This window comes from Dendrobates tinctorius, unplaced genomic scaffold (genome assembly GCF_039654945.1).
Source record: "Dendrobates tinctorius isolate UK_male_01 unplaced genomic scaffold, ASM3965494v1 ptg000011l, whole genome shotgun sequence".
NCBI lineage: Eukaryota > Metazoa > Chordata > Amphibia > Anura > Dendrobatidae > Dendrobates > Dendrobates tinctorius.
In genome coordinates, this window is record NW_027361679.1 from 78,503,035 (window position 1) to 78,791,392 (window position 288,358).

At 42.9% G+C, this 288,358-nt stretch overlaps 2 protein-coding genes across 2 annotated transcripts in view; both read left to right on the plus strand.

Moving 5' to 3' along the window:
• The window catches only part of TEX15 (testis expressed 15, meiosis and synapsis associated), a 17,885-nt gene extending 17,479 nt beyond the window's left edge, over positions 1-406 (plus strand). Inside the window, exon 4 of the mRNA XM_073543585.1 lies at positions 1-406. This exon is cut by the window's left edge and continues 677 nt beyond it. The gene's annotated coding sequence lies outside the window, so the exon portion shown is untranslated.
• A 20,171-nt stretch (positions 407-20,577) lies between these two features.
• Positions 20,578-238,186, plus strand: LOC141048148 (uncharacterized). The gene is made up of 16 exons (XM_073543592.1): positions 20,578-20,673; positions 33,075-33,160; positions 40,783-40,987; positions 56,327-56,454; positions 61,153-61,279; positions 75,329-75,526; positions 95,036-95,253; positions 115,418-115,544; positions 116,601-116,668; positions 135,362-135,419; positions 156,682-156,746; positions 207,720-207,796; positions 207,877-207,959; positions 210,689-210,787; positions 216,131-216,253; positions 236,204-238,186. The coding sequence occupies exons 1-16, from the start codon at positions 20,671-20,673 to the stop codon at positions 236,288-236,290; spliced, it is 1,752 nt and encodes a 583-aa protein (XP_073399693.1). The 5' UTR covers positions 20,578-20,670; the 3' UTR covers positions 236,291-238,186.
• Positions 238,187-288,358: the final 50,172 nt, after the last annotated feature.

The window sequence follows — 288,358 nt, forward strand, 5'->3', positions numbered from 1 at the left end:
AAGGACAGTGGCCAATCATTTAGCACTATTTTATAGGCATACATCCTCTCCCCAGCAACCTGTATACATTTGACGTGACGTTATTTGTTCCTTTTAAATGTATTACTTTCTTCACTGATGCCTTTTCCATAGTTTGTAGGTAGTGTTAGTGCTGGTTTTGTACTTTTACAAAATATTTTAAGACAGACTGAAATGTCAAGTTTGTTCTGTCAAAATTAGTAGTGTTTCAAAATAGATAAAAAAACAACATAAGGACTACAATCTAGAGCTGCTGTTATAAAGACAGTAAAATGTGATAACTATTAGCAGGTCATCTTTAGTATGTAGGTTTGATGAATCGGTGAGTGGTTGTATTGTGTGTAGTGTTATTACTATTGTGAAGTTTATTAAAATGTTTACCTTCTGATTCAGTATTTATTTTTCTTAATTTACAAAATGCTTGGTTTCTTTGAAGGTTTTGTCTGCTATCTTTACACACTTCTTTCTTAACCCCTTCCCAACATGCGCCATATATGTACAGTGCTGTGAGATTGCGCAAGCTCACGCCAAGCACCGGCGCAATCAAATGTGGGTGTCAACTCAGTTAGCTGATGCCCTGCCAACACTGATCGCAGGCGTTTAGCCCCTCTGATGCCGCAGTCAATAGTGACAGCTACAACGATGTGCATCGCAGAGGGAGGGATCTCCCTCTGCTCCCATCAGCACAATGCATTTGACATTACATTGTGCCGATGGTCTCCATGGTGACCCCAGGATGAAAGATGGCTGCAGGGTCCCCAGGGACGGTGGCCTGTAAGCTCCTGCTGAGCGCAGGTGCTAACATACCTTCTCCCTGACTGCAAGATGCTGATCTGATGTCCTGCATTTTAAAAGCATGTCAGAGTATTAGATCAGCGATCAGGGCAGGAGACGTTGATGTCCCATACTGGGACAAGGTAAAAATGTATAGGCATGTCCAAGGTTACCTCCCCCTGTTTGATGCGGGTTCCGGCGACGAGTCTGAAACTTTTCCACCATCCACCTGTGGCTGTTAACATCTTAATTGCCGCTGTCAATCTCTGACAGCGACATTTAACATACCCGCGCCGGAAGAATGTCACAAACCCCGCCAATTGACTTCTAGTCTCCCATGGAGACTATTGAAGCCAGTAAAAAGTAAAGTGAAAAAAAAGTGTTAAAATTATTTAAAAAATATAAAAGTTTAAATCACGCCCCAATCAAAATAAAAAAAACATATAAAACTTTCAGTATCGCCCTGTCAATATATGAAAATAATTGATCCAATCGGTAAATGGCAAAATGAGAGAAAAGATCAAGACGCCAAAATTGCGGTTTTTTTTGGTCACCACAACATTTCATTAAAATGCAATAACGGTTAATCAAAACGTCGTATCTACCCCAAAGTGGTATCACTCACCCAAAAAATAAGCTCTCACCCAGCCCCAGATCATGAAAAATGGAGATGCTACAGGTCTTGGACAATGGCAACATTTATTTTTTTTTACAAACTTTGGGGTTTTTTTTCAACAGTTAAATAAAAAAAGAACCTACGGTATATATTTTTGGTGTCTACAGACTCATAATGACCTGGAGAATCATAATGACAGGTCAGTTTTAGTATTTTGTGAAATTGGTAAAAAATAAATATATAAAATAATTGCACTTGTTTTGCAATTTCACTTCACTTTGAATTTTTTTCTTCTCCACCCAATGGTGTAAGGTTCTTTGGCACCTGTGGTGTGAAAGTGATCACTACTCCCTTAGATGAAATCATTGAGAGGTATAGTTTAAAAAATGAGGTAAATTATCGGGTATTCTGCTGTTCTGGCACCTCAGTGGCTCTGCCAATGTGACATAGGACCCTCAAATCATTCCAACAAAATGTGCCCTACTATATGGCGCGCCTTAACTTTGGAGCTTTGCACTGTGCCTCTAAAGTACTTTTTGACCACATATGAGGTGTTGGCTCATTCAGGAGAAATTTCATAACATTTTTTGTGTTCCATTTTCTCTTATCCCTTTTTAAAATTGAAAACTTGAGGCCAAAGTAACATTTAATGGCAAAAAAGGTAATTTTCCATTGACTCAGCCCAGTTTTATACTCCTGAGGGTAAAACTGCTCACTGCACTGCTAAGATATGTAGATTCCAAAATGGGGTCACTTGTGGGGGTTCTCATTTTTTGGCATGTCAGGGACATTCACAATCTTTTCCAGCCAAAATTACTCTCCAGAATTCACTTGGCTGTCCTTCCCTTCCAAGCCGTGCTGTGTGCCCAAGCAGTAGTTTTCCACCATATATGGGGCATCTATATACTCAGTCAGAACTAATTGGACAACAATTTGTACGTTGTTCATTTTCTCCTGTTTCCCTTGTGAAAATGAAAAATATTTTTTCATTTTTCTGACTCAACGAAATAAAATTCTGTAAATCACCTGTGGATTGAGGGAGCTCTACAAATACGGCATGGTGTCCGCTATCTACTTCAGCCAATTTTGGGTTCCAAAAGTCAATTTGCACTCCTCTTCTTAGCCCTGCCATGTGCTCAAAGAGTAGTTTTCCACCACATATAGGGTATCGGCGTATTCATAAGTAGCTGCATAACAAATTTTGGTTTCCATTTTCTCCTAATACTCTTTGTTAAGAATGTAAAGAATTGATAAACATATACAAATTGAGCACATAATAGAACATATATAAATCAAAATGGCGATTGTGTGCTCAGTCACACCTGTTGTTAAATTAGAAGACTTCTGTGGACTTTGACATATTTGCTCCAACATGTCCTGCTTTTTGCTAATAAATATTAAAATATTGATAGTTTTTGCATCACCACATATTGAGAGCTATAATTTTTCCGTATTTTGACCCACCGGGTCATGTGAGGTCTTATTTTTTGCGGGACGAGTTGACGTTTTTATTGGTACCATTTTCGGGCACGTGAAATTTTTTGATCGCTTTTTATTCCGATTTTTTGGACGCAGAATGAAGAAAAACCAGCGTTTCATGAATTTCTTTTGGGGGGGTGCGTTTACACCATTCCGCGTGCGGTAAAAATGATAAAGCGGTTTTATTCTTCGGGTCAGTACGGTTACAGCGATACCTCATCTAGGTCGTTTTTGTCGGTTTTATGCAATGAAAACTATTTTATATAAAAAATAATTATTTTTGCATCGCTTTATTCTGCGAGCTATAACTTTTTTATTTTTTCGCTGATGATGCTGTGTGGCAGCTCGTTTTTTGCGGGACAAGATGACGTTTTCAGCGGTACCATGGATATTTATATGCGTCTTTTTGATCGCGCGTTATTACACTTTTTGTTTGGCAGTATGATAATAAATCATTATTTTTTGCTTCATTTTTTATTTTTATTTTTTAAGGGGTTCGCTAAAGAGGTTAACTAATAGGACAGTTTTATAGGGCGGGTCGTTACGGACGCGGTGATACCTAATATGTGTACTTTTATTGGGTTTTTTTTTATTATTTCCAAAAAATGGATTTATTGGGGGAATATTTTTTTTTTTTCTAATTTATTTGGCGATTTTTTTTAAATTATTTTTACACTTTTTTTTTTTTTTTTTTTTACTTTATTAAATAGTCCCAGGTGGGACATCACTGTCCTGTGACAGATCGCTGATCTGTCACATCACAGATCACTGTGACAGATCAGCGATCTGACACAGGCACTGCAGAAGGCTTCCTCATGCCTGCGCTTTGCAGGCACTGAGGAAGCCAGCTTCCTCAGGCCCCCGTCGCCATCTTGGATTCGTGACCGCCCCTGACACATTGTGCCGGGTGTCAGCTGTGATAATCAGCTGACACCCGGCCGCGATCAGCGGCGCTCACCACGTGGGCGCCGCTGATCGCGCCCGACGTACTATCCCGTCCATGGGCATAGGGGCCCAGGTCCCATGGACGGGATATACCGTCTGATGTCAGGAAGGGGTTAAAGATGCCCTTAATCTGGTTGACTGAGACAATGTCTTCAGAAATAAAAATACAGATAATAAATGGGAAATGTTTAAAAACATCCTAAATAGGCACTGAAAGCGGTTTATACCTTGTGGGAATAAAAGGACAAGAAATACAAAAAACCCAATGTGGCTAAACAAAGAAGTAAGAGGGGCAATTAACAGTAAAAGGAAAGCATTTAAACTACTAAAGTAGAATGGCACCGTTGAAGCTCTAAAAAACTATAGGGAGAAAAATACTTTATCTAAAAAACTAATTAAAGCTGCCAAAAAGGAAACAGAGAAGCACATTGCTAAGGAGAGTAAAACTATTCCCAAACTGTTCTTCATCTATATCAATAGTAAAAGAATCATAAGTGAAAGTGTAGGCCCCTTAAAAAATTCTAAAGAATGGTTATAGATGACAAAGAAAAAGCTAATATATTAAACATCTCCACGGTATTCACGGTGGAAAATGAAATGCTAGGGGAAATGCCGAGAGACATCTGACGTACTATCCCATCCACGGTACCCGAGCCCGTATTACCTGGGACGGGATAGTACATCATCGCGATCAGCGGCGCCTCCAGGGGGAGCGCCGCTGATCGCGGCCGGGTGTCAGCTGATTATCAGCTGACACCCGGCACATTAACTCCTGGCACACTGCGATCAAACATGATCGCAGTGTACCGGGGGCATAGGGAAGAAACGCACAGGGGGTTTCCCTGCAACTCTCGGAGCGACGCGATGTGCTGCGTCACTCCGAGGCTCTACTCCCTGCAGGCCCCCGGATCCAATATGGTCATGGGGTCCTGCAGTGAGGCAGCTTCCTCAGTGCCTGCTGAGAGCAGGCACTGAGGAAGTCTACAGCGCCTGTCAGATCGCTAATCTGACACAGGGCTCTGCAAAGTGTCAGATCAGCGATCTAACATTTTATAGTAAGTATAGTAGTATTTTATAGTATAGTAGTAGATGTGTGGTGAGCACTTTGAACTCCTAAGTGCTTCACAAAAGTTTATAATGCCCGGGCGTGAAGATAATCTAAATAATAATAATCTTTATTTTTATATAGCACTAGCATATTCCGCAGCGCTTTACAGTTTGCACACATTATCATCACTGTCCTCAATGGGGCTCACAATCTAAATTCCCTATCAGTATGTCTTTGGAATGTGGGAGGAAACCGGAGTGCCCGGTGGAAACCCACGCAAACACGGGAAGAACATACAAACTCCTTGCAGATGTTGTCCTTGGTGGGATTCGAACCCAGGACCCCAGTGCTGCAAGGCTGCAGCGCTAACCACTGAGCCACCGTGCTGCGCTAAGATAAAAAAAAATAATATTTTTTCTACAAACATGATCTTTTAGTCCCCAGTTTTTTTTATTTTCCCAAGGGTAACAGGAGAAATTGGACCCCAAAAGTTGTCCAATTTGTCCTGAGTACGCTGATACCCCATATCCCCATATGTGGGAGAAAACTACTGTATGGGCACACGTCGGGGCTCGGAAGGGTAATGATGTTTTGGAATACAGACTTTGATGGGATGGTCTGCAGGTGTCATGTTGCCTTTGGAGAGCCCCTGATGTGCCTAAACTGTGGAAACCCCCCACAAGTACTCCATTTTGGAAACTAGACCTCCCAAGGAACTTACCTAGATGTGTTTGGGAGCACATTGAACCCCCAAGTGCTACACAGAAGTTTATAACGTAGAGCCATAAAAAAAAAAAATTCATATTTTTTTCCACAAAAAATGATATTTTTGACCTCAATTTTTTATTTTCCCAAGGGTAACAGGAGAAATTGGACCCCAAAGGTTGTGCAATTTGTCCTGAGTAGGCTGATACCCCATATGTGTGTGTAAACCACTGTTTGGGCGCATGGCAGAGCTTGGAATGGAAGGAGCACCGTTTCACTTTTTCAACGCAGAATTGGCTGGAATTGAGATCAGACGCCATGTTGCGTTTGGAGAGCACCTGATGTGCCCAAAGAGTGGAAACCCCCCAATTCTAACTCCAACCCTAACCCCAACACACCCCTAACCCTAATCTCAGCCCTAACCCTAATGGGGTGATAATGGGGGGTTTGATTTACTATTTATAGCGGTTTTTATGTTTTGCAGCTGTTGCACGCTAAAAGACGCTTTTTATTGTAAAAATAGTTTTGCATCACCACATTTTGAGAGCTGTAATTTTTCCATATTTTGACCCACCGGGTCATGTGAGGTCTTATTTTTTGCGGGACGAGTTGACGTTTTTATTGGTACCATTTTCGGGCACATGACATTTTTTGATCGCTTTTTATTCCGATTTTTGGGACGCAGAGTGAGCAAAAAACAGCATTTCATGAATTTCTTTTGGGGGGGGCGTTTACACCATTCCGCGTGTGGTAAAATTGATAAAGGAGTTTTATTCTTCGGGTCAGTCCGTTTACAGCGATACCTCATTTATGTTTTTTTTATGTTTTGGCACTTTTATGCAAAAACAATTTTATATAAAAAAATTATTTTTCCATCGCTTTATTCTGTGAGCTATAACTTATTTTTTTGCCGATGATGCTGTATGGTGGCTCATTTTTTGCGGGACAAGATGACGTTTTTCGCGGTACCATGTTTATTCATATGTCTTTTTGATCGCACATTATTGCACTTTTTGCTCGGCGGTATGATGATAAAGCTTTGTTTTTGCTTCGTTTTTTTTTTAAGGGGTTCACTAAAGAGGTTAACTAGTGGGACAGTTTTATAGGGTGAGTCGTTACGGACACGGCGATACTAAATATGGGTACTTTTATTTTTTTATTTACAAAAAAATTTGTTAGGGAATATTTTTTTTTAAGTTTATTTGGGAATATTTTATAAATTATGTTTACCCATAATTTTTTTTTTTTTACTTTATAGTAATGTCCATATTGGATCCGGGGGCCTGCAGGGAGGAGAACATCGGAGCGACGCAGCACATTGCTTCGCTCCGAGGGTCACAGGGAAGCACGCAGGGAGCCCCCTCCCTGCGCGTTTCTTCCCTATGCCCCCGTTACACTGCGATCATGTTTGATCGCAGTGTACCAGGGGTTAATGTGCCGGGGCGGTCCGTGACTGGGAGTGCTGCTCATCACTTAGACGTACTATCCCGTCCCCGGTCAGGTCATACGGGCCCGGGTACCATGGATGGGATAATACGTCTGATGTCAGAAAGGGGTTAAAGCAATTTGAGAAAAAATGAAAATTTTACTTTTTTCCACATAAGTATTGCTTTAGCCTAAAATTTAACATTTTCAAAAGGGTAACAGGAGAAAATTGACCATACAAGTTGTTGAGCAATTTCTCCTGAGAACACCAATGTGGTGGAAAACTACTGTTTGGGCATACGGCATGGCTTAAGTGCACCATTTGACTTTTGCAGGGCAATATTGGCAGGAATAGTTAGTGGACACTAAGTCACTTTTGCACAGCCCCTTATGTGCCTAAGTAGTGGAAACCTCCCACAAGTAATTTTGGAAACTGCACTGCTAAAGTAACTTAACCAGAGGTGTGGTGAGCACCTTAAACACACAATTTTATAATGTTGAGCTGTGAAAATGAAAAAAAACAAAAAATCATTCTTCCTGCAAAAATGTTGTCTTAGCCTCAAAGTTTTCCTTTTCACAAGAGTAGCAGAAGAAATGGACCTTAACATGTGTTGTGCAATATATTCTGAGTACGCTGATATCCCATATGTGATGGAAAACTACTGTTTGGGCACACAGCAAGGTTCGGAAGGAAAGCAGCTCCAATTAAATTCTGTAGCGCAATTTTGGATGGAATAGATTGCGGATGCCATGTCACATTTGAAGAGCCCCTGACATGCCAAAACAGCAGAAACCTCAACAAGTGACCCCATTTTGGAAACTGATCATCTTGAGGTATTCATCTAAGGTTGTGGTGAGCATTTTTAACCCTCAGACGATTCGCAGAACTGAAATAATGAGAAAAAATTACAATTTTTTTCACTAAAATGTTGCTTTGGCTCCAAGTTTTTAATTTGCTACTCAATTTCTACAGAGTATGCCAATATTCCACATATGATCGAAAACTACCTTTGAGGCACAGGGAAGGAGCACAATATTGGAATTCAGATTTTGCTGGAATGGTTTGACGGAGCCATGTCACATTGACAGAGCCCCTGAGGTGCTAATACATCAGAACCCCTCCATAATTGACCCCATTTAACAAACTACACCTCTCTTGAATTCAACTAGGGGTGCAGTGAGCATACTGACACCACATGTGCCTCACAGAATTTTATACTATTGGGCAAGGGTGAAAAAATAATTACATATTTACCACTAGTATGTTATTCTAGCCCCACGTTTTTAATTTTTATTAAGGCTATCAAGATAAAATGGACCTCACAGTTTGTTATACAATTTCTCCTGAGTGCGCCAATACCCTACATAAAATCGGGAAATATTTTTCAGTCACAGTGCAAAGTTCAGAAGGGAAGGAGTACCATATTATAGTGCAGATTTTAGTGTTATGGTTTGCGTGTGCAATGACCCACTGGGAGCGCTCCTAAGGTTTCAGAACAACAGAACCCCCCATAAGTGATCTTACATTATAAACTACACCTTACAATGAATTCATCTAGGGGTGCAGTGAGCATATTGACCCCACAGTTTGGTCACAGAATTTTTTTAGCACTGGGCAGTGAAGAAAATATAATTACATTTTTACATACCATGGAAGAAAAAAAGGACAAAGGCACAGCTGTATGACCTCAGGTTAATGAAGCTGCACACACATCAGGGAACACAGGTGCGACTTCCAAGAAAAATAGTCTGTATATTCATAGAGAAGAAAGTGGATCGGCACAATCCGTCCTGTGCAAAAACGACGATCATTTCGCACTTACATTGCACTTCAACAAGTCATGACCTGTTGAAGCACAGTGTAAGCGCGAAACGATCGTCGTCTGTACTTGCTCCATGGTTTTATCTGCCTGCTGTTGGTAACTTGATGCCATAATAAAGGATATTTTTGCACAGGACAGATTGTGCCTATCCACTATCTTTATGAATAATTACATTTATACCATAAACATTTTGTTTTAGCCCCAGATTTTACATTTTCACATGGGAAAGTGGATAAAAATGGTACCCTATACACACAGCCAGGAAATATGCACAGAGCAGAGAGGAGACAAGAGGCACAGAACATGGAGCTGGCAGCAGACAGAAATCACAGCATGGCCTAGAGCAGTGAGAAAGTTGGTGAGTGTGGGGGATGGGAGGCCATGCAGCGATGCCAGCAGGGTTGTTACACATACTATTGGATTAATAATGGATAGGTGTCATATTGACACCTCCATTATTAACCAGGCTTAATGTCACCTTACAATACAAAGGTGACATTATCCCCTTATTACCCCATATGCCACCTCTACATGGCAGTGGGAAGAGAGAGGCTAAGTGCTGGAATTGGCACATTTACAGATGCGCCTTTTCTGTGGTGGCTGGAGGTAGATGTTTTTAGCCAGGGGGGCAATAACCATGGTCCCTCTAGGTTATTAATATCTGCCCACAGTCACTGGCTTTGCCTCTCTGGCGCAGAAAATTGAGCGGGAGCCCACACCAGTTTCCCCGTGAATACATTCTTTTAGTAAATACCTACAGGTCCCAAACTTTACACACATATACTACTAACACAATTAGTCACTGACATATAAATCTAATTGTTCTTCAATGGTTTACGGATGCTTAGATGGAAGGAAATCGCATCGTTGCATTGCACACGGATGACATACAGATCACTGTTCAGGGAACATTTCTGCGATTCTCGGCCATGAAAAACGGACCGATTTATTATACGTTATGTGTGACACCGGCCTTACTTTTTTACTTAGTACCTCTATGGGACTTTAACTTTTATTACTTTGATCATTGGTATGGTGTGACACTGACAGGTTACAGGCATGGTCTAACAGGCTACTGTAGCTGACAGATTCGGAAGTCGTCATAACAATAGGGCCCTCATGATGAAGTTGCTGATTGGACAAGAGAGGGAGCCTCCCCTTCTAGCCTCCTTAATGCTGTGATCGCTATCAATTGGTGCGGGCCCCACTCTTGGCTATGATAGTAGAAGCTTGGCTATCACTTATGCCAAGCTTCTGCTATAACTGTGCTTGCACAGCTTCTGTGCTCGCATGATGACCATGACGTAGCTTTCCTGATGGATTGTGAATCCCATCCCGACTTTGACGTAAACTTACATCAAAGGTTGTGAAGGGGCTAAGGACTCGGTTTTCTAATAAGTATTCACAATGAAAACACACTCCTCCAAACTGAATCTGTACATTGTTAACCAATTAAGGAATTCAGCAGGAGTGAAATGCAACTGCTAAACATTAACTACCGACACGTAGAAAGGCGTGCAGCCAGTCTATCTGTAGTGGAGACAACTGGCGAGGCGCGAGAATGTTTCTCGTCGCTGAGGTTAAGTCTAAATTTCAGTATAGTCGACCATCTCTTTTAGATGTTACACCAAAAAAGTAAAGTAGCAACTGAATCACCCTGTATTAAAATTATAATATAAGTCACTTCCGCTTCAGGGATGTGGAGCAATGGCATCTTTTTTACATCTATATACAGTATACCTGTTGGAAAACACAATCAGCAAAAATGGTTAAGTTAGCCATTAAAAAGGACATGTTGATGGGTCAAATGTGGCAATTTTTTTGCTCTTATTTCATACCCACTGTTAAAAAAGAGCATTTTATTTACTTGTCATTTTTAAATCTGTCAATCGTTTCAGAGATATGGGTCTTTGGCATTGGCACTGGCAAGTGGCATCGCCAGTCAGGATTCTCTAGGGAGTGATCTTAGGCTTTTTGCATTATTACCCTGTAAGCAATGACCTCTTGATAAAGACTATAAGAATTAACATAAAATAAAAAGGCCCATATTTCGGGAACCAAACAGTGGATTTATTTAAAATGAATACTCAGGAGCAGCTGGATAAAATAAGAGCAGAAAACTGGTCATGTTTGACCTCATGACAGCTTCTCTTTAAAGAAATTGTCTTTTAATTCTATTCTAATAAATAAGCGTATGCAGTGCCAGAACAAGGTATTTTGGTGCCCTAGGCAGATGAAGCCGATGGTGCCTCATCCACATGAACCCTCCGCCCCCATGTAAATGAATAAATCAGAGAATAAGGTAACAGGATCCCTAGCACATCCACTTCCTCCAATGGGTCAGGTATGGAGTTGAGCGAAACGGGTCGGTCAAATTCAAAAGTCACCAACTTTCGCTAAAGTCGGGTTTCGCCAAGCAAAACCCGACCATAGCGTGAGGTTGGCCATGCGGTCGCCGACCCGAGTGCCAAAGTCGTATTTCCCCGCATGCTTGTACGTGACATTTCAGCCACTGAGCAAGGACGTACACTGTGGGCAACGAGATGACGTGCAGCGTCCGGGGACAGAGAGAGAAATTACTGTCCTCCACTCCCTGCCGACTTTGCTTCCCCATTGACTTGCATTGGGTTTCGTGTTTCAGTTGGACCTTCGACTTTTCACGATAGTCGGCCGATTTCATTCGACTCGACTTTTGAGAAATCCCGACTCGACCCTAAAAAAGGCAAAGTCGCTCATCTCTAGTCCGGTAGCAAGCTCTGACAACCACTTCCACTAGAATTGTTACCTGTCACCATCAAAGGTAACAATAATATTGTACTTTAGAGGTGAGGCTCAACAGGGAGTGTGTTTTCATAGCTAGATATGGAATCATTAATTGCTTGCAGATTATTTACATGATACCAGGGAAAAATAGCGATATTCATCACTGACATTCTATATTTTAAATAGCAAACCCAAGGACAGTTATAGAAACTAATATTAATTAACCCCTTCATGACCCAGCCTATTTTGACCTTAATGACCTGGCCATTTTTTGCAATTCTGACCAGTGTCCCTTTATGAGGTAATAACTCAGGAACGCTTCAACGGATCCTAGCGATTCTGAGATTGTTTTTTTGTGACATATTGGGCTTCATGTTAGTGGTAAATTTAGGTCGATAATTTTTGCGTTTATCTGTGAAAAAATGGAAATTTAGTGAAAAGTTTGAAAATTTCACAATTTTCAAAATTTGAATTTTTATTCTGTTAAACCAGAGAGTTATTTGACACAAAATAGTTAATAAATAACATTTCCCACATGTCTACTTTACATCAGCACAATTTTGGAATCAAATTTTTTTTTCGTTAGGACGTTATAAGGGTTAAAATTTGACCAGTGATTTCTCACTTTCACAACAAAATTTACAAAACCATTTTTTTTAGGGACCACCTCACATTTGAAGTCATTTTGAGGGGTCTATATGGCAGAAAATACCCAAAAATGACACCATTCCAAAAACTGCACCCCTCAAGCTACTCAAAACCACATTCAAGAAGTTTATTAACCCTTCAGGTGCTTCACAGGAACTAAAGCAACATGGAAGAAAAAAATGGACATTTTAATTTTTCCAACAAAAATTTTGTTTTATCATCAATATTTTCATTTTCACATGGGTAACAGGATAAAATGGATCCTAAAATTTGTTGGGGAATTTCTCCGGAGTACAGCGATACCTCATGTGTGGTCATAAACCACTGTTTGGGTGCACAGCAGGGCTCAGAAGGGAAGGAGCGCCATTTGACTTTTTGACTGGAAAATTAGCTCCAATCCTCAGCGTACACCATGTCGCGTTTGGAGAGCCCCTGTGTGCCTAAGCATTGGAGCACCCCCACAAGTGACCCCATTTTGGAAACTAGACCCCCCAAGGAACTTATCTAGATGCATAGTGAGCACTCCGAGCCCCCAGGTGCTTCATAAATTGAGCCGTAAATATCAAAAAGTATCTTTTATTTCACAAAAATGTTCTTTTAGCCTCAATTTTTTCATTTTCACATGGGCAACAGGATAAAGTGGATCCTAAAATTTGTTGGGAAATTTCTCCTGAGTACAGCGATACCTCATATGTGGTCATAAATCACTGTTTGGGTGCACAACAGGGCTCAGAAGGGAAGGAGTGCCATTTGACTTTTTGAATGGAAAATATGCTGGAATATTTAGCGGTTGCCATGTCGCGTTTGGAGAGTCCCTGTGTGTCGAAACATTGGAGCACCCCCACAAGTGACCCCATTTTGGAAACTAGACCCCCCAAGGAACCTATCTAGATGCATTGTGAGCACTCTGAACCCCCAGTTGCTTCACAAATTGAGCCGTAAATATAAAAAAGTACTTTTTTTTCACAAAAATTTTCTTTTAGCCTCAATTTTTTCATCTTCACAAGGGCAACAGGATAAAATGGATCCTAATATTTGTTGGGAAATTTCTCCTGAGTACACCGATACCTCATGTGTGGTCATAAACCACTGTTTGGGTGCACAGCAGGGCTCAGAAGGGAAGGAGCGCCATTTGACTTTTTGAATGGAAAATATGCTGGAATATTTAGCAGTTGACATGTCGCGTTTGGAGAGTCCCTGTGTGCTGAAACATTGGAGCACCCCCACAAGTGACCCCATTTTGGAAACTAGACCCCCCCAAGTAACCTATCTAGATGCATAGTGAGCACTCCGAACCCCTAGGTGCGTCACAAATTGAGCCGTAAATATGAAAAAGTACTTTTTTTTTCACAAAAAATTTATTTTAGCCTCAATTTTTTCATTTTCACATGGGCAACAGGATAAAATGAATCCTAAAATTTGTTGGAAAATTTCTCCTGAGTACAGCGATACCTCATATGTGGCCATAAACCACTGTTTGGGTGCACAGCAGGGCTCAGAAGGGAAGGAGCGCCATTTGACTTTTTGAATGGAAAATATGCTGGAATATTTAGCGGTTGCCATGTCGCGTTTGGAGAGTCCCTGTGTGTCAAAACATTGGAGCACCGCCACAAGTGACCCCATTTTGGAAACTAGACCACCTAAGGAACCTATCTACATGCATAGTGAGCACTCTGAACCCCCAGTTGCTTCACAAATTGAGCCGTAAATATGAAAAAGTCCTTTTTTTTCACAAAAATGTTCTTTTAGCCTCAATTTTTTCATTTTCAAATGGGCAACAGGATAAAATGGATCCTAAAATTTGTTGGGAAATTTCTCCTGAGTACACTGATACCTCATATGTGGGGGGGAACCACTGTTTGGGCACACGGCAGGGCTCAGAAGGGAAGGAGCGCCATTTGACTTTTTGAATGGAAAATTAGCTCCAATCGTTAGCGGACACCATGTCGCTTATGGAAAGTATGTAGTGTATGTCAGGTTGGTGTGTGGTGTAATATACACCACCCACACACACGACAACAACATGATGTACACTATATTGCACCACACACCAACCTGACGTACACTACGCCACACACCAACCTGACACACTATGTCAGATTGGTGTGTGGTGTAGTGTACGTCAGGTTGGTGTGTGGTGTAGTGTACATCAGGTTGGTGTGTGTGGTGTAGTGTACAGCACACATACTCACCAACCTGACGTACACTAGGCCACACACACCAACCTGATGTACACTACACCACACACACCAACCTGATGTACACTACACCACACACACCAACCTGACACTATGTCAGGTTGGTGTGTGTGGTGTAGTGTACGTCAGGTTGGTGTGTTTTGTAGTGTACGTCAGGTTGGTGTGTGTGGTGTAGTGTACAGCACACATACTCACCAACCTGACGTACACTAGGCCACACACCAACCTGATGTACACTACACCACACACACCAACCTGACACACTACGTCAAGTTGGTGTGTGTGGTGTAGTGTATGTCAGGTTGGCGTGTGTGGTTTAGTGTACATCAGGTTGGTGTGTGTGGTGTTGTGTATGTCAGCCTAGTGTGGGCGAGTTCTGTCGTGGAATGTCTGGATGTGTTTAGTCCATGGACGTGTGATGAATTCTGAAGCATTCATTCAAACACAGTCCAGGTTTGCCAGGACACGTTTCACATTGGAAACGAGTCGTTCTTCTTGTCCCCTTTTATAGCACACCTGGCACCTTTTTCTTGTTATCCCTTCACTGGGAAAATGTTGCCCCGGTACCATATGGGAAACTTGAGTTCCAGGGGTGCTGGGGCGCGCTCCGTCCTCCTCTCCAAAAATCATGGCCTTTATCACCGCCTCCTGGAACTGAAGGAAGGTGTGGGTCTGGCCTGCACATCGTGATAGCACGCATGCATTATACAGCGCCATTTGTACGATGTGCACAGCCAGTTTTTTGTACCACACCTTCACCTTCCGCATGGCACTATAGGGCTGGAGGCCTTGATCAGAAAGATCAACTCCCCCCATGTGATGGATGTACGCCAGGACACAGTCCGGTTTGTGGACCGGTGCTGGGGTACCTCGAACGGTGGTGGCCGTGGTGCCGGGACCATGGATTGTGGTCAAGACAAAGACATCTCTTTTGTCTTTGAACTTGACCACAAGCATGTTGCCGCTACATTGGGCTCGGCTCTCACTCTTTCGGAGAGGCTGCTCAATTAGCAGCAAAGGGAGACCCCTCTGGTTTCTGCGCACGGTACCGCAAGCGACGGTAGCTCTGGCAGAGAGGGATTGAAATAGTGTGATGCTTGTATAAAAGTTATCAACGTACAGATGGTAACCTTTATCAAGCATTGGGTGGACCAAATCCCACACTATTTTCCCACTCACCCCCAAAGCAAGTGGACATTCTGGGGGCTGGATCTTGGTGTCCTTTCCTTGGTAAACTCTAAAGCTGAGAGTGTACCCTGAGGTACTCTCACACAGCTTGTAGAGTTTTATCCCGTACCTCGCCCTTTTGCTGGGCAGGTACTGACGGAACTGAAGCCTCCCTTTGTAGTGGACGAGGGATTCATCCACACAAATTTCCCTTTCGGGAATGTACACTTCAGCAAACTTGTTGCTGAAGTGTTCGATGAGCGGCCGAATTTTGAACAATCTATCAAAATACGGGTCATCGCGGGGAAGGCTTTCAGTGTTGTCCCTGAAATGGAGAAATTTATGAATCGCCTCCAAAACGTTTGCGAAACATAACCATGCCAAATACTGGAGTTTGATATAAAATATCGGTACTCCAGTATTGGCGAATTTCAGGTTTCTTCACAATCCCCGCGTGAAGAACCAGTCCCCAATATTTAATCATTTCTACAGAGTCCACGGGACTCCAAGTAGAGAATGAAGAAATTGGGTGTTCGGCCAAAAATTGCTGGGCATACAAGTTTGTTTGCTCCACCATGAGACTGACGATTGACTCAGAGAAAAAGACTTTGAAAAAGTCTATTTCCCTGAAGTTGGCAGTCTCAAACTGGATTCCTGATTGGGGAACGAAATCTGGAATCCGTGGAGCAAAATTTTCAGGGACGGGGGTCCAGGAGGGAGCACTAGTGCTAGGTTGGGCGTGACTAGCACTAGGTTGGGGGAAACTCACACTTGACTGTGGGACTTCCTCCAAGGTACCCGACTCTTCCTCTAAGGCCTCCGACTCTTCCTCCCTGGGCTCCGGACGATTTCTCGTCCTGCGACATCTTGGTGGTGGCAAGTCTATGTCGCTGGAAGAGGAAGAGTGGGAGGTATAGAGAAAGGTGGGGTCCTCCTCACTATCAGTTTCGGAGGCAATAATTTCATATGCCTCCTCAACTGAGTAGACCCTTTGTGACTGGGATGAGCGGGACATTGTGTGTGTGGTGTGCGTGTGTAAAAAAGCTTTATTATAGTGTGCGTGGGCGTGTGTATGTGCGAGTGTTTGGTGAAAAACTTTCTACTGCAGGACGGGGCTGTCAGGTGCGGGTTGTCAGGCGGGGGCTGTCAAGCGCGGGCGAGGGCAGTCAGGCGCGGGCGGGGGCTGCAAAGCGCGGGCGGGGCTGTCAGGCGCGGGCGGGGCAGAAGGGGAGTAAGGAACCAGCTACAGATGGAGCCGGCAGCAGCAGGTGATCAGGGGGTGATCAGGGGGGCACGGGGTGATCAGGGGGGCACGGGGTGATTGGGGTGATCACTGGGGGGGTGATCACCAGGGCAGGATGGGGCTATCAGTTGCGGGGGGGGCAGAAGGGGAGCCGAGGACCAGCTACAGATGGAGCGGGCAGCAGCAGGTGATCAGGGGGGCACGGGGTGATCAGGGTGCATGGGGTGATCAGGGGGGCACGGGGTGATTGGGGTGATCACCAAGGGAGGATGGAGCTGTCAGGCACTGGGGGGGCAGGAGGGGAGCAGAGGACGAGCTGTTTTTATGGAGCCGGCAGCAGCAGTAGGTGATCAGGGGGTGATCAGGGAGTGATCAGGGGGGCACGGGGTGATCACTGGGGGGGTGATCACCAGAGGAGTATGGGGCTGTCAGGTTCAGGGTGGACAGGAGGGTAGCAGAGGACCAGCTGTAGATGAAGCCGGCAGCGGGTGATCAGGGGGTGATCAGGGGGGCATGGGGTGATCAGGGGCTGATTGGAGTGATCACCAGGGGAGAATGGGGCTGTCAGGTGTGTTTGGGGGCAGGAGAGGAGCAGAGGATCAGCAGAAAATGTATATGGCAGCAGTAGGTGATTGGGGGGGCAGGGGGTGATTAGGGGGTGATCAGGGGGTGATCACACAAGGGGAGGAGGCCAGAAAATGGAGCTGTCAGGCGCAGGGGGGGCAGGAGGGAGGAGGGGAGTAAATGGAGCCTGCAGGAGAAGGTGAGCAAATGCAGCAGGTGATTAGGGGGGGGCAGGGGGTGATCACCCATTCAGGTGGTGATCGGGGGGCAGGGGGGAGGGAGCGGAGGTCTGGGGGAGTGGAGGACAGGAGGGGGGAGTACCTGTCCTCAGCACACAGCAGCGGTGGTGCTAGCGGCGGCAGTGGCAGCAGCGGCGGCGATCGCGGGCTCTGTCGGGCAGGTCAGCGGTCAGGCACCTCGTTCCTCGGCTTCCACAGATGGGATGAAGCTGAGGAGCGAGGCAGACATTGTTTTTCTCCGCCCCTCCACATCTGATTGGAGGGCTAGCGTCACATGGACGCTAGCTCCAATCAGATCAGAGGGGGGTGACAAAAAGGTCACCAGGAGTGATCGTAGACCCGGGGGGCTAAGCCACCCCCCCTGGGGTCAAGTATAGGTCCCCCTGTACCTGCATGCCGGGTGACCTTTCATTCACCCCGGTCACCCGGCCCGCAGGAGGGCGATCATTCTGTGACACAGGGTATGCGTCACAGGTCGGATTGGCACCGACTTTCATGACGCATACGCTGTGTCACAGGTCGGGAAGGGGTTAACTATAATTAGGGCCATTTGGTTTCAATTAAGGTGAGAAGCATTTTGCGGCTACCACAATGAAAGCTAAACAGACCCCATTATAAAGGGATATGTATTATGGTTTTTATATCCTTCATGCAACAAATTCAGTGTTCAACAAAACTGATGATGGTTAAGATGCCATATTCCTGTATGGATAGTGGTTCTGGTCATGTGCTCATGTGCTAATGATGGTTCTGGTCTCATATTCCTGTACTGATGGTGGTTGTGGTGGCATCTTCATGTAGTGATCGTTGTTCTGGTGATGTATTCATGTACTATTGATGGCTCTGGTGAAGTATTCATCACCAGAACTATCAGTATATGAATATGAAACCAAAATCATCCTCAGTACATGAATATATTACCAGAGCATCAACAGTGCATAATATGGCGTCATGACCATTATCAGTAAATTAAAAGGTCACTAGAACGAGGCATCACAGAAACACTATCAGTGCATTAATGCATCACCAGACCTATCTGTACATGAAAACATCTCAAGAACTACAGTAAAAAGCTTAGTACAGCAATTAATTGTAATATCAAGTCAGGCCTATATACATTTGCATCTCAGGAACCTAACTCTCAGTATGTCCTTAACAACAGTAAGGAGATTCTGAGAGTTGTTATCAATTATTATCAGACTGTGGACCATAGAGGAACCGCAATACTGATGAGACATTGTCAGTATCAACAAGTCAACATTTACATCCAGGTATCTTATAGATGACATCTTCTCTGATTGAGTAGTTTCTTTATTTTTGTCCTCATCTTGTCCAGATGAAATGGTGACTTTTCACATCCACAGCTCTTCTCTGCAGACTTCCCTCTTCTCTGGCCTTTTTCAGAACATACCGACATGGTGCCTTTAAAAATAAGGGTGTTATTAAAATGCCTTATGCATAAAAAAAATCTGTTCATAATATGATCTAAATAAGCCTCTTATGGTATATGGCCTCCACACTGTCTGCTCTTATGAGCTATGCCCGCAACCCTGTCCACCTTAATGAGGTATAACCACCCCGTTATCTGCCATCATCCCCTATAACTGGCCCACTATCTGCCATTATCAGCTATAACTGCCTCATCTGCCCCTATGAACCATGGCCTATACCATGGCTGTCCCCACTCCACTGTTTTCTCTAGTACTTTCTATAGTTCCACACTGACCCACCACCATGCTAACTTCTCTCCTTATTGTGTCCGCATTTCACCCTGTCCCCTCTCCATATTGATACTTTGCCCCTTTTTCACACTATGTCCCTGTCCTGCCTACCACTTTTTCCTCTCAAAACTGTGCCCCATACTCACACTGTCCTCGTACTCAGTATAATACAGTATGCATGCAGTATAATATTCACAACAGCCCCAAATATACACTATGATGTCCATCACAGTCCCCCATGCAGTATGATGTCCATCACAGTCCCCCATTATATAGCATAAGAACCCCCACGTCACCCCTATACAGTATTATAAGCACTAGTCATTGATACAGTATAATGGCCCCACAGTGCCTTATATACAATATAATGACCCCCGCAGCACCCCACATAGTATGATATCTTCCATAGCCTCCAACATACAGTCCCGCAAGGCCCCCATACTATATGGTCACCACAGCCCCATTGCAACATCCTATTACCTATGCGTGCGCCGGAGTTCCCGACAGAACAGGGAACTGATTACAGGTCCTCTGCTCCTGTGCCAGACACTTGCTGAAATCAATTGTTGTCTTATAGACGCAAATATAATTGAATGCAGGGAAAAAGCAACGGCCAGAGCATAGGTAGAGAGAGGAGTGAGCGGAGTCAGTGACTGACAGTGCTCCACTGTTTGCCTGCACCCTGGCTGTCACTGTGTTGACTGCCCGCGGATGGAAGAAGGTGTCTGGCGACCGCTTGCATTCAGCAATGTCAAGGTTTTTATTTTTCTGTGATATGCGTCCCCCTAGGGTAAGCAGGAAGTAGCAACCTAGGCAGGTGCCTACATCTCGACCCGGCCCTGAGCACACAATACCGGCAACAAGCCTGGTAAGGATATTGATCTCATCCAGCTTGTCATCTGTTATATGACTGAATTGCAAATATAGCCTTGGGTTATATTACAGGCAACTTTTTGCATATGAGATATGTAGTGTAATGCTGCTAAGTTATGGACAAGCCCTGAGTAGATCACTAATGGTGTATTCATTCAATTATGTGTGAAGCAATGTTGTCGTAAGGCAAGTGTTTACATTCTTGTTACTGAACTTGGTCTCTTCAATGTTTAACTTGAGAATAAAGCTTTGCTGATCTTGTGTTGGTGGGTGGAGCGTCTCTCCTGGAGACAAATTCTTTTCATAACTTGTAAAAGAGTTGTACTGAGGACACTAACCATAAACTAGCGATTAAACTAGTAGAGCGTAATGTAAAAAGAAGCAGAGTTCAGCTAAGAAACGTAATGCCTAGAATTCCATCATGGTAAGTAATTATTTAAATATTTGGCACACATATATGCCGTATATACATGGATCACTTTACAAGAGATTTTCGTTTTTAATATTATACTTAAACACTGAGTAAAACAGACAGAACTGCCGACATAATCAAACATATATAAAATACATTCTTGTGATTGAAGTTGCTATCTATTTTGGATAAAGAGTCACTTTAAAGACACAAGATGAGTTATCCCTATAATACTTACATTCCACAGAGTTGAATGGAGGATCACAATCTAATTTGTTTTTCTAAAGGACTGGATTTTAAAACTTCTAAAGCATCCATTTCTGCTGATAAGCTGATCTTTCTATTCTGATTTCTATTCTGATTAAGAAATAAAAATCCAATTTTATGTGCATTTTTTAACGTTTGTGCATGCTTCTAAGTTTATGATCCCAAGTGGCTCCCCTTTCTATTTTATCTGCATGTCTGTGAAGCATGTATTTTCCATCTATAGCCATGGCCCTGTATGTTATTTGACAGCGAGGCTACTGCTTTTGTGGCCTCTGACACCCTACATTTTATCCCTATAATTGTTGCACTCCTGAATTATTGTGACATAAATTAATGGGACTCCCTCCTGCCAACAAGATTCTGAGTTTTCCAGTGTCCACGGGAACCCCTGTGCAGTCAGCACAAAGGACCTAGAAGGAACACTAGATATGACTCAACAGTAAAATCCAAAAGTACCTGCTTAAGTATAACTACCATCAGAAAGCCCTTTTCCAGTGGTTATTAAAGGGCTGTAGACTTCAGCACAGTCTTCTTATGATACTGCAAGTTAAGTAAATTGCGACCCCCTCCCCCTCCTTCCCCAATGAGCAAAAATATAGAAAATGTATATTATAGCTGGCACCCTGATACACAGACCACAATTGGTCTTTCCACTGATCGTGGAGGTTTAAGCTCTTGGATACCACTGACAATCATGACAGCAGCATCTAAATGGTTAAAAGAGTAGAGAGGATAGGCTTCCTCTTTTAGCCTATTGAGGTCAAATAATGGGCACAGGGAATAAGCAGTGTCTAGCAGGCTGTGTCAGTGAAAAACTGCCAAATGTTATGCACTATAGTACAGCAGTATTGAAGTGTATGAGACCAGCAATCAAACTGACAAATGTTCAAGTTCTGTAAATGGCGTAAAAATGTAAAAAGAAAAAAGTTAATAAGATTTGTGAAAATTAAAAAAAAAAACAAAAAATAAGCATGGCACAAAAACTGTTTCTACACGAAAAAAGCAACTTTATGTAAAAAAAAAATACATAATTGGCATTGCCACAGATTTTTTTTTTAATTTAAGTAGTGTAAAATTTGAAAATTCTTAAAAAAAGAAAGAACTCACATTCTTATTGATGTGATTTTGGGGTAGCTACAATGTTTTGATCAAAGTCTCATAGCATGGGTCGTTCTGGACTCGGAGATACCAAATATGTGTACCTTTTTTTTCTATAGAACTACTCATTTATGGGTACTATATATATATATATATATATATACACTCACTGGCCACTTTATTAGGTACACCATGCTAGTAACGGGTTGGACCCCCTTTTGCCTTCAGAACTGCCTCAATTCTTCGTGGCAGAGATTCAACAAGGTGCTGGAAGCATTCCTCAGAGATTTTGGACCATATTGACATGATGGCATCACACAGTTGGCGCAGATTTGTCGGCTGCACATCCCTGATGCGAATCTCCCGTTCCACCACATCCCAAAGATGCTCTATTGGATTGAGATCTGGTGACTGAGGAGGCCATTTGAGTACAGTGAACTCATTGTCATGTTCAAGAAACCAATCTGAGATGATTCGAGCTTTATGACATGGCGCATTATCCTGCTGAAAGTAGCCATCAGATGTTGGGTACATTGTGGTCATAAAGGGATGGACATGGTCAGCAACAATACTCAGGTAGGCTGTGGCGTTGCAACGATGCTCAATTGGTACCAAGGGGCCCAAAGAGTGCCAAGAAAAAATTCCCCACACCATGACACCACCACCACCAGCCTGAACCGTTGATACAAGGCAGGATGGATCCATGCTTTCATGTTGTTTACGCCAAATTCTGACCCTACCATCCGAATGTCGCAGCAGAAATCGAGACTCATCAGACCAGGCAACGTTTTTCCAATCTTCTACTGTCCAATTTCGATGAGCTTGTGCAAATTGTAGCCTCAGTTTCCTGTTCTTAGCTGAGAGGAGTGGTACCCAGTGTGGTCTTCTGCTGCTGTAGCCCATCTGCCTCAAAGTTCGACGCACTGTGCGTTCAGAGATGCTCTTCTGCCTACCTTGGTTGTAACGGGTGGCAATTTGAGTCACTGTTGCCTTTCTATCAGCTCGAACCAGTCTGCCCATTCTCCTCTGACCTCTGGCATCAACAAGGCATTTCCGGCCACAGAACTGCCGCTCACTGGATTTTTTTTCTTTTTCGGACCATTCTCTGTAAACCCTAGAGATGGTTGTGCGTGAAAATCCCAGTAGATCAGCAGTTTCTGAAATACTCAGACCAGCCCTTCTGGCACCAACAATCATGCCACGTTCAAAGGCACTCAAATCACCTTTCTTCCCCATACTGATGCTCGGTTTGAACTGCAGGAGATTGTCTTGACCATGTCTACATGCCTAAATGCACTGAGTTGCCGCCATGTGATTGGCTGATTAGAAATTAAGTCTTAACACACAGTTGGACAGGTGTACCTAATAAAGTGGCCAGTGAGTGTATATACATATATACATACATACATACATATACAGCTCTGGCAAAAATTAGGAGACCACTTCCAAATCTTCAGTTTGTTTGATTTTACTCTTTATAGGTGTATTTTTGATACAAATGTAAATTGTTCTTTTAGTCTACAAACTGTTTCCAAGCAATGAATTTTGTTGTTTTTTTTTTCTGAAAACGAGAAATGGTCAAAATTAAAAAACAAACAAACAGTACATTCAGACCTCAAATAATGCAAAGAAAACAAGTTCATAGTCATTTAGAAACAACAATACTAATGTTTTAACTCAGGAAGAGTTCAGAAATCAACCTTGATTTTTAAAAACAGCTTTCATGCGTCTTGGCATGCTTTCCACCTGTCTTTCACGCTGCTTCTGGCACAAAAACGTAAGCAGTTCTTTGTTTGATGGCTTGTGACTATCCATCATCCTCTTGATTACATTCCAGAGGTTTTCAATGGGGTTCAGGTCTGGAGAATGGGCTGCCCATAACAGGGTTTTGATGTGGTGGTCTCTTAATTTTTGCCAGAGCTGTATATTTCATTACTATTTTGTGATTTTTTAAAAAAAATCTTTAATAATTTTTTTTTTTTACTTTTTTACTTAGTCCCACTATGGGACTTTCACTTTCACACCACTGATCACAGTTATAAAGCATAATAATACAGGATCATTGCTATGCTTTAGAACTGCCAGGGCTGCACTGACACAACCACGCACTGTGCATGATTAACTAGCTTGCTAGCCCTGGTGACCCGGATGTTGTCATGAAATCATTGGGTCACCATGGCAACGATTGGCTACTCACGATAGTTCTGTGAGGGAGCCGATTGGAGGGGAAGGGAAACCCCTCTCCCTCTGTCTTCTAAATACTGCGATTGATATCAATAGCAGCATTTAGGGGGTTAAACTGTCAGAAGCTGTGCGGGCACCACTCCTGGCATGCACAGCTTCTGTATTTGAAAAAATTGCCATGACGTATCCCTAAGTCCAATGTTGGGAAATATCCTGGACGTATGGATACATCTAAGGTCGTGAAAGATTTAAATATGCAAATTGTTCATCAAAAAACACGCCATTATACAGTTATGTGGCCTAAATAATAAAAAAATTGGGCTTGTGGCAAGAAAGATGAAAGGAAGGAATGAAAACCCAGAAACAAAAAAACAGTAATAAATCGTTAAAAGGTTAAATTAAAAAATCCAAGTGTTCAAAGTGTATTTGGTAGAGGGAAAGCTATTATGTTATGGTGTCAATACCATGTGCTCTTGTCAGACTGACAATCTAACTTCCTTTATCAGACATCAGTTTTGGGCCCGCTTCTTTTTAACATATTTATTAATGACCTTGTAGGGGGCATAGAGAGTAGAATTTCAATATTTGCAGATGACACTAAACTCTGCAGGGTAATCAATACAGAGGAGGACAATTTTATATTACAGGAGGATTTATGTAAACTAGAAGCTTGGGCTGATAAATGGCAAATGAGCTTTAATGGGGATAAATGTAAGGTCATGCACTTGGGTAGAACGAACAAGATGTATAATTATGTGCCTAATTGTAAAACACTGGGCAAAACTGTCACTGAAAAAGACCTGGGTGTATGGGTGGGCGACAAACTCACATTTAGTGGCCAGTGTCAGGCAGCTGCTGCAAAGGCAAATAAAATAATGGGATGCATTAAAAGAGGCATAGATGCTCATGAGGAGAACATAATTTTACCTCTATATAAGTCACTAGTGCGACCACACTTAGAATACTGTGTACAGTTCTGGTCTCCGATGTATAAGAAAGACATAGCTGAACTGGAGCGGGCGCAGAGAAGAGTGACCAAGGTTATTAGGGAACTAGGGGGTCTGCAATACCAAGACAGGTTATTACACTTGGGGTTATTTAGTTTGGAAAATCGACGGCTTAGGGGTGATCTTATTACAATGTATAAATATATGCGGGGACAATACAAAGACCTTTCTAATGATCTTTTTACTCTTAGACCTGTGACAGGGACAAGGGGGCATCCTCTACATCTGGAGGAAAGAAGGTTTAAGCATACTCACAGACACGGATTCTTTACTGTAAGAGCAGTGAGACTATGGAACTCTCTGCCATATGATGATGCAGTGAGTGATTCCCTACTAAAATTTAAGAAGGGACTGGATGCCTTTCTTTAAAGGTATAATGTTACAGGGTATATACACTAGTTTCCTTAATATTGCGTTGATCCAGGGAGCTAGTCTGATTGCCCTATGTGGAGTCGGGAAGGAATTTTTTTCCCCAATGTGAAGCTTACTTGTTTTCCACATGGGTTTTTTTTTTGCCTTCCTCTGGATCAACATGTAAGGGCAGGTTAGGATAGGATATGGGTTGAACTAGATGGACTTAAAGTCTTCCTTCAACCTTAATAACTATGTTACTATGTAGATGCATAAATTACAAAATAAAGCCAAATAAATATGTAGTCCTTTTTTATATTAATTTGTCTACTGGAGACATGATAGAAACTGCAAAGAGGAGATGAAACCCAAACTCCATTTATTACACCTTTATTGAACAGGATCTTCCATTGTCAAACAACACTGCTAAGGCCTGTTTCACACATCAGTTTTTTTCAAATCAGTCAAAATCCGCCAAAAAGTGAAAATGGCGGATCCGCTAAAAATGTGTAAAAACGGATGCCAGCTGATGGTACCGATCCATTTTTTTGACAGATTTTTGCACGGATCCCTCAAAAAGCGGATCCGTTGCATCCGCTGGCATCCGTTTTTTCCATCCGTTGGATCCGTTTTCTTGCGGATCCGTTTTTCCACACCTCCAAAATGGAATGCTCCCAAATATGATTGGCTCTTGGAAAATGCTCCCAAATGTGATTGGATCCTGGAAACTAGGGAAAACTATATCTAGGGTGTTGTAATACAATACCTTTGAAAGGTTTTAGAGCTAGTGGCAGTGATGGAAAGAGTTATTGCGAGTATTAACAGCTTCTGTGTGGACTTTGATCTTCACTGCAATCGGTTGGCAATTATTGCTCTCCAGAGGGAGAAAAGAAGACTGCAAATCCTGCGAATTAGGAGACGACGGCAGTGGATTCATCCGATAAATGCGCAGAGGTTTACCCGTGGCGTGTTTTCTACACTATACCTGGAATTGAGGGATAATCCGGACAAGTTCTTCAACTATGTGCGCATGAGGCAGGACTTGTTCGAGATATTGGTGGAGCGTGTTGGAGAACAAATCCGGAGAAGGGACACCTACATGCGGTTTTCTATTTCACAGGCAGAGCGTTTGATGGTGACCCTTCGGTAAGTTATCTAGTTTTTAAAAGGTTTCAGATTCTGCAGACTTTTATTGTTATGTTATGGCTTGTATTTTATATTAATTTTACTTTTTCCCCTCTTTTTACAAGTTTCCTGGCAACTGGAGAATCCTTCACCTCCCTCCATTACCAGTTCCGCCTTGGGATTTCAACTAGATCTGGAATTGTACAACAGACCTGCCGGGCATTGTGGGATTGTCTACAGGAGGAATACATCCCACAGCCAACACAGGAGAGGTGGCTGGAGATTGCCGACAACTTTGAACAAATCTGCCAGTTTCCAAATTGCGTTGGTGCTGTAGATGGGAAGCATATCAGGATTGTGAAACCCATTGGATCTGGTTCAGAATTTTACAACTATAAGAAATTCTTTTCAATTGTACTTATGGCCATTGCAGACGCAAAATGTAAATTTATTGCCGTGGACATTGGTGCATATGGTCGTTCAAATGATTCTCAGGTCTTCAAGATGTCCGCAATGGGCCGTCGTTTGTATGGAGACAATTTTGATTTCCCACCTCCAAGACCATTCCCTGGAAAAACAGTCCCACCAATGCCATTTGTGTGCGTTGGCGACGACGCATTTCAGCTGTCCAAACACCTTCTCAAGCCATATGGTAGTCGTGGATTGACACACCTCAAAAAAAATTTTAACTATCGATTGACCAGAGCGCGAAGAGTGGTGGAGTGTGCTTTTGGGATTTTAACTGCAAAATGGAGAGTACTGTTAACTGCCATTAAAATGAAAACAGACTGTGGATGAGGTGGTGAAGGCGTGTGTCATCCTGCACCACTTTGTACTTTCAAAGGAACCTGTTTCCATGGAAGAAAATCTTTCTGATACCACCATGTGGGATTATCAGCAGCCAACTGTTCGGAGTACTGGGTCAGTGGCAAGAATGAGGGACACATTTGCAGATTATTTTCTGACACCAGAGGGAAAACTTGACTGGCAAGATGACATGGTATAATTTTTTTATTTTAATTATTTTATACTAATTGTGGGTAATAACAGTGTTGTGTTTTTTAAACCTTTTACACCACCGGTGTACTTTTGAAATGTTACCAAGTGTTGTGTTTTTTTACCTTTTACACCACCGGTGTACTTTTGAAATGTTACCAAGTGTTGTGTTTTTTTTTTACCTTTTACACCACTGGTGTACTTTTGAAATGTTACCAAGTGTTGTGTTTTTTTTTACCTTTTACACCACTGGTGTACTTTTGAAATGTTACCAAGTGTTGTGTTTTTTTTTACCTTTTACACCACCGGTGTACTTTAAACCTTTAACAAGAAATAAAGAAAAAAAAGAAACTACACAATAAAGTTCTTTTGAAAAAAAAATGTGTATTAGTGAAATTTTTTTCATAATTTTATATTTGAAAACTGTTATTTTTTTGGTAGAAATTTTTTAAATTTTTTTTAGAAAATACATAATTTTTTTACATTACACATTACAAATGCTGGTATTGTTGGGTGGAGATACTATCAGAGAGGTTAACAGGGTTGACCACATCGAGGGGGGGTGGAGGACTGAGAACAGAGTTAGTGAGGATCAGGAGTGGAAGGGGGGTTGAAGACATGAGGTTGGGACGGGTGTTGATGGATAGACGAGGTTTGTGGGAACTTTGAAGGTGTGTGTGGGGGTGGGTATGGTGAGGGCATTGGGGTATAATGCAATGGGGAAGGAAGGTACTGGGAAGAATGGAATGAGGAACTAGAGAAAGAAGAAAGAGTGGTAGGAGGATGGATGGTGGTGGAAGGATGGACGGTGGAAGGATGGATGGGGGAAGGATGGACAGAGGGAGGATGGACAGAGGGAGGATGGACAGAGGGAGGATGGACAGGGGGAGGATGGGATGCTTCAGAGAGTACCTCCACTAGAGCATTGTGACAGGCTTGCATCACACACATCTGCTGGTGAGTACTTAAACCTTCCATTTGCCGGACAACTGATTGAAAAAATATATGTCTCGGTGTCTGGTTTGAGTCTGAATTCATCCGTTCCATGTATCTTCTGAGTTCCATAACACTTTGATTGATCATGTTCAACCCAAAAGATAACTGTTGTCCATAAGTGTGGAAACCATTCTGGACGGATGAGTTCAGACTCAGTCAGACAAGGTTATCCTTTCCTGACCACTCAGACGCTGCCGGCCAGAACCAAAAGTTGGTCGAGATGTTGCGGCAGTGTCAGAGGGGTGGGGTAAATGGGTAAATGGTACTGTAAGTCGTTACCAGCAGCTTCATGTGATGAAGTCTGCCCTGCTGCTCTAGTGCTGGTGGAGGGGATAGAGGGATGAGACAAGAGGGAAGGTAGAGAGGGGTCGGATACCTCGATGTGGTTACCGGTGGCGGTCTCCGAAGGGATCTCTCCAGAGGGAGGCAACTCAGAAGCAGGCTCCCGAGTGCTGCAGACGGTGCTAAAAAAAGAGAAAAAAATATATTAAGATATTGATATTTCATTTTACATTGCTGAAAAAAAAATTGGTTAAACATGTAAACATTTGTACTACAGAAATGGTGTGTGGAATATTTACCTTCTGCTCACCATCATCGACCGGAGGAACGACAGGGCTCTGTAATTTTTATACAGGGTGCTCCTGTGTCCTCCCAATCCACTCGGGGCCTGCATCTCCTTGTTGAAGTCCCTCTTGAAGCGATCCCTGAGCGATCGCCACCGTGTGATAACCCTCTCACCTGTGAAGGAAAAAAACAAAGTGGTTAGTATTCAACAATAAACATGCTGTAATACAAGTTACTGAAATTGGAATACTTACGCACAAAATCCCTGGCCCTCGCATCAAGGTTGTCTACAACCTCCGAACACACCTCATCCCTGAGCCGTCGGGTGGTTGGTTGGTCGGCATGTAAACGGTTTGCCATGTTCCACAGCGGCTCCCGTGGTTGCACTGCCTGGATGAGGTCGTCAGCGTCAATGATAAGACCCTCTTCAAATGGTCTCTGGGGAGCACGCTGTGAAACCTGTGAAGAAAAAAAATAAAAAACAAAAAAAAATTATTACAGTCAAACACATGAGGTTCATTAATCAATCACCCAAATAAAGGGTTAATTACCGTTCGCCGACCACCAGAGGCAGCACCTCGACGACGCTGGGATGTCCTGGGAGTCGCTCTAGTGCGGGCACCAGATTGTGAAGACTGTAAAAAAAAAATAAAAAAAAAATATTGGGTTAGATGGATGCGTAGTTATTGTGTGTGCTGTGATTAATGTTTGTGTTGGTTGTATTATTTATGTATGTATGTATGTATGTATGTGAGTTTTTGTATGTGTTAAACTTACACTCTGCGTGCCCCCTCCTTGAATTTCTCCACCCTGCATGTCTCCTCCTGGAAGCTCCTCAGCTTCAGCTTCCTGTGAAAACATAATAGGTAAAAAAAAAAGATAAAATACGCATAAACAAAAACTAAGATGTAATAAAAAAAGAAAAAATTACTTACCTCTGTTCGCTGATGATGTGAGGGGGAGCTCTCAGAAGAAGACATTCCTGCGGCCTGGCTTGTGGGTCTGCTGCGGTGTGGCTGGCAGGTCCTTCAACGGATCACTGGCGGTTCTGCTGCGGCCTGGTGGGTCCTTCCTGAACGGATCTGCAAGTATAAAGAAACTTGTTAAGCTACTATACAAAGGGTATTAAAAGCTTTCAGGCCTTTATACTTACTGAGAACACTAAAGTTGGTTGTATGCAGGTATGCTGCTGCCTGGCGGTTCTGCTGCGGCCTGGCGGGTACTTCCAGAACTGATCTGCCAGTATAAAGACACTTGTTTAGCTACTATACAAAGGGTATTAAAAGCTTTCAGGCCTTTATACTTACTGAGAACACTAAAGTTGGTTGTATGCAGGTATGCTGCGGCCTGGCGGTTCTGCTGCGGCCTGGCGGGTACTTCCAGAACGGATCTGCAAGTATAAAGACACTTGTTTAGCTACTATACAAAGGGTATTAAAAGCTTTCAGGCCTTTATACTTACTGAGAACACTGAAGTTGGTTGTATGCAGGTCTGCTGCGTATGCCAGGTATGCTGCGGTTTGGCGGGTTCTTCCTCAAAGGATCTGCAAGTAAAGAGAATTTTAATAACATAAAAAAACTTCATTGGTATTAATGTATGTAATTTCCTGAAACTCACTGAGTATACCAAAGTGTTTGCATGTGTTTAAATTCCCTGAAAATCTCTCACTGAGAGTGTAACCACACTGTGATTGCAGGTATGTAATTCCTGAGTATACCCACAATTTTAGTGTTTGCATGTGTGTTAATTCCATGAAAAACTCTCACTGAGAGTGTAACCACACTGTGATTGCAGGTGTGTAATTCCTGAGTATACCCACACTTTGTGTTTGCATGTGTTAATTCCCTGAAAAACTCTCACTGAGAGTGTAACCACACTGATTGCAGGTGTGTAATTCCTGAGTATACCCACACTTTGTGTTTGCATGTGTTAATTCCCTGAAAAACTCTCACTGAGAGTGTAACCACACTGTGATTGCAGGTGTGTAATTCCTGAGTATACCCACACTTTGTGTTTGCATGTGTTAATTCCCTGAAAAACTCTCACTGAGAGTGTAACCACACTGTGCTTGCGTGTGTGTAATTCCTGAGTATACCCACACTTTTAGTGTTTGCATGTGTGTGAATTCCATGAAAATCTCACCGAGAGTATACCCAAGTGTTTGAATGTGTAAATTCCAATCTCTCACTTGAGTGTATAACCACACTTGTACACCAAATGCCAAAAATTAATGTACCTTTTTTGTACATATTAACCATGCTTAATTTTACCGGGTTTTAAAATGATACTACAGAGTTTTTAAAAACAGTTTTTGTTAAAAAAAATTTTTTAGTATTTTTTTGATTACACAAGTAGGAGCTACTCTGCTCTTTATTTTATATACCACAATAAATGAAAAATAAAAAACAGTGATATAGAAGAGAAACACCACATACAATACACAACACAACCACAGCACAATTGCAAATATTAAAATAAAATTCAGTACACATGAAACAGATAAAAATTAAAATATGAAATAAAATCCTACTAAAAATACACACACACAGACATGCAACACTAGGAGGCCACGAACATACATGCAGGAAGGCAGACCACACACACACACAGACAGACAAGCCACAAACACACACGGACATGCCCCACACAAATAGTTTAGCACAATTGCAAATATTGAAATAAAATCACAGTACTATGAAAATAAAATTCAGTACACATGCAACAGTAAAACAAAGTATGAAAAAAAAGCATAATAAAAATGCACACACACACAGACATGCAACACTGGGAAAATACATGCAGGAAAGCAGACCACACAAACACGCAGGCCACACACAGACAGACCACACACACACAGAGACAAGCCACAAACACACACAGACATGCCCCACACAAATAGTTTAGCAGAATTGCAAATATTGAAATAAAATCACAGTACTATGAAAATAACATTCAGTACACATGCAACAGTAAAACAATTAAAGTATGAAAAAAGCATAATAAAAATGCACACACACAGTCATGCAACACTGGGAAAATACATGCAAGAAAGCAGACCACACACACACAAACACGCAGGCCACACACACGCAGGCCACACACACAGAAAGTCCACACACACAGGCAGACAAGCCACAGACACACAGACATGCCCCACACAAATAGTTTAATACTCACACAATTGCAGGCTTTGGTAGCAGGCCTCTCCATCCTGGCTTGGTGCTGGGCAGCTGGGCAGGTTCTGTCAGGACTCTTGCTCCAGGAGTCTTGCAGCTGGGGGTCTTGCTGCTGGGCAGGTTTTATAACTCAGCTGGGGGTCTTGCTGCTGGGCAGGTACTGTCTGTCTGTCTGTCTCTAGCTCTGTCTCTTCAGTGTGGCTGGTGCCGGATGTCTGGGCCCAATGATTAATTAGCCCACCTTATATAGTTTTTGGACTGTCTGGAAAAGTATCTTTCTGAGCATGCTCAGTGCGATTTAGCGGATTCCGCCGGCGGATCCGCCGTCGTCCGCCATTTTGACGGCGCCAAAAAACGTTGCAAGGTCCGTTCAACTCAGACAGAATCCGCCAGGAATCTGGCGGATCCGCCGAATAGCAGACGTAATGGACGACCATCCGCCAAAATCCGCCACTAATGTATCTCAATGGGAAAAAATGGCGGTTCCGCCATAAGAAAAGCGGATCTGCCATTTTCACCTTTTGGCGGATTTTGACTGATTTGAAAAAACTGATGTGTGAAACAGGCCTAAGTAACGAGACCCCATGCTTTATTTTATTTATTTTGTTAATGTTAGTATAAATTGTTTTATCATTTAATTTTCCAGAGCCGTGTGGATGTTTTTCAATCCAGATCACAAAGGAAAAATATGTCAGTTTACCTAACAGATGATTTTGACAGTGGGTTTCTAAGGTAAACAATATTGAGAAACAGTGTTTTTGCAATGTAAATATCTTAAATAATCTATAAGTATTGTACAAATAAAATAGGAAATGTGACAAATTACACTTTTAATTCTTCCATGTCATAAAAATCAAGCAATCACCTGTTTGTTTTTTTTTATAACTGAATTTTTATTAAATTTTTTCATACAATATTACATACAAGAAGAACAAAATCATATCAATCAAAGCAAGAGAAGCAGTCAAGACAAGATAATTATAGCATGTACAATTTCTATCCAAGACTTCAATTCTTACCCCTGTTGGCAACCAGACTCCTACAGTCCTAACTAGAGATGAGCAAATATTTAGAAATTTTAATTTTCCAGTTTCATCAAATTTTTCATTAAAGCCTGATTTGCAACAAATCAATCATTGCAAATCTCTCAGAAAGCTTTCAATTCCCCTGAAATAAGGTGTAACACTCTGAGGTCTCCTAGGACTGCATACAACCTCTTTCATGCTCTTTAACAAAGGAGGAAGAAAAAGACTGGGATTTTCAATGTATCTGCGCTGACCACACAAGGACAGAAATATTCTTGAAAGCTATATTGTGCCGACGCGTTTTGTGGAAAATCTGCCACTTCCTCAGGGCCAAAGATTTGCCACAAAACGCATCGGTACAATAAAGCTTTCAAGAATATTTCTGTCCTTGTGTGGTCAGCGTGGATACATTGAAAAACCTGGTCTTTTTATTCCTCATTTGTGACATTGGTATCTACGGGAGTCTGCAGGACTGTAGTCGTGACCAGAGACACTGAAGCATCTGTGTCCTGAACGTGCCTCACAAAAAACTGTAATCCTCTTCTAAGTGTACCTGCATCTCCAGGTTCAGGTCCCCCCGGGCACTTCCCAGGCGGCGATGGCCCCTCTTCCAGGCGACCCCCAGTAATAGAGACACAGTCCAGGATAACTTGTACATTCTCTTTACTTAGTACTTCACACGTTACATCCACAGTGTTCACATCATGGAATTCAATTGTTTCCTCATCTTTCCCTACTTTGCTGACGCTTCTGTGCAGCACACGTCTGGACCGGACCGTCTTAGACTACTCCCCAGATCCTTCCTGGCCTAACCTTGCCATGATGACAGTTCCTTCTGCTTGTTTCGCCCCAGACTCGAAATCATCAGTCACCTGGTTTGGTTGCCTCTGGTAAAGCATCTGGTGCGTCTGTACCGTTCCCGTCGAAGGTCCAACTTCCTTCAGTTGCTCACTCCAACCGACTCCTGCCCTAAAGGCATCCTCCCAGGCTATGAGTCGCCACATCTTTCTTCTCCTATACTGGCCCATTGCAATGATGCCCAGTGGCCGTGGATACCGTGGGCTGCAGCTACTTATTGTTACGTGGCTTCCGAGCTGTCAGGGACCTATAGCCCATGTGGACACTTCAGGCACCCTGGCCCCATCTGACTTAACTTCCTAAAACTCCAGACTTACCACCCAGCAGCACCTATCTTTAATCCCCTATAAACTAGCTATTACCTATCCTAACCGTGCACACTAGTATGCCCCCATCTAGAAGGCCCACAAAGAAACTACACTTACCCTTATCTATGAGAACTATTATACTAAGGTGCCCCCATGTAATGTCAGAAGGGTGCACTTCACTTTCGCTAAACTGTACATGAGCCATAGTAAACATTATTACATTATATACAGTGAAGAACATGACAACACAGTAATGGTAACACCCAAAAGGGGTAGAAGTACCATAACATGAATTAGGTACTACATAAAATATGTAGCAATACCCAATAAGCAAACAGACATAAATAACGCAATGAACATTATTAAACCAACCTCTTTACAGGGCCCCATATGCTAACATAGTGCACTATCATACAGAAACATTTTGTTTGTATTTACATGTGCTGAGTTTAGGCAATTAAGGTACGTGATCATCAATATTGAAGTCGTTCAGTGCTTGTTTCCCGGCCCCCTTACACAGGATGTAGAATGATGGGGATAGAACAATAACTAATAGATCAATCTGTCCCCATACAGTATCATATTATCAGCAGCATATCTGCAGCTTTCACTGAGCAATGTGCTGCTGAGAGCAATGATTTTTTATGGCATAAAATCAATCACTAGATGAATAAACAGTATTTGCTCGTTCAGTACAATGCACCCCATAGTCCTCCATATAGTATAATGCACTCCCCATCGTCCTCCATATAGTATAATGCATAGCCCATAGTCCTCCATACACTGTAATGCACTTATAGTCCTCCATATAGTATACTACGCTCCCCATAATCCTCCATAATGTATACTTCACTCGTCATAGTTCTTCATACAGTATAATGCACAACCCATAGTCCTCCATATAGTATAATACACTCCCCATAGTCCTACATATAGTACAATTTGTAGCGCCTGTTGCCCCTCTTCCCCGGCAGAGACACCGACTTACTCATCATCGCGGCTTTCGTTTCTCACTTTCTGCTTCGGCTAACACCTGGGGTGCACGCACTGCATTTGTTTCCATTCACTTTAAGGAGCTGTCCTAAAGTGTCCCCAGCCGATGGCTGGGGGACACTCATTATTGAAGGCACCTTCACCCAAAGTGAGGCGCCTGTGCAACATTGTTAGTTTGTTCCTAAACACTCCCAGTGCTCATATTCCTGTATACTTGCCTGTCTATCAACTGTGCCCGTCGGCCTATTTATCAACCATGTCTGTCAGCCTGTCTATCAGCAATGTCCACCTGCCTGTCTACTAGCCATGCCCACCTGCCTATCTATTAGACGGTCCAGCTTACCATGGGCCAGTGCTCATAACTACGTCAGCAGGTCCAGCCTCACCTGCCTATTCTCATCTTTATGTCAGCCCGTCCAGATGCACCTGCCAGTGCTCATTTGGACATCAGCCAATCTCATCTGCATTCGCGGTTTCGGTGTTCTTACAGCATCTGCCTGCATCCGCTGTACGTTCCTTTGGCCTGTTCCAACTACCCATCACTAGGGGGTCAGCTGACATCTACCCATGGTCCTAGTGTAGCACCTGTTCCACCTCCTTGGTGTCTCCTCGGATCATGTTATCGTATGCCGCTGTGCATCTGAGGTCGGATTTGTTGAGGCTGCTAGTTATGCCCCTCCAGGCTTTCCATGGACCCTGGCACAGTGGTTCCACCACTTAGCCCGCTACAGTTTGCACAGGCCATGGAATCCGCTGGCTCCCAGACCTCCCCGTCTGAGATCTGTACCTGGAGATCTCCCGCCATAAGGAGCAGCATGATAAAATTCTCTCCTACCAACGGACTGTAACCAGTCATCCAAAGGCCTTCAGGAAGGTTTTCAATTAGCCTAATCTTGCGTCCTCTGCGTCCTCTTCTCTCCTCAGTCTGCATCAGGGAAACCTTATAATGGGCCAGTACGCTGTACTTTTCCGCACACTCTCACTTGAACTCGCCTGGAATAACGACGCACTGGTGGCCACCTTCTGGAAGGGCCTTTCTGGGCGAATCAAAGACATGCTGGCCGGTCACGACATATCCTCCTCTCTGGATGACCTGGTGTCTCTAGCTACACAGATCGGCATCAGGTTCCAGTAGTGCTCCAGGGAGGTGATCCGTGAGAGAAGACCCATACGCTTGGCACCAACCTTTCAAAAGCCTGTCTTAGGCTATGTTTCCACGTTCAGTATTTGCTGCGGAAATGGACGCTGCGTACAGCCGCAGAACGATGGACAGTTATTATTTTATTTTTGTTTCATTACAAGAGACCATGGCTTTCATGGAGTAGGTGATGACTTGAGTATGGATTAATGTAGATTCATTAAAGGAGTCTGTGTCATTCTTTCAATTAAACAACTTTATTCTGCCTGTGTCTTTATTTACAATACAACTATAGGATTAGTAATGGATAAGCGTCTTATAGACGCCTCTCCATTACTTAATTGTGGGATTGATGTCACCTGATAATAAGGATGACATCAACCCCAGAAATATGAATTCCACTTGCTACCCACACAGGGCAAGTGGAAGAGCTGGGCAAAGCACCAAAATTATAGACGCCTATCCTTTATTAAGCCATGGGCTCGATGTTACTGGACATTACAAAGGTGACATCATCCCTACAAATTTCAACCCCAATTGCCCCCACCACAGGGCAAGTGGGAAGAGACAGGCAAAGTATCAGAATTTGTGCATCTAAAATATGCGCCTTTTCTAGGGCAGCTGCGGGATGCTATTTTTAGGCTGAGAATAGCAGCCCCTAGCTGTCTGCTTTAGCTTGTTTTTTAAAATTATTTATTTAACTAATTAAAAATTATGGTGTGGGGATCCCTCTATTCTTGATAACCAGCCTTGCTGACAGCTGAGGGTTGCAGCACGCAGCTGTCAGCTTTGTCTGGCTGGTTATCAAAAATACACGAGAACCCCATGTCATTTTTTAAATATATTTAGATATTTATAGTAAAGGTGGCGGCTGATGAATGCTCCCATCAGCTGCTGTCTGTTCTCACTGTTAACAGTTGAATACAACTCTCAACATTGTTTCCTGCCAATGCTGATCACAGCGCAAGCAGAGACAGTGGTGTGAGCTGTCTTCACTTCAGCACCCGGTGCTGGGGAACAGCGCAAACAGTAGCAGTGATTCCCAGGCACTGGTATGTGTCACACTGATGACAAAGGGATATCATCTGTGTATCATCAGTGTACTCATTCGCCACAGAGGTACTGCACCTTCTCCTAAGGTGTAGTGCCCCACCGCCTAGGTAAGTTGGGAACTCCTTTCCTCACTCCAACACATGCATCCCACACACAGGATAATTCATCACTGATCACATTGCGGCTCATGCTTAGAGGGTAGCAGAGCACCGCTGGTGATTCCTTGCTTCGTAACACGAGATGTGCTGGGAGGTGGGTGGAGTTGAGATCCATATAAAAGAGGGGGAAAGTTTAGAATTACAGATCAGTCTGGAGGTCAGTCAGTCAGGAGAGTCTGAGGATGGATCCCTGGAAGAGGGATGGAGGAAGGAGTGCTGCAGCTGCCTCAGTGATCTGAGCCAGCTGGCACGGGAAAGAGAACAGAAGGAGAAAGATGTAGAACTGCAACCTAAGCTTCCATAAGAGAAAGAAGGAACAGCGCGGAACGAAGGAGTAGGAGAACATCTAAGACTTGGGACACAACAGCAACACGGATAGAGAGCCGGGATCCAGGAGGTCCCTGATCAGGCTACAGCTGTCTGTCATACAAGTAGAGTTGTTAGGAACATCTGACAGGAGGAATTTCAGAGTAACCACGGTACTGGAGCTCTTCACACTAAGAGGCGCAATAGAGGAGTCGTTCAGGAAAGGTACATGTTGGCGGAGTGTTGGAGAGGAGAAGCCTAACTTTCCCGGGAGGTTGATTGAGTCTCTGCCCCGGAGGACACGGCATGGAAGCGGGCACCAGTGGTTACCAAGAACTGTGAGTAAAGCATTGAAACTGCAAGCCCTGGTGTCTTCCAGTCATTGTGCGCCAACACCATCATCACCGCTACATCTGGGTATCATCCTTTACACTACCTGTACCTACACACTGCCCTGGGGCTACAGCTTCACCTGTGGGGAGCTATACCATCTATGCTGCAACACACCATCAGCCCCAGAGGATCTGCACGCAGCATTGGCTTAACATCTTGCTTTCCAAACACCACAGGTGGCGTCATACACTAATCCATCCCCCATTACTTGGGCGCCCAGGGCCACGGACCGGGTCACTGCTGCTATGACACATCCCCCTGACATGGGCCCGGTACCGAGTACCCCACAGCCCTGGGAGAGCGACCCAAAAAAGCTTGGGAATCCGAACATGAATCCAAATGTGCAATTTTCATGCCTAATTTGAGATTGGCGAACGTTTTCTGAACAAGTTTCCTTATCTCTAGTGATAACCACACTGCATTATGGGGAAACCTGTGTATCAGCAGCTGAGGTCATGTCAGACTTATGCATCTTATACAATATTCTGCAATTTATAAAATGTCAAATGGCATTTTTTGCCAATTTGCGCAAATTGAATAGCAAATTGGTAGCATTGGCTAAGAGTTGGGAATTTCTTAAAATTTTACTTAAATTTGATTCATATTGAATCGATTTGCTCATTACTAGTCCTGACACTAACTTTCGATTTTCTTACAAGTTAACTATTTGGGGTCTGAACTTTCTGCAGGCATCAGTCACTATCTTTCATTCTCTCAGCCCACTAGCTTGCTCCTCATTGAGCTCATGTCTACTCTTAACTTCAGCTTTCAGTGCCACAGCATTTAGCATAATTTCACTGCAAGTCCTGAAGGACAAAGGCCCTGCTGAATGACACTTCCTTTCCCTGCAGGATGACAGCTAGTATCCTTATACCTGGGCCTGTTAGCTCAATCAGAACTCGACCATTGCAGAATATTATACTACTTTGCCTTAAATTACTCCTGGGTTGCTGTCGATGTACGTTTTGGATCATTGTCCATCTGTAATGTGAAGCACTGTCCAATCATCCATGCTGCATTTGGTTGAATCTGAGTAGACAGTTTAGCCCTATACATTTCAGAATTCATCCAGCTGCTTCTGTCTTCAGTCACATCATCAACAAAACACTAATCACCCAGTGCTGGTGGAAGCCATGCATGCCCATGCCATCACAATGCCTCTATCATGTTTTACAGTGGATGTGGTAAATTTTTTATCAGGAGCTGTTCCAAGCCTTCGCCAAAGTTTCTTCTTCCCATCATTCTTGTGCAGATCGATCTTAGTTTCATCTGTCCAAAGAATGCTTTTAAGAACCGGACTGGCTCCTTTAGATTTTTTTTGGTAAAGTCTAATCTTGCCTTTCTATTTTTATGGCTGATTTATGGTTTGTATCTTGTGGTGAACCCTCTTTATTTGTTCTCCTAAAGTCTTCTCTATATGGTAGATTTAGATTTTGAAACACCATTTTCCTATACAGTGTTCTTCACTTGGGTGGATATTGTGAAGGAGTTTTTTCTATTAACCATGCTAAGATTCTGCAGTCATCCACCACTGTTGTGTTTCATGGATGTCCAGGCCTTTTTGAGTTACCAAGCTTACCAGTGAGCTCCTTTTTTGCAGAATATACCAAAATCTTGATTTGGTCACTCCTAACATTTCTGCTATCTCTGATGAATTTTTTTCTTTTTTTTCATTCTAATGATGAGCCATTTCTCTTCCATTAAGTGCTCCTTTGACCACATGTTGCATGTTGTGGGTTCACAGCAACAGTTTCCAAATGCAAATGCCACACTTGGAATCAGCTCTAGACCTTTTAACTGTGTGATTGATGATGGATTAACAAGGGAATGGACCATGCAGCAGATTAAAAAGATTTTGAGATAATTGTCCTATTACTTTTGGTCCCTTGAAAAAGATGCACCAACACATCAAAGAGCTGTAATTACTAATCCCTTACTCCAATTAGGATTTGAATACCCTCAAATTAAAGGGTCTGCACCTTAAGCCCATATTGATTATATAACTGAATTTCTAATTTGTTTTAATAAACAGGTAAAATGCTAAAACTTGTGTCACTGTCCACTGTTCTCGACCTAACTGTATACTGTACTGTTTGTGAATTAATTTTTTCCTTACCTTAAGTTCCAGTAAATCCTCACGCAGTGGAATTTTGAAAAATGAACTTAAAAATGAGGTAATTAGGTCAGAAAAGCGAAGATCAGCTCTGGCAGGCAGTCTTAAGAATGCATACCATGCTATAGAACATCAGAAGATCTGCTTAGAGCAGCAAGAGCAAGATGCTACTAGTAGTAAATCAACACTTGAGAGTTTGCTGATGAGACAAGAGGTAGGTTTCTGAAAAGAAGCAAAACACAAAGCAATACAGAATTCACAATGTAATATGGGATTGTGAGTATAAGTATGAGTAAACTGTTCTGACTGCTTTACTTAATTTTATTGTGAATGTTTAATGCAATAGAGAATATTTTTGAACTGAAAAGCAAGTACAATCTAAACAGTTGTAGCTTGGAACAAAGTAACGATCTAGATATAGTTTATTGCATTAGGCTCTGTTCACATCTGTATTGTTCTTCTATGACATAGGAGCAGAATAATAAAAATAATGGAACTGCAGAATTCCTGACATGGCGGACACCAATAGAAATCTGTGGGGCTTGGCATTTTACCGGACTGCATGCTTGCATATTTTATAGAATCTGTGCCAGAGACTTCAAAGCTGATGTGAACAGATCCTCAATTGTTTGAACAAAAGATTTTTCTAGCTAAAGCATCCCAATTATCTATCTATATACTGTTGAAACTAGAAGTTTACATACACTATAAAAAGACACATATGCATATTTTTCTCAATATCTGACATGAAATCAGAATAAACTTTTTGCATTTTAAGTCATTTAGGATTACCATTATTATTAATATTTGCCAAATGCCAGAATAATGAGAGAGAGAATGTGTAAGGCATTTTTATTACTTACTACAAAGTCAAAAGTTTACTCACACTAAGATTATTATGCCTTTAAACAATTCTGGACTGCCCATATGATGATGTCCTGTGTTTGGAAGCTTCAGATAGGTTTTTTGGCAACACCTGAGTTAATTAGACACACACCTGTAGATGCATTTTAATGCACACCTGAAACACACTGCTTTGTGTAGCATCATGGGAAATCTAAAGAAATCATCCAAGATATCAGGAAGAGAAGTGTGAACTTGCACAAGTCTGGCTCAACCTTGGGTTCAATTTCAAGATACCTCATCTGTAAAAACAATTATACTAAATATTCCAAAGGAAAAAGTGCGTCACTCACCAAGTTGAGCATATAATGCAAAGTCCTTTATTTCACCATGTACGGCTTGGACAGTGAGTTGGATGTGCAGGTTATGGAGGCATGCAGAGAGAGAAAAAATGAACAACGGCCGTTTCACATGTGATCACTTCAACAGGTCCAAGTGAGTAATTACGTGAGGTCATTTCCTTTATAAGGAGTTGGACCATACAAAGAACTATAATAGACATATGTGAAATAAATATAGTGAGAAATACATAATAGATACAGTGTTCATTTAGTAATTACATTCTATTGCAGATGACCACTAAATGTTATTAGAGGAATATCGATAGATCTAGTCTATCATTTAGTCCAAGAGGACCTTGCGAGTTAGGTTTCATGATCCATTGGGCTTCCTGTCTAAGTAAGATTGTATTATGATTTGCACCATGTGATGGATAGTTAACTACTTCGAGACCTGCAAATTGCAGGGTTTTAGGGATTGGAATCATGTTTTTCTTGTTTATGCCTTATAAGTTTTAAAGAACCCTTACCTGAAGTGATTGATCAGTAATGTTCATGAAATCTGGTGGCTAATGGTCTTATTATTTTTCCTATGTAGTAAAATAAACACAGACAGAATAAAATATACACTACGAATTTAGTTTTACAGGATATGAAATCTGATACTGTTTGTGAAATTGATCCAATACGTAAGGAATTGATGGTGACATGTAAATGGCAGCTTGTACCATTTCCACATTTAATGTTCCCTTTTGGAGTATTAATTTTTAACCAATTGTTATTAGTAGATAATAAACGGGTGTGAACTAATATGTCTCGTTATATTATGAGTTCTTCGATGTGAAAATTGAGGATTTAAGGATCCAATTTTTTGTAGATCTTTGTCCGTTTTAATTTCTCTCTCCTCTGATGTGATCGCACATCAGAGGAGAGATAAATGGGTGCCTCTGATTTCCCCCAATACCTCCCAGTATCCCTGGACACTCCTGCATCCCCCTGGCTGTCGGCGTCTTCTTCCAGGAAGAAAATGTCAGGCGCATGCACAGTGTGCCCACCGAGATCTGCTGGCCGGCACCCGCCAACAATAGGAAATTTTTCCTATTGGTTAATTTTGATCACTGTGATAGACCCTAAAACAGTGATCAAAATAAAAAAATAGTAAATCAAACCCCCTTTATCACCCCCTAAGTTAGGTAAAAATAATAAAATAAAAGCAATGTATTTATTTCCATTTTTCTATTAGAGTTAGGGTTATGATTGGGCTTATAGTTGGGGTTGGGCTAAAGTTAGGGTTAGGATAAAGATAGGTTTGGGCTAGGGTTAGGGTTGGGCCTAGGGTTAGGGATGGGTGTTATGATTGGGTCACCGAGGAGGAAAACAAGACCAAGCTAAGCCACAGAAAACCAGAGAGGTTGGCAACTAAGCGGATTGCAGACCCCTGATCCTATCCACACAACTAGCAGTAGCCATGGAGCATACCTACGATGATTCTAGATGTCTCGACAAAGCTGGAGAACTAAATAAGCCTAAAGCAAGAAAGGGGAAATCTAAACTGCCCCAGAGCAGACCCCAAAGGAATAGATAGCCCCCAAACATATATTATCGGTGAGACAAGATGAAAACACAAACGCAGGTAGAAAAATAGGCTGAGCAAATGATGGGGCCCAAACTAACTAGACAGGACAGGAAAGGAAAGACACTGTCTGCAAAAAAAGCTCTGCAAAAATGCCCAACACGTCTGATAGAAAAAATACTGAAGTCACTAGACTTCGTCCACTATATCAGCATTCTGGTATATTCTGAAAACAGAGAAAAGAGAGGCCAATCTAATAAGGGACAAAAACAAACTGGCACAAACAGTAACATAAAGATGGAAATTCAGCACAGCCCCAGCTGGGGCTGGCTGACCACACAAAAATGAAATAGACAAAACCAAATCAAATGTGAACAATAGCAAAAGAACACTTAGCTTGAGCATGCAGGGACTGAGCTGGAACTAAGACCTCAGGAGGCAGGAAAAAACCACCAGCAGGGATAGAGGGAGTCGGCTGTCTTAAATCCATTCAGAAACTCCCAATGTTCAATCGCCCTCATTATCAGGTGGCAGGCCTCTGTTAATTAGATCAGCTCCATTACCTCCTGTAACCACCAGAGGGAGCCCGGAAAGAGAACTCGCGACCCCTCTGTCAATACAACCATCTCCACTACCTTCACTAGCACCCAGAGGTAGGCCAGAAAGTGAATTCACAAAAAATGGGCTAAAGTTAGGGTTGGGCTAAAGATAGGGTTTGGCAAGGGTTAGGATTGTGGCTATGGTTGGGATTACAGTTAAGGTTGGGATTAAGGTTAGGGGTAAGTTAGGGTTAGGTTTGTGGTTAGGGTTATGGTTAGGGTTGGGATCAGGGTAAAGGTTGTGTTGGGGTTAGGGTTGTGGTTAGGGTTATGGTTATGGTTGGGATTAGGATGAGTGGTTTGTTAGGGTTAGGGTTGGAGTTAGAATTGGGGAGTTTCCACTGTTTAGGTACATCAGGGGGTCTTCAAACGCGACATGAAGCCACCATTGATTCCAGCCAATTTTGCATTCAAAAAGTCAAATGGTGCTCCCTCCCTTCTGATCCCTGTCATGCACACAAACAGTGGCTTTCCCTCACATACAGGGTATCGGTGTACTCGGGAGAAATTGCACAACACATTTTTTGGTCCATTTTCTCCTGCTACCCTTCTGAAAATAAAAAAAATTGGTTCCAAAATAGATTTTTTTGTGAAAAAATGAAAAATGTTCATTTTTTCCTTCCATATTGCTTTAGTTCTCGTGAAGCACCTGAAGGGCTAATAAGCATCTTGAATGTGGTTTTGTGCACCCTGAGGGGTGCAATTTTTAGAATGGTGTCACTTTTGGGAATTTTCTCTTATATTGACCCCCAAACTTAATTCAAATGTGAGTTGTTCCCTTAAAAAAAATTGCTTTTGTAAATTTTGTTGGAAAAATGAGAAATCGCTGGTCAAATTTTAACCCTTATAACTTCCAAACAAAAATAAATTATGTTTCCAAAATTGTGCTGATGTAAAGTAGACATGTGGGAAATGTTATTTATTAACTATTTGATGTGACACCGCTGTCTGATTTAAGGGTACAAAACTCAAAAGTTTAAAAATTGCAAAATTTTCAAAATTTTTGCCAAATTTCTTTTTTTTTCATAAATAAACGCAAGTAATATTGTTCCAGAGCTATAACCTCATAAAGTGACAGTGGTCAGAATTGTAAAACTTGGCTTGGTCATTAAGTACCAAATTGGCTCTGTTAGAGGTTAAATATGACTCTCTGCAATTCATTTTCTGATTATTTTTGCTTGTTTTATTTTTATTTTTATTTTTATTATCCCTTTGAAGTAATTCCATTTGGGATAATATATTCACTCGATCATATGCCTCCATTAGTATTGATGCTACGCCTCTTTCAAGAAAGTGAGTTTTTAATTCATCTATCTGTTTGTTAAATATGATGTCGTTGTTTAATTTTCCGTAGTCTCAGCATTTGGCTGTACAGTAAACCTTTTTTTGGTATGCATGGGGTGTGTACTTTTATAGTGAAGCATCATATTCGTAGCTGTAGATTTTCTGAATACTTTTGTCCGTCCATTATATTAATTTTTACATCTAAGTGTTCCAGATTTTTTCCTCCAAAGCATGATGAAAAACGCATGTTTTCTGTATTGACTGTATTTAAGTATGGTATAATTTCTTGGAATTCTTTCTCAGTTCGATCACATACTATAAATATATCGTCTACAAATCTTAAATATGTGCGTATGTACCTAAGGTATGGGTTGGATATATTGGAGATATACTTTTCTTCAAAGGATACTAAAAACAAATTTGACACATGCTACTGGTGTGCCCATGGCAGTCCCGACTTGTTGCAGATACCTCTTGTCTAAAAATTTAAAACATTGTGGGATAGTATAAATTCTAATGCTTCTAAGACAAAAGCTATATAATCAGGACTTTTGTTAGTATTGGCTAACATTCTGCCTATAGCTTCAATTCACATTTTTTGGGGGGATACGAGTATATAAGCTCTCCACATCTATAGATACTAAAGGAAAACTAGTTTGCCAATCTATTTATTTTAGTGCTCTCAAAAAGTCTCCTGAATCTTTTATGAAGAATGGTATTTTTTCCATTAAAGGTTTTAGCAACTAGTCCAAATACTGGGATAGGGGTTCTGTAAGAGAGTTTATGCCTGACATAATTGGGCGGCCAGGGAGTTGTTGCATCAACTTATGAATTTTGGGAATAATGTACCAGTGAGGTATTTCTGGATATTTTGGTAATTATTTCTCAGCTTTCTTTTTTGAAAGAATCCCTTTTTCTACATTTTTTCTCAGTAAAGATCTTAAGCTACTTTTAAATTTCTGTATTGGATTATTGTCCAGAGGGAGATAAGTATTTGTGTAATTTAATTGTGATAAGGCTTCGGATATCTAGTAATCTCTTTCCAACAATTTCCGCCTTTATCAGCCCTCCTGAATATAGTTCAGATTTTTATGGAATAAATTCATGGACTTCAGTGCGCTGCTTGACAAATTCACGAATCCAGGTTATGAGAAAGATTAACTGTTTATTTTCCAACGCGTTTCAAAGTGTATACCACTTCTTCCTCAGGGGATGACATACAGTGGGGCAAAAAAGTATTTAGTCAGTCAGCAATAGTGCAAGTTCCACCACCTAAAAAGATGAGAGGCGTCTGTAATTTACATCATAGGTAGACCTCAACTATGGGAGACAAACTGAGAAAAAAAAATCCAGAAAATCACATTGTCTGGTTTTTTTTCATTTTATTTACATATTATGGTGGAAAATAAGTATTTGGTCAGAAACAAGCAATCAAGATTTCTGGCTCTCACAGACCTGTAACTTCTTCTTTAAGAGTCTCCTCTTTCCTCCACTCATTACCTGTAGTAATGGCACCTGTTTAAACTTGTTATCAGTATAAAAAGACACCTGTGCACACCCTCAAACAGTCTGACTCCAAACTCCACTATGGTGAAGACCAAAGAGCTGTCAAAGGACACCAGAAACAAAATTGTAGCCCTGCACCAGGCTGGGAAGACTGAATCTGCAATAGCCAACCAGCTTGGAGTGAAGAAATCAACTGTGGGAGCAATAATTAGAAAATGGAAGACATACAAGACCACTGATAATCTCCCTCGATCTGGTGCTCCACGCAAAATCCCACCCCGTGGGGTCAGAATGATCACAAGAACGGTGAGCACAAATCCCTGAACCATGCGGGGGGACCTAGCGAATGAACTGCAGAGAGCTGGGACCAATGTAACAAGGCCTACCATAAGTAACACACTACGCCACCATGGACTCAGATCCTGCAGTGCCAGACGTGTCCCACTGCTTAAGCCTGTACATGTCCGGGCCCGTCTGAAGTTTGCTAGAGAGCATTTGGATGATCCAGAGGAGTTTTGGGAGAATGTCCTATGGTCTGATGAAACCAAACTGGAACTGTTTGGTAGAAACACAACTTGTCGTGTTTGAAGGAAAAAGAATACTGAGTTGCATCCATCAAACACCATACCTACTGTAAAGCATGGTGGTGGAAACATCATGCTTTGGGGCTGTTTCTCTGCAAAGGGGCCAGGACGACTGATCCAGGTACATGAAAGAATGAATGGGGCCATGTATCGTGAGATTTTGAGTGCAAACCTCCTTCCATCAGCAAGGGCATTGAAGATCAAACGTGGCTGGGTCTTTCAACATGACAATGATCCAAAGCACACCGCCAGGGCAACGAAGGAGTGGCTTCGTAAGAAGCATTTCAAGGTCCTGGAGTGGCCTAGCCAGTCTCCAGATCTCAACCCTATAGAAAACCTTTGGAGGGAGTTGAAAGTCCGTGTTGCCAAGCGAAAAGCCAAAAACATCACTGCTCTAGAGGAGATCTGCATGGAGGCATGGGCCAACATACCAACAACAGTGTGTGGCAACCTTGTGAAGACTTATAGAAAACGTTTGACCTCTGTCATTGCCAACAAAGGATATATCACAAATATTGAGATGAAATTTTGTTTCTGACCAAATACTTATTTTCCACCATAATATGCAAATAAAATGAAAAAAAAACAGACAATGTGATTTTCTGGATTTTTTTTTCTCAGTTTGTCTCCCATAGTTGAGGTCTACCTATGATGTAAATTACAGACGCCTCTCATCTTTTTAAGTGGTGGAACTTGCACTATTGCTGACTGACTAAATACTTTTTTGCCCCACTGTATATGAACAGATAGAGCTGTCACAGATTGTATACATCCATGATTCAAAAAATTGGCGCCAATGATCACATGTCATACGGTACAAAAGTCAAAGTTCAAAGTACACCAAGTAAAATGTCATATTAATTAATCTTTGTTCATTAAAAAATATTATTTTTATTAATTCACAAATAAAAAACTCAAGGAAAGCTAAAAAATCAAGAAAAGAAAAAAAAAATATATATATATATATTTAAGAATGAACTCCTGCTGTTGAAAAGAGAGAAAAAGCACAATCTGCACTCAAGCGACTAAACCAAAGTCAGATCATGTCTGAAGGGAAGGAAAAAAAGAACGGCTGTTAAAAAATGTGTATAAAAATAATGAATAATAAATAAAAATGATTAAAAAACAGGGAAAAATATTGAATAAAAATATATTAAAAGTGTGTGTTTATATATATATATATATATATATATATATAATTTATATGATAATAAAAAAACTTTTTATTATCATATAAATTATATATATATATATAAACACACTTTTTTAATATATTTTTATTCAATATTTTTCCCCGTTTTTTAATCATTTTTATTCATTATTCATTATTTTTATACACATTTTTTAACAGCCGTTCTTTTTTTCCTTCCCTTCAGACATGATCTGACTTTGGTGTAGTGGCTTGAGTGCAGATTGTGCTTTTTCTCTCTTTTCAACAGCAGGAGTTTGTTTTTAAATTTATATATATTTTTATTTTCTTGATATTTTAGCTTTCCTTGAGTTTTTTATTTGTGAATTAATAAAAATAATACTTTTTAATGAGCAAAGATTAATTAATATGACATTTTACTTGGTGTACTGTGAACTTTGACTTTTGTACCGTATAACATGTGATCATTGGCGCCAATTTTTTGAATCATGGATGTATACAATCTGTGACAGCTCTATCTGTTCATATATGTCATCCCCTGAGGAAGAAGTGGTATACACTTCGAAACGCGTTGGTAAATAAACAGTTAATCTTTCTCATAACCTGGATTCGTGAATTTGTCAAGCAGCGCACTAAAGTCCATGAACTTATTCCATAAAAATCTGAAGTTCTGACGGAGTTGACCTTTGGACGTACAGCAAGCTGACTACGGATCTTATATGCCTGAACCTCTCCTGGAAAGGGTGAGTGAATTTTTATTTATTCTTCTAACAATAGCCCGGATAAGACCCTATTGCGCTTTTTGTTCCTATAGTTTATCTCCTGAATATAGTGTCATCCCATTTTTTCATATCTTCCAAGGCTTTCTACTCTGTGATTTTTACATTTTTTTCAGGTAATTTGTAGTATAATGCTTCCACGTCTTGGAATAAGTCTATCATATTTCCAGGTGAAATAGGTGGCATATAATTCGTTTGAACACCTACCGTAAAGGGTTTGTGATATGTGGGAAGGACAGAAATAACAGATGATCTGCAGCAAATTGGTTCTGTTATACTGACTAGTGTGGAGGCATCGTCAAAAAGTTCAGGGTGTTTAGGAGAGTTTACCATGAAACCTATTGTACCAATTGTAGTGGGAATTTCTCCCTCTGGACAAGATGAAACATCACTCATTTTAACATTTGCAAAAAAGAATTACATAAATGCATTTTTCTAGTGCCCTTGAATAAATCTATTTGAAATTCAGTAAAATCAAAATGTTCCTTCCTATAAACAGAAGTTTAGTCCTTTAGATAAAACTAACAGGTGATCTATAGTTAAATGTCTTTTGGTTAAATTCACAATGTGATGTTCTTTGTTGAGTGTGGTTATTTCTTCCAAGATACTTGTTTCAGTTTTTTTCCCAAACTTGCCGTTTTTGCCACCTCTTCTCGTACTTGTCCTAAATGGATCAATGTTTCTATGTTTTTTGATGAATTGCTGCTGCTTGATTTCACCTGTTTTTCAGTGGTGCTGGAATCTGAATCTGTGGTCCACCCATCTATATTGGACCTTTTCGTTTTAAGTTTTTGATTGCAATTTCTGTTATGATGAAAGTGTTTTTTATTCCAGGAGAAAACATGACCTGTATCGTAGTCATTTTTGTCTCGTAAAATTTTTTCTTTTTTCTTTTGCTTCGTTTCAATTTGAATTAATATTAATTTTCTTAAATTTTTTTTACAAAATTGAGATTTTGATTTTCAGTTAGACAATTCAGTTTTAGCCTTTTCCAGTTGTTCATCGAGGATTGTGTATTCTTGTTTATTTTTGGATGACACTAAACGTAGTAAATTTTGAGAGCATTGTAAATTAATCTGTTCCCATTCTTTTTGGAATGTTGGATCATCTTGGAATTGTGAAATTTCCTTGAACACACGAAGACCTCTTGGTACTCGATCACATTCAATATAAGATTTTAATGATTTCATTGTCCAAAAAAGCCTTATTTCTTTTTCGGCTAAAAAATATATTTTAGTCTCAAGGGTTTTTGTACTTATAATTTCTAGTTCCTCTTTATGGTTGTAATCTGCAAAAAACTCTCCTGCATCCTCACGCCCTGCTAAAAGTCCTTGTTTATCCGCTACATGTTCATTAGGATCAGACTCACTGTCCAAGCCGCACATGGTGAAATAACGAACTTTGGAATATTTGTTCAGCTTGGTGAGTGCTGCATTTTTTCCTTTGGAATATTTATCATACACTTGTTTTTTTCATACCAAGCACCACATACCAGTTGATGGTTCCGCCTCACTTCAGTAAAACAGGATCAATCATCTCTATGTGTGATATACACTCACTGGCCACTTTATTAGGTACACCTGTCCAACTGTGTGTTAAGACTTAATTTCTAATCAGCCAATCACATGGCGGCAACTCAGTGCATTTAGGCATGTAGACATGGTCAAGACAATCTCCTGCAGTTCAAACCGAGCATCAGTATGGGGAAGAAAGGTGATTTGAGTGCCTTTGAACGTGGCATGATTGTTGGTGCCAGAAGGGCTGGTCTGAGAATTTCAGAAACTGCTGATCTACTGGGATTTTCACGCACAACCATCTCTAGGGTTTACAGAGAATGGTCCGAAAAAGAAAAAAAATCCAGTGAGCGGCAGTTCTGTGGCCGGAAATGCCATGTTGATGCCAGAGGTCAGAGGAGAATGGGCAGACTGGTTCGAGCTGATAGAAAGGCAACAGTGACTCAAATTGCCACCCGTTACAACCAAGGTAGGCAGAAGAGCATCTCTGAACGCACAGTGCGTCGAACTTTGAGGCAGATGGGCTACAGCAGCAGAAGACCACACTGGGTACCACTCCTCTCAGCTAAGAACAGGAAACTGAGGCTACAATTTGCACAAGCTCATCGAAATTGGACAGTAGAAGATTGGAAAAACGTTGCCTGGTCTGATGAGTCTCGATTTCTGCTGCGACATTCGGATGGTAGGGTCAGAATTTGGCGTAAACAACATGAAAGCATGGATCCATCCTGCCTTGTATCAACGGTTCAGGCTGGTGGTGGTGGTGTCATGGTGTGGGGAATTTTTTCTGGGCACTCTTTGGGCCCCTTGGTACCAATTGAGCATCGTTGCAACGCCACAGCCTACCTGAGTATTGTTGCTGACCATGTCCATCCCTTTATGACCACAATGTACCCAACATCTGATGGCTACTTTCAGCAGGATAATACGCCATGTCATAAAGCTCGAATCATCTCAGATTGGTTTCTTGAACATGACAATGAGTTTACTGTACTCAAATGGCCTCCTCAGTCACCAGATCTCAATCCAATAGAGCATCTTTGGGATGTGGTGGAACGGGAGATTCGCATCAGGGATGTGCAGCCGACAAATCTGCGCCAACTGTGTGATGCCATCATGTCAATATGGTCCAAAATCTCTGAGGAATGCTTCCAGCACCTTGTTGAATCTCTGCCACGAAGAATTGAGGCAGTTCTGAAGGCAAAAGGGGGTCCAACCCCTTACTAGCATGGTGTACCTAATAAAGTGGCCAGTGAGTGTATATGTTCCAGTGGTGCCATTCACTTTCTTCTTTGCTTGAAAAACAAATAATTATATGCAAATACAAACAAGATGGGAATGTTTATAAGCGGGGGCCCTAATTCCCAATCAAGGTTATAGTCTATTTCTGAGAAAATTGGGATATAAAACTTAACCTCTGCAGTGGGCGGAGCTTCACGGAGGAACTACGCAGCCCTCCCCAGCTCTGTCGAACACAAATGTGAAGCCAGCCTTATAGCACAGTTATCAATATCCATGGGCGTCACTAGCATCAATGATAAGGGGCTCTAGCCCCGAACATTTTGCCAGAGCCCCGGATGTTCTGCAACTACCGCATTGAACTGTGTTCGCATCACCTTGACACCAATACAGTTCAAAGGGGGTGCCTTGCAGGAGAAGAACACAGGCCAATGAGCATCAGATGGAGAGAAGAGCTGATTGGCCAGTGCACCTGTTGTCCCGTGCGGTGCGACTCTGAGGGAGAGAGCTAGCAGTAATCGAGATGAAAGGTCAGTATTACAGCCTGTGTGTTTTCCCAGGGACAGATAGAATGTAGCTCCTGTCAGCACGGTGACAGCTTCTCCTGCTCTGCAGCATCCCAGCAGAGAAGGCGAGAGCGAGAGCGGGGAAGGTGCCTGGACAGTGCTGCTGTAAGCAGAAAAAGCTTAGGAGCTGCACATGTTCTTCAGCCTCCCCTGCACCAGAGAGGAGAGTGTGTGATGTGTGCATGAGGTATCTGTTTTGTGTATGATACTTGCTATGTGTGAGATGTGTGTGAGGTATCTTTATTGTGTGTTTGATACTTCTGTGAGAGGTATATGTAGTGTGTGTGAAGTGTGTGATACTTGTGTGAGAGGTATCTGTATTGTGTGTGTGTGTGTGTGGTATCTGTAGTGTGTGAGGTATCTGTATTGTGTGTGTGAGATATCTGTATTGTGTGTGTGTTAGAGGTATCTGTATTGTGTGTGTTAGAGGTATCTGTATTGTATGTGTGTGTGAGGTATCTGTATTGTGTGTTAGAGGTATCTGTATTGTGTGTGAGGTATCTGTATTGTGTGTTTTTGAGGCATCTGCATTGTGTGTGTTAGAGGTACTGTATCTGTATTGTGTGTGAGCTATCTGTATTGTGTGTGTGAGGTATCTGTATTGTGTATATGAGGTATCTGCATTGTGTGTGAGGTATCTGTATTGTGTGTGTGTGAGGTATCTGCATTGTGTGTGTGAGTGGTATTTGTATTGTGTGTGTGAGGTATCTGTATTGTGTGTGTGAGGTATCTGTATTGTTTGTGTGAGGTAACTGTAGTGTGTGATACTTGTGTGTGAGGTATCTGTAGTGTGTGTGTACACTTGTCCAGCATGCATGTGCTGTGTATATGATATGTACCTGCTGAGCATTTTGTTATACAGCACGTGTGTACTAAGAACATGTATGATGTCTGTGCCTGTGTGACTTTATGATGTGTCTGTAATAAACCTGTGTTGTACAGTATATATGGGCTACGGGACTCATTATACTAGATATAGGGAGTTGTAGGGGCCATCATATTGGTTATAGTGAACTGTGTGTGCCATAATACTGGATAGAGGGAGCTGTAGGGACCATGATACAGTGTATAGGAAGCTGTGGGGACCATGATACAGTGTATAGGAAGCTGTGCGAACCATGATACAGTGTATAGGAAGCTGTGGGGACCACGATACAGTGAATAAGAAGCTGAGGGGACCATGATACAGTGTATAGGAAGCTGTGGGGACCATGATACAGTACAGTGTATAAGAAGCTGTGGGGACCACAATACAGTATATAGGAAGCTGTGGAGACCATTGTATAGGGAGATGTGGAGATCATGATACAGTGCATATGGTGCTGTGGCGACCATCATACAGTTCATAGGGAGCTGTGGGGACCATCATACAGTGCATAGGCAGCTGTGAAGACCATCGTATAGGGTGATGTGGGGATCACGACACGGTGCATAGGGTGCTGTGGCGACCATCATACAGTTTTTAGGGAGCTGTGGGGACCATCATACAGTGCATAGGCAGCTGTGGCGACCATCATACAGTGCATAGGGAACTTTTGGGACCATCATACAGTGCATCGGGACCTGTGGGGACCATCATACAATGCGTATTATGTAGTCACCGTGTAGTGGTGATGGCGTTATAAACTTCTGTGAAGCACTGGGGGGTTCAAAGTGCTCACCACACATCTAGATAAGTTCCATGGGGGGTCTGGTTTCCAAAATGGGGTCACTTGTGGGGAGTTTGAATAGTTTAGGCACATCAGAGGCTCTCCAAACGCACATGACACCCGCAGACCATTCCATCAAAGTCTGCATTCCAAAACATCATTCCTTCCCTTCCGAGCCCCGACGTGTGCCCATACCGTAGTTTTCTCCCACATATGAGGTATCAGCGTACTCAGGACAAATTGGACAACAACTTTTGGTGTTCAATTTCTCCTGGTACCCTTGGGAAAATAAAAAAATTGGGGACTAAATGATCATGTTTGTGGAAAAAATACGATTTTTTTTTCACGCCCGGGCATTATAAACTTCTGTGAAGCACTGGGGGGTTCAAAGTAATCACCACACATCTAGATAAGTTTCTTGGGGGGTCTAGTTTCCAAAATGGTGTCATTTGTGGGGGGTTTCCGCTGTTTTGGTACATCAGGGGCTTTCCAACCGCGACATGCTGTCGGATCTCAATTCCAGCCAAAAACGTCAAATGGCGCTGCTTCCCTTCCGAGCTCTGCCATGCGCCCAAATAGTGGTTTACCCCCACATATGGGGTATCAGCGTACTCAGAACAAATTGCACAATAACTTTTAGGGTCCTGTTACCATTGGAAAAATAAGAATTGAGGGTGAAAAGATCATTTTTGTGGAAAAAATATGATTTTTTAATTGTACGGCTGTACGTTATAAACTTCTGTGAAGCCCTTGTGGGTTCAAAGTTCTCACCACACATCTAGATAAGTTCCTTGGGGGGTCTAGTTTTCAAAATGGGGTCACTTGTGGGGGGTTTCCACTGTTTAAGTACATCAGGGGCTCTCCAAACGGGACATGGCGTCAGATCTGAATTCCAGCCAATTTTGCATTGAAAAAATCAAACGGCGCTCCTTCCTTTCTGAGCTCTGCCATGCACCGAAACAGTGGTTCCCCCCCACATATCAGGTATCAGCGTACTCAGGACAAACTGCACAATACCTTTTGCAGCCCAATTTCTCCTGTTACCCTTGGTAAAATAAAAAAAATTGAACCTGAAGTATTTTTTTTGTGAAAAAAAGTTAAATGTTCATTTTTTTTTAAATATTCAAAAAATTCCTGTGAAGCACATGAAGGGTTAATAAACTTCTTGAATGTGGTTTTGAGCACCTTAAGGGATGAAGTTTTTAGAATGGTGTCACTTTTGGGTATTTTCTATCATATAGACCTTTCAAAGTGGCTTCATATGTGATGTGGTCCGTAAAAATAAAATGGTGTTGCAAAAATGAGAAATCGCTGGTCAACTTTTAACCCTTATAACTTCCTAACAAAAAAAAATTTTGGTTCCAAAATTGTGCTGATGTAAAGTAAATATGTGGGAAATGTTACTTATTAAGTTTTTTGTGTGCCGTATCTCTGTGATTTAAGAGCATAAAAATTCAAAGTTGGAAAATTGCGAAATTTTCAAAGTTTTTGCCAAATTTCTGTTTTTTTCACAAATAAACACAAGTTATTTGAATGAAATTTTACCACTAACATGAAGTACAATATGTCACGAGAAAACAATGTCAGAATCACTGAGATCCATGGAAGCGTTTCAGAGTTATTACCTCATAAAGGGACAGTGGTCAGAATGATAAAAATTGGCCCGGGAGTTAACGTGCAAACCACCCTTGGTAGTGAAGGGGTTAATAAACGAAATTAAAAAAAAAAGAGGGGCCCATATACGGTTCTTGCACAGGGGCCCTTTTCCTTTTGTGTCCACCACTGTTTTAACCCTATTACTGTTTTATGCATACAAGACATTCATTAAATGTAAATGAGCCACAGCTCATTATTAATTATATTATCTATTTCAAAGAATGTAAAGGGTTATACAAAATAGAAATTCATATTGTTTGTATCATTTTACAGTTTTTAGAGTCGCGATTATCTAACTTGAAAAGTGGGAATTTGTATCCAGATTGTCTTAATCTGTTTGTTAGTGAAAAGAATGTACAGCAGTCTTCTAGATACCCATCTGAAGTCAGAGATTACAGCAGGTATGTAATAGAATATAATACTTGTAGTCAGTACAGTATTTACCTCTCAAAGGCATGTAGGCACAGACTGTTTTAAATGACCCATCAAATGGACCACAATAATAGCCAAAAAGACATGAACCAGATATCCTCCATTCATAGACTAATCTGTTCACAGTATTTTTTTTTTTCCTCAAACCATATAATCACACTGGCCACTTCATGGTGACCTCTTTTATTTAAGTGCTTATTTTACCCATCAAGTAGGTGACACCTAAAAATGATAACAACCATTCTTAGGTTTAATACAACATCTTGCATTCTCTACAACCTTCCTCTTGTCTCCGCCTTAGAGTATTGTTAGTGTATTAAAAAGTTTTAGGCAGGCGAGGAAAAAAATGGTGCAAAGTGAGAATGTTTTAAAACATAGCAGTGTTTTTTCTAATTACTATATTTTTATACAAAGCGAATGAGTAAAAAGGAAATATAACTCAAATCAATATTTGGTGTGACCACCCTTTACCCTCAGTAGAGCATTCAAGCATTAATTTTCCTAGGCACACTTGGACACAGATTTTTAACGAACATGGCAGGGAGGTTGTTCCAAACATCTTGGAGAGCTAACTGCAAATCTTCTGTGGATGGTTTGAAAAAGAGAAAATTGGACTCTTTAAGTGCTTCAACAGTATAAAACATTTTGTTAATACACAACATTGAAAATAGAAAAATACATAAGAACAGAGTATAAAATGATCACAACAAAAGACTGACAGTGTGTCTGGTGCCAAAATGTCACGCAAAGGATCTAGTAACCAAGACCAGCAACAAAAATAGGAAACATGACCTCATAGCCCTTGTTATGAAAAAAATAAACCTTTGTGGGTGAAAATTATATGCATGCAATGACTCATTCTGATACACTATGAAATGATTAAAAGTCATGAGTACATAGTCCTAAATGCAGTGAGCAAATATCTACAGATAAATGTTACATAAATATAGTAGTCAAAAGTAGCATATCATCATAAAAGCATCAGAGGAGAACTCAGTTAGGAGATCAACCCCAGGGTCCCCAACGATGAAGTGTAATATGTGAAAGCACGTCGGGGACCCAGGATGTCCTCTCCTATCTTGTCTAATATGGAGTTGCTTCTTAGGCCAGTTGGGACAAATTATGTGTTGCCCACATATGGCCAAAATTCTATGACTACTTTGTACCTAATGAATTTTGGTTTACTAATAGATCTTCTGTAGATGTAGGCTTGCAAAATCTTTGTCCCCATATGTAATCTCAGACTCGATGTTGAGATCAGGGCTCTATGGGGGACATATAATCACTGCCATTACTCCTTATTCTTCTTCTTTCCTCTGAGGCTAGTACTTAATGATATTAGCTGTATGTTTGGGGTCATTGTTCAGCTGCAGAATATATTTGGAACCAATCAGACATCAACCCTGATGGTTGAAAACAAACCAAAAGGAGTAATAGCCAATATAAAGGGAAGCCACCCACAGGCACAATCATAGTGGGAAATCAGTAAGGCTTCCTAAAGGACACTCCTAAATATTAATATAACACCAAGAGAAACAAACTGGAGTACAAAGTCCATAATTATAAAAATTAATGAAATTTATTATAACCATTTAAAATGACACGAATAATAAATACATATACATATAATACAATATAAAGGTATAAAGATCAGGCAATAATGGCTGGGGTCAATAGTAATAAAGTTTCAGGCTATGTGCCCACGTTGCGTGTTAAAACGCACACAGAAAACCGGACTCCTTCCCAGAAATCGCGCGTTTTTTTCCGTGCGATTTCACCACGATTCTGTTTGCGATTTTGTCGCGATTTTCTCAAGCACTTTCCAAGCGATTTGAAGCATCGCTTGGAAAGTGATTGACAGGTTGGTCACACTCGTCAAGCATAGTGTTTGACAAATGTGAGCAGCTTTTTACTATTGAGGCCGCCTATGCAGTATCAATAGTAAAAGATAGAATGTGAAAAATGATAAAAAATTAAAAAATTGGGGTATATTTACCTTCCGACGTCCCGCGCTGCATTCCCGGGCATCAGCGTTCCCAGTAATGCCTTGCGAGACCTGTGATGACGTTGGTCTTGCGTTACTATAGCGAGCTCGTGAGAACGCTAGTGTCACGCGAGACTACGTCATCACAGGACCTTGCCGCAAGGCATTACTGAGAACGCTTAGGCCGGGAATGCAGCGCGGGACGTCGGTAGGTAAATATACCCCGATTTTTTATTTTTTATTCTTTTTTTTACAGGGGTATGGTACCCAGGGCCTGGAGGACAGTCTCCTCTCCTCCACACCGTGGGTACCAACCGCACATGAGACACTTAACTTCCCGCATGGTGGGCATAGCCACATGCGGGAAGTAAGCGATTCTCATGCATTCCTATGGGTGCGGAATCGCGGCAATTCTTTGCGATTCCGCACAAAAGAATGATCATGCTGCGATTTTTTCCGTGATGTGTTTCCTCTGCGGAAAAAAGCGCAGCATTAGCACAGCATGTGCGGAATGCCATAGGAATGCATGGGGTGCATTCTGTACACGATTTTTAAACGTTTTCGCAGTGTTTTCACGCCAAAAATCACGGCAAAAACGCTTAAAAATCGCATCGTGGGCACACAGCCTAAAGCAAATTTGCCTAAAGTACAGGCAGCACACAGGGCTAAATAAGCTCACACCTATTAAAATAACAGTCTAAATACAAGTGTATAAACCATAATCTAAGGTGTAAAACCATGCTCAAGCAAAGTGCTTACCCATGATAAACTGCCCAGGACCACAGACCGCCGCAACCGACGCGCGTTTCGCTCACTCTTTTTCAAGGTGCGGTATAGTGTGCCAGAACGGGCCACCCTTAAATATCCCCAAGACCAGCTGAGCACAATAATGGTGCATGTATCCGGGAACCGACCCCGGAACTTGCATCACCGGTAGGCATGGAAACACAACGCCGCAAGTCAGCGCAGACCGGAAGTCGTCACCGACATGCCTACGTCATATGCCAGCGCCCCCAGCGATGCTCCGAGACGCGTGAATCCGGAGACATGCGCACTGTGCACCGGAATCAGGCCAACACAAAATGTGCCCACAAATACCATAGTGCACAACAATATACATGTGGATAATATAAATAGTATATATAATAATTAAATTCGAACGCAATCAAAGATACCATTAAGTACTATAATATAACCATAAGTGCATAATATAAATTTACATAGATATATTATTATCAGTGCAAAGTGCTTAATAAAAAGGAGGAAGTGAAGGGAAAAAGGGGAAGAAAAAGGCTATAAAGCCAAATAACAAACAATGTCCAAAGACATATATAAAAGAGTACAGCAGATGAATCCATAGTCAGTGTAGCCCGTAGCAAATCTTCATCTCTGAAGTCATTCAAGGATGGAAAGAATGCTTGATCAATAACACAAAACTAAAATAAAAAGTATATATATATATATATATATATATATATATATATATGTCCTATAATAAATTTCATTAATTTTTATAATTATGGACTTTGTACTCCAGTTTGTTTCTCTTGGTGTTATATCAACCCTGATGGTATTGCACGTTAGATAAGTATCTGTCTCTGTTTCTCAGTAGTGTGGACACCATTAATCTTGATGAAATACTCAATTCCATTTGCTGAAATGAGTCCCAAAATTTGTAAGGCACCCTCACCATATTTCATTGTTGCCTGTAGACACTCATTATTGTACTGCTTCCAGCCCTTTAGAACATTTTGACTCATCAGTCCAGAATACCTGCTGCCATTTTTCTGCACCTCAGTTCCTATGTTTTCATGCATAACTGAGACATTTTGCCTTATGTCCATGTCATATGTATGGTTTTAGGCTGCAATACCATGAAAACCACTTCTGGCACAATAGATGAGTACAGATGAGTCTCACTGATTGCTCCCAGCTCTGAGTTAATGGCACTGCTGGACATCTTCCATTATTGATGTAAGCACGATATGTCTTTCATCTGCTGCACTATGTTTACTGACCAGCAACATTTACAGTATGGTCTTCAACATTGCTCTTCTCTTGGCATCCTCAATGCTGACAAATAAAGGTGAATACTTATCCATCACAGGTGCAATACTATTAAAACAACAACTTAGTAACCAACCAAATATCTGTGAGGTGGCTGCCTAGTATTCAAAATGCACACAGACTTGCATAGGGTGCCATTAACACCATTATATGAGATGCACCTTGTCCATATAATAGCTTGTTACCAACGCCCCTACTATTACATCAGGTGGGCTGCCAATACCATATGTACACCCACAGGACAGACAGCCCAGATTACCCAACCACTACTGAAGGGCCCGGTCTGCACTCGGGATAAAAAACATGGAAAAAAGATGTGTATAATTCATAGGGTATTAGTTAACAAACCATGTCAGGGGTCCTCATTAGCCAGCCGGCTAGACATGGTATTGCAAGTATGGCTGTTTTTTTTTCAGTGATGACTAAAATTATAATTTGTTCTTGCTCTTTAATGAAAAAAATTCTGCTTAATTACCACTATTAGATAATTCACATTTCTTGCAGCTTGCAGTGAATTAAATAAATTAAACCAAAGGATTATTTTTACATCTCCTTGGTAGTAAGAGATTACATTTTCTGATCGGCATGCTTATTAATACTTTTGTCATATTTATAGGATTAATGCTTTGGAAAGGGAAATGTCCAATTTTAAAGAGAAAATGAGAAGCTATGGCTCAATGCGGGCAAACAATACTGATTGCACTAAGAATTTATGTGAGGCCCGAAAATTGTACGAAGCTGAGGTATGTTGCAATGATTCTGTTATTCCATTACTAATGTTGAAACTTTTGACTTGAAATTAAGCTATGTTTAATAATGAAAAATTACACAGGGAAAACCTATTGAACAAGGGTATTTAATAACTTTGTACAAAAGCCTTTGTTGGTGATGACAGCTTGCAGATGCCTCCTGTATGGAGAAACTAGTTGCATGTATTGCTCAGGTGTGATTTTGGCCCATTCTTCTCACAAATACTCTTCAAATCCTGGGTTCCTTCTATGAACTCTGAGATTTACTTCCATACATCTTCTATTGGATGCAAGTCAGTTGATTGGCCTTTCCATTCTAGCATCTTTATTTTCTTTCTCTGAAACCAATTGAGAGTTTCCTTGGCTGTGTGTTTGGGATCATTGTCTTACTGAAATGTCCACCCTTATTTCATCTTCATCATTCTGACAGAAAATATCTTGGTACATTTATCTATTCATCCTTCCTTCAATTATATGAAGTTTGCCAGTGCCATATCCTGAAAAACAGCCCCACACCATGATGTTTCCATCTCCAAGCTTCACTGTTGGTATGGTGTTTATGGGGTGATATGCAGTGCCTTTTGACCTGCAATCATGGTGTGTATTAGGGCATCCAAACAGTTCAATATTGGTCTCATTTGACCCAACTATATTCTCCCAATATTTCACAAGCTTGTCTAAATGTTGTTAAGCAAACTTTAAACGCACTTTTTGTTCAGAAATGGAGTCTTGCATGGTGAGCGTGCATGCAGGCCATGGTGGTTATTATTATTATTATTTATTGTTATAGCGCCATTTATTCCATGGCGCTTTACATGTAAGGAGGGGTATACATAAAAACAAGTACAATAATCTTAAACAATACAAGTCATAACTGGTACAGGAGGAGAGAGGACCCTGCCCGCGAGGGCTCACAATCTACAAGGGATGGGTGATAATACAGTAGGCGAGGGTAGAGCTGGTCGTGCAGCGGTTTGGTCGATCGGTGGTTACTGCAGGTTGTAGGCTTGTCGGAAGAGGTGGGTCTTCAGGCTCTTTTTGAAGGTTTCAATGGTAGGTGAGAGTCTGATATGTTGTGGTAGAGAGTTCCAGAGTAGGGGTGATGCGCGAGAGAAATCTTGTACGCGATTGTGGGAAGAGGAGATAAGAGGGGAGTAGAGAAGGAGATCTTGTGAGGATTGGAGGTTGCGTGCGGGAAAGTACCGGGAGACGAGGTCACAGATGTATGGAGGAGACAGGTTGTGGATGGCTTTGTATGTCATGGTTAGGGTTTTGTAATGGAGTCTCTGGGCAATTGGGAGCCAGTGAAGGGATTGACAGAGGGGAGAAGCTGGGGAATAGCGGGGGGACAGGTGGATTAGTCGGGCAGCAGAGTTTAGAATAGATTGGAGGGGTGCGAGAGTGTTTGAGGGGAGGCCACAGAGCAGGAGGTTGCAGTAGTCAAGGCAAGAGATGATGAGGGCATGGACTAGGGTTTTTGCAGATTCTTGGGTGAGGAATGAACGGATTCGTGAAATATTTTTGAGTTGAAGTCGGCAGGACGTGGAAAGGGCTTGGATATGTGGTTTGAAGGAGAGATCAGCGTCAAGGATTACTCCGAGACAGCGAGCTTGTGGGACTGGGGAGAGTGGGCAGTCATTTACTGTAATTGATAGGTTCGTAGGGGGGGCCACGTGAGATGGGGGAAAGATGATGAATTCTGTTTTGTCCATGTTGAGTTTCAGAAATCTAGCGGAGAAGAAGGATGAAATAGTGGACAGACATTGAGGGATTCTGGTTAGTAGGGAGGTGATATCTGGTCCATAGATGTAGATCTGTGTGTCATCAGCGTAGAGATGATACTGAAAGCCATGAGATTCTATGAGCTGTCCCAGGCCAAAGGTGTAAATAGAGAACAGCAGGGCCCAAGGACTGAACCTTGTGGGACTCCGACAGATAGGGGGCGAGGTGAGGAGGTGGTGTGTGAGTGGGAGACGCTGAATGTCCGGTCTGTTAGGTATGGTGAGATCCAGGATAGGGCCAATTCTGTGATGCCGAGGGATGAGAGGGTCTGTAATAATAGGGAATGGTCCACTGTGTCAAAGGCAGCCGACAGGTCCAGGAGGAGGAGGACAGAGTAGTGTCGCTTGCTCTTGGCGGTTAAGAGGTCATTGGTGACCTTAGTAAGGGCAGTTTCAGTGGAGTGGTGTGACCGGAAGCCAGATTGTAAGCGGTCGAAGAGGGAGCAAGAAGAGAGATGGGAGGACAGTTCAAGGTAGACGTGTTGTTCCAGTAGCTTGGAGGCATAGGGGAGAAGTGATATAGGGCGATAGCTAGATACAGAGGATGGGTCAAGAGAGGGCTTTTTGAGGATAGGTGTGATGGAGGCATGTTTAAAGCTTGAGGGGAAAACACCAGTTGTTAGTGACAGGTTGAAGAGATGGGTTAGTGTTGGGATGAAGACTGTGGTGAGGTTTGGTATGAAGTGGGATGGGATCGGGTCGAGTGCACAGGTGGTGAGATGTGATCTTGAGAGTAGAGTGGAGAGTCGATCTTCTGTAATGGTGGAGAAGTTGGTTTTGAAGGTGGAGGGCTGGGAAGTTGGGGGGAAGGGCTCTGGGGGTTGTTGACCAAAACTGTCTCTGATGTTATCAATCTTCTGCTTGAAAAATGAGGCAAAGTCTTCAGCTGAGATGAGTGGGGAGGGAGGAGGTGCTGGGGGGCGGAGGAGAGAATAACTGTTTAGGGTTGTGAGACAGGGAGGATATGAGAGATGAGAAGTAGGTTTGTTTAGCTGTGGCGAGTGTGGTCTTGAAAGTAGTGAGGGACTGTTTGAATGTGATGAAGTGCTCGTTGGAGTGGGATCTTTTCCATCTGCGCTCAGCAGCCCTGGAAGCTGGTTGAGTGCAATACTTAATAATAATTTTCTTTGAAACAATTGTACCTGCTAATTTCAGATCTTTCTGTAGCTCTCTACTGGTGGTTTTTGGAAAACTCTTCTGATAATTTTTTTTTCACTCCTCTGTCTGAAATGTTGTGGGGAGAACCTGGTCATGGCCGGTTTACAGTGAAATTATGTTTTTCCACTTCTGGATTGTGGCCCCAATTGTGCTCTCTGGAACCTTCAGTACTTTAGAAATTCTCCTGTAACCAATGCCATCAGTATGGTTTGCAACAATAATGTTGCAAAGTTCTTGAAACAGCTCACTACCCATCACAAGATGTTTCTTGTGTGTCACCTTGTAATGAGACACCTTTTATTTTCCACAAAGTGGCAGGATTGCTTTCAAATTATTGACAGAGCTAGTGCCATGATTTTCCATGGCTTTTTGAATCTTTCTTTTTCCCTATGTCATTTCTCATTATTACACGTAACTTAATTTATGGACATCTATGGTTTATTTTTTTTTGCCTGTGTGGATAGCATAAGTTGCTACCAACATTTAATGAGAATTGCATGTCAATATCAATAGCACCTTTAGAAATATATTTGCTTAAAAATTTGGTGACATGTTAAATACCGTATATACTCGAGTATAACAAAACTGGGAAAACTTATTGACTCGAGTATAAGCCTAGGGTGGAAAATGCAGCAGCTACTGGTAAATTTCAAAAATAAAAATAGATACCAATAAAAGTAAAATTAATTGAGACATCAGTAGGATAAATGTTTTTGAATATCCGTATTGAATCAGGAGCCTCATATAATGTTCCATTCAGTTCATGATGGCCCCATAAGATGCTCCATACAAAACACGCCCCATATTATGCTGCACAAAGGTTAATGATGGCCCCATAAGATGCTCCATAGAATAATATGCCCCATATGCTGCTCCATAAAGGTTATGGCCCCACAAGATGCTCCATAGAATATGCCCCATATGCTGCTCCATAAAAGTTATGGCCCCATATGCTGCTCCATTATGTGTTGTGAATTCTCTTGCTCAGAGTTCTGAGCCGAAGCTCCCTCTGCTCCCCCTGGTGGTTGCTGAGAGTAGTGGAGCTGGCCAGATGGATGGAAGTTCCCCACCTGATGATGATAATTCGAAACCTGGGATTACTGTCTGGGAGCATATAATTGAGCTGGCTGCTCTTGGTGGTTGCTGGTGATTTCCTCTGTGTGCATTTGGAGCTCTTTTGTCCCCTGCCTGATCTACATGGTTCAGCTAAGTGATTCTTTTGCTAATCCTTTGCATCTAATCTGGTTGTGTCTTTTTTTTGCCTGTGTTTGTGTCTCATCGACAATATATGTTTGGGGGCTGTCTATTCCTTTGGGGATCTCCTTTGGGACAGTTTAGATTTCATCTTTCTGTCTTTAGGCTTAGTTAGTCCTCCAGCTGTGATGAAGCGTCTAGGGCATCGTAGGAACGCTCCATGGCTACTGCTAGTTGTGTGGATAGGGTCAGGGGTCTGTAATCCGCTTAGTTACCAACCTCTCTGGTGTTCTGGTGACTTAGCCGGTTCCTGCCATCCTCCTCGGTGACCCATTCATAACAGTTATGGCCCCATAAAATGTCCCGCAGAATAAGCCCCATATGCTGCTGCAAATAAAAAAAAAAATTACATACCTCTTGTCGCTGGGGGCTAGGTGCCGGTGTCCTGAGTAGGCGGGGACACCGGCACGTTATGGGGGGCAGGTTCCGGTGTCACTGCTGGCTCAGGGCCCCGGCACCTGCGATATTAACCTGTCCCCGTTCCACCGCCACGCGCCGCTCTGTCTTCCGGGTCCTCTGTCAGTGACTGTTCAAGCAGAGGGCATGCACTAACTACGTCATTGCGCCCTCTGACCTGAACATCACAGCCAGAGGATGCGGAGGACAGAGCGGCGCACGGCGGTGGAACAGGGACAGGTGAATATAGCATTGTTCCCCCGTCCTCCCCGTCATACTCACCCCCTTCTGGCGCATCTCTCCAGCCCCTGCTTCTGTGGTGGTCTCCAGCGCAGCACCTCTTCCAGTGTTCAGCGGTCACGTGGTATCGCTCATTAAAGTCATGAATATGACTGCTACTTGTGTGGATAGGATCAGGGGTCTGTAATCCGCTTAGTTACCAACCTCTCTAGTCTTCTTGTGGCTTAGCCGGTTCCTGCCATCCTCCTCGGTGACCCATTCATAACAGTTATGGCCCCATAAAATGTCCCATAGAATAAGCCCCATATGCTGCTGCTGCAAATGAAAAAAAAATTACATACCTCTCATCGCTGGGGGCTAGGTGCCGGAGTCCTGAGCAGGCGGGGACACCGGCACGCTATGGGGGCAGGTTCCGGTGTCGCTGCTGGCTCAGGGCCCCGGCACCTGCGAAATTAACCTTTCCCCGTTCCACCGCCACGTGCCGCTCTGTCTTCCGGGTCCTCTGTCAGTGACTGTTCAAGCAGAGGGTATGTACTAACTACATCATCGCGCCCTCTGACCTGAACGTCACAGACAGAAGAAGGGGAGGACAGAGCGGCGCACGGCGGTGGAACAGGGACAGGTGAATATAGCATGGCACCTCTTCCAGTGTTCAGCGGTCATGTGCTACTGCTCATTAAAGTCATGAATAAGCGCATTTTCATGGCTTTAATGAGTGGTACCACGTGACCGCTGAACACAGGCACTAGAGACCATGGGAGAAGCAGGGGCTGCAGAGACTGTGCCGGGGGGGTGAGTATGATCTGACATCTGCGATCCCCCTCCGACCCCCTGGTATATGACTCGAGTATAAGCCAAGAGGGGGCACTTTCAACCTTAAAAAATGGGCTGAAAATCTCAGCTTATACTCGAGTATATACGGTACTTATTTTACCCTCTGTATGTATACTGTAAATGTGTTAAAGGGGTTCTATAGTTACATGATATTGACTTTCCTCTGGATAGCATAAGATCAGTGGTGGTCTAACACCCAGAACTCCCAACAATTAGCTAATAGCCAGATGTAAATGTTGAACATATTAAACTAGAAGGTCCCGGCACTCACATGTTAGTTAATGCTCTTTAATGAAAATCTACACACAAGATATTTCAGCCTATCCCAGACTGATTGACAAAAGCCTGGGATGGGCTGAAACGTCTTGTGTGTAGATTTTCATTAAAGAGCATTAACTAATATGTAACTGAAGGGACCTATTTTAATATACAGTTGACTTTCCACGTGCACCTCAGCTTGAGTATGGAGTGCCAACCTTCTGGACTAAAATTGTAAACGTTGAACATATCTGTGACCCTGTTCCAGAGATGTATCACTGACAGGGCTTCTTTCTGTAGAATTGATAATTACAGCTTTATCTGATGCAGATATATAATTTATGTATATGATCTGTATAAACTCACCAATACCGATGAATGACAGTTTTTTGTTTGCGCTTTACATAGGCAGAAATCTATCGATGGTGTAAGTGAGGTTATACAGAGTTTATGAATATGACTTTTTACATGGCAGCAGGTTTACTAGTCCTATAGTGATAATCTCCTGCTGATTAAACTGTGATTTTATCAAAACTACAGCAAGAAACCCAATAAGTGACAATTTCTCTTTCTGTGGCTCTACATTATGCTGCCCTCGAGTTAGGTGGCAAAAACCTGGTGACAGATTCCCTTTAATTTCCTGTTCAACTTGTCAAAGTGAAAAAAGTGCCAGCAAAGTAATTCTAAAATCTTAATTAAAATGACCAAACATTACTTTGTATTCTAATATGAGTATTCTTTAATATTCTTTTTCATATTTTTACATCAAACTATAAAGGTCCATCTGTTATCTTAAAACTTACACTCTGTAATACACGATGGCTCAAAGCGGGTTAGGGGTAAAGGTTAGGCATCTCAAAACTTTACACCCAAGTCTAGTGAGCAAAAAAGTTCCTTTTACTGCTGTTTCCATTATTAAACATGCAATTATAGTATATTCATTTATAAAATTCAAATAAATACATTTAACTCACAGAGATTATGTCTCATGTCATCTGTTATGACACTGAACGTCATAATTATCTTCATTTTTAAGCCAGTTACCACATTGTTTTTAATTTGCAAAAAAAGTCCAGTCAAGTTTTATGCGTCTCTTTCTCTTTATATGTTATGCTACACTATAAATCTGCATTGTATCTGTAGAATAATAACTATTGTATGCTTGGAATAATAATTGTACCTTGAATAGTGCGCTCATGGACTTGTAAGTGCATGATGTTGTGATAGCCTACTGGAGTAAACGACTATTAATTACTGATTGCTTACGTTATAAAATACAGATGAACTGTTCCAAGATTTGAATGTTCAGACTTGAGTAATATATTCAGAATAAGAGTATTCTGCCTTCTGATGAATATACTTTATGTGTCAAACCTCCAATGAATGATATGTAGTCATGCAGGTGACCGGATGCAAGGAACAGAAGACACGAGGCATGAACAGTCAGTGTAATTTACAGTAGGTATAAGACAATTGGTGCTAGTAAACAATGTAAATCAACAATGAACCATATAACGATGCAACTGTAACAACAATAAAAGCTCTTCACTATATAACGCTAATGTTATCTTTACAAAGAGGTTACACCTGTTCACGGGAGATACCATGTAAGTTCTTTCTGCAATTCTAGCCCTAGTGAGGGTCACTGGGTTTTCCCGCTAGTCTTTCTAATTAGAGCACGTTGAGCCTCTCCTGCACCAACTGGCGCCTTACCCAGCTGATGTCTTAGCCCAGGCAAGCCTGGGTAACATACGTTATAGCTGAAAGTGACCGCCATGCTCACTTGCGTTGTACCTCTGCAATCGCAGTCGTGCTCCTCTGGTCGCCGTGTCTTCATGGGTCTTTGGTGTCTGACCCTTGGCAGATGTCTCCTGGACCTGGGGCAGGAAGGAATGAGTCTCAATTCTGGTCTCTAGAACTTGACCGGTGCTGTCTAGACTCTATTATTTCCGGTGCAATTTGGGACTCTGGGTCTTGACTGGTGCAGTTTGGACTCTGGGTCTCACTGGGTGTCATCTGGACCTTGTCAGGCAATGGCCGGCACCTTAGTGGCATAGGCTTTCTGCTGAGGCCTGTCATGCTGGCTTTGGTGCCTTTCATGATCCACGGCTGCTCCGCTCTCCTTCTTGGTGCCAAATCTTCCTGCTGTTTTTATATCTAGGTACTCTGTCATGTGAGCCACCTGACCAGGTTCAGCACAAAAACTTGCTCCCCTTGCAATTCTTCTGGTACACATTGGTTATTGGCTAACCAGAAAATAATATATGTTTGCAAGCTTTCAGAGCAGAGGCTCCTTCAGGCAGGATTATAAATAAATTAATAAGAAAAAGGCACAACATTTAAGGGATACTACAGCAGGACATTTGCTCATGAGGTGTGTGGGGAGATGCCTTCTAAAGATAAGTCAAGGAAATCAAATTAGGCATTTTCTTACAAATGGAGAGACAGTGGGAATTAGACAGAATAGCATTCTAAAAAGATTGAAGTAGAAAGTCATTACAACTAATTTTTTCTATCACTAACCAGCTATTATTTTCCATTCATTTCTTGCTAGCCTAAGGTGTGATGCTACTAAATATATAGAATTTGTGATTCAAGTTTAATATAAACCTTATTACTAGCTTTATTAACCCCTTAAAGACCAGAGGTATTTTTGTTTTTGCTCCCCTTCTTCCCAGAGCCATAACATTTTTTTTGTTTCTTTTTGGTCAATAATATGGCCATGTGAGGGCTTGTTTTTTGCGGGACAACTTGTACTTTTGAACGACTCAATTGGTTTTAACATATTGTGTCCTGGAAAACAGGAAAAAAATTCCAAGTGCCGTGAATTTGCAAAACAAAGTGGAATTCCACAGCTGTTTCTTTTTTACCGTGTTCACTAAATGCTGAAAGTGACCTGCCATTATGATTCTCCAGGTCATTACATCTTACAAAACATGTCTAGGTTCTTTTTTATTTAAGTGGTGAAAAAAAAAATCCAATTTTTTTTTTTTTTTTTTAAAATGGCACAATTTTTCAAGACCTGTACTGTCTCCATTTTTTGTAATCTGGTGCTGGGTGAGGGCTTATTTTCTGAACGCCGAGTTGACGTTTTTATTGATACAATTTTGGTGTAGATACTATCGCCCGGTATTACATAATATTGCAATGTAGCGGCGACTAAAAAACAATGTAAGGCAGAGAAGGGCGGGCCGGAGGGTGAAAGAAGGAGGCAATAGGATACAAGGGTGGGCTTGATTCACTTACACCTTCCCATTGAGGCACTTCGTCATCGAGACTGCTCTCCGCACCATATGCGATGACGACACCTGGCGTATAAGACGACATCTGACTTTAGAGAAGACTTTCAGGGGTTAAAAAGTCATCTTATACGCTGGGAAATATGGTAATTTACTAAGCTGCTTAAAATCATATCTTAATGCATTTACTGTGTATATTGATTCCTGGAATTTAGTGAGCACAGAAAAAAAGGGTACAAGAAGATCAGGCTGTATTTGTTATATACATAATAAAAATAAATCTTGTAATCAAATATTATACTACATACAATTAATTTAATAAATCACATGTATATCTGTCGCAATGGAAAGAAATTCATATAGATCAAAAGTACAGGTGCATAAATGTTTTCATACTAAGTAATACACACTAAAATGTAATAATCATGTTGGAATATTGTAAAACCATAATTATATGGAAGAAATTAATGTAGGTAAAAGTCCAAGTTCATAAAGACTCCTATGCACAGATAAAGTGGTTACCAAACAATGTTGCATCATAACTGTTACACACACAGGTGGTGGACGTGGTTTGTGGACCCACTGTGCCAGGCTTACCTAGGATGGGCATAGCTAAGTGGCTACCTGGTGTTCTCTGGGGCTTCTGATAATGGAGTCAGGCTTGAGCTGCAGATAGCCACCAGGTAGCACTCTTAGGCAGTCCCTGTTATTGCAGCTGCTGACCCTGGGGGTCAGGTACGCAGACACAGATATGAACACTGGCTCCATTCACTACTAGGTTCTAGATCCTCTGCAGAAGGTTACTGACATGGAGACTCAGACAGGACTGATTCGGAGACTGATTGTAGCACTCCGGATATACGGGGTGCTCAGATAGGCACCCACTCAGACACATGGGTATTGGATACTAATACTGGTACTGGCCGCACATGGACCAGAGACTTCGGGTTCAGGACTGGCCGCACAAAAATCAGTGATTTTGGGTTCAAGACTGGCCGAACAAGGAACAGGGTTCAAAGTCCTGCAGTATGCAGGTGCTGGGCCTCTCTGACCTTTCCCGATGCCTTTGCACTGCAGTACTTTGCTCTGCCCTTAACAGGGCGGAGAAGTACGCCTGCGCAGAAGCGCAATGCCGAGGAGACTGTGTTGATGATGCAGGGACGCATGAAGCAAGAAGGAGGACGGCGATCGTAAGAAGATGGGAGGCGCCGGACCAAGAAGAGTGACACCCCTTGGACGTCCTGCAGGTGAGTATAATAAAAGGTCTTTTTCTTCTCTTACAGGTCAGGTTGGGGGCAGATATACAGCATTATAGAGTGGTGTATATCAGCCCTGAATGGTGGCGGCCGTAACTCGTATCGGCCAAACATGGTGACAGAGATAAGCAGGGCAAAATTGTGCCACTGAAAACTCAAGGGCCACTGTTTTGTGATTGCTGCCCAGGCTGAAAAGTGCCAACCAGCCCCTGGGCGCGAGTGTAATAAAATTAAGACTATGAGGGTACGAGACAATTAGTTATTGATTGGATTTTATCTAATTTATGAGAGAAATGATTTTGATAAACAGACCTGTGGTACTGAAATTATCCTGCCTTTTACCACATTTTATTATTACCAAGCCTTCGTTTTGAAACAGCAAATGAAAAATGTAATGTAGACAACAATGAATTAAAGTTCTTGAATTTCAATTTCAATGACACCAGCCTATCAAAAAAAATCTTGAACTTTTGACTTTGGATTTATTGCTTCCCCTCTCAGCAAATAATGACAATGTTCTTTTGTGCTTAATGATGGACAGGGTCATAGAGAATTGTAGACTCAGCCTTTTATGATTTATTCTTCTTTTTTGTAATCTTCAGCATCTAACCTGATGAATAATCAATCTGAGTCTGGACAACTTATAGACTGACTATAAATACTGTACATTCATAACTTTTGTAACTTTTTTTTACTACAACTATTAGTAAGTGATACTAGGGTATATCTGACATCGGCATTGCCTTATTTGTCACCTTTATTTCTCTTCAGAACATTTTCAAATTTTATTTAAAAAAAAAAAAAAAAAAAATAGTCTATAGAATTACATTTAATTTGCAATGAACAAGTAGTTATTTTGCCCTGCAAAATATAAAATACATGAACAATTGAAGCAAAAGTGACAGGTTGCCAAGCAGTTTTCTTACAAATAGTGACACCCTTCAGAAAGCTGGGAAAGTCACAAAGAAGTTACAAAGAATGATTAGACTTTTCCACTTAGTGAAGTAGTTTTAGGCATAACCCTTGTAGTCAAGTCATGTTTTCTGTTAAAGAAGCACTCCTCCTCATCCTCCTCCCATCAGAGTTTTATCATCTTAATATATTGCAGTCATCATATTATATAGCAATGTGTACTATTATATGGACAGATGTATTGGGAAAATTACACATTATGCCTATAGAAGATTTTATGTCACCTACAGTTGTGGCCAAAAGTATTGACACCCCTGCATTCTGTCAGATAATACTCAGTTTCTTTCTGAAAATGATTGCAAACACAAATTCTTTGGTATTATTATCTTCATTTAATTTGTCTTAAATGAAAAAACACAAAAGAGAATGAAGCAAAACATTGATCATTTCACACAAAACTCCAAAAATGGGCCAGACAAAAGTATTGGCACCCTCAGCCTAATACTTGGTTGCAAAACCTTTAGCCAAAACAACTGCGACCAACCGCTTCCGGTAACCATCAATGAGTTTCTTACAATGCTCTGCTGGAATTTTAGACCATTTTTCTTTGGCAAACTGCTCCAGGTCCCTGATATTTGAAGGGTGCCTTCATCAAACTGCCATTTTTAGATCTCTCCACAGGTGTTCTATGGGATTCAGGTCTGGACTTATTGCTGGCCACCTTAGACGTCTCCAGTGCTTTCTCTCAAACCATTTTCTAGTGCTTTTTGAAGTGTGTTTTGGGTCATTGTCCTGCTGGAAGACCTATGACCTCTGAGGGAGACCCAGCTTTCTCACACTGGGCCCTACATTATGCTGCAAAATTTGTTGGTAGTCTTCAGACTTCATAATGCCATGCACACGGTCAAGCAGTCCAGGGCCAGAGGCAGCAAAGCAACTCCAAAACATCAGGGAACCTCCGCCATGTTTGACTGTAGGGACCGTGTTCTTTTCTTTGAATGCCTCTTTTTTTCTCCTGTAAACTCTATGTTTATGCCTTTGCCCAAAAAGCTCTACTTTTGTCTCATCTGACGAGAGAACATTCTTCCAAAACGTTTTAGGCTTTTTCAGGTAAGTTTTGGCAAACTCCAGCCTGGCTTTTTTATGTCTCGGGGTAAGAAGTGGGGTCTTCCTGGGTCTCCTACCATACAGTCCCTTTTCATTCAGACGCCGACGGATAGTATGGGTTGACACTGTTGTACCCTCGGACTGCAGGGCAGCTTGAACTTGTTTGGATGTTAGTCGAGGTTCTTTATCCAACATCCGCACAATCTTGCGTTGAAATCTCTTGTCAATTTTTCTTTTCCGTCCACATCTAGGGAGGTTAGCCACAGAGCCATGGGCTTTAAACTTCTTGATGACACTGCGCACGGTAGACACAGGAACATTCTGGTCTTTGGAGATGGACTTGTAGCCTTGAGATTGCTCATGCTTCCTCACAATTTGGTTTCTCAAGTCCTCAGACAGTTCTTTGGTCTTCTTTCTTTTCTCCATGCTCAATGTGGTACACAAAAGGACACAGGACAGAGGTTGAGTCAACTTTAATCCATGTCAACTGGCTGCAAGTGTAATTTAGTTATTGCCAACACCTGTTATTGCCAACACCTGTTAGGTGCCACAGGTAAGTTACGGGTGCTGTTAATTACACAAATTAGAGAAACATCACATGATTTTTCGACCAGTGCCAATACTTTTGTCCACCCTCTTTTTTATGTTTGGTGTGGAATTATATCCAATTTGGCTTTAGGACAATTTTTTTTGTGTTTTTTCATTAAAGACAAATGAAATGAAGATAATAATACCAAAGAATTTGTGTTTGCAATCATTTTCAGGAAGAAACTGAGTATTATCTGACAGAATTGCAGGGGTGTCAATACTTTTGGCCACAACTGTAGTTCTAAATCCATAGACATTAATGTAGAGTTGATCCCTCGTTGCAGCTAAACCTGCTTCCACTCTTCTGGGAAAGCTTTCTACAATATATTGGAGTGTCTGTGGGAATTTTTGTCTATTCATCCAGATTAGTGAACCCTAAGGATGTTCGATAGGGTTGAGGTCAGAGTTCTATGTGGCTGATCAAGTTCTTTCACAGCAAACTTGCCCCACCTTGCCTTTATGGTCCTTGCTTTTTTCACTGGGACACAGTCATGCTGGAACTGTAAAGGGCTTTCTTCAAACTGTTCTTACAAAGTTGGATGCATACAGTTGTCAGAAATGTCTTGGTATTAGTCTTAAATTTTCCCTTCTCTGGAATTAATTAGGACTAGGACAACCCTTAAAAAGCAACCCCACTGGATTATTCTTCTGCCACCAAACTACAGTTGTCACAATGCAGTCAGGCAGCTAATGCTCTGCTGGTATACATCATTGTGTCCCATGCCAGTATATGGCTGCAGCCTGTATGTGACAGAACAAGTCACGTCATACTACGGGAACAGTGGCACCGACATTGCTTGAATGATGTTTCTGCAGTAGTTGAGTGTCCACTGTTTTTATGTTATATGGAGTTAATTGATTAAACTTGGGTTATTCAGAAATGGACAACCCTCTTAAGGAACATTTATTGTTTTAATAATATTTACATAAACCAAACATGAAATAATTTTTTTGTAAACAGTTATTTGTGTGTTTTAGTAGACTATTAAACACTATAGTCCTCCTACAATCTGATTACAGGAACTAGAGCTACATGAAGGACTGAAACAACACGCAGAATTAATGGAGGCCAAGTGCAGCAATGCACAGCGAGAAAGAGATATCCTGGAACTACAGATTGTATCACTTCATTCTGGACTCCATCAAGCCAAAGTTACATCCAAGGAATTGGAAAAGGAGTGTGTCAAGCTCCAGTCTCAAATAGCTGCGAATAGAAATGTTAGTATTACTTGTCCTGTTTTATTATAAATTGAAGAAATGCTTCCAATGGCTTCTAATTACATATTTATGAAACTGATCACATACGAGTGATATAACTTAATCATCTCATTGAAACAAGTTAATTAAATTGTTGATTTTTTGTGTTGGGGAGAATAAGAGAACACAAATTATCACTGCACACTAGGATGTGCTTCTATAATAAAAGTGTGTAAAGTGGGCCAAAATGGATTATTTTCAAAGGTTATACTCTAATCTACCATGTGTTCCAACAGTCTAATCCTTAAATGATCTGTCCTTGTGATTGGAGTATGGGGCGAACAGTACATTCTTGAAAAAGTTTAGAGTGTATGATGAGCAATATAGGGACTGTGACTGGTGCGGAGGGCTAAACCAGCAGGGCGAATGTAATTCTGCTTATTTTATTATTATACCGTATATACTCAAGTATAAGCCGACCCGAGTATAAGCTGAGGCACCTAACTTTACCACAAAAAACTGGGAAAACATTGACTCGAGGCTAGGGTGGGAAATGCAGCAGCTACTGGTAAATTTCAAAAATAAAAATAGGTACCAATAAAATTACATCAATTGTGACATGGGCCCAATAAGATGTTCCATACAAAATATGACCCATATAATGCTCCATAAAGTTGATGATGGGCCCCATAAGATGCTCCATACAAAAATATGCCCCATATAAAAATATGCCCCATATAATGCTCTATAAAGATGATGATGGCCCCATAAGCTGCTCCATACAAAAATATGCCCCATGTAATGCTGCATAAAGTTGGTGATGGCCCCATAAGATGCCCCATATAAAAATATGCCCCATATAATGCCCCATAAAGTTGATGATGGCTCTATAAGATGCTCTAAGCAAAAATACTCCCCAAATAATGGTCTATAAAAATGATGATGGCCCCAAACGATGCTCCATACAAAAATACGCACTGTAAAATTTAATATATATAAAGCTCAAGTGTGTGTATGTATGTATGTATGTATGTGTGTGTGTATGTCCGGGATTGGCATCCACACCGTCGCAGCTACAGCCATAAAATTTGGCACAGTCACACTTCTGGACCCCGAGAGTGTCCTAAGCTATATTGTGAGGCGAAATTTTAACCCCGCGCATTCCAATTCACCAAACAATTTTGCCCCTATCTACATAATGGGGAAAAAGTGTGTGCATATCAAGCACCGCCCCTCATTATGATGTCATAATGGTTGCCATGGTGACGCTGATGTCATCATAGGTTGCAAGCCCCGCCGCTCATTATGATGTCATAATGGTTGACTATGGGATGGAGGATGTGTGATGGGTATATGGGCACTGGACTATGGGATGGAGGATACGTATGACGGGTATATGGGCACGGGACTATGGGATGGCGGATATGTGTGATGGGTATATGGGCATGGGACTATGGGATGGAGGATATATATGATGGGTATATGGGCATGGTACTATGGGATGGAGGATGTGCGATGGGCATATGGGCACTCGACTATGGGATGGCGAATATGTATGATGGGTATATGGGCTTGGGACTGTGGGATGGAGAATATGTATGATGGGTATATGGGCATGGTACTATGGGATGGAGGATGTGCGATGGGTATATGGGCACTCGACTATGGGATGGAGGATATGTATGATGGGTATATGGGCATGGGACTATGGGATGGAGGATAATTATAATTTGTTATAACTAACCACAGTTAGTTACTATGCCCGGGCAGCGCCAGGCTCTTCAGCTAGTCTAATATATAAAGCTCAAGTGTGTGTATGTATGTATATGTGTATGTGTGTGTGTATGTCCGGGATTGGCATCCGCACCGTCGCAGCTATAGCCACAAAATTTGGCACAGTCATACGTCTGGACCCTGAGAGTGTCCTAGGCTATGTTGTGAGGCGAAATTTTAACCCCGTGCGTTCCAATTCACCAAACAATTTTGCCCCATCTACATAATGGGGAAAAAGTGTGTGTGTATCAAGCACTGCCCCTCATTATGATGTCATAATGGTTGCCATGGCGACGCTGATGTCATCATGGGTTGCAAGTCCGGCCGCTCATTATGATGTCATAATGGTTGACCATGGGATGGAGGATGTGTGATGGGTATATGGGCACTGGACTATGGGATGGAGGATATGTATGACGGATATATGGGCACAGGACTATGGGATGGAGGATGTGTGATGGGTATATGGGCACTGGACTATGGGATGGAGGATATGTATGACTGGTATATGGGCACGGGACTATGGGATGGAGGATGTGTGATGGGTATATGGGCACTGGACTATGGGATGGAGGATATGTATGACGGGTATATGGGCACGGGACTATGGGATGGCGGATATGTATGATGGGTATATGGGCACGGGACTATGGGATGGAGTATACAGTATGTATGATGGGTATATGGGCATGGGACTATAAGATGAAGGATGTGTGATGGGTATATGGGCACTCGACTATGGGATGGTGAATATGTATGATGGGTATATGGGCACGGGACTATGAGATGGAGGATGTGTGATGGGTATATGGGCATGGGACTATGAGATGGAGGATGTGTGATGGGTATATGGGCACTGGACTATGGGATGGAGGATACGTATGATGGGTATATGGGCACTCGACTATGGGATGGCAAATATGTATGATGGGTATATGGGCACGGGACTATGGGATGGAGGATGTGTCATGGGTATATGGACATGGGACTATGGGATGGAGGATGTGTGATGGGTATATGGGCACTCGACTATGGGATGGAGGATATGTATGATGGGTATATGGGCACGAGCCTATGGGATGATAGATATGTATGATGGGAATATGGGCATGGGACTATGAGATGAAGGATGTGTGATGGGTATATGGGCACGGGACTATGGGATGGAGGATATGTATGATGGGTATATGGGCACGGGACTATGAGATGAAGGATGTGTGATGGGCATATGGGCACTCGACTATGGGATGGCGAATATGTATGATGGGTATATGGGCATGGGACTATGGGATGGAGAATATGTATGATGGGTAAATGGGCATGGTACTATGGGATGGAGGATGTGTGATGGGTATATGGGCACTCGACTATGGGATGGAGGATATGTATGATGGGTATATGGGCACGGGCCTATGGGATGGTGGATATGTATGATGGGTATATGGGCACGGGACTATGGGATGGATGATAATTATAATTTGTTATAACTAACCACAGTTAGTTACTATGCCCGGGCAGCGCCGGGCTCTTCAGCTAGTCTAATATATAAAGCTCAAGTGTGTGTATGTATGTATGTGTGTATGTCCGGGATTGGCATCCGCACCGTCGCAGCTATAGCCACAAAATTTGGCACAGTCACACATCTGGACCCCGAGAGTGTCCTAGGCTATGTTGTGAGGCGAAATTTTAACCCCGCGCGTTCCAATTCACCAAACAATTTTGCCCCTATCTACATAATGGGGAAAAAGTGTGTGTGTATCAAGCACCGCCCCTCATTATGATGTCATAATGGTTGCCATGGCGACGCTGATGTCATCATGGGTTGCAAGTCCCGCCGCTCATTATGATGGGTATATGGGCACTGGACTATGGGATGGAAGATATGTATGACGGGTATATGAGCACGGGACTATGGGATGGCGGATAAGTATGATGGGTATATGGGCACGGGACTATGGGATGGAGGATATGTATGATGGGTATATGGGCATGGGACTATGAGATGAAGGATGTGTGTTGGGTATATGGGCACTCGACTATGGGATGGTGAATATGTATGATGGGTATATGGGCACGGGCCTATGGGATGGAGGATGTGTGATGGGTATATGGGCATGGGACTATGGGATGGAGGATGTGTGATGGGTATATGAGCACTCGACTATGGGATGGAGGATATGTATGATGGGTATATGGGCACAGGCCTATGGGATGATGGATATGTATGATGGGTATATGGGCACGGGACTATGAGATGGAAGATATGTATGATGGGAATATGGGCATGGGACTATGAGATGAAGGATGTGTGATGGGTATATGGGCACGGGACTATGGGATGGAGGATATATATGATGGGTATATGGGCACGGGACTATGGGATGGCGGATATGTATAATGGGTATATGGGCACGGGACTATGGAATGGAGGATATGTATGATTGGAATATGGGCATGGGACTATGAGATGAAGGATGTGTGATGGGTATATGGGCACTCGACTATGGGATGGAGGATATGTATGATGGGTATATGGGCACGGGACTAAGGGATGGCGAATATGTATGATGGGTATATGGGCATGGGACTATGGGATGGAGAATATGTATGATGGGTATATGGGCATGAGACTATGGGATGGAGAATGTGTGATGGGTATATGGGCACTCGACTATGGGATGGAGGATATGTATGATGGGTATATGGGCACGGGCCTATGGGATGGTGGATATGTATGATGGGTATACGGGCACGGGACTATGAGATGGAGGATATGTATGATGGGAATATGGGCATGGGACTATGAGATGAAGGATGTGTGATGGGTATATGGGCACGGGACTATGGGATGGAGGATATGTATGATGGGTATATGGGCATGGGACTATGAGATGAAGGATGTGTGATGGACATATGGGCACTCGACTATGGGATTGCGAATATGTATGATGGGTATATGGGCATGGGACTATGGGATGGAGAATATGTATGATGGGTATATGGGCATGGTACTATGGGATGAAGGATGTGTGATGGGTATATGGGCACTCGACTATGGGATGGAGGATATGTATGATGGGTATATGGGCACAGGCCTATGGGATGGTGGATATGTATGATGGGTATATGGGCACGGGACTATGGGATGGAGGATAATTATAATTTGTTATAACTAACCACAGTTAGTCTAATATATAAAGCTCAAGTGTGTGTATGTATGTATCTGTGTGTATGTGTGTGTATGTGTGTATGTGTGTGTGTATGTCCGGGATTGGCATCCGCACCGTCGCAGCTATAGCCACAAAATTTGGCACAGTCACACGTCTGGACCCCGAGAGTGTCCTAGGCTATGTTGTGAGGCGAAATTTTAACCCCGCGCGTTCCAATTCACCAAACAATTTTACCCCTATCTACATAATGGGGAAAAAGTGTGTGTGTATCAAGCACCGCCCCTCATTATGATGTCATAATGGTTGCCATGGCGACGCTAATGTCATCATGGGTTGCATGTCCCGCCGCTCATTATGATGTCATAATGGTTGACCATGGGATGGAGGATGTGTGATGGGTATATGGGCACTGGACTATGGGATGGAAGATATGTATGACGGGTATATGGGCACGGGACTATGGGATGGAGGATGTGTGATGGGTATATGGGCACTGGACTATGGGATGGAGGATATGTATGATGGGTATATGGGCACGGGACTATGGGATGGCGGATATGTATGATGGGTATATGGGCACGGGACTATGGGATGGAGGATATGTATGATGGGTATATGGGCATGGGACTATGAGATGAAGGATGTGTGTTGGGTATATGGGCACTCGACTATGGGATGGTGAATATGTATGATGGGTATATGGGCACGGGACTATGGGATGGAGGATGTGTGATGGGTATATGGGCATGGGACTATGGGATGGAGGATGTGTGATGGGTATATGGGCACTGGACTATGGGATGGAGGATACGTATGATGGGTATATGGGCACGGGACTATGGGATGGAGGATGTGTGATGGGTATATGGGCACTCGACTGTGGGATGGTGAATATGTATGATGGGTATATGGGCACGGGACTATGGGATGGAGGATGTGTGATGGGTATATGGGCACTCGACTATGGGATGGCAAATATGTATGATGGGTATATGGGCACGGGACTATGGGATGGAGGATGTGTGATGGGTATATGGGCACTCGACTATGGGATGGAGGATATGTATGATGGGTATATGGGCACAGGCCTATGGGATGATGGATATGTATGATGGGTATATGGGCACGGGACTATGAGATGGAGGATATGTATGATGGGAATATGGGCATGGGACTATGAGATGAAGGATGTGTGATGGGTATATGGGCATGGGACTATGGGATGGAGGATTTATATGACGGGTATATGGGCACGGGACTATGGGATGGCGGATATGTATGATGGGTATATGGGCACGGGACTATGGAATGGAGGATATGTATGATTGGAATATGGGCATGGGACTATGAGATGAAGGATGTGTGATGGGTATATGGGCACTCGACTATGGGATGGAGGATATTTATGATGGGTATATGGGCACGGGACTATGGGAAGGTGAATATGTATGATGGGTATATGGGCATGGGACTATGGGATGGAGAATATGTATGATGGGTATATGGGCATGGGACTATGGGATGAAGGATGTGTGATGGGTATATGGGCACTCGACTATGGGATGGAGGATATGTATGATGGGTATATGGACACGGGCCTATGGGATGGTGGATATGTATGATGGTTATATGGGCACGGGACTATGGGATGGAGGATAATTATAATTTGTTTTAACTAACCACAGTTAGTTACTATGCCCGGGCAGCGCCGGGCTCTTCAGCTAGTACTCTATAAAGATAATGACGGCCCCATAAAATGCTCCATACAAAAATATGCCCCATATAAAAATATGCCCCATATAATGCTCTATAAAGATGATGATGGCCCCATAAGATGCTCCATACAAAAATACACCCCATATAATGCTCTATAAAGATGATGATGGGCCCCATAAGATGCCCATATAGTGCTCAAATGCAGTTTATTCTGCTCATATATCGTATCTTGCTGCTGCAATAAAAAAATGACATACCTCTCGTCGCTGGCTGCTGTTCCTCAGCATCACCGGCTCTCTGCAGTGACTTTTCAGGCAGAGGGCGCACACTAATCACATCATCACGCCCTCTGACCTGAATGTCATAGTCAGAGGATACGAAAGACACAGTGCAGCGGAGGTACGGGGACAGGTGAGTATCGCAAGTGCCGGGGGTCTGAGCAAGATGCGACACAGGCACCTGGCCCCCATAGCGCGCCGATGTCCCCGCCTGCTCAGGACAGCGGCACTTGCCCTGTTGCCAATGCTGACTGCTGACCCTGTCAGCAGCAACCGGAACACTTACCGAGGCTGCAGGGGAGCACGGACATGTTCTTGAGACACCGGGGACCTTCGCACTGGGACTAGTGTATAAGCCAAGGGGGGTCTTTTTCAGCCAAAAAAAAAGGGGCTGAGAAACTTGACTTATACATGAGTATACAAAATAAATAGAATCTCGTGCAAAAGCTATTAAGCACAACAAGAGATAAGAATAGAGTTTTTTAAAGCTCAAATGCAATTTATTGGAAAGATAATAAACAGCATGAATGCTAATAGGTTACAGCAGACATAAACACAAAGTAATAGTGCAGCACCTTAGAAAATGTTACACAATGTAAATAAATATATGCAGCATGAACAGTTAATTAACAGATATAGACCACAAAAGGAAGCAGCCCCCCAGTTAAGGTAATATATATTCCCAAAATAAAGGGTGTTACATACAATACAGACCAAGGCTTCCTGAGGAAGCTGCGGCGTAACGCGCGTAGGGGCGGCAGGTTTGACAGCAGCATTCACATCACATGTAAGTGTTACTCTTTCACACAGCCCTTATATTCAGTTGTGTATTGCGCATGGGCAGTTGTTATTGTATTTGTTTACATTTAATGCCCTTTGGGCTTATTAGCACAGAAGCACTTTTGCACTTTATAGAAAGTATCCCACCTTGGTCTGTATTGTATGTAACACCCTTTATTTTGGGAATATATATTACCTTAACTGGGGGGCTGCTTCCTTTTGTGGTCTATATCTGTTAATTAACTGTTCATGCTGCATATATTTATTTACATTGTGTAACATTTTCTAAGGTGCTGCACTATTACTTTGTGTTTATGTCTGCTGTAACCTATTAGCATTCATGCTCTGTTTATTATCTTTCCAATAAATTGTATTTGAGCTTTAAAAAACTCTATTCTTATCTCTTGTTGTGCTTAATAGCTTTTGCACGAGATTCTATTTATTTTGTATAGTTCAGTGAGTTTAGCCCTTTATTATTTTTTCCTGTGTTTGGGGTATTTGTATCTAATTTATACATGAGTATATACGGTAGTTTCATATTAATTTTATAACTTAATAGTAAGCAGAATTAGGTTTGTTGACTAGCTGCTACTGCTAATATATACTGTATGTTATGACAGGGCTTATTGTAACCATGTATTGTATGTATTGTACCTGTAGCAACTAATCCAAGCCATATAATTTGCTGCTTGCTTTAAAGTTTATTAAAAGCAGTAAATTATACTGCCTCTGGTAATCAGACCCTGCAATATTTGTACCTGTACCTGTCTATTGAACCATATTGGAAAAACAAAGCGTAAGGTGAAGGAGAGGATAGGTGAACATATAGAAAACATTTTGCATAATAGATACTCTTCTATCCAGATATTTATGGTACATTCGGTTCATCGGGATAGTATACGGGATATCTCTTTTTGTGACATTGAAGTGATAAGATCATCAGTCAGGAATGGTGATTGTGATAAACAAAATATTACAAAAGGAAGCCCAATGTATCTTTAAGATGGACTCATCAGTGACGTCCATTCCAGGGGCTTGGCTAGTCCCTGCTGTGCTGAGCACGCATCAGTTCTCAGTTCAAATTTATGCTCAGTACAAGTTCCCTTGTATCCGTGTGATATCCTTTTCAATGCACAGTGACAGTGTGCTTTTTTACTGGCTCTGGTGAAGTGACAAGCCGGTAGAGTGTGCACCATCAGTGGTTGTTGTCAGGAGAGAACTCAGGGAGCACAGAGAAACTGCCATCTGTTTCGGGGGCGGACCTGGTCTCTACTTTTCCTGCTCTCCAGGTTATTTCCTTACAATGTGCACTGACAGTGCGCTCTGTTGCCAACGTGTCACTTCTCATAGCCAGCGAGGGAGTGCATTGAAAAGGATATCACAGGTGTGTGTCATTCTACGGTGTGCCTTTTGTCATGATCCCGAGGCACCTATGGGATATCATGACAGCCAGGGGTCTGCTGTAGACCCCTGTGCCTGTCATGATGGTACTTATGTGAAGGCCAGTCTGTAGCTGGTGTTCATAGTACACTGTGATTTTCACTATACACAGCAGTTCTGCCATATTGCTGTCTATAATACAAGTGAACGGATGTCACAGGTTCAAATTAGCAAGTCATTCTCTGCAAGGAGAAATGATACTTCTTGGATATCGGTCAGACGCCTCTCTCACAGCCAAACCAGATCTCACACTTTGCACTGACGAGGGGCACTACCCCGAAACACAGTGTCTGCAAATTGAGATTCTGGCTTGGCTTTTATCCTAAGTCATGTAGCAAGACTCGTTAAAGGGTCGACATTGAATTTTAGGATTGCTACTTCCAATAGGTGGCACTAGAGTTCTAGTCCTCTTCCTCTCTGAAGAGGCAATTTGCATAAGTAAGAAGACTAACAAATACAGTAGAAAGTGAAAAAGAGATTTGCAAAATATGAAAAATATAAAAGTTCAAATCTCCCCTGCTTTTTCTTCTATTAAAAATAAAGAATTAAAAAAATGCACATATTTGGTATCGCTGTGTTAGTAAAAGTCCAGTCCATCAAAATATAAAATAAGATAAACTGATTTGTAAATGGTGTAATGAAGAAAAAAATTGAAATGTCAGGATTATGGTATTTTGGCCACTGTAAAATAGCAATAAAATCCAATAAGAGGCAATCAAAACATCATATCTACCCAAAAAATAAGCCCTCATACATCCCCATCGACCAAAAACTGAAAATGTTACAGATCTTGGAAAATTTCCAAAATTTTTTGACCTCTGAAATAAAAAAGCAGTTTACATGTTTGTTTTCAGCGTAATCATACTGACCTGGAGAAGTACGTTTTACTGTATAGTGAACATGGAAGGAAAAAAAATTGCACTTTTTTTGGCTATTTCAACACACTTGGAATATTTTTCCCACTTTCCAGTGTATGACATAATAAAATTAGTGTCATTAAAAAGTATCACTCTTTCCACAAAAAGCATGCCCTCAAATGGCTATGGAAGGAGCAATAAAAAAAAGTTATAGCTCTTGGAAGAAGGGGAAGAAAAAAAAGAAAAGGGCAAAAATGGAAAATTGCCTAGCCAGGAAGGGGTTAAAAAAGTTTTCTTATCACATAAATAAGTAAAATTGTAACGTGTTTGTAAAAACAAGCAACTTTGCAATGTACCTCTAATTAAAATTCCTCTTTGTACATAGAGATTTTAAATTCTTTTGTTTACTGTTGATTGCTCAGTTATTAGTCACATCTGCAGTCCATCAGTGGTTGGAGGTTTCCTGGGCAAGTAGGTGTGCTTGCAAGCTCTTTGCTATAGTACTTGAAGCCGCTACCCTGAAACTGACTGGATTGCTGCATGTAGGTAGTTTTCGTGTCCCTACACTCTTCCAATGCTGTGGAGGTACAAATACCTCTTCTTCTAGCATCAGAGAAAGTGTGGTTCAGACCAGAGGCATAGCTCCCAGCCATCCCACTACATTCGAACTTTGTCCCGGCTTCTGATCATCACCTCTCTCCAATGTCTTCATCACTCTTCTCTCCTCCTTGGTGGACGGGTTTGCTTCTCTCTGCTCAGTGCATAAATTAAACTATTTTATTCATTTTTCTCCATCATGTGATCAGGTCTCCTGAGAACTCAACTTGCATCCCACTGTTTGCAAGCTCTAGCTCTAACAAATGACAAATCTAGGAGAATTTGGTAATCTTGACCAGTATTGCAAGCAATAATCCCAGAAGCAGATTATACATGTCCATAGAGACACATTGTGAATAGCAATGTATTTCTATGTTCCCTGAATACTAATGGTGACGAAAAAGATTGTTTTTGTTCTTATGAATATACTAAAAATAATAAGAACAAACAAATCAGCAAATAACACGGACATATTTGGTGTCCCTGTAAGCATAAAGATCAGATTATTTACAGGAATCTGGAAATGGTGTAAAAAATGTCAGGATTGATAGATTTTCTCTATTAAACCCATACAAAAATGTAATAAAACTGTAATGCTGAGGTCATGTAAACACGTAGCGTAAATGCTGCATTCTTTCTCTTGCTTTGTTTCTGTTCTGCAGGTGTCCACACCACACAATGCAATAACAATCTTCTTATTGCTTATTTGCTGAGTTTCCTATATGCCTTTTGCCCCTTATTTGATGCAATTTTATGGCAGATATGAAGCAGAGTTTTTAACGTTTTTTAATAGTAAAGAAAAGCTATAATCTGCTCTGAAAAATGCAATTACGTTTTTTTCAGAAGAAGCCTATAGAGAACCAAAAACGCAGAATTCATCAGCATCTTTAGACGCACCGAGGGCAGAAATTTTATGGAATCATGCTTTTTGAAATTTAAACTTTGTTCACATATAGTGTAAGGCTAGCTTCACATTAGCGTTTGGAGGTGCAGCGGACACTCGCTGTGAAGCTCCTCCCCCTGCTGTGCCTCCACCAGTCAGCTCCGCCTATGGGTACATGCCACTGCATTCGGCCTGCGTACCCTATCTTTAGCATTGGGTATGCAGGCCGTCTGCATGTATGCTTTTGCCGCCGCATGTGTCCTTTTGATGGTGCAGCGATCGCACCAAAATGCATCATGTTGCGTTTGGCACAGGTCGCCGCACCGTCAAAAGGACGCATGCGGCGGCAAAAGCATACCTGCGCATGGCCTGCGTACCCAATGCTAAAGATAGGGTACGCAGGCCGCATGCAGCGGCATGCGCCCATAGGGGGAGCTGGCCGGAGGAAGCGCGGCAGGGGGCGGAGCTTCGCGGCAAGCATCCGCTGTGCCTCCAAACGCTAATGTGAAACCAGCCTCAATGCGGTATATTTTCTGGCTGCAGGTCCGGACTCTTCAGCATCGCTGTCTTCCAGCTATCTGCACTAAGACTGCTCAGAACAAAAGGCACACTGTAGTGACGTCATTGTGTCCTCTGCCCTGAGATGTCACAGAGTCATAAAATGCGGAACACCACCAGAGCTGTGTAGGAACAGGGAGAGGTAAGTATAGCAATTCCCAGAGCCTTGAGCAAACGGGGTGGAGGGCCAACTTGCGGGTGCTTGCACTGGGTTCCCCTGACTCACAGCCTGATAGTGTGCTGGTGTCCCCGATGGTGAGTGGGCCCCCCCTGCTTTCTCAGGGCCCCGGTACTTGCCCGCATTGTGATGTCAGCCCTGCCCGATAGAATAGAATAGACAGAATAGATACTGTATATACAGATGGGATAGATAGAAAGATGTCAGGTACACATATAATCAGTACAGTACTTGTCAACCTTACTGTACATGTGTTTCATACAATATCTCTATGGGGTTAGTAATGGGGGAGTCTTATAGACATCTTTCCATTACTAACCTCTGGGCTTGATGTCACCTGATAATACAAAGGTGATATCAACCCCCCAACTCTCACCCCACTTGCCACCGCACCAGGGCAAGTGGGAAAAGTGAGGCTAAGTGCCTGTAATACTATTGAAGGAACTCGAGGATTCTGATAGCGTGGAGCAATGAACAGACAGACAGGTTACTTTGTGCAAACAGTGTATTTTTACACAGTGATAACACCCCAAACGATATACTGATAACACGCAATGAGAACAGTCCTCAACTAAGTCGGCAGAGTTCCCAAAACAGAGTCCTTACAAAAAAGTGATCAAAAGGTGAGTGTGACACTCTGAAGACGTGGCACAGTTCACACTAATGGTGCAGAGAGAGTCAAATCCAGATATGTAGGAAGCGCAGGGAAGTCCAGAACAAGTTCACAAGTTGATCCCAAACGCAGCAAAACACAAGAAGGTCCAAAAGCTGATTCACTAGTTGGTCCCAGAAGCGACGTGAACACAAATGAGTCCAGAAACAAATTCACATCAAAGTATCAGGTCGATGATAGTTCCCACAGCTCTCACCGAGGAGAGTGAAGGATTGAGGCGACACACAGTTCTGAAACACAGTTCTTACCGAGGGTTAAGTTCCAAAGTCCACAGACTAATGATAGCATGATGAGTGCAGATGAGTGCAGCTTTCCAAAGCAGAGAACAGAGAATGTCCCGAGCACAGTGGAAACACCCTGAGGAAAACAAACAGCACAGCTGATGGAAGCAGAAGCAAAATACTCCAGCAAGGAAGGCAGCACCTTGACCGGATTTAATACAAATGAACAGGAAGTAGGGCACAGAGAAACAGCAACCTCCATCTTGACAAAGGGCAAAGTCATTTAGAAAAAACACGGAATACTGACATTGCCAGAATTGGCGCCTCTTATGAATGCGACTTTTTGGGTGCGGCTGAGACCTGTTTTAATAATAGGAAAGGCTAAGTATACAGCTGTGAGCTGATATTAATAGTCTGGGAAGCTCCATGGATATTACCCTCTTCCCAACCTATAAACATCTCCCCCCAGCTCTCCGCTTTCCCTCTGCTGGTTAATAAAATATCAGGGGATCTCATGCCATCTTTTTTTTTTTAAATAATTTAGTATGTAAAAATGTATGTTACACAAGCTGTTATGGCTCATGAATGAGACATTTTACATACTGTCCTGTACATTTTACATGCTGTATTGCAGTCTCTCATATTGTTTATTGTTGCTATGTGTTCCTGTGTTTTGCATAGCTGAAATCCTCCCTTTTCATCAAGTTTGTCCCTTCTGTCTCCCTCTTCTGGGTGTGATGTCACTTCCTTCTTCTCCCTGTGTGTAAGTCTCCATCTTGGCTTCATTAGAGGCACATGTGCTTTCAGCTTGTCTGAAGAAAGTCTTTTTTACCTGCTGCTGTTTGTATGCATTCAGCAAGAATTCTTAAGGAAATCAAAGTATCTTCTAGATTCTTCATAACATGTGTGTCAGCAGCTGAGTTAAGCTATCTGCGACTGTCGCCAATTGTAAGTAAGGTGAAGAGATCCAGCATCTCACAGAGCCATATTTGCAACCACAGGCCCCGGGGACAGAATACAAGCACTGTACTAATTATATATAGTACAGACCAAAAGTTTGGACACACCTTCTCATTCAAAGAGTTTTCTTTATTTTCATGACTATGAAAATTGTAGATTCACTCTGAAGGCATCAAAACTATTAAATAAAACACGTGGAATTATATAACTAACAAAAAAGGGTGAAACAGCTGAAAATATGTCTTATATTCTAGGTTCTTCAAATTAGCCACCTTTTGCTTTGATTACTGCTTTGCACACTCTTGGTATTCTCTTGATGAGCTTCAAGAGGTAGTCACCGGAAATGGTTTTCACTTCACAGGTGTGCCCTGTCAGGTTTAATAAGTGGGATTTCTTGCCTTATAAATGGGGTTGGGACCATCAGTTGTGTTGTGCAGAAGTCTGGTGGATACACAACTGATAGTCCTACTGAATACACTGTTAGAATTTGTATTATGGCAAGAAAAAAGCAGCTAAGTAAAGAAAAACGAGTGGCCATCATTACTTTAAGAAATGAAGGTCAGTCTGTCCGTAAAATTGGGAAAACTTTGAAAGTGTCCCCAAGTGCAGTGGCAAAAACCATCAAGCACTACAAAGAAACTGGCTCACATGAGGACCAGCCCAGGAAAGGAAGACCAAGAGTCACCTCTGCTGCGGAGGATAAGTTCATCCGAGTCACCAGCCTCAGAAATCGCAGGTTAACAGCAGCTCAGATTAGAGACCAGGTCAATGCCACACAGAGTTCTAGCAGCAGACACATCTCTACAACAACTGTTAAGAGTGGACTTTGTGCAGCAGGCCTTCATGGTAAAATAGCTGCTAGGAAACCACTGTTAAGGACAGGCAACAAGCAGAAAAGACTTGTTTAGACTAAAGAACACAAGGAATGGACCTTAGACCAGTGGAAATCTGTGCTTTGGTCTGATGAGTCCAAATTTGAGAGCTTTGGTTCCAACCACCGTGTCTTTGTGCGACGCAGAAAAGGTGAACGGATGGCCTCTACATGCCTGGTTCCCACCGTGAAGCATGGAGGAGGAGGTGTGATGGTGTGGGGGTGCTTTGCTGGTGACACTGTTGGAGATTTATTCAAAATTGAAGGCTTGATGAATCAGCATGGCTACCACAGCATCTTGCAGCGGCATGCTATTCCATCCGGTTTGCGTTTAGTTGGACCATCATTTATTTTTCAACAGGACAATGACCCCAAACACACCTCCAGGCTGTGTAAGGGCTATTTGACCAAGAAGGAGATTGAAGGGGTGCTACGCCAGATGACCTGGCCTCCACAGTCACCAGACCTGAACCCAATCAAGATGGTTTGGGGTGAGCTGGACCGCGGAGTGAAGGCAAAAGGGCCAACAAGTGCTAAACATCTCTGGGAACTCCTTCAAGACTGTTGGAAGACCATTTCCGGTGACAACCTCTTGAAGCTCATCAAGAGAATGCCAAGAGTGTGCAAAGCGGTAATCAAAGCAAAAGGTGGCTACTTTGAAGAACCTAGAATATAAGACATATTTTCAGTGTTTTCACAATTTTTTGTTAATTATATAATTCCACATGTGTTAATTCATAGTTTTGATGCCTTCAGAGTGAATCTACCATTTTCATAGTCATGAAAATAAAAGAAAACTCTTTGAATGAGAAGGTGTGTCCAAACTTTTGGTCTGTACTGTATGTGACTGGCATCTTTCTATCTATCTATTCTATGTGTATATACCTATTCTATCTATTCTATTCTGTCGGATCACGCTGTGATTTTACAGTACGCTGCAGATGAATTGTTGGCTTTTCGAAGGACATAGGGGATCGCACTCCTTTATTTTTTCTGAAAGGAATTTATTTATTAAAAAAAATGTACCATAAAGTATACACACACAAAGAACTCATTATATATCTCTCTCTTATATTTATATATCTATGTATATACAGGTGCTTCTCACAAAATTAGAATATCATCAAAAAGTTAATTTATTTCAGTTCTTCAATACTTGTGAAGTGTGTCAATGACTGCCTTCTGGACATCTGTCAAGTCAGCAGTCTTCCCCATGATTGTTAAGCCTACTGAAACAGATTAAGGGACCTTTTGAACACTTAGGAAGCCTTTGCAGGTGTTGTTTGTTAATTATTATAATTTACTGAGATAATGACTTTTGGGTTTTCATTGTCTGTAAGCCATAATCATCAACATTAATCCCTTCCCTACCTTCACTGTACTAGTACTGCTCTGCAGGAACTGCATTTCTGCCCGCAGCAGTATTAGTATGGCAGCATGATCATTGCGGCATAACGCTGAGCATCGCGGTGATCGGGTGTGGGTGTCAGCTGTATGAGACAGCTGACACCCCGCAGCAATGCCCATGATCTGTGCTAGCAGATATCGCTGTCAGTAAGAGCGGCATAGAGAACAATCCCCCTCCCTGCGTGCTCCCACCAGAACGATGCGATCGCATTGTTCCGGGGGTCTCCATGGAGACCCCCGGCTCCAAGATGGCCGCAGGGTCCTTCAGTGAGGTGGCTTGTCAGCGCCTGTTGAGAGCAGGCACCGGCAAGCCTCCTACACTGCCTGTCAGATTGCATAGATATATCCATAGCTATATCCATAGTTACATCCATAGATATATCTATAGATATACAGTGGGGAAAAAAAGTATTTGGTTTCATCAGACCATAGGACATTCTCCCAAAACTCCTCTGGATCATCCAAATGCTCTCTAGCAAACTTCAGACGGGCCCGGACATGTACAGGCTTAAGCAGTGGGACACGTCTGGCACTGCAGGATCTGAGTCCATGGTGGCGTAGTGTGTTACTTATGGTAGGCCTTGTTACATTGGTCCCAGCTCTCTGCAGTTCATTCACTAGGTCCCCCCGCGTGGTTCTGGGATTTTTGCTCACCGTTCTTGTGATCATTCTGACCCCACGGGGTGGGATTTTGCGTGGAGCACCAGATCGAGGGAGATTATCAGTGGTCTTGTATGTCTTCCATTTTCTAATTATTGCTCCCACAGTTGATTTCTTCACTCCAAGCTGGTTGGCTATTGCAGATTCAGTCTTCCCAGCCTGGTGCAGGGCTACAATTTTGTTTCTGGTGTCCTTTGACAGCTATTTGGTCTTCACCATAGTGGAGTTTGGAGTTAGACTGTTTGAGGGTGTGCACAGGTGTCTTTTTATACTGATAAAAGTTTAAACAGGTGCCATTACTACAGGTAATGAGTGGAGGAAAGAGGAGACTCTTAAAGAAGAAGTTACAGGTCTGTGAGAGCCAGAAATCTTGATTGCTTGTTTCTGACCAAATACTTATTTTCCACCATAATATGCAAATAAAATGAAAAAAAAACAGACAATGTGATTTTCTGGATTTTTTTTTCTCAGTTTGTCTCCCATAGTTGAGGTCTACCTATGATGTAAATTACAGACGCCTCTCATCTTTTTAAGTGGTGGAACTTGCACTATTGCTGACTGACTAAATACTTTTTTTCCCCACTGTATCTATCTTTTGATATATCTATGGATAGATATAGATGGATAAATAATAGCAAGACCAATGTTTATTAATGAACAATAGTTTTTATTTAAAAAAAAACCAGAAAGAAAATGGCGTGGGCTCCCGTGCAATTTTCTACTCCAGAGGGGGAAAGCCGACGGCCGGGGGCCAATATTTGTAGCCTGGGAAGGGGGTAATACCCATGGCCCCTTCCCAGGCTATGAATATCAGCCCATAGCTGTCTGCATAGCCCTTACTGGCTGTTAAAATAGGGGGACCACTACAAAAATGATGTTGCGTCCCCCTATATTTTATAGCCAGAAAGGCTACGCAGATAGCTGCGGGCTAAGATTCATAGCCTAGGAAGGGGCCATGAATGTTGGCCCCCCCGGCTATAAATACTAGCCCGCAGCCGCCCCAAAAATGGCACATCTCTAAGATGCGCCAATTCTGGCACTTAGCCCCTCTCTTCCCACTCCGTGTAGAGGTGGCATATGGGGTAATAAGGTGTTAATGTCACCTTGCTATTGTAAGGTGACATTAAGCCCGGTTAATAATGGAGAGGCGTCAATAAGACGCCTATCCATTATTAATCTTATATTAATAAACGGTTAAAAAAACACACACATAAGAATAAAGAATTTTAATCAATAAAACACGACACATTTTTTCAAAATTTTTATTGTACGCCTATCCAGTCGAAGCCTTCGATCACCTGCAAAAAAATAATAAAACAAACCAACAATATACTCCCTGTCTGACGTAATCCCATTAATAAAGATTGTCCCACGTGAGAAAATTCTCATGCTGTAGTGCTGCAAAGTGACAGGTTACCTGTCGGTGGCGGAGTGATACAATGCGGAGGATTATCTCTGTCATTGTAACACTGGAGCCCCTAGAGAGCGGTCGCATCAGCCCAGCACACCACCGCACAGACCCCTGCACATCCTCGCATACTACCCCCCACAGACCCCCGCACAGACCCCCATAACCCCGCATACCCCCGCACAGACCCGCATACCCCCACATAGACCCCCACACAGACCCTCGCATATCCCCGCACAGCCCCACATACCCCCGCACAGCCCTGCATACCCCCGCATACCCCCACACAGACCCGCACAGGCCCACCATACATGCACACACACATAGCCCGTACACACCATACAGGCACACAGTGTCTCTGCATGCGCAGTTAAAAAAAATGGAATCCGTCGCCGTATTCCGTCATTTATCGGATAGCGACAGATCTGTCGCCCATAGGTTTCCATTCTAGCAAAAATCAGGCAGCAACGGATCCGTTTTCGATGTAGACAAAAAACGTACCTATGTCTGTTGTCTCTGGCCAACGGACAAAGAATTTCCGACGAATCTGTCGAACGAGGGATGAAACGCGCTGCCATCCATCGCAATCCACCGCTAATACAAGTCTATGAGAAAAAAACGGATCCAGCGCATCAGTCGCCGGATCCATTTTTTAAAAAAAATGATGGATTGTGACTGACGGCAAAAAACTGATATGTGAAAGGGTCTATCTCCTACCAGATGCAGGCAGAATGCAATTAAGTGATGTCATTGCACTGCCTGACATTCCCTGTGCTGCACTTGAGTGAGTGGTGGATCAGGGAACCGATGGCTTTCTTCTCCTCCACAGTTATTAACAGTACCTGTGTCCAGAGGTGAGGGCCAAGTTCAGTCCAGCTCTCAATCTTTTGATGCAGTCATAGAACTGAACTTTACTGTTTTATGCCATAGTACAAGTTCAGAAATAAATCCTTTGACATATTGACCCTTCCTATAATAATAGGAATTCTGTAATATGATATTCACACATTTCTGTTTAAAGGTCTATTCCTGTATATTTTATATGATCTTGAATATAATTAAATATAAATCAAATATCTGTATTTTCATTGTAAAAACAGATCAATGAGAGTCTGCATCTTGAGGTGTCAGCATTGAAGCAGCACAATCACAACCTAGCAAACTTTGTCAAAGGATCAGAGAGTGAAAACAAATCTCTTCATGTTCAAGTTGAAAGCCTGCAAAAAGAAAAACAGATTTTAGCATCTCAAAAGGAGCTGCTGTCTGAAATGATGAAGAGAAAAGGAAAATGGAGAAGTTCTGATAAGCTAAATAGAAGGTACCTTATATTTTCTAGCCTGTTAAGTGAGATAATTAGCACACAAGAGTTTTTCAAGCAGATTATCAAAGCTTGCTATTTAAAAAAAAAAATACATCAAAATCAAAGTTTATGAAATTTCTTGCATAGTGGTTTGGTGTAAAGGCCATGTGCACACATTGAGTATTTGGTGAGTTTTTTTACCCCAGTATTTGTAAACCAAAACCAGGAGTTGCAGAATCAGAGGAAAAGCATAATTGAAACATTTGCACCATTTCTGCATTTTTCACCCACTCCTGGTTTTGGCTTACAAATACTGGGGTAAAAAACTCACCAAATACTGGATGTGTGCATGTGGCCTAACTGAGAGTATTCCTGTAAGGCCAGAGTCACTCTAAATGTGTGAAAAATTGGTCCGAGTCTCCCTGCCGAGAGTCGCATGAGTGTAATGCAAGTGGCATGCAAGTACAATCTGCACCGTGGGAAATTTTCACACTACAGTATCATTGACGTCAGTTAGGTGAAGTGAGATCATTGGCTGTGAATTCCCAGGACCTGCCTGATGGCACCGAGAGCAGGAGAGCTTTCTCACGCTTGCAGGGCCGTCAGACAGGGAATAGGACTTCACAGGCAGACACTGAGCACACGCTACTCAGTGTCTCTGCTGGATAACAGGCTGTATGGTCCCATCATGCAATCATGCAGCCTGCCATCTAGATGTAGCAGAGCTAGACCCGTCATGGGACAAATCATCTCTGTGGAAAGGTGAGGAATATTGTTGTCTGTTTTTTTAACTCTTTTGCAGAAGACAATGGCGTACGTGGAATGGGCGAGGATCCGTGGCAAGCCTGGATTCTCACATTAAAACTTTTTCTTTTCAGGTCAACGGGGGTTAATAGTGTTGTTTTCCTTTTACATAGTCTGTCATACTTTCCCTTTGTGTTGTATTAGTACAGCGGTGGGACCAGTGTCCTCACTTGCCAATTCTCTGCTTAGGGATAGGTGCAGGGCAAGCAAGGGCTTAGGTATCCTGCTCGGCGACAGTTTGAAAAAACCTGTATAGGGACATCAGGGAGATCAGGGCACATCCTTAGGAGAATGCAGGAGGTGTCCATTTCCCCGTTCCCTATCGCAGGTCCCACCGTTGTAATTGTGTCCCCGGTGTTCCCTTGTTTGTTGTGCTGTTGGTGACCGACCTACTGTTGGGTCATTTCATACCTGGTCAGTCACTTTCATGACATTAACATCGACCTTCCCATTTTTTCTGGTGAGCCATGGCCCAAATGCAGGCTTTTGCCCAACTTCTTCAGACTCTCACCACTGAGTTTAAGGAGCTGCGTGGTGAGGTGGTGCAGCAGCTGTAGCAGTTGTTGGGGTTCTGGGCCTCGGCTCAGGTACAGGCTCAACCTGACAGGTTCTCTGGTGGGAGAGATACATTTTTGGTTTTAAGGAGGCCTGCAAGCTATACTTCAGGCTCTGCCCTCGTTCATCAGGGAGTGAGGAACAGCGGGTGGGAATCATTGTTTCCCTTCTTAAGGGTGATCCCTGTTATGAATGGGTCACCGAGGAGGAAAAACCCTAAACAAGCTAAGCCCCAGAAAAACCAGAGAGGTTGGTAACTATGCAGATTGCAGATCCCTGATCCTAACCACACAACTAGCAGCAGCCGTGGAGCGTACCTACGATGAACCTAGATGCCTCGTCACGGCCAGAGGACTAAATAAGTCTAAAGCAAGAAAAGGGGAAAACTAACTTCCCCAGGGCAGACCCCAATGGAATAGACAGCCCCCACACATGTATTGATGGTGAAACAAGATGAAAACACAAACACAGGCAGGAAAATAGGCTGAGGAAGCGATGGGGCCCAAACTAACTAGAAAGGAAAGGAAAGGAAAGACACTGACTGCAATCTGCCCAAAACCCTACAAAATAATGTCCAACACTTCTGATAACAAAATTAACCCTGAAGTCACTAGACTTCTCCCACTATATCAGCACTCTGAAATATTCTGAGACAGAGCAAAAAGAGGCCAATCTAATAAGAGACAAAAAGCAAATTGGCAAATACAGATAAACAAGAGTGGAAATTCAGCACAGCCCCAGCCGGGGCTGGCTGACCACACAAAAAACTGAATAGAACAACAAAATCAAGTGTGAACATTAGCAGAAAAACTTAGCTTGAGCTGACTGGAACAGAGCTGAGAACCAAGACCTGACAAGCAGAAGGAATCACCAGTACCAGAGTAGGGCATCAGCTGTCTTAAAACCAATCTGAGATTCCTGAGGTCCAATCGTCATCCTCATTATCAGGTGGCAGATCTCTACTGATTAAATCAGCCTCACTACCTCCTGTTACCACCAGAGGGAGCCTGGAAGGAGAACTCACAACTGGTAGACCAGAAAATGAACTCACAACAGATCCCCAATCCTAGGCCTTCTCCCTGCCGACAGTTCTCTAAGGTCAGTGGGCAGGTTTTTTGAGGCTCTGGCACTGGTGTATGGAGATCCTGATGGTGTCACCCTGGCGGAATCCTGACTTCATAAAATCAAGCAGGGGGGCCAGCCGGCTGAGCAGTACTGCTCGGAGTTCAGGAGGTGGGCCACTGACACTCAGTGAAATGACCCTGCCCTTAGGAGCAATTTCGTGCAGGGTCTGTCCCCAAAGTTGCAGGATACTTTTGTACAGTATGCCGCCCCCAGGTTGATGGAGGCCGCCATGTCCCTTGCCATCCGGGTGGAGAGACGCTTGAGGGAGAGGCATACACCAAATATGCCCCTGTATTCCTTGCTAGGGATCAGGACATTCCTAAGCAGGAGGACGAACCCATGCAGGTGGGAGGAGTCGCTTCCCAAATGGGGTTGCCTGCGGTTCCCCGTGGAGTGAGGGCATGTTTTTACTGTGGGCAAACCGGTCATTTTATCAATGTCTGCCCAGCGTGCGCCAAACTATCTGCACCATCTAAAAAGCCGCATCCCCCTGGTCGTGTGGAGGGAGGCGACCAGGGTGTGTATATTTCGTACGTTTCCTCATCTCAGTGTACCTTACCTGCTGAGGTGGTTGTTGGTGGGGTAACTGAGAATATATCGGTGCTTGTGAACAGTGGAGCAGGAGTCAATTTGGTGGATGCTCACTATTTCCAGACCTATGGCCTGAGGTGTAGGATGCTAGCGAGACCCCTAAGCGTCCAGGCCATTAACTCTGTCCCACTCAGCCAGGGGAGGGTTACCCAAGTTGTAGACAATATACATCTGCGTATAGAGACTTGTCATGAGGAGTCCCTGTCGTGCTACGTCTTGGAGGGTATGTCAACTCCCATACTCTTAGGACTCCCTTGGTTGAAAAAACACAACCCGGTCATAGATTGGCAGTCCAGGGAAGTAGTCAGCTGGGGTCAATCGTGTAATAACTGCTGCCTGGGAGCTACAATCTCTGCCGTCCTTCTACAACCTACCCCTTTTTCTCCAGTGGGGGCAGCAGAGGTGCTGCCAGGGAGTAGGGGCAAGTCTTAACCCTCACCACAAACTAACCCTGTGTGTCGGAGTCCTCGTAGGAGGAGGGGTCAGGGGAGGGTGGTGGTCCCTTCTAAGCATAGTGGGGGTATGAGTGTGGTGGGGACGCCTCTGTTGTCTGTTCGGTAAAGAGTTCACCATCTTGTGGTAAACGTGTGCGTGGCAATAAATGTCCAGGTCCGGACCTGTGTGTGAATGAGTACGTATGGGTGTCCACCAAAAATATCCCGTGGAAGTGTGCTGCTGGGGTCTGGAGTTCTCGGGTGATCGGGCCGTATCGGGTGTCGGACATTCTTGGCCCAGGGACTTACCATATGGAGTTACCTCCAGTTTTGCCCGTAAACAACTAATTCCCCAGGTCGGCGCTCTGGAGATTTGTGGCGCCTCCGGAGCATACGTTATTGTCACTTCCATCAGTCTGCGTTTGCCATATACCTGAGGGTCAGGGTACTGCCAAGGTGAACTCTGATGGACTGAGGCGTCCTCATAATAGATTGTTTTCTGGTGAGGTCCGGTCTTGAGGGGCCAGAGGCCCCTCAATGAAGGGGAGGTACTGTCACGATCCATTTTTTAATCAGTGGCAGATCTGGATTCTCACATTAAAACTTTTTTCCTTTCAGGTCATCTGGGGTTAATGTCAGTTTTTTATCCCCTGGTGGTCGCTGGTGTAATTACATTGCTGCTCAGTTTTCTGATGCAGGTGGTGACCACTCCCACCTTCCTTCAAAAGGTCACCTGATGCATCAGCTGACCGTCGGTGTTAGAGTTCATTCTGCAGTGACCATGCTGGGAGAAGGAGCTTGCTGGGAGCAGTTGTTCATCAGCTGAGTCCAGTGTTTTTGGTGTTTCATTCCTGCTGTGCTTTGCAGCAGAGAGCTAAGTGTTGTTTTCCTTTACCTTAATCTGTCATACTTTTCCTTTGTGTTGTATTAGTGGAGCGGTGGAACCAGTGCCCTCACTTGCTAATTCTCTACTTAGGGATAGGTACAGGGCAAGCGAGGTCTTAGGTATCCTGCTCAGCGACAGGTTGAAAAAACCTGTATAGGGACGTCAGGGAGATCAGGGCACATCCTTAGGAGAGTGCAGGAAGTGTCCATTTCCCGTTCCCTATCACAGGGCCCACCATTGTAATTGTGTCCCCGGTGTTCCCTTGTTTGTTGTGCTGTTGGTGACCGACCTACTGTTGGGCCGTTTCATACCAGGTCAGTCACTTTTGTGACAATGGTTTATTTATTATTATTACTTTTTATTTGTATAGCACCATTAATTCCAAGGTGCTGTACATGAGACCGGGTTACATCAAAATACAGATATTACTTAAACAAACTAACAATGACAGAGTAGTGCGGAGGGAAGAGGACCCTGCCCTTGAAGGCTTACATTCTACAGGATTATGGGGAAGGATACAGTAGGTCGGGGGTTGCAGTAGCTCCGATGGTGTTGAGTTGGCCGCATGGTCATTACAGGTTGTAAGCTTTTTATGAAGAGATGGGTTTTCAGGTTCCATTTGAAGGATCCAAATGTGGTGGATAACTGGGCATGTTGGGGCACAGAATTCCAGAGGATGGGGGATAATCAGGAGAAATCTTGGAGGCCATTGGGTGAGGAGCGAATAAGCATGGAGGAGAGAAGGAGGTCTTGGGAGGACCGGAGATTATGTGAGGGAAGATATTGATAGATTAGTTCAGAAATATACGGAGGAGAAAGGTTATGGATGGCTTTGTAGGTCAGTGTTAGTAGTTTAAACTGGATACGCTGGGAAATTGGGAGCCAGTGAAGAGATTTGCAAAGAGGGGAAGCAGGAATGTAGCGAGGGGAGAGATTAATTAGTCAGGCAGCAGAGTTAGGGACAGACTGGAGGGGTGCAAGAGTGTTAGAAGGTAGGCCACAGAGGAGACTAATGGCTATATCTTTTTTCTCATGTGCATTTCCTTATTAACCCCTTCCTGACATCAGATGTACTATCCCGTCCATGGGACCCGGGCCCCCATGCCCATGGACGGGATAGTACGTCTAGCGCGATCAGCGGCGCCCACGTGGTGAGCGCCGCTGATCGCGGCCGGGTGTCAGCTGATTATCACAGCTGACACCCGGCACTATGTGTCAGGGGCGGTCACGGACCGCCCCCGACACGTTAACCCCTTGCACACCGCGATCAAACATGATCGCGGTGTACCGGGAGTTAAAGGGAAGCATTGGCAGGGAGGGGGCTCCCTCCGTGCTTCCCTGAGCCCCCCACGGCAGCGCAATGTGCAGCGCTGCTGCGGGGGACTCCTTTCCTCCAGGCCCCCGGATCCAAGATGGCGACGGGGGCCTTTGGGGGCCTGGAGGAAGCTGGCTTCCTTAGTGCCTGCAAAGCGCAGGCATGAGGATGCCTTGTGCACTGCCTGTGACAGATTGCTGATCTGTCACAGTGATCTGTGATGTGACAGATCAGCGATCTGTCACAGGACAGTGATGTCCCACCTGGGACTATGTAATAAAGTAAAAAAAAATGAAAAAAAAGTGTAAAAATAATTTTAAAAAAATCGCCAAATAAATTAGTAAAAAAAAAATAAAAATATTCCCCAATAAATTCATTTTTTGAAAATAAAAAAAACCCAAAACAATAAAAGTACACATATTAGGTATCGCCACGTCCATAACGACCCACCCTATAAAACTGTCCCATTAGTTAACCCCTTTAGCGAACCCCTTAAAAAATAAAAATAAAAAACGAAGCAAAAAATAATGATTTATTATCATACCGCCAAACAAAAAATGCAATAACGCGCGATCAAAAAGACGCATATAAACATCCATGGTACCACTGAAAACGTCATCTTGTCCCCCAAAAAACGAGCCACCACACAGCATCATCAGCAAAAAAATAAAAAAGTTATAGCTTGCAGAATAAAGCGATGCAAAAATAATTATTTTTTATATAAAATAGTTTTCATTGCATAAAACCGACAAAACATAAAAAAATGACCTAAATGAGGTATCGCTGTAACCGTACTTACCCGAAGAATAAAACCGCTTTATCAATTTTACCGCACGCGGAACGGTGTAAACGCACTCCCCCAAAAGAAATTCATGAAACGCTGGTTTTTGTTCATTCTGCGTCCCAAAAATCGGAATAAAAAGCGATCAAAAAATGTCACGAGCCCGAAAATGGTACCAATAAAAACGTCAACTCGTCCCGCAAAAAATAAGATCTCACATGACTCGGTGTGTCAAAATACGGAAAAATTATAGCTCTCAATATGTGGTGATGCAAAAACTATTTTTACAATAAAAAGCGTCTTTTAGCGTGCGACAGCTGCCAAAAATAAAAACTGCCATAAATAGTAAATCAAACCCCCCGTTATCACCCCCTTAGTTAGGGAAAAATAATAAAATTTAAAAAATGTATTTATTTCCATTTTTCCATTAGGGCTAGGGTTAGGGCTAGGGTTAGGGTTAGGGTTAGGGTTAGGGCTACGGTTAGGGCTAGGGTTAGGGCTAGGGTTAGGGCTTGGGTTAGGGTTGAGATTAGGGTTAGGGGTGTGTTGGGGTTCGGGTTGGAGTTAGAATTGGGGGTTTCCACTGTTTGGGCACATCAGGGGCTCTCCAAATGCAACATTGCGTCTAATCTCAATTCCAGCCAATTCTGAGTTGAAAAAGTCATATGGTGCTCCTTCCCTTCCAAGCTCTGCCATGCGCCCAAGCAGTGTTTTACCCCCACATGTAGGGTATCGGCCTACTCAGGACAAATTGCAAAACAATTTTTGGGGTCCAATTTCTCCTGTTACCCTTAGGAAAATAAAAAATTGGGGGCAAAAATATCATTTTTGTGGAAAAAAATGATTTTTTTTACTTTCACGTCCGAGCGTTATAAACTTCTGTGAAGCACTTGGGGGTTCAAAGTGCTCACCACTCATCTAGATAAGTTCCGTGGGGGGGTCTAGTGTCCAAAATGGGGTCACCTGTTGGGAGTTTCAATAGTTTAGGTACATCAGGGGCTCTCCAAACGCACATGACACCCGCAGACCATTCCATCAAAGTCTGCATTCCAAAATGGCACTGCTTCCCTTCCGAGCCCCGACGTGTGTCCATACAGTAGTTTTCTCCCACATATGGGGTGTCAGCGTACTCAGGACAAATTGGACAACAACTTTTGCGGTCCAATTTCTCCTGTTACCCTTGGGAAAATGAAAAAATTGGGGACTAATTGATCATGTTTGTGGAAAAAATACGATTTTTTTATTTTCATGCCCGGGCATTATAAACTTCTGTGAAGCCCTTGGGGGTTCAAAGTGCTCACCACACATCTAGATAAGTTCCTTAGGTGTTCTCGTTTCCAAAATGGGGTCATTTGTGGGTGTTTCCACTGTTTAGGTACATTAGGGGCTCTCCAAAGGCAACATGACACCCGCAGACCATTCCATCAAAGTCTGCATTCCAAAACGTCACTACTTCCCTTCCGAGCCCTGACGTGTGTCCATACAGTAGTTTTCTCCCACATATGGGGTGTCAGCTTACTTAGGACAAATTGGACAACAACTTTTGGGGTTCAATTTCTCCTGTTACCCTTGGGAAAATAAAAAAATTGGGGAATAATTGATCATGTTTGTGGAAAAAATACGATTTTTTTATTTTCATGCCCTGGCATTATAAACTTCTGTGAAGCCCTTGGGGGTTCAAAGTGCTCACCTCACATCTAGATAAGTTCCTTAGTGGGTCTAGTTTCCAAAATGGTGTCATTTGTGGGGGGTTTCCACTGTTTAGGTACATCAGGGGTTTTCCAATCGCAACATGGTCTCCGATCTCAATTCCAGCCAAAAACTTCAAATGGCGCTGCTTCCCTTCCGAGCTCTGCCATGCGCCCAAATAGTGGTTTACCCCCACATGTGGGGTATCAGCATACTCAGGACAAATTGCACAATAACTTTTAGGGTGCTGTTACCCTTGGAAAAATAAGAATTGAGGGTGAAAAGATCATTTTTGTGGAAAAAATATGATTTTTTAATTGTACGGCTTTATGTTATAAACTTCTGTGAAGCCCTTGGGGGTTCAAAGTTCTCACCACACATCTAGATAAGTTCCTTAGGGGGTCTAGTTTCCAAAATGGTGTCATTTGTGGGGGGTTTCCACTGTTTAGGTACATCAGGGGTTTTCCAATCGCAACATGGTCTCCGATCTCAATTCCAGCCTAAAACGTCAAATGGCGCTGCTTCCCTTCCGAGCTCTGCCATGCGCCCAAATAGTGGTTTACCCCACATGTGGGGTATCAGCATACTCAGGACAAATTGCACAATAACTTTTAGGGTGCTGTTACCCTTGGAAAAATAAGAATTGAGGGTGAAAAGATCATTTTTGTGGAAAAAATATGATTTTTTTAATTGTACGGCTTTATGTTATAAACTTCTGTGAAGCCCTTGGGGGTTCAAAGTTCTCACCACACATCTAGATAAGTTCCTTAGGGGGTCTAGTTTCCAAAATGGTGTCATTTGTGGGGGGTTTCCACTGTTTAGGTACATCAGGGACTCTCCAAACGTGACATGGCGTCCGATCTGAATTCCAGCCAATTTTGCATTGAAAAAGTCAAACGGCGCTCCTTCCATTCTGAGCTCTGCCATGCGCCGAAACAGTCGTTCCCCCCACAAATCAGGTATCAGCGTACTCAGGACAAATTGCACAATAACTTTTGCAGTCCGATTTCTCCTGTTACCCTTGGTAAAATAAAAAACATTGAACCTGAAGTATTTTTTTTGTGAAAAAAAGTTAGATGTTCATTTTTTTTTAAATATTCAAAAAAATTCCTGTGACGCACCTAAAGGGTTAATAAACTTCTTGAATGTGGTTTTGAGCACCTTAAGGGGTGCAGTTTTTAGAATGGTGTCACTTTTGGGTATTTTCTATCCTATAGACCCCTCAAAGTGGCTTCAAATGTGATGTGGTCCTAAAAATAAAATGGTGTTGTAAAAATGAGAAATCACTGGTCAACTTTTAACCCTTATAACTTCCTAACAAAAAAAAATTTTGGTTCCAAAATTGTGCTGATGTAAAGTAAACATGTGGGAAATGTTAGTTATCAAGTTTTTTGTGTGCCGTATCTCTGTGATTTAAGGGCATAAAAATTCAAAGTTGGAAAATTGCGAAATTTTCAAAATTTTTGCCAAATTTCCGTTTTTTTCACAAATAAACGCAAGTTATTTGAATGAAATTTTACCACTAACATGAAGTACAATATGTCACGAGAAAACAATGTCAGAATCACCTGGATCCATAGAAGCGTTCCAGAGTTATGACCTCATAAAGGGACAGTGGTCAGAATTGTAAAAATTGGCCCGGTCATGAACGTGTAAACCACCCTTGGGGGTGAAGGGGTTAAAAGAGTCTGTGTCATTCTTTCAATTAAAGGACTTTTTCTGTGTGTATGTGTTTTTATACGGTATGACTATGGAATTAGTAATGGGGGCATCTTATTGACACCTCTCCATTACTAACCTCAGGGCTTGATGTCACCTGACAATACAAATGTGACATCAACCACCTTCAACTATCACACCATTTGACACTGCTACAGGGCAAGTATGAAGAGCGAGGCTAAGTGTCAGATTTGTCACTTCTTAGAGATGCGCCTTTTCTGGGGCGGCTGAGAGCTTATGTTTTTAGCTTGGGGGGCCAGTATCCATGGCCCCTTCCTAGACTATTAATATCAGCCCGCAGCTGTCAGCATAACTTTGCCAGTTTTTAATTTTAGGGAGACCCTACGTCATTTTTTTCGGATCCCCCATTTTGATAGGCAGTAAAGGCTAAGTATACAGTTGTGAGCTGATGTTATTAGCCTTGGAAGCTCCATGGGTATTACCCCCTTCCCAGGCTAGAAACATCTTTCCCCACTCGTCGGCTTTTCCTCTGCTAGTTAAGAAAATTATGCGGGAGCCCATGCCATTTTTTTCAGAAAAATAATCTTTTAATAATTAAATACATGTACAGTAAGCTGCACACACACTGTACTAATTATATGTCACTGAAATCTGTATATCTACCTATTCTATTTGTATTTACTGTATGTAATCCATCTCTTATCATGTCGGCTCCTGCTATGATTTTACAGCAGCGGCTGCTGAATTGCCAGCTTTTCATCTATCTATGTAATATATATACATATATATGTGTGTGTGTCACTGACACCTAACATATTTTTCGGACTATAAGACGCACCCCAAATCTTGGGGTGGAAAATAGCAGAAAAAAGATTTTTATAAGATGGGGGTCCGTCTTATTGTCTGAATTTAAGGTTTCTTACCTGAGGGCCAGCGGTGGTAGAGCGGGGTCACAGGAGGCATGGTCCCTTCCTCAGGAAGGTGGCGGTGGCAGAAGTGGGGCAATTCTGCAGTCCCGGGGTGCGATGCAGTGGGTCCGGTGTCAGCGGTGAGGCAGAGCATGGAGCAGGGTCCCTTCCTCAGGATGCTGGTGGCAAAAATGTGGTGATGCCGCGGCCTGGTGACCACGACGAGCAGAGCCAAGTGCATAACAGGTTTCTTGGCGGCCATCTTCTTGAGGTCGCATGTGAACAACAGAGAGCAGACAGGTGCAACGTAGAGCAGGCAGGGGTAAGAGAGCAGGCAGGGGAAACAGTAGGCAGGGGCAAGAAAGCAGGCAATGGCAATAGAGCAGGCAGGGGCAACAAAGAACAGGTAAGGGCAACAGAGAGAAGGCAGGGTCAACAGAGAGCAGGCAGGCATATCAAAGAGCAGGTAGGGGCAACAGAGAAAAGGAAGGGGCAACAGAGAGAAAGCAGCCATATCAGAGAGCAATCAGGGGAAGCAGAGTAGCCAGAAGCAACGAAGAGCAGGCAGGGACAAGAGAGAGCTGGCAGATACAAGAGAGAGGAGGCAGCAGCAATAGAGAGCAGGCAGGAGCAACAGAGGGCATACAGACAGGGGCAACTGAGAGCAAGCAGGAATATCAGAGCAGACGGGTATCTGTGAGTATGTGTGCATGTGTATATACAATAGTACACAGGTATAGTAACATACATAGTAACATAGTAACATAGTTATTAAGGTTGAAGGAAGAATTTAAGTCCATCTAGTTCAACCCATATCCTATCCTAACTTGCCCTAACATGTTGATCCAGAGGAAGGCAAAAAAAACCCATGTGGCAAACAGTAAGCTTCACATTGGGGAAAAAAATTCCTTCCCGACTCCACATACGGCAATCAGACTATCTCCCTGGATCAACGCAATATTAAGGAAACTAGTGTATATACCCTGTAATATTTTACTTTTCAAGAAAGGCATCCAGTCCCTTCTTAAATTTTATTAGGGAATCACTCATTACAACATCATATGGCAGAGAGTTCCATAGTCTCACTGCTCTTACAGTAAAGAATCCGCGTCTGTGAGTATGCTTAAACCTCCTTTCCTCCAGACGTAGAGGATGCCCCCTTGTCCCCGTCACAGGTCTAAGAGTAAAAAGATCATTAGAAAGGTCTTTGTATTGTCCCCGCATATATTTATACATTGTAATAAGATCACCCCTAAGCCTTCGATTTTCCAACCTAAATAACCCCAAGTGTAATAACCTGTCTTGGTATTGCAGACCCCCTAGTTCCCTAATAACTTTGGGTGCTCTTCTCTGCACCCGCTCCAGTTCAGCTAAGTCTTTCTTATACACCGGAGACAAGAACTGTACACAGTATTCTAAGTGTGGTTGCACTAGTGACTTATCTAGAGGTAAAATTATGTTCTCCTCATGAGCATCTATGCCTCGTTTAATGCATCCCATTATTTTATTTGCCTTTGCAGCAGGTGACTGACACTGGCCACTAAATGTGAGTTTGTCGTCCACCCATACACCCAGGTCTTTTTTAGTGACAGTTTTGCCCAGTGTTTTACAATTAAGCACATAATTATACATCTTGTTCGTTCTACCCAAGTGCATGACCTTACATTTATCCCCATTAAAGCTCATTTGCCATTTATCAGCCCATGCTTCTAGTTTACATAAATCCTCCTGTAATATAAAATTGTCCTCCTCTGTATTGATTACCCTGCAGAATTTAGTGTCATCTGTAAATATTGAAATTCTACTCTCTATGCCCCCTACAAGGTCATTAATAAATATGTTAAAAAGAAGCGGGCCCAAAACTGACCCCTGTGGTACCCCACTGCTAACCGTGACTCAGTCCGAGTGTGCTCCATTAATAACCACCCTTTGTTTCCTATCCCTGAGCCAGCTCTTAACCCACCTACACATATTTTCCCCTATCCCCATTGTTCTCATTTTATGTATCAACCTTTTGTGTGGCACCATATCAAAAGCTTTTGAAAAGTCCATGTACACCACGTTCACTGCATTCCCTTGGTCCAGTCCTAAACTTACCTCTTCATAAAAGCTTATCAGATTAGTCTGACAGGAACGGTCCCTTGCAAACCCATGTTGATATTGGGTCATGAGGTTATTCTTCTCCAGATACTCCAGTATAGTATCTCTTAGAAAACCCTCCAGGATTTTACCCACAGTTGAGGTTAAACTTACTGGCCTATAATTTCCAAGTTCAGTTTTTGTCCCCTTTTTGAATATTGGCACCACATTTGCTATGCGCCATTCCTGTGGTACAGACCCTGTTATTATGGAATCTTTAAAGATTAAAAATAATGGTCTATCTATGACTGTGCTTAATTCCTGCAATACTCGGGGGTGTATCCCATTCGGGCCCAGGGATTTGTCAATTTTAGTGATTTTTAGACGCCGCCGTACTTCCTGCTGGGTTAAGCAGGTGACATTTAATGGAGAATTTTTATCCCTGATCATGTTATCCGTCTTGGGATTTTCTTGTGTAAATACTGTTGAAAAAAAGTCATTTAGCATATTGGCTTTTTCCTCATCCTCATCCACCATTTCACCCACACTATTTTTAAGGGGGCCAACACTATCATTTTTTAGCTTCTTACTATTTATGTAGTTAAAGAATATTTTGGGATTATTTTTACTTTCTCTGGCAATGAGTCTCTCTGTCTCAATCTTTGCTGTCTTGATTTGCTTTTTACAGAATTTATTTAATTTTCTGTATTTATTTAATGCCTCATCACTACCTACTTGCTTTAATTCTTTAAATGCTTTATTTTTATCTCTTATTGCACCCCTTACAGCTCTATTTAGCCATAGTGGTTTCCTCCTATTTCTAGCATGTTTATTCCCATATGGTATATATTGTGCACAGGTCCTATTCAGGATGCTAATAAACGTCTCCCATTTTCTTTGTGTATTTTTATGTCTCAGGATATCGTCCCAGTTAATTGCACCAAGATCATCTCTCATCCATTGGAAATTTGCCTTCCTGAAGTTTAGTGTCCTTGTAACCCCTCTACTACACATCTTATTAAAGGATACATGAAAACTTATTAATTTGTGATCACTATTACCCAAGTGACCCTCAACCCTTACATTTGATATGCGGTCTGGCCTGTTGGTTAATATTAGGTCTAGCAGTGCCCCCCCTCTTGTTGGGTCCTGAACCAGTTGTGAAAGGTAATTGTCTCTCATAGTTGTCAAAAACCTATTACCTTTGCTGGAACTGCAGGTTTCGGTTCCCCAATGTATTTCAGGGTAGTTGAAGTCTCCCATAATAATGACTTCTCCTTGAGTCGCAGCTTCATCTATTTGCTTTTTGAGGATATTCTCTGTTGCTTCCATTATTTTTGGAGACTTATAACAAACCCCTATCAGTAAATTATTATTTTTCCTCCCTCCCCTTATCTCTACCCACAGGGACTCTACATTTTCATTAGATTCATATATTTTATTACGAAGGATGAGTATTAAGGATGATTTTACATATAAACACACGCCTCCCCCTCGCTTATAAGTTCAGTCATTTCTGAACAGACTATAGCCCTGTAAATTAACCGCCAAGTCATGGCTCTTGTCCAGCCATGTCTCAGATATCCCCACCATGTCATAATTATGTTCCAACAACATTAACTCCAATTCCTCCATTTTGTTGGCGAGGCTTCTGGCATTAGTATACATGCACTTTATGTATCTCTCTTTACCTCTATTCTTTCTTAAATTATTAACTGTTCTAACCCCACCCCCCATGCCACTCCCACCCCCAATTTCATTATTTGTGCCCAGGTCTCTATCTGCACTGTCTTCCCCTCCTATAAAAGGAATACCCTCCCCCCAACCCTAGTTTAAACACTCCTCCAACCTTCTAGCCATTTTCCCCAGCACAGCTGCACCCTCCCCATTGAGGTGCAGCCGGTCCCTAGCGTAGAACCTGTAGCCAACTGAGAAGTCCTGAGCCACTTATTAACCTCCCTAATCTCCCGTTGCCTCTCTGGCATGGCACGTGGTAGAGGAAGTATTTCCAAAAATACCACCTTGGAGGTCCTTGCTTTAAGCTTACAGCCTAATTCCCTGAAATCATCTTTAAGGACCTTCCACCTACCTCTAACTTTGTCATTTGTGTCAATGTGCACCATGACTGCTGGATCCTCACCAGCCCCTCCCAGTAATCTGTCAATTCGATCAGCGATGTGTCGGACTCGAGCGCCAGGTAGGCAGCACACTGTTCGACGATCCCTGTGTTTGTGACAGCTTGCCCTATCTGTTCCCCTAATAATTGAGTCTCCTACTACCAGAACCTGTCTGGCCTGCCCTGCTCTCCTATTTCCCCCCTTACTGGAGCAGACACTCCTTCGGCTTTCAGAGGACATGCCTTGCTGCAGCAGTGCTACTCCTGCACTAACACTCCCCTCATCTGCCAACTTAGCAAACTTATTGGGGTGTGCCAGATCAGGACTAGCCTCCCTGGTGCTCTTCCCTCTACCACGCCTTCTAACTGTCACCCAGCTAGCTGCTTCATTGTCCTGCAGCTCCAACCTAGCATCCCCCCCTCATCTATCCCATTGAGCGTCTGCTCAGTGAGCAGAAGACTCCTTTCCATATTGTCTATGGATCTCAGTGTTGCCAGCTGCACATTTAGATCCAGTATCTGGGCTTCCAAATGCACAACGTGCTCACATCTCGTACAGCAGTATGCACCCTCGACCGGCTGTTCAAGGATTTCATACATGCGGCAAGACGTGCACTGGATGGCATTGGCAATAGTGGAGCACATCCTAATGGGGATTGCACCAGACAAAAAGATAAGCAAAAATAAATAAAAATTATTTATAAAATATAACAGCAATTCAGTAATACCTCCCTTGGAAACTCCCTGAATCCAAAGTCACTGAATCACAAGTCACACACTTACCACAGTTCGCACTTATGCTCAGGTCACAGTCAGTTCGTTCACACTCGCTCAGGCAGAAGATTTAAAAGATTTTTTTTCCCTTTTACCAGCACACCAGCACACCACCCTGCTGCTCAATGCACTTCCAAAAGGAGTTGAGCCCCAACCAGCTGCCTCTTATAAACCCTTAATTATGAACTCCCACCCTTAATTAACCCCTTGTGAATATAGTTACACCTCAAGATTTAAATGCAATATAGTTAACACTTAAAAACACAGATAGTAAAATAAGAGATTAACCCTGTAGAAAGAAAAAATAGGTTAAACAAGCCCCCAAGCCCCCCAAAAATTGAACAGATAGAAAGCACTCAGCAACCTACCATTCAGCAACTCACACAGGTATTTGTTATAGGTTTTCCAAATACCTCTTCACTGAATCACAAGTCACACACTTTCCACAGTTCGCACTTACGCTCAGGTCACATTCAACTCGTTCAGACTCGCTCAGGCAGAAGATTTAAAAGATTTTTTTTCTTTTTTTCACTTTTACCAGCACACCACCCTGCTGCTCAATGCACTTCCAAAAGGAATATATTTTCTGTAGGAGGGAGAAAGGATCAGTGGTCAGCCTGGATTAATCAGAGCATCAGTGACAGAACACAGAGATTTAGTGTCTGTGCTGGGATCTCACTGGTCAGTGCAGTGTGGGGATGAGAAATCTGACGCTGCACTAATCAGCCAACACGGAGCTTCAGACTTACCATCACTAAATCTCAGCTACTAATCTCTGACAGGGCTGCCTCTTGTCACTGATGCTTAAATGACACAAATAGTTGGCTGAATTGGTGGACGTTGAGTACTTGCTGCAGGAGATAAGTGGAGATCCCAGCGCTGTGTGTGCTCTGTGCAGATATTTTGCACAGGCTGAAAGCTGGAGGCTGTACTAACTGGGAGGAGCCAAGCAGACAGGGAATCTGGTTCCGCACCATGCTGGGCTAAGGCTAAGTTCACATTAGCATTTCTGTGTGCAGCGTATCATCTGCATGTGCAAACACATGCAAAAACACATGCATGTTTATGCAGCAATTTTTATCCGTATCATCTTACGCATGACACCAAAAAAAGCTGCGTGTGCATGCACTTTTGCATGCGTTTGCGTTGTTTATGCGCATGCGTTCGATATTTCCAATGCTTTTCCAGTAGAATCCTTGACACCAGACACCCAATGGGCGTGTCTCATGGGATTTCTATATATAGACACACTGCACTGATGACATCCTCGACTTTTGCTGCTGTATCCATCTGCAAGATGGATCTTAGTGTGGAGAGCTTCATTCTTAATCTTGATTTGTCATTGAAATTGGCTGTTGCCTTTGCTGTAGCTTGTGAAGAAGAAAGAAGAAGAGAAAGATGGAGAAGACGTCATCGCTATTGGCAACACCCCATCGTTGAAGTCCAAGAGAGCCGTGGAGCCTACCACTTGTTGTGCACAGAGCTGTGAGAAAACCCTGAGAATTTTTTCGAGTATACGAGAATGTTGGAATAGAGCTTCCATGACTTGCTGCTACGTGTCCGAGGATCCATCACCAGGCAGCACACAGCTATGTCGAGCAATTCCTGCTGAGGAACGTCTTTTGGTGACCCTGAGGTACGTAATTTTGAAAAAGAAACACCTGACATTAATATGATTGTTCTAAAAGTCATGTACTGATTTTTTTCCCCATTTTCTGTTCGGTAGATTCCTGGCTACTGGAGAGACCTTATCATCTCTGCATTTTCAATTCTGGATTGGAGTGTCCACGCTTTCTGGGATTGTTGGAGACACCTGCTGTGCTTTATGTGACGTTCTGCATGAAGAATTCCTCCCCCAACCCACAACTGAACTCTGGCTGGAAAATACTGCAAAATTCCAGGACATTTGTAATTTTCCAAACTGTTTGGAGGCTGTGGACGGCAAACACATTCGGATTATGAAACCTGCTGGAAATGGATCTGAGTATTTCAATTACAAAAAATACTTTTCAATTGTTCTCATGGCAATTGCAGATGCTGACTGTCGATTTGTCGCTGTGGACGTTGGCTCGTTTGAATGAGGAAATGACTCACAGACTTTCAAAAATGCTGACATGGGTCAACGTTTGTATGGGAATAATTGCAATTTTCCACAGCCACGAACACTGAAGGACTGCCAATGCCATTTTTTGTGGTTGGGATGAGGCGTTTCAAATGTGTGCCAACCTCATAAAACCATACTCAAGTCGGGACTTGAATCACACCAAAAGGATTTACAACTACCGACTGACAAGGGCACAAAGAACTGTGGAGTGTGCCTTTGGATTGCTGGTATCTAAATGGTGCATTTTGGGAACAGCCATCAATCTAAAAATTGAGACAATTGATGAGGTTGTGAAAGCATGTGTTGTTCTGTACAATTACATCCTGGTGAAAGAGCGACACCACTTAGAACTTGAGGAACCTGCTACTACCACATTGCAGGATTACCAAGATCACCCTCTGAGGACTACAGTGGAAGTTACCCAAATGAGGGATAAAATTGCTTTGTTTCAGATATTGGACGTGTATCACGAAACAATCACTGACCTCCGGGAGACCAGTCAAAGAAAACACTGCGGCAGGCGGCAAAGGCGCTCAATCACAATGAAATCCTAGGTGCAATGCTCCCTGGGAAATACGAATATGAAAATAAAGTCTGCGGAGCCTCATTTAAGAGTCTCATACACAGGACTAGCCAGATCTTCCTCCAGGGAAGGGGCAACACCCCGAAACAGCTGCCTGTGGATGGATACCTGGCCTTGGTATTTCCCTTGTCATATCTGTAAACTCGTAAAGAGCTGGATATTGACTTAAAGGGCCACTTAATATGGTGGTAATGGTGGTTTCCGAAAGGAGCCACCCCTTGGCTGGGTCCTTCCCTGGAGGAAGATCTGGCTATTCCCGTGTTTCTGACTATTCCCTCTTAAATGAGGCTCCACGGACTTTATTTGAACATATTGGACGTTATACCATACAAAGAGAAACAGTGCAAAAAGTCCAGCGTACATATGGGTAAAAGTACAAATCTTTATTGAAATACCAAGTGCAGTAAAATTGGGGAATAAAAAAAGTGACACTACAGAAAGAGGCAATGTAATGCTGAACAACACACCTCAACATAATTCATATGATGGGTAAAGTGAACCTCTGGCAGGGTAGGTGATGACATATATAAACAGAGAAAGTTACGCTAATGTGAAAGATACGCTAATGTGAAACTAACCTAAAGAAGGTAATTATGCATGTGTGCCTGCATACACTGAGACACAGACACTGTATGTACCAGCAAAATAATCTTTATTTAAAATAGAAACTTGCAGATCAAGGGATTTGGGGCATTGCACTTCTGATTCGAGGCACAAGCCTCAAAGCAAATAGCCTAGAAATGCCAGTGGTGTACCCTGTGCACTGCACCGCTGGACTGCTCTGCTACCCAAACCCGCAAAGCTCCCCCTGCAGGCGCTAGTTGTGAGGTGATGGCGTGCGTGCCCACAGGCAGGGCTCTCTCTGACGCATGCCATAGGTGCGCCACCACTGACCTAGACGCTCAGCTGTGAGAGTTTTTTTTTAAACTGTTATCGCGCTCAGAAAATCTCTTTAGCTGAACTAAATAGCTAACACATTAAAGTTGTCACTTTGTTATACGTATATATAAAGACATACATTTTATGAGCTAATTAAACTTACCAGTGCACTACCCATAAAGAGTCTTCTCAGTGTTCATAAAGGTGTGTCACTTCTGGTCAATGCAATGTCAAGACCTGGGAATCAAATCGGCCATCACATAATCCTAAAGTCCTTCCTTCAAAGCACATACCCATGATCTACGATCTAAGGCGCATACACATTACATGTTAAATGTACTGTAAGGCTAGGTTCAGATTTGCGGATGTCAGAGCTGCGGAGGGCTGCGTAGTTCCTCCGTGAAGCTCTGTCCACTGCCGCACCTCCTCCGTTCAGCTCCGCCTACGTCTGCATGCAACCTGCGTACCTATCTTTAACATTGGGTACGCAGGCTGTGCGGATCTATGCGGATGCGTCCGCATGCGTCGTTTCGACGGTGCGGAGACCGCAACAAAATGCAACATTGCGTTGGACGCAGACGTAGGTGGAGCTGAATGGAGGAGGTGCGGCAGTGGGCGGAGCTTTACAGAGGAACTACGCAGCCCTCCGCAGCTCTGACATCTGCAAATCTGAAACCAGCCTAACAGTTTTTTAGTGCACTTTTGCCGTATGGCAAATTTGGAGAATAATCACTGCATACTAAATGATGGAAATGCTCATTCAGCTACGGATATGATGGTCATCTTGACCTTGCAAGGACAAGAAGAAACATGGTCGACCCCTTGAAATAATTCTGTATTAGGTTTCTTTTCCAATTAATCGCAGAATATATCTTTCAGGACTCCTGAAGTAATTCCAATAATTCCAAAAAGGGATAAAAGATTGACAAGCCCGGAAGAAGGAAGCTCTGTATGTGAGTTATCAGGAACAGTCAGCTCTAAGCATTCCAGAAGAAGAAGAAGAAAGGTATATTAACATATTAGCATTGATACAATTTATTACAATAAAAAACATATATAAAATTACATCTTCAATATTCGCAATGCTCTTCAGATATCAGACTTGATGTCTAGAGTATGTTCACATAATTGTAATATTTCAAACTATAGAATATGTAATGGACTTTGTAACAGAAGTTCTAAATAATTAACCAAGTGAAAGTACTGAAAGTATAAAAGACATACAGTTCATTTTATTTTTGTTTGTAAAACTTCAATTCATTTTAGTATATAGTGACCATCCATACACATTCCCACCAGGATCAGTAAATAGGGTCTCCTTGTTCACAAGAAAGTTACTAGATGCTGGTCATGATAACACCATTATGATATGTGTTTCTGGCAAAAGTTTTTAAAAGGATTGTTTGTTTGGGACAATGTTTTCTTCCAGGCTCAGTTTTGATCATGAGAGCTCCAGCAATATTTATAGCTCAACTTTCCTATATAAATAAGTTATTCCCATCTGACTGATACATACAGGTACAAACAATACAAAAAAAAAGACAAGAAAATTAAACTAAATGTAATGGCACCTTTCATTATATCTGTAGCAGCTTGTCCAACCAGATGTTTAGATACCCATAATTTGCTGCTTTGTAAGCAAATGATCTTTTTTTTTTTTTTTTTATTAATTAGGGTATGCAGTCCAATGGTTTCAAACATCTTAACCTAAATCTATAGATAAGATTAAGAAAAAGTAGAGTAAATAGAAACTGTGGCATATTTTGTAAAGCATTATAAGAGTAACTAAGCTTACAATTTCTTTCTTAATTGTGAACTGACCAGCAATTTGTAATGCACTTCATTAGACGATTTTGATTAATTTTAGGTATACAACTATACATCAATGTGACCAGTTATTTTAAGGCTGGACATAATTCTGAGAAAAAATATTGTAAGTTTATTTGCTCTTTATCATTACTGAAGGATTTAGCAATTATTGAAAAACAAAGTCTTTTACATTTATTTACCTGACCGATAATAATAAGCAGAAATTAGCATCTAACACATGCCCTTTCTACAGGGCAAGAAATGGGATTCAAATGACCAGAAGAGCTCACATATTCAGGATTGTCAGGCAGACTATCATAGGTAAAGTGCATTTTATTATGTTTTTTTCTTAATCTTTTTAGATGTCTTTCTGTAACAGAATATATTTTGGACCCGATTTCTGAAAACTATTTCACTGGAATTCTGGTTTAAATTGCTTTGAAAAATCAAAACATTTTGGTACAGCTTTGTCAAAATGGGTGGAGCTCTGGTAGGATGGTGGCATGTGGGTGCCTAATGTTTCATAGTGACACAACTCACTTAAAGGAAACCTGTCACCAGTATTGGCCGATATAAGATACGGCCACCGCCTTTCAGGGCTTATCTACAGCATTCTATAATGCTATATAATAATATATAATATACCCCCTGACAGAAGTTATGTCGCTTATAACCTGATGTTAAATTCATCCATTGGTTGTATAAATTATTCTTTTGAAAGCTGAAACCCTCCGAAATATGGTTTAGGTTAAGAAAATAAATTGGCATCAATGCAGAAATATTGATCATTTAATGGACACAGAATGGTCAGATTTTGGCAAGACAAAAGTTTTGTCGGCCACAGAAAGTAATGTGATATTCAAACAAATAATTAACTTAAAATACAAATATATGTTGCATAACATTGGTGAATGAAGTTGTGGTGCTATTAGAGTCATATTTAACATTTTGTGTGACTTCCATGAGCTTGAAGGACTGCATGCGGTTCAACAATGATTCCTACAATTTATTAATGAAGTCATCAGGAATAGCAAAGAATGCAGTCTTACATGCCTCCCAGAGTTCATCTAGATCAGTGATGACGAACCTTTCTGAGACCGAGTGCCCAAACTGCAACCTAAAACCCAATTCTTTATGACAAAGTGCCACCAGGGCAATTTTGTGTAATGAAAAATGTGTAGTGGTCGTCTCAAGGTACTGCAGCGCTGCCCTCATTCAAAGTGAATGAGAACTACTCTGCAGCGCTGCACAGGAGAGTCAGCAGCGCTGCACAGGAGAGTCGTCAGCTGCCAACTCTCTTCCCTGTACAGCTCTTGCCGTCCCTAATCACTGATGACCAATTCTATTATGTAAACAATTCATTGATTTTAAACTTACCTTTGCAGTCTTCTCTTCTGTTCAGCAGGGGGGGCTTCAAGCTCATGTGTGCTTATCACACACTGAAACTGAGCCACTCACACTACCCTTTTCCAGACACAGCAGTTGTATTTATCTTTATGGGAAAAAATGCAGAATATTAGATAGATAGATAGATAGATAGATAGATAGATTTTAGCATGGAATGCAAGCAGATTTCACGCTGAAATTCACTGCTACATTTCACAGTGTGAATATCTCTAATCTCTAGCCACAGTCACACAAATGTGATAACACTTACTGTATCTGGCTGCTGCTGACTTCTGAATTCTGGCATGGAGATGGCTGGCTTGGGAAGCTGGCTGGCTTGCTGGCTTGTGGATAGCACCTGGAAAGAATGGCAGGCTAGGAGGCTTCACCGTGATCTGAAAAAGTATAAATATTTGCTGCGGCTCCACATTTGATAAAAACAAACAAAAAAAATAACAATATATATATATATATATATTCAAACAATGTAAAAAACATATAGCCAGCTCACCATAAAGGAGTTCCTCTTAATGCAATAGTCGGTGTTCACCTTATATTCTGCACGGATCCAGGCAGGGAGTATGCCCCAACAAATAGAAATATAAGAGAATTGGGATCCAGCAAAAAGATGAAAGTTCACCAGAATTATAAAATCTTCTTCTTTTAAAGAAGAATATATAATATATATATAAAAATTGCTGGGGGTCCAGGTGCTGAGATTGCTAACAGCTGACAAACTAGTAACAGGTACACACCTGCCCAATTAGAATGGTCCCACAGCCAGTAGTTATGTTCCCATCCTGAACCCATTCTTGTAGTAATATGCCCCATCATTGTCCCCTTCTTGTAGTAATGTGTCCCATCATGATCCTATTCATGCAGAAATATGCCCCATCATGATCCCCTTCAGTAGAAATATGCCTGTTATGAATGAGTCACCGTAGGAGGCAAAAACAGAAATACTAGCACAATCCAGAAAACCAGAGATGTTGGCAGCTATGGGATTGCAGACCCCTGAACCTATCAACAACTAGCAGTAGCCGTGGGGGGTTCCTACGGTGCCCTAGACCCCTCGATCACAGCCGGAGAACTAAATAGCCTAAAGACAGAAAGGGAAATCTAAACTGCCCCAGAGCAGACCCCAAAGCAATAGGCAGCCCCCAACATATAATGACAGTGAAGCAAGATGAAAAAACACTCACACAGATAGAAAGATAGGCTGTGCAAATAATGGGGCCCAAGCTAACTAATTAGGACAGGATAGAAAAGCTGCTGTCTGCAATACGCCAAAAACCCTATCAAAACAAGAGCCAACAGACTGATAGGGAAAAAAGCCCTGAAGACGCTAGGCTTCAAAAAGACTATATCAGTACTCAGGTATTTTCTGAAGACAGAGCAAAAAGGAATTCAGCTACCCCAGCAGGGAATGGCAGAAACCCAGAAAAACAAGGCAAAACAAAACCAAAACACAAATGCAAAAAGCAGAGCAGAAAACTTAGCTTTTGAGGAGCAGGAATCAGACTGGTCTCCTAGAATCCCTCTGAGAAATCACCAGCAAGGCAGAAGGGCGTCGGCTGCCTTATATCCAGTCAGCAATTCGTCACCCAGTCATCATCATCCTGCTCAGGTGCTTGGTAATCGGCCTCACTACTTTCCTTCACCAGAAGAGGGAGTTCATCAGACCTCAATGGTGAAGGGGAAAATGAACTCACAACAGTACCTCCCCCTTGAGGAGGGGTCACCGAACCCTCATCCACGCCACCAGGGCGATCAGGGTGAGCCCGATGAAAGGCACGCACCAATCTTTTGGCATGAATATCAGAGGCAGAGACCCAGGAATTATCCTCCTGACCATAACCCTTCCACTTAACCAAATACTGGAGTCTCCATCTAGCCAGACGGGAATCCAGTATCTTCTCTACCTCATATTCCATGTTACCTGCAACCAATACAGGGTCCGGAGGTGCCACCCAAGGAACAACTGGTTCAACAAACCTCTTCAACAAGGACTTATGAAACACATTATGGATTTTAAATGTGACAGGAAGAGCCAAACGAAAAGAGACCGGATTAATAATCTCCAAAATCTTGTAAGGTCCAATAAATCTAGGCTTAAACTTAGGAGAAGCCACCTTCATAGCGATATTTTTTGATGATAACCAAACCATATCACCAACCTTAAACTGGGGACCAATGGTCCTATGTCGGTTGGAAAACCGCTGGGCCTTTTCCTGGGAGAGAGATAACTTATCCACCACTTGGTCCCAGATCTGGTGCATTCTCTCCACCACAGTGTCAACACCTGGGCAGGCAGAAGGCTCCACCTGCCCTGAAGAAAATCGAGGCTGAAACCCAAAGTTACAAAAAAAAGGTGACATCAAAGTGGCAGAACTAGCTCTATTATTTAAAGCAAATTCGGCCAAGGGCAAAAATGAAACCCAATCATCCTGATCAGCGGAAATAAAACATCTCAAATACGACTCCAAGGTCTGGTTTGTTCTCTCCGTCTGCCCATTGGTCTGAGGGTGAAAAGCAGAGGAGAAGGACAACTGAATTCCCAGCTTGGAACAGAAAGTCCTCCAAAATCTAGACACAAACTGAACTCCTCTGTCAGATACAATGTTCTCAGGAATCCCGTGCAAGCGAACCACCTGTTGCAAAAACAGGGGCACCAACTCAGAGGAAGATGGCAAGTTAGGGAGTGGTACAAGATGAACCATCTTAGAGAACCTATCACAAATCACCCAAATAACAGTCATTCTCTGAGAGACAGGCATATCAGAGATGAAATCCATTGAAATATGGGTCCATGGCCTCCTGGGGACCGGCAAAGGCATCAACAACCCACTAGAGCGAGAACAAGGTTTTGACCGGGAGCAAGTCCCACAGGACTGCACAAAATTCCTGACATCACGAGACAAGGCGGGCAACCAAAAAGAGCGACTCACCAGATCTCTAGTACCAAAAATACCTGGATGACCAGCCAATGCAGAGCAATGAACTTCAGACATCACTCTCTTCTTCCACTGGTCAGGAACATACAACTTTCCACTGGGACAACGCTCAGGTTTGTCCTCCTGGAACTCTTCCAGAGCATGTCTCAAATCGGGCGAGATGGCAGAAAGAACTACCCCTTCGCCTAAGATGGTAGCAGGCTTGGTCACCACAGGAGAATCAGCAAAGAAACTCCTAGAGAGAGCGTTAGCCTTGACATTCTTAGTGCCAGGAAGAAAATAGACCACAAAATCAAAACGTGTAAAAAACAAGGCCCACCTAGCCTGTCTAGGGTTCAAGCGTTTGGCCGACTCCAGGTAAATCAAATTCTTGTGGTCAGTGAGGACCACGACTTGATGTTTAGCTCCCTCCAACCAATGTCTCCACTCCTCAAATGCCCATTTCATGGCTAACAGTTCCCGATTCCCCACATCATAGTTACGTTCAGATGGAGAGAACTTTCGGGAAAAGAAAGCACAGGGATTCATTTTAGATGTTACAGGATCCTTTTGGGACAAAACAGCTTCTGCACCAATCTCAGAAGCGTCCACCTCTACCTGGAACGGGAGTGAGACATCAGGTTGCCGCAAAACCGGGGCAGAAGTGAATCTTCGCTTCAGCTCCTGAAAGGAATAAACAGCCTCCGGAGACCAATTCAAGACATCAGCACCCTTCTTAGTCAGATCAGTCAATGGCTTGGCAATACTAGAAAATTTTGCTATAAATTTCCGATAAAAATTAGCAAAACCCAAAAACTTCTGGAGGGCCTTCAAAGAAGTGGGCTGAACCCAATCATAAATGGCCTGTACCTTGGCCGGGTCCATTTCAATAGTTGACAGAGACAAAATAAATCTCAAAAATGAAATCCTCTGTACCCCAAAAAGGCATTTCGATCCTTTGACATACAGGGAATTCTCCCTCAAGATCCGGAACACAGTCCGAACATGTTCCACATGAGAATCCCAATCCTTGGAGAAGATCAAAATATCATCCAGATAGATAATCAAAAATTTATCCACAAAGTCCCGCAAAATGTCGTTCATGAAGCACTGGAAGACAGAAGGGGCATTAGTGAGCCCAAAAGGCATCACCAGGTACTCAAAATGTCCCTCCGGAGTATTAAACGCCATCTTCCATTCATCCCCATGCTTAATGCGGATAAGATTATACGCCCCCCTGAGGTCAAGCTTGGTAAACCAGCAAGCACCTTTAACTCTGGAGAATAGATCCGAAATAGGGGTAACGGATACTGATATTTAATAGTAATTTTGTTGAGGGCACGATAATCAATACAAGGCCTTAATGAACCATCCTTTTTGGCCACGAAAAAAAAACCGGCACCTAAGGGTGAAGAGGATGGTCTAATATGACCCTTCTCCAACGCCTCCTTAATATAGGATCGCATAGCCTCGTGCTCGGGTACAGATACATTGAAGAGCCGACCCTTGGGAAATTTACACCCCGGGCTCAGTTCAATTGCACAGTCATAACTCCTATGAGGAGGCAAAGAAGCAGACTCATTCTCACTAAATACATCAAAAAAGTCCGCCAAATAGTCAGGAACATCATGCGACTGAGGAGAGGTGGAAAAAACCGGAGCCTCACTACAGGCACACCGACAACCCCAACTCACCACAGACACAGATTTCCAATCCAAAACTGGATTATGAATTTGCAACCAGGGAAACCCCAGAACAATGGTATCATGCAAATTATGCAACACCAAAAATCTGCAATTTTCTTGATGGTCTGGGGCGACCCGCATTACCACCTGGGTCCAAAACGGAGGTTTATTTTTCGCCAAAGGAGTAGCATCAATCCCCCTCAAAGGGATAGGCATCCGCAGAGGTGTCATTGGAAATCCACAACGTTTAGCAAAATCCAAGTCCATTAGGTTCAGGGCTGCTCCCGAATCCACAAAAGCCTTGGCGGAAAATGTGGACAGGGAGCAGATCAGAGTAATTGCCAGAAGAAACTTAGGTTGAACACCACCCACAGAAAACGTGTGTGCAAAACGTTTCTCTCGTTTAGGACAGACAGAAATAATATGCGAGGCATCTCCACAAAAAAAACACAGCTTATTACGCCTTCTGAACTCCTGACGTTGCTCCCTGGAAAAAACTCTATCACATTGCATAGGTTCAGACACTTGTTCAACAGGTGGCAACACCTCTCGTGCAGTCCTGCGTTCACGTAAACGCCGATCAACCTGAATGGCTAATGACATAGAATCGTCAAGACCAGAGGGAACAGGAAATCCCACCATAGTATCTTTTACGGCTTCTGACAAACCCTTCCGAAAGAGAGCTGCATTATCATTCCAGGTAGTAAGGACCGCCCACTTTCGGAATTTTTGACAGTACAATTCTGCAGAATCTCGACCCTGGCTCAATGCCAAAAGGGTCTTTTCAGCCTGATCAATAGCATTAGGTTCGTCATACAACAACCCCAAGGCTTGAAAAAATGTGTTCACATTAGTCAGAATAGGATCATCTGGTTTCAAAGAAAACGCCCAATCCTGGGGATCGCCACGCAGCAAAGAGATGACAATTTTAACCTGCTGCGCAGAGCTCCCTGACGAGTTAGGCTTTAAGGCAAAAAAATAATTTACAATTATTTTTGAAATTCAAAAATTTAGACCGATCCCTAAAAAACACATCAGGAGTAGGGATCTTTGGTTCAGCAGCATGTGAATGAGCAAGGTAGGCGGAAAGTCTGGCTGGTGATTCTGTTATGAATGAGTCACTGTAGGAGGCAAAAACAGAAATACTAGCACAGTCCACAAAACCAGAAAAGTTGGCAGCTATCGGATTGCAGACCCCTGAACCTATCAACAACAACTAGCAGTAGCCGTGGGGGGTTCCAACGGTGCCCTAGACCCCTCGATCACAGCCGGAGAACTAAATAGCCTAAAGACAGAAAGGGAAATTTAAACTGCCCCAGAGCAGACCCCAAAGCAATAGGCAGCCCCCAACATATAATGACGGTGAAGCAAGATGAAAAAACACTCACACAGATAGAAAGATAGGCTGAGCAAATGATGGGGCCCAAGCTAACTAAATAGGACAGGATAGAAAAGCTGCTATCTGCAATCCACCAAAACCCTATCAAAACAAGGGCCAACAGACTGATAGGGAAAAAAGCCCTGAAGACGCTAGGCTTCAAAAAGACTATATCAGTACTCAGGTATTTTCTGAAGACAGAGCAAAAAGGAATTCAGCTACCCCAGTAGGGAATGGCAGAAATCCAGAAAAACAAGGCAAAACAAAATCAAAACACAAATGCAAAAAGTAGAGCAGAAAACTTAGCTTTTGAGGAGCAGGAATCAGACTGGTCTCCTAGAATCCCTCTGAGAAATCACCAGCAAGGCAGAAGGGCGTCAGCTGCCTTATATCCAGTCAGCAATTCCAGTCACCATCATCCTGCTCAGGTACTTGGTAATCAGCCTCACTACCTTCCTTCACCAGAAGAGGGAGTTCATCAGACCTCAATGGTGAAGGGGAACATGAACTCACAACATATGCCTCATCATGATCCCCTTCATGCAGAAATATGCCCCATCGTGATCCCCTTCATGCAGAAATGCCCCATCATGATCCCCTTCATTCAGAAATATGCCCCATCATGATCCCCTTCATGCAGAAATGCCCCATCGTGATCCCCTTTGTTAGGCGTCAGGTTCCTGCCGCTGCACAGCAGGAATCCTGAGATTTGCCTTCGGCAGTCTCCCATTCCTCTCCGGCCGCAGTGGAGCCTGCTCAGTGGACTCGTCGATCCCAGTGCTCTGCTCACACCAGCATTGTAGGTTTGGTTGCTGCTGCCACCTCTGGTCCAGCTATAGCAACGCATGCTGGTCAGCAGCGAACGACTCCAGGGACTAAGTCCTCCTTTTGGTCCACTGAGCAAGCCCGTGGGACGATCTCTCATTGGAGATCGGAGGTCACATGTTCAGGTCCTTCTCCAGCTCGGATTGGACCATTAGGAAGGTCCCGGAAGGATGCTGCTATAAAAGGTTCGCATGGCCGCCCCGCCATGCGCTATGATAGACATTGAGTCTTTTGCTTTAGTGGTGTGTCTGATGATGGATGTATGATTCTGGTGACTGATTCATTAAGATCCCCCTCCTTGGTTGTGTATGAGTTAGGGCCTTAGAGTTAGTCTCTGCATCTAGCACTAGTACAGCTTAGCACCGCAGTGCAGTTAGCTCTGGTTCCATTTGCGCCAGTGGGCGCCAGACAGTGCAGACACCACAAGTCCACAGTTACCGCAGCAGCTATCTGTATGGCGCCGTGCGCAGTTACTAGCGCTTTCCAGCACTGTTCTCACGCTGGTTAGTGGCGACCGCCAGGGTAGTCGTAGCATCCACTCTGTACTGTGTACTACTCCCAGTCGTGTCCTGTGAAGCTTAACAGGGCACGGTTATATGCCGGCTAGTGCGGACTCCATGAGGTATGGGTGGACCCCAGGCTGCAAACGCATCTCATTAACATCTTTATTATTTGATGCGTTCCACCAGCCTAACACCCTTCATGCAGAAATATGCCCCATCGTGATCCCCTTCATGCAGAAATACGCCCTATCGTGATCCCCTTCATGCAGAAATATGCCCCATCATGATCACATTCATGCAGGAATATGCCCCATCATAATACCCTTCATGCAGGAATATGCCCCATCATGATCCCCATCATGCAGAAATGTAGAAATTGCCCATTTCACCACCTCCATCATTTCATCCTCCCCATCATTGCCCTCTCCCCCACCACCATCGTTGCCCTCCCCCCATCACTCCCATCATTGTCCTTCTCCCCATCACTATCCCTCTCCCTATCACTCAATGTGTGTGAGGAAGCTGCAACTCTGAGCAGTGAGGCGAGGCCGAGGCCACGTGCCAGCTGAGAGGGCTCTGCGTGCCCTGTCTGGCACACGTGCCATAGGTTCGCCATCACTGATCTAGATTCTTTGGGTTTGTCTTCCAAGCTTCCTCTTTCATGCTACCCCAAACATGCTCAATGATGTTCAGTCTGGTGACTGGGCTGGCCAGTCCTTGAGCACCTTGATCTTTTTTGCCTGGAGGAACTTTGTTGTAGAGATGGATGTATGAGATGGAACACCATCCTGCTGCAGAATTTGACCCCTTTTATGATTTGGAATATAAGAGGTAGCTAATACTTCTTGATATTTTAGGCTATTGATATTGCCTTCCACCTTGCAAATGTTTCGTGCACCCCCATATTGAATGTAACCCCAGACCATGATCTTTCCACCATCAAATTTAACTGTTTTCTGGGTGTATTTTGGATCCATACGGGCTCCAGTAGGTCTCCTGCAGTATTTGCGGTGGCTGTGGTGAAGATTCATCAGAGAAATCCACCTTCTGCCACTTTTCCAGCGTCCATCTGTTTAGCAGGCTGTGGGACTTTGTAAATGCCACACAGTTTTTATTTGGCTCTTGTTTAGTGTTGGCTTCTGGGCACTGATTCGACCATGGAGGCCATTTCGAGACAGAATCCTACAAACTCTTCTAGTTGACACAAGGACTTGAGGTGACCAGGTGTTAGGGACGGCGGAACCCACTAAATATCAAATAACAGAGTCCGTCTAGACCTACCTGCGTGCGGCGTCGCTACCACGGATGCCAACAAGTGCTGCTGACTGCAGCGCGGCGACTGATCTAGCCGCAATAAGACAATGCCCAAGAGGGGGCGCACTGTCGGACGCTAGTTCTGTGAGACGTGCACTGTGGCTTGTAGCGTGCCACTGACTGACGCAGACTCTATGACTAAGTCCCTATCCACACACGTAGTATCAGAGGGAGGGGATCTTAATGAGTCATTCGCAGGTACATGCATCCATCATCTTTCACACAGATAGCAACTAGAGTCTATACTAGCGCATGGCCGAGCGTCCATGCGACCCTTTTATAGCCGGGACCTTCCGGAAGCTTCCAGATCTCTGAGATGGACCAATCAGATCTGGAGAAGGACTTGAGCATGTGACTCCCGATCTCCAATGGGAGATCGTCTCGTGAGCATGCCCAGTAGTGCGACGGAAGGACTTAGCCTCTGAAGTGGGTTGCTGCAGAGCAGGCTGCGCTGCTATTGCTAGCCCAGAGGTGGCAGCAACATCCAGACCCACAGAGCTGGTCTGAGCAGGGCGTCTGGAACATCAGGACTGCTGTGCAGACTCCTGAGCCGTCGGTGGAGAATGGGAGACCGCTGAATGCAAGGCTCTGGATTCCTGCTGTGCAGTTGCAGGAACCCAATGCCTAACATTACCCCCCTCCTAGGGGCCACTCCCCTCTGAGCCTCGCTACACTCAAATTCCGCAATCAGGAGCGGGGTGTGGATGTTATCCACTGGTTCCCAGGTCCTGGCCTCTGGGCCATGACCCTTCCAGTCCACCAAATAAAATTTTTTGACACGCACAATCCTGCGTCCCACAATGGCATTGACCTCAAACTCGTCCCAAGACAAGTATGATGTCCCGGCAGGTGACTCGGAAAACCGGGCCGTGTGAACAGGCTTGAGAAGGGACACGTGGAAGACGTCAGAGATGGCCAAGTGTGGTGGAAGAGCCAGACGGTAGACCACTGAGATGATCCGCTCGAGGACCTTGAAGGGACCAATGTATCTTGGAGCGAACTTGGAGGACTCAGCCCGCAGCCTGATATTTCAAGCAGAGAGCCACACCAAGTCATCAGGGGCAAAAGTTGGAGCGGGGCGCCGATGTGTGTCGGCAGACACTCTCATTCTCTCTTTAGAGGCTCAAATAGCATCCTGGGTGCAATCCCAAATGTCGCGAGCCTCCACTGCCCAGTCTGCCACCCTGGAATCAGTGGAAGACACTGGCATTGGGACAGGAACGCACAGATGCTGGCCGTAATTAAGAAGGAACGGCGTTTGACCAGTGGAATCAGCCACTGCATTATCCAGAGCAAATTCAGCCCACGGTAGTAAGGATGCCCAGTCATCCTGCCTGGCAGAAACAAAATGTCACTGATACGTGACCAGAGTTTGATTGGCTCTCTCAACCAACCCGTTTGTCTCGGGGTGATAGGCTGAGGCCAAGTTTAGCTCGATTCTGAGTAGACTGCAGAGTTCCCTCCAAAACCGAGACACAAATTGGGGACCTTGGTCACTGACTATTTTGTCCGGCATACCGTGCAAGCGAAATACATGCTTTATGAACAGTGCGGCGAGACCGAGAGCGGAAGGCAGCCTCGCGAGTTGCACCAGATGCACCATTTTAGAAAAATGGTCAGTGACCACCCAGATGACCGTGCTGCCACCGGACTTGGGCAGACCGACCACAAAGTCCATGCCAACCATCTCCCAGGGTCTGTCTGCCTCTGGCAAGGGATACAGTAACCCAGACGGTCTCTGCCTAGAAGACCTGTTCCGAGCACAAGAGACACATGCTTGAATGTACTCTGTAGTGTCCCGAGCCATGTGCGGCCACCAATAAGACCTTGCCAGGAGTTCTGTGGTCTGCTTATTGGCAAAGTGACCACCCACCCTGGATGCGTGTGCCCACGCGAGGACCTCTGGTCGCAGGCGAGGAGGGACAAAGGTCTTGCCCGGCGGAACTGACTCAAGAGCGACCGGAGCCACGGTCCTCAGGCTCTCAGTGGGGACAATTAGCCGAGGCTCAGCCTCCTCTTCCTCCGCTGAGACCACCGAGCGTGAGAGAGCATCCGCACGGACGTTCTTCTCTCCAGACAAATAGTGCAAGATGAAGCGGAAGCGGGAGAAGAAGAGCGACCATGTAGCTTGACAAGAGTTCAAGCGCTGGTCCGTTTGTAAATAGACCAGGTTTTTATGGTCAGTGTACACCTGAAAGGGAAAGCAGGCTCCCTCCAGGTGATGTCTCCACTCGGAAAAGTCCAATTTCATGGCCAGCAACTCCTTGTCCCCGATGGAGTAGTTCCTCTCCGCCGGTGAGAAGGTCTTTGAGAAAAAGAAGCAGGGATGCTTCCGACCTTGAGCATCCTTCTGGAAAAGGACTGCTCCTGCACTGACGGATGAGGTATCCACCTCTAGGATAAAGGGTTTATCCACATCGGGACGGTGGAGGATAGGAGCGCCATCAAAATGGGTCTTCAGAGAGGAGAAGGCCGTGGAAACCTGCTCTGACCAAACCTTAGGATTGGCTCCTTTCTTGGTGAGAGCGACCAAAGGAGCTACCAGTGTGGAGAAGTGGGCAATGAACTGACGGTAATAATTATCGAACCCCAAAAAGCGCTGCACCGCTTTTAGAGAATGGGGCTCCTGCCAGTCCATTACTGCTTGCAATTTGGCAGGATCCATAGCCAACCCCTGGGCCGAGATGATGTAGCCCAGGAACGGCAAGGACTCCTGCTCACACTGGCACTTCTCCAGCTTGGCGAATGGAGAATTCACCTGCAAACGATCGAAGACCTTGCAGACATCTCTCCGGTGAGAGGTCAAACCTGGAGAAAAGATGAGGATGTCATCCAGATAGACCACCACCGAGGTAGAGAGCATATCGTGAAAGACGTCATTTACGAAGTCCTGGAAGACAGCAGGTGCATTACAGAGGCCGAAGGGCATGACCAAATACTTATAGTGGCCATCGCTGGTATTAAAGGCTGTCTTCCACTCGTCTCCTTCGCGTATGCGGATCAGGTTGTACGCCCCCCGTAGATCCAATTTCATAAAGATCCAGGCCCCTCGCAACCTGTCAAACAACTAAGAAATCAAAGGAAGAGGGTATTTGTTTTTCACTGTAATGGCGTTGAGACCTCTGTAGTCAATGCAGGGGCACAACTCTCCACTCTTCTTCTACACGAAGAAGAACCCTGCACCAGCCGGCGACACCGACTTTCTGATAAAATCTCTTGCCAGGTTCTCCCGGATATATTGTGACATAGCCTCCATCTCGGGGAGTGATAGAGGGTACACGCGGCCTCTATGAGGTTCCACGCCTGGCAATAGGTCTATCGGGCAATCGTAAGGACAGTGCGGCGTAAGCATCTCCGCAGATTTTTTGGAGAAGACGTCTGCGTACTGCCGGTAGTGTCTAGGAAGTGCGGAAAGATCCGCGGGCACCACTGTGGAGGCTACTTGAACACTGCCCCTCATGCACCTTCCCTCACAGTCCTTGCTCCAACCCAGTATACTCCCCGAAGACCAATCTATATGAGGGGAATGGCAACGGAGCCAGGGAACTCCGAGAAGCACCTGGTCGATGCTATCTGGCAAAATGAACAGGGACAAGGTCTCATGGTGGGATGGTGAGATTGAGAGCCCTAGGGGTGCTGTCTGGTGGGTAACCTGAGATGGCAAAGGCACACCATTAACCACCCTGATGGTCAAGGGTTGGGGCAATATCACCAGCGGAATAGCGTGCTTTTGGGCGAAGGCCGAGGACATAAAGTTCCCTTCTGCCCCGGAATCCATTCGTGACTTCTACCTCCCAGGTGGAAGCCCCGCTATCTAACGTCCCTCGGAACACCGGTTTGGTGGAGAAAGATTTCATATCAGATAGACCCCCACCTACGACCACTGGATGTGATCGTTTTTTCGACCGCTATGGACATGTGGTAGCTGAGTGACCAAACTGCCAGCACTGGTAACAGCGTGCGGAACTTCGCACCGTGCGCAGCTTGGGACCGGTGCGAGACACCTCCATGGGTTCAGAGGGTATAATCTCCTGAGCGGGAAGCTCTAGCGGCTCGGAGAAAGTGGGAGCCAACTTAACCCTTTGTCTGGATTGCGCACGCTGCAGCCCGCACTCCGTAAACCGGAGATCAATGCTGTGGAAATGGCAATCAACTCCTCCAGACTTACGGGGACCTCTCTGGTAACTAGAGCATCTTTGAATGCTCCACTAACCCTCTCCAGAACACAGGGACGAGTGTCTTATCATGCCACTCCAGCTCGGAAGTCAGTGTCTGGAAACGGACAGCATAATGGCTGACCGAGAGGGATCCCTGTGTTAGGGCTAATAGCTGGAGAGAGGTGTCGTGAGTGACCCGTGGTCCCAAAAAGACCTGCTTTAAGGACGTTAGAAACTGAGCAGCGTTCAGAACTACGGTGTCATCACGCTCCCACAATGGCGTAGTCCACTCTAACGCCCTGCCCGACAGGAGGGAGACAATAAACCCCACCTTAGCCCACTCTGTAGGGAACCGTGCGGCCAGTAGCTCAAGCTGAATAGAGCACTGGCTCATGAAACCCCTACAGGTGGCGCTGTCACCCGAAAACTTGTCGGGCAACGGGAGACGGGAAAATGTCGGTGCAGGCGTGGGTGTGGGCATACGAGAGATAGCCTCTGCGACTGCCTGTGCAGTAGCCGCAGTAACCTTCGCAGCTGAGGTGGGACTCTCGAGAGCCACAAACCTGCCCTCCAGCTGCCAAATGTACTGCAGTAGTTGCTACTGGTCCGCCATTACTAGCCAGACCGTGGTGCTAGTATAATGTTAGGGACGGCGGAACGCACTAAATATTAAATAACAGAAAGTGCGTTCGCCACCCGGGGTCCACCGTGCAGAGGTGTTAAACTGCTGCTATATAATGGCAGACGCACAATATGGCGGTATAGCACACGCGGGTTGAACGTCACCCGGCGTGCGCTGGCAAGCTCTGTTATTATCACATAGGCGCCTAAGACATAAACATAAATGCCTTGCCTGTTGACCTCACAGGTCTCAGCGATGTGCACGCACGGTACATGGTCACAAGACTAGGCCCAAGACTCAGGGTCAAAGTCCATCTAGACCTACCGTGCGTGCGGCGGCGCTACCGCGGATGCCAAAAAGTGCTGCTGACTGCAGCGCGACGACTGATCCAGTCGCAATACGACAATGCCCAAGAGGGGGCGCACTGTCGGACGCTAGTTCTGTGAGATGTGCACTGTGGCCTGTAGCGTGCCACTGACTGACGCAGACTCTATGACTAAGTCCCTATCCACACATGTAGTATCAGAGGGAGGGGATCTTAATGAGTCATTCGCAGGTACATGCATCCATCATCTTTCACATAGATAGCAACTAGAGTCTATACTAGCGCATGGCCGAGCGTCCATGCGACCCTTTTATAGCCGGGACCTTCCGGAAGCTTCCAGATCTCTGAGATGGACCAATCAGATCTGGAGAAGGTCTTGAGCATGTGACTCCCGATCTCCAATGGGAGATCGTCTCGTGAGCATGCCCAGTAGTGCGACGCATGGAGTGGGTTGCTGCAGAGCAGGCTGCGCTGCTATTGCTAGCCCAGAGGTGGCAGCAACAACCAGACCCACAGAACTGGTCTGAGGAGGGTGTCTGGAACGCGGGACTGCTGTGCAGACTCCTGAGCGGTCGGTGGAGAATGGGAGACCGCTGAATGCAAGGCTCTGGATTCCTGCTGTGCAGTTGCAGGAATCCGACGCCTAACACCAGGACTGTTGGAACTCTGCTGCATTGTTAGAGGGGCTTGCTTTGGATTTTCTAACCAACAGACGTTCCTCCTGAGCAGTTGTCTTGTGGGGTCTGCCGAACCTGGGCTTGTCAAACACATCTCCAGTCTCTTCAAATCTTTTTTTAATTCTTTGTACTTGACGCTGAGATATTAAAGGTGCCAGCCACCTCTGCAGTGGATCTGGTCTTCAGCCTCTTGATAATCCAGGCTTTGGTAGCAGGGTGGATTTTTGGCATGTTGTCAGAGCTCAAGTTGCAGCGCAAGTGAAGGTCTGGGGTGCTGGGTTTCTTTTTATACACACCCACTAATTAAACTGATCATTTACTGAGCACAGGTGAGGATGTAAACTAGGATTGGGTGCATTATATGACCAGGCGACAAAACTTTTGTCTTGCCAAAATCTGACCATTCTGTGTCCATTAAATGGTCAATATTTCTGCATTGATGTCAATTTATTTTCTTAACCTAAACCACATTTCGGAGGGTTTCAGCTTTCAAATGAATAATTTATTCAACCAATGGATGAATTTAACATCAGGTTATAAGCTTTTATTTACATAACATGGATAAGCGACATAACTTCTGTCAGGGAGTGTATATTAATATTATAATATATAATTATTATATTTAATAATAATAAATAATAATCTTTATTTTTATATAGCGCTAACATATTCCGCAGCGCTTTACAGTTTGCACACATTTTCATCACTGTCCCCGATGAGGCTCACAATCTAAATTCCCTATCAGTATGTCTTTAGAGTGTGGGAGGAAACCGGAGTACCCGGAGGAAACCCACGCAAACACGGGGAGAACATACAAACTCCTTGCAGATGTTGGGATTCGAACCCAGGACCCCAGCGCTGCAAGGCTGCAGCGCTAACCACTGAGCCACCGTGCTGCCCGTATAATATACAGTATACAGTCATGGCCAAAAGTATTGACACCCCTGCAATTCTGTCAGATAATACTCAGTTTCTTCCTGAAAATGATTGCAAACACAAATTCTTTGGTATTATTATCTTCATTTAATTTGTCTTAAATGAAAAAACACAAAAGAGAATGAAGCAAAAAGCAAAACATTGATCATTTCACACAAAACTCCAAAAATGGGCCGGACAAAAGTATTGGCACCCTCAACCTAATACTTGGTTGCACAACCTTTAGCCAAAGTAACTGCGACCAACCGCTTCCGGTAACCATCAATGAGTTTCTTACAATGCTCTGCTGGAATATTAGATCATTCTTCTTTGGCAAACTACTCCAGGTCCCTGATATTTGAAGGGTGCCTTCTCCAAACTGCCATTTTTAGATCTCTCCACAGGTGTTCTATGGGATTCAGGTCTGGACTCATTGCTGGCCACCTTAGAAGTCTCCAGTGCTTTCTCTCAAACCATTTTCTAGTGCTTTTTGAAGTGTGTTTTGGGTTATTGTCCTGCTGGAAGACCCATGACCTCTGAGGTAGACCCAGCTTTCTCACACTGGGCCCTAAATTATGCTGCAAAATTTGTTGGTAGTCTTCTGACTTCATAATGCCATGCACACGGTCAAGCAGTCCAGTGCCAGAGGCAGCAAAGCAACCCCAAAACATCAGGGAACCTCCGCCATGTTTGACTGTAGGGACCGTGTACTTTTCTTTGAATGCCTCTTATTTCTCATGTAAACTCTATGTTGATGCTTTTGCCCTAAAAGCTCTACTTTTGTCTCATCTGACCAAAGAACATTCTTCCAAAATGTTTTAGGCTTTTTCAGGTAAGTTTTGGCAAACTCCAGCCTGGCTTTTTTATGTCTCGGGGTAAGAAGTGGGGTCTTCCTGGGTCTCCTACCATACAGTCCCTTTGCATTCAGATGCCGACGGATAGTACGGGTTGACACTGTTGTACCCTCGGACTGCAGGGCAGCTTGAACTTGTTTGGATGTTAGTCGAGGTTCTTTATCCAACATCCGCACAATCTTGCGTTGAAATCTCTTGTCAATTTTTCTTTTACGTCCACATCTAGGGAGGTTAGCCACAGTGCCATGGGCTTTAAACTTCTTGATGACACTGCGCACGGTAGACACAGGAACATTCAGGTCTTTGGAGATGGACTTGTAGCCTTGAGATTGCTCATGCTTCCTCACAATTTGGTTTCTCAAGTCCTCAGACAGTTCTTTGGTCTTCTTTCTTTTCTCCATGCTCAATGTGGTACACACAAGGACACAGGACAGAGGTTGAGTCAACTTTAATCCATGTCAACTGGCTGCAAGTGTGATTTAGTTATTGCCAACACCTGTTAGGTGCCACAGGTAAGTTACAGGTGCTGCTAATTACACAAATTAGAGAAGCATCACAGGATTTTTCGAACAGTGAATACTTTTGTCCACCCTCTTTTTTATGTTTGGTGTGGAATTATATCCAATTTGGCTTTAGGACAATTCTTTTTGTGTTTTTTCATTTAAGACAAATTAAATGATGATAATAATACCAAAGAATTTGTGTTTGCAATCATTTTCAGGAAGAAACTGAGTATTATTTAACAGAATTGCAGGGGTGTCAATACTTTTGGCCATGACTGTATAATATATAATTCTATAATCACAATCTTATCTAACAAACTTTACCATTATCATGAAGTACAATATGTCACAAAACAACCTCTCAGAAACACTTTGATCTGTTAAAGCATTCCAGAGGTATTACCTCATAAAATGACACTGGTTAGATTTAAAAATGAGCCCCGGTCATTAATCTACAAAGTGGCTTTGTCTTTAAGGGGTTAAAACTTCCCTTTATCACCTCATATTCCGAATGTGTTCCACAAAATTTTTTTATACCTTCGTTGTTTTCTGCCTTGTCCCCACCGCCTTCAGTTTCTGTTGATAGGGTCTTAGAGTATGAAGTGCAAAGGACCATTGATTCTCATAGAGTCTGAAACTGCCTCCAATATTTCTTTCATTGGAGGGGACACAGACCAGAGGAGAGATCCTGGGTTCCGGCTCATTGTGTGAAGGCCAAACGTCTGTTCAGGGCCTTCCAACTTAGGTTTTCTGGGAAACCAGGGGGATCCAGTGGCCCCGCTAGAAAAGGGGATACTGTCACTATTGCTCTATATACCCCTACCCCAGACCTATTGACTAGCCTGCCTCACGGCTTGTCCAAGAGTAGTGAATAGCATCACAATAACCTTGTGTAATCACCCAACCTTGCAATTTCAAAAAATTCTATATTTTTTAGGAGTTACATAATGAAAGAAAAAGAGGAAAACAGTAGAAAAAAAGAAACCCAGAACTCGGTAAGCCCTTAGTTATGATTATTGTTAGCTGTTTTTTTACATAGTTTGAAATGTACTTTTTTCTTATGTAGAGCAGACAATTCCTTACAAAAGAACACCATTCAAATATAGCGATTTTATTATACAATAAGAGATGTGTTATTGCTTTCTTTTTGTAAGTACTGCACGGATACTCCTCCGAGATCTCAATATGCGCATGTGCCGCCTCCGGCTGCCATTTTCCCAAAGCCCACTGCAGGGATATGTACCGGAGGGGGGACCTCCGGTGTCTGGTGCAGATATCTTCTGAGAGGACAGGGCCCAGCAGCATCGCTACCACTCCTCCTTCCGCCGCCAACCTCCAAAAACAGTGACCGTTCTGAAAGGACATGTCCCACTGCATCTCCCCACCCCTTCTGCCAATGGCTTATGGTGATGTCACGTCGACAGAGCAGCTTCATGTTTTCCACTGTGCTCTGGAAGAGCAAATGTTGTTCCTATCTTCAAAAAAGGAAAGAAGATGGAGCCAGGAAATTACAGGCCACTGAGCCTTACTTCTATATCTAGAAAGAATGCAGTAATTAACCAAAGATAGCATGGGTTTGCAGCATGCCAGACTAATCTAATTTCCTTCTACGATGGAATCAGTTAGGGCTCATTCCCACTTGCTATGAAATCGGACGAATGCAATTCGATAAAAAATCGGATTGAATTCGGACCAGTATTGTTCTATGATTGTGTCTTCATCTGTGTTTTTTTTCCAGCTCAGATTGGATCATGATCGAACTGCAAAAAAATCGCAGAATGCTGCGATTGTTATCAGTATTCGGATCGCACCCCGCAATAAAAGTCAATGGGTGCGGCTTTTAGATGCTTTTAGAGATGCACCTTTTCTGGGGCGGATGAGAGCTGATGTTTTTAGCCGGGGGGGGCAGTATCCATGGCCCCTTTCTAGGCTATTAATATTAGCTTCCAGCTGTTTGCATAGCCTTTGCTGGCTATTAATTATAGGGGGACCCCATCTCATTTTTTGGGGGGATCCCCCATTTTTAATAGCCAGGAAAGGCTAAGTATACAGCTGTGAGCTAATATTAATAACCTGGGAGGCTCCATGGGTATTACCCCCTTCGCAGGCTAGAAACATTGGCCCCCAGCCATCGGCTTATCCTCTGCTGATTATGAAAATTGCGTGGGAGCCCACGCCTTTTTTTTTCTCAAAAATAATCTTTTATTAAATACATGTACAGAAATTTCCACACACTGTGCTAATTGTATTTGTCACTGACATCTATATATCTACCTATTCTATTTGTCTTTACTGTATGTAAACCATCTCTTCTATCCTGTCGGCTCCTGCTGTGATTTTACAGAAGCCGGAAAATGTTTTACCTGCTTTTCTTCTGTCTATCTATCCCTCTATGCAATAATGCTATATAAATATATCTATATATAGAAGAGGCATCGTGATTACTCACTAATCCCGCCCCCTGCACAGTAGCTCTGCCCCACCACATCACCACACATAATCCCGCCCCCCACCACATCACCACACACAATCCCGCCCCCCACCACATCACCACACATAATCCCGCCGCCACCACATTACCACACATAATCCCGCCCCCCCACTACATCACCACACATAATCCCGCCCCCCCACCACATCACCACACATAATCCCGCCCCCCACCACATCACCACACATAATCCCGCCCCCACCACATAATCCCGCCCCCCACCACATCACCACAAATAATCCCACCCCTCCACCACATCACCACACATAATCCCGCCCCCCCACCACATCACCACACATAATCCCGCCCCCACCACATTACCACACATAATCCCGCCCCCCACCACATCACCACACATAATCCCGCCCCCCCACCACATCACCACAAATAATCCTGCCCCCACCACATCACCACACATAATCCCACCCCCCACCACATCACCACACATAATCCCACCCCCCACCACATTACCACACATACAGTCATATGTAAAAGTTTGGGCACCCCTATTAATGTTAACCTTTTTTCTTTATAACAATTTTGGTTTTTGCAACAGCTATTTCAGTTTCATATATCTAATAACTGATGGACTCAGTTATATTTCTGGATTCAAATGAGGTTTATTGTACTAACAGAAAATGTGCAATCTGCATTTAAACAAAATTTGACCGGTGCAAAAGTATGGGCACCCTTATCATTTTCTTGATTTGAACACTCCTAACTACTTTTTACTGACTTCCTGAAGCACTAAATTGGTTTTGTAACCTCATTGAGCTTTGAACTTCATAGCCAGGTATATCAAATCATGAGAAAAGGTATTTAAAGTGGCCACTTGCAAGTAGTTCTCCTATTTGATTCTCCTATAAAGAGTGGCATCATGGGCTCCTCAAATCAACTCTCAAATGATCTGAAAACAAAGATTATTCAACATAGCTTTTCAGGGGAAGGATACAAAAAGTTGTCTCAGAGATTTAACCTGTCAGTTTCCACTGTGGGGAACATAGTTAGGAAATGGAAGAACACAGGTACAGTTCTTGTTAAGCCCAGAAGTGGCAGGCCAAGAAAAATATCAGAAAGGCAGAGAAGAAGAATGGTGAGAACAGTCAAGGACAATCCACAGACCACCTCCAAAGACCTGCAGCATCATCTTGCTGCAGATGGTGTCACTGTGCATCGGTCAACAATACAGCACATGCATAACGCCTTTTTGTATGACCAAACAACTCAATCTTTGTTTCATCAGTCCACAGGACCTTCTTCCAAAATGTAACTGGCTTGTCCAAATGTGCTTTTGCATACCTCAGGCGACTCTGTTTGTGGCGTGCTTGCAGAAACGGCTTCTTTTGCATCACTCTCCCATACAGCTTCTCCTTGTGCAAAGTGCGCTGTATTGTTGACCGATGCACAGTGACACCATCTGCAGCAAGATGATGCTGCAGGTCTTTGGAGGTGGTCTGTGGATTGTCCTTGACTGTTCTCACCATTCTTCTTCTCTGCCTTTCTGATATTTTTCTTGGCCTGCCACTTCTGGGCTTAACAAGAACTGTACCTATGTTCTTCCATTTCCTTATTATGTTCCTCACAGTGGAAACTGACAGGTTAAATCTCTGAGACAACTTTTTGTATCCTTCCCCTGAAAAGCTATGTTGAATAATCTTTGTTTTCAGATCATTTGAGAGTTGTTTTGAGGAGCCCATGATGCCACTCTTCATAGGAGAATCTAATAGGAGAACTACTTGCAAGTGGCCACCTTAAATACCTTTTCTCATGATTTGATACACCTGGCTATGAAGTTCAAAGCTTAATGAGGATACAAAACCAATTTAGTGCTTCAGGAAGTCAGTAAAAAGTAGTTAGGAGTGTTCAAATCAAGAAAATGATAAGGGTGCCCATACTTTTGCAGCGGTCAAATTTTGTTTAAATGCAGATTGCACATTTTCTGTTAGTACAATAAACCTCATTTGAATCCAGAAATATAACTGAGTCCATCAGTTATTAGATATATGAAACTGAAATAGCTGTTGCAAAAACCAAAATTGTTATAAAGAAAAAAGGTTAACATTAATAGGGGTGCCCAAACTTTTACATATGACTGTAATCCCGCCCCCCCACCACATCAACACACATAATCCCACCACGCCCCCCCACCACATCACCACACATAATCCCGCCCCCCACCACATCACCACACATAATCCCACCCCCACCACATTACCGCACATAATCCCGCCCCCCACCACATTACCGCACATAATCCCGCCCCCCAACACATTACCACACACAGTCCCGCCCCCCAACACATTACCACACACAATCCCGCCCCCCCACCACATCACTGCACATAATCCAGCCCCCCCACCACATTACCACACATAATCCCACCCCCCCACCACATTACCACACATAATCCCGCCCCCCACCACATTACCACACATAATCCCGCCCCCCACCACATTACCACACATAATCCTGCCCCCACCACATTACCACACATAATCCCGCCCCCCCACATTACCACACGAGGCCCCGTCCCCCCACATTACCACACGAGGCCCCGTCCCCACACATTACCACACGAGGCTCCGTCCCCACACATTACCACACGAGGCTCCGTCCCCATACATTACCACACGAGGCTCTGTCCACACACATTACCACACGAGGCTCTGTCCACACACATTACCACACAAGGCTCTGTCCTCACACATTACCACATGAGACTCTGTCCCCACACATTACCACATGAGGCTCCGTTCCCCCACATTACCACACGAGGCTCCGTCCCCCCACATTACCACACGAGGCTCCGTCCCCACACATTACCACACGAGGCTCCGTCCCCCCACATTACCACACAAGACTCCGTCCCCACACATTACCACACAAGGCTCCGTCCCCCCACAATTTTTAGAAAGAACATCAGAAAGTACAACAGTGCTTTTGCCTTTGCATCCTTTGGATTTCAGTCAATGAAATTTTCCGGTGGCCCACCCGTTTTAGTCATTCAAGGACAAGTGTACCACTGTACATCAACTTCTCTAAGGTAAAAGACCTGAATACAATTAAATGTACATTTTAATTCATTCCTATTCTTTTTTAATAATTAAAAATATATTTGTGCTTTCTTTAGATCTGATACTCCTTCACATTCACAACTCTACATATTGGATCCCGAGTATGCAAACATTCAAACGATTAAGTAACAAGCAAAATGAAGGATGCAAGAGGGACATAATGAATACTATTGACTGTTTACTCAGAGATATCAACCCATTTGCTCAGGCTTTCAAGAAGATGAAGGATTTGATTGATCAGCGTGGCTACGACCAGCATAAAATCGAAATGTGGATAACCAAGGATAGACAGCACGACCCTCGCCGATACAGCTTGCCGACAGCCAATGAAGTTGCAGCTGTGTTTGTCTCCGATGATGGAGAGCCGCCAATCAAAAGAGACATTGCCGTTCATCCCATTGGGCAGCGAGGACTACAGAATTTTGTGTACCATAGCCCAAACTGTGATCCAATGGTGTATCCACTCCTCTTTCCGTATGGTGAACACGGCTGGCAACTTGGAATACGGAAGCAAGGGAGAACTGCAAAAAGGAAAAGTCATGAAATGGAGGAAGGTGACGAAGAAGAGCAGGAAGATATCAGTCACAATGCAGGGGAACAAGAAAAAAAAAAAACAGAAGTGTGTCGATGAGGGAATTCTATGCGTACCGCCTTCAGGATCGACAATCCTTCAACTGTTACATTCTGGCAAGCTGACACAACAATACATAATTGATGCCTACCTAAAGGTTGAAGCGCAGCGACTGGACTGGAAAAGACAAAACCAAAAGAAACTCAGAGTAGAATTATATGTCGGGCTTATGGATTACATCAACAGTAGGGCTGAACAACAAGATCTGAGACCGGGTCGCATCGTCATACTTCCCTCTTCTTTTACCAGTGGAAAACGTACCATGACACAGAATTACCAAGATGCGATGACTTTGGTAGTAAAATTTGGAAAGCCGGATTTATTTATTACATTCACTTGCAACCCAAAGTGGGAAGAAATTCAGTCCAGCCTTTTACAACATGAAACAGCAATAGACCAACCAGATTTGGTATCTACCATATTCCACGTAAAGCTACAAGAGTTACTAAACGACTTGACTGCAAAAAAAGGTGGAGTGATGGGACAAGTAAAGGCATACACCTACGTCATTGAATTTCAAAAAAGAGGTATTAGGTACATTCATCTGAATGTTCGTAACAGTAATGTTAAGAATGGAATGATTAATACATTTAATGCATCCATTTATTGTTTCAGGTCTTCCTCATTGCCACATGCTCTTAATTCTGGACGACGAAGACAAGTTTCGAGAAGCTATCGATTGTGACAATGCTGTTTGTGCAGAAATTCCTAACCCGGATATTAACAAGGAGCTTTGCAATGTTGTCACCAGCTGCATGATTCATGGGCCCTGTGGAGAACACAATAGAAATTCACCGTGTACGGAAGATGTAAAAGGAATCCGGACATGCTCCAAAAAGTTTCCCAAAGACTTAAGCGAAGAAACAAATATTAATGTGGATGGTTATCCAGTATACCGCAGACGAAAAGATGGCATTAAGCTCAATATTAGGGATGTGGAAGTTGACAGCTGCTGGGTTGTACCATACAACCCCTACCTCTCTCAGAAATACAGCGCACACATAAATGTGGAAATCTGCTCTTCCATCCAGACCGTCAAATATATTTTCAAGTACGTGTACAAAGGACATGATGCAGCCATTGTTCAAGTGAACGAAGTCAGCAACTCTGGCACCTACCACTGGGACGAGATTAAGACTTACATCGACACAAGATATTTGGCATCGCCTGAAGCAATGTGGCGGCTGCGAAAATTTGAGATGTCTGCACGTTCCCATGCTGTAGAAAGACTTCCGGTACACCTACCTTTCCAACAATCAGTTTACTTTGAGGATGGAACGGAGCAGCTTTCTGTGGAAAAAGCTCAGCGTGATGGCACAAAACTTATGAAATGGTTCGTTCTAAACCAAACTGATCCATCAGCACATCAGTATTTATATTGTGAAATACCCTACCATTATGTCTGTACAAATAAGTTTTGGAAGACAAGAAAAAGAGGTGCTGACAAGATCCTTCCACGAATGTACTCTGTCTCTCCACAAGATATGGAAAGATTTTCCCTGCGCTTACTCCTGATGCATATCAAGGGTTAGTCATATTCATCTAATTGTACGTTATTAGATCATCCTGACTATAATTTTTAATTATTTTCTTTATGTTGTTTACAGGTGCTACATCATTCGAAGATTTGAGAACAGTGGAAGGACACACATATGAAACTTATATTCTGGCAGCAAAGGCCATGGGATTATTGCATGACGATTCAGAGTGGGACAAAACAATGGAAGAAGCATCTTTATTTAGAATGCCCGGTGAGCTTCGACAGCTATTTGCTGCAATCCTGAACCACGCCAACATCATAAGTGGACTTGATTTATACAACAAATATAAAAATAACATGATGGAAGACTTCCTCCTGACTCATAACGAATACATGGCTGAGCAGCAAACACTTGCCGATATCCAAGACCACTTACGACAGTTTGCTAAAGATTACAAAAGTTGTGGACTACCTTCCCCATCAGATGCGTATATAAAATGTGTGACATTGTTGATGTGGAAAGGGAGAAACAAGAATCTGAACGACTGCAGTTTCTGATGAACCTAGAACAATGAGGCGCCTTTGAAACAATCATGAATGCAGTTAATAATCCAACCACATCACAAAAATGCTTTTTTTATCTGGTGCAGGAGGTTGTGGAAAGACTTTCGTGTACAAGGCTTTGAAATCTACTATACTTGGGAATGGTGGCATTGTAAAAACAGTTGCTCCTACCGGTTTGGCAGCTACATTACTTAAAGGTAATTTTAATTACGATTACAGAATACTGAAAAACGTAAATTTAAGATGTCTGTATTGAAGATTTTTTTGTTTTACACAGACGGTAAAACAGTCCACTCCGGATTTGGAATTTCAATTCATTTCAATGAGAGAACTGTATCAAGTATTAAAGAAGGAACCTCAGTCTACCGAGAGCTTCGGGATACTAAACTTATTATATGGGATGAAATTTCAATGTCTCACGTTCATCTTTTCAATGTCGTTGGTGGGATCCCGATTGTTGTTGGAGGAGATTTTTGTCAGCAAGCTCCAGTTGTACTTCATGGAAATCGCATTAGTATTGTAGAGGCGTGTGTCAAGAGCAGTCCAGTCTGGAAATCCTTCAAGGAACTGAAATTAATCAGGAACATGCGAGTCAATCCTGATGAGGTTGAATTTTGTGAGTGGCTGCTAACTGTTGGATCAGGAGTTAAGATGGGAATCTGGTGGATTTTGTGAAGCTGAGCAAAGACATTCTGACTCATGACGTCGTGACAAGCATATTTGAGAATGACCTGAACTCTCTCACTCCTGCTGATCTTGCTTCCAGAGCAGTACTATGCCCTAAAAACTGTGACACGCTGACAATCAATGAACAAGTGTTGAACATGCTTAGAGGTCAGACTAAATCATACTTCAGTGTCGACAATATTTCATCCTGTGAGACAGCAGAAGAAAGAGCTCAGTACCCCATCTAATTTGTACATTCCCTAACTCCTATGGGCCTCCCTCCTCATATGCTGAACCTTAAGAAAGGCTGCTGTGTCATGCTACTCCGCAATTTAAATCCAAAGAAAGGACTGTGCAATGGTACTCGATTAATTGTAGAAACTCTTGGAACAAATATCGTCGACTGCAGTATTTTTTCTGGGGAGCATCGTGGTAAAAAGGTTCTCATTCCAAGAATACCATTGGGCACTAGCGAAAATTGCGATATCCCGTTTAAGTTAACAAGAAAACAATTCCCACTTCGTCTGGCTTATTCAAAGACAATTACAAAATCGCAAGGACAAACATTCGATAAGATTAGCGTTCTCCTACCTGATCCTGTATTCACACATGGTCAATTATACACTGCATTCTCTAGAGTAACAAGTTGTAAAGGTCTTTCAGTTCAAATTGTACCTGGTAGAAGTCAAGAAAAAATCTTTGAAAATGACGAAAATGAATTTAATTGTGTTTACAGAGAAATTTTAACTTAATTTATGTTTCGTTATGAAATTTGTTTAGATGCTGGAATGAATAAAAAACGCACATCTTACTGAATCCAGTTTGTTTTTGATTTTACACTGTGAATAAAATATATCATTAGTATTATTCAGATTTTTAATGATTATTATTGTTATTAACTTCATTTTAATTTAATTTAGCACCTGTGTAAGCGTTATTGAATGTTGTCATTATTTACTTTAGTTTAATCACCAGCAGCGTTAATTAGATAGCAATGAGCGTGCCGAGCGTTAGCTGTCTGGAAACAGCTAGTATATATATATATACAGTATATATATATATATATATATATATATATATATGTGTGTGTGTCACTGATGATTCTAATTAGCACACTGTGATTAATGAATATAGTGGGTAAAATACATATTTGATACACTGCTGATTTTGGCAGTTTTCCCACCTAGAATAGAGAGGTCTGTGATTTATATCATATGTACACTTCAATTGTGAGAAACAGAATCTAAAAATAGAAACCAGAAAACCACATTTTATATTATTAAATATCATTTTATTGCATGAAATAAGTATTTTATCATCTGCCAACCAGCAAGAATTCTTGCTCTCACATAACTGTTAGTTTTTTAAGAAGCCCTCCTACTCTGCACGCATTACCTGTATTAATTGCACCTGTTTGAACTCGTTACCTTTTTAAGAGACACCTGACCACACCATCAATCACACTCTAACGTCTCCACCATGACCAAGACTAAAGAGCGATGTAAGGACATCAGGGACAAAACTGTAGACCTACACAAGGCTAGGATGGGCTACATGACAATAGGCAAGCAGCTTGGTGAGAAGACAAATGTTGGCACAGTCAGGCTCGGACTGGCCCATAGAGTAACAGGGGAATCCCCCCGGTGGGCTCCTGTGCAGATCTAGGCCCCCAACCTTACTGTATGGGTAGTACTTGTCATCATTCACTTGATTTACTCTGTACAGAAAAAAGCAGCATCACATCATTCATTAACCAAACTACCCAGTTTATTACTATATAGCGATATAGGTATATTTGAGATCCAGGGTCGTGTAATATTTGTATGAAGGTGAAAAGTGGGCCCCCCAATGTTACGGGAGGGCCCTTGGCATCCCAGTTCGACACTGGGCACAATTATTAGAAAATGGAAGAAACACAAGATGACTGTCAATTCCTCGGTCTGGGGCTCCATGCAAGATCTCGCCTTGTGAGGTAAGGGTGATTCTGAAAAAGGTCATGAATCAGCTCAGAACTACATGGGAGGACCTGGTCAATGACCTGAAGAGAGCTGGGACCACAGTCTCAAACATCATTTGTATCACACTGCACTTTCATGTATTAAAATCCTGCAGGGCATGCAAGGTCCCCCTTCTCATGCCAGTACATGACCAGACCCGTTTGAAGTTCATCAATGACCACCTGGATGATCCAGAGGAGGCATTGCAGAAGGTCATGTGGTTAAATGAGATCAAAAAATAACTTTTTGGTATAAAGTCCTCTTGCCGTGTTTGGAGGCAGAAGAAGGATGAGCACAACCCCAAGAACACCGGCTCAACCATGAAGCATGGTTGGGGAAACATCATACTTTGGGGATGTTTTTCTGTAAAAGTGACAGGACGACAATGTAAGGGAGGGATCGGACTGTAGTCATGACCTGAATATCTATGTCTAGTCCTTCCCGTACAGAAAACTGTACTCTTCTCTACAGCATACCTGTGTCTCCAGACTCAGCTTCCTATGGGCACTTCCCAGGTGACGACGGACCCTCTTTCAGGCGACCCCCAGCAATGGAGACACAGTCCAAGTTAACTATAACATTTTCTTTACTGGGAACTTCACACGTTACATCCATAGTTGGTACATCGTGACAATTACTGGTTTCCTCATCTTTCCCTTTCTGGCTGTCGCTTCTGTGCAGTACATATCCAGACCGAACTGTCCGAGACTGCTCCCCAGCTCCTTCCTGGTCTGACCTTGCCATGAGGACAATTCCTTCTGCCTGTTTTGCCCCTGACTCAATATCATCAGTCACTAGGTTTGGCTGCCTCTGGTAAAGCATCCGGCCCGTCTGTACCAATCTCGTTGAAGCTCCAACTTCCTTCATCTCAGTTGTCAAACCAACTCTTGCCCTTAAAGCATCTTCCCAGGCGATAAGTCGCCACATTTTTCCTTTCCTGCACTGGCCCACTGCTATGACACACAGTGGCCATGGGTAATGTGGGCTGCAGCACTTGAACGTTGCGTGTCTGCCAAGCTGTCCCAGCCTATAGCCCATGTGGACACTAGGGCACCCTGGACCCGTCTGAGCTAACTTCCTAGCAAACTTCCCTCTTACTACCCAGAAGCCCCTCCTGCAATTAACCCTCTATCAACATCCTATCAGCTATACCTATTAGGCCCACTGGTATGCCCCCATCTAGTGGCCCTCAACAGAACTACACTTACCCATATCTATAGGAACTATATACTAAAGTGCCCTCCTCTAATGTCCCCCCAAAAGGATGCACTGACTTAACCTACAGTTGTGGCCAAAAGTATTGACACCCCTGCAATTCTGTCAGATAATACTCAGTTTCTTCCTGAAAATGATTGCAAACACAAGTTCTTTGGTATTATTATCTTCATTTAATTTGTCTTAAATGAAAAAACACAAAAAGAATTGTCCTAAAGCCAAATTGGATATAATTCCACACCAAACATAAAAAAGAGGGTGGACAAAAGTATTGGCACTGTTAGAAAAATCATGTGATGCTTCTCTAATTTGTGTAATTAACAGCACCTGTAACTTACCTGTGGCACCTAACAGGTGTTGGCAATAACTAAATCACACTTGCAGCCAGTTGACATGGATTAAAGTTGACTCAACCTCTGTCCTGTGTCCTTGTGTGTACCACATTGAGCATGGAGAAAAGAAAGAAGACCAAAGAACTGTCTGAGGACTTGAGAAACCAAATTGTGAGGAAGCATGAGCAATCTCAAGGCTACAAGTCCATCTCCAAAGACCTGAATGTTCCTGTGTCTACCGTGCTCAGTGTCATCAAGAAGTTTAAAGCCCATGGCACTGTGGCTAACCTCCCTAGATGTGGACGTAAAAGAAAAATTGACAAGAGATTTCAACGCAAGATTGTGCGGATGTTGGATAAAGAACCTCGACTAACATCCAAACAAGTTCAAGCTGCCCTGCAGTCCGAGGGTACATCAGTGTCAACCCGTACTATCCATCGGCGTCTGAATGATAAGGGACTGTATGGTAGGAGACCCAGGAAGACCCCACTTCTTACCCCGAGACATAAAAAAGCCAGGCTGGAGTTTGCCAAAACTTACCTGAAAAAGCCTAAAATGTTTTGGAAGAATGTTCTCTGGTCAGATGAGACAAAAGTAGAGCTTTTTGGGCAAAGGCATCAACATAGAGTTTACAGGAGAAAAAAAGAGGCATTCAAAGAAAAGAACATGGTCCCTACAGTCAAACATGGCAGAGGTTCCCTGATGTTTTGGGGTTGCTTTGCTGCCTCTGGCACTGGACTGCTTGACCGTGTGCATGGCATTATGAAGTCTGAAGACTACCAACAAATTTTGCAGCATAATATAGGGCCCAGTGTGAGAAAGCTGGGTCTCCCTCAGAGGTCATGGGTCTTCCAGCAGGACAATGACCCAAAACACACTTCAAAAAGCACTAGAAAATGGTTTGAGAGAAAGCACTTGAGACTTCTAAGGTGGCCAGCAATGAGTCCAGACCTGAATCCCATAGAACACCTGTGGAGAGATCTAAAAATGGCAGTTTGGAGAAGGCACCCTTCAAATATCAGGGACCTGGAGCAGTGTGCCAAAGAAGAATGGTCTAAAATTCCAGCAGAGCATTGTAAGAAACTCATTGATGGTTACCGGAAGCGGTTGGTCGCAGTTATTTTGGCTAAAGGTTGTGCAACCAAGTATTAGGCTGAGGGTGCCAATACTTTTGTATGGCCCAGTTTTGGAGTTTTGTATGAAATGATCAATGTTTTGCTTTTTGCTTCATTCTCTTTTGTGTTTTTTCATTTAAGACAAATTAAATAAAGATAATAGTACCAAAGAATTTGTGATTGTTATCATTTTCAGGAAGAAACTGAGTATTATCTGACAGAATTGCATGCGTGTCAATACTTTTGGCCACAACTGTAACTTTACATGAATAATGGACACCTATGTTATATTAAAGGAACACCAGACAATAAAATACAGTTTTCTACAAAATGGTAACTCATACATATGAGCGATAATACATATTTCTATGTAGCAGTACCGCAGGCATTTATCATAGACATTATCAATCAGCAATATGTACACATTAACAATCGAAGGGCAATCCGAGGAAGCGAAGCAAGAAAGACATTATATCTCACCCCCTTACAACTGCACTGTATTGAAGGGAGGATGGATGGGGTCATGTATTGCAAGACTGTGGCCAACAACCTCTTTCCCTCAGTAAGAGCATGTCATGGCTGGGTCTTCCAGTATGACAATGACCAAAAACACACAGCCAGGGCAGGTAAGGAATGGCTCTGTAAGAAAGTCCTTGAGTGGCCTAGCCAGTCTTCAGACCTAAACTCAATAGAAAATCTTTGGAGTGAACTGAAAATCAATTTTGCCCAGTGACCGCCCTGAAACCTGAAAAATCTGGAGAAGATCTATATGGAGGAGTGGGCCAAAATCCCTGCTGCAGTGTGTGCAAACTTGATAAAGAACTTCAGGAAATGTCTGACCTCTGTAATTGCAAACAAAGGTTTCTGTACCAAATATTAAGTTCTGTTTTTCTATTGTATCAAATACTTATTTCATGTAATAAAATGCAAATTTAATATCTAAAAGTCATACAATGTGATTTTCTGGATTTTTTTTAAGATTCTGTCTCTTACAAGTGTGCCTACGATAAAAAATACAGACCCCTCCATTCTTTGTAGGTGGGAATACTTGCAAAATCAAATACTTCTTTTCCCCACTGTATATGAACTCCAATATTGCTGTAAACATTTAAAATGTAAGATACTTAATTGGCGCTTTTTGCTCAAAGAGCGCAACAGCCATCCAACCATGTCAATGTGTACCTTTAAAATGGATGATCCCTAAAAAATAGATGACTTAACCCCCCATGTATCAAATCAGGCCTCAACTGAATGAGAAGTTAGCAACTAGCTGCCTGTAAGTTCTTAGGGTACCCTTACATTTAGCGATGCACCAGCGATTCCGACCACGATACGACCCGGTCAGGATCACTGGTGCATTGCTAAATGGTCGCTAGTGAGCTGCCAAACAGGCAGATCTCGCCAGCGACATAGCAGCGGTCGGCGGTCGTTACTTACCAAGGACTGTGACAAGAACAAGGGGGCATTCTCTTCGTTTGGAGGAAAGACAATTTCTGCACCAGCATAGAAGAGGGTTCTTCACGGTAAGAACAGTGAGGCTCTGGAATTCTCTTCCTGAGGAAGTGGTGATGGCCAACTAACTAATTGAATTTAAGAAAGGAATGGATGCTTTTCTTGTGAGTAACGGTATAGAAGGTTGCGAATAACATAATGTTATAGGTAGATGGTTGACCCAGCTTAGGGGAAGGAATTTTTTTTCCCTATGGAGAAAATTGACTTCTACTCTGTGGGTTTTTTGCCTTCCCCAGGATCAACAATGCAGAACAGCCTCACTAAAAATAGGCTGAACTAGATGGATATAAGGTCTTCCTTCAGCCTTCAAAACTATGTTACTATGTTATGTTACCTGTCAGACGCGGCGATGAAGACGTCCTCCCGCCCGCGTCCACGGTCCAGGACATTCTTGCGCGTTCAGTGATAACCAGTGGGGGAGCCGGTCGGAGGTAAGTATCACACATAGCGATATCGCTAGCAATATCGCTGCTGCGTCACAAAATCGGTGACGCTTTGGCTATATCGCCAGCGATCTCGCTGTGTGTAATGGGGGCTTTAGTCCAAGGATAGCGTGTGACGTACCAGCCAAAGAGATAACAACTGGTGGTGGACAAATGGTGGACATTTTTGAGCATGAAGGCATGTCATGGTACTCAGAGACTCCCCTGATGAGTTGGATAAAGCGAAACGCGTCGGGAGAAGGGAGTATTATACCTCTTGAGGGACCTGATAGTGCTGTACAAAATGGGTGAGATCCCTCCATATTATATGCCGATTTATGTTAATAAGGAATATGGTTTACTCTAAGGCTGGCTTCACACTTGCGTTTTTTTGCGCTGCTTTTTAGCGCAAAAAAACGCATGCGGTTTTTCCCCTATACTTTAACATGGGTGCGCATATGTGCGCATACATATGCGCACGTACGCGTTTGTATGCGCATGTGTTTTTTTGCAGTGTGCGCTCGGGTGCACAAAATGCATCCTGTTGCATTTTTTGTGCGTCTGACTTGCCCCCAAAAAACGCATACGCATGCAATGCGGCTTTTTTTTTACAGCAAAACACCCATTAAAGTCTATGGGTGCGCATACGTGCGCATTGTAATGCGCACGTATGCGCAAAAAACGCATGCTTTCTTTAAAAAAATGCACCAAAACTCGCAAAAAAAACACACACAAACGCATGATGCGTTTTTTTCATGCGTTTGTGTACGCAAAAAACGCGCAGCAAAAAAAAGCAAGTGTGAAAGTAGCCTAAGTGAGGATGTATGCTCATACTGAGAAATGAACTATGCGATACATTCACCTGTATTAATGTTCTGGTTTGCTCTATATGCCGTATTTTCCTGTCTGCTGCTACTTTAGTCTATGATCCCTGTTTGTATTTATTTACTACAGGATGAACATGTGTATTGTTTTTGATCATTATTTTGCTATATAACATAGACTCTTCTAAAGCATTCATTTAAAAGAGGTTTATTCCACTATAATTCGCTGAATGCTTTTTTCAGGCACCAAGGGCTATTCTAGACAGTTATTTATGAGGAAAGTAAAGATATATCCCCTGGAACTGTCAGTGCTATAATCAGCCTATGGTTTATGATATTTTGGTGTCCTGGTTATCGCCAATGCGATTTTGTTTGTCTGTCTTTTGTGTCACGTGCACTTTTATCAAGGACCTTAGGTTCTTTTTTAATTTGTTGTAATAAAGTAGATTAGTTTTAATTTGTATATTATTTACTAGCTTTCTGTAAGTTCTTAGGCCTATAAGAAAAAAAATACAAAAGTCCCGGATAACACCTTTAAAGGGAACCTGTCACGTCCTCTATTGCTATTAAACTGCCCAAAGCATCACTAACATGTTTATCTCAAGCAAAACGTCTCACTAATTAGCACACAAATCACTTTTTATATGTTGATGATTGCCAAACATACCTTCTGTCAGAGGGGTGGGCAGCTCTAGCTTTTCAGTTACAGTCAATCATATGCGTTTTGAAATTCTCCATGTCCATCGTATTAACATTCTATCCTATCACTGCTCCCTACGTCACAGCAATCTACCAGCAGATCCCGCGCTTGCACAATGACGCTCAGCCTTCCGAGCATGCGCACTGACTCTGTGTGTACGTGCCAGCTTCATATCCTATGTGTTCATGCTTTGGAGACGCTGAGCGTCAGTGTGGCGAACGGGAAGACAAGCGCACATAGCGTTCGTGCTCACAAATTGTCATGTGGTTGTAAAGGGTACGGGGGCCAGTTTAATGCCCTGTACTTCTTGCATACGTCCCTGGCGTGTAAATATGTTCCTGACAGAAACAGTATATCTCATGCGTCGTGTGTATACGTATATATATTGTGTATTACATTGTACTTATGCTTATGTATTGCCAATGTACTGATGTTTTTGTATAGATATCGGGATAGTATAGGATTTAGCTCAGTAGTGGTAGCACAATAGGATAGGATACTGTAGAATAAGGATTAGATAGACCAATAGGATTAGGTTAGTTAGGAGGGGCTAAGAGAGAGTAGTTGGGGGAAGCTGCCTATAGTGAGTCAGTCTAGAGAAGGAGTGTGAGTCGGGAGCAAGGACAGGACAGTCGTGTCCAGGGGGAAACGTTTAAGCCGAGGAGCCCAGCAGTCCAGGGCCTTTAGAACTGAAAGTCACACAGTGTGGAGGAATATCTTGGCAGCATCAGAATGGTAGCAGCTAACTTTGTGGGAACGACCCTAAATGTCTGAGGCCTAGGACCTGGTAAGGAATAGAAGAGCCATTTCTCGACTTCACCTTCGGAGAGGGAAGTGGGCGGGGAACTCCTGAAGCGGGTTAGTCTGACCAGTAAGGAAGCTGCGGGATCGGCGGATCCGATGGATATTTCTGGAGGAGTGAGGGCCAGTACAGGGAACGGAATGGTGATATTCTGCAAATAATCTTGTGCTGTTTCTGTGACTAAACTGGACGAACTGCGTAAAATTGTTTTGATAAAGGTGAACCTGGACTCTGACTGTCATTGTGTGGTGGTAAAGGAAAAGGACTCCTGGCCATGTGGAATGGACCCTGACTTGCAAGTGAGTGAACTACTGTATGTTAATAAAGCGGAGGGCCAGGGTGTGCCAGTACTGCCACCCGCTGCCATGACTACCCGCCTGGGCTCTGTTTCATGGTCACTTAAGCTCAGCTACTCTGAATCATGTGCACATACGATATGAAGCTGGGACGTATGCAGGGTCGGACAGGCCCACCGGAGAACCAGAGTAGTGGGCGCCCTAGGCAGCTGCTGGCCAATATGCCAGCAGGTGTCAGTGCCTGGGCCCCCAATGCTCCAGGGGCCCCCAGCCAGGGGCATGTCGCTAATAGTGGCACACCAAGCTGCTATGGGGCCCCTGAGTCAAGGGGGGCCCTCCCGATGCCAGCGGAGCAGCAGCTGGAGACAGAAGCCTGTCCCCGCTTCTAAAGTGAAATGAATATTCATGCTTGCGCACACCCCCATGGGCATGGAGAGGAGTGAATATCATTTCACTTTAATAGCGGGCAGTGTTAGCTGCAGCCTGAGGCTAATAGTGCCCACATGTAAAGCGGGTGCTGCTGAATCGGGACCCAGAGGTGGGCCCCTAAAAGGCGGCCAACTCTGATTGCGATCCCTGCAACTTGGGACCGGAGAGGGGCTGCAGGGATCCGATGCTGTCCTGTTTCCTGCTCGCCTGCCCAGCACTTCCTGTCTGACACAGCGAGGCTGGATGACGTCATCATTCAGCACGGCTTTTTCAGAAAGGAAGCTGCCGGGATGTGCTGCGGCTGCAGGGAACATGCAGAGAGGTGAGTGGGTGCTGTGTGTGTCTGCCTGCCTGCGTGCATGCATGTGTGTGTATGTGGTGTGGTGCAGTGTTTTGTGTGTGTGTATGTGGTGCTTTATTATACCCTATCAGGGGGGCTGCATAATATTCTATGAGGGGGGCTGCATTATATTCCATGAGGGAGGCTACATTATACTGTATGCTATGAAGGGGGCTACTTTACATTCTATAAGGGGTCTACCCCAACCCCTGCTACATAATTAAGACGTGTACTACCTTATATTATACCCTGATATTAGCACGATTTACCACACAATTGGTGGTCTTGTATTTATTTCTATGTAGCTACATAGTGGGCCCAAGGATGATTTTCTCTGGTGGGCCCAAGGTGCTCCAGTCCGATGCTGGACGTACACACAGAGTCAGTGCGCATGCCCGGAAAGCTGATTGTCATTGCGCAAGCGTGGGATCTGTTGGGAGATTGCGGTGACGTAGGGAGCAGTGACAGGAAGGAGTGCTAATATGATGGGCGTGGAGAATTTAAAAACGCTTTTGATTGACCTTGACTGAAAGACTGAAAAGTTAGAGCTGCCAACCCCTATGACTGAAACAGATGGTATGTGTGGCAACCATCAAAGTATAAACAGTGATTTTTGAGCTAAATACTGGGACGTTTTTCTCGAGATGAACATCTCAGTGATGCAATGTGCATCACTAACATGACATTGGGGGCAGTTTAATAGTAATAAAGCATGTTATAGGTTCCCTTTATCAAAGGTCCAAGCTTAAAATTGTTAGCCCCTTTTTCTAACTCTCATAAACTAATCTTGCATCCATCAATGCAAGGATCTAGAATAATTTTCAAGTATACAACCCCTGGATTATAATAATCTTAGTACCTGTAAGGATCTAGATATTACAGGATTCCTTGTTTCTGTAGTATTTTTTACAGTGCAGGGTGAAAGATGACCTTTGGTGTTACCCAGATAGGATGCAAAATCTCTGCTTTTTGTCAGCTCATCAGGCTCTACTGACATATTATGCTCACGTATGTTCAAGGTGACAGAGTTGAATAAATTGCCTTTCTTGCAATCCAGATCATATTTTTATTATGTACTGTATTGTATGTAATTTGATTGTTTACCACTCATAATCTAAGTAATGTTTTTTTGCTGGTTACCCAAGGCGGTCAATCAAAGAATTAAATATCTACAGTAATAACAGCTAAAGCACCTGAGGATTTCCAATAGTTTTAGGCACATTAGTGTTTTACCTACAAATAACCACAAGATGGCAAGAGTGACTTGAACATTGTAGATGAGTAATTCTGCACAAATCTTGGCGATTAAAAAACATACTCTAGTAAAAAAAACTTTCTGGCATATTCATAGGATGGCAATGTACATGAATCTGTAAGCTTATCACAATATACCTGTCTATATACCCTGCAGCAGGTAACATTATTAAATATTTTTTTGCCTTGTGTACACCGTAATATGCCTTGTATACTAAGAAAAAATGCAGAATATTTTTATGCTCAAAACGCTTGTACCGGTTACTGTGACAGTAATTATCCTGATCTCATTGTTCCTGTTAAATGCTGCTCATGTAAATATCTGACCTATAGACATTTACTACTTATAATATTTATGATCTATGGTTGATTTTGCAGTTTGCCCATAAAAATGTTGGCTGGAAATGATTTCCTAGCTCTGAATGCCAATTCAGCTAAAACTAACTGCTTGACCTCAAAAGAAACATAGAGCCCTGTATTTTTTATTATGTACAGTACAATATATACTCAATTCAAATCACCTTTACAGGGATCAGTTAAAAAATGGTTTTCCTAAACTGCCATTTAAAGGGGTTTTCCAGTTTAAAAAATAACGCTGTTTCACCAGCTGCAGTTTTTCTAAAAATAAAAAACAAAAACCTGTCCTTCACTCACTCTTCCATGGCCCAGTGCTCAGTCTTCGCCACTGCTCCTGGAGTCTGTTATCATCTGCAGCGCTATGTCACATAGACAGCTCTGCAACCAATAACTGGGCTCAGTGACCGAGCGGTTCGTGCTGTCTGCTCAGGGAGAGCCACTGATCTCAGTAATTGGCTGTAGCACTGTTTATGTGATCTCAGCACTGCAAATGCTAACAGACACCTATAGCAATGGTGGAGACTTAGCGCGTGGGTCAAGGAGGGTGAGTAAGGGCAGGGTCAGACAGCCATATAACTTGTTCGAGAATCGCACCGCACTGCACGGACTGTCCGGCACCTCACCTGACCTGAGCATGACAGCGTGATGGATTACTATACAGCTTTCAAGCTCAGGTCAGGAGAGCCGACAACCAGGACGAGGTTTACCAAGTGATTCTCGCACGAGAAATACGGCAGTCTGTCTCTACCCTAAAGCATTATCTACAGCCAGGGATTTTCCAAAATCAGAAAACCCCTTTAACACTGGGATATGACTTTTCTAAATCGTTATTTTGAAAAGCTGGTTTCAGCAAAATGTTTAAGGGGTGCACAAGCGAATAAAAATGATAGATTTAATGGGGTTATCCCATGAGCATAATTAATTTTAATAAATAGATCTTGGAATAATAAAAAATTTCCACAATTGGATATGTTTAAAAAAAAGTTCCTGTGCTGAGATAATCTTATAAATGTGCCCCTGCTGTGTACTGTGTAATGGCTGTGTCTGTCTGTGCAGGAACATGGTCGGATATACCACATCTCCTGGGCAGCTTGAATGTCATCTCTGACATCTCTCTTTACTTGTATTTTGTCCGGCGTATATTACATCTCTAATCTGTGTATGAATCTACAGGACACAGCTCTGTAGCAAATCCTATGTTTGCCCATAGGCTAGGGTCATAGTTTCTCTTCGGAGCACTCAGTCTCAGGAAAAAAAATGGGACATGTGTACAGCCCAATAGAATAACATGGGTACGAGTGTGATCTGTCAAAACCACGGAGAATGCTCACTCGATTTAAACAGTCGTGTGCAAGAGCCCTAATTATCATTTATTATTCCTATATGATTGTTTAGTGGAAATAGCTCCTTTTGTGTATTTGTATATACTTCTGTAATTGCCTGAGGGAGGGGAACTCATGGGATTATCACTTACCACCCTCTCCAGGTCTCATCTTCTTTTTTAATTCTTTTTAATGAATATGTCTCTGTCTATGTTGTCATTTCTTGTGCCATTTTTTAATAAGATTGAAATCTAAATAAACAATGGATGTGCACACTTTTTCTCCTTACGGACATTTCCTTCTTCCTTCCTGCTAATGTTTGCATGTAAGGTTGTGGAGCACCCCGTTTTCATTTATCCTTGCTGTGCCCACTTTCCATTTTCATTACCTCCTTCTGTGTATTCAGTGCTAAATATGATCTTTTAAACACTTAGGAAGAAAGTGAATTAAAGGTGATGGTTGAGTATTCGTCGGGTAATAATATTCACAAACACACAAGGTAAGAGACATAATAACATTTGTTTATTTCATTAGTTACTAAGCATGGAAATAACTACTAATGGTAATGATAATGTATCAAACAGGTACAATCACACTTTTTTTATTAATACTGAATACATTACATTAATCAATTAATAGTGACTACTTGACAATGGCAGCCCCGTCATAGTTGCAACTGTACTACATTCATAGGGCCTGTAATGAAAAGATGCTTGATTGCCCTGGTTGCTGTAATATTGTTATAGTGGCTACCTGCAGCTCCCATTAGATGTAGCTCACCATACACAGATATAGTGTTACTTTATGTGGTAGTAACTCTGGAATCCACCAACTTATCCCAGTAATTTTGAGGTTATAATTTATGTTAGTGATAAATTTAGGTCAATATTTTTGGGGTTTATTTGTGAAAATAAATGGAACATAAAATTTGCTATGCAATTTCTCCTGAGTACGATGATACACCATATGTGGTGAAAAACTACTATTTGGGTGCATGGCAGGGCTCAGAAGGGAAGGAGCACCATGTAAGTTTTGGAGTGCAAAACTGGCTAGAATAAATAGTGAACATCATGTCACGTTTGCAGAGCCCTTGATGTGCACAAATAGTGAAAATCTCCCACGAGTGATATCATTTTGGAAACTACAACATTCAAGTGACTTATTTAGAAGTGTGGTGGCACCTTGAACACACAGGTGCGTTACAGAATATTACACCGTTGAGCTGTGAAAATGAAAAAAATACATTTTTTCCTGCAAAAATGTTGATTTTGCCCAAAATTTTTAATTTTGACAAAGGTAACAGGATAAAATGGACTATGCAATTTATTGTGCAATTTCTTCAGAGTACACTGATAGCCCATATGTGGTGGAAAACTACTGTTTTGGTATACTTCAGTGCTCGATAGGGAAGGAGCGTCAACTTAATTCTGTTAGGCGTCGGATTCCTGCCACTGCACAGCGGGAATCCAGAGCCAGACATCCTGCGGTCTCTCATTCTCCTCCGACCGCTCAGACTCCTGCTCAGCAATCACGGCGAGCCAGGCATTCCCCTCAGACTTGTTCTGTGAGCCTGGATGTTGCTGCCACCTCTGGTGCAGCAATGGTAGCGCAACCGGCTTTGCAGGGAACTGCTCCAGAGGCTAAGTCCTCGTGCCGTGCTACTGGGCATGCCCGCAACTTGTCCTCTCAGTGGAGAGCAGGGGTCACATGTGCAGGTCCTATGTCGGATCTGATTGGTCCTTCCCAAAGTATTGGAAGGTCCCGGAAGCGCATGGCTATAAAAAGCCTGCATGGCGGCTCGGCCATGCGCTAGTGTAGCATATTATTCTGTGTGTGTATGGTGATGGATGTATGGACTGGTGTCTGACTCATTATGAAACCCCTACCCTCTGATATTACGAGTGGTGACCGAGTGTGAATAGTCAGCTCCAGGGTTGTGGCAAGCTACACGCCACTTGCTCCACACCTACACTAGCGTCTGTCGGCGCCCGGTCCTCGGCGCCGACGCTTGCGGCTTTTCTCTGCCGCTGCGCAGTAGTAACAGCAACTATTGGTGTTCGCGGCTGCGACGCCACACGCAGGTCTCTGTGACGCTAACAGGGCCTGTGCCTTTGCTTTAGCGTTCGGGTGACGTTAACCCGAGCGCAGTCCCGCACCTACTAGGTGCATCTGCCATTGTTCAGCAGCGGTCTTGTCATCTACCGCACGGTGGACCCCGGGCGGCGAACGCACCTACTATTATTTATATTTGGTGCGTTCCGCCGACCCTAACAAATTCTGGAGGTTAATTTTGGCTGGAATAGATTGTGAATGCCATGTCACATTTGAAGAGTTCCTGACATGCCAAAACAGCAGCAACCCCCACAAGTGACTCTATTTTCAAAACTGCACCTCTTGCGGAATTCATCTAGGGTGTAGTGTGCATTTTTATCCATCAAGCGAGTCACAGAATCATATAATATTGGGCTGAGTAAATGGAAAATTGCCAGTTTTTCCACTAAAATGTTGATTTGGCCCAAAGTTTTTAATTTTCAAAAGGGATAATAGGAGAAAATGAATGGTACAATTATTACGCAATATCTCTTAAGTACACGAATACCCCATAAGTGGTCAGAAACTACTTTTAAGGCACAGTGCAAAGTTCAGAAGGGAAAAAGTGCCATATTGCAGTTCAGATATTGCTGGAATACCTTGATGGTGCCATGCACAATGGCAAAGCCCCCGAGGTGCCATAACAGTAGAACCCTCTATAAGTTACTCCATTTTACAATCTACACCCCCCCATTGAATTCATCTAGGGTTGCAGTGAACATGTTGACACCACATATGTTTTGCAGAATTTTATGCCAATGGGCACGGAAAAAATTATTACAATTTTACAACTAAAATGTTGTTTTAGCCTCAAGTTTTAAATTTTTATAAGGGCTAATAGGAAAGAATGAACCTCTCAGTTTTTTGTGAAATTTCTTTTGAGTGCGACAATGCCCTTAATGTAATCGGGAACTACTTTTCAGGCACAGTTGAAAGCTCAAAAGGGAAGGGACGCCATATTATAGGGTAGATTTTGCTGGTGCTATGATCCACTGGAAGAGCACTTGAGGTACCAGAACAGCAGAACCCCCATAAGTGACCCCATTTTACAAACTACATCTCTCAATTAATTAATTTAAGGATGCAGTGATCATATTGACACCACGAGTGTGTCATAAAATTTTATACTATTGGGCAATGAAGAAAAATAATTACATGTCTACCACAAACATTTTTTTTAGCCCCAAATTTTACATTTTCACACAGGTAAAATTGTATTATAATTTGTCATATAATTTTTCTGAATGTGGTAATACAGTACTGCTTAGCCACACGCCGAGACTAGGGAGGAACGGAGTGCTATTTGACTCTTGTAGGATAAATTATTCTAGAATAGTTTGCGGACTTCTTATACAAAACCCTTAAGTGCCAGGAGAGCAATGGAAATTGCAAATTTGCCATTCTAGTGAAAAATTCATTGTAGTGCCTGTATATTATGCCCAGATCGTGATTCTGGAGACATGAACCTGTAAATTACATTTCTACAGATTGTAAATCAAGAGAAGCTTGGTGGTGCTCACATTAGAATTCTATATTATGCATCCAAGTAAAAATGAAAAATGGCACTTACCAGGTATGTGATTCAAAAAAACTTTTTTCCCAGTTCATTGGAACAAAAACAGGCAAAGCGGAGGGCAGGGAGTGTGTAGGAGAGAGGAGCTATTTCACGCTACAACAACTGGGAATACAGGTTTTTTTGAATCACTTATCTGCTGAGTGCCGCTTTTCATTTTTACATGGATATATCACATAGTTACAGAAATGCCAAACGTGGATGCTAAATGTGATTTGGGCACACTGTGGGCCTCAGAAGGAAAGACAGAGAGAGCACTTGAATTCTGGAGCCCAGAATTTTCTGGATTTCTTTTGGGGGGTGAGCAGCCATAGCGCTTTTCCAGAACCTTTGTGCTATCAGTAATGTTAAAGCCCCCTATATTTCCATTAACAGATGACAAACCTGGGTGGGGTTTTGCTTTTTTGCGGTTTAAGTTGAAACTTTTAGTGGGAACATTTGACATAACATTTTGGATCACATTTATCCGGTGCTCTATGCTGAGCACTTATATCGGGATTTCTATCTAAATCTCAAAATGAGGTGATTCAGATGAAACCCCTGAGGACTCCATTCACTATAATGAGGCATCAGAGTTACTCTTGACTCTTCCTGGCCTTTGTTGAGCTTTGTCCTTCTTTTCAGAGATGCTGAAAACTGTGGCTGACCTTGCTTTTATGCACACCATCCACAGTGCCTCCATCTGCCTCATTATAGGGAATCTTCCACTGGAGATTCCGTCTGAATCATGTATTTCAGAGATTTACATGGAAACACTGGTGTCAGTGCAGAATAAGGGTATGTGCACACGCTGCGGATTCTGCTGCGGATCCGCAGCGGATTTGGCCCTGCGGGTCCGCAGCAGACTCTGCTGCATTGTACAGTACTTTTATTTCCTATTAAAAAAAACCCCGCAGTGCACATGCTGCGGATTTGCTGCGGGTCACAATCTGCAGCATGTCAATTCTTTGTGCGGTTTCCGCATGACTTGCATTTTCCTTATCATTATGAGGTGTGAAACCGCAGGCTAATCTGCAGATAAACCGCAGGACTTTTGTCCTGCGGATTTACCTGCGGATTTTTCAACAAAATCCGCACAACCTTAAAACTATGTGGGCACATAGCCTTAATGTGAGCTGAGCCTTACTGCATTCCTTGGGAGGAAGAATGAACAATCAACAGCAGGTCGAGAAGTGCTTTTACTTATTGTTTTATACCATTCACCGTGCGGTAAATATTAGATTACTTTATTCTTCGGATTGATGTGATTTCAGCTATACCAGATTTATATCAGTTTTTATGTTTGGCTGCTATCACACACTAAAAAAATGTGAAAAAAAAAAAGGTTTTGCAGTGCCATATTTTGAGAGCTAATTAATTTCTCTTTATTTCTGACAACAGTCATGTGATGGCTTGTTTTTTTTGTGGGACAAGTTGTTGCATTTACTAGTACCATACCATTTTCAGGCACATAACTTTTTTTTATTGCTTTCTATTCCCATTTTTGGATGATAGAATAAAGAAAAAACAGCAATTCAGGAATTGTTTTTTGGGGATTTTTTTATGCCATTCTCTGTATGCTAAAAGTCATAAGACAGCTTTATTTTTCGGGTCAGTACGATTACAGCGATAACACATTTATATTTTTTTATGTTTTGCTGCATTTACATAATAAAAACTTTTATAGAAAAAAAAATGTTTTTGCATTGCTATTTTCTGAGAGCTATAACTTTATGTTTCTGCTGACAAAGCTGTATGATGCTTGTATTTTGTTGGAAAAGATGATGTTTTCAGAGATACCATTTTTATTTAAATTTGACTTTTTAATGGCGTTTTATTCTACTTTTTTTGGGCGGTATGATGAAAAAGCATAGTTTTTTGCCACTTTTTTTTACGGAGTTCATCGAAAGGGTTAAATCTTGTGATCGTTTTATAGATCGGGTTGTTCCAGAATGTCAAATATGTGGCCTATTTTTACAGTTCTGACCACTGTCACTTTATGAAGTCATAACTCTGGAACGCTTTAATGGATCCCACTGATTCTGAGACTGGTTTCTTGTGACATATTGTACTTCCTGATAGTGGTAAAATTTCTTTGACATGACTTGCATTTATTTGTTAAAAAAATGGAAATATGGCGAAAAAATAGTTAATAAATAACATTTCCCTCATGTTTACTTTACATCAGCACAATTTTGGAAACATATATTTTTTTTTGTTAAGAAGTTATAAAGATTAAAAGTTGACCAGCGATTTCTCATTTTTACAACAAAATTTTCAAAACCATTTTTTAGGGACCACCTTACATTTGAAGTGACTTTGAGGGGCCTATATTAAAGAAAATACCCACAACTGACACCATTATAAAAACTGCACCCCTCAAGGTGCTCAAAACCACATTCAAGAAGTTTATTAACCCTTCAGGTGCTTCACAGGAATTTTTTAAATGTGTAAGGAAAAAATAAACATTTACTTTTCTTTCACAAAAATTTTTCTTTAGACCTACAGTATTTTTTATTACTTTTGCAAGGGTAACAGGAGAAAATGGATCGTACAATTTGTTGTGCAATTTCTCCTGAGCATGACAATACCCCATATGTGGGGGAATCTACTGTTTGGGCACAAGGCAGGACTTAGAAGAGAAGGAGCGCCATTTCAGTTTTTGAATGTAAAATTTGCTGGCAAAATTAGCGGACGCCATGTCATGTTTGGAGAGCCCCTGATGTGCCTAAACAGTGGAAACCCCCAACAAGTGACACCATTTTGGAAACTAGACATGTTAGGGAACTTATCTAGATGTGTATTGCGCACCTTTAACCCACAGGTGCTTCAAAGACATTTATTACGTGAAAATAAAAAAATCACATTTTTCCCAGATAAATCTTTTTTAGCTCCAATATACTGTCCTCATACACGTTAGCACGGTGTGTAGTGAGACATGTAGCTAAACCCCCCTGTCTTTAAGAAAAAGAGGCTGTAAGTTGTAACCTTCTTTTATTGATTGTAGATGTGACAGGAAAGGGTAAAACTATAGGATGCAATAACAGGAGCATTTCAGAATATATAACTGCACAGAGCATAAAACACAAATAGTCTGCAATACACAGTAATATGAGGTAATACAGTAACATGAGGTAATACATAGGTGATGATTACCTACTTAGTACAGCAAACGTATTGAAAAACACAGGACTGTAAGGCTGCTTTCACATATCAGTTTTTTGCCATCAGTCACAGTCGTCGGATTTTGAAAAAATCGGATGACTGATGCTGCTGGATCCGTTTTTTTCTCATGGACTTGTATTAGCGACGGATTACGACGGATGACCGCACATTTCATCCGTCGTTTGACGGATCTGTTGGAAATTCTTTGTCCGTCGGCCGGAGACAATGGACATAGGAAAGATTGCTCTCCAGGGGCTCCAGTGATACAATGACGGAGATAATCCCCCGCATTGTATCACTCCGCCGCCGACAGGTCACCTGAGTTCACCTGTCACTTTGTGGCACTACAGCGTGAGAATTTTCTCACACTGTAGTACCGTAAAGCGAGAGGCTTATCTCCAATGACACACTGCTGGAGGGTTATCTCCGGTCAGTGTGTCATCGGAAGCCTATAGAGAGGTCACATCTGCTGATATGACAGCTCTATAGGGCAGATCGTCGTGGGACACTTGTTATTAATGGGATTACGTCAGACAGGGGTTTATTGTTGGTTTGTTTTTTTATTTTTTTTGCAGGTGATCGAGGGCTTCGACTGGATAGGCGTAAAATATTTTTTTTTTAAAAAATGTGTCGTATTTTATTTCATTAAAATACTTTATTCTTATGTGTGTGCTTTTTTAACCCTTTATTAATATAAGATTAATAATGGATAGGCGTCTCATTGACGGCTCTCTATTATTAACCGGGCTTAATGTCTCCTTACTATAGCAAGGTGACATTAATCCCTTATTACTCCATATGCCACCGCTACACGGCAGTGGGAAGAGAGGGGCTAAGTGCTAGAATTGATGCATCTTAGAGATGCACCATTTCTGGGGTGGCTGCGGGCTGGTATTTGTAGCCGGGGGGCAATATCCATGGCCCCTTCCTAGGCTATGAATATCAGCCCACAGCTGTCTGCGTAGCCTTTCTGGCTATAAAATATAGGGGGACCCTATGTCATGGGGGGTCCCCCTATTTTAATAGCCAGTAAAGGCTATGCAGACAGCTGCTGGCTGATATTTATAGCCTGGGAAGGTGCCATAGGTATTATCCCCTTCCCAGGCTACAAATATTGGCCCCTGGCTGTCGGCTTTCCCCCTCTGGCGCAGAAAATTGCGCGGGAGCCCACACCATTTTTTTCCCTTTTTTAAAATAAAAAATACTGTTCATTAATAAACATCGGCCTTGCTATTATTTATCTATCTATATCTATCCATATATATATCAAAAGATAGATATATCTATGGATATATCCATATCTATGGTTTATATCTATGGATATATCTATGGATTTATCTATGGATATTTCTATAGACATATCTATGGATATATCCATAGATATCCATAGATATATCCATGGATATATCTATGGCTATATCCATAGATATATATATGGATATATCCATAGATATATCTATGGATATATCTATAGATATATCTATGGATAGATCCATGGATATACCCATAGACAGATCTATAGATAGATCTATGGATATACCCATAGATAGAGCTATAGCTGTATCTATGGATATATCTATGGAAATATCCATGGATATATCTATAGATATATCTATGTATTTTATCCATCCCATATCTATCTATCTATCTATAGATCTGTCTATCTATCTGTCTGTGGGCATTTTTAAAAATGGATCTGTCAAAAAATGGAAGAAACAGATGAAAAAACGGATTCAACGGATTTCCGTTGCATCAGTTTTTCACAATCTGCGACAGATCCGACGATCCGTCGATACAACGGATTGTGACTGACGCTAAAAAACTGATATGTGAAAGCAGTCTAACACATAGATAGTGCTTACCAACTATGCTTAGAGCAGGCTGTTTAAAGAGCATGAAGAAAACGAATGGTGAGGTTTCTCCTCAGACTCATGGAGGAACAATGGCTGCTGTTCCCTTCACAGTGTCATAATAAGACCACAATGCATCAGGAACAATCCCACAACACCCTAAGACCATCCCATAATACATTGCAAATTAAATTAGAATGTATACATTAAACCGCCAGCAGATGGTGCTGTTACCTTACAGTATAAAATATAGGAAGGATTAATACACACAAAATATACAATGTCTGTAATAACGGAGACATAAAAAATATGACTAAACTTTCTAGACTGCAATTATATGGCTGGACAGAACACTCCCCGCTTGACGTCAGCCGACGTCACTATTGTGTTTCTTGGACGAGAACAGCAGAACTAGTTCCCCTACTGGCTTGAAGAACAATTTAGTCTTGCCTTGTTTCCCTATTTTTACTTCTACCTTACGTACGATTCCGTCTTTACTCAGGAATTTCTGGGTAATGAGACTTAATGGCCATTCATTTCTCCAAGACCGACAGTCCTTCATTAGCCCTATATCGCCGGGCTGGAGGTTTGGCTTACTGGTTTGCCTCTTTCTCCTCTGTTGCAGAGTAGGAAGGTACTGTTTTTTCCACTTGTCCCAAAAGGCATTGGTGAGACTCTGTACTTGTCTCCATCGACTCCTGTAACGATCTTTAACATTAAATTCTCCAGGTGGAGAGCAATTAGGGTCGGTCTTCTGTGTAAACAGCAGGGCTGGGGTGAGAACAGTAGGGTCATCAGGATTACTGAACATTGGAGTTAAAGGTCTGGCGTTTATGATGGCTGACACTTCGGCCATGAAAGTTGGCAAGCTTTTGTGCATCAGTCTTGCAGATACTTCTTGTAAGAAGATTGAATCAAGGATCCTCCTTGCAACACCTATCATTCTCTCCCATACACCTCCCATGTGTGAAGATTGTGGTGGGTTGAATGTCCAAGTACACCCTTGTACACTTAGGTATTTTTCTATGCCATTAATATCCAAGTTGGAAGAGAGTTGCAGTTCTCTTGCTGCTCCAAGTTTCCTCAGAACACTATCTTTTGGTATTGATCTTTGGTTGGTTACACAGTTAATTTCTTTTTCCAGCTGTACAGCTTGGATAATTACATTCTTCAACTGCTCTAGCTCGAGAGCTGTGTGGACGTGTTTACCATGGTGCCAGTGGTCTTCAGAGTCTTGAAGTGTAGGCGCTAACTCTGAATAACTGTTCTTACATATCTTCTCCATGAAGGTTAAGTAATGGTCTTTCATCTTTGGTCTACTACAGAAGCTGTGCCTGAGGGAGACAAAGTGTTTGTAAACTTGTTCTCTGTTGTTAGGCACGCGTTGTCTTTGAGGCTTGAAAGGTAGAGGTGCAATCCAGCTCTTAGTTTTGTCCTGCACCGTTCCTTGCTCCATCAACTCTAGGAACTGTCTATCTTCAGATGACATTGCTGTACGATTATCTTCTTTTATCTTGCGGAAGACCGTACACCCAAGGTGATCTTGGTCACAATTCTTGATGCAATCATCGTAGGCATGACTTGCCAAGATACTTGGTGCTGAAGTGCTGTGTGGCAATTCCTTTATGAAGTAGTGATTTTCACATGGTTGAAGGAGAAATGGACGTCCGTTCTCGAGCATACTGGTAAGCATGTTGTTAACCATTGTCGGTTTGTGTGCTTCTCCTAAACAGTCCTCTCCTACAATGACCCACCCAAAGTCGAGTCTCTGGGCATATGGAGCTTTGTGAGAGCCATAGATATGCTGCCTAACCTTGTGGACTTGTAGAATATCTCTCCCAAGGAGCAAGACGCTCTATAAGATTCAGATGAGGATGATGGGAATCTGAATACATTCCAATATGGTTGGTAAGGGCAGACACATTTGGCCATTTATAGACTCGACTATGTAGCCTGTTGCTCTCCTACTAGCTGTCTCTACTATATCGGCACAAGTTTTTAAAGAGTAGGGGGCACTGGATCCTCTGACGTTAAAGCTATCAAAGAAGGCAGACTTGGCTAATGACCTGTTACTCTGATCATTTAAAATCGCGTATATTTTGATGGCTTTGTCCATTTTGTCTGCTGGGTAAACTCTCACTAGGGAAATATTAGAGGAGGACTTGCCTCCTATGAGATTTCCACAAACTTCTATACACTTAGAAGTAATTGCTGGAGTGTCAGTATTTGAGTCCTTGAGCTCCCCGCTATGCTCTTGGACTTGGGGCAGAGTCTCTCCTGGTGGTCCAGGGTGTAGAACTCAATTATGTTCAGTGCTCTCACATTCAGAACACTTTGCATTAACCTCACAGTCCCTGGTGAAGTGGAATGTTGAAGAGCAGCATTTGTAGCAGATGTGGTTCTCCTTAAGGAAGGCCTTCCGTTCTTCCAAAGACTTTTCTCTGATAGCTCTGCACTTAAGTAAGGAATGTGGCTTCTTGTGTAAGGGACACTGTCTGCTTGGATCCTTGGATTTGTCTTCTCCTTGAGAGGAGCTGAACTCTTTGTGAACTGAACCTGTGGAGGAAACATTAGTTTTGTGGACCTCTACAGTTGTTCTACAAGGTTTACTAACAGAGGTATTAGCACAAGACAGCGTGAAATCAAAGCTAGGGTCATTTCTAATTTTTGCTTGTTCTGAAACAAAATTTACAAACACATTGAATGGAGGAAATGGTACATTGTAAGTCTGCTTATACCTACAGTAGAACCATATGTAACCCACTTGTCTTGCAGGTTGTATGGGAGTTTTTGAACTATGAGGTTCACACCTCTAGTGGTGTCAAGGTATGTCAACCCCACAAGATGTCCTTCTGCTTTTGCTACACACAACTCCATTAACAAGTCAGTTAATTCTCTGAGCTTTGAATAGTCCTTGTCCACTAATCTAGGAAAGTCTTCTATTCTTTTAAACAAGGCACTTTCTATAACCTCCACAGAGCCATAACATTCATCAAGTCTATTTCAAATTCTTTTGAGGCCGACATCTGGATAATTTACATTAATGTCTCTGCGTGTTCAGCAGACTCACTTCCTAGCCATTTTACCAGGAGATCCACTTCTTCACTACATGATAGCCCTATGTCTCTTATGGCATTTTTGAAGGAGGTTCGCCAAGCTCTATAGTTTTCAGCACGATCGCTGAACTTTACAAGTCCCTTAGTGACCAACTCACGTCACGCAAGGAACTTGGCAAAGTCCATCGTGGCTTGATTGGTGCTAATATCAGCTGATGGTGTGTTGTCAGAGTACATGTGTGCTGTGCGGTCATACCTGTTAGATGTCTTTGGTTTGGTCCAACTGCTGTAGTACCTATTAGAAGTGAAGCGAGTCTCTTTTAGCCGGGACAGATTCCGGATGTTCTGTTCAGCAGAAAGATTATTGTAGTCAGTCTCATCCCAATGTGTATTTCCTTACTTGCAGCCGGGAGACCGATAGTTGGCTTTCTGGAGGACCAAATAATCTGGTAGGCTTGTCTCACTGACAGAATGCTCTGTCTTTGGCTGTGGGTCTGGATCGTCATTTGATTTGGAATGTTGATGGACATACTCTGCAGTACGTTGCAATGGATCGTGAGCAATTTGCTGTAGGCCTAGCACACTGCTGCATCTGCTGTGTTCATCATCAGAATATACGGCAGCTTCTAAGGCTTCTGCTTCCACTGTGGCAGCTGCTGTTTCTTTTTCGATAGCAAGCTTCTGTAATGTCTCTTCAAAGCGCGCCTTCTCTTCTTCCAGGCATGCTTGTTGGCGTGCTTTTTCTGCCTCTAGCGATGCTTGTTGTAGCTTCAATTGTATCTCTTGCTCAGCAAAGGTGCTTCGTGCTTTTGCTGCTTCAGCTTTTGCGCGGGCAATGGCGGCAGCATTGCTGACAGATAATTTCTTGGAGAAACCAACTTTTGATCTCATTTTGACAGAGGATGCTCGCCCTTGAGACATGATTCAATGGTTAGGGGACCGCTGCGATATCCCTGTGTCGGCTCTGCATGGATAATGGCGGGCTCCTTATGGTCCGATTATTCGGTGCGACCATTAGGAGGTTGCTGCAATACCCGTATACAATAACCGTATGCTTGGATAATGGCGGGCTCTGTATCGTCAGATCTTCTGAGCTTGTTCTCAGCAGTTGTTTCACTATACTGTCCTCATACAAGTTACCACGGTGTGTAGTGAGACATGTAGCTAAACCCCCAATAACCTCACCCCCTGCTGCAACTTGTCAACTGAGCCAAGGTCTGTTCTTCACAAGTACCCAGGTTGCAAAAGAACTGGATAAGATCAAAGTTTTGAAGGCTGCAGGTCCTGACGGCATCAGTGCAAGGCTAATCAAAACCTGCGGGCACATTGAGTGTTCAATATGAGCCTGAGAATAGGTATAGTACCACAACTGTGGAAATTATCGTGTGTGATACCAGTTCCGAAGAAACCTTATCCGAAAGACCTTAATGACTATAGACCTGGAGCATTGACATCACACCTGATGAAGGTACTAGAGAGATTGGTTCTCACACGTCTCCGTCCTCTAGTGAGCTCGGATATGGACCGTCTCCAGTTTGCCTACAGGCCGGGCATTGGTGTGGATGATGCCATTATCCACCTTCTAGATAGGACTCTCTCTCACCTGGAGAAACCTGGGAACACTGTGAGAATAATGTTCTTCGATTTCTCTAGTGCTTTTAATACCATACAGCCTGGTCTACTGAGAGACAAGCTGGGCCTTGTTGACGTGGACCTCCAACTCTCCACCTGGATCCTTAACTACCTCACGAACCGACCTCAGTTTGTAAAGGTTCGGGACAATGTGTCAGACACGGTGATCTGCAATACCGGGGCACCTCAAGGTACAGTTCTTGCCCCTTTTCTCTTCACACTGTACACTGCGGATTTTAAGTGCAACTCATCTAGCTGCTACTTGCAGAAGTATTCTGATGACTCTGCAATAGTAGGCCTCATCGCAGGAGGAGATGAAAGAGAGTACAGAGATACTAACCAAGCTTTTGCGGAGTGGTGTCAGAGGAACCACCTTAGGATTAATTCCGGGAAGACCAAGGAATTGGTGGTGGACTTTCGCAAGGGAAAAAATCCACCAGTAGTGGTGAACATTCAGGGAAATGACATTAAGATAGTTGACACCTATAAGTACCTTGGTGTGATCCTCAATAATAAGCTTGACTGGGCCCATCACTTGGATGCAGTGTACAGGAAGGGCCACAGTAGGCTTTATCTGCTCAGAAGGCTGAGAGCCTTCGGAGTTAGGGGGGCACTCCTTGCATCCTTCTTCAACTCTGTTGTGGCATCAGTCATCTTCTTTGGTGTGACGTGCTGGGGTAGTGGCATATCAACCAGGGACAGGAATAGGCTGGACAAACTGATTAGAAGGGCCAGCTCTGTCCTGGGATGCCCCCTTGATCCAGTTCAGGAAGTAGGCGACAGGAGGATACTGGCCAAGGTGAGCTATATGGTGCAGAATGATTCCCATCCCATGCATGAGACCGTGACAAAGATGTGCAGTACTGTCAGTAACTGGCTACTTCATCCTAAATGTGAGAGGGAGCGCTATCGAAAGTCCTTCCTTCCTGCTGCAGTTAGGCTGTATAACCAGCACTGTCCAAAACGGAGAACGACCCAAACAGTGAACTGATAGATCCAAAGTTGTGATAGTCCAGTTATATCTTTTATTTTTTTTTCTCGTATATGTACCTACCTACTGTCAATGTTATACCTTTATGCATCTGTATCTGTACTTGTTCCTGCCTTGCTGCTGTAATGCTCTGAATTTCCCCATGGTGGGACGATTAAATGATTATCTTATCTTTAAGAAAAAGAGGCTGTAAGTTGTAACCTTATTTTATTGATTGTAGCTGTGACAGGAAAGGGTGAAACTATAGGATGCAATAACAGGAGCATTTCAGAATATATAATTGCACAGAGCATAAAACACAAATAGTCTGCAATACACAGTAATATGAGGTAAAACAGTAACATGAGGTAATACATAGGTGATGATTACCTACTTAGTACAGGCAACGTATTGATAAACACAGGACTGTAACACATAGATAGTGCTTACCAACTATGCTTAAAGCAGGCTGTTTAAGGAGCATGAAGAAAACGAATGGTGAGGTTTATCCTCAGATGCATGGAGGAACAATGGCTGCTGTTCCCTTCACAGTGTCATGATAAGACAACAATGCAACAGGAACAATCCCACAATGCCCTAGGAACATCCCATAACACATTGCAAATTAAACTAGAATGTATACATTAAACCGCCAGCAGATGGTGCTGTTACCTTACAATATAAAATATAGGAAGGATTAATACACACAAAATATACAATGTCTGTAATAACGGAGACATAAAAAATATGACTAAACTTTCTAGACAGCAATTATATGGCTGGACAGAACATCCAAATTTTGCATTTTCATAAGGGTAACAGGAGATATTGCTCCATAAAATTTGTTTGTGCAATTTCTTCTGAGTACGCCAATACCCAATATCTGCAGGAATACAACTGTTTGGGCACACGACAGGGCTTGGAAAGGAAGGAGCGCCATTTGACTTTTTGAATGCAAAATTTGCTGGAATAATTAGCGGGCGCCATGTTGCGTTTGGAGAGCCCCTGATGTGCATAAACAGTGGAAACCCCCAACAAGTGACTCCATTATGGAAGCTAGACCCCATAAGGAACTTATCTAGATGTGTATTGAGCACCTTGAACCCACGGGTGCTTTACAGAAGTTTATAATGCAGAGCCAGGAAAATAAAAAATATACATTTTTCCCAGATAAATCTTTTTTAGCTCCAAATTTTGCATTTTCATAATGGTAACAGGAGAAATTTATCCATACAATTTGTTGTGCAATTTCTCCTGAGTGCGCAGATACCCAATATGTGGAGGAAAACTACTTTTGAGGCACAGTGCAGTGGAAAGCTCAGAGGGGAAGGAGCGCCATATTACAGTTCAGATTTTGCTGCACTGGTTTGATGGTGCCATATCACACTGGCAGAGCCCCTGAGGTGTCAGAACAGCAGAACCCCCCATAAGTGACCCCATTTTACAAACTAAACCTCTCATTGAATTCATCTAGGGGTGCAGTGATTATATTGACAGTGTGTCACAGAATTCTATACCATTGGACAGTGAAGAAAAAATAATTTACATTTTTAGCACCAAAATTGTGTGTTAGCCCCAAATTTTACATTTTCATACTGGGAAAATGGTAAAATAGGACCAAAATTTGCCCCACAATTTCTGCTGAATATAGAAACACCCCATATGTGGCTGTTCAGCACGGCTTAGCCATACGGAGAGACTCGGAAGGGACAGAACGCTATTTGCCTCCTGGAGCGCAGATTTTCCTAGAATAGTTTGCGGTTTGCAGTCTCTATTACACTGACCTGTGAGACTTCCTGGTCATCACTGCACATGACAAGAAGTCTCTCAGGTCTGGAGACCCGGATGTCGTCATGATGACATCGGATCTACATGGCAGCGATCGGGACCCCACGTCATGTCACGGGGTCTCCGATCCAAAGGCAGAGGGGCTGTAAGCCCCTCTGCCGGCTCTGGAATGCTGTGATCATGTTTGATCACAGTGTTTTGGGGGTTAAAGTGCCGGGAGTGGTCTGTGACCATTCCTGGCAATTAGTGACGGCTGTCATCTTTGAGAATCAGCTGACAACCGGCTGCGATCAGCCACGCTCCCCCCCGTGAGCGCGGCTGATCGCACATGGCGTACTATCCCGTCCATGGTCATACGGGCCCAGGGCACATGGACGGGATAGTACGTCCAATGGCAGAAAGGGGTTAACTTTTATTTCTCTGATCACAGATATAATGAATTATACCTGTTAGTGCTGCACTGATAAAATGCTTTTTATATCATATGCCATTGAAGAAAAAATGAAAAGTGGCGCTCACCATATTCTGCAGTTAAAAGTCCTTTAACCAACAGAGCAAAACAACAAAGTGGTAGGCAGGGGGTGTGTGGGATAGGGGAAGAGAGGACGACGGCCGTTTTGCGCTACAACAGCGCTTCTACGGGTCCAGCTGGTTCTCTGTGCCATATCAGTCTGGTATTGTGTGCCATATAAGCCTCGTTCTCTGTGCTTGAAAAGTCTGCTCCTGTTGCCAAAGCAGTGTTGTGTAGACTTCCATAAAAGTCTGTTCCTGTTGCCATAGCAGCATTGTGTGGACTGCCATAAAAACCTGTTCCTATGTGCCATAGCAGCGTTGTGTAAACTGCTCTAACAGCCTGTTGCTCTGTGCCATAAAAGCCTGTTGCTGTCTGGCAAAAAATCCTATTGCTTTGCGCCATATAAACCTTCTTCTCTGAGCCAAAAAATTCTATTGCTCTGTTGTATAAAAACCTTGTTCTCTGTGACAAAAAAATCCTATTGCTATCTGCCATATAAACCTTGTATTCTGAGGCAAAAAAATTCTATTGCTTTGTCGCATACAACTTTGTTCTCGGTGGCAAAAATGCTATTGCTCTGTTGCATAAAAAGTTTGTACTCTTTGGAGAAAAAAACTGTGCCATAAAAACCTGTTTCTCTGCGGCATGATATACTTGAGTAGAGTCCCCGAATCCAGCCACTTGCCTATGAGGTATTTTTTTTGAAGGGGGAAAACATAAGGAGAGCAGAAAATAGGGGACATGGACAGGTGCTGCTGCTGGTGATGGCGTAGCTGATGCAGGGAGAGGACAGGGTCATTTTGCACCTGTTACATGTCCAACTGCAACACCTTCCTAAGGTAATTGCAGCTGACAGGACGGTCGGCGTAGGCCCATTACAGCAGAAGGTATGGTGAGGCCAGAACGTGTGGAGGCCATGTTAGATTGGATGGCTGAGAGTGTCTCTAGTTCCTTTACATTTTCTTCCACCGAGTCCCCTGCAAAAGCATTCAGTTGGCACCTGAGGATCTTAGTCATTGTTCTTACACCTCACACCTCACCCCCTTGCAAATCATCCAAGCAGTCTGAGTGCCAAGTCATGCAGTAGTCAGTCTCTTCTGCTGTTTGATGAGTCCGTTGGCTGGGGTTCCATGGACCATCCACCTGGTCCTGCCCCAGAAATGGAAGAGACTGTGTGCACTGATGCCCTCCACTCTTTCTGTCAGAGGATGTGTACGTGGAAGCACCACTGCACATGGTCAGTGTACCACCACAGCTCATCTCTGGTGATGAGGAAACACAGGTGCCAACTGCTTCTGCTTTCTGCAGTGTGCCGATCATTAAGGAGGGCAAGGGTCAGGACTGGGTAGAAGATGATGCAGGGAATGATGAGGTCTTTGACTGCACATGGATTTAAGGGCCTCATAGTGACATGTGCAGTTCGGAGGAAAAAGATGTGGTCACGCTTCCCGATCATCACAGCAAATGAGGGAGCAGGGTGTAAAAGCACAGCCTGACCCATAGCCTGTACATTGTCTACTACTACCCCCCGGGAAAAGGGAATGAGCCAGCTCAAAGTAGCTCCCTGGCATGGGAGTTCTTTACCGAATGTAATGAAGTCAGGCGGCACATCATTTGTGAGCTGTGCCATCAGAGCCTTAATCGAGGTAGGCTTAAATATTCTAAACCTGAGCAACGCCTGCATGGTCAGGCATCTCAAATCCAAGTAAAATGTACAGTGGAGTACATATCTTAAAAAGCATGACAAATCTGAGCCTCTTCCTGCTTCCTTTTTCGCTGCGCTCTTGACCTCTTCCTCTCAATCATGTTCAACAGGGCCACCTGGCTCCCAGCAAATAGAGGATGTGACAGCAACACCTCCACCAGTAGTGTCACCTACCATGTCTACACCGTCCCATGGAAGTTTTCAGCTCTCATTCCTCCAAAATTCCAACATAAGCACCCACGAGCCATGTGCTTGAATGTCAGTATATCTAAATTACTGGTGTTTCAATTTCTGTTATTCCGGCTGGTGGAGACCGCTAGTTTAAAAAAATTGATGTCGGCGGCTGTCCCGTAGTAAGTTATTACCAGCTGCCACTACTTTGTCAGGCATGCCATCCCTACCCTGCACACACATGTTTCTAAGCAGATAAGATGTGCACTGCGCAACGTCATCACTAGGAAGGTTACAACAGATGCGTGGACCAGTAAGTACAGACAGGGATGTTTCATCTCCCTAACTGCCGGCTGGCTGAATATAGTGGTGGCTGTGAGGCAGAAGGCGTTCCAGCACATGTCCTACCACCACCGAGGATTGTTGGATGTTTCTCGGTACATGTTGCCTCCTTCTCCTACTCCGTTTCCTCCACCACCTCCTCATCTGGTCACAGTGAGCACTGCACCACAAATTTCAGCACAGCCAGGGGGAAACACCAGCAGACTGTTTGGCAAGTCATGCTACCACACCGCGTAGGAGCTGTGGATGGGGATAAAACAGCAGACAGATGAGTAGTTGATGTCCGTGAACCTCAAGCTTGGCCTGGTAGTTTGCGATAACGGGCAAAATCTGGCAGCAGCTCTGGGCGTAGCCGGTTTGACTCACATCTCTTGCCTAATGCATGTGCTGAACTTGGTGGTGTAGAGCTTCCTGAAGACGTACCCAAATATGTCTGATTTGCTTCTGAAAGTGCGTGCAGTGTGTGGACGCTTTTGGCATTCTCACCCTGCTGCTGCTCGCCTGTCTGTGCTGCAGAGTCACTTCTGTTTTCCAGCTCACCACCTCATATGTGACGTACCAACAAGGTGGAACTCCACCTTGCATAAGCTGGATAGACTGTGCCTGCAGCAGGAGGCAATAGTGGAGTTTCAGCTGAGGCACACACACGAGTCGCTCGGTGTAACACCACTTCACAACGAGTGAGTGGGTCTCCATGCGGGACATGTGTGATTCAGGCGATGATGGATGAGGTGGTGGCACAGGAAAAAGAGGAGCCGGAGGACCAAGCAACATTCACACCTTTATCAGGCATGTCATTCACAAATGGCTCGGAGGGTGGGTTTCTGAATCAACAGCGGCCTGGTAAGCAAGGGACCAGCTAAGGGACTAGTTTAAAGGATGAGGAGAAGGAGGACTTTGAGGAACAGTGTTTTCAGCAGGGTAGCACTCCAAGCTGCTCATGGGAATCCCTCGAGCTTTGGCTGGGGGACCGCAGAGGACCCAGACCATACACTTCCCATCGAGGAAAGCTTGTCATTGACTCTGGGCAGCCTGGAACACATGAGCCAATATATGCTGCTGTGCCTATGCAATGACGGCTGAGTTGCTCGTATTATTACCAGTTCTGATTACTAGGTTCCCACCCTGCTGGATCCCCGCTACAAGAATAACTTACCATCCTTACTTCCATTCTTGTACCAGTGGAAGAACAATGCTGGGGCGGAGTCGCCAACGCAGCTGGGGCACTGCCAGCACGTCAGTAGGCAGGGTTAGCATGGCCGAAATGTGGAAACAGTTCCTACGCACGCCACAACCTGGTGGAAGAGTACCTGTCCACACATCTCCACATTATAACTGATAGGTTTGCCTTATTTAAATTTTGGGTCTCCAATTCGGTGCTGGCCTGCCTTGCGGCAAGTGTACTGTCAGAACGTGTGTTTTATAATGGCAGGGCTGTCATCACACACAGGCACATCTGCCTGCCCACAGCCCATGTGGGCAAGCTCATATTCATTAAAATGAACCAGGCAAAGGACTTATCTATAACTTTGGCTGACTAGACAACTATACTAGCCATTGTTAGACTCTATTTGCGTTCGTCTATAAAAAAAAATGCCACATCCACCTCCACTTTCTCTTCATCCTCCACTTGGACCTCGGCCTCCTGGTTCACGATAATACTCTGTTTTTGTATTTAATTTCTATTATTTTAATTAGTTCCATTTAAAAATTAACATATTCTTTTATATAAATATACCTTTAAAAAATCAATTTGTTGGCTACCTCCTACATGTACCTCATCCTCGACTTTGACCAAGATAATTGGTTGGTTCTGTATTTTATTCTCTTTCATTAGTTCCCCTTAAAATAAAAAAAAGATACCAAAAAAAGATAAAAATAACAAAACCCGCCACAAAAAACGGTGCTGGATAACTCCTACTTCAACTATTAAACCTCCATGACAACGTCTGCCTTATCCTACCGTTGGACCTCGGCCTTGGTTCAAGATTTTTTTTATTTTAAGTCAGTGCCCTATCCCCATTTGTAGAGGGGTGCAATAACCTTTGTCCACCCCCTCACAGCAGAACCTCTTTAAGTAATTTCCCTGTCCACATTTTGCAGGGCAATTGTACTACTCTTACCCCCATCTTTCTTCCTTTTGCAGCACCTGAAATTTGTAAGCTGCTTCTGTGGGGATACACACCCCTATGCTCTGTGGATAGAATTTTTAACTGGACTGGTGGTAGAAAACCTCTGTCTCTGTCAAAATTTTTATGTTGTTCATTTACTTCCCATTTTACCATGATTGCTATTGTGAAATAACCCCTTTAAGTCATTTTCCTATCCACATTTGTTTGCAGGGCAATTGTCTTGCTCTTACCCCCATTTACTTCCTTGTGCAGCCCCCCTAGCCCTGACTACAACCATTTTATAGCCATTTTACAGCTCTGAAGTTTGGGCCCCAATTGACTTATATGGGGTCCGGGGGCAAGTTTGCGACCCGAAACCAGACTTTTAAAAAAAAGTCCGCATGGATATCCATGAGTTTGATCATCTCTACTGATGACATATCATTTGCATAGATCATCAATATAAGATCAGTGAAGATCCAATATCCTAAAACCTCTGATGAAGGATAATTGCTACAACAGCATCCAGAGCTATAGACAGAATACAGCGGTACTTGGCAGCGACCACTAAATTTCGTTTTGGCCATCACCAAAGCAGTTATCAACTGATTGTTGGGGGTTATGGATGTATAGTGCTGAAGAAGGGGTGCTCCTGGCCATTAAATTTAATGCAAAATCACACCCCATTTCTAGGCACTTTTGAGTGTATGAACAAACATCTGTTATTTTTGAGACATTAGATGGATTGTCTAAAATAGTTTGCGCCCAAATTCTGACACAAGTAATGCCCAAATTCTGGGACAACAATAGTAAATCTGCCCAGTATATGAGTGGGGTGTATTTATGAGGAGATAGCTTCCCCACCCTACATACACTGCAGTTTATCACTCACATTTTAAAGGGGTAAAAGGAGCATTTTCCTATTGAATGTACCTAACTCATAAACTGTGTCCATGATTCATTAAGATGTTTAATATGTGAGCCATAAAGAGGGGCGTGCAGGAATAAGAATGAATAAATACATTTTGCACATATCACTTAATAAATTAGGTGCATCTTATCAATGGCGTGCACCTCTATGCATCTTGACAGAAATGTTACTCCAGTCAGCAAGTGAAGTAATATTTTTGGAGTAAGGAATTTGATGGACGGACACAGTCATGCCCCACTGTACCTTGACTCCTTTAGCCAAACTGCTGGAAACTGACATGAAAAAGGGCCATAGGTCAGAAAATGTTGCCTCTGTTCAAAGTGTTTTACTCCAACTTTCTTGTGTAAATATTTTGCAGTGTCAGCCCCTTTATGTTGGGTGTTTTCTCTGATCGCTTGATTTGATTGATTTCTCCCATTAGCCATATGACACAATACTTTTTGATGCCAAATTGCCTAGCAGAAGAGCAGAGCTGTCCACATACTGTGCTACCTTTACTTGTGTCAGCACAAAAAGATGTCATATATACTTTAAACTGTTTTCTCAAGAAGCCAAAGTGTTAAAATATCTTGCTAATGTGCTCGTGTAGGTTTCCTGACTGGTGAGATTGCCTACATGCTACTGTGCATTTCTATTTACAACCCTATTCTATACATAGAAATAATCTTTTTACCTTATTTATTCGATAGTTCTTTTGTACTGCTCCTTTATAGGTATCTGTTTGCAATATTGCGACTATTACTCTACTATGTATTTTTCTACATAGGAACTTACGTTACTTATTTAAAGGGAACCTGTCAACAGGATTGTGCACAGTAACCTACAGACAGTGTTAGGTTGGCGCTGTTATACTGATTACAATGATACCTGGGGTGATGAAATCCGTCTTGTGGTTGTTTAATCTTTATTTGTATTTTTCAGTTAATGACATTCTTATGCTTCGGGATGGTCTGTGGGTGAGCTTTATGTGGTGCTCAGGCCTCATCGCCATCCTTGTGGGCTTAAATGACAGGTCTCTGATAGATGCTACCAAGCATTTGCTCATGCCTGTGCCATTTTACATAGTAACATAGTTTTGAAGGCTGAAGGAAGACCTTATGTCCATCTAGTTCAGCCTATTTTTAGTGCAGCTGCTCTGCATTGTTGATCCTGGGGAAGGCAAAAAACCCACAGAGTAGAAGCTAATTTTCTCCATAGGTAAAAAAATTCCTTCCCCTAAGCTGGGTCAACCATCTACCTATAATATTATGCTATTCGTAACCTTCTATACTGTTACTCACAAGAAAAGCATCCATTCCTTTCTTAAATTTATTCAGTGAGTTGGCCATCACCACTTCCTCAGGAAGAGAATTCCAGAGCCTCTCTGCTCTTACCGTGAAGAACCCTCTTCTATGCTGGTGCAGAAATTGTCTTTCCTCCAAACGAAGAGAATTCCCCCTTGTTCTTGTCACAGTCCTTGGTACAAACAGTTCATTGGAGAGATCTCTGTATTGCCCTCTGATATACTTGTACATATATATTAAGTCTCCCCTAAGTCTTCTCTTTTCTAGAGTAAATAGACCTAATTTTGATAACCTTTCTGGGTATTGTAGTGAACCAACTCCATTTATCATTTTAGTAGCCCGCCTTTGAACCCTTTCAAGTTCAGTAATGTCTTTCTTGAGCACCGGCGTCCAAAATTGCACACAATACTCCAAATGTGATCTGACAAGTGATTTGTACAGAGAGAGAATTATGTTTTCATCTCGTGTCCCCACCTCTTCTAATGCATCCCATGATCCTATTTGCTTTGGTGGCAGCTGCCTGACACTGGGCACTCCAATTTAGCTTCTTATTGACTAAGATGCCTAAGTCTTTTTCCATGTCTGATTTCCCCAGCAGTTTCCCATTTAGTAAGTAATTATAGCATCTGTTTCTCCTTCCCATGTGCATAACCTTACACTTATCTGTGTTAAACCTCATTTGCCATTTTTCAGCCCAATTCTCCAATTTACTCAAATCTGTCTGTAGTTGCAAACGTCCTGCTTTGTGTTAACTACCTTACATAGTTTTGTATCATCTGCAAATACTGATATTTTACTGTGTAAGCCATCCACTAGATCATTAATAACCATATTAAATAGTAGGGGGCCCAATACAGAACCCTGTGGTACCCCACTAGTAATTCTGGCCCAATCTGAGCATGCCCCATTAACCCCTTAACGACCGCCGATACACCTTTTAACGGCGGTAATTAAGGGTACTAAAACCACAGCGCCGTTAATTCACGGCGCTGTGATTTAAGTGAATAGCGCCCCCAGTGTTGGATTTTCTCCGGGGTCTCGGCTGCCAGGGGTAGCCGAGACCCCAGAGAACATGAATCGGTCGGTTTTTACCGACCCCCACTTTTGCGATCGCCGTTATTAACCCTATAACGGCGACCGCAAAAAAAAAAAAGCCGCGATTTTACATTTAATTTCTCTCTCCTCTGATGTGATCGCACATCAGAGGAGAGAGAAATAGGGTCCCCGGTACCTCTCCGTGGCCCTCCGTCCCCTCCCGGTGGTCCCACGTCCCGCCGGCATCCTCCGATGGGCGCCGCCATCTTGAAAATGGCGGGCGCATGCGCAGTGCGCCCGCCGGGAATCTGCCGGCTCCGGCTGGCAGATTCCATTCATTATTTTGATCACTATGATAAACGATCATAGTGATCAAAATAAAAAAATAGTACATAACCCCCCCGTTTATCACTCCCTTATATAGGCCAATATAATGAAATAAAGAAAATATTTTTTTTTTCAGTTTTCCATTAGGGTTAGGGTTGGGCTAGGGTTAGGGTTAGGGTAGGGTTAGGGCTAGGGTTAGGGTAGGGTTAGGGCTAGGGTTAGGGCTAGGGTTAGGGTAGGGTTTGGGCTAGGGTTAGGGTTAGGGTTAGGGTTGGGCTAGGGTTAGGGTTGGGCTAGGGTTAGGGTTGGGCTAGAGTTGGGCTAGGGTTAGGGTTGGGCTAGGGTTAGGGTTAGGGCTAGGGTTAGGCTAGGGTTAGGGTTGTGCTAGGGCTAGGGCTGGGCTAGGGTTAGGGCTCGGGCCACGACTAGGGTTAGAATTAGGGTTAGGGCGAACTAGAATTAGGGTTAGAATTAGGATTAGGGATTAGGGTTGGGATTAGGGTTAGGGTTGGGGTTAGGGGTGTGTTGGGGTTAGGGTTGGAGCAAGAATTGAGGGGTTTCCACTATTTGCCAACTTTGGGGGTCTAAAAATTGGGGTCTAAAAAATCACTTTTGTGGAAATAAAAAAAGACTTTATTTTCACGGCTCTGCGTTTATAAACTTTTGTGAAGCGCTTGGGGGTTCAAAGTGCTCACCACACACCTAGATAAGTTCCTTAGGGGGTCTAATTTCCAAAATGGGGTCACTTGTGGGGGGTTTCCACTGTTTAGGCCCATCAGGGGCTCTCCAAAGGCAACATGACACCCGCAGACCATTCCATCAAAGTCTGCATTCCAAAATGGCACTCCTTCCCTTCCGAGCTCTCCCATGCGCCCAAACAGTGGTTCCCCCCACATATGGGGTATCGGTGTACTCAGGACAAATCGCATAACAACTGTGCGGGTATGATTTCTCCTGTTACCCTTGTAAAAATAAAAATTTGTGGGCGAAAAGATCATTTTTGTGGAAAAAAAATGGATTTTTTATTTTCACGGCTCTACGTTATAAACTTCTGTGAAGCACTTGAAGGTTCAAAGTGCTCACCACACATCTAGATAAGTTCCTTAATGGGTCTAGTTTCCAAAATGGGGTCACTTGTTGGAGGTTTCAACTGTTTAGGCACATTAAGGGCTCTCCGAACGCAACATGGCATCCGATCTCAATTCCAGCCAATTCTGCGTTGAAAAAGTCAAACGGCGCTCCATCCCTTGCGAGCTCTGCCGTGTGCTGAAAAAGTGGTTTACCCCCACATATAGGGTATCAGCGTATTCAGGAGAAATTGTACAACAAATTTTGTGGTTGATTTTCTCTTTTAACACTTGTGAAAATAAAAAAATTGGTTCTGAAGTAAATTTTTTGCAAAAAAAAGTTAAATGTTAATTTTTTCCTTCCACTTTGCTTTAGTTCCTGTGAAGCACTTAAAGGGTTAATAAACTTCTTGAATGTGGTTTTGAGCACCTTGAGGGGTCTAGTATTTAGAATGGTGCCACTTTTGGGTATTTTCTGTCATGTACACCCCTCAAAATGACTTTAAATATGATGTGGTCCCTAAAAAAAATGGTTTTGTAAATTTTGTTGTAAAAATGAGAAATCGCTGGTCAACTTTTAACCCTTATAACTTCCTAACAAAAAAAAATTTTGCTTCCAAAATTGTGCTGATGTAAAGTAGACATGTGCGAAATGTTATTTATTAAGAAATTTGTGTGACACATCTCTCTGATTTGAGGGCATAAAAATTTAAAGTTTTAAAATTGCAAAATTTTCAAAATTTTTGCCATATTTCCATTTTTTTCATAAATAAACACAAGACTTATCGAAGAAATTTTACCACTAACATGAAGTACAATATGTCATGAAAAAACAATCTTAGAATCAGCGGGATCCATTAAAGCGTTCCAGAGTTATAACCTCATAAAGGTACAGTGGTCAGAATTGTAAAAATTGGCCTGGTCATTAAGCTGCAAACTGGCTCTGTCGCTAAGGGGTTAATAACCACTCTTTGTTTTCTATCACTAAGCCAGCTACCTACCCATCTACACACATTTTCCCCTAGCCCAATCTTTCTCATTTTACTTACCAATCTTTTATGTGGGACAGTGTTAAATGCTTTAGAGAAGTCGCGATAAATGACATCCAATGATTCTCCTTGGTCCATTTAAGAGCTTACATCCTCATAGAAGCTGATCAGGTTTTACTGGAGTTAAAAGTTTTTTGTAAAGAACACAATATTATCTGTGCAAGTGCAGTCTTTAAAATAGGAGACAGGACACTGAGAGATCAGTGATCTCTCATAAGCCATACAGATGCATATGTAAGCAGAGCACCATATGAACACCCCCGCCCCCACAGGCCGCCCTGGAGCACGAGCATATCAATAACTCAAAACTTAAAACAAAGAATAAACAACCACAAGACGGATTTCATCAACCAAGGTAACATTTTAATCAGTATAACGGCGCCAATCTGACACTGTCTGTAGTTAACTCAGCAGAATCCTGCTTATAGGTTTGCTTTAACATCAATACTTACTTGATAGCCTTATGATTTCACAATATATTTTGAGTAATATTTTGTTAGACATCTATGTGCATTATTGTATTTATTTTTTCTACTGCATACTAGCTTGTATTTGCTTTTTCGTTTACTCACCAGTCTTTCGTTTACTCACGGTGTCTTAACTTTTCTATGATTTTTTTTAACTATAACTTAAAGGGGTGTTCCAAAGGTAAATTAATTTTGTTACTAACTATCTATTTAGTCCCATAGCCTAAGCTATTTTCTAATATACTTGCTTTAAAAATTCCCCACCATTCCCTAATTTCACTGTCTAACAGCTATTGTATTTTTTTTCCTATTTCCTGTCTGATGAGGCTTTGTTTGAGTATGCACCAGTGCATGCATCATCAGATCATGGGGCAGAGGCTATGGTCACTGTCACAACCCCTGCCTCTCCCTGAAACGAAGTGTCATCAATGGTTCTCGTTACAGGGGCTATGGTGTCCCTGCCCTGTCTCCCCTGTGCACAGTGTTGTCCCTGCGCTGTCTCCCCTGTGCACAGCTCTGTCCCTGCACTCTGTCCCTTGTGCCCAGCATCCACTCTGTTGTCTTAGGGACAGTAATAAGCCGGCAGCAGAGCAGTGTCACTACACTCGGCAGAGACCAGTGACATCACCTGCAGGGATGATTCCAGTCTCCTGCAACACCAAGTATAGTGACACTGCTTTGCTTCTGGCTTATTACTATTCCTAAGACAACATAACAGATGGTGTGCATAGGGGGCATGCTGCTGGGATAGAGTAGGGACAGTGCTGTGCACATGGGAGACAGAGCAGAGAATAGCCCAGCCTGTGAAACGAGCGTCACTGATGACACTTTGTTTCAGGAAGGGGGCAGGGACTAAAGCAGTGACTGCAGCCTGTACCCTCTGATGACACTTCATTTGAGTATCCCAGCATGCGCCCTTAGAAGCAAAATTACTTTGTCTTTGAACCACCCCTTTAATAAAATTATATTGTTTTACCCTTTACGCTATTATGCCTTGCATTCTTTACTTATAGGTTTTCTTATAGTCATGTACAATTTGGCACTTTATCTTTATCTCACCATAAATACAAGTGCTTCTCACTAAATTAGAATATCATCAAAAATTCAGTAGAAAAAGGAAAACTCATACATTATATAGAGTCATTGCAAGCAGAGTGATCTATTTCAAATGTTTATTTCATTTCTGTTAATGTTGATGATTATGGCTTACAGCCAATGAAAACCCAGAAATCATTATCTCAGTAAATTAGAATACTTTATAACACCAGCTTGAAAATGATTTTAACATCCAAAATGTTGGCCTACTGAAATGTATATTAAGTAAATGCACTCAATACTTGGTTGGGGCTTCTTTTGCATCAATTACTGCATCAATGCGGCGTGGCATGGAGGCGATCAGCCTGTGGCACTACTGAGGTGTTATGGAAGCCCAGGTTGCTTTGATAGCAAACTTCAACTCCTCTGCATTGTGGGGTCTGGTGTCTCTCATCTTCCTCTTGACAATACCCCATAGATTCGCTATGGGGTTAAGGTCAGACGAGTTTGTGGGCCAATCAAGCACAGTGATACTGTTGTTTATAAACCAGGTACTGGTACTTTTGTTAGTGTGGACAGGTGCCAAGACTTGCTGGAGAATGAAATTTCCATCTCCAAAAAGCTTGTCAGCATAGGGAAGCATGAAGTGCTCTAAACTTTCTTGGTAGGTGGCTGCGCTGAATTGGTGTTGATAAAACACAGTGGACCTACACCAGCAGATGACATGGCTCCCCAAACCATCACTGATTGTGGAAACTTCACACTAGACCTCATGCAGCTTGGATTGTGTGCCTCTCCAGTTTTCCTTCAGACACTGGGACCTTGATTTCCAAATGAAATGCAAAATTTACTTTCATCTGGAAGCAATTGGACCACTGAGCAACAGTCCAGTTCTTTTTCTCCTTGTCCCAGGTAAGGCGCTTCTAGCGATGTCTATTGGTCATGAGTGGCTTGACACAAGGAAAGCAACACTTGTAGCTTATATCCTGGATACGTCTGTGTGTGGTGTCTCTTGAAGCAATGACTCCAGGAGCAGTCCACTCCTTGTGAATCTCTCCCAAATTTTTGTATGGCCTTTTCTTAACAATCCTTTCAAGGCTGTGATTATTCCGGTTGCTTGTGCACCTTTTTTGTACCACACTTTTTCCTTCAACTCAACTTTCCATTAACCTCTTTACCCCAAAGGGTGGTTTGCACGTTAATGACCAGGCCAACTTTTACAATTCTAACCACTGTCCCATTATGAGGTAATAACTCTGGAACGCTTCCATGGATGCCGCTGATTCTGACACTGTTTTCTCATGATATATTGTACTTCATGCTAGTGGTAAAATTTGTTTGATATGACTTGTGTTTATTTGTGAAAAAAATGGAAATTTGGTGAAAATTTGGAAAATTTTGCAATTTTCCAACTTTGAATATTCATGTCCTGAAATCAGAGATATGTCACACAAAATACTTAGTAACATTTCCAACCTGTCTACTTTACATCAGTACAATTTTGGAACCAAATTTTTTTGTTTTTTAGGAAGTTATAAGGTTTAAAAGTTGACCAGCGATTTCTCATTTTTACACCATTTTTGTCAAAGATACCACATCGCAATTGAAGTCACCTTGAGAGGTCTAGTTGATGGAAAATACCCAAAAGTGACACCATTCTAAAAACTGCACCCCTCAAGGTGCTCAAAACCACATTCAAGAAGTTTATTAACCCTTCAGGTGCTTCACAGGAATTTTTGGAATGTTTTAAAAAAAGAACATTTAACTTTTTACAAAAAATTTACTTCAGATCCAATTTGTTTTATTTTGCCAATGGTAACAGGAGAAATTGGACAACAAAAGTTGTTGTAAAATTTGTCCTGCGTACGCTGATACCCCATATATGCAGGTAAACCACTGTTTGGGCGCATGGCAGAGCTCAGAAGGGAAGGAGCGCTGTTTGACTCTTCAATGCAAAATTGGCTGGAATTGAAATCGGACACCATGTCCGCCCCTGATGTGCCTAAACAGTGTAAACCCCCACTAGTTACACCATTACACCCCCTAAGGAACTTATCTAGATGTTTGGTGAGCACTTTCAACCCACAAGTGCTTCACAGAAATTTATAATGTAGAGCCGTAAAAATATAAAATCACATTTTTTCACAAAAATTATCTTTTCGACACCAATTTTTTTATTTTCCCAAGGGTAACAGGAGAAATTGGACCCAAAAAGTAGTTGTGCAATTTGTCCTGAGTACGCTGATACCCCATATGTGGGGGTAAACCACTGTTTGGGCGCATGGCAGAGCTCGGAAGGGAAGGAGCGCCATTTGACTTTTCAATGCAAAATTGGCTGGAATTGAGATCGGACGCCATGTCACGTTTGGTGTGCCTAAACAGTGGAAACCCCCCAATTCTAACTCCAACCCTAACCCCAACACACCCCTAACCCTAATCCCAACCCTAATTATAACCCTAACCACAAACCTAACCCTAACACACCCCAAACCCTAATCCCAACTCTAACCCCACCCGTAACCGTAATCCTAACTTTAGCCCCAACCCTAACCCTAACTTTAACCCCAACCCTAACCCTAACTTTAGCCTCAATCCTATCCCTATCTTTAACCCCAACCAAAACCCTAACTTTAGCCCCAACCCTAACTTTAGCCCCATCCCTAACCCAACTGTAGCCCTAACTCTAACCCTAACCCTAATGGGAAAATGGAAATAAATACATTTTTTTAAATTTATTATATTTCCCTAACTAAGGGTTTGATAAGAGGGGTTTGATTTACTATTTATAGCGGGTTTTTATAATGGGTTTTTATGTTTGGCAGCTGTCACACACTAAAATTAGCTTTTTATTGCAAAAAATAGTTTTTGCATCACCAAATTTGGGAGCTATAATTTTTCCACATTTTGGCCCACAGAGTCATGTAAGGTCTTGATTTTTGATTTAAGGTCTTGCCAAAATCTGACCATTCTGTGTCCATTAAATGATCGATATTTCTGCATTGATGCCAATTTATTTTCTTAACCTAAATCACATTTCGGAGGGTTTCATCTTTCAAAAGAATAATTTAAACAACCAATGGATGAATTTAACGTCAGGTTATAAGCTTTTATTTACATAACATGGATAAGCGACATAACTTCTGTCAGGAAGTGTATTGTTTGTAAGCATGGGTCACTTTGAGCTTGGACTGCACTATTTATCCAGGGTTGTTATGGCACTCTGGCAGTAGTTCTTCTCATCATATAATGCGGTGGCTTTGCCATATATGTGAGCAGTGCCAGGGCCGACTAGGATCCAAGGGGTAACGTTTCTTCTGACAGAAAGTTACATGTCACTCTCCGCCAGGAGAAACGTTACCCCTTGGAGTCCGTTAGACGTCTCTCAACCAGCCAAACCATTGTCTGCAAATTGAGATTCAAATTTTGGTTTTGGCTTTCATCCTACCTAAGTCATGTGGCAAAGCTCATTACAGGGTTGATATTGACTTTTAGGATCGCTGCTTGCAATAGGTAGTACTAAAGTTCTAATCCCCTTCCTCTCTGAAGATACAATTTGCAGGGGTCCTCTAGTAACATTAATATTGGGAGAGCACTGTATAGCTGTCATGACTCTGGACAGGATGGTTACTCCTCCATCCTGGTCAGGGTTAATTCTAGTTCACCTCTCTTTGGTTCTGTGGCAGCTGTTTAATGCTGGCAGTTCCTGGAATTGTTGTCGGTGATTCTTCTGTATACTTGGTTTGCGGTTGCTGACCCAGGTTACTCGTCCGTAATCGTTGTGCCTCTGTGCTTGTGTGCTTTGCTGTGTATGACCCGGTTTGTCTCCTGACTTTTGCCTCTGTATCCTGCTTTGTATTGCTCAGCCCTTCCGGTTATCTGACCCCTCTGGCTTGTCTCCATTTACTCTCTGTCTTATCCCTAGTTACCACGCTCTTGTCTGGCTTTTGACCCTCAGCTATTGTAACAACCCTGCTGGCATCACTGCAAGGCCTCCCATCCCCCGCACATCAACTTACTTTTTGCTTCAAGCCATGCTGTGAATTCTGTCTGTTGCCAGCTCTGTGCCTCTGCTCTCCATGTTTCCAGACTGTGTGTATAGGGGGGCGGCGCCTGAACTATCTGGTTCTTATGCAGTCAGGATGCACCTGTGTAATATGTCCCTTACCAATCACCTGGAGCCCCTGACTATTTAGTTTCGCCACTCCCACTGAAACATTGCCTGTGCAATGTCTATACTCAGTTAGTATCTTGCTGCTGAGGAAGCCAGGCCCTGTTCTGTGTATCTCCTTCTCTGTAGGAATTCTCTTTGTCTCGCTTTGTACCTTGTCCGCCTGCCAGGAGGCAGAATATCCTGGCCCTTGAGTCTTGTTTCCAGTGCCTTGTCTGTTCTCTGTCCGCCTGCCAGGAGGCAGAATATCCTGGTCCTTGTGTCTTTGTCCCTGTGTCTCTGTCTGAACTCAGTCTTACCTCTGTCTGTCAGTCTCCTTGTTTGTGGTTCCTTCTCTGCCGTGTCTTTCCTTGTGTGGTCCCTGTCTGTGCATTTGCACCCTCGCAGCTTTATCTGTGCATCTACACCCTCTCAGCTTTATCTGTGCATCTGCACCCTCGCAGCTTTATCTGTGCATCTGTACCCTCGCATCTTTATCTGTGCATCTGCACCCTCGCAGCTTTATCTGTGCATCTGCACCCTCGCAGCTTTATCTGTGCGCCTGCACGGCTCACTAGCCGCTCTGCCTGCACGGCTCCCTAGCCGCTCTGCCTGCCCGGCTCCCTTGGAGCCCAGCCTACTCCGCACTCCTGCGGCTCCGCCTACCTGCACCTCCTGTGTGAACAGGTCCAAACCTCTTCCCTCATATTCCACTCCTTCCTGCCTATATCCATACCTGCACCTCCTGTGTGAACAGGTCTAAACCTGTTCTCTCATATACCATTCCTGCTAGCCCTGTGTCTCAAGCCGTCACCTACCTGCTCAGTGTCTCCAAGCCGTGCCCGCTTGCCCAGTGTCTCCAAGCCGTGCCCGCTTGCCAAGTGTCTCCAAGCCGTGCTCGCCTGCCAGTGTACCAAGCCGTGCCTGCTTGCCCAGTGTCTCAGCCTGCCTGTTAGTCACACCTGTCCAAGTGACTTGTCCCCGAGTGGGATCAGCAGCCACAGCCAGACACCACCCTGGAGTGGCACCCGACAGCTACCTGCCGCACAAGCCTGACCTCACCATCAGAGGCTCCAGTGAAGACCGAGGTAGCTGTCGTAGTCACGCCCCTTCCAGGGTAGTCTGGTTTATGGCACAGTGGGGCCACAAACCCCCCCGGCTCACGCCAGTCAGCCAAGGCATGAGCGTGACAGCTATCCTTTAACTATGTTTATTTTCTGTGCCCTGTACTCTGCGCGCTCAGTTGCCTACCCCGTCCTCTCGCATGGTGACTCCGCCCCCTGTTCACATGACTGCTTAGTTCCAGGTCCTGTGGTCACTGCTTAGTGTCAGATCCTTGCGCACTGTGTGCCTTGTTCCTTCACTCCCCGCGCTCATTCACATGCCCCCTCCTAGCGCCCCCTAGGCTGCGCCAGTGACACCCATGGTGTCATCACACTAGCTACATGCAGTATTACCTGAAAACTCACATATTCACCCATGCATTGATATAAAAATAAATTGAGTAGTTTGTTAAATGAATAATGACATGCTGGCTATATCAGTAAATACTGCATTAAGTGTACTGTGCCAAGTAATGCTCATTTAGGGGGCACAGTCCTGCATGAGTTTTCACCAGGGAATTCAGCTGTTCCCCTATGGACTAGTCTGAGGCCATCTATGAAAATCTGACTCAGCAACCTTCCTGAAAATGAAGAGGACAAATGAAGAGTGAAACCCTTGTAGGGAGTTTTTTTGAGGAGTCTTTTACAGTGAGTCTGCTCTAAAAAAAAAAGACAGAAAAAAATTATCAAAAAAGGCCTGAAAGATTCTTCCTATTAATTTCTATTGTAAAATGACTTTGCTGTTCGTACATTCCATCTTTTATTTACTTTTAATTCGCTTCAGGTTGCAAACGGTGCAAGCATTTAAAAGAATACACCTAACTATTCTTCATTTGTTTTCCCCTATGAAGCTGCTCCATATTTTACAGTAGAAGTAAATGGGAAGGTGTCCTGTAAGCGTTTTTACGTGTTTTTACCTTATAAAATGCAAGCATTTCATTCAATTGGTTAACAAATTTATATAAAAAAAAACCCTGAGAAAATCAGCCACCAAAAAAGCCTAAAAACGTTGACAAAACATGTTAACAAAAAGCACTTCAGGACATAGAACAGCCTAGAAAAGTCACATATAAGAAGCATTTTCTGAAGAGTTTTCTGCTTGACCACTTTAAAAAAAAAAAACCTTGTGTGCACATACCCTAAACATATATCTACTTGTTACTGATTGGAAGACATTTGCAGGAAACCTGTCATGTAAAAAAATGCTATTAACTTGCAAATATGGGTTTATTCTGCAGGTTAATAGCATTCTGAAGCAATGCAGCCACCACACTGAAAGCATAGCTACCGTGAGGAAATTTACTTTATTCCTCCCAACTGCTTCCATCTTTCAGGCACAAAAGCGCAGCCAGCGCATCAGTGTTGAAGTCATGATTACCGCTCCAACTGACTATGTATGAAGCTGGTCCTCCGCAGTCACCCTCATGGACTGATATACATCAGACTTTATCTTCACCAGCCTCTGCTCCCTATCTAACCTCACAACCTCAATACAACCACAACCTCAATTCTCTGACCACCATCTACTAACTTTCTCTTCCATGTCATCCTCACCTGCCCCCCATGTCCAGCAACTGGCACTCCACAGAAATCTTGCATACCCAGACATTCACATGCTCCCTGATTCTATTCTATCAATGTCCTCCATTTCTAAGTAGTACGTGTGCCGACAGGGGGGTGGTCCCTTTCAGCTGCGAGACGGACTGATGACAGATGCAGAAACTCGTTCAACCTGGTCCAATTTTATTAGGTGTCCCCTTGACATCCACAGCAAACACGACAGCTTCTGCTCTTAGGCCCGGGTACCTGTCACCTCCCTCCTGATCCTGTTGGCGAGACCCTCCGGGTTCCTTCACCATGGCTGCCATTAGGCCCACGGCCACAGCGCTTCCCCCGACCAAGTCTGCCCACTGCGACACTTACTGCTCCTTCAGTGTCCAGCCGTCCAGTACCCCAGGCCTCCTTTAGTCAGCGCCTTTCTGACCTGCAGCTGTCCTCTCAGGGCCACCGCCCTCCGAGTCTCCATCTCTCTCCTCTCTCTTTCCTGAGCTCTTCTTCCCTCCATCTTCTTCTGAGCTCTTCTCCCTTTTGTCACCTCCTGGGTGTCTGCCCTGCTCCTGAGACTCTCTTTCCTTTTATCTCCTTATTCTGGAAATCCCCTCCTTAGTCCCATAACTACGCCCACCATGATTCTGTGGTTTCCCTAGCCTAAAGCTGCTGTTAAGTCCTTTTCTCACTACCCTATGTCTCCATCTTGTGGCCAAAACCCGGGACTACACCGTCTTTTCCTAATTCTAGCTGTTTCTTTAGACATGTATACGAATTCTCATTAAACAGTGTACACAACATATTTTACATGTTCCTTCTCCATCAGACAGGTCCATATGTCAGTCCACCCTCCTACATCTACCAGACCACTGCCTCTCCCCTATTTCTCATCTCCTCTCCAAATCACACCTCACCATTTGTGCACTTGACCCCATCCCATCCCACCTCCTCCTCAATCTCACCACACTAATCCTGCCTGGACTTTCCTCCCAACTCTCATCTAACTCACTCTTTTGCAACCTACAATCTGGCTTCTGTCCCCACAATTCCACCAAAACCACTCTGACCAAAATTACTAACAATTTACTACCAAAGCTACCAGAAAATTCTCTGCACTCCTTCTAGATCCGTCCTCTGCCTTTGACACAGTCAACCACTCCTTCCTACTACAAATCAGTTCTCATACCTTGGCGACAAAGACCTTGCCCTCTTCTGGATCTTCAAATACCTTTTTAACCACACCTTTAGCAGACACCACTCTTTCAGCAGTACCGGAAATCTGCTTAGGAGTAACTCTCGATTTTGCCTTGTCCTTTAAACTGTACATCCTAGCTCTTACCACCTCCTGCTGCCTCCAACTCAAAAATATTTCCAGAATGCTTCTTTTCCTCAGCTCTGAATCTACTCCCGCCTTGATTACTTCAAAATCTTCCTCTGTGGCCTCCCTTCTAGCACTCTCGCACCTCTCCAGTCCATTCTTAACTCTGCTGCCCAACTAATTCTCCTCACTCTACGCTTCTCCTCACCTTCTCTCCTCTGCAAAACCCTTCATTGGTTCCAAATTCCCCAACATATTCAGTTCAAACTACTAACACTGACCTACAAAGCCGTCTGTAATCTGTCCCCTCCTTATATCTCTTAACTAATCTCTCGAGATCTTTCAACATGCAACCTCCAGTCCTGCCAAGACCTCCTTCTCTTCTTCACACTGATATGTTCCTCATCCAATCACCTCCAAGACTTCTCCCTAGTATTCCCCATCCTCTGGAATTCTTTGCAGCAACACATCCGTTTATCTCACACACTCAGAACTTCCAAACGGAATTGAAAACCCATCTCTTCAAGAAAGCTTACAGCCTGCAATGACCACCTGACACCTGTAATGCTGGTGGATGTAGACCCAATACGGTAAAGCAAGGCAAAATGCTACGGGATTGATGAAGGGTATGATCTTATAAGGACCGATAAACCTGGGACCCAGTTTCAAAGATGGAACCTTCAGCTTAATGGTCCTAGAGGACAGCCACACCAAGTCACCAACGCACATGTCCAGACCCACCAAATGTCTCCAATCATCTACACTCTTATATTTGGATCCCATCTTCCTCAAATTATTTGTAGCCCCCTGCCATATGGTGGTAATAGAAGATGAAAACCGTTCTTCTTCTGGTAATCCAGAAGGGCGATTACTATTAAATGAACTAAACTGAGGATGAAACCCATATGCCCCGAAAAACGTGGACTTGCTGGTCGATTCCTAACAACGATTATTTACAGTGAATTTGGCTAACGATAAATAGATACAAAACACCTGAGGTACATGCCTAGATTATGGTTAAACCATTCAGTCTGCCCATTAGACTGTGGGTGAAAAGCTGAAGAAAATTACAAGTGGATCCCCATATGGGTGCAAAATGCCCTCCAAAAGTTTGAGACAAACTGCACCCCTTGATCAGAAACAATATTGGTCGGGATCCCATGCAATCTGATTATTTCCCTGATGAAAACTTGCGCCAAGGATTTGACGTTCAGTAAAGCTCGTAAAGCAAACATTTTACTGAATCTATCTACCACCACCAGTATTACAGTATTCCCTTACGACACGGGAAGATAAAATTGACCGACAAGTGAGTCCAAGGTCTAATGGGAATCTCCACTGGTTGGAGAGTCCCCGACGGTTGAGTATTAGAGGTCTTAGAACGCGCACAGACACTGCAGGCGGCTACATACTGCCAGACATCCTGATGAGCACCTAGCCACCAAAAACGCTGAGTAAGTAGATCAGCAGTGGCTTTATTATCAAGGTGTCTGGCCAGCACTGAATCGTGATGTTCGCTAAGACGGAGTTTAACAGGAACAAACAGTTTACCAAGTGGACACGCAGCAGTGGTATCCCCCTGAACGTCAACAACCTCTCTTACCAGATCGGAGCATATAGATGCCATAGCCACCCCTTTTTGAAGAATAAGTACCGGTTCACACTTATCTCCTCCCCCAGGAAAACGAGATAAGGCATCTGCCTTAAGCCCCCGTCACACTAAGTGAGATCGCTAGCGAGATCGCTGCTGAGTCACAAGTTTTGTGACGCAACAGCAATCTCGCCAGCGATCTCGCTGTGTGTGGTGTGACACGTATCAGCGACCGGCCTCCCAGCCGGGTATCGCTGATCATGCAGGAATGTCCTGGACCTTTTTTTGATTGTTGGTCTCCCGCTGGCCAGCACGCATCGCTGCGTGTGTCAGCAGGAGACCATCGATCAGCAAGCTCCCAGCGCTGTAAGCAGACGATGGGAGCTGGTATCCAAGATAAACAGCGGGTAACTAAGCGCCGCTTAGTTATCGTATCATATCGTATTCCGTGAACAGTGATCATATTGAGTTCACAGAAATCCAAGTGCGTAACCCCACATCTTTTTTCTTTACAAAAAAGGACCTTGCAGCAATGGGGATGAGGTTGGTCTGATATGACCTTTAGCCAGGCTTTCCGCGATGTCCTTCATGGCCTGTCTCTCTGGACCAAAGATGATATAGAGTCTGCTCTTGGGCAGGTTGGCACCAGGAACAAGATTAATGGTGCAATCATAAGGAGTTCTTGGCACCCCTGCTCTTAGAACACATCTCCAAGATCCGACAGGTAACTAGGCACATACTGGGTATAATACACCTCCATTTTCCTACTTCCTGAGTCTGCCAATCTACTACAGGATTGTGCAGCACGAGCCAAGGAAGTCCCAGTACCATAGGCGAGGGCAGACCTAGCACATAACAGTCTAACACCTCAGTGTGCATGGCCCCAACCTAAAGCTGTAAGTCCCGGACGACTTTAGTAAAATGCCCCTGTCTCAAGGGAGAGGAGTCGATGGCGATTATGGGTATGGGTCTGGGCAGAGTATGTGGGCCGAGTCCTTGGACCTGGACAAACCTATCGTCGATCAAATTAAACCCCACCCCAGAAATACAGACATGTCAACCTTAAACTCAAACAGGTGGATTACAGCTGGTAGGAAAAATTGTGTACTACCCATGAAAGGTGATGAGGACTAGAGTTGAGCGAAACGGGTCGAACAATTTCAAAAGTCGCCGACTTTTGGCAAAGTCGGGTTTCATGAAACGAAACCCGACCCTAGGATGAGGTCGGCCACGAGGTCGGCGACTTACGCGCCAAAGTCGCGTTTCAAAAGTTTGTTTAGCGCTCTTTTTCAGCCAATCAGGATCCACGGACACTGTGGGCAACGTGATGACATAGGCAGGGGTCGCCACCATCTTTCAGAAGGGCATGCAAGTGATTGGCTTGCTTTGGTGGGCATCACAGGGGTTATAAAAGGGCGTGCACGCCGACCGCCATCTTACTTCTGCCGATCTTAGCATAGGGAGAGGTTGCTGATTCTGTAGGGAGAGCGTTAGGCAGGGAAGAAGACAAAAAAACTGCTTCTGCTGCTAGCGATTTTGCCTGTGCAACACACCAGTCACTGTGTGTGCAGTGCAAGGGGAGGCTATATTGTGGTGGATCAGCGGTGTTGGTTGTTAGGCTGCCTTCTAAGGCTTCCTGACAGCTGCATTTCTGTTTCCCCACTGCTCTGCAAACTGCTTTTTTAAAAGCAATCCCTATTTTTTTTTTGTCCTGCTAAGGTACTGAGCGTGCATTTATTCACACCATACAGCGGTGTACGCTCCTCAAACAGTACCGTGTAACGGCTGTTATCACAGCCACAGTGAAGCTATCTGTGTGTCACTGTGGAAGGATAAGTGGAGGACTTGTTCCGTTCTTACAGACCTACACTCTAGGGAGATTCCTATTCTGCCCAATTCTACAATTCACTTTTTTCACACCTGTGCCATCGAGCCTGTGACATAGCGCTCTGATATTCAGTGGGCCTCACACAATCCAAAAGTGTCCAGTGTCCACAAGTGTCTGCAGAAATTCAAAATCTCCCTTATCCTGTAGTCACTTTTTTCACACCTGCTGCATCGAGCCTGTGACATTGCGCTCTGATATTCATTGGGCCTCACACAATCCAAAAGTGTCCAGTGTCTGCAGAAATTCAAAATCTCCCTTATCCTGTAGTCACTTTTTTCACACCTGCTGCATCGAGCCTGTGACATAGCGCTCTGATATTCATTGGGCCTCACACAATCCAAAAGTGTCCAGTGTCCACAAGTGTCTGCAGAAATTCAAAATCTCCCTTATCCTGTAGTCACTTTTTTCACACCTGCTGCATCGAGCCTGTGACATAGCGCTCTGATATTCATTGGGCCTCACACAATCCAAAAGTGTCCAGTGTCCACAAGTGTCTGCAGAAATTCAAAATCTGCCTTATCCTGTAGTCACTTTTTTCACACCTGTGCCATCGAGCCTGTGACATAGCGCTGTGATATTCAGTGGGCCTCACACAATCCAAGTGTCCAGTGTCCACAAGTGTCTGCAGAAATTTAAAATCTCCCTTATCCTGTAGTCATTTTTTTCACACCTGTGCCATCGAGCCTGTGACATAGCGCTGTGATATTCAGTGGGCCTCACACAATCCAAGTGTCCAGTGTCCACAAGTGTCTGCAGAAATTCAAAATCTCCCAGAAATTCAAAATCTCCCTTATCCTGTAGTCACTTTTTTCACACCTGTGCCATCGAGCCTGTGACATAGAGCTGTGATATTCAGTGGGCCTCACACAATCCAAGTGTCCAGTGTCCACAAGTGTCTGCAGAAATTTAAAATCTCCCTTATCCTGTAGTCACTTTTTTCACACCTGTGTCATCGAGCCTGTGACATAGCGCTGTGATATTCAGTGGGCCTCACACAATCCAAGTGTCCAGTGTCCACAAGTGTCTGCAGAAATTCAAAATCTCCCAGAAATTCAAAATCTCCCTTATCCTGTAGTCACTTTTTTCACACCTGTGCCATCGAGCCTGTGACATAGCACTGTGATATTCAGTGGGCCTCACACAATACAAGTGTCCAGTGTCCACAAGTGTCTGCAGAAATTCAAAATCTCCCTTATCCTGTAGTCACTTTTTTCACACCTGTGCCATCGAGCCTGTGACATAGCACTGTGATATTCAGTGGGCCTCACACAATCCAAGTGTCCAGTGTCCACAAGTGTCTGCAGAAATTCAAAATCTCCCAGAAATTCAAAATCTCCCTTATCCTGTAGTCACTTTTTTCACACCTGTGCCATCGAGCCTGTGACATAGCGCTGTGATATTCAGTGGGCCTCACACAATCCAAGTGTGCAGTGTCCACAAGTGTCTGCAGAAATTCAAAATCTCCCAGAAATTCAAAATCTCCCTTATCCTGTAGTCACTTTTTTCACACCTGTGCCATCGAGCCTGTGACATAGCGCTGTGATATTCAGTGGGCCTCACACAATCCAAAAGTGTCCAGTGTCTGCAGAAAATCTAAATCTCTCCTGTCCTATAGACACCTTGTACCTTGTTTTACATTACTATATAGTTTGTAGGATTTTGTCTACATTTCTACCAAAAATGAGGAAGGCTGGTGGAAGAGGCCGTGGAATTGGGCGGGGGTTGGCAGCTGGTAATGATGGTGTTGGTGGTGGATCTGATGGTAGTGGCAAAAGCAAAATAGGACCGAATGCAGGAGGTGTTGAGCCTGCGTCATCGTCTGGCTCCATAAGGCTTCAAAGGCTTAGTTTTCTAGGAGTTGGCAAACCGCTTTTAACGCCAGAGCATCAGGAAAAAGTTTTGTCTTACATTGCTGACTCAGCCTCCAGCTCTATCGCCTCCTCTTCTGAAGTTGTAAAAAGTAAAAGCACTGAGTCGTCATTGGAGGCTCATGTTCATGAACCACACCTTTCCTTGTGTCCTTCACCACAACCAAGATTGAAGGATGACGCAGGCCATACTACTGATTACTCCATGGAGCTGTTTTCACATACCATGCCTGGATTATCAAGTGAAATGGTGAATTACCCAGGCCAAGATGAATCTGACATGGAGTGCACTGATGCACAGCCGCTGATAGATGATTCTGCTGGTACATTCACTCAGAGCACTACATTGTCCTCGCAGTGTACAGAGCCAGATTCTGACCCTGATGAGACTCAGGTGCCCCTTCCCGCACACTATACCACCATACAAGGTGACACAGAGGAAGGTGCACATGACATTGAAGAGGAGGTGATGGATGACCCAGTTGTTGACCCAGATTGGCATCCATTGGGGGAAGAGGGTGCTGCTTGCAATAGCTCAGATGAGAAGCATCCACAGCAGACATCAACATCGCAACAGCTGTTATCTGGCAGGCCCGGAGCACTCCAAAGACAGGTTCCAAAAATCAAAAGAGTTGCTGGACAGCTTGTCCAGAGGGTCAAAAGATCACAGCGTGCTAGGCCGCAAAATGTCTGCCAAAGTAGGAAGAGTGCAGTGTGGCACTTTTTTGAACAAAATCCTCATGATCAGGCCAAGGTTATCTGTAAGAAGTGCGCAAAGACCTTTAGCCGAGGGAAAAATCTGAAAAATTTGAATACCAGTTGCATGCTTAGACATTTAACCAGCATGCACTTTCAAGCGTGGACACAACACCAAACCTCAAGTGCCACATGTGCAACTGATCACAAAGAAGGTAGTCAGCAATGCTACATTGTTTCCCCCACTGTAAGCCCACCGGTTAGCACAGCAGCAAATGTTGAGGTGTCGTTGCAAGGCCACAGCAGTCAGGGAATCCCACTGTTATATCAACGAAATACTGAATCTAGGCCATCAGAAAGAACACCAACTCCATCACCATCATCAACCCTCTCTCAGTCCGCCCTGTCCACCGCTACTTCCACCATATGCAGCTCTCAAGTCCAGCTCACCCTCCCAGACACTATGAGTAGGTCAAGAAAGTACTCAGTCTCTCATCCGCGTACACTGGGTTTGAACTCCCACATTGCCAAACTAATCTCGTTTGAGATGATGCCCTATCGGTTGGCGGAAAGCGCAGCTTTCCGCGAACTCATGGCCTATGCAGTACCACGCTATGACCTACCCAGTCGCCACTTCTTCTCTCGCAAAGCCATCCCAGCCCTCCACCATCATGTGAAAGACCGCATTGTCCATGCACTCAAGCAGTCAGTGAGTGGAAAGGTGCACCTCACAACTGATGCATGGTCCAGTCAGCATGGCCAGGGCCGTTACGTATCCATCACTGCGCACTGGGTTAATGTGGTGGATGCAGGGTCCACAGGGGACAGCGGTGGTGGGACAGTGCTGCCTAGCCCACGGTATAGGAAACAGTTGGCTGTAGGCGTTCCACCCTCCTCCTCCTCCAGAAGCGAAAGCTCGTCCACAGAGCGCAGTCGTACGAGCACTCCATCTGCAGCTGCCACTGTTGCACACGAGCAGCTATCGAGCAGCTAGTGGAAAGCGTCAGCAGGCTGTGTTGCAGATGATGTGTTTGGGCGACAGACACACCGCCGAGGTGCTGGCCGAGTACTTGAAGCGACAAACTGAGTCATGGCTGGGCAGTGTACATCTTGAGGCAGGCAAGGTAGTTAGTGATAACGGCAGTAATTTTGTGGCAGCCATAGCCCGTTCAAAACTCAGCCACATACCTTGCTTGGCTCACACCTTGAACCTGGTGGCGCAGTGCTTCCTCAAAAATTATCCGGAGTTAACAGCCCTGCTCCATAAGGTGCGAAGACTGTGCGCGCACATCCGCCGGTCGCCTGTACACTCCGTTCGTATGCAGAAGCTGCAGCGATTGCTCCACCTTCCCAACCACCGCCTCATTATCGACATTGCAACAAGGTGGAACTCCACCCTGCACATGGTGGAGCGGCTGTGCGAGCAGAGGCAGGCCATAATGCATTTGTGGGAGGATACACGGCCAGGCATTTTGAGAGCAGACATGGAGTTGACAGGTGTGCAGTGGTCGAAGCTGAAAGACCTCTGTAAAGTCCTTCAGTGTTTTGAGGAATGCACACGGCTGGTAAGCGCAGACGACGCCATCCTAAGCATGAGCATCCCACTTATGCGTCTGCTCATGCAAACTTTGACGCACCTTAAGGAGCAGGCGTCTGCAGCCAATGTTGACGAGGAGGAAGAGCTGGAGGGAATCCTTGATGACATTCAGCCATTGTCTGCTCAGGGACCTCTCCTGGACGAGTTGGAGGAAGAAGAGGAGGATGATGATGGGGATGATTACTTAGGGGAGGAGGATGCATCTCGTGGGGCAAGTGAAAATGTTGGCGTGGCAAGGTCTGGTACAGGGTTTGTGCGTGACTGGAGGGATGTGGATTTGCCAGAAAGTGCTCCTCCAACAAGCACTCGCAGTGCATCATTGACACCGGGAACATTGGCCCACATGTCAGATTATGCCTTGCGGATCCTAAAAAGGGACCCCCGCATTGCCAAAATGATGAACGATGACGACTACTGGTTGGCCAGCATCCTGGATCCACGCTATAAAGGCAAATTACAAAACATCATGCCACAGGAGAACCTTGACCTAATATTGGCTAATAAACAAGCAACTCTGGTAAATCGGTTGCTTGAGGCATTCCCAGCACACAGCAGCGGTGATGGTTCTCACACGAGCCGTACGGGCCGGGGGCAGCTTGGCAGAAGGGTTCATGGTGCACACAGCAGAAGTGACGTTGGAGACAGGGGTTTCATGACAATGTTGTGGACTGATTTTTCAAGTACCGCTCACACAACTGGTAATACAGCATCGATGGAAAGTGACAGGAGACAGCAGTTGTCAACGATGGTTACAAACTACTTTTCCTCCCATATCGATGTTCTCCCACACAGGTCATTCCCCTTTGACTATTGGGCTGCTAAACTGGACACCTGGCCTGAATTGGCACAATATGCCTTACAGGAGCTCGCTTGCCCAGCTGCAAGTGTGCTATCGGAAAGAGTCTTCAGTGCAGCTGGATCAATCCTGACAGAAAAAAGGACCCGTCTGTCAACCCAAAATGTGGATGATCTAACCTTCATTAAAATGAACCATGCATGGGTTTCCAAGGATTTTGTCCCACCTTCCCCTGATGACACATAGGGTGACAGAAAAATGGCTTGCTTTGGTCCACCTCTTCCTGGGACTTGACCTATTTCGCCTTTTGCATCAGCTGAATGTCCAACATCAACATATGCACTTTCTAAAACTCCCTAACTGTGCTGCCTCCCCCCCCATGGCCGAGGTCATCACCTAGCGCACTACACCGTGCGAGTGCCGTTGCCCTGGACAGGTGGGTAGGCCGACTCTTGGGCGCGGGCACTGGCACAGGGTCCCTCATAGTGCAATCAAGTGTCTCTGATGGTGGTGGTGCACACCCGCCGTCAGACACACCGCCGTACTATGAGGGGCCCAGTGCCAGTACCGACGCCCACGAGTGGGCCCCCGTTGCTTGGGCAGGGCCCCAGCATTTGCAATCTTTACCTCTCCCTGCTCCTCCGCTGTGTAGTCTGGGCCGTCAAATCCATACTGTGCCTGACACCGTCTGAGCCTGCCTCCTGATGTATAGACATACCTTTTGAATGTGTACGCTATCCATACATGTTATCCGGGGATACGGTACCCTTTCTCACCTTTGTGCAATCACTTGCAAGCCATACTGGGCCTTACACCGCCTGAGCCTGCCTCCTGATGTATAGACATATCTTTTGAATGTGTACGCTATCCAAACATGTTATCCGGGGATACGGTACCCTTTCTCACCTTTGTGCAATCACTTGCAAGCCATACTGGGCCTTACACTGTCTGAGCCTGCCTCCTGATGTATAGACATATCTTTTGAATGTGTACGCTATCCATACATGTTATCCGGGGATACGGTACCCTTTCTCACCTTTGTGCAATCACTTGCAAGCCATACTGGGCCTTACACCGTCTGAGCCTGCCTCCTGATGTATAGACATATCTTTTGAATGTGTACGCTATCCATACATGTTATCCGGGGATACGGTACCCTTTCTCACCTTTGTGCAATCACGTGTAACCCATACTGGGCGTAAGAACGGCTGGCGAGCTGTTAAGCAAGCTACAGCACCTGTGGTTTGCACACGTAAGTTTTTCATTTTTTTCAGGAATGACGGTTAGGCCTAATTCCGGAACTGCGGTTGACCTGCACTTACTGGGAAATCATCGTTCGCGAGTAATAATTGTAATCAGTGATCCCCATCACTAACGTTGTTCATCGGGTTATCTGCACCTGTAAGCGATAAACGCTGGCCTTTTCAGTGTAGCGCACATGCAGCCACGGACATGTAAGGGCATGACACACCAGTTATTGGCCAATCTCATGTGCCAGAGCCTCACGTGTCCCTCTAGTAAGCCGGACTCGGACCGCGGGGCATGACGGAGTCTCGTTCGTTAACGGAATTAAGCTTGCAATGTGTGCATCTGTTCTGTAGCTGGCATGGTTGAGGTTGCCCGTGTTGAGTCAAATTACGCCGTAGGCTCCACTCCTGGTGATGCCCTTCTGGACATTCCTTTAAGGTTCAGCTTTGCAACCATACTGCCCACGTAAAACAAACACTTTGCCTTCATGAACGCTGTTTGGAGGGTCATGACTCGTGGGAATAGCGCCGCCCAATCAGTTAACCTGCTAGAGAGATCCTTCGTTGCTCCCAAGCATGACAACACTCCCTAGGAGGAAGGTAATGCCACTGTGGCGACCATACTCCTGGGGGCGACACAAGTGCACTGATGCCCAGCCACTGCTCGATGAATCTGCTGGTACATTGACCCAGACCACTACATTCCACTCGCACGCTACCCGGCCTGAATCTGACCCTGATGAAACTCAGGTTACCCTTCCCATATACAGTTCCATCTTACACGGTGACAAAGAGGAAGCTGCAGATGAAAGTGCAGGTTCGGCCCACCCGCCATCAGACACACCGCCGTACTATCAGGGGCCCTGTGCCAGTGCCGTCGCCAACGAGTGGGCCCCCCCTGCTTGCTCAGGATCACAGCACTTGCAAGGTTGAAATACTGTGCAGTGAGATGGAAGATGGGGACGATGAGGAGTCCAGACTAGTACAGGGATTCCCTAGCGAGGAGACTTATTTGATTGTTTTCAATGTTGGGACAGCAATTTTTGGGGAGCACTATACTCTGGAGAATGATAGATGGGGCCCACCATACACTGGAACATTCCAAAGGTGGACATCAGACATTGGAGCAGCATTTACAGGGCCTATTATACACTAGAGCATTAGAAATGGGGCCCATTATGTTTGGAGCATTATTTGGGCCCATAAGACAGTGGAGCTTCATCCATGGGGACCAACATATACTGTAGCATTATGTGGAGCTCATCATATACTGTTTCAAACATTATATGGGACCAATGATTCTGTATGGAGAAATAGATGGGCCTCGTCATGAGATGTAAAAAGTGAAGTATTTTTCATTGTACTATACCGCTATTTCTCTGCCGTATCGGAGCATGATGAGTTGTGGTATTATGTGTTAAAGGGGCGCTCTTTCGCCCAGGGCACATGAAAACCTGGAGCCAGCCCTACCCCCCCCACAACTTTAGCCAAATAACCCCCATTTTTCAGTGCGTAACTTGTATTATGAAGTTAATTAAGGTTGACCAGCTTAAGTAAGAAGAATTGATGCTTTTGGCATTCAAATGAGCTCTGTAGGTGTGTTTCCTGTCCTCCTCTCGCTGCCGACTTTTATTCCCCATTGACTTACATTGGGTTTCGTGTTTCGGGACGACCCCGACTTTTCCCTATAATCGGCCGATCTTGCTCGACCCAACTTTTGGAAAAGTTGGGTTTCACGAAACGAAACTCGACCATAAAAAAACAAAAGTCGCTCAACTCTAATGAGGACACCTGGGTTGCTAACCTCCCCGCAACCTGGGCCACCTAGATTTCCTGGCAGTTGTTTACTATTTGATCGGGAGGGACAAGTGCCCACAAAATGTCCCTTTTTACAATTGAAACACACTCGCCCCTTCCGCAGCACCAAAGGTAGTTTACCAGAGTGAGGTGCCGCCCCCACCTGCATATGTTCTCGGTAGGTTCATTGCTGACCTCCCTTGACCCTGGACCTTCCACACACAGAGATAACTCCCTATATCTCTTTTGAAGACAGCGATCAACCCGGATCACAAAAAGACATGACTGCCTCAAGGGAGTCAGGAATCTCAAACAGAGCTAAAGCATCCTTCACCCTTACTGTGAGCCCCTCACAGAGCTGACTACGGAGTGCGGTTTCATTCCACTTGGTGTCCGTGTCCCACCTCCAAAATTTAGAGCAATATTCCTCCTCCGGCCAGTCTCCTTGCTAAAGTTGGCGCAGTGTGGACATAGCTAAGGAGACGCGATCGGGCTCATCATATATAAGGCAAAGTACCGGAAAAAATCCATCCACCATCTGAAACGACTGAGAGTCAGATGGGAGAGAAAATGCCCACGCTTGGGGTCCCCCTGGAGAAGCGAGATTACTATCCCCATTCGTTGCTCCTGAAGTACAGTTTACAGGCCTCCCAGAACACAGCAAACTTGTCACGCCCCCCAGATAACCTGTCAGGCAAAGTGATCTTGGGCTCCACTATGGTTTGCTGGTGAGATGGGAATCCTATACCAGATGTATCAGGATGCTGCAAACCAAAAATGGTTATGGTCAGAGCAAATGTTGCGACACAGCTGTCAGGTGACCCAGGACCAGGGGTTCCTTCTCTGTCCCTAACACTAGGGTAGCTCGCCCTACTCCCTGGGATACTTCTGAAGGTGAAGATGCTGGTGATTCCACCATTGCCTTTCTCCTGAGTAAGCCCTCCTTCTTTTCCCCTCCCCCACCCAGGGAAGAGGGGTGCTACTGTGCATTATAGTACACCGACCAAACAAGGCAACACAAACATGGGTTAACAGAAATCTCCAGGCATACAAAATATTCACTCACATATAACAGAGGAATGCACCGGGGCATGGAGGTAAGGGAATAAACCAAAAATAAAGAAGGATTGGGAATTACCACACATAGAAATCAAGCAACAGTCACCGATAACTCCTACAAATCTCCTCATATTATCTCCTCTCCTTCCATTAGCCTTGCAACAAATGCTTGCTCTGACAAGGATTTGTAACAGAGCCCAGATTATAAAGGGGAAAGGAGTGGCTATCCGAGCTCAGCTGTGAGCACAGGGATTTCCAACATGGCTGATTAACCACTGTTCTGCAAGAAGAAATAAACACATTTAAAATGAAGGAGAAATGCATCTTCTCAGCGCCGGAGTTGAAGCAATAATACTCTGCGGTCTTCTGGCTCCACACTGTCGTGGTAACCCTGTGACAAGGACATTTCAACCTTACAGAAGCATTCATGAGAATGAGGGAAGAGAAAGGAAAGGAGGGATTGGACATTGACTTATTTTATAGTTTTGTTGGGTTATCTCATTTCATACACAGTGGGTATGGAAAGTATTCAGACCCCGCTAAATTTTTCACTCTTTGTTTCATTGCAGCCATTTGGTAAATTCAAAAAAGTTCATTTTTTCTCATTAATGTGCACTCTGCACCCCATCTTGACTGAAAAAAACAGAAATGTAGAAATTTTTGCAAATTTATTAAAAAAGAAAAACTGAAATATCACATGGTCATAAGTATTCAGACCCTTTGCTCAGTATTGAGTAGAAGCACCCTTTCGAGCTAGTACAGCCATGAGTCTTCTTGGGAATGATGCAACAAGTTTTTCACACCTGGATTTTGGGATTCTCTGCCATTCTTCCTTGCAGATCCTCTCCAGTGCCATCAGGTTGAATGGTGAATGTTGGTGGACAGCCATTTTCAGGTCTCTCCAGAGATGCTCAATTGGGTTCAGGTCAGGGCTCTGGCTGGGCCAGTCAAGAATGGTCACAGAGTTGTTCCGAAGCCACTTTGTTATTTTAGCTGTGTGCTTAGGGTCATTGTCTTGTTGGAAGGTGAACCTTTGGCCAAGTCTGAGGTCCAGAGCACTCTGGAAGAGTTTTTCATCCAGGATATATCTGTACTTGGACACATTCATGTTTCCTTCAATTACAACCAGTCGTCCTGTCCCTACAGCTGAAAAACACCCCTATAGCATGATGCTGCCACCACCATGCTTCACTGCTGGGATTGTATTGGGCAGATGATGAGCAGTGCCTGGTTTTCTCCACACATACCGCTTAGAATTATCGCCAAAAAGTGCTATCTTCGTCTCATTAGACCAGAGAATCTTATTTCTCATAGTCTCGGAGTCCTTCATGTGTTTTTAGCAAACTCTATGCTGGCTTTCATATGTCTTGCACTGAGGAGAGGTTTCTATCGGGCCACTCTGCCATAAAGGCCCGACTGGTGGAGGGCTGTAGTGATAGTTGACTTCATGGAACTTTCTCCCATCTCCCTACTGCATCTGTGGAGCTCAGCCACAGTGATCTTGGGGCTTTTCTTTACCTCTCTCACCAAGGCTTTTCTCCCACGATTGCTCAGTTTGGCTGGCGGCCAGGTCTAGGAAGACTTCTGGTGGTCCCAAACTTCTTCCATTTAAAGATTATGGAGGCCACTGTGCTCTTAGGAATTGTGAGTACTTCAGAAATTCTTTTGTAACCTTGGCCAGATGTGTGCCTTTCCACAATTCTGTCTCTGAGCTCCTTTTCCAGTTCCTTTGACCTCATATGATTCTCATTTGGTTTGAAATGCACTGTGAGTTATGAGGTCTTATGTAGACAGGTGTGTGCCTTTACAAATCAAGTCCTATCAGTTTAATTAAACACAGCTGGACTCCAGTGAAGGAGTACAACCATCTCAAGGAGGATCACAAGGAAATGGACAGTATGTGACTTAAATATGAGTGTCTGAGCAAAGAATCGAATATTTTTGACAATGTGATATTTCAGTTTTTATTTTTTAATAAATTTGCAAAAATTTCTACATTTCTGTTTTTTTGTTCTCAGTAAAGATGGGGTGCAGAGTATACATTAATGAGAAAAAAAAAAGAACTTTTTTGAATGTACCAAATAGCTGCAATGAAACAAAGAGTAATAAATTTAAAGGGGTCTGAATACTTTCCGTACCCACTGCAATTTGCTATGGAATCTATTTTCTAATTATGCAAATCGCAGATGTAACTAACAATGTATTGTAATACTATTATGAAAATGTGAACAAAATTTTCTTACTATACTATACTTACAGTGATATGTTGTATGTATTTAATGTAAAGATAAAATAATTAAAAAAAAAGAAAAAGGGATTCGGTATGTTGACATCCAACTGCCCAATCCTGTTGAATTTTAATATCTGATATTGCCTTTGGCAGAGAGTCGTAACATTGCCATACAGATAAAACAGACAAGCAGTCCAGCCAAAAATCTGGTTTGTAATGGTAATCAAATGCGTATGGGCACTTTCAGCGTTAATCATGTTTTATAATATTGAAATGGTAATACAATTTCCTTTGCAGAACAGTTGTAATTTTCAATTAACATTTGTATCATGTTGACTGTCCTTATGTTTATGTATCATTGTGCATATGTTAATTAGTAAATGCATGCTGAAGTCAAAACTATTTAGTTCATTTTCGGATGATAAAACATTCTGTTTTCTCTCCAGCAAAAGATCTGAATTGAATACAGACATTATTGTTGCCTGCTATCAACATCTGGCAGATTTACTCAGTAAATTAGAATGTAAGTTTCTGCAATATACAGAGAGAAGCATTATGTAAAATATTGACTTCATTTATGTCACTTTATTTGTCCTTTTCAAGGTCTTAAGATGAATAATGTGAAATTAGGTAATGAAAAGGAAGATATTCTAAAATTTCTTCTAAGGACGATAAAAGACTTCCAGGTAAATCATACAGAAAACAAGACAAAATAGGTATACTAACTTAAAGATATGCAAGGGTTGGCTCGCCATATACTTAGGCTTTGATGATACTTATGTTAAAAATTCAATGTTAAAATAGTAATCTGATTGAAACAATTTTTTATCTTATGCGATGTCCTTATGTGAGCGACACCCCACAAGTCTCATCTTGAATCTTTTAAGTAATTATAGAAATATGATCTTAAAGGGAATCAGTCATGTCAAAAAACGCAACTATCCTTGTGAAGATCTGAGGTTGTGGGTTGTAATAATCACCTAGGCAGGTTAACGATGCAACTATTTTTTATTTCTTACATCTATGGTAGTCCCTCTGCCCCCGTACCAAGTGTCTCACAACTTTTGGTTGGCCCACAGATTTCATATCTCCTGCAAGTATAGTCTGTAGTCACAGTCATCGCTCCTCCAGAGGACAGGAGGACAAATTTAAGACAAATTAATTGAAGATAATAATACCAAAGAATTTGTGTTTGCAATCATTTTCAGGAAGAAACTGAGTATTATCTGACAGAATTGCAGGGGTGTCAAAACTTTTGGCCACAACTGTAGTGATGGCACTGCTTGGTCTACAATCCCCATTCACACAATGGAACTAGTGGCTAGAAGAACAATGGAATGATTGAGTTCCTTGATTACTAATCTTGAATCTGGCCTTATGCATAAGATCTAATCTGCATGTCTTCCTCTGCTCACTGTCACTGAATGGAAACATTGATTCCTGAGGCTGAACTGATGAGCAAGCAAATCTCTAATAAAACACAACAATAATATCAACGCAACTGGTGCTCCATGGTGGAAAAAGTCTGCATCCCTTAGTGCCATGGTCTCTGCTCTACGTCCCTTTGTCCAATAGTCTTTAGTAAGTGGTTAGCGCCTCACAAACCTGCAGATACTGTATGTGGTTAATCTGCATGTTAATAGCATTCTAAAGCCATGCAGCCACTGTACTGGAAGCCTGGCTGTCCATAGCAAATGAATTTCATTCCTCCTGGCAGTATGCGTCTTTCAGTCATAAAGGTGCGGTCGGCGTAGCTGCAATCATCAGTCCGTATACAGCTATAACCACACCCCAGCACTGAATGACAGCTGGCTCTACACTGATGCACTAATTGAGAATGCTGTAAGTAATTGCCAGGGCGTGGCTTCAGCTGCTGCTCACTATGTACTGGTGGTAACTGCAGCCATCTTCCATGACTAAAAACCGGAGGCTACCGGGAGGGAGGAATAAAGTTAATTTCCTCCCGGAGCCGTACTTTCAGTGCCATGGCTGCAGAGCTTTAAAACGCTATAACCTACAGATTAACTCAATATCTGCAGGTTAATAGGGTTTTTTGACATGACATGCTCACTTTAAGCCTGCTATGCACATTAGATGGCTAGAAACACAACAAAGAAGAAATGGAGTATATAAACCCCAAAGTAAATAGGAATAGTGAAAAGACACATTTCATTAAAAAATAAATTTTATTGAAAACAGTCAGAAAATAAATAGGTAACAATACAATAAAATATATGAACAGTAATAAACGGTGAAGACACAAAAATGCGACAACACTAAAGGAAAACTCTTTGTCATAAATGTTAGGGTAGCAATTATCAAAGTTAATCCACATAAATGAAATGTACATTCAAATATTTTAGTCATAATTCACACGTTAGATGGCTGTCGGCTGAACAATACTTCAGATGATTGTTCAGCCAACAGCCATTTCTTTTGGCTCTCCCATACAGATGAATTCTTGTTCAGCTGAGTACTCCAGTGCTCTCTATGAGAAAGCCATTGCCAAACATATTTGGCGATGACTTCTCTCTGGGAGAACAAAGCGATCGGCAGTCTGAAATACAACATGCCCAACTGAAATACGACATGCCCAATTGATATCTCCCCCGAAAATCAGCTTCCTTCATACCAATTAGACTGTCAACCAAACACATCGGTATCGGTGGGTTTGCCAGCCATTAGTCTAATGTGTATGGAGGACTTAACTTAAAAGGGAGATTCTCAACTATATGCTATAAACAAACAATATTAGTGATGCCATCTGGGGCCCAAGGATTGCAGAAGCCCCTCATGTATATAATGAGCAGCCCCCAGAGAAGGGCAACTTCAGAAGGTGTAGTTGACTTCCCAAGATAATAACAGGCCATCCATAACAGCTCCAGAGATTCCTTGTTTTCTCCTCTGAGCTTTATCTGCGTCATGCATTATGCCCAGTTAACAATAATTGAGATCTATGGTACATTTAAATCTATTCTGTAGCTCCAAATGAATAATTTATTAGTTATGTAGAAAAGCATAATTGGCAAGAAGACAAAGGCTATCACTGACAGAGTGCACCGTTGGCAAATAACATGGCCCTGATTTTGTCCCATATTTGAATTTTCCCAGAAACTTCAATCTCTTCAAACTTTTGCTTTAGTTGCACCTTTTCAGTTTTATTCAAGAACTGGACTTTGATTAAATAAATTATAGTCATTAAATAGGTAAAAATTATCTAAATGCAAAATCACATGTAATAAAAATTGGGCTGATTTATCACTATATTTATGCCATATTTAGGAAGTCTTGAACTACTTTTTAGGATTATGCTGGTGAAAGTGAATCAGACATCAATGTTAAAAGATGCCCTAAAATGTCCTTGATTATGTTCTGAAAAGTATCCTTTGTTCTCATTTACTTCTTTATATCTTAGGACTATAAAATAAATAGTGAAAGTAGCAGAGAACAAGTGGAAAAACTTCTGAATGAACGCATGGACTTGAGAGAAAACTATCATGAGAGAATTAATCAGGTACATTTAAAAACATATCAAATACCATAATCTACTGCTTTGAATGTCTTATAGACCTTTTTCCTAATCTTTTTATGGAATATACACCAATGTTTTTAACAATTTTGAAATAAATATTGAATTTATCTACTCACGTGTGCTGGATTCCCTTCTACCTCAGACAACCTTAAGCTATATGTTTATTATTTAGTCTTCAGCAAAGCATTGAATAGAATACTATTCATGGTGACTTTGGTATTTCGAAATCGTCATTTTCAACACCTGTGAAGTGCGGTATCTGAAAATGGTGGCATGGCTTTATAGTTGCATATGGAGAATTAAATTTGAATAAATACCTTCCATTGTTTTTGCATAGTTTACATTTTCTTTTCTTTTCAATGGTTTTTTTTATCGAAAATTATTGAAAATTTCAGAATTTAACACGAAATCATGTAGTAATACAGCATAAATCATTACATAACTTATAATTATTATTCATCAAGATTTAGACTATGTAGAGTCAGATAAGTATAGGTTGCATTGAGGAATAACAGATTGTAGATGGGAGGTTTCTTCAGATCAAAACTCTGTACACAACCATTTCATAACAGGGTATAAAGTCTTTAAATTGCTACAACTCGATCGACATCATTTTCATTATAGCTGTATTAAGATATTGGATATATATGAAACTAGCTGAAGAGCCCAGCGCTGCCCGGGCATAGTAACTAACTGTGGTTAGTTATAACAAATTATAATTATCCTCCATCCCATAGTCCCGTACCCATATACCCATCATACATATCCACGATCCCATTGGCCCGTGCCCATATACCCATCATACATATCCTCCATCCCATAGTCGAGTGCCCATATACCCATCACACATCCTCCATCCCATAGTCCCATGCCCATATACCCATCACGCATCCTCCATCCCATAGTCCCGTGCCCATATACCCATCATACATATTCGCCATCCCATAGTCGAGTGCCCATATACCCATCACACATTCGCCATCCCATAGTCCCATGCCCATATACCCATCATACATATCCTCCATCCCATAGTCCCGTGCCCATATACCCATCATACATATCCGCCATCTCATAGTCCCGTGCCCATATACCCGTCATACATATCCTCCATCCCATAGTCCCATGCCCATATACCCATCACACATCCTCCATCCCATAGTCCCATGCCCATATACCCATCATACATATTCGCCATCCCATAGTCCCATGCCCATATACCCATCACACATCCTCCATCCCATAGTCCCATGCCCATATACCCATCATACATATTTGCCATCCTATAGTTGAGTGTCCATATACCCATCACACATCCTTCATCTCATAGTCCCATGCCCATATACCCATCATACATATCCTCCATCCCATAGTCCCGTGCCCATATACCCATCACACATCCTCCATCCCATAGTCCCATGCCCATATACCCATCATACATATTCGCCATCTCATAGTCGAGTGCCCATATACCCATCACACATCCTTCATCTCATAGTCCCATGCCCATATGCCCATCATACATATTCTCCATCCCATAGTCCCGTGCCCATATACCCATCATACATCCTCCATCCCATAGTCCCATGCCCATTTACCCATCATACATATTCGCCATCCCATAGTCCCATGCCCATATACCCATCACACATCCTCCATCCCATAGTCCCATGCCCATATACCCATCATACATATTCGCCATCCCATAGTTGAGTGCCCATATACCCATCACACATCCTTCATCTCATAGTCCTATGCCCATATACCCATCATACATATCCTCCATCCCATAGTCCCGTGCCCCTATACCCATCACACATCCTCTATCCCATAGTTCCGTGTCCTTATAACCATCATACATATCCTCCATCCCATAGTCCAGTGCCCATATACCCATAACACATCCTCCATCCCATGGTCAACCATTATGACATCATAATGAGCGGCGGGGCTTGCAACCTATGATGACATCAACGTCGCCATGGCAACCATTGTGACATCATAATGAGGGGCGGGGCTTGATACGCACACACTGTTTCCCCCAGTATGTAGATAGGGGCATTATCACATCATAATGAGGGGCGGGGCTTGACGCGCACACACTTTTTCCCCAGTATGTAGACAGGGGCAAAATTGTTTGGTGAATTGGAACGCGCAGAGTTAAAATTCCGCCTCACAACATAGCTTAGGACGCTCTCGGGGTCCAGACGTGTGACTGTGTAAAAATTTTGTGGCTGTAGCTGCGACGGTGCGGATGCCTATCCCGGACATACACACACACACACACACACACACACATACACACACTTGAGCTTTATATATTAGATAATTATATAGGGTAAAAGAGGTAGAGTAAACATGAAGCGAGGAGGGGTAAAGAGGGAAGGTATGGGAGAAGGGGGGGTAAAAGACGAGGCCCGAGTTATTTAAGTAATTAACAGAGGTGTTGAAGTCAAAGTACGAGGCATTTCAGACAAAATATTGCATTCAAGAAAGATTGTATAGCCCCTTACTGAGTATTGGACCCATTACTGGGTTCAAATAAAATTAAATAAATCCGGAAAAAAAACACATATGAACCCAAAATCACAAACTATGTAAATCTTTATTAAATAGCCAAAACATACATAACCTGCAAGGTTAAAAAGTGGGAAACCTAAAACAAGGCACCACAACCCATATTCATAACAGTAAGAGGCTGCACATATCAAAAGAACCCCAGTAATCACTCTTCAAATGCTAAATAGCCATGAGAGACAGTCACTAAGACATAAAGACTCCATACCATAAAAATCACCAGTCCTATACAAGTAGTGCATGCAGTGCCCTAAGGCTGGCACCATCACCCACAGGAGGTAAAGTTAATCTCTGCACTGATTATTGGGGTTCTTTTGATATGTGCAGCCTCTTACTGTTATGAATGTGGGTTGTGGTGCCTTGTTTTGGGTTTCCCATTTTTTAACTTTGTATGTTTTGGCTATTTAATAAATAATTATATATTTTGTGATTTGGGGTTCATATGTGTTTTTTCGGATTGAGTTATTTCAGTACTAGACTATTGCAGTTTAATAGTGCTACTTTAGTCTTGCTTATGCTTGTAAGTGGATCTAAAACAGATCCATGGACGCCAAGTTTCTTCAAATGCAGGTTGTGAGCAGTTTACCAGGGCCACAAGTCTAGCCATGTGATACAACATATCCACCTTTTCATAAAGTTTGCAGGAAGAGGGGACAGTTGTCGATTTCCAGTACATAGGGATCAACAATTTCACCGCACCTCCAGCACTTAGATGAGGTGCCTGTCCACCAGCGGTTGCTTTGTTTCGGTGTAATATACCATCTGGTTATAATTTTAAACGCGTTCTCTTGAGCTCTGACACATTGTGTTGGGCCATGTGAATATTTGTAAATGTGGGAAATTTGAGTTGGGATGAGAATTAATTATAGAATTAATAAATATACAAAGTTTAGGAAACACCTCTCTACACATTAGAGTAATGTCAGCCAAACTGCTAATTTCAGGGAGACCAGCCGACTATCCACTGTGTAATAGGGTCCTCCTGATTTTCGACCAAAAGATAATATTTAGGGAAAGAATGATTGACTATTTTGTCTGCTTTCTCCACTCTCACCATGGAGAACACATGAATGCATTGCCAAACCAAGTGTGTCTGTGTATTAGTACGTCAGAAGAGAAAGCTCTTGACTCAATGAGTATTTGACTGACATCTACCTGATGTGTATGGCTACCTTAATGGAGTTATCTGGGACAATTTTAGTTTTTTCTTATGGGCCTAAAAACTTACAGGCAATTAGTTGCTCACTACTGGTCTTTTGTGCCCGGTTAAAATCTCTGCCAGCTCAGAGCTGTCATGAATCACTCCTGCTGGCGATTCAGCTTTTAGTAATGTCAGAGTAGTTGCTTCTCTTCTGCTCTGCTCTGTTGATGTGGTGTGACTGCTCATGCCATGCTGATTGACAGCATGTTCCCCACTTCATAGCTGCGGGGAGCCAGCTGTCAATCAGAATAACATTGACAGTCATTGACGAACGCTTGTCGTATTTCTGACCCGGTATAGTAATTAGTTGCACAGTTACCTACGTGAATATAGGCGACGACCGTAATTTAGGGTCCCTTTTGAGGCATGCAGGTCTGATTGCGTGGTAAGCCACTTTTTATGCAAATTTCTGCATTTTGTGAATATGTGTACTAACATATAGAACACAATGCCATGGTTTCAAAGGAATGACAGCCGTTTTTAGTGACATACAAACCGAGCATATATCATTATTGTTCCTACGTTTTCCACCTAGGTGGATTTCACACACGAATGGGTTAAAATCCCTACCTCTCTTGGTGATTACACAATTGGTATGTCTTGGCAAAAAAGAATATTATAGGTACTGTGCTTTTGGATATCAGCACCGCTACCCTATTACATCTAAGGGGACTATAGGTCCTTTTTAGACCAAATTCTTGTTGTGTGTGTAAACCACTGTTTGTGTTGTTTGACCTTGCAAATGCACTTTAGTCAGTCTTGTATTTTAAAGATTTGAAATAAAGTTTATTATTTTTATTCCAATACGCTATCCCTATACAATTGATTTGGAAATAACCATCCGCTATATTTCAGTCAGTAAAATACCTAGAGCTATCAGTATGTGGATATAATAGATCAGGGAAGTGTAAAAAATGGAAGGGGGACACACCAATCTTAATTATAATATAGTATGCTGCAAGTGCAGAGTGGCAATATAGAAATAGATCAGTGCATTACCCTTGGATTCTTTGATTATTGAAATTATGGGACCCAAACAAAGGGATTGCATTAGATAAAGGGTCAGGGATAAATGATTCCTAGAGTATCGTTAAAGTGCTCTGTGCCAAAGTTACCTTGGACAGGATGTCAGTAGTTTTCAAATGGAAGTAATTGCCTCAGCGTCCCCTCACCCTGACACACGTTTCGCCGCCAGCCTCTTCCGGGGGCGTGAAGGATGCAGAACTGCTGGCAGGAGCAGTCTATGATCACTCTGTACCAGAACAGGGCAGAACAGGTAAATAGTTAGCAACTACCTGCCTATTAGTTCTTAGTCCCATTAGAAAAAATAAAACAGTCCCTGATAACTTCTTTAACTTAGCAAATAAATTGCTTGTCCAATTAGGTCATCCTGGAATATTAGAAAATCCTGCCGAAAATGTATTAAATAAAAGTATCACTCACTTGTTAAATCATTTGCTGCTCCAGTGCTGATGCTCTGCTGGTTGTATATAACAACATGTTTTGGTTTATGGATTCTTGATTCTATAAGCTGTTTCTTATTGCAATAGGTTACAGCTGTCATAATTGAGCTGAAACATCTGAGGCAAGCCTATAATGGACTTTTGAGACATTCTCGAGATTCTGATGACAAAAAAGCAATGCAATGGATAAGCAGAGTACAGGCTATTAAGGTAAAATGATATCAAGTTTTTAGTCAGTGATAAGCGGTCATAGAGGAGCGCTTAGGAAGCAACCCAGGGGCAGACAAAAATGTCAGGTCTCCACCGCAGCTCCAGCCGAAAACCTCCAATGGAGGATAGGAGCAATGAGAAAATGGAAATGGTCTTAGGAGTGCAGGAAAGAGACTCAGACAAGAGATGGGGTTAAACCACAACGCGTTTCGACGGAGAATCCGTCTTCATCAGGTGAAACTTCTCTTTAAAATCTCCCCCTCCAAAGTTTTTCCATTTTTTTTAAGGTTTAAGCCTTAGGCCGGCGTCACACTACCTTAGAATATGGGCGAGTGCTATGCGAGAAAACATCGCATAGCACTTGGACCAGTGTTAATCTATGGGGAAGTGTTGTGAATTAATAGTAACATAGTAACATTGTTAGTAAGGCCGAAAAAAGACAATAGTCCATCCAGTTCAGCCTATAAAATTCTGTCAGAATAAATCCCCAGATCTACGGCCTTCTAAAGAACCTAGCAATAACTGTAAGATACAATATTGTTACGCTCCAGGAAGACATCCAGGCCTCTCTTGAACCCTTCGACTGAGTTCGCCATCACCACCTCCTCAGGCAGAGAATTCCAGATTCTCGCCCTAACTGTAAAGAATCCTCTTCTATGTTGGTGGAAAAACCTTTTCTCCTCCAGACACAGAGAATGCCCCCTTGTGACCGTCACCTTCCTTGATATAAACAGATCCTCGGAGAGATATTTGTATTGTCCCCTTATATACTTATACATGGTTATTAGATTGCCCCTCAGTCGTCTTTTTTCTAGACTAAATAATGCTAATTTTGCTAATCTCTCTTGGTATTGTAGTTCCCCCATCCCCTTTATTAATTTTGTGCCCTCCTTTGTACCTGCTCTAGTTCCATTATATCCTTCCTGAGCACCGGTGCCCAAAACTGTACACAGTACTTCACGTGCGGTCTAACCAGAGATTTGTACAGAGGTAGTATAATGCTCTCATCATGTGTATCCAGACCTCTTTTAATGCACCCCATGATCCTGTTTGCCTTGGCAGCCGCTGCCTGGCACTGGCTGCTCCAAGTAAGTTTATCATTAACTAGGATCCCCAAGTCCTTCTCCATGTCAGATTTACCCAGTGGTTTACTGTTCGGTGTGTAATGGTGATATTGATTCCTTCTTCCCATGTGTATAACCTTACATTTATCATTGTTAAACTGCATCTGCCACCTTTCGGCCCAAGTTCCCAACTTATCCAGATCCATTTGTAGCAGAATACTATCTTTCTCTTGTATTGACTGCTTTACATAGTTTTGTATCATCTGCAAATATCGATATTTTACTGTGCAAACCTTCCACCAGTTCGTTAATAAATATGTTGAAGAGAATAGGTCCCAACACCGACCCCTGCGGTACCCCACTGGTCACAGTAACCCAGTTAGAGAATGTACCATTTATAACCACCCTCTGCTTTCTATCACTAAGCCAGTTAGTTACCCATTTACACACATTTTCCCCTCAGACCCAGCATTCTCATTTTGTGTACCAACCTCTTGTGTGGCACGGTATCAAACGCTTTGGAAAAATCAAGATATACCTCATCCAATGACTCACCTTGTTCCAGTCTACAGCTTACCTCTTCATAAAAACTGATTAGATTGGTTTGACAGGAGCGATTCCTCATAAACCCATGCTGATATGGCATTAAACAGTTATTCTCATTGAGATAATCCAGAATAACATCCCTCAGAAACCCTTCAAATATTTTACCAACAATAGAGGTTAGACTTACTGGCCTATAATTTCCAGGTTGACTTTTAGAGCCTTTTTTGAATATTGGTACCACATTTGCTATGCGCCAGTCCTGTGGAACAGACCCCGTCGCTATAGAGTCTCTAAATATAAATATATAGAGTCTCTAAATAATGGTTTGTCTATTACATTACTTAGTTCTCTTAATACTCGTGGGTGTATGCCCACTTTCTGGTCTACCTCTGGTTACTAGTGAAGGTAGTGGAGCTGGTTGTATTGACAGAGGGGTCACGAGTTCTCTTTCTGGGCTCCCTCTGGTGGTTGCTGGAGGTAATGGAGCTGATTTGATTAACAGAGGCTTGCCACCTGATAATGAGGGGGACGATTGGAGATCTGGAGTTTCTGACTGGATTTAAGACAGCTGACTCCCTCTCTCCCTGCTGGTGATTTTTTCCTGCCTCCTGAGGTCTTAGTTTCCAGCTCAGTCCCTGCATGCTCAGCTAAGTGTTCTTTTGCTATTGTTCACATTTGATCTGGTTTTGTCTATTTCAGTTTTGTGTGGTCAGCCAGCTCCAGATGGGGCTGTGCTGAATCTCCATCCATATGTTACTGCTTGTGCCAGTTTGTTTTTGTCCCTTATTAGATTGGCCTCTTTTTGCTCTGCTTTCAGAATATACCAGAGGGCTGATATAGTGGGCAAAGTCATGCGACTTCAGTATTTTTCTATCAGACGTGTTGGACATTTTTTGCAGGGTTTTTTGCGTGATTACAGACAATGTCTTTCCTTTCCTGTCCTGTCTAGTTAGTGTGGGCCCCATCGTTTGCTCAGTCTATTTTCCTACCTATGTTTGTGTTTTCATCTTGTCTCACCGACAATATATGTTTGGCGGGTATCTATTCCTTTGGGGTCTGCTCTGGGGCAGTTTAGATTTCCCCTTTCTTGCTTTAGGCTTATTTAGCTCTCCGGCTGTGTCGAGGTGTCTAGGATCATCACAGGTACGCTCCACGGCTACTGCTAGTTGTGTGGATAGGATCAGGGGTCTGCAATCCACTTAGTTACCAACCTCTCTGGTTTTCTGTGTCTTAGCTTGGTCTTGCTCTCCTCCTCGGTGACCCAATCATAACAGGGCAGCTCACATCACCGTTTATGTTCTCGGGCATGTTCAGCGTGTGTGTAAGATCGAAGCATGCTGTGATTGTCACCGAGACTTGGCTGAAACTTGCCAATGCAAGCCTATGGGTGTGAGAAAAAAATCGCACAGCACTCGGACCATACAAGTGCTATCCGATTTTTACGCACCCATGTCCTTTGAAAAGCTGGCAATTCATGTGCTGCGTACAGTAAAATCACACTGACAGGTTAGAATAGAATAGAGATATACACATAGAATACATAGCTATATAGATGTCAGTAGCACACACACATATATGTAATGAATGAGTCACCGAGGAGTAAAAAACAAAAAGCAAGCTAAGCCCAGAAAACCGGAGAGGTTGGTAACTAGTGGATTGCAGACCCCTGATCCTATCCACAACAACTAGCAGTAGCCGTGGAGCGTTCCTATGGTGGTCCTAGACGTCTCGTCATGGCCGGGAACTAAATAAGCCTAAAGAAAGAAATGGAAAAGCTAAACTGCCCCAGAGCAGACCCCAAAGCAATAGACAGCCCCCAACATGTATTGTCGGTGAAACAAGATGAAAACACAGACACAGGTAGAAAGATAGGCTGAGCAAACGATGGGGCCCTCGCTAACTAGAAAGGACAGGAAAGAAAAGCTGCTGTCTGCAATCACGCAAAAAAAAACCCTGCCAAAAAGAATGTCCAACACATCTGATAGAAAAAGGCCCTGAAGTCGCTAGACTTCAAATCACTATATCAGCACTCAGGTATATTCTGAAGACAGAGCAAAAGAGATCAACTGATCAGAGACAAAATGGGGATTCAGCCCAGTCCCAGCCAGGGCTGGCTGAACACAAAAGCTAAGTAAACCAGACAAAAACTCATATGAACAATAGGAGAGAAAACTTAGCGTTAGGAAGGCAGGAACCAAACTGGAAACCAGGAGCCACAGTCAGGAAAAATCACCAGCAAGAAACTAGGGAGTCGGCTGCCTTAAATCCAATCAGAAACTCCTGATGTCCAATCGCAGTCCTCTTCCTCAGGTGGCCGGTCTCTGCCATTTAGATCAGCTTCATTACCTCCCTTCACCAACAGAGGGAGTCCAGATAGAGAACTCTGTTGTGAGTTTATTTTCCCCTTCATTACTGAGGCCCGAGGAACTCCCTCTTCTGGTAAAGAAAGGTAGTGAGCCTGATTATCAAACACCTGAGGCTGATGATGATGACTGGCTGAGTGGAGTTACGGACTGGATATAAGGCTGCCGACGCCCTTCTGCCCTGCGGGTGATTTCTCTGTGGGATCCTTGGAGACCAGTCTGAATTCCTGCTCCTTTAAAGCTAAGTTTGCTGCTCGGCCTTTTGCTTTTGTGCTTTGACTTTGTTTTGCTTTGTTTTTCTGGATTTCTGCCATTCCCTGCTGGGGTGTGCTGAATTCATTTAGCTCTGTCTTCTGAAAATACCTGAGTGCTGATTTAGTTTTTGAAGCCTAGCTGCTTCAGAGCCTTTTTCATATCAGCTTGTTGGCTTATGTCTTTGATAGGGTTTTGGCAGATTGCAGACAGCAGCCTTCCTGTCCTTTCCTATCTAGATAGTTGCGGGCCCCGTCTTTGCTCAGTCTATCTTTCTGTCTGTGTTAGTATTTTCATCTTGCTTCACCGTCATTATATGTTGGGGGCTGCCTATTGCTTTGGGGTCTGCTCTGGGGCAGTTTAGATTTCCCCTTTCTTTCTTTAGGCCTATGTAATTCTCCGGCTGTGATCGAGGGGTCTAGGGCTTCGTAGGAACCCCCCACGGCTACTGCTAGTTGTGTTGATAGGTTCAGGGGTCTGCAATCTGATAGTTGCCAACTTCTCTGGTTTTCTGGACTTAGCTTGTATTTCTGCTTTTGCCTCCTACGGTGACTCATTCATAACAGAACTCACTACTCCTCTGTCAGCACAGCCAGCTCCATAACCCTCACCAGAAGCCAGAGGCAAACCCGAAAATGAGTTCACAACACATACAGTATATATGTATATACTGTATATTACATAGAAGAATAGCCAGCAATTCATCTGCTGTGTAATGTAAAATCACTGCCGGAGCCGACAGGATAGAAGACATGAATTACATACAGTAAATACATATGGAATAGGTAGATATACAGATGTCAGTGACATATACAATTAGCACAGTGTGTGTGCAGCTTACTGTACATGTATTTAATTAATAAAAGATTATTTTTCTTTAAAAAAAAATGGCGTGGGCTCCTGCACAATTTTCATAACCAGCAGAATAAAAGCCGATCGCTGGGGCTGATGTTTATAGCGTGGGAAGGGGGTAATACCAATGGAGTTTCCCAGGCTATTAATATCAACTCACTACTGTGTACTTATCCTTTACTAGCTGCTAAAATGAGGAACCCTAAATTAAAATGACGTAAGGCCCCCCTATAATTAATAACTAGCAAACGCTATGCAGACAGCTGCGGGTTGATATTAATAGCATAGGAAGGGGCCATGTATACTGCCCCCCAGGATAAAAATATCAGCCCTCAGCTGCCCCAGAAAAGTCGCATGTCTAAGATGCACCAATTCTGGCACTTAGCCTCGCTCTTCCCACTTGCCCTATAGCGGTGGCAAGTGGGGTGATAGTTGGGGGGTTGATGTCACCTTTGTATTATCAGGTGACAACAAGCCCTGTAGTTAATAATGGAGAGGCGTTAACAAGATGCCCCATTACTAACCCCATAGTCACATTGTATGAAAACACAGACACCCAGAAAAAAGTCCTTTAATTGAAAGAATGACAGGCTTCTTTAATAATCTTAATTAAACCATACCTACGACCTTGTCTATTCCCCCAATGCCCTTGTCATCTGCAAAAGAGTTAATAAAACAAACAACAATATTCCTCACCTTTCCGCAGAGATGCTACTAATCCATTTGTCCCACGATGGGTCTAGCTCTGCTACATCTAGATGGCAGGCTGCATGGTTGTGCTTAGGGTCTCCCTATGAACTCCTATTACCAGACGGATGGCACCGCGAACGTGAGAAAGTTCTTCTGCTCGCGGTGCTGTCAGACTGGTCCTGCGAGTTCACAGACAATGAACTCACTTCACTTTTCTGACATCAATGCGAGCGTGGTGAGAAAATTTCTATGCTATCTATTCTATTTTATTCTATTCTAACCTGTAACTCTGTGATTTTACTGTCCCCGGCACATGAATTGCCGACTTTTCAAAGGACATCGCTGCGTAATAATTAGCCAGCACTCGCATGGTCCTAGTGTAACAAGGTGGCACGGGGTGGTAGTCATGGCCTAGTTTAAAAACACAGTCAGTGAGCACCCCGGCCCCTTGCACACAAACAGACAAGTAGCGTCCCAGTCCTGTTACCTTCTTATCACACTCATTTCAGCCACTGGGGATGGGCCATCAGGAACACACCACAAGCACAGTTCTGTTCCAACCAAAAACTTTACTGTGCATCATATAATGCTTCCTGTTCTGCCCCTGCAGCTTCTTGAGCCAGTCGAGCATCACCAGCTCCCACCCAGATTTGGGAGCCACCAAAAAGTCCTTCTGGGGCCAGTCTCGCAACACTAGGACCCGTCCACACTGCCTGACAGTCCTTTGCAGCCAATGTCCCCCTGGAACAGGGTATCCTCTGCTCCTGGAAGTGAGGCACATCCTGCCTCGGGCAAGCCTGCCCAGACTCTGCTCCAGATATTCCTCAGATGTTCCCCAATCCTTTTACAAAGAGGACGTATAGTTTGACCTACATACATTTTATGGCAAAGGCAATTTAAAAACATTTAAAATGGAATGTTTTAAAATGTCTTGATAAGGGATGATTGTCCGCATTATTCCTGATATTCCTCAGATGTTCCCCAATCCTTTCACAAAGAGGACATATAGTTCGACCTACATACATTTTATGGCAAGGACATTCAATTACATATATAACTCCTGTAGTGCTACAGGTAATAAAATCCTGGATTTCGAACTGTGTTCCACACTGCAAAGTGACAAATTTTTGTTTTGTGGGGTGTAATGTTCTGCACATTTTACATTTATGGCAAGGAAAAGAGCCCTTTATCTTTGTTTTAAAAGGGCCAATTCGATTTGAATGCTTGGGATTTGTAAAAGGATTGAGGAACATCTGAGGAATATCAGGAACAATGCGGACAATCATTCCTTATCAAGACATTTTAAAACATTCCACAAGGGGTCGGCTAATGGAACTAAAATTATGGGCATCAAAACAGTTAATAAAGACTGGCGCAAAGGTAACTTTATTAATCAGATGTCAAGAGAAGAGACCCGCTAGATTTTTGAACTAAATACCCTGAAACCAAAGGGATTAAATGATGAGATTGAACTATTTGCGTTTGACTAATTAAGGGTTAATGAACCAATGATATATATACAGCTGTAAATGCAGGAGGAGCCATCCCTGAGGAAGCAATCCGCAGTATTCTGAAACGCATAGGACTATTGGCTCCCCCTGCAAACCGTTACTTTCTGCTGGGCACCACGTGACTCTGTTAGTCACGTGACCCGAATTACGTCACACAGGTCCTGTGCTAACGCGGACTCTGACAAGCCCTGCCAGCGTTCAGGGCAGCTGCCCGCGCTCAAAGCAAAGCACAACCAGGGAGCTTGTCACTGGCCGGGACAACGCTCCAGAGCTCACCGCTACCTTGGAGGGTCTCCTCATCGAGACACAAGCTAAGTACAACTTAACCCACTGGTGAATATTTACAATTCTGCAAAGCGCAGTTTATCATACTGATCTTTTGGAAGATATTTGCCTCATTTCGTCTAGATCACACAAGGTTCCTTCTGAATCATTGCAGGTACTTATCATAATTGATCAGTAATGTTTTTGATGTTTGTTTCATAGCGCGAGTACTATTTTATTTATTTATTTATTTAAGTATTAGGAATTGCTTGGTTCAAGCAACAAGCACCTAAGCTCTCAGACTATGGCAATCCAAAATGTTTATGTTTTTAAAAAAAAAAACATTTTTAGTGCGTGATAGCAGAAAAAATCTGGTATCACTGTAATCACACCGACCCGAAGAATAAAGTCTAATTGACACATTTTCAACTGCTACTGATTTGTTCATTCTGCCTCACAAAGATCCCAGTTTGGCTCGGCTTGCATTTATCCTGTGCTCTGCGCTGAGCACTTTACCCCGGGGTTTCCATATAAATCTCTGAAATACATGATTCAGATGAAACCCCCAGAGGAAGATTCCCTATAATAGGGCAGATAGAGGCACTGTGTTTGCTGTTTGGCATATGATCCGGCAGTGTCCGTCTTTTTAAGCTTGCATAAAAGTGCAATCGGCCAGTTTTGTGCACTTCTGAAAAAAAGTACACTGTTTAGCAGAGGTCTGCCTCATTATAATGAAGGAATCCCTCAAAGGTTTCATCTGAATCATGTAATTCAGAGATTTAGACAATAAAAAATTACGGTATATTGTGATACTGCGTTAGCCAGGAAAATCGATGTAAATACTTTAATGCCCAAAAATGACAAAAGCATTCTCGGAGTTATACTCTTACTGGCTAACCAGAAAGAATATATATGTGCAAGCTTTTCAGAGAACAGGGGGTCCTTCTTCAGGCAGGTTTACAAAATAATTAATAAGACAAGAGCATAACATTTAAGAGATATTACAACAGGACATTTGATCATGTGGTTGTAGGGGAGATGCCTCCTAAAGATAACCCAAGGAAATTAAATTAGGGTTTGTGAAATGGAGAGGCGGTGGGAATGTTCCCTTAGTTGTCTGGAGTCTGTCTGGTGGAGGCGTGAATTTTGTTCATATAGTGAGTTATAAATCTAGGTGTTAAATTGAGTCCTAATGTCAAAGAATTGAACATCCTTATCAGTTTGAAATCCCAAATTCTTCTCTCTGTCGTTCTAAAAATGAACTTTTAATATTAAGACTTTTAAATATTTCATACACTGTCAAAGTCCAGAGTAATGTTTTCCCACAGACGTGTCCAGTTCATTCCTGATTGTGTGTCTGTGTTGATTGATCCTTGTTTGTAGTTTGTGCATGGTTTCCCCAATATAGATACGTCCAGGGCACCTTGTACATTGTATCATGTACACCACATTGGAGAATGTTCATGAAAAGAAATCCATGATCTTATAGTCCTGATTTGTGTTTTGTATGTGGACTGTATTTGTTGGTAATACGTGAGTACAAGTTTTGCATTTTTTATTGTTACATGGGAATGTGCCTGATAGTGATGAGAGGATACTTCTCACAAGGAGATTCCTTAAATTAGGGGGCTACTTGTAAGAGAGAAGTGGTAGTTCTGGAAATATTTCTTTCAATGTGTGGTCTCTGTGGAATATGGGATGGAGATCAGCATCAATTTTCCTTAGGATGCTCATATGGGGGTTGCATGTGACCACAAGAGACACACTGTTGTTGTCCTCCCTGTTTCTTCAATCCAGGAGACTGTTTCTTGGGAACCTTGTAGCTTTGTGGATCTGCTCATCTCTTACCAGTGGATCCTTGTTCTAGGAATGTATTCCTTAGTGTGAGCAGCTGTAGATTTCTGTCCTTACTGTCTGAACAGATTTGAATGTACCCCAGAGTTTGACTGCAGAGATTTTTTTGTGTGTCTTGGATGAAAGCTGTTCCATCTAAGAAATGCCAGACGTCCTGTGGGTTTATGGTAAAGTGATGCTTGTATGGTGTTGTATTTGATGTATATGGTCATATCCAGAAAATGTATTTGGGACTTTGCTGAAGTTATTGTGTAAGTTAAGCAGATCATCTTTTGAGCCTGTCTAGATTATTAGCAGATCATCAATGTAGCGGAAGGAAGTATGCTAGAAATTTATTAGAGCAAATGACAAAAAAACCCTCCTCTAGTTTAGCCATAAATAGGTTAGCATATTGTGGAGACATTTTGCTTCCCATGGCGCTGCCCAAACACTGTTCCCAAAGGAGAAATAGTTGTGATGAAGCACAAAACTAATAATAGCATGGTTGGTTCTGTTGAAAGATTGTTTTTTTTAAGGAATTATTTGCATGCCGCAATCCCATCCTCATGAGAAATGCTGGATTAGAGACTCTCTACATCCATGATGGCTAGTATTGTGTCCTCCGGAAGTGGGGCCAGGGCTGACAATCTGCAGAGAATATCTGTGGTGTTCTGGATAAAGCTTGGTGTGCGCTTCACCAAGGGTTTCAGAATGTTCTCCACCCAGCCTGAGATATTCTCAGTTAATGTCCCAAAACCTGGATTGGCCTCCCAGGAATTCCTTCTTTATGTGTTTTAGGTAACACGTAGAAGCTACCTCTTTTGGGATTGTCTGGTATTAGTTCCAGTAGTGAGGATGAAGTAGAATCAAAACCATTAATGATATGTGTTAGTTTCTCCATGTTTTTTGGGGGGGGATCTTCCTAAAGTGGAGTGTAGCATTTTCTATCAAAGAGTTGTCTGTGTGCTTCCTGAATGTAAACTGACATGTTCCTGAATACTACACCTCCTCTTTTGTTGGTTTGATAATAATATTGTTGTTAACTTTTAAGGATTGTATGTAAAGATGAGCAAGCACTAAAATGCTCATATGCTCATTACTTGAACTGAGCAATTGCTAATGCTCGAATGCTCATTTAGAGTACTGAGTATAATTGGAGTCAATGAGAAATCAAAGCATTTTTCTGGCAGACCATAGAAAGACCCTAGAAAGAGGTCTGGGGTGCAATGAAAATGTTGAAAAGGATGGAAAAAGTGCTGAGTGGAAGGAGAACAGGATGGGGAACACCCCTGGAAGCATCTCTGACTCCCAGATCGCTGCTGAGAACAATAGTGCTACAGTTTTACTTCACTTTAAGGACTGACAAAAAAAAACATTCAAAATCAACAAGATATTGGAGCATACATGGAAAAAATGTAAAGAAACATTCTTTCCTGTATAATGACTTTTATATAAGACAAAATTTAAAAAACGATTTAAAAAAAAATAATAATTTAAGTAAACTAAAATTGAAATTTTTGGTAAAAAATTGGAATTTTCAGTGTAATTTATGAAGGTAGCAAGAACTGCCAAAATGTGATGTATGAGGGACTCATATGCACCCTCTATTAGACATAAAGGATGGCATTATACACATTTGGTTCAAATTGTCATATAGTGGTACTCCTAGACTCATAAAGGCTGTGCATTAAGTGCAAAGCCTACCAAAAATTACAAGCAGGGTCATCCATACACTCTTAAAGGCACCAGCTTAGAGTCTCATTCAAATATTGTGAGCAAAGCATAGCTGTGGTTCTCCTACACTCATAAAAGCTCTGCACACTGTCCAAAGCGTGCCAAAAGTTATTAGCAGTGTCATTCATACAATCTACACTAGTGGCCAAAATTGTGGATACAATTGAAGTTTTTTATATTTTTCGAGGCTTCTGGAACTTTCAGAGATCTTACTTGCTTGATTACATAATTACGGTACATTTGTAGCCCAGGCACGCAATCTGTTACTAGAGATATCGGGACACTTGTTTTTGATATTTTGTTGGTAGTTTTTATAATTTTAACAAGAAATACTGGACTTCTTTCTCTGTGAGTAAAATTCATAAATTTTTAGTTATATGTTAACTAGAGTTGAGCGATACCGTCCGATACTTCAAAGTATCGGATCGGAATGGATCGGCCGATCTTTAAAAAAAGTATCGGTATCGCCGATTCCGATACCGGAAGTCCCATTCAAGTCTATGGGACTTCCGGTATCGGAATAAGAAAAACCCTGTTTTTGCCTTGTACAGCCTCTCTGGGGTCTGTACGGGCCTTTCGGGGGGCTGTGCCGGCCTGCCAGGGGGTCTGTGCAGGCTCCGGTGGTCTGTGCCGGCCTGCCGGGGGGCTGTGCCGGCCTGCCGGTGGTCTGTGCAGGCTCCGGTGGGCTGTGCCGGCCTGCCGGGGGGCTGTGCCGGCCTGCCGGGGGGCTGTGCAGGCTCCGGGGGGCTGTGCCGGCCTGCCGGGGGGCTGTGCCGGCCTGCCGGTGGTCTGTGCAGGCTCCGGGGGGCTGTGCCGGCCTGCCGGGGGGCTGTGCCGGCCTGCCGGTGGTCTGTGCAGGCTTCGGGGGTCTGTGCAGGCATCGTCCGATGGGACTACAAGTCCCATCGGGCGATGCCTGCTACCATGACAGTGATTGACACATTAGCCAATGATGGGACAGTAGTAGTCCCATCATCCGGCTAATGTGTTGAATGTAAAAAAAAAAAAAAAAAAAAAAAAATTACATGCTACATACATGCTACATTCATACTACATACTACATACATGCTACATTCATACTACATACTACATACATGCTACATTCATACTACATACTACATACATGCTACATTCATACTACATAAATACTACATGCAACATACATACTACATATATACTACATACATACTACATGCATGCTACATACATACTGCATGCTACATACATACTACATGCTACATACATACCACATATATACTACATACATACTACATGCATGCCACATACATACTACATGCTACATACATACTACATATATACTACATGCATGCTACATACATACTACATGCTACATACATACTACATATATACTACATGCATGCTACATACATACTACATGCTACATACATACTACATATATACTACATGCATGCTACATACATACTACATGCTACATACATACTACATACACACTACATACATACTACATACATACTACATGCTACATACATACCACATATATACTACATACATACAATACATTCATACAATACATACATAGACATACAGTACATATAACATAGAGTAACATACTTACCAATACTTGTCACATTGTTCCCCGAAGCCATTGTCTTTTCCGGAATAAATATTAACATAACAAACCACAAAAATACTCACCCACGATCCGAAGCAGTCCACGAGTGTGTCCCACGACGATCTTGGGTAGAGAACTGCAGCATCAGATGATGCTGCCGTTCTCTACGGGCTGCAGGAATCCAATGACGGAAGGTAGGTATCCTTCCGCACTGTATTCCTCCACCACTTAAAAAAAAAAAAGTCCCTAGTCTCACTTTATGCCATTGCTGCGTGGGAAATTCCCACACAGCAATGGCATAAAGTGAGACTAGGGACTTTTTTTTTTTAAAGTGGCGGAGGAATACAGTGCGGAAGGATACCTACCTTCCGTCATTGGATTCCTGCAGCCCGTAGAGAACGGCAGCATCATCTGATGCTGCAGTTCTCTACCCAAGATCGTCGTGGGACACACTCGTGGACTGCTTCGGATCGTGGGTGAGTATTTTTGTGGTTTGTTATGTTAATATTTATTCCGGAAAAGACAATGGCTTCGGGGAACAATGTGACAAGTATTGGTAAGTATGTTACTCTATGTTATATGTACTGTATGTCTATGTATGTATTGTATGAATGTATTGTATGTATGTAGTATATATGTGGTATGTATGTAGCATGTAGTATGTATGTAGTATGTATGTAGCATGCATGTAGCATGCAGTATGTATGTAGCATGCATGTAGTATATATGTAGTATGTATGTAGCATGCATGTAGTATATATGTAGTATGTATGTAGCATGTAGCATGTATGTAGTATGTATGTAGTATGTATGTAGCATGTAGCATGTATGTAGTATATATGTGGTATGTATGTAGCATGTAGTATGTATGTAGTATGTATGTAGTATGCATGTAGCATGCAGTATGTAGCATGCATGTAGTATATATGTAGTATGTATGTAGCATGCATGTAGTATATATGTAGTATGTATGTAGCATGTATGTAGTATATATGTAGTATGTATGTAGCATGTAGTATGTATGTAGCATGTATGTAGTATGTATGTAGCATGCATGTAGTATGTATGTAGTATGTATGTAGTATGTATGTAGCATGCAGTATGTAGCATGTATGTAGCATGTATGTAGTATGTATGTAGTATATATGTAGTATGTATGTAGCATGTAGTATGTATGTAGCATGTAGTATGTATGTAGCATGTAGTATGTATGTAGCATGCATGTAGTATATATGTAGTATGTATGTAGCATGCATGTAGTATATATGTAGTATGTATGTAGCATGTAGCATGTATGTAGTATGTATGTAGTATGTATGTAGCATGTAGCATGTATGTAGTATATATGTGGTATGTATGTAGCATGTAGTATGTATGTAGTATGTATGTAGTATGCATGTAGCATGCAGTATGTATGTAGCATGTATGTAGTATGTATGTAGCATGCATGTAGTATGCATGTAGTATGTATGTAGTATGTATGTAGTATGTATGTAGCATGCAGTATGTAGCATGTATGTAGCATGTATGTAGTATGTATGTAGTATATATGTAGTATGTATGTAGCATGTAGTATGTATGTAGCATGTAGTATGTATGTAGCATGCATGTAGTATATATGTAGTATGTATGTAGCATGTAGTATGTATGTAGCATGCATGTAGTATATATGTAGTATGTATGTAGCATGTAGTATGTATGTAGCATGCATGTAGTATGTATGTAGTATTTTTTTTTTTTTTTTTTTTTTTTTAACATTTAACACATTAGCCGGATGATGGGACTACTACTGTCCCATCATTGGCTAATGTGTCAATCACTGTCATGGTAGCAGGCATCGCCTGATGGGACTTGTAGTCCCATCGGACGATGCTTGCACAGACCCCCGGACATCAGCACAGCCCCCCGGCAGGCCGGCACAGCCCCCCGGCAGGCCGGTACAGACCCCCACAGGGTGCACAGACCACCGGCAGGCCGGCACAGCCCCCCGGCAGGCCGGTACAGACCCCCACAGGGTGCACAGACCACCGGCAGGCCGGCACAGCCCCCCGGCAGGCCGGTACAGACCCCCACAGGGTGCACAGACCACCGGCAGGCCGGCACAGCCCCCCGGCAGGCCGGTACAGACCCCGGGCAGTCCACACAGCCCCCGGCAGGCCGGCAGAGACCCCCGGAAGGCCCGAAATGACGGCGCATCATGATGCGCACACACCGCGCATCATGATGACGTCAGGCTGTCAATCAACTTTGAACTTCCGATTCCGATGCCGAATTCCGATATTGAAAAAATATCGGAAGTCGGTATCAGAATTCCGATACAGCAAGTATCGGCCGATACCCGATACTTGCGGTATCGGAATGCTCAACACTAATGTTAACTTTTCTTTATGTCTGCATTAAATTAAAAAGTGTTTTAAAGCTACAGTCGTCACTTGATCCTTTCAGTATAGGTCCTACAGGCTTTAATTTCTTTACAAACTATTGATAAATTTTATTTCTTGTATTTTGATAATATTTAAATTTAAATTTTTAAATGAATAATTATAAATGTCTATTTTGAGCTCACAAACTCCAGAATGATTGTTTTTTTTTAGATTTTAATCATGCCAGCCACAAAGAGGTCTGATTGGTCTTCAAAAAAGAGAGCTATGGCTATTGTTTTGAGGAAGGAGGGATACAGTTTCCGAGAAATTGCCAGGAAGATGGGTGCACTGCTTCTGGAGTGCAAAAGCTGTGTTCACGTTTCGCTGATAGCTGCAGCATCAAAATTAATAAAATAAATTAAATGGAAGAGGAAAAAAATGCAACAACTTCAAAATCAGACAGAATTGCTAGTTTTGGCTTGCAAAACAGAAGAGCATCAGCCAAGGAACTCAACCAGTTTTTGCATGATGGAGGAATCGGAGAGAACAGTACGTTGCCGATTACTTGATGCCGGTCTGAAAGCACAAGCACCAAGGAAAAAGCCATAACTAAATCCTAAACAGAGAAGAGAATTTCCTGGGCCAAAGAACATCTTAGTTGGACAACAGAAGATTGGAAGAAAGTAACCTGGAGCGATGAAATGAGAATATCAATTTTTGGTAGAGACAGAGTGCGTTATGTTCGGAGAAGGCCAAAGGAAGACTGTCTTCCAGAGTGTATGACAGATTCAATGAAACATCCTGAGAGTGTTATGATATGGGGCTGTATGTCCTGGCATGGAATTGGGAGAATACAGGTTCTTGAGGGAACTGTAAATGCTTCAAAATATATTCATGATGTCCATGAACCAGTTTATCCCATCAATTCATGACCTTGGCAATAGAGATTGTAACACTAATCAGCCTTAGAGGAGGAAGAAGGTTAATATCCTATATTAGGAAATCTCGTGGAAAAGAAAGGAGTGGTGTATAGTATAATATACATGAATTCTATATCTTAAAGGCTTATTTGCTATTATGAAGGATTTAATGTAGGATTCTATGGAAGTGAGGTTGGATATCGACAAGGCAGTTAGGGAAGTATTTAAGGTTCAAAAAAGCATGAGAAGGAGAGGGACTCATTGATTCCTTTTGTGCTAATGGATTGTAGTTTTTGCGTCCATCTGCACTCCTTCTGAAGGAGCAATTGTTCCCAATTGCCCCCTCTTAAAGGGGCGTGTAGCACCTTGTTTACCTGAAAATGCAAAGCATGTGTTCTTAGAGTGGGTATCAAGCATGTGTCCAGAAAGGGATGTATGCTCTTACCTTCTGATGTGTCCTACAGTTGTGGCCAAAAGTATTGACACCCCTGCAATTCTGTCAGATAATACTTAGTTTCTTCCTGGCCATTAAGGTCATTGCACTGTGGTGATTTCAGTTGTAGTTTTTCCCCTGGTGGCCATTAAGGTCATTGCACTCTGGTTACCTTAGTTTGTGCATGTGATTGTGTAACAGGTGTGATTACTCTATAAAAGAGTGTCAGGTGTGTCAATCACTGTTGGTGATAAGGTCCTCATTTGCAAGCAAGCCTGGGTAAAGAATGGAGCTGAAGGAGAGTCACTGACAGCCCAGTCAGAGTGCTGGAGTAGCAGCTATGGTGTCTGCAAGGAGGACTGGCATGGGTTGGTGGAGTGTCAGCTATGGTGTCTACAAGGAGGGCTGGCTGTTGTGAGTTCATTCTCTGGTTCATCAGTTGTGAGTTCTCCTTCCAGACTCCCTCTGGTGGTAACAGGAGGTAGTGAGGCTGATTTGATCGGTGGAGATCTGCCACCTGAGAATGAGGATGACGATTGGACCTCAGGAGTCTCAGATTGGATTTAAGACAGCCGACGCCCTATTCAGTTGCTGGTGATTCCTTCTGGCTTGTCAGCTCTTGGTTTTCAGGTCTGTTCCAGTCTTCTAAAGCTAAGTTTTTCTGCTAATGTTCACACTTGATTTTGTTGGTCTGTTCAGTTTTTTGTGTGGTCAGCCAGTCCTGGCTGGGGGCTGTGCTGAACTTTCACTCTTATTTATCAGTATTTTGCCAATTTGCTTTTTGTCCCCTACTAGTTTGGTCTCTTTTTGCTCTGTTTCAGAATATTTCAGAGTGCTGATATAGTGGGAGAAGTCTAATGACTTCAGGGTTAATTTTGCTATCAGAAGTGTTGGACATTATTTTTGTAGGGTTTTTTGCAGGTTGTAGACAGTGTCTTTCCTTTCCTTTCCTTTCTAGTTAGTTTGGGCCCCATCGTTTGCTCAGCCTATTTTCCTGCCTGTGTTTGTGCCTTCATCTTGTTTCACAGTCAATACATGTGTGGGGGCTATCTATTCCTTTGGGGTCTGCTCTGGGGCAGTTAGTTTTCTCCTTTTCATGCTTCAGGCTTATTTAGTCCTCCGGCTGTGATGAAGCATCTAGGAACATCGTAGGTACGCTCCACGGCTGCTGCTAGTTGTGTGGTAGGATCAGGTATCTGCAATCTGCATAGTTACCAATCTCTTTGGTTTTCTGTGACTTAGCTTGTTTTGCTTTTTTCTCCTCGGTGACCCATTCATAACAGCTGGCATTGCTTGGTGGAGTGGCAGCTATGGTGTAGAGCTGCACACAGGATGCTGGACTCGGTTGCTGAAAGCTGGACTCAAGTTTGGACTTTGGCAGAAAAGCTGGACTCATTTGCTGGACTCTGTTTATGGAAAGCTGCACGCAGGTGTGGACTCTGTTTGCTCCAAGGCTGCACTATGGTGCTGAGAAGAGTCCAGGACAACAGTCAGAGTCCTGGAATGGCAGCTATGGTGTCAGAGAGGAGTTCATGGAAAGTTTGGTGGCGTGGCAGCTATGGTGTAGAGCTGCACTCAGTTGCTGGACTCTTTTGCTGAAGCTGCACTCAGGTGCTGAACCCCGTTGCTGGACAGTGCGCCCAGATGTTGGGCTCGGTGGAGGAAAAGATGCACGCAGGTGGTGGGCTCTGTTGCTGGGAGCGTAAGCAACAGAGCTACGCTAAGTGGTGTTCCCGTTTTGTCACTTTTCCTTATGTGTTTAGTGCAGTGGTGGGATTAGTTTCGGCGGTGCGGAACCGGCCTAGTGAACGTTAGGTATGTAGAGACACTGACTCAGGGGAGTGCAGGAGGTCTCCACTTCCCCGTTCCCTATCACAGGGCCACCATTGCTATTGTTACCCAGGTTTTCCCTATTCCCTTGTCTTATTGTATTAGTTACTGGCCTTCGGGCCGCTTCACATAGGACAATTACACGTGCCGCGTCCTGTTGTATTAGTTACCGGCCTGCTGGCCGTGTCACTCAGGAACGGGGCACGTGACAAGAAATCACACAACAAATTGTATTGTCCATTTTCTCCTGTTACCCTTGTGAAAATGAAATATTTTGAGCTAAAGCAGAATTTTTTATGGAAAAATATATTGTTTCATACTCACATTTCAATGTTATAAAATTCTGTGAAGCACCTGTAAGCTCAAGGTGCTCACTACACCTCTAGATGAGTTCCTTGAGGAGTGTAGTTTCCAAAATGGAGTCACTTGTGGGGGGTTTCCATTGTTTAGGCACATTAAGGGCTTTCCAAAACTGGTGTCCGCTATCTATTCCAGTAAATTTTGCACTCCAAAAGTAAAAATGGCACTCCTTCCAAGCCCTGCCGTGCACCCAAACAGTAGTTTTTCTCCAGCTATGGGGTATTGTGGTACTCAGGAGAAATTTCACAAGAAATTGTATAGTTTATTTCCTCCTGTTCCCCTCGTTAAAAAGCAAAATTTTGGGGGGAAAAATAAAATGTTTTCCTTCCACATTGCTTTAATTCCTGTGAAGCACCTAAAGGGTTAATAAACTTCTTGAATGTAGTTTTGAGCACTTTGAAAGGAGTAGTTTTGTCACTTTTGGATATTTTCTGACATATACGCCTCAAGGTCACATCAAATGTGATGTGGTCCCTAAGACAAATTGTTTAGTAAATTTTATTGGAAAAATGAGAAATTGCTGATAAACTTTTAACCCTTCTAACATCCTAACAAACAAAAAATATGATTAAAAAATGATGATGTATAGACATATGATAAATTGATAAATGTTATTTTTAAATTATTTTCTACAGCATGAATAACTGGTTTAAGGATATGAAATTTTAAAGTTTGAACATTTTTTACAATTTTTGCCAATATTCTGATATTTTCACAGATAAAAGCAAAAAATGTCAACCTAAATTTACCACTAACATAAAGTACAATGTGTCACAAAAAATTATCTCAGAATCACTGAGATTCGTTGAAGCTTTCCAAAAATATTACCAGGTAAAGTGACACTGGTCAGAATTGTAAAATGTGGCTTGGTCAGGAAATTGAAAATATGCCTTGCGGTGAAGGACTTAAAATAAAAAAATCGCCCTTAAGCTTGTATCAAATTTTGAAAAACAGCATTGAAATTTAAGTTGTTACCCTTCTGCACCCAGTCCTATTTCCATGTATGTAAAATTATTAGCACGAATGCCCATAAATAGCACTTCTACATTCAAGTATTTATTTATTTTACTCTCTTATATAGCGCCATTAATTCCACAGCACTTTACAGACATTATCGGCACTGTCCTTATTGGGACTCACAATCTAGATTCCCTATCAGTATTGGAGTGTGGGAGGAAACCCATGCATACACACATACAAACTTCTTGCAGATGTCCTTGGTGAGATTTGAACCCATGACCCCAGTGCTGCAAGGCTGCAGTGCTAACCATCTGTAGATTTCATATTTATAGAAACATACCATATATTAATATGTTACATTAATAATGTTTCTCATTTTAGGATTCTTTGAAACTCCTTCAAGAACAACACAACTTGAATCCAATCCTTTTGATGAAGAGATGTCAGGAAATAAAAGGAAACAAATGAAAGGATAAAAAATGTAGTCATTAACTAGATTTTTTTTTTAAATAATTGGTGGTAGGTACTTATACACATCATGTCATAGGATAAATATAAGTACATTATATTTATAAATGAGACCAGTGGTTAGCCTAGTATTTAAAGGGAATATGTCAGTTGGATCAAGCTGTCTTTATGGGCATGTAGTTCATAGCATGATAAATAAAATGATACTTTGATTTCTGCAGTCATATGTTTTATTCCAAAGAAATCCACATTTTTCTTAATATGTAAATGAGCTGTCAACATCTGTGAGCTGGGTATAGATCTCCCTGAGCTGCATGCCCATAAGGAAGGTTATCTGGTTGATCCTACTGACAGATTCCCTTTAAAGGGAGCCTATCAGTAACATTTGCCTTAGGCTAGCAGAATTGGTGCAGGATAGGGTAGTGTAAAACATTTCTTTTGATACTTATTTTGCCATGGTCTAGTTCCCTATTGCACAGAAATAAATATTTTATTAATTTGCAAATTAGGATCGCGAGTGCGCTGGTCTGGTGGGAGTATCAGTATGCTTGCAGTGCTATTAGCTTTTCCCTGCCTATGCTTCTTTGTTTTTGCTTGATTTCCACCTGTACCAGTGCTCCTGTCTGCACCTCAGAACATCCAGTAAAGGTATAGGAAACTGGTGCCCTGCTGTGTCCTCAGAGTTATTTACTGCCTCACCTGCCCTGCATTACATCCATCATCACCAACTTTTGTAATATAATTGCCCTGAGACTTAGCTCTACCTGGGGAGAGCTGTAGCAACTCTGCTGCATTACCATCAGCCCCAGCGGTTTCATCAAGCAGTGTCGGCCAACACCTTATTGCCGAGTAACACAGGTGGCGTCATGAATTAACCCCTTATAAACTTTATTTCCCCTTTTATAATCATTTTCATTGGACGCCCAGGGCCACGGACCGGGTCACTGCTGCTGTGACACATCCCTTTAAGAACCGGTCCGGTACTGAGTTTCTCCGCGGCCTTGTTGGGCGCTCCAAATTACTGCAAGTGCATTGATAGTCCTACCAGTGCACTTGTGAACATAATTTGCATTTGAATAAAACATGGATTTCTGCACAATGGGAAGTGAGATAGCAGCAAAATAGGTATGCATGATAATGTTTTGCACTGCCCTACCTTGTACTACCTTTGTTTAGGGCAAATGCTACTGACCCTTTAAATCAAGAATCCACTTTGTAATATGACCTTGGAGCACCTACACTGGATCAATTCCAGCAATTAGGAACAGAATTAAAAGCACTGCAAAAAATAGTCCCTACTGCTCCTCATTCTCGTCAATTAAATAATCCTAATTGGACTGTTATTCAACAGAAAGACATTTGTGAATTTGGAAAGAATATAGACATTGTATTCAGTACTCCAGGCAAGAGATGATCAGTGGTGAAGCTAAGGGGAGCTGAATTGTATAAGATATTGGTGTTTTCATGCTGAATGATTCCAACAGGTTTACATATGGATGTTTTGAGCAGAAAGCACATAGATTACCAACTTATTGACTTACTAGTAATGCCAAATTTTCATTTATTTGCCTAAGTTATAGGAATATATTACTATTTCTGTATCCAACATCTTTTGGCTTTAAAGGCAATTAAGCATCACCTCCAGATGTCCAGTCCATACTCGCATAAAACTCATTTATTGATAAATCAAATTTTCTACAAATTGAGGATGCCCTGATTGAGTCAAAGTTTTCATCTTCTATTGATTTAATTGATTATGTAATGTTGGTATGAAGGGATAGTTTCGCAGACATACCTGAGTTTATTAAAGCGAGTCTGTCAGCAGGTTTTTGCTATGTAATCTGAGAACAGCATGAGGAAGGGGTTAAAACAGAATTAAAAAATGTGTCAAATGTCCGGCTGTGTGGTGTTGTTTACAATGAAGGTTTCATTATCTGGTCATTATTTGTCCGAATACAGCAGATAAAACAGTGAATGCATGCTAGTCCGACTCCACCCCGTCTGTGATCCGACTCCACCCCGTCTGTGATAAGCAGCTCACTTAATAGAGGATGTAAATATAGAGCCTGGTGTAGGTGGGGTTAGCTTTCTCAGCTCTGCTAAATCTAAAAACGCTGTGTCTCAATGCCTTCACCCTGTAAACTAAGTGATTCATTGTGGCATTCAAGATCTCTTTACCTTTTTCCTGCTGCTCTCAGATGAGGTAGCAAACCCTTTAACACAAATCAAAATAAATATACAGTGCCTTGCGAAAGTATTCGGCCCCCTGGAACTTTTCAACCTTTTCCCACATATCCTGCTTCAAACATGAAGATACCAAATGTAAATTTTTGGTGAACAATCAACAACAAGTGGGACACAATTGTGAAGTTGAACAAAATTTATTGGTAATTTAAAATTTTAGTTGGAAATGCAAATCTGAAAAGTGGGGCGTGCAATATTATTCGGCCCCTTTAACTTAATACATTGTTGCGCCACCTTTTGCTGCGATTACAGCCGCAAGTCGCTTGGGGTATGTCCCTATCAGTTTTGCACATCGAGAGACTGAAATTCTTGCCCATTCTTCCTTGGCAAACAGCTTGAGCTCAGTGAGGTTTGATGGAGATCGTTTGTGAACAGCAGTTTTCAGCTCTTTCCACAGATTCTTGATTGGATTCAGGTCTGGACTTTGACTTGGCCATTCTAACACCTGGATACGCTTATTTGTGAACCATTCCATTGTAGATTTTGCTTTATGTTTGGAATCATTGTCTTGTTGGAAGACAAATCTTGGTGGTGTGAACACTGTCTTACTGACTTGTTCACTGTATGTGCATGACCCATGCGTTCGTTTTTATAATAAAAATCAAATATAACAATCTTGAACAAAACAAGTCACCGACTGGTACTGGAGGAGAGAGGACCCTGCCCGCGACAGTGACAAAACAGCATAGGTGGAGTTATTGGTTTTAAATAGCATTACAGATTAAGCCTATGTACGCTATGTCTAAGACCAATGTGGTCAAAATTCCTCAGTATGTTGTAATATTTAATTCCAAATATGAAATAAACATTTGTTTTTATGTTAAGGAGCTTTCAACCACAATATTTTTTTTTTTTATAAAATTATGTTACTTATAGTCTTTTTATGTTTTCCTTATATTTCATCTTCATTTACCTGAATAAAGTGAATAAATGTTGGAAGTTATCAATATTTGTTTAATGCAATTTAAAGAGAAGAGGATATAGTCTTCCCGCTGAAAATCATAGTGCCACACATTGTGCCCCATGGATATTATGGCACACACTGTGCACTTTGAAAATAGTGCCACAACATGTGTCCCCTGAATACAATACCACTACATGCTTTCATCCTAAAAAATAATGATGCCCCATGAAAATAATGCCATTATTCCTCTAAAAATAAAGGCCCCACACTATGTTCCTTCAAAATAGTACCGTAAAGCCCCATGAAAATAACACCATTATGCACTGCATTACCACCATGAAAATGTATCAGAGTACTCCCTGAAAGACAAGTGCCATACAAAGGAAAAGCTGCAGCGCCATCCTGCTTCTCCCCAGTTCCGGTAACCAGTTGCTACTGGTTTGGGGGAAGTGGAGAGGACAGTCTGGATCTCACCCGTGCAGAGCTGTTTTGCCAATTTCAGCAGAGATGCATGTCTAATAAGAAAATAATGAAAAAAAAAAAATTAACCTTTTTGTACTATTGTATTCCTTGAATCAAGGAGGTTGATCCAACTTCCAGAGACGTCCATCTAAAATCAAAATATTTATTGTAGAAAAATATATAAAACATCGCAGCAACATGCAGCAAACGCGTTTCTGACACAACGTCTTTAGTCATTACATGTGAGGTAAGGAGTGAACTGGCCTGATATATTCCTCAAGCTATATGGTCACATGACACTAATCCACCTATGAACATTCCTGAAAGAAAACAACACACAGGTGAGTAATAAGGATGAATCCTACATGAAGCATAGCAACCATTATAATATAATATCATACTAAATTATGTATAATGGTACATTAGATCTTGTCAGATTTAAACCTGTTGGTGTTCTAGATTGCAAACTGTAAATTCACGGATTAGTAGCTCTCTCCTATTATCCCCACTTCTAATGGGATTTTTAACCCGTTCTATACCCGTAATGTGCCATGAAGTAATGTCTCCACCATGTTGTTCAGAAAAGTGTTCCGACGCTGCAGAGCATTTAACTGCATCTGATAGATGTTGTCAGATTCATATTTTTAAAGGTCCTGTTGTACATCCAACCTATTGCAGTTGGCACATGGTGCACATAGATAAATAAATAATGCAATTGATATAGGAAATGATGTTAAAAGACCTTTGTGTAACTAATGATGTAATAATTTTTGTTCGATCTACATTATTACAGCAAGTGCAGACATTATGTTACTCCTTGTTTGATCCTTACTTAAAGATAGGCGAAAGTGAATTACCCAAAGTGGGTGCTTTTCTGTCACAAAATTTATTGTATTATCTGGTACCCGCCTCAATTTTTGATCCTGGTGTAACCCTGGAGTTCATTACATATATGAACGCAATAACATGAATCTAAAATTTACACATACTTTGAATTATACCGCTATCAATTTTTTAGATATTTCTCTTGCTCGATCTGAATTGATCATTATCACACCGTTTACTAAACCCTCTGTAACAAATTCTATCCTTCAAGCGACACCTTGTCATCCAAGGCCTGTAATTAACAGTATCCCAGTTGGAGAATTTTTTTTAGGTCTAACCACAATAATTCCTTAAATCCAGACTTCATAAAATAATTACAGACGAAGAAGAGTAAGTTAAAAGAACGTAAATGTCCACACTGGATGCTGGGATGCTGGACAGAGCTGATGATATTATCCACAATATTGATAGAAATGACATGCTGAGAGAAAAACAACACAAAAATCCAGAGTGGAAAATCGCATCACTTTTAGCTGTACCTTTAGACTGCAGTTTCATGAACTCACAGGTATAACAAAAAGCATCTACCCATGCTACACCAGGATCAAAAATTGAAGCGGCTACTGGATAATCCAATTAATTTTATGGCAAAAAAAGCACCCACTTTGGGTTTTTCACTTTCCCCTACACTATTTTTATGTGAGGCTATAACCAGGAGTAACACTTGGTTAAAGTGATTTTTTTCCTTGAAGGCATAATGTCTGTAGAGATGAGCAAGAACTAAAATGCTTGTAAGCTCGTTAACCGAACAGAACAATTCCTAATCCTTGAATACTCATTTCGAGTAATGGGAGTCAATGGGAAATCCAAGCATTTTTCCAGCAGGACTAAGTTCTTCTGAGCCCAGAATGCATAGACCTGTGTCCCCCCTTCCCACCCATTTTTATTTTTCTGACTCTATATGCCTTTTTGATCTTTATCCTAAGTCATATTGCAAGACTCGTTAAAAGGTCGATTGTGACTTGTAGGATTGCTACTACCAACAGGTGGCGCTATAGAGTTCAAGTCCTCTTTCTCTCTCTGAAGAGGCAATTTGCATATAAAATTTGCCAGAGGAGCATTGCACCATGAATAAGCCTCCTCACCTTTACAAGCCAGAGCTGGTATGTCACTCTCCACAAGGAGAAACCTTACCACTTAGATCTCAGTCCAGAGCCTCTCACCTAGCCAAATCAGTTCTGATACTTTGCACTGACGAGGGTCAATAGCCCGGACCACAGTGTCTGCAAATTGAGATTATGATTTGGCTTTTATCCTAAGTCATATTGCAAGACTTGTTAAAGGGTCGATTGTGACTTGTAGGATCGCTACTACCAACAGGTGGCGCTATAGAGTTCAAGTGCTCTTTCTCTCTCTGAAGAGGCAATTTGAATTTTTGATCTTAGATATTTTTAATGTAGCTATTAAAATACATGATTTAATACTTTTAAAATATCCGGCACTTCCACCGACACTCTGGACCGGAGTGTGCAGCTGCATGTATTTCTATGCAGCTGAGCGCTCTGGTCCGAGTGCCAGTGGCAGTGCTGGGTATTGAGATGCGAGACTCGTGCGGGCTTCTCACAAATATGACCCTGACCTTATACTGACAGATTGCTTATCTTATACTCTGAAATGCAGGAAGGAAAGCAGGTGTGTCAGCTCCTACTTTCAGTAGGTGGTCACAAGCAACCTTTCCTGCAGGACCCTGCTGCCATGTTGCAGCCAGGGGTCACCATGGAGATCATCAGCACAACACAATCACATTGCGTTGTGCTGATGGAAGCAGAGAGGGAGCTCACTCTCTCTGCAATGCTCCTCAATGTCACTGTCACTATTGACAGCGGCATCAAAGGGGTTAAATATCCGAGTCTGATGCAAGCACTGATCATGGACATTGCTACAAGGTGTCAGCTCTCACTTAGGCTAGTTTCATACTAGCGCATTTTACAGGCAGCGCACGGCGCCGCTAAGCCCCACCCCCTGCCCACCCCGTCCGGTCATTTCCTTCTACTATCGCACATGGCTGCATGTGATCTGCGCATCCTATCTTTAGCATAGTGTGTTCAGACCGTGCGCTGGCCGTGCGCAAGTAGGATTTTTGCTTGCGCTACGCACTTTTGAAGGTGCGCCGAGCGCACCAAAATGCAACATGGTGCGTTCGGTGTACACCGGCGCACCTTCAAAAGTGCGCAGCGCACGCAAAAATCCTACTAGCGCACGGCCAGCGCATGGTCTGCGCACCCTATGCTAAAGATAGGGTGCGATAGTAGGAGGAAATGACCGGATGGGGTGGGCAGGGGGTGGGGCTTAGCAGCGCCGTGGTTGCATGTAAAATGCGCTAGTCTGAAACCAGCCTTAGAGCTGACACCCGCACCCAGTGGTGACAACACTCAGCATGAGCCCGCATGATTGTGACGCTGTACATATAGCGGTTTGCGGGAATGCAGCTCCAGCGGTGCCGTATATGTATGGCACATGTCAAGAAGGGGTTAAATTATTATTTTTTTTAAATCCTTTTAAAATTTTGCCTTATGTACAAAAATATAAAAATTTGAGAGTCTTCAGCGTTTGATATCTTCTAATGGCTAACTGAAAAGATGGTAACAAATTGCAAGCTTTCGAGCCTACTCAGGTCTCTTGATCATAGTTATGCATGTCACTTGTATTATCTAATATTCCTTTGTCCTCTTGTGCATAAATATGTGACTTCAGATTTTGTGTTATTCTACGGCTGATGAAGAGACCTGAGTAATCTCAGAAACTTGCAATTTGTTGCTATCTTTTCAGATATAAAAAATATATATTTTTTCTGCCTCATGTACAAGTTAAGAATGTTTCTTAACATTTTTTTCCCGGAAGCTTCAATTTCTTGTAGATTTTGAATGTTTTAATGTCAGTCCTTAAAGTGGAGTAACACCATTGCTCTCAGCAGCGATCTCGGAGTCAGAGATGGGTGTTCTCCTTCCATTCAGCACTTTTTCCATCCATTTGAACATTTTCACTGCCCCCCCAGACCCCCTTGTAGGGTCTGCCGGAAAAATGCTCGGATTTCCCTTTGACTTCGATTATACTCGTTACTCGAAACGAGCATCCGAGCATAAGGAATTGCTCGGTTCTAATAACGAGCATCCGAGCACTTTAGTGCTAGCTTATTCCTAATGTAGCAATGTTTAAATCAGTGCAAACATTCAAACCATAATCTCAGCTATCACAGTCGTTAGCAGCATACGGAGTAATGTACAATACTGTAAAGAGACTGCAATTACATGATAATAATGGGTTGTCAGTAGAAGGCAATTTTTGAAATGAAGCAAAATGCAATAATCGCTTTTTTTAATAATGTAGGTCAATGAGAATAGATAGAATTTATCCTCTTTATGTAGGTCCCATGATTCCGATGTCATACGTCTAGTAATACATTTCCTCCTGGCTGTTGAATCTTGTTCAGTACATTCTGGCTGAATTATAACTATGACTATGTTTCTTTTAATTAACACTTGGATAAGGGAGTGAATGTAAGTTTGCAATTATAATTAGTCATAAAGATTATACTTTTGACAGAAATCCATGAGCTTATTAATAACAAAAACCCTATGGGTGCTAAGAAATAACAAGTGCTGTAGGATATGCAAAATCTCTAACAGATACATTCTCTATGGTATGTACGTCTGTGAAATCTGAAATAGCATTAAAAGGTCCCTACATCCAACTGGAATTAGCAATGAGATGTGACATTGATAGCTGAGTCATACACAGGGCTTCTATAAGCTGTGACTCACATTTCCTGTTTTCTTCTGATAGATAAAAGGAGCAGCAAGATTAATAGTCATATGGTCGTACTCCTGTCTTGTGCTATTTCACTTCTTTATCTGTATAAAAAGAAAACAGTTTTTCAAGCCATATAAGCAATATATGTAATCACATATTTGTATGCACATACTTTCAGTATTAAAATGATATATCTGTTAGTATTCATAGAATAAAATGTGCATGTAAAGTGAGCCTGCTTGTTTGTTGTAATGCCAATAAATGACAAACGTATCATCGTTGTAACATATCTTTACATTTTTTTTCAGTTTTCACTTATCTATTTATTAATTAAGTTATTTTGTGTTGCTTTATGGAAATGGACTAACAGCGGAATTTAATGCATGCTGGTAGGGGAACGAGCCATTATATGCACCATATACGCAATCAGGATGTGATCGCGGGACGCCGATGGGTTGCCATGACAGCCAGGGTTCTGCTGAAGACCTCTGTGCCTGTCATTACGGTAATCCTGTAAAAGACAGCTGGCATTCATAGGAGACAATGATTTTTGCTATACATAGACAGTCTATTGTGAGGTAGCGCTGTTATTCGGGTAGGGGATACTCACTCAGCAGCCACAAAATCAGATCCGGCACAGATTTTCCATAAAGCAAGCATAGTCCATGCGGTTTATTCAACATCATAAACCCACAGCAGCAACAAAACTTCATATAAACAGCAGAGCGTCCATGGCAGAGTTTCACTCTGTAAACCCTGTGTTCACACAGGTTGGTCAATGTCCAGCATGCAGGCTCTTTTAGCCTCACTTATCTCACCCATGTCCGGGTTTCCTCATGGCTACTTCAGCTTACTGCAGACGTTCATTTACTCCCTTGGGAACTCTCAGACACGTGCAGCCATTCACCACAGCCACTTCACAGGCTGTTAGCCAGGAAGCTCCATCTCAGCGGGACCTTCCACACTGGACCAATCGGGTCCCAGCATTCACCACATGTGACCTACCCTGGCCACATTATATTGTCCATAGCCACGCCCACCGGGTCACATGACTATGACCTCATCAAAGGTCCTTCAACCACTCACACTCTTTACAACAGTGTTCTTTAAACACACCCCCTGGGTGGGTTTGTAGGTAACTGGCCCACCCACCTCCATAGTTACCTGGAGACTTCTCCCTGTCACATTAAAGCAGCACATCAACAGTATCACTGCTGATCAACACATAAGTCTCCATCTCAAAGCCACCCACTTTGAGATACATAATGGCCATTCAGTATTCTGCCATTCATCCTTTCTCCTGGGACATCCACACAGCGCCCCTTAGCGGACACAGTGATTACTACACCACAATATGTATAGCTGTCATGTATATTTCATAGGACAAGTCCCCTAAAGGGACTACGAAATACAATGTAAAGTGAAAAAAAAATAGTTTTAAAAACAAAAATGCAAAAGTTCAAAACACCCCTTTTACTCCATTAAAAATCAGGCAATTAGACATTTTAAAAAAATACACATATTTGCTATTGCCGTGTTCAGAAAAGTCTGATCTAATAAAATATAAATAAATTAATTTGATTGGGAAATGGCATAACGAGAGAAGGAATCGTAACACGAGAATTAATTTTTTTTTGGCTCCCGCAACTTCCAATAAAGTACAATAAAAAGCAATCAAAACATCTTATCCACCCCAAATATGTTATCAGTAAAAACATCAGCTCAGGGCACAAAAAAATAAGACCATCTCAGCCCCATATTCCAAAAAATGGAAATGTTACAGGTCTTGGAAAATGATGATGTAAATGAAATTATTTTCTTTTTAAACATATTTTCACATTTTTCCACCATTTAAATTGAAAAAACTATACATATTTGGTATCTGCATAATTGTACCGACCTAGGGAATCATATTATCAGGTCAGTTTTACGGTATTTACCTTATAGTGATCATGGCAAATAGAAAACTAATTTGGAATTACTCTTTGTTTGCAATTTGGACGCACTTGGAACTTTTTTACCATTTTCCAATTATCACACGATAAAATAAATTGTTTCATTCAAAAGTATAATTCCTCCTACAAAAGCAAGCTTTCCCATGGCTATCAGGATGGAAAAATAATAGTCATGACTATGACTCTCATAGACTTTTTTGAAACTCAAGTGTATTTGTATATCTCTATAATTTCCTAAAGAGGCATGATGAGTTTTTTCTTTTGGATGCAAATGTAATGTTGGATCCCATGTTGCTGAGATATAACTCCATAATACAGAGCACCACATCAATGGCAAATATAAGACTGTGGCTTTATAGAAGAGCCATGTGCATGACGCCTTCAATGATATTATGGCTTTAATCATATTCTTTTTACTGTTTGTAATGTATATATAGAAGGGGTTTTACCACTGTAATCAATGATGACATATCACTATGATATACCATTAGTATACAGCAGTGATGGCGAACCTTTCTGAGACCGAGTGCCCAAACTGCAACCTAAAGCCCAATTGTTTATAACGAAGTGCCAACAGCACAATTTAAATTATATATCAATGTGCAAGAGTATATATGTGTATATATATATATATATCTATTATATAAAGCTCAAGTGTGTGTGAATGTATGTGTGTACGTCTGGGATTGGCATGCGCACTGTCGCAGCTACAGCCACAAAATTAGGCACAGTCATACGTCTGGACCCCGAGAGCATCCTAGGCTATGTTGTGAGGTGAAATTTTAACCCCGCACGATCCAATTCACCAAACAATTTTGCCCCTATCTACATAATGGGGAAAAAGTGTGTGTGTATCAAGCCCCGCCCCTCATTATGTCATAATGGTTGCCATGGCGACACTGATGTCATCATAGGTTACAAGCCCCACCGCTCATTATGATGTCATAATGGTTGACTATGGGATGGAGGATGTGTGATGGGTATATGGGCACTGGACTATGGGATGGAGGCTATGTATGATGGGTATATGGGCACAGGACTATGGGATGGAGGATGTGTATGACGGGTATATGGGCACTGGACTATGGGATGGAGGATATGTATGACGGGTATATGGGCAAGGGACTATGGGATGGCGGATATGTATGATGGGTATTTGGGCACGGGACTATGAGATGGAGGATATGTATGATGGGTATATGGGCATTGCGACTGAGATGAAGGATGTGTGATGGGTATATGGGCACTCGACTATGGGATGGCGAATATGTATGATGGGTATATGGGCATGGGACTATGGGATGGAGGATGTGTGATGGGTATATGGGCACAGGACTATGGGATGGAGGATGTGTGATGGATATATGGGCACTCGACTATGGGATGGAGGATATGTATGATGGGTATATGGGCACGGGCCTATGGGATCGTGGATATGTATGATGAGTATATGGGCACGGGGCTATGGGATGGAGGGTATGTATGATGGGTATATGGTCATGGGACTATGAGATGAAGGATGTGTGATGGGTATATGGGCAATCGACTATGGGATGGCGACTATGTATGATGGGCATATGGGCATGGGAATATGGGATAGAGGATGTGTGATGGGTATATGGGCACGGGACTATGGGATGGAGGATCATTATAATTTGTTATAACTATCCACAGTTAGTTACTATGCCCGGGCAGCGCCGGGCTCTTCAGCTAGTATATATATATATATATATATATATATATTAGATTTTAGCATGCTGAAATCCACTTCTACATTTCAAAGAATGAATATCTCTAATCTCTCACCACAGTCACACAAATGTGATAACACTTACTGTATCTGGCTTCTGCTGACTTCTGAATCCTGGGCTGGCTTGGAGATGGCTGGCTTGTGGATAGCAGCTGGCAAGAATGGCAGGCTAGGAGGCTTCACTGTGAACTGAAAAAGTATAAATATTTTCTGCGGCTCCACATTTTACAAAAAATATATAAAACTTAAATGGGACATGTCAAAAGTTTAGATCGCTGGTGGTCCAGGTGCTGAGATTGCTAATCACCACTAGACTAGTAGCAGTTACACACTTTATCTTTTAATTACTGTGCTTCACCACCTGCCCAATTAGAATTGTCCCACAGGCAGTAGCTTTGTTCCCATCCTGCTCCTTTTATTTTAGTAATATGCCCCATCATGATCCCCTTCTTACAGTAATGCTCCATCATGATCCCCTTCTTGTAGTAATGCCCCATCATGATCCCCTTCTTAGGGCTCATACCCATTTGCAAGGAAAAAAACAGACAAGTGTCATGCAAGTGTCATGCGATTTCCATGCGATGTTTCCACGAAACATCCCTATGACATGCGTACACAATCTGTATGCAATGTGATTTTAACATAAGGTTTTACATAGAGCAGTTCTCTGTATGTAAAAGCTCATGTTAAAATAGCATTGTAAAAAAAACCTGTGCACATCGTTTTAAAACAAAATAATCTTCAAAACATATATATGTATATACAGTGGGGCAAAAAAGTATTTAGTCAGTCAGCAATAGTGCAAGTTCCACCACTTAAAAAGATGAGAGGCGTCTGTAATTTACATCATAGGTAGACCTCAACTATGGGAGACAAACTGAGAAAAAAAAATCCAGAAAATCACATTGTCTGTTTTTTTTTCCTTTTATTTGCATATTATGGTGGAAAATAAGTATTTGGTCAGAAACAAGCAATCAAGATTTCTGGCTCTCACAGACCTGTAACTTCTTCTTTAAGTGTCTCCTCTTTCCTCCACTCATTACCTGTAGTAATGGCACCTGTTTAAACTTGTTATCAGTATAAAAAGACACCTGTGCACACCCTCAAACAGTCTGACTCCAAACTCCACTATGGTGAAGACCAAAGAGCTGTCAAAGGACACCAGAAACAAAATTGTAGCCCTGCACCAGGCTGGGAAGACTGAATCTGCAATAGCCAACCAGCTTGGAGTGAAGAAATCAACTGTGGGAGCAATAATTAGAAAATGGAAGACATACAAGACCACTGATAATCTCCCTCGATCTGGTGCTCCACGCAAAATCCCACCCCGTGGGGTCAGAATGATCACAAGAACGGTGAGCAAAAATCCCAGAACCACGCGGGGGGACCTAGTGAATGAACTGCAGAGAGCTGGGACCAATGTAACAAGGCCTACCATAAGTAACACACTACGCCACCATGGACTCAGATCCTGCAGTGCCAGACGTGTCCCACTGCTTAAGCCTGTACATGTCCGGGCCCGTCTGAAGTTTGCTAGAGAGCATTTGGATGATCCAGAGGAGTTTTGGGAGAATGTCCTATGGTCTGATGAAACCAAACTGGAACTGTTTGGTAGAAACACAACTTGTCGTGTTTGGAGGAAAAAGAATACTGAGTTGCATCCATCAAACACCATACCTACTGTAAAGCATGGTGGTGGAAACATCATGCTTTGGGGCTGTTTCTCTGCAAAGGGGCCAGGATGACTGATCCGGGTACATGAAAGAATGAATGGGGCCATGTATCGTGAGATTTTGAGTGCAAACCTCCTTCCATCAGCAAGGGCATTGATGATGAAACGTGGCTGGGTCTTTCAACATGACAATGATCCAAAGCACACCACCAGGGCAACGAAGGAGTGGCTTCGTAAGAAGCATTTCAAGGTCCTGGAGTGGCCTAGCCAGTCTCCAGATCTCAACCCTATAGAAAAGCTTTGGAGGGAGTTGAAAGTCCGTGTTGCCAAGCGAAAAGCCAAAAACATCACTGCTCTAGAGGAGATCTGCATGGAGGAATGGGCCAACATACCAACAACAGTGTGTGGCAACCTTGTGAAGACTTACAGAAAACGTTTGACCTCTGTCATTGCCAACAAAGGATATATCACAAAGTATTGAGATGAAATTTTGTTTCTGACCAAACTTATTTTCCACCATAATATGCAAATAAAAGGAAAAAAAAACAGACAATGTGATTTTCTGGATTTTTTTTTCTCAGTTTGTCTCCCATAGTTGAGGTCTACCTATGATGTAAATTACAGACGCCTCTCATCTTTTTAAGTGGTGGAACTTGCACTATTGCTGACTGACTAAATACTTTTTTGCCCCACTGTATATGTGTGTGTATATAGATAGATATAGTAAAAGCCGGCAGATGCCATGTAGAGAAAAGAGTAGAATAAGTTCAAATAGAATAGATAAAATAGGTGTGTGTGTGTATATATATATATAATGTCACACACACATATATATATATATTTGAAAGAGATATAGATAGAAGATTAGCCGTTAATTCATTTGTCGGCTTTTGTAAAATAATTGCAAAAGCCGACAGGATAGGAGACATGGTTTACATATAGTAAACCATTGCATATCAGTTAAATTTATACATGTCCCTAACTAATAATGATAGTAGTGTATGTGTGTAAAATATTGGAGCTCTAGGTGTTAAATTAAAGAATTAATTCATGGAAAAAAATTGTGTGGGCTCCTGCGCAATTTTCTCCACCATAGAGGGCAAGCCAGTGACTGAGGGCAGAAATTAATAGTCTAGATAGGGACCATTGTTATTGGCCCCCCAGCTAAAAAAAAAAAATTCTGGCACTTACCCTCTCTCTTCCCATTGCCCTGTAGTGGGTGGCATATGGGGTAATAAGGGGTTAATGTCACCTTGCTATTGTAAGGTGACATTAAGCCTGGTCAATAATGGAGAGGTGTCAATAAGACACCTATCCAATCCACTAGTCTGAAAAGGTTAAAACAAACACACACACATTAAGAATAAAGAGTTTTATTTCATATTTAATTATAGTTGTATATTTCCATTTTGCAGAGAAAAAAATATCTGTCACTACTGGTGTCCACCCATCCAACAATAAAGAAACACAGCTGTTACAAAATCCTACATGTATGGCACAATGATTTATTAGGAGCATTGGTATGATTGCTAGGCATTGTTTTAGCTCATGCCAAGTTTAATACTGCCTTTCTTCTCATTTTTTTCTAAGATATCTGCCATTTGTGCAGTTATTTATTCTTGTATGGAATTCTCCTTATCAGCATTTATGCTGCTTTGAAGATGAATATGCTATTATTGGCAACAATAAGATTTTCACAAACATTTCTTGGCTTGTTAGCAGAGTTTATTCTTCTGCTACTCATAATATGAGAATGAGTTTTTTGTTAATATAATAGCCAGTATTGACCCAATTTTTCAGTATCACTAAATATGCGTTAGTCACAGACTTGGCAATGCTTCTATACACTTAATGCTCTAAATCTTTGTACTATAAAATTACTTTTTCAATACATTTTGTTGCTAGCAATGAATCATTTCATTCAAATGCATGTTTATTTTAAACTGTGCACTTATTTGTACCTTTCTGGATATTGCGATCATTTTGTTCTGTTCTCACTTTAGAATCTCTGTGGTTAAGGCGATAATTCATTCTTTCCATAGCTGTGGAACGACTGTCCTCTATCCGACTTCATTTATGAAATAAGATTGAAAAGCAAAGAAATAGTGATTTGGAATCTGTACCAATATATTATTGGGCTGCTATAGTTAATGTAAGAAAATTCTATTAATTACATAATTTTACATTAATTTTTTGATAATTTTTAAAATATTAATAGAACCTCATTGCTCTTGAAAACTTACCGTATTTTCCAGCGTATAAGACGACTTTTTAACCCCTGAAAATCTGCTTAAAAGTCGGGGGTCATCTTATACGCCGGATGTCGTCTTATACGCCAAGTGCATATGGGGGGAGTGGTCCCGATGAACAAGGGAGGATGTAAGTGTATCATTCCCTTTTACCTCTTTGGTGGCAGCGGTGCGGCGGCTCCTCCTTCAGCAGTGTGGCGGCGGCTCCTCTTTGTCCAGCGTGGGGGCGCTGTGCTGGGGGGCGGCTGCGGCGGCTTTCTGTCCAGCGTCGGGGCTCCTCCGGCATTTCCCCAAAGCCCGGAGGCCCAGGCAGCTCCATTGCTGCAATGTGGTGACCTCCGGGAAAATGGCCACCGGAGCCCGCGCAAGCTCAGATTCAGATCTTGTCCCGAGATCTCGGGAGACGAGATCTGAATGTGAGCATACATGGGCTCCGGCAGCCATTTTCAGGGAGGCCACCGCATCGCAGCAATGGAGCTGCCTTGGCCTCCGGGCATTGGGGAAATGCCGCAGGAGCCCCGACGCTGGACAGAGAGCCTCCACAGCTGCCCCCAGCACAGCGCCCCCACACTGGACAAGGAGGAGCTGCCACCGACCCCCAGCACAGAGACCCGCAGACAGCACCGCTGCCACCAATGAGGTACAAGGGGGATGATAACTACACGTACACTCTCCCTTTGTCATCGGGACCACTCCCCCGCACCCGGCATATAAGATGACACATGGCATATAAGAAGACCCCCGACTTTTAAGAAAATTTTCTATTTTAGCTGGAAAAGTTGGGGGGTCGTCTTATATGCCAGAAAATACGGTAGTTAAAGGGTTGAAGTAGGTTGGGGATCTCGGGTCTCCCATTCTCCACATCAGTGTAGGCGCCAGTGATGGAAATAAAATATATTAGAAATGTATAGCATATTTTTATATGTGCCATAAATATCCAATTTAGAAATACAACTGAAATAAAGATTTTCAGTAATGAGCAAACATTTTAGGCAGATGTGAAAAAAATGTTCCAAAGAATGCTTTCAAATATAGAAGGGTTTATAGTTTATTTTTATCAACTGACAAAATGCAAAGTGAATTAATTTTGTTACAGTTGTGTATCCAAGGCAAAAAAAATTGTTTGGTTACAACTAGCATCACTACTGCAGTCTAAGACATCCATCAGAAGTGTGCAAATTTTGCAGACATTGTAATAATTCAATTTTTTTAAGCAGTGAAATTTTATACATCATTTATCATGCGACAGCTGTTCCACCAAAGCAAAAAAAATCATTAGTTATAAATAGAATCGCTGTAGTGATACTGCAGTCCAAGACACCCCTCTGAAGTGAGTAGATATTCCTGGTATTGTAATTATGCAATTTTTTCAGCAGTGAAATTTCATATGACATTTATTGTGCTACAATTGTGCCTCAAAACACACAAAAACTTGTTTGGTTAGAAATAACATCGCTATATTGATACTGCATTCTGAGACATCCATCTGAAGTGGAAACATTTTGCTGGCATTGTAATATTGCAATTTTTTTCAGCAATTAAATTTTAGATGGCATTTATTGTATTACAATTGTGTTTCCAAAACAAAAAAATAAAAAAAATTGTTTTTCTGTTAGCATTGCTATAATGATACTGCTGTTTAAGACGTCCATCTTAAGTGGTCAAATTTCGCTGGCATGGTAATAATGCAATTTTTTCAGCATTGAAATTTTATATGACATTTATAGTGATACAGTTTTGCATCAAAACACACAAATAACATTGTTTACAAATAGCATCGCCAATAAAAATACTGCAGGCTGAGAAGTCCATCTGAAGTAAGCAATGTTTCCTGGCACTGTAATAATGAAATTTTTTTCAGCAGTGACATTTTACACAGCATTTATTGTATTACAGTTGTGCCACCAAAACTAAAAAAAAATTGTTTGGTTAGAAATAGTATTGCTATATTGATTCTGCAGTCTAAGACATCAATCTGAAGTGTTCAAATTTTCCTGGCAATGCAATTTTTTTCAGCAGTGAAAATTTATATGGCAGTACTACCTACAAAACAAAAAAATTGTTTGGTTAGAAATAGCATCTCTATATTGATACTGCAGTCTAAGACGTGCATCTGAAGTGGGCAAAATTTGCTGGCATTGTAATACTGCAATTTTTTCAGCAGTGACATTTTATATGGCATTTATCGTGCTAGAGTTATGCCTCAAAACACACAAAAAACTTGTTTGGTTAGAAATAGCATCAATATATTGATACTGCGGTCTAAGACATCCATCAGAAGTTGGGAAATTTTCCTGTTTTGCTAGTTGACACAAAAACAGCAGTCATGTCCACTTCCTTAACAGGGGGGTAATCAAGTAACCTGTGTGGGAAGACTTGGCACGGTGATGGAGGAGGAAGCAGCAGATGTGGTTCATGAAACGGCCGTTGGTTGGCAAGGTACACTAGTCCACATTTTAGCGCGGTGAGATTCCCACACAATGGCATGTTGATCACGCCTGTGCCGGTTCATGAATACATTTGTCACATTATTGCAATGTTTGCCTCTACTGAGTTTTTTTGCAAATTTGGCAGATAATTTGAGTTGGTTCATCCTTTCCGGTCTCAAAAAAGATCAAGGCTAAGCAACCCTTGACGCCCCTGTGAACTTCACACTCACGACAGGTGCTGGCCACAGCCAGAGTTAGGGCTGAGGATGCAGTGCTTGTTGTGGTTATATCATTGTGAGTAGCCGCATCGTAACCTTCTCATCTTCCTCGTCCACCTCCTCCGCTGAGCCTCTCAGTTGCATACCCCTGGGTTCAAACCAAGTGGGATCTACAACCTCATCGTCATGCTTTCTGTTCTGCACTCCTCACCTTGAGAGTCACCCTCCTCCTCTTCCTGCCCTGACACCACAGTAAAGTCCGCTTGCACCTCTTAAATCTGAGTCCCATCATGATCACCTCCACCCCTGGTGCTTAATGTCTGATGATGAGGGTCTGGATTCTGCTCAAACCCTACTTCATCCAGCCCTCGATCCAGCATGAAAAAATATTTGGCATTGGGTTAGATTCTTTCCTTCTCTGGATTCTGTGATTCTTCTGATGCCCATGGAATAGGATGTGTGAACAGCTCTGCAGAATGACCCATCTCTGGTCCCTACAGTCAGTTGGGTGTTTGGAAGTTTGTGACTCAGGGGGAAACAAGGGTGATTAGGGTGCCATCTCTGAGGATTGTACTGTGTGTGATGTTAAGGTGGAGGAAGAGAAGGAGAGACCACTTGATGCAGCGCTTGCCATCCACTGGAGCATATGCTCTTTTTGAGCCTCATCTACAAGACATACCACTGTGCAGCTGCAAAAGAAAGGGGGTCGAGTAGCCTTCCAGGAAAAGATGTTGTCAGTGATCTTTGGATAGCATGAGACGGTGTTTGTTTAGCTGAGCTTTCATTAACATTAACAACAAACCCACGTACATGCCGAACACCAAGCTTATTCTCCCTTCCACCAAGACCTCGCTTTTTTCCTTTCATGTCATATGTAGCTGTCCGCTCTTGTAACCTGCTTTTTCACAACCTTAGGCCCACAGCTCAGTCCCTTGTCACTAAATGAACAATCACTATTTATTTTCTTAGTGTGCCTAAACAACACTGTTATGCCTAACAATTTTTAAGTGGAAATCTGGCCTTCTGATTTCTCACTGAAACACAGTTTTATTAGAAACAATTTGGATTAGCTAATTGGGTCTCCTGGCGGCACCCCAATATTAGGTCTAACGATTTTTAAGTGGAGACCTGGCTGTCACGTCTGCCATGTCTGTTTGTCTCAAGAACTCCTGGAGCAATGTGCATGCGCATGCTTTGTCTGCTGTCCTGCATGTCCCTTAAAGCAGTGTGCACACTCACCTCATGTCTGAGCTGCAGGATCCCTGCGTTTCTGCTCTGCCTTCTGTGATCTTCTCGGCATGTCTGGAGTCCTTGATCATGTGACATTTCTTAAGATCCTGCACTGTCTGGTTCTGCAATCATCTCGTCATGTCTAGAATCCCGGATCATGTGTTCTTCCTAGGATCCTGCACTGGTTGGTTCGGTGATCATCTCGTCATGTCTGAAACCCTGATCATGTGATGTTTCCTAAGATCCTGCACTGTCTGGTTCTGCTATCATCTCGTCATGTCTAGAATCCCGGAAGTTCTCCCCTGGTCCTGACCTGGAGGAGGAGGTGCTATGCCCTATATCAGGCCGCCTCTTCCTATGCTCAGGGCCTGATTATTGTGTTGCTTCCCTGCAAGGCTCTGGGTCTGTGGGGTTGCTCCCTCTATTCTGTGCCCTTGCACTTTGCTCTGTAGTGCGTCTCTGCACACTCTCCGTGCTCGTATTCTGCCTCTTGTCTTGTGCCATGTCTTGTGTTGTCTCTCGTGCCATGTTTGTCTTTGCCTTGCTTTGCCTTGTAGTCCTTCTGCTGTTCTTTGTCTTAGTCTGTTTTGCTATGTCTCGCCTTAGCTATGCTTTGACTTGTAGTCCTTCCTTTGTTCTCTGCCTCGCCTGTTTTGCCATGTCTTGCTTTTGCTATGCTTTGACTTGTAGTCCTCCCTGTGTTCTCTGCCTTGCTATTCCTTGCTTTGTGTTCCTCCCTATGGTCTCAGTCTTTGCTTGCTCTGCTTCGCTCTCTCCTATGGTGCTCTGTAGTGCTCCCTGGCACACGCACCATTTCTCCTCTCCTTAGTGCTCGTTTCTTTGTCTAGTCCCAAGGTCTTCCCTTGGCCCGGCTCTGGGCTTCTGCCTACGCTCCGCTGCTAGACTCTGTCCTCACTCTGACCTGGCTCTGTTTCTGCTTGTTTTCCTTGCCTTGTTCCCTGCCTTGTACTTGCATTGAACCCCGGCGTGGGTTCCCCTTGGCCGTCTCCTGTGCCGTGGTAAGTGCCACGTGTTTGTGTACAGCCGTGTGCATTGGCCAGTGAGGTGTGCGTCCCTGCGTGGCTCCTAGCACGCAGCCCTTCCTTGTGCCTGGCATGGCTCCTAGCACGCACCCTGCCTTGAACCCTGGCGTCGCTCCTAGCATGCACCCTGCCTTGAACCTTGGCGTGTCTCTACATGCACCCTGTCTTGTGCCTTGGCGTGTCTCAACACGCACTCTGTCTTGTACCTTGGCGTGTCTCTACACGCACTCTGTCTTGTACCTTGTACCTTGGCGTGTCTCTACACGCACTCTGTCTTGTACCTTGTACCTTGGCGTGTCTCTACACGCACTCTGTCTTGTACCTTGTGCCTTGGCGTGTCTCTACACGCACTCTGTCTTATCCTATGCTTTGGCATGGCTCTACACAGGCACCCTGTCTCGTTTGTGAACCTTGGCGTGTCCCCTACACACGCACCTCGCTTTGAACCCTGGCGTGTCCCCTACACATGCACCTAGCCTTGAACCCTGGCGTGTCCCCTACATACGCACCTAGCCTTGGACCCTGGCGTGTCCCCTACACACGCACCTAGCCTTGGACCTTGGCGTGTTCCCTAAACACGCACCCTGCTTGGATATCTGTCGTGCCTCCTTGCCTGAACCCTGGTTTGCCTGCCGGATGCCCGGAACCTGCCGACCGTTGCCAGAGGTCCGGAACCAGATGACTGCGGCCTGATGTCCGGAGCTGACGTCCGCAGCCTGATCCCTGGACCCTGTCGGTTTGCCAGCAGTCCGGAGTCCGATGCCATCATGCCATTACCTGTGCCTAGGCGTGCCATCTGGCACGTACCATGTTATGGACCTTGGCGAGCCCACGCGCGCACCTTGCACGTTTTGCTTGTTTACTCTGTATGTGATCCTGTTATTCTAATGAAGATACCTTGCACCTACGTCTAGTCTCGTCTTGCTTCCTGCTCGTCCTTGTCGTCAGACACTCGTCTAGTGTCCCCTGAGCCGGCCGTCTGGTCCCAGCAGTCGTGGTGGCTCACCCCCTTGGTCTTGCCCCTGACACTCCCTGTATAGGGGGTGGATTCTCACAAGGTCAGCTCGCCCTCGGTGGGTGGGTGCCACGACCCAGAGGGTCCACTCAAAAAATGGGCTCAGCAGGAGCTGAGTCCGTCACACTGGCCTTCTCATTTGTCACTGAAACACAGTTTTATAATGATTTATAATGATTTGGATTGGCAAATGGGGCCTCCTGAGACTGCAACATAGTTATTTCACAATTTAGTTAGATGCTGGAAGATCTATTTCACACAGGGTATGATTATATCTAGCTAACTGATAAGTTCACTTGCAGCACGGTCAGGAGTGGCTTCTCTGCACTGTGACACTGAGAAAGTGATGCTAGCAAAACAAGATGTTCACTTTTTATATGGCCAGGGACATGTGAATTATATGGCTAGGGATGTCGACAGTCAATCACACAAGACGTTGCGTCATGACATTGTGGATTGTCTCTATGACCTGATTGGCTGCCAAAATCAACACATAAAGTTAAGGGATAAAAAAGACCTCTCCACAACCCTTCCCCTCATCAAACACATCCCCCCTTTCTCCCCGCTCATCATACAGCACCACTATCCTAGCTGAAGTAACAACAAAAGCATTAGTGGAAACGAGATGATTTACCGATCTTGGACCAAATTTTGCCGACTTTGAGGAAAACAGAACACGAATCCGATTGTGCTACGTTTGTGCCAAATTTGAGATTGCTGAACATTTTCCAAACAAGTTCACACATCTCTACTTGTTATAAGCCCTTTGATAATCTGTTTTCTGTAGCCCCAATATGAGGTAATGCAAAGAATCATGTTACACAGTACATACCAACGTCACATTAGAATTACACGTATATAAAACACATAAATCTCTTCAGAGAGCACAAAGAGAAACACAAAAATGATATATGCCGATCTCAACTACAATCCAGCCATTTCTAAACCCCCTATAGCCCATCCACTCTCACCTGGGGCTGTGGTGACTTGGAGAAGACCCGTGGGGTGACCCCTGCCTGCTGCGGTCACGTCCGGGCCCGTGGGACGAGGTGGACGCCTGCGGCCTACTTGCAGGCCCGGGACCTGTTGGAGGTGCATCTGGCCCGCCGCTGACCTGGGAGCCCGGAAACTTCCTTCCCTTGTCTGGAACACTGACGACGGGGAGCAACAATCGATTACCCCTCTCCATCCTCCGACTGGACCTTGGGGAGAGCCTGTGGATCGCCCGCCAGGGCAGTGGGGTGCTAGGTACTGGGCCGGTATCTCAGAGGGAAGTGTCACAGTAGTGGTGACCTGGTCTGTGGCCCTGGGCGTCCATGTAAAAGGGGTTAAGGGTGGCTGGTTAAAGTTTATAAGTGGATGATACGTGACGCCACCTGTGGTGCTCGGCAATGAAGGGGTTAAGCCGACGCTGCAGGCAGATCCTCTGGGACAGATGGTATAAGGCAGCAAGATGTAATAGCTCCCCACAGATAGAGCTGTAGTCCCAGGGCAGTGAGAATAGGTGTTGAAGAAGAGGGTGCAGTGCTAGGCACAGAGATGTAGCAGTGCTGAAGGGGTTGCAGGAAGAAGGCAATGACACAACAGGGTGCAGTTTCCTTTACCTTTACTTTGCTTTGCAATTGCAGTCCAGGATCCAGATTACAGATGGAACAGGAGTTGGCCAGCCTGGAAGCAACTCAGGAATCTCTCTATGCAGATGGCTTGTGTAGTCTCCTTTCTAGCGCTTATCTGAGGTACATGCAGTACTGAGCTACACTGAAGTTCCTCTTGCTTGCTCTCTTTTAGAACCCCCTCGTATGGCAGACAGCTGTAGCCTCCTTCTTCTGGCTCACACGTTGCTGTTGTGCCTCCGAGTCTTATGTGGGAACAGAGCATTTACAGCTTCCTATTCCTCTGGTTTCTGCTGCAGGAACATCAGTATCCATACAACCTCGGATACCGGAATCCGGAACCATGCGCCACGCTAGAAGTGAGCCTGAACTCTGCTCAATCCTCTAGCTCTTCTCCTCTCATCCACACACTTCTCCCTCCTCACACGAACTGACTCACTTCCCCTTCCTGGCCCCCAGAGAGCAGCTCTTCCCCCAGTTTTGGTTCAGAGCTCCCCCTGCTGGCCTGGAGTGGGATCTGTGCTGTGTGTTCTATTTACCTGACAGAGAGACCCTTTATTGCTTCCAAGCATAACATCACACTCCCTAGGGAGGAAGGTAATGCCACTGTGGCGACCATACTCCTGGGGGTGCCACACCAGCGTGGGACTGCTTGGTGAGCCAGGAGAGAACGCGGTGCCTTCTGTGGGGTGCACTTCCGGCAAGGCCGTGACCTGAAGCAGACGGCCCGCCGGCAACGCTGATAGCGGGAAGTGCGGTGGTAGCGCTTAGGAGGTAACACAGGAGGGGGCACCAATAAGCTAATACCCAGAGGCGTGTGACTCACTGGGGACACGGGGGTACCCAGAGATCCCCCGGGCTAGGAGTATACTGCAGGAGCCATATTACAGCCCTTTTACAACCTCCTTCTAAATAACAGAAGCCCTGTAGAGCTGATATAACCCTAATCTCAGCCTGATCCCAGGATTGGGGGACTATTTTTTTCTGATTTTTCTGCAGCTGAAAAGAGAAAGTAAAAATCTGTATGACTGGGTACTATATTCAGCTCTGCCCCATGGTACTTATAAAGAAGTGGGGCTCCACCTGCTGACCGCTTAGTGCTACTGCACGATTTCTATACCTTCAGTTTTCATATGGTAAAAATCAAGTATATCTAATGCCCAAGTTGTGTCCATAGCTCATTTGTATAGATATAAAAGCACCGATATAGGATTGTACAAGCTCACATCAGAAATACGCTGGTGCATAGTTGTGGATTACAAAATTTTCCCCATAACCTGATGAAATTCAACACAGAGGACATGGGCGGCCCTGATAAACTAAGATCATGGTGCACTAGGACCACCACCATGGGCACAATCACGCACTCAAATGTATAATTAAACTCCATGATTTGAAATGCAGAACACAGGAGGTCTCTAAGCAATGCGTCCCAAAAAATCCACTGCATCTGAAATCAATACTCAATCGATCACACATTTACTGTCCCAACATACAAAACTGGCAAGTCACGTCATGTCAGCATCACAATCAACCTCATCGAGTTCTAGAAGTCCCCCTCAGAGGTCACAACAAACTGACCCGACTGTTTCTGCAAATATGATTCCAATGACAATGGAGGACCTACTGGCTACCATTTAGAAGACATTCCGAGCTGAACTTTCATCTGCTGTGGACAATTTTACACAACAAATCCAAAATATTGCCCAAAGAACCAATAATCTAGAGAAAATAATGGACGATACCGCTGATGCCATTGAATATGACCGAGAACAGCTATAGGAGCAAGATACTAGAGTTGAATTCCTAGAGCTTAAATGTGAGGACTTGGAAAATCGCTCACGACGGGCTAATATTAAAATTAAGGGGCTACCAGAAAGCAATACTAAGTTGATGGAAACTGCCTCGAACCTCTTCGGTGCTCTCATACCTCAGGCGGACCCTGCCACTTTACGAATAACCAGAATTCATAGAGCACTGGGAGGACATAAACCGAACGCTTCACCAAGGGACATTGTCCTTAAATGCATCATGAAGAATCTAGAGACCTGATCCTGACTGCAGCTCGTAAAATACATAAACTACCATGGTCCCAGATACTGTTTCTCTGTTTCATGACATCTGCCCGGCGACTTTGCTGAGGAGAAGAGCCATGAAAGATATAACAATGGCTCTAATCAAGGCAAACATCAAATATAGATGGGGATTCCCACATGCATTAATTTTCTCACATGGTAACACTACCTATTCGCCAAAAAATCAATTAGAAGGTAAAAAGGCACTAGAAAAAGCGGGTATCCCGGTGCTGGATTCAGAAGCATTACCGCAGAGACAAAGACCTCGCAGAGACTGGATTGAAGTTCGCCATGCAAGGCCCAACAGACCACAGCACAACAGTTAATTTGCTACCTGAGGCCTTTGTAGAGGCATGTGCTGAGATTGACCCAAAGAGTAGTCAAAAAAGAAAACAGACATTGTTCTGACGTTACTGCTAATTAACACCCGTTATAGAGAGTTTTAAAATATGTTATTTTCCTTCTGTTTTAGAGGGCTTTGCCCTTGGAGTATTCATGCTACTCCACCTTGGGATATTACTGTCTCAGGTCCTACTGGTAATGGACCGACACGCTTTAGCCCACAAACTGGTTATTGGTTGTAACCGTTTATTTTGTTGTATTTTCCCTTTTTACCTTGCTGCTTTTCTTTTCCCTAAAATAGTGCTGAAGAGATTTAAAGGTACAGTTGATATGATAGATGATGTGGAACAATTCACTACACACTTTGTCGTTTTAGGTGATTTAATAGGATTTCCTCACACAACTTAAATGTTTAAAACATTATCGCACAATGTTAGGGGGTTTAACTCCCCGATAAAAAGAAAACGTGTGTTTATTGATTATCAAAAACATTCCCCTGATGTGATATTCCTATAGGAAACTCATTTTTCTAATCATTCATCCCCCAAATTACTCCATAAGCTTTACTCAAGATTCTCTGTAGCTTCACATGATAAAAAAAACCAGAGGAGTTGCCATTCTGCTTCACAATTCTTTTCCGTTTATACAAGAGGACATAATTAAAGACACAGAGGGCAGATATATAATCCTCTGGGGTAAGGTGCAGGAGAAACGAGTTTGCTTATTTAGTTGTTACGCACCCCCAACCTTACAAATGAAGACCATTAAATCAATTGCAAGATCACTGAACTCCGTTCGATACGACAATATCATATGGGGGGGAGATTTCAACATGACCATAGATGCAACACTTGATAGCTCTAATAATAAGGGATCTGATATATCACAGAAAGAAAACACTGTACTTAAAGCTATTCTCCAAGCTCATAACTTGGTTGATACATGGAGAGAAACTCACCGACAAACAAGAGGTTATACCTACTTTTCTAGAGTCTACCGTTCATATTCCAGGATAGACTGGATTCTTACTAACTCAGAAAATATACCTTCACTGTTGTACTCTAGACATATCCCCTCTTCATGGTCTGACCATGATAGTGTGCTCTGTGTTTAAATTTGACCTAGCAACCTCACGACTCTATACATGGAGATTAAACGAATCGTTATTATCGGAGCCCCAAACGAGATCATTGATTGAACGCGAACTTAAAACCTTCTTTCTCTCGAACACTACCCCTGATGTGTCTGTGGGTAACGTGTGGATGGCCCACAAAAAATACATCACGGGTATATTTATTAGGATCACCTCCCAAAAAAAGAGAGACTGTCTCCAAGAACAAATATCACTTGAAAATGAGCTTCTTAAATTAGAAATCGCCAACCAATCGTGCCCCTCATTATACCTAACCAAACGAATATAGGATTTAAAATTGCAATTAAACACTTTATTAACTACTCGTACTGAAAGAGCAATAAGGTGGACACAAGCGACATTTTATCGGTTTCCCGACAAAATGGATCAAATACTTGCAAGAAGATTAAAGCAAACAGAGAGATTAAACTCTGTCTTCTCTATAAAAGATGAGCAGTCCCAAACTACTTTTAACCCAAACAGAATTTACAAAACATTCCAAAATTATGATCAAAAGCTGTACACTGATAATACGAATTTCTCTTTGCCCAAACTAAATGACTTTCTGTCTAATGTCCCCCTACCCTCTTTAACCCCAACTTATGCTACAACACTACACTCTCCTATCTCTGAGGAGGAAATTGCCTCTACCATCAAACATCTAAAAATTGGGAAGGCCCCAGGCCCTGATGGGCTAACGGCACTATATTATAAAATTTTTTTTACAATACTGACTAAACATATCCAAGCATACTGTAAGAGCATGTTAACAGGTCAGCCAATGCCACCAGAATTCTATACTGCACATATTGCAGTTATTCCAAAGCAACAGAGGGACCCTTTACTTACCAAGAACTACAGACTTATTTCTCTATTAAATCTAGATCTTAAGGTATTCTCGTCCATAATTGCCAATAGGATCAATAAATGTTTACCCAGCATCATTCACAAAGATCAGGTCGGATTTATCCCAACAAGACAGGCCCCAGATAATATTCACAAGAATCTAAATCTTATTCATACCGCCAATAAACAAAAATCTCCCTTGGTCCTGTTGGCTTTAGATATAGAAAAGGCTTTTGACACTGTCATCTGGCCATATATGTTCCATATACTGTATAAAATGAGGATTTCACAACAATTAATTGACTCACTTAAGCTGCTCTATAATAACCCGGTGGCTTACGTGAAGTTACCGTCGACCACCCCCGAACCAATAATTATTAGCAGGGGAACCAGGCAGGGGTGCCCTCTGTCCCCAGCCCTATTCGCTATGGTGATGGAACCACTGGCTCAAAAGATCCGCCTACAGCCCAACATAGTGAGCCAAAATGTGGGTAAGCATGAATACAAGGTCAGTCTTTTTGACGACGACCTCCTATTAACTTGAAAGAATCCTCACGTATCGCTACCTAATCTTATAAAAACACTTAATCATTTTGAGGAGGTCTCTAGACTAAAGGTTAATATGGATAAATCAGAGATTATATTCCTGAATATTTCACCTACGGTCCAAGCCTCCATACTAAGTAACTTTCATTTCCGACACGCAAAGCAACATATCACTTATTTAGGAATTAAACTTACAACGTCCAAATCCACTCTATTTAAATATAACTATGCCCCTCTCCTTCATAAATTACCACAAACTCTTTCAAAATGGTCTTCCCTATCCCTTTTTTTTTGGGAAGGATCCACTCAGTAAAAATGGTTATATTGCCTCAATTTCTATATTTATTCCAATCCCTGCCTATTCCAATACCTCAAATGACATTTAAAATGATAATCTCACACATTCTGCGCTTTATTTGGAACAATAAAAAACCCCGTATATCTCCGTATACCTTGTTTAGACACAAAAGACAAGGAGGACTCTCAATACCGAATTTTGCTCTCTACTATAAGGCGGCCCAGATTGCTCAATTGGCAGCGGTGAACGCTGAACAGCAGGCACCTATCTGGCCACAAATAGAAATCTCTCACATAACACCTTACACCTTGGAAAGTCTGATTTGGGCCACAGGACCTTTACCAAAAGATTTGGATATACACTCGCCATACACCTCTCAGTCACTACGTATATGGAGAACCAATAGATTTCAATTTACATTGCAGTCTGAACCATCTCCACTTTTAAAATTGTTCAACAATCCCATGTTTACGACAGGGGTAGCGTCAAAGAATCACACATGGTGGAAACAAAATAAATTAACTAGGCTGCAAAATTTATCTACTCACTTTAAACTTATGCCAAAACAAGACTTCATCACAAAACATCAAGTACCAAGGTCTGAAATTTTTAGGTTAGAACAAATTTTCCATTTTTTACAAAAATTAACTGCAAACTCAGCGGACTCTAAACCTACATCTTATGAACTAAAATGTCTATATGACCCATTGGGAAATGGTCTTATATCCCATCTTTACTCTATATTTCTACAACCTAGGGAGTGCTTGAAAATGAAGGTTATGGAACAATGGGAGGAAGATTTACAAATCTCCCTTACACCTCAAAGGTGGTACAAATGCTATGAAAATATAGTAAAAGGTAGTAATCAGGTTTCACTCACTGAAACATCCCTTAAATTGTTTCACAGAATACATTATGTTCCCAGTTTCCTACACAGCGTTTACCATACGGTACCTGGCAATTGTTTCAGGGGTTGCGCTGATGACGGAGACACATTCCACATATGGTGGACATGCCCGATAGTGAAGTCTCTCTGGAAAGACGTCATAAAATTAATCAACACTGTCCTGAATAAGAAACTACTACTAACACCGACAGTGTTACTTCTAGGGGACAGACCAATCCATGCCAATAACAAAACGTGCCGACTTATTGATTTTATTACTATGGCAAATAGAAATCACATGGCCAGTAAATGAAAAACTATTACATTGTCAATATTACAGGTGAAAAAACGAGTTGACCTAATGATGTTGTATGAAAAAATAGAAGCCACTAGATCTGACTCTTTTGATGTTTTCAGAGGTATATGAGAACCTTGGATCCAGGCGCAAAACAATGATGATCTACCTAGAATGATATCCCTATCCATAAAATGCTCTCAGTGAGAGAAACAAAATAGGAATCTTGTGGGTATGATACCTTTTAATGGCTAACAAATAATAGTAAATGATGTTACAAAGCAAGCTTTCGGGACTGCTTACGTCCCTTCATCAGGCTAATATAACAAAATATTTGAAGAAACCTTATTTAAATACAGTTTAAAGCACATGCTGAGCTAGAAGAGAGAATCCTTAATTAAGTAAGATTAGATAGGTAGTGTGAAAGTTCTGTGAGATCAAAGGGCTATTTGGAGGAAATAGCTCAGATATTGTAATGGACCATAAAACCTTCTGACAGATCGAGTCCTGTGTGAATAGAGTCAAAGATTGTAATGAATTTGTGTTCCCACACCCTTCGATGCTTCTGTGATTTAAAATTGCCTTTTAAAATGACAACTTTCATATTGTCTATGTTGTGTCCTGGATCACAGAAATGTTTAGCCACAGGTAAATGTTTTTTTTTGTCTGTGATTGTATGACGATGAGACCTCATCCTTGCTCTCAGTCTCTGTCCTTTTTCTCCAACATAGAGGCCACCCACAGGACATATATTGCATTGAATTAAATATACCACATTGGAAGAGGAACATGTGAATGTCCCGGGGATCTTATAGTCCTGCTGTGTGTTGGGAATTTGGATTTTGTCTTTGGTCTCTATATGAATGCAGGTTTTGCATCTTCTCCTGTTATGAATGAGTCACCGTAGGAGGCAAAAACAGAAATACTAGCTAAGTCCAGAAAAGCAGAGAAGTTGGCAGCTATCGGATTGCAGACCCTTGAACCTATCAACAACAACTAGCAGTAGCCGTGGGGGGTTCCTACGGTGCCCTAGACCCCTCGATCACAGCCGGAGAACTATATAGCCTAAAGACAGGAAGGGAAATCTAAACTGCCCCAGAGAAGACCCCAAAGCAATAGGCAGCCCCCAACATATAATGACGGTGAAGCAAGATGAAAAACACTCACACAGATAGAAAGATAGGCTGAGCAAATGATGGGGCCCAAGCTAACTAAATAGGACAGGATAGAAAAGCTGCTGTCTGCAATCCACCAAAACCCTATCAAAACAAGAGCCAACAGACTGATAGGGAAAAAAGCCCTGAAGACGCTAGGCTTCAAAAAGACTATATCAGTACTAAGGTATTTTCTGAAGACAAAGCAAAAAGGAATTCAGCTCACCCCAGCAGGGAATGGCAGAAATCCAGAAAAAAAGGCAAAACAAAACCAAAACACAAATGCAAAAAGCAGAGCAGAAAACTTAGCTTTTGAGGAGCAGGAATCAGACTGGTCTCCTAGAATCCCTCTGAGAAATCACCAGCAAGGCAGAAGGGCGTCGGCTGCCTTATATCCAGTCAGCAATTCCAGTCACCCAGTCATCATCATCCTGCTCAGGTACTTGGTAATCAGCCTCACTACCTTCCTTCACCAGAAGAGGGAGTTCATCAGACCTCAATGGTGAAGGGGAAAATGAACTCACAACATTCTCCCATTGCAAAATCCAAATTCCCAACACACAGCAGGACTATAAGATCCCGGGACATTCACATGTTCCTCTTCCAATGTGGTATATTTAATTGGGAGACAGAATGAACCAATCAATAGTAGGTTAAAAATTGGTTTTATTTATTTTTTACGCCTTTTTCTCTTGTGGTATAAGTGATTAGATTACTTTATTCTTTGGGTCGTTGCGATTACCATAATACCAGATTTATATATTTTTTATGTTTGGCTACTGTCACACACTAAAAAAGTGCTTATTTTTTTACAAATAATTTTTCTATATTTCTGCCGAAAGAGTCATGTGAGGGCTTATCTTTTGCAGGACGATTTGGCGTTTTTATTGGCACCATTTTGGGGCACATACCATTTTTTGATTGTTTCTATTCTGATTTTTGGGAGGCTAAATGGACATAAACCAGCATTTCTGGAATAGTTTTATTTTTATATTTTTTATTTCAGTTCTTCACGTGATAAAAATTGATAAGGCAGCTTTATTCGTCGGCTCAATATGATTGATTACTGAGATACCACATTTATATATATTTTCATGTTTTGCCGCTTTTACACAATAAAAACAATTTTTTTCTAAAAAAAAATTGTTTTTGCACCGCTATATTATGAAAGCTATAGCTTTTATATTTTTCTACTGATGGAGCTGTATGGCAGCTTGTATTTTGCGGGACAAGATGGCGTTTTCAGCTATACCTTTTTTTTACATTCAACTTTTTAATCACGTTTTATTCCATTATTTGTTATGCAGTATGACGAAAAAGCATAGTTTCTTGCTACTTTTTTTTACGGTATTCACTGAAGGGGTTAACTACTGTGACAGTTTTAGAGGTCAGGTCGAATCAATACCAAAGCTGTGTATTTTTTGTTTCATTTTGGTTTTAAAAAAATATATGAATTTATTGGTATATACATTTTTTTCATCTTTTTGTTCTTTATTTTGGAATTTTTATTTTACGTTTTTGCAATTTGTTTTAACTTTTTTTACTTTCCTACTTATTCACTCTATGGTACTTTAACTTGCATTACTCTGATCAGTGATATAATGCATTGCAATGCCTTGTAAATTGTAAAAGAGACCTCCAGCTCATACATAAACCCCAGTATGATCTGGAAGTCATGAGTATGAAGAGAACAAGAGTGGAGCTGAGAAAAATGGCAATCGGGAAGTATTTTATTGCGCTTCACAACATTACATCCACGCTTAGACAGATTTAGAAATAAAAAAAATCTTTAACATATTCTATTATTTTAATAATTTCTAGCGTAATATTTAGTGATGAGGGCGCAGGCTCGGTAATGCTCGTTACTCGCCCAAGTATCGCTGTACTCGCGGTACTCGGCGAGCGCCGAGCATTTCCAGGATTATTTGGCGGGAGCTCGGGTCTCCACAATGCAAGTTTGGCATTGTGGTATTACAGTGATTGGCTGGTTGCACAGCATCATCAGGTCTATTAGAGACCTGCCGCCACCCTGTTCGTCACAGTCATGTCCGGAATCAGAAAGTGTAGGGAGAGCTGCTGCTGAGAGAGGGTCAGATTTGGGGGATTATAAGTTAGTGTGGGTATACCATCATAGAATACACAAATCCAGCTAAACCAACAGTCCTTCTTAGGACTAATTACGGTGCAGTGCTAGGTAGGCAGGGGAGTGTATGTGGCTTAGGGTTTTTCATTTTGTATGGTAAAAAATAAAATGTCAAATTTTTGCAGACTTTGCTTACGCCCCGAGTCTCACTAATGTAAAAAGTATATACAGTATGCCAAATTTCAAGGCGATCGAACAATGTTTAGAGGTTGCACACTTTTATCAGTTTAATAAAAGTACGCAAAAAACAGATTTTCAATGTTAAGCAGTATCATACGTATTAAATGATTTACACTAATGTGCTGTGAAAGATGCAACTCCTTTGTTCGCTTGGTGACGGCTATTCTATGATACTCGATAACTCTTAACAAGAACTGTTTCTGTTGTTCATCTCTGATTGAATTATTAAACTTCTTTATCAGAGTAATGCCCCTTTCTGCAGTGTCATTCACCACCTTAAGGCTGTGTGCACACGTAAGCAGTTTTTTTAAGCGTTTTTACTGGCAAAAATGCTTTAAAAACGCTTAAAAGAAGCATCCCATTCATTTTAATGAATTGTGCACTTTTTGTCCATATTGATGCGTTTTTTCAGCGAAAAAAGCGCATTGCGGTAAAAAACGCAGCATGCTCATTAATTTTGCAGAAAAATCCACATTTCTAACTATTTTCTTTGAGACTGGGGACGCTCCAGAAAAAAACGCATAAAAAAACACGTTTTTCATGCAAAAATGCGCGTTTTCTGGGAAGGAGTCAGGTTTTCAGTCAGGAATTTTCTGCATATATGGGTACATAGCCTAAGAGCATTGATGGAGCTTCTTAGTTTATCACTGCAATATTCTTCTACGTCGGGGATCCCAAATAATTCAAAGAATGTCTTTGTTTTACTTGTAACAAAATTGCTGAGGGCTTTTCCTTCAAAAACGAGGTTTTTACCTTCCAACTGTTTCAGTTCCTTTTTCTTTGCAGGTTTCATTCTTAAATTTTCAAACATCTTATCCTTCTCAGCCTGACTGATACGCTCATCCAAAAATGCCAATCCTGTTCATTTCTGACAGATACCAAATGTGTCTCTTAGCCACTGTGAGGGCCCGTTCCCTGACATCTTTATCTGGATAATATTGCAAAAGCTGTAGCATCTCCAAATCATTCTTTGGAGCTCATCGTCTTACAACTGCCTCGTGCCAAAAGTGGACATATATCAGACAGACAAAATGTGCTGCTTTTCTTATTCCTTTCAATTCGGTATTAGACATATGCAATTGTTTAGTGAATAGCACAATTTTGAGGACATATATGGCCTTTGCCATCCACCTTGCTTCAGTCAAAGCCCCTGGAACTCTAAATTCGAAATCGTTTTCATCCCAATCTCCAAGATATAGAAGTGATAGTTGTAATAGCTCTTTGTAATCTTCTCTTGGACGACTGCCATCTTTCAAGACATTGTTGAGGTATTCCACCATTTTCACGCGTTTTTCTTCATTTTCAACCATAATTCTGCTGGAGACACACTGACTCTAATGCAATCCCCCTTTGTGTACAAGGACTTCTGTTTAACTTCTGCTTTTTATAGCAACTTTAACCCCTTAACAACCGCTGATACGCCTTTTAACTGCAGTAATTAAGGGTACTAAAACCACAGCGCCGTTAATTCACGGCGCTGTGGAGAAAATACATAGCGCCCCCCCAGTGTCGGATTTTTTCCGGGGTCTCGGCTGCAGGGGTAGCCGAGGCCCCAGAAAACATGAATCGGTTGGTTTTTACTGACCCCGCTTCTGCGATCGCCGTTATTAACCCTATAACGGCGACCGCAAAAAAAAACAACCCGCAATTATGCATTAAATTTCTCTTTCCTCTGATGTGATCGCACATCAGAGGAGAGAGAAATAGGGTCCCCGATCCCCCGAATCCCCCCCGGTACCTCTCCGTGGTCCTCACTTCCCTCCAGGTGGTCCCGCGTCCCGCCGGCATCCTCCGATGGGCGCCGCCATCTTGAAAATGGCGGGCGCATGCACAGTGCACCCGCCGGGAATCTGCCGGCTCCGGCTGGCAGATTCCATTCATTAATTTGATCACTATGATAAACCATCATAGTGATCAAAATAAAAAAATAGTACATAACCCCCCCCGTTTATCAGCCCCTTATATAGGCAAACATAATGAAATAAAGAAAATATTTTTTTTTTCAGTTTTCCATTAGGGTTAGGGTTAGGGTTGGGCTAGGGTTAGGGTTAGGGTTAGGGTTGGGCTAGGGTTAGGGTTAGGGTTGGGCTAGGGTTAGGGTTAGTGTTGGGCTAGGGTTAGAGCTAGGGTTAGGGCTAGGGTTAGGGTTAGGGCTAGGGTTAGGGCTCGGATAAGGGCTAGGGTTAGGGCGAACTAGGATTAGGGTCAGAATTAGGATTAGGAATTAGGGTTGGGGTTAGGGTTGGAGCAAGAATTGAGGGGCTTCCACTATTTACCAATTTTGGGGGTCTAAAAATTGGGGTCTAAAAAATCACTTTTGTGGAAATAAAAAAGACTTTATTTTCATGGCTCTGCGTTTATAAACTTCTGTGAAGCGCTTGGGGGTTCAAAGTGCTCACCACACATCTAGATAAGTTCCTTAGGGGGTCTAATTTCCAAAATGGGGTCACTTGTGGGGGGTTTCCACTGTTTAGGCCCATCAGGGGCTCTGCAAACGCAACATGATGCCCGCAGACCATTCCATCAAAGTCTGCATTCCAAAATGGCACTCCTTCCCTTCCGAGCTCTCCCATGCGCCCAAACAGTGGTTCCCCCCACATATGGGGTATCGGCGTACTCAGGACAAATCGCACAACAACTGTGGGGGTATGATTTCTCCTGTTACCCTTGTAAAAATAAAAATTTGGGGGCGAAAAGATCATTTTTGTGGAAAAAAATGGATTTTTTATTTTCACAGCTCTACGTTATAAACATCTGTGAAGCACTTGAAGGTTCAAAGTGCTCACCACACATCTAGATAAGTTCCTTAATGGGTCTAATTTCCAAAATGGGGTCACTTGTTGGGGGTTTCCACTGTTTAGGCCCATCAGGGGCTCTGCAAACGCAACATGATGCCCGCAGACCATTCCATCAAAGTCTGCATTCAAAAATGGCACTCCTTCCCTTCCGAGCTCTCCCATGCGCCCGAACAGTGGTTCCCCCCACATATGGGGTATCGGCGTACTCAGGACAAATCGCACAACAGCTGTAGGGGTATGATTTCTCCTGTTACCCTTGTAAAAATAAAAATTTGGGGGCGAAAAGATAATTTTTATGGGAAAAAAATGGATTTCTTATTTTCACGGCTCAACGTTATAAACTTCTGTGAAGCACTTGAAGGTTCAAAGTGCTCACCACACATCTAGATAAGTTCCTTAAGGGGTTTAGTTTCCAAAATGGGGTCACTTGTTGGAGTTTTCCACTGTTTAGGCACATTAAGTGCTCTCCGAACGCAACATGGCATCCGATCTCAATTCCAGCCAATTCTGCGTTGAAAAAGTCAAACAGCGCTCCATCCCGTGCGAGCTCTGCCGTGTGCTGAAAAAGTGGTTTACCCCCACATATGGGGTATCGGCGTATTCAGGAGAAATTGTACAACAAATTTTGTGGTTGATTTTCTCTTTTAACACTTGTGAAAATAAAAAAAATTGGCTCTGAAGTAAATTTTTTGCAAAAAAAAAGTTAAATGTTAATTTTTTCCTTCCACATTGCTTTAGTTCCTGTGAAGCACTTAAAGGGTTAATAAAGTTCTTGAATGTGGTTTTGAGCACCTTGAGGGGTCTAGTTTTTAGAATGGTGCCACTTTTGGGTATTTTCTGTCATGTACACCCCTCAAAATGACTTTAAATATGATGTGGTCAAAAAATGGTTTTGTAAATTTTGTTGTAAAAATGAGAAATCGCTGGTCAACTTTTAACCCTTGTAACTTCCTAACAAAAAAAAATTTTGCTTCCAAAATTGTGTTGATGTAAAGTAGACATGTGGGAAATGTTATTTATTAAGAAATTTGCGTGACACATCTCTCAGATTTAAGGGCATAAAAATTTAAAGTTTTAAAATTGCAAAATTTTCAAAATTTTTGACATATTTCCATTTTTTTCATAGATAAACACAAGACTTATCAAAGAAATTTTATCACTAACATGAAGTACAATATGTCACGAAAAAACAATCTCAAAATCAGCTGGATCCATGGAAGCGTTCCAGAGTTATAACCTCATAAAGGGACAGTGGTAAGAATTGTAAAAATTGGCTTGGTCATTAAGCTGCAAACTGGCTCTGTCGCTAAGGGGTTAAAAATCCAGTTTTTTTTTTATTTCCTGCATCCTTGTTAAAAAAAAAAGAAAACTGAAAAGATATGGAGAGGATAATAAAAGCTGCTAAATGGGAACAAGAGTATGAATCTGTTTTAGGAAAGAAAAGAAAGGGGAAATATTGATTAGACACCGAGGCCATATTCAGATTGTCTGCTCTGCACTGAAGTCCCCCCCAAGTACATCATAAGGCTAGTAACCCAGGTATTAGGAAACCCCTTTTCTAGGTGGCAGGAGACATTTGTGCAGACTGTGGGGAAGGCTGTGGATTTTCTATATGCAGTATGATCTTTGTCATGCTGAGTTGTTACAAAATTTTGTCTAAAAAGTCACATTTTGTAAGAGGTAAAAACGTGCCGCAAAATCCACAGCAAAATTTGTGCCATGTCCAAATGTGGCATAAAAAGTGTCAATAAGATTTGCATGAGCAAAAGGCAATAAAAATATACAGTGGCATGTAAAAGTTTGGGCACATCTGGTCAAAGTTACTGTTATTGTGAACAGTTAAGCAAGTTCAAGATGAAATTATCTCTAAAAGGCCTAAAGTTAAAGATGACACATTTCCTTTGTATTTTAGTCCGGAAAAAATACTGTCATTTTTTTTTCATTTTAAATTGCAATGAAAAAGTTTGGGCACCCTTGGAGATTTGTGTGCTCAGAAAACTCTGGAGTTGTAGTGCATTGTTCTGTTGTTCAGAGACACCTGCACAAATATGGCCTTCATGGAAGAATCATCACTAGAAAACCTTTCCTGCATCCTAGCCATAACAATCCTTGAGGATTTAGCAGCACACGAGAGTTTCTTTCATTTCCTTGTGATGGTAAATAAAAACTAAAAGCACTTGTTCCTTGGAAGGGAGTCAAGCTCCCAAAAATTCACCACCAGGCACCTTTTCATAGAATCATAGAATCATAGAATCGTAGAGTTGGAAGGGACCTCCTGGGCCATCTGGTCCAACCCCCTGCTCAAAGCAGGATTCGCTAAATCATCCCAGTCAGATGTCTGTCCAGCCTCTGTTTGAAGACTTCCATTGAAGGAGAACTCACCACTTCTCGTGGCAGCCTGTTCCACTCATTGATCACTCTAACTGTCAAAAAGTTTTTTCTAATATCTAATCTGTGTCTCTTCCCATTCAGTTTCATCCCATTGCTTCTAGTCTTTCCTTGTGCAAATGAGAATAAAGTTGATCCTTCTACAATGTGACAGCCCTTTAGATATTTGTAGACAGCTATTAAGTCTCCTCTCAGTCTTCTCTTTTGCAAACTAAACATTCCCAAATCCTGCAACCTTTCCTCATAAGACAGGGTTTGCAGACCGGTCACCATTCTGGTCGCTCTTTTCTGAACTTGCTCCAGTTTGTTGATGTCTTTTTTAAAATGTGGTGCCCAAAACTGGACACAATATTCCAGATGAGGTCTGACCAAAGAGGAGTAGAGGGAAATAATGACTTCACGTGATCTAGACTGTATGCTTCTGTTAATACATCCTAGAATTGCATTTGCCTTTTTTGCTGCTGCATCACACTGTTGACTCATATTCAGTCTGTGATCTATTAGTATACCCAAGTCTTTTTCACATGTGCTGTCACTTAGCCCTATTCCTCCCATTCTATATATGCTTTTTTCATTTTTATTGCCCAGATGTAGTACTTTGCATTTCTCCCTGTTAAAAACCATTCTGTTAGTTGCTGCCCACTTCTCCAGTTTATTTAAATCTTTTTGAATCATCTCTCTCTCCTCTCTAGTATTAGCTATCCCTCCTAGCTTTGTGTCATCAGCAAATTTAATCAGTTTACCCTCAATTCCTTCATCTAAATCGTTGATAAAGATGTTGAACAATACAGGGCCCAGGACAGAGCCCTGTGGTACCCCACTTGAGACATTCTTCCAACTGGATGTGCAGCCATTTACGACCACTCTTTGGGTCCGATCACTAAGCCAGTTATGAATCCACCTAACAGTTGCCTTGTCCATTCCATACTTAGTCATTTTTTCAATAAGGATTGTATGAGAGACTTTGTCAAATGCTTTGCTGAAGTCAAGATATACTATATCTACAGCATTTCCTTGATCCACCCAATCAGTGATACCGTCATAGAAGGAAATTAAGTTAGTCTGACATGACTTATCAGTTACAAACCCATGCTGACTCAGTTTAATCACTTCATTCTTATCCAGGTATTGACATACATGTTGTTTAATAATTTGTTCAAAGATCTTTCCTGGTATAGAAGTCAGACTCACCGGCCTATAGTTGCCTGGGTCCACCTTCTTCCCCTTTTTGAAGATAGGAACAACATTTGCTCTTCTCCAGTCTTCTGGCACTTCTCCTGTTCTCCAAGAATTTTCAAAGATTATGGAGAGGGGTTCAAAAATTTCTTCTGCTATCTCCTTCAGTACTCTGGGGTGTAATTCATCTGGACCTGGAGACTTGAATTCATTTAGGTTAGCTAAGTGTTTCCTCACTATCTTTTCTTATAGATATCCTGGATTCTTCTATTCCCTTAATAGGACAGTGAATAACAGTTGATGTTGCATTTCCTTTCTGAGAGAAAACAGATGCAAAATAGGAATTTAAAAGTTCAGCCTTCTCAACATCCTGTCTTACCATTTCATCATTTTCATCCTGTAAAAATACTATAGCATCTTTGACTTTTCTTTTACTTTTGACATATCCCCAAAATCCTTTATTATTGCTTTTGACATCTCTTGCAAGCCTCAGTTCATTTTCAGCTTTAGATAATCTGATTTGTGCCCTGCAGGTTCTGCAGACAGCATTATATTCTTCTTTAGATATGCCTCCCTCTTTCCATTTTATAAACATTTTTTTCTTCCTTTTTAGCATGTGCTTAAGTTCTGTGTTCATCCATCCTGGTTTCCTTAAATGCTTCCTATTCTTCCCTCTTTTCGGAATTGTTAACAACTGTGCATTGAGAATTTCATTTTTCAAGATTTCCCATCCTTCCTGGACAATTTTGTCTTTAAGGATATCCAGCCATTGGATCCCTCCAATTCTCTTTCTGAATCCCTTAAAATCTGCCTTTCTGAAATCTAACCTTGACGTCTGAGTCTTCACAGGTCTTCCGCCTCTAGTTATCCAAAATTCTAAAATAGCATGGTCGCTACCTCCTAGGGTCCCAGCCACTTTTACCTCCTCAACCATTTCCTCCCTGTTTATAAGGATTAGATCCAAGGTAGCAGTTCCCCTTGTTTTCTCCCTTACCTTTTGGAAGATAAAGTTGTCAGCAAGAGAGGATAAGAATTTCCTTGACCTGTTAGTTTTGCCTGAGAGAGATTCCCAACAAATGTCTGGATAGTTGAAATCTCCCATGACAACCATGTCATATTTTTTGGAGAACTTGGCCATCTGATGCATAAAGAGTTCATCTATATCTTCGGCTTGCACAGGCGGCCTGTAGTAAATGCCTACAATGGTGTCCTTTCCATTGTTCTGTCCTTGTATTCTTACCCAAACAGTTTCCACAGAACTCCCAGTCTCTGAAGCTTCAATCTCTGTGCAGATATATGCGTTTCGAACATACAATGCGACACCCCCTCCTCGTTTATCAAGTCTGTTTCTTGCAAATAAGTTGTATCCTTCTAGTCTTGTATTCCAATCATGTGTATTGTCCCACCAAGTTTCAGTGATTCCAATGACATCATATTTCTTTTCCTGTGTTAGTAGTTCCAATTCTCCTTGTTTGTTGCCCATGCTTTGTGCATTAGTATAGAAACATTTTAGTTTGTGATTGGTTTCTCTTTCTCCAATATTTTTATTAATTAGATTCTTTCGTCTTTGTTCTTCCTTTCCACTTCTAATAGCAGAGTTCTCAATAGCATTTGTCAGGTGTATGGCTTTTTCTGGTCTTTTGCTTCCCTTCCCATGTTGTTCTAGTTTAAAGCTCTCCTTACAAGTGTAGCAAGGCGACTTCCAAATACATGCTTTCCAGTCTTCGTAAGGTGCACCCCATCTCTAGCAAGTAGTCCAAATTCCCTTTCTAGTACTCATTTTCAGTTTAACTACTTGCAAAACATAATAGAAACACAACATACACATTAGTGTGATGTCGATGATACATTTTCATGAATTTCAGTACTTTCAGATAAAAGTGATCAAAGTGTGCAACCCCGAAATATTAATTGATTTCGCTAAAATTTTTTACTTGGATCTTTTAGATGACTTAGACCAAGGATTCAAGCAAAGTCATATGAAAATCATAACTTTGGAAAAATGAAACAATTGTGGCTATATACATATCAGTGCAAGGTATGCAGGCACTGTATGTGTGATAGATATCATTGCATACATCAAGAGGGTCCATTCCATTACTGTCTGCTGCTGCTGCCTATTACATATATTGACCGTATATACCTAGCCCCAGGTATCAGTGGTTAGGAATTTTTTTTTTTCATCTTAATCCTGATTATTTTATTCCAAAGCAATCCAAAAAAACTTTTTTTTTCTCCATTTGCTTGTTGACACTGCAGACTACAGCCAGATCCTTTTCACAGTACAGCATGAAAGTCCAGCAATTTTAAACTGGCTAGCCCGTCCCAGGCATCACATCTGAGTGCGCAAAAAAATCTGCCATTTTTTGTGGTACTGTGGAATTTTTTTTAGAGTGTCTTGTACAATTTTTTTTTACACCATTTTGCTGCCAAAAAAATATTTAGCTACAGGGTAGACATTTTACACTAGGTTTTGTCCGCCACACGGATCGCATATCATTACCCTCAAAATTTTGCCATTTCAGGACTCCATAGAATTTTTTTTGTCGTCTTATAGCCTACTTTTTGACACAATTTTGCTGCCCCCCCCCCAAAAAAAAAATACAGGGCAGATATTTGAAAGTGGGCTATCGCCGTCAGACTACTCATTTATCTGTAGGCTACAAATTGTTGCATTTCAGTCCTCCATTCCGCTGTTTTTGCTGTCACCCTAGTTCTATATACTATTGTGGGGTAAAAAGTAAAAAAATACAGGCCACATATTGAGCAGTGTGGTATCTCCATCAGACGCCTGATCTATATGTGTCCTACAAATTGTTGCATTTCAGGCCTACATTCAACTTTTTTGCTGTTTTACCCTAGTTTTATAGACTATTTTGGGGTAAAAAAAGAAAAAAATGCAAGCCACATATTGAATAGTGTAGTATCTCCGTCAGACGCCTCTTCTATCTGTGGGCTAAAAATTGTGGCATTTGAGGGCTCCATTGAACTGTTTTTGCTGTGTCTTACCCTAGTTCTATAGACTATTTTGGGGTAAAAAATAAAAAAATACAGGCCACATATTGAACAGTGTGGTATCTCTGTCAGACGCCTGATCTATCTGTGGGCTACAAATTGTTGTATTTCAGGCCTACATTCATCTTTTTTCAGTGTGTCTTACACTAGTTTTATAGACTATTTTGGGTTAAAAAATAAAAAAATACGGGCCACACATTGAACAGTCTGGTATCTCCATCAGACGCCTCTTCTACAGCATCTGTGGGCTAAAAATTATGTCATTTGAGGACTCCATTGAACGGTTTTTGCTGTGTTTTACCCTAATTCTATACAGTATTTTTCTGTAAAAATCAAAAATACAGGCCGCATATTGAACAGTGTGTTATCTCCGTCAAAGGCCTCTTCTATCTGTGGGCTAAAAATTGTGGCATTTGAGGGTTCTATTCAGCTGTTTTTGCTGTGTCTTACCACAATTCTATGCAGTATTTTTCTATAAAAAAACAAAAACAAAATAAAGGCCACATATTGAACAGTGTGGTATCTCTGTCAGACGCCTGATGTATCTGTGGGCTACAAATTGTTGCATTTCAGGCCTATATTCACCTTTTTTTGCTGTGTCTTACGCTAGTTCTATAGACGATTTTAGGGTAAAAAATAAAAAAATATAGGCCACATATTGAACAGTGTGGTATCTCCATCAGACGCCTGATCTATATAGCTGTGGGCTACAAACTGTGGCATTTCAGGTATCCATTCCACTGTATTTGTTGTGTCTTACCCTAGTTATTGACACCAGTTTGATAACAAAAAATAATTTTTTACCTACATTCCAGATATTTCAAAGTGTAGTTTTCCCGCACACGGATCACATACAAGTTCGCTCCCAATTCAGCCATTTGTAGTGAACGTGGAAAATATTGCAGTCCATTTAAAATGGGCAAGGCACTTGGCAAGAGACGGGAAGTGGACGTAATGGTGCATGAAGAGGCCGAGGCCGTGGTCAAGCCTTAATTGTGCCACAACAAACACAGACATCTTCAAGCATGACCTTCCTGGCCAAATTTGTAGGGGATCGCAGAACAGCACTATTGAAACCAGAGCAGAGTCAAAAGGTTGTTGGTTGGATAGCGGATAATGTTTCCACTCACTTTTCCACCACCACCAGCACCCTATCTTCCACACAGTCAAGTCTAAGTAGCAGTGAGTCTGGACCGCATATTTCTCACCTTGATCCTACTTCTTCCCACCATGCCCAATGCCCAGAGCCAACTGATCCCACACTTGGGCACTCCGAACAGATGTTCACTTTTCCATTTATAGATTCGGGCCTCTCGCCCAGTCCACTTGAAGCAGGGCAAGATGAGATCGCATGCAGCGATGCCCAAATATTTGAGCAGCCACGTTCACATGAAGGTGACGGTGGGAATGTGTCACAACAGGTGGATGATAATGAGACACAATTATCAGAAAGTCAGGAGGAGAACCAGGGTGCTGAAGTGGAAGCAAAGGTTGTGGATGATATAGTAATTGACCCTACCTGGCAGGAGGACATGCAGAGCGAGGACAGCAGCACACGGGGGAGGGAGGCATAGCACCCCAACAGGCAGGAAGAAGCAGTGTGGTGGCCGCAGACAGAAGGCGCACAACCATTCATCGCAACACCAACACGAGTCTGGTTGTTTTTTAAAGACACTGCTGATAACCCCAAACAGGCCATTTGCTTAGCAGCGGTAGGAAAACTACCTGCCTGACTACCACCAACATGAAGCAAAGCACCCAACTTTGTGGGCCGAACACCAGGCTGGAGGAACAGTGTCTGGGGGTGAAAACACTGCTTCTTTCACTGTTGTGCAAGCCAATCCCCTGTCCACTTTGCATGCGAAGATGCCACCTGCCCTGCACCTGTCTCTGCCCACACTCAGCTACCACCATCATCAAGCACATCCACGTCCTTGTCCCAGCGCAGCCTTCAGTTGTCCATACCTCAGTCATTGGAACACAAGCCTAAATATGCAGCCAATTCCCCACAGTACTAAATTCACACATTTCTTGTCTGCTTGCGCTTGAAATGTTGCCTTTTAGGCTCATGGAGATGGAAGCTTTCCACAACCTGATGGTGGCGGCCATCCCAAGGTACTCGGTCCCCAGTCGCCACTATTTCTCCTGGTGTGGAGTCCCGGCATTACACAAGGACTTGTCCCACAAAATTACCTGTGCCCTGAGCAATAATGTTACTGGGAAAGTCCACCTAACCACGGACACGTGGACAAGTGCTTGTGGGCAGGGACGCTACATCTTGCTGACGGCACACTGGGTTAACATAGTGGAAGTCAGGACCCAGAGGGACCTTGGGATGGCACACTTCCTCCCAACACAGAGGATTGCGGACCCTACATCAATCAGAGTTGCCCCCACAGTCTACAGCTCCTGCACCTCATCCTTCTCCTCTTCTTCAGCCTCCATCTCTGAAATGACCACATCAGTCACAAGCTGGAAGCACTGCAGCACTGCCTCAGCCAAGCGTCAACAGGCTATACTGAAGCTAATATGCTTAGGTGACAAACCACACAGTGCTGAAGAGTTGTGGACAGCTCTGAAAGAGCAGGCATATGTGTGGCTGACACCGCTGAATCTACAGCCAGGCATGGTCATGTGTGACAATGGCTGGAACCTGGTGGCGGCTCTGAGGTGAAATGAGCTCACACATGTACCATGCTTGGCCCATGTGCTTAACTGTTTCTCAAAAGCTTTCCGGAGCTGCCGGATCTGCTTGTCAAACTTGTGTGCTCATTTTTGAAAGTCAACTCCAACTTCCGCCGCCCTTGCCGTGCTTCAGTTGCATTTGCAGATTCCGGCTCACCGACTGGTGTGTGATGTCCCCACGCATTGAAACTCAACACTGCAAATGTTGGAAAGGATTTGTGAGCAGAAGAGGGAAGTTGTTGACTACCAGCATCACCAAGGCCATCAGTATTCAGTTCAGACTCCACACTTAAGACCTCAGGAGTGGACATGGATGTCAGACACATATACCATCCTACAAAACTTTGAGGAGTCCACCAAGAAGGTGAGTGGCGATGATGCCATAACTAGCATCACCATCCCGCTTCTCTGTCTTCTGAAGCGCTCTCTGCTCACAATCAAACAGGTGGCATTGCAGGCTGAGCATGATGAGATGGAGAAAGGAAGCATACAGTTTGATTACACACAGCCCAGCCTCATGTCATCCCAATGTGGATTGGTTGACAATGAGGAAGAGGAGGAAGAGCAGGAGCTACTTTCATGCACTATAGACGAAACTACAAGCACAACTGTCATACCGTCTGTTCAGTGTGGATGACCTGAGGACAGGGAGGAGGAGGAGGAGAGCATGATCAGTCATCCTCTTGGTGAGGACAAAGAAGTCTTGCCTGTTTGGAGTCTGCCACGCATAGCTGACTTTATGTTGCACTGCCTTTCCCATTGTCAAAATTTTGGCTGACAGTCATTATTGGTTCATACAAATATGCAAATAAAGTCCATGGAGCATCATTTAAGAGTCTCAAACATGGGACTAGCCAGATCTTCCTCCAGGGAAGAACCCAGCCAAGGAGTGGCTCCTTTCAGAAACCACCATATTAAGTGGCCCTTTAAGTCAATATCCAGCTCTTTACGAGTTTACAGATATGACAAGGGAAATACCAAGGCCAGGTATCCATCCACAGACAGCTGTTTCGGGGTGTTGCCCCTCATCAGTGTGGAGTAGGATTCTGGCTAGGTGGGAGCAATGCCTAGTAGACCAACATCATGAAACAATCACTGACCTCAGGGAGACCAGTCAAAGAAAACACTGTGGCAGCCGGCAAAGGAGCTCAATCAGTGAGTTCCTAGGTGCATTGCTCCCTGGGAAATGCAAATAAAGTCCATGGAGCCTCATTTAAGAGTCTCAAACACGGGACTAGCCAGATCTTCCTCCAGGGAAGGACCCAGCCAAGGAGTGGCTCCTTTCGGAAACCACCATTACCACCATATTAAGTGGCCCTTTAAGTCAATATCCAGCTCTTTACGAGTTTACAGATATGACAAGGGAAATACCAAGGCCAGGTATCCATCCACAGACAGCTGTTTCGGGGTGTTGCCCCTCATCAGTGTGGAGTAGGATTCTGGCTATGTGGGAGCAATGCCTAGTAGACCAACATCATGAAACAATCACTGACCTCAGGGAGACCAGTCAAAGAAAACACTTTGGCAGCCAACAAAGGCGCTCAATCAGTGAATTCCTAGGTGCATTGCTCCCTGGGAAATACAATTGCCAACTGCCGCAGTGTTTGAGACTCTTAAATGAGGCTCCATGGACTTTATTTGCATATTTGTATTTCTCAGGGAGAGCAATGCACCTAGGAATTTACTGATTGAGCGCCTTTGCCGGCTGCCGCAGTGTTTTCTTTGACTGATCTCCCTGAGGTCAGTGATTGTTTCGTGATTATTGGTTGGTGACACTTTTAGAACCCACACTCCAAGGAGAGCTTTCAATCTCTTCTTCCAGAGCCAGACAGGTGTACTAAAATGTTGGAGTACCAGAAGGCCCGTGTTGCAGAATTCTTAAAAAAATTCCCATCTGAAAACGCTGTCGGCAGAGGTCACAGTTCATTGGACAACCAAGGCGTACAGGCAAGAGAGACACAACTCCAATCTAGCAGAGGTAGGGGAACACTGGAAAAGTTCTGGGAGACTTTTCTCCGACCCTCCCATCGCAGTGGCCCTGAGGCGTGGGATACTCTCACAAGGAGTGCAAAGTTTTGGAAGATGGTGAGGGAGTACCTTGCTGACCATACCAACGTCCTCCAAGATTCCTCTGTGCCTTTTAATTATTGGGTCTCAAAGCTGGATACATGGCATGAACTGTCTCTCTACGCCTTGGAGGTTCTGGCCTGTCCTGCCGCTAGCGTATTGTCAGAGCACGTCTTTAGTGCCGCTTGTAGAATTATAACTGATAAGTGCATCCGCCTGTCAAGTAAAAATGCTGACAGGCTGATACTTGCAAAAATGAACAAGGGCTGGATTGGGCCAGACTCCTGTACACCACCACATGATAACAGTGAAATCTAACCTCAAATCCAGTGGCAGTGGTTTTTTTTGGGAGGTATAGTGCCATGCACCTCTTCACACCCACACATGGGTATACGCTTCCTGATTTTGGCTATTTGCTGTTATCCTCCTCCTTCTCCTCATCCTCATCATCCACCACCACTAGATCACCATGATCACCGTGGCCTGTGATGCGAAGCCACAAGAAATGTTTGCAAAAAAAGTTTTCCAAAAATGTTTACACTGTATGTTGAGATGTCCGCCCCCAGGGGAAAATGTTTTTCAGCCTATACACTTAGTGTATGGGCATTACAAGTATAGGAGACCCACTCCTTTAAACTGGGAAAACATTTTCGGAGGCCATCCTTCACGTCTCTTCTGACACCACCACTAGATCACCAGTGTGAACATGTTCCGTGATGCAACAGCCAAGTAATTTTTTTTCAAGGGTGTTTGTGATTCCCGTTCCAAAAATGTTTACACTCTATATTGAGGTGTCCCCTCCCAGGGGAAAATGTTTTTCAGCCTTGTGGTGTAGTAACCACTGAGTCCACTTGGGGGCGCTGTGTGGATGTCCCAGGAGAAAGTATGAATAGCAGAATACTGAATGGTCGTTATGTATCTCAAAGTGGGTGGCTTTGGGATAGAGACTTGTGTTGATCAGCAGTGATACTGCTTTGGTGTTGCTTCAATGCATAAGGGAGAAGTCTCCAGGTAACTAGAGAGATGGGCGGGCCTGGTTTCCTACAAACCCACTCAGGGGGTGTGTTTAAAGCACTATGGTAAAGAGTGTGAGTGGTTGTAGGACCTTTAGTGAGGTCATAGCCATGTGATCACCTGTGGGTGTGGTTATGGACCATATAAGGTACCTGAGGTCTGGTCACATGAGGGAGCGCATGGATCTGATTGGGCCATGTGGAAGGTCCCGGCAGGCCTAGGTGGAGGAAGGTGGGCAACCGTCCTGAAGACCACGTGCTGAGGCTGCTGACCCGGTGAGGCCTATGTATACTGGCTGTATGTGAGGAGAGCTAAGCCTCCTGTGTTTTGCTGAGGCTCCAGGACTGAGCCTGAAGTAAAGGACATTTTATGCTTGCTTTCGCCTGAGCTAAAGACTAATCCTGTGTCTGCCTGCAGATAGAGCTCTGCTATGGACATTGCCCTGGCCTGTGTGTGAACAGGGCCTGAGGGAACACAGCCCAGCTAAGGACTGTTTATGTTGCTTTTGACTGCTGTGAAGGCTGGAAACCGTGTTTTGTGACTGTGAGGTTTATGGGGCAAATAAACCGACAGGACTCGTTTTAACCCTGAATGTGCCAGTGTTTACTTCCAAGACCTGCCTCAGTGGGTAATCCCCGTCCACTCACATGGTGGAACCTCACAGCCTATACACTTAGTGTATGGGCATTACAAGTATAAGAGACCTGATCCTTTAAACAGGGAAAACAGTTTTAGTAGGCCATCCTCCACGTCTCTTCCGACATCACCACTAGATCACCAGGGTAATCGTGGTCCATGATGCAACAGCCACTATAGTTTTTTGCAAGGGTGTTTATGATGGCCGTTAAAAAAATATTTACACAGTAAGTTGATGTGTACCCCCCAGGGGGAAATGTTTGTCAGCCCATACACTTAGTGTATGGGCATTACAAGTATAGGAGACCCGCTCCTGTAAACTGGGAAAACTTTTTTCGGAGGCCATACTCCACGTCTCTTCAGACACCACCACTAGAACACGAGGGTGAACATGTTCCGTGATGCAACAGCCACTATAGTATTTTGCAAGGGTGTTTATGATAGCCGCAAAGAAAATATTTACACAGTAGGTTGCTGTGTACCCCCATGGGTGAAATGTTTGTCAGCTTATACACTAAGTGTATGGGCCTTACAAGTCTAGAACAGCTCCTTTAAACTGGGAAAACAGTTTTCGGAGACCATCCTCCACATTTCTTCCTTTGGGAATTGGAGTGTGTGCAAATTTTGGGCAGACCTTCTATTCACTTCATGGGCAAACTTTAGGTGACTTAAAAAAATCAGAATAATGTGAACTTGGTTTTCATGTGGCCATCCAGTACGTGTGTTCAAAGACTTATTGGGGTGCGTGTAACTTTGGTGCAGGGCCTTGCATTCAGTGCATAAGCAAACAGTATGGGAGTACCAAATGAATAATATGAACTTGGTTTTCATGTGACCATCCAGTACATGTGTTCAAAGGCTTATTGGGGTGCGTGTAACTTTGGTGCAGGGCAGGCCTTGCATTCAATGCATAAGCAAACAGTATGGGAGTAGCAAATGAATAATGTGAACTTGGTTTTCCTGTGGACATCCAGCACCTTGGTTCAAAGGCTTACTGGCTTGCGTGTAACATTGGTGCAGGGCAGCCGTTGCAGTTAATGCATAAGCAAGCAGTATAGGAGTACCATATGAATAATGTGAACTTGGTTTTCCTGTGGCCATCCAGTACCTCGGTTCAAAGGCTATTGGGGTGCGTGTAACTTTGGTGCAGGGCAGGCCTTGCATTCAATGCATAAGCAAACCGTATGGCAGTACCAATTGAATAATGTGAACTTGGTTTTCCTGTGGTCATCCAGTACCTCGGTTCAAAGGCTTATGGAGGTGCATGCAACTTTGGTGCAGGGCAGGCCTTGCATTCAATGCATAAGCAAACAGTATGGGTGTACCAAATGAATACTTGGAACTTTGGCTGCATGTGGTCATCCATGACGTCTGTTCAATGGAGTGTTGGGATGCTTTCAAATTTTGGGCAGCCCTGCCTCTCACTGCATATGCAATAACAGTATAAGGGACCCAATGTTTAATAATGGGAACAACAAAGCATAGCCGGCTAATGGATCTCTAAGAATAGTGAGGGCCGACTGCTGGCCCTCTAAAAATAGACTTTGTGACTTTCAGAGTCCCTTCTTCATAAATGAAACAGGATGTGTCTGATGATGTGTCACACACCACATGGCCAAATAAGGTTGTAAACTGTTAAAGTGATATTTCCCAGTGAATGCATTTGTCTTGCTTGAAAGCAATGGTAAAGTTGAAAAATGCATCAAAAACGCTACAAGTGTGGAGGAACATTTGTGTTTTGGGTTATTAATTTTGCCTTATATAAAAGTCATTACCCTGGAAAGGATGTTCCTTAACATATTTCCCTGGAAAATCCATTTTGGTTTAAATTTTGTATGTTTCAGTTTGCGCCTGTAAAAGTGGCGTCACACTCTGACAACATTGGTCACAGTCGTGACCTGGGAGACAGAAATGCTTCCAAGGGTCTTCACCATGATGTTCCCATGTCATTTGATCACTGTTTCCATCATTTTCAGTTGTTTTTAGCTTTTCAAAGGTCCCCGGGGGGGGGTGGTCGCTGTAAAAATACTCGATTTTCCCATAGACTTACATTGGGCTCGTTGCTTGGGTTGAGTACCCGAGTATTCCAATTTGCTCGACCAGAGCAATGAGCACCCGAGCATTTTAGTGCTCGCTCATCACTAGTAATATTGTATACCAGACAAGAACAGTCATTAGTATTTTGGAAGGTGTTATGTCTTTGCAGCCTTGGTCCACTTTTCTGCTTTAGGCCACAATAAATATTAGAATATGTGAAATGATAAGCCTGCTGAAATTACATTGTCAGCTGCAGCATGCGGAAAACCTGTCATATTCAGTATTTGAGTGAATCAATAACTTTAAGCAAATGTGCCAGAAGGTGGAAATCATGCACAGCTTGCATGATGTCAGCCAGTCACGGAAGGCAACCAATGACGCAGGCAACTACTAAACAAAAGACATTTTGCATTTGTCTTACAGCACTAATTTTACTAATATTTCTTAAGAATCATAAGTCAGATAAATGAATAACGTTTATGAAAAGTTGGAACATAATCTATTTATGTAATATAATGTGTAAAGGACATCCTGTGATGATCCTATAATTATCTCTGATGCGCTTAGTTCTTTACACTGGTGAGTTCTGCCCATTTGTTGTCTGGTTCTTTCTATAAACCTTGTCCATATGCTTTATCACAGTATAGGGATAATAACATAATGGGGGCAATCCTACACTTAGGAACTCCCTTATTTACCAGCTCATTTGTGCATTACTAAAGGTCATCTCATCTTTTTAGGTGTAGTGTAATGCTTCACTTTTTCCTGCAGCAGATATCCCTGGCAAAAACCATTGATTACAGAAGCTTGCTGGTCTCCTTTATGACTAAGGGCCCCGTCACACATAGCGATCTGCCGGTATCGCTGATCGCTGTAGGAAAGCCCAGGACTTTTCTTTGGTTGCTGGTCTCCCGCTGGCCAGCATGCATCGCTGCG

Bases quoted from the DNA above. Each gene is read 5' to 3' on its own strand.
- LOC141048148 (XM_073543592.1), top strand. The intron at 40,988-56,326 runs GTAGGTTTCTGA...ATCATTTTACAG, and splicing joins GTTTGCTGATGAGACAAGAG to TTTTTAGAGTCGCGATTATC. The intron at 75,527-95,035 runs GTTAGTATTACT...TTGTAAAAACAG, and splicing joins AAATAGCTGCGAATAGAAAT to ATCAATGAGAGTCTGCATCT.